At 47.6% G+C, this 288,358-nt stretch overlaps 1 protein-coding gene across 4 annotated transcripts; it reads right to left on the reverse strand.

Annotated features, from left to right (window-relative positions):
• Window positions 1-22,010: 22,010 nt before the first annotated feature.
• Window positions 22,011-202,389, reverse strand: ZMAT4 (zinc finger matrin-type 4). 4 transcript variants are annotated; one of them, XR_008310949.1, is made up of 8 exons: window positions 202,134-202,361; window positions 149,836-149,937; window positions 112,769-112,858; window positions 101,888-102,044; window positions 89,256-89,483; window positions 42,293-42,389; window positions 22,268-22,456; window positions 22,011-22,106 (listed from the first exon to the last, which is right to left on the reverse strand). XR_008310949.1 is itself a non-coding variant. In XM_053268932.1 (7 exons), exons 2-7 carry the CDS (start codon window positions 149,935-149,937, stop codon window positions 22,441-22,443), a joined length of 690 nt encoding a protein of 229 aa, XP_053124907.1. In that variant the 5' UTR covers window positions 202,134-202,361; the 3' UTR covers window positions 22,011-22,440. The 4 variants fall into 4 exon arrangements, 3 of the variants coding, with proteins under 3 accessions (XP_053124907.1, XP_053124910.1, XP_053124909.1); XM_053268932.1 differs by having other exon boundaries at window positions 22,011-22,456; XM_053268935.1 differs by lacking the exons at window positions 22,011-22,106; window positions 22,268-22,456; window positions 42,293-42,389 and adding an exon at window positions 67,787-67,993 and having other exon boundaries at window positions 89,399-89,483; window positions 202,134-202,389.
• Window positions 202,390-288,358: the final 85,969 nt, after the last annotated feature.

Genomic DNA, 288,358 nt, shown 5'->3' on the forward strand with positions numbered 1-288,358 from the left:
TGGAGGATCCACAGGTTGCAAACCTTCCATGACATATAGAAGCCTACACAGAGTGGAAGAAAAATCCTCAGAACTGAGAATTGGACAGCACTGTTGTAGAAGATGGTGAAATGCATTGGGGAAGACTCTGTGGGGAGCAACAACAGAGACTGGGGGAAGTGTCTTTGGCAGGGGGAGGAGAAATGGGTGCGCTTGACCAGAACCTGGGTTCTAGAGGAGCCTGGATGACTCCCTTGACTTTTTTTCATTCCTGACCGTCATTTTTTAATATCATCTAACAGAATAGAACTTTTGCATGACTTGAATTTTTGAACTGCACAAATGTTCTCTTAGAAGTGCACCATTAGGACTACTAAGTGCATCTTTAGGACTACACATGGTGTCTGGCTGCACATGAAGAATAGAGCACTACGGCTTCTGGTGGGCTGCAGAGGCGAAAGGGGCGCAGTGTGTGGCTTGTAAAGGACCTCCCCAAATTGTCACCTACAGCTTTCCACCGGAGAGCTGGTCCATCTCTCCTAGTGCTTTGTTGCTGAGTGATAGCAAGGAATCTCTTTGGGATGGAGAGCTGGTCTTGCAGTCGCAAGCACGAACTGCTCCCTTTGCTAAGCAGGTTTAACCTTGGTTTGCATTTGGATGGGTGACTATATGTGAGCACTATCTGCTGTAAGATATTGTCCTTAGGGGATGGGGGGCATTGCTCAGTGGTAGAGCATCAACTTGCATGCAAAAAGACCCAGGTTCGATCCCTGGCAGCATCTCCAGGTAGAGCTGGGAGAGACTCCTGCCTGGAACCTTGGAGAGCCGCTGCCAGCCAGTGTAGACAATACTGAGCTAGATGGACCAATGATTTGACTCGGTAGAAAGCAGCTTCATACAACCCTATATTTCTACGTAAGAAGAAGTCAATTTACATGTTATGTTCAACACTCGTACTATGATTGTACAGTATACACAGGTACAGACCAGTGCTTCTCTATTTTTTAAAAATCAATGAGCAGAATGCAGTTGGTTCTGGGCGGCAGTATCAAGGCAGTGTGTGCACATGTGCATTATGTGGCACTGTAGATACAACACACACACAATATGGAAGGGAAGAAGTGTATTTTACTATTCTATTTTTATAAAATTATAATATAAAACATAATTATTCTATTCATAAAACTGGATTTATAGTTTTATAATTAAATATTCGATTTATAGATTTGGGGTTGAAGCCAAGCTCTTAAAATTCCATAAAGACAAAATTTATTCTGTTGGAGCTTTTCTGAAAGTAGCGTCTTGATATGGTGATCGGTTTTGACCTCTCTTGGCAGAACCATACCTTCGGCTAGCTCTATTATCTTCTCTGCCACTTATCAAAATTTGATAATTCTCAGTGCTATTCCCCCTCAGTAGACAAGATCTGGAATAACTGGATCATATACACAACAAAACCCTTCAATTAATTAACTGCAAAATATAATCATAGCTGTTTTCATTACTTAAACATGAGTATTTAATAGTCTTTAATATTTTTTCTTTTTTTCAGAAAAATTCTGAATATATTTTGACTATTATAGTTCTCAGCAGATTTTAAACACTCAATAATGAGCTCAATAACCAAGAAAATATCATGTCCGAGAAAAGCAGAACCCCTCTCCTCCACTCCCACCAGCCCCTTAAAGTTATGCCGTCGAGTTGGTGTCGACTCCTGGCGCGCACAGAGCCCTGTGGCTTTGCTTTGGTAGAATACAGGAGAGGTTGACCATAGCCATCTCCCTCACAGTATGAGATGATGCCTTTCAGCATCTTCCTATATTGCTGCTGCTGGGTATAGGTGTTTCCCATTGTCTGGGAAACTGACCAGCGGGGATTCGAACCGGCAACCTTCTGCTTGTTAGTCAAGCATTCCCCGCTGCGCTACTTAAGGTGGCTACCCTCCTTTTATTCCATTCACTCCTGTGGGGAAGGCACCTCCAGCCACTTTCTTTGCCCCCAGACAACTGTCTCCCCTTGCCCAATTGTAGTTACGCCCCTGCTAGTCAGTATAGCGAGGCAAGAGTGTGTGGCTGGGGGCAGAAAACGTCTCCGGCATGGGGTGAGGATCCTCTTGGCAATCTAGGAGCAGCAGGCCACAGTAGGAGGCCGTGAATCAAGCCCCCCTCCTCCCCAGGAAGGTGGCAAGAGAAAGAGCGACCACAATGGGGCAGAAGAGAACGGAAAGCACATGCACCCTGCCCGAGGAAGCCGAGCCGAAGTTTGGAGAGGTAGGGGGTGGGGTGAGCCAGGTGCACTTCCCTCATGCAGGGGAGGTTGGCCCAGGAGCCCCCAGCATGGCCGCCTGTGGATAGATGGAGACAGGCGGAAAGGAGTGTGGGGCCCTTTCCTCACTTGCTGACAGCCTCCCAGGCTTGGGGGTGTGTGGTCTCAATCTGCTGTCTCCTGCTGCTGCCTGGGGTGGGAACTTCAGGATTGCCACAAAAGCACCCCCCTGAGCCACTGGCCACCCCCCCAGCTGCACCCTCTGGCCTCTCCGTGCTCTCGGGTTTGTGCTAAAAAGGCACCCAGAGCCCACCAGTGCCTTTCTCCAAAGGCTGTGTGTGTGGTGTGTGTCAAGCTGGGGTGTGTGTGTGTGTGTGTTCCTTCTCTCCATCGGCGTCCCAAGAAAGCCCTCCACCCCACTGTCAGAGCTACCCCAGACATGTCTACTCAGAAGGAAACTCCCTTGAGTTCAGTGGGACTTACTCGTCCTCCAGCAGGAGGGGAGAAAGGAAGGGGGAATGAAGGAGTGGCTCGGCTCCGCTCAGTGCAGCGTGGGGGAAAAGGAAGACGAGGCTCACCATGGTTGGAAGGTTCCATTCAGTGAGCAGTGGGGTGTGGGGAGGAAGGAGCAGCTCCCCCACACTGGGGGGGGGTGTCGAAGGCTTGAAGGTCGGGGGAAGGAGCTCCGTGGGTTGAAACTGGAAGTGGGGATGGGGGGCAGGCTGGAAGTGGGAACAGGAAAAGGCAGCACAAGCAGCAGCACAATGAGGCTGCGTGGCTGCTAAAAGGGGGTTTTGTGCGCGGGTGCGCAGCTGCGCACCTTAAGAGGGAATGCAGGTACAGACCTGTACACAGGTGCAGTCATTCACGTGTTATGATGAACGCGGGCACAGAAGCGCACTTCCTATCTGGACCATACATTTGAAGGGCCTGTATCCAGGTTCAATTTTAAAACACAAAGGGCCCAATCCCACGTCCGTGCAGGCAGGGAGTAAGGCTGCTCCAACTCATTTTCCTCTGAGATGGTCATGGAAATGCTGCTGGGAACGTGGACTGTGTTCCCAGACGATCTGTGCTGCGCCATGCAGTGTGGAGCTCCTGAGACCGGGATGATGCATCCTGGCCTCCGGATATCCCACAATGCACCACACCACGAGCACGGTGCATTGATGGCATCCCCCATCAGACGGGTGCTCTAGGCACCTGTCTCTGTGTCTTGCAGCCTGAGGAGTCACACAATCAGGCAGCCAGGTTAAGGGACTGCTTGTTCCCTCCAGCTCGTCTAAGAGCTGGGCTTGGGAGTGGGGTGAGGCTGGGCAGGAGCGCTGGGATCCATGGAGACCCCGGTGCTCCATATGAGCAGCCTACGGCAGGCGAGGCTGCCCTAGGCTGTCCATGAGAACAGCCTCAGTGTTTTATAGCTGCTTTCCCCATAAACACAAAGTAATATTATGTAGATGTAACTAAGAGTTTATTCAGAGACAACTCTATTTTCTCCTTCCCCTTTCCCTCGCATTTCCTTTCTCACTCCGCCTCCAATCTCTACAGCAGGCCTGCTCAACTTTGGCCCTTCTGCAGATGTTGGCCTACAACTCCCATAACCCCTGGCTATTGGCTACTGTAGCTGGGAATTATGGGAGCTGTAGTCCAGAAACAGCTGGGGGGGGCTATGTTGAGCAGGCCTGCTCTACAGGATCCCTACTGGGACAAACTTTCCACCAACAAAACATGAAAGATGACTAGATAGAATGCTGAGAAAAGTGGAAGGAAAGAGAGGAAGAGGATGCCCAGTAGCAAGGTGGATGGACTTGATTACGGCAGCAATGGATGCACCACTGAGAGACCTGAAAGGCCAAGTTGAAGACAGACCATCCTGGAGAGAATCTATCTATGTGGTCACCAAGAGTCGACACCGACTTGATGGCACTCAATCAATCAATCAGACAGAATGCAGCACACAGGTACAGTCATTCACCCCAACACAAGTAGGGGTGTAGTACAGACTTCTATATACTCGTACAGCATCATGGCTGAAGCAACCCTGGCTCCTGAGATTTAGACCCCGACTTAAAGATTTCAGAATTGTGACAATGTACACTCCATTCAAGAGCTCCCTAGAGGTAAGGATCGCCACAAACTCCAACGAAGACGTGGCTCTCTTTTGCCTTAGCATAATGTAGCAGAAATAATAACCCCTCTTATTAGCCACCCACATATCGCCTTTAGGAAGACAGAGAACTACATGGCCACAGTAGTTGAAAGTAACTTCACTCCGTGATACATTATGATGTTGCTCCCCTCTGATGATTAATTTCTCTTTAGTGACTATTTTAAGCAGTTCATCTTTGTCAGTTTCCTGCTGCATCCACTTAATTAGCAACTCCTGACCTTTAAAAAGCACATTCCATAAAATCCACATGATGAATGTGAAAATCTAGTTTGATCTCCCCTTCTGGCGACTGCTAGCAATTGTCTGGGTCTGGCCTGAACTGGCGGATCGCACTCCCGGGATCTGTCAGCCCACTCCTTGGAAATGTTCCAGCTTTGCAGTCTCCTTCCTCTAGGATCCTCCCCCATAAGGGAGATATCCTCCCCCATAACCACAAGGCAATATGCAGGTGGCAAATAAGGATTATTTCTGCCAAGTTATGCTAAGTTCCTCAGTGGAACTTTATTCCTCTATAATAAGTTCTTTCTTTATTTGATTTCTATACCACCCATCCAAAAATGGCTAGTATTGCAGGCTGCCTGTAACCTCCGTTGGGTTGAGGTGACGAAATGTAATTCAACCTGAGGGTTCTGATTGGAGTCACAATCCTGAACCCAAGGTTTCGTTGCCGGTCCCCTGCATTCGGATGTAACATCTGTGGAACCGCAGGTCTATTCAACTGCGGTTCCACGTTATGTGCGAATGCGGCCAGTATAAGGCAGCTTCCTGTAACAATGGGGTCACAGCTTAGTGGTAGAGCATCTGCTTTTCATGCAGAAGGTTCATGAAGAAGGTTCCCCTGGCAGGGGATTGAACCTGCGGAATTCAAGAACCCAGTCTTCAGGTAGGGCTGGGAAAGGCTCCTGCCTGAAAAGCTGAAGAGTTGCTTCGAAGACTGAACTAGATGGATTTGGTAGGAGACAGCTCCCTAGGTCACCATGTCCATATCTAGCATTTTGTTAAGTGCAGGATGCATCCTTACATTAAGCATTTCTGTAAATCTTATCAAGGGGGACATGGTGGACGGCTATTCCCAGACAATTCACTATTATGTTCTTATTTCTTACAAACCACTTTTTAAACCAACTGAGAGAGCTGAACCAGGAGAGCTGGTCTTGTGGTAGCAAGCATGACTTGTCCCCATAGCTAAGCAGGGTCTGCCCTGATTGCATCTGAATGGGAGACCTGTAATTCCTTCAGATTGCATCTGAATGGGAGAACTGTAAGATATTCCCCTCAGGGGATGAAGCCACTCTGGGAAGAGCAGAAGTTCCCTCCCTGGTTCCCTCCCTGGCTTCTCCAAGATAGGGCTGAGAGAGATTCCTGTCTGCAACTTTGGAGAAGTCGCGCCAGTCTGTGAAGACAATACTGAGCTAGATAGGCCAGTGGTCTGACTCAGTATATGGCAGTTTCCTATGTTCCTATGAACATCTTCCTCAACCCCAGCGCGGACATCTGGCTCTGAATTTTTCCGAGATGAGTGAACAACCCAGCCTAGCAATCTCTCCCTGAAGGAAGACTCCTGCTGTCCTTCATTACATGTATATGGCTATTCCAGATTTCTGCTAAAGCCACACTAGGGGGGAAGTGCTCAGAAAACAGTCCATTGGTATGCAGACTCTGCGTTTCCCCAAGATCATGTAAAACCACTTCTCCTTGCTGTTTGGGTTTTTTGTGTGGTTGTTTTTTTGGTAATCAAATTTTTAATGTATTTTCAGCCCCAAGTGATGAAAGAGAAACTGCTTCCAGAATCATGACAATCAATGATCACTTTCCACTCATTTGAAGATGCAAAAGATACTCATTTGTATCTTTGCTTTCCAAGTGCTGTGGAGTTTCTCTGTCATAATAAAAAGCATGCCTTGGGCAAAGATTTTAAATGCACTGGGAAATATTTAACATGCTGAAGCAGCCCTCCCAGGACTGCTGACACATCTGCTGCTGCCTGCAGAGCCATGACGTTAAAGGAAAACATGTTAACGGCACCCACGATGGTGCCACCGCTCCCAAGTAGTAAGCCCCCTGAAATTTGGGGGGCAGAATGACCCAAAAATGCTCCATTTTGTCCTCCTACAAAACCCTTTTATTCCTTTCTCTTTATTGAAGAATTTTGTTGCAATAATATTTTGCCAAATTAGAAATAGAGGAGGCTGCCTTCTACTGAGTCAGAGCCTTGGTCCATCTAGCTCAGTCTTGACTACTCTGACTGGCAGCAGCTTTCCAAGGTTCCAGGCAGGAGTCTTTCCCAGGCCTACCCAGAGATGCTGCCAAGGATTGAACCTGGGACCTTCTGCATGGAATGCTCTACCACTGAGCTGCAGCCATCACTACTTCCACCCATCCCCACTGTTCCGCCCATCACTACTTGACTGTGTATGGCTGGGACTGTTGACATCATGCTATTTATAGGAGAAAAGGCAGTACAGAAACGCTTAAATGAATGGAAAAAAGAAGAGAAAACAAGGCACATAGGAAGGTGTTTCATACTGAGTCAGACCATTTGCCAATCTCGTTCAGTATTGTTTTCACAGACTGGCAGCAAGGTTTTGGAAAGGAGTCTATCCCAGGCATGAGTCTCTCCTCCCAGCCCTATTTGCAGATGCCAGAGAGTGAATCCAGAACCTTCTGCATGCATATGCTGTACCACTGAGCAACGGTCCCATCCCCTTTGGAAGATCTTACAGGGTTCCCATGTAGTCACCCAGCCAAATGCAAACCAGGACAGACCCTGCTTAGCAAAGGGCAATTATGCTTGCTATGGTACAGCAGGGAAGTAACTTGCCTAGTGAACAAGAGGTTGCTGGTTCGAATCTCTGCTAGTATTGAAGCATCGATATCAGGCAGCGGTGAAATAGGAAGATGCTGAAAGGTATCATCTCAGACTGCGCGGGAGGAGGCAATGGCAAACCCCTCCTTTATTCTACCAAAGACAACCACAGGGCTCTCTGGTCACCAGGAGTTGACACTGACTCGAGGGCACAACTCAAGGGCACAAGACCAGCTCTTTTCCCCAAAGGAAGGAAGGAGGACGGATGGACAAATAAAAATGTCTCTATGCACCACCATCTTGATCTTGTGAATACGTCTTTGCCCGATTGGATGAGCTATTCAGTCATCTGTTTTCAAATCCCAAACAGTGAATCATTTACAAACTTTATTATGTTTTCCAGTAGCCAAGTTATGAGGGGAGAGAGCATAACCCTCAAACCCTCTTGCATCTGTGCTCCTGCATTATCTCTGGGAACAGATGAGTCATAAATGTAGTTAATACTGATTCCAGTATCAATTTATAATGCCAGCAATTCAGATCCTTAACTGATGGAACCTTGGCTCAATTCTTTTAATAAGGACCTGGGAGGCTGGAACAATGTAAATAGGAGGTACAATTAAATAGGTGTTCAAAGGCTCCATCCCACTCATCTCCTTGAGCCTCGGTACTTCAGATTTAATCCAGTTTAGTCCCATCAATGAAACTGAATGCTTTTCCATTCTCCAAATTCACTCGAGAGTGTGGATCAGGGTCAAAAATTTCTTTTATATCTTGCCCAATTAAATTTTGTTCATCTCCATAACTTCAATGAACCTTTTTATTTTGACACTTGCAGTCAAATCTGAGTTCTGCTGGACTGTCCTTTTCCCAAAGGAAGAGACCATTCCAAGGTGAAGTCAAAAGCGCAGAGAGTTCCTTCCTTCCTTAAAATATTCATATTCTGCCCCTCCAGTATGTTACTGCTCGGGGCACTCACAAAATCAGTACAAACAGATGCAATACAAAAACAATATAAAGCGAATAAAGACGAAGTTAAAATCAGATTTTAAAATTACAAGTTAAAAAGTTAAAATGCACCACCACCAAATATTTATATACCGCCTTTCAACAAAAGTTCCCAACGCAGTTTGCATAGAGAAAAGTAAAAAAATGGCTCCCTATCCCCAAAGGGCTTACAATCGAAAAAGAAACAATAAACACCAGCAACAGTCACTGGAGGTCCTGTGCTGAGGGTGGATAGGGCCAGTTACTCTCCCCCTGCTAAATAAAGAGAATCACCATGTTAAAAAGGTGCCTCGTTGCCTAGTTAGCTGGGGATAACTCAGGGTGCAATGGAGACAGACGTCACGCTTGGTTCAACTGACTGTCCATAATCTGGCTTCTGATATACACCGCAGATAAAAACTCCTCTCTAAAGAGATTGGTCCTTAACTTTTCCTTAAAGATGCCGAGGGAGGGAGCATTGCAGAGCTCTTCCAGGAGGGTGTTCCAAAGTCGAGGGGCCCCAGTTGAAAAGACCCTGTCTCCAGGTCCCGCCCACCAGATCTCCATTACATTAGCTATTATGGCATCAAAGGTGTCATAACCTTTGATGAACAGTTCATGCCCATTCTTTCCTTCCTCACAGTTTGTCTTCCTTCAGGGAGAGATCTCTGTGCTATATTACAACATTGGGGGAAGCACATGGGGCAACTCTTGTTGGACTATCCCTCTTCAGAATCCAAGTGGCAGAAACACTCTCTTTCTCTCTCTCCCTCTCTCAATTTCTGTACTTGGAAGAGGATGAAAGGGAGACAAGAGGAGCCATAACTCCGTGGCAGAGCATATTTTGTATGCAGAAGGGCCCAGGTTCAATCCCTGGCAGCATCTCTAGGTAGGGCTGAGAAAGACCCCTGCCTGAAACCTCGGAGAGCCACTGCCGGTCAGTGTAGACAGTGCTGAACTAGATGGACCAATGGTCTGACTCAGTCTAAGGCAGCTTCCTATATGCCTACATCCTAGCTTCCAACTCCAGGATTGGAATGGACCTCCTTCTCAGTCCATTTCGCCTCGAAGTCCTTCCAGGCAGAACTAGGACCCTGGCTCCATTTGAACTATGCTAAAGGCTGACAAAGAAAAAATGCATTTTAAAGCAAGGTCTGGGGGGTGTAGTAGGCCCAGATGCCAAGCTCATACCTACATTCCCAGCTGTCCATGGGCCGCAGCCCTGGCTGATAGTCTGGGAAGATGAGGAGAGGCTAAATCTACATGACCAAGTTGAGAATGCAAATCAGTGTTCCCTCTAACAGGGATTCCCAGATGTTGTTCACTACAACTCCCAGGATTCCCAGCTGCAGTGGCCTTCATCTGGGGATTCTGGGAGTTGTAGTCCACAGCATCTGGGAATCCCTGTTAGGGGGAATACTGATGCAAATACCAAAATACCTTACTCAAACTGAATTTTAATTTAAAAACAAACAAAAAAAACCCCAATATCCTCCAGCTGAAGTGATTTCTTCCCCCTCTCATGGATTGCAATATTCCCTGGGCTGCAATATTCCACTTCCCGCCAACCCCCAGCGGTGCAGTGTGTGGCTAGTAGGGGCACGCCATCATCGCTGGGCTGCCCATGAGAAATCAGGCCGCCTACACCCTCCCCACACCACTGGAACAGAATCACTCAGGCAGCCTAGAAGGGACTTTCTTCTGAGCTGCCCTCACCCCTCTGAATGGAAACAAGTCCAAATAAATTAAAGTCTTTTGTTATTCCCAGTCAAGGTTGGGTATATCTTCCCCAGGCTCCGAGTAGCCTCTTGAGCTGTTCACCCGACTGTAAGCCCAGAGAGAATGTCTGTGAAATCGCTCCCAGAGCTCTCTGGCTGCTCAGATCTCTGCCTGCTGGTCCAGAGAGCCCTTCTATGCTCCCCTGCTACCCCAGCTCCACAACCCCAAGCCTAGTCACCAGAGCTCCCCTCACCACCAAGCAGGTCACTTCCAGGCCAGGAACACTAGGCAGAAAGGACAGATTTATCCCCCTTCCTACTCACTTCAATTACAAGGCCTAACCCCTTTACACCTATCTCTGTCCCTATTTTCTCCCCAACTCACCTAAGAGCTGAAACTGCAGAAGAAACCTGGTCATCCAGTTATCAAGCAAGGATTTTCTGACTGCCCTGCAGATCAAAACCCCTCTCCACCCCTCTTCTGCAAAGTTCTCTGTCCCTACCATTTCCCTAATTTGTCATCAGTGCCAGTGAAGTCTAAGAGACGCCTGCTCATCAAAACAGTTCTTGAATCATTTACGTGATTCAAGGTGAAGGAGGCACAGCAAAACTTGGGTGGGAAATTGGATGGGAACTGCCATAAGACGTTGGTATGAGGCAGTATATAAATGCAAACAATTTGGTTGGGAAAACAACAGGAATGGGGAGTTGGTGCAAAGATCGAAGCACAGTCAAGGTTCATATGCATGAATAGGCACCTTCCTGCATGTGGAGTCCTTGGGAAAGCATCCTGGTCCTCTAACAATCTCTCTGCCTTCTCTACTCACTACCCTCCTGTCTCATAGCAACTAACTCCGAAGAGCCTCTCCTGAGCTTGCCCACCACTGCAGAATAAATTCACCTGGTATAATGAGACCCCAGATTCATCTCTGCATTTTGCCCATCCCAGCTAAGCATTCTCTCCTTGTCAGAGGCGTATCTAGGAAAAATAGCTCCTAGGGCAAGCACTGAAATTGTGCCCCCTGTCCAAACATCTGACACCCATCTTTCAGATAACTTTACCATAATATCAGCTGAAAAATACAAGTCAAGCTCGTTAATCTTTTAATATTTCAAAAACTATTTAGCAGCGGATGTAGCCAGACCAAAAAATGCTGGAAAATTACAAATTTCAGTATGCTGGGGCTCATGAAATACCCAAATAATATGTGGAGGTGTACTTGGAAAACTAAACAGAAGTGCCTGTCTAATTCTCTACTATGCATTGTAGCATCACTATTACATGAGTTTTAAAAATAAATGGAGAATTTGACTTTTCCCAGATACTCTGAAAATAATTAAAGGATATGCAGAGTAAACTGTGTCACTGCTTGGAATATATTGTAGTATTTTAGAAAGACAATTAAAATGAGAGAAAGAGAGCAAGAAACTCCCAGTGGCCTTAACACTAAGGATTTCACACTGATTCAAAGACAAATTCACCATTAATAGCCATATTATTAAGACATCACATTTAACTCGCTTATCACAAGAAGCAAAGTAGGAGCAAATGAATACAATCCTAGCTCATAAGCTTCAGCTCAGTATTCACAAGCCCTGATTCTCTGTACACAGTGCCAAACTGAATATGTGTACAGTGACTTATATTATATTAAATTTTTTTAAAAATGTTTTACCTGTAGCCCCTTCAGGGGGCTTCCTAAAGGCTGGGGGGGGTCTGCAAAGGCCCCCTCACCCCACTGACCTCTAGGGCCTCACAGGGACCATTTGAGCATGTGCGGTGGCCATTTTCTAAAATATTTTCCCCCCAAAATGGCCACTGAAAACAAAATGGCCTCTGCTCATGCTCAAATGGCCTCTGCAAGGCCTGGCATGGCCTAGGGCCTCACAGAGGCCATTTGAGCATGCGCGGTGGCCATTCTGTTTTCAGCGGCGATTTTCAAAAATTTTTAAAATGGTGCTCCCCCTTCAAGTGGCGCCCGGGGCACTTGCTCACCCTGCCCTATCCTAGACATGCCCCTGCTCCTCGTTGGTTTTCTAAGCATTCTCTCCTCTTCATTGTTTTCTCAGTGCTTCTCAACCCTCTTTCCCCCCTGTTCTCGCTTCAGAACCTCCTGCTCCAAGATCCATCTCTCTCAATAGGCCCATTCACAAGCTATGTTTAACACTCATACAGTGAGTGTATGGTGTACAGAAGTACAGATCTGTACAACGGTTCAGTCATTCACATGTTTTGCCGAAATGCAGGTAAAGAAGCACATTTCCTTCCTGTACTATGCATTTGAAAGGCCTGTATCCACTTTTAAAATGAACAGCCATTCACACAAATACATATACGAGTGTACAGACATCTGCACATTCAAACAGCACAATGTCTGAATCAGGCTAATGACTCTAATAACTTCAACTGCTAGACAGACTCTGTAGCCACTCCGCCTCACAGAGCTCAGTGGTGTTTCTGTATATTTCATTAATATTGCTTGACTGTGCCGTTTTCTTGAATTACTTTCCCCACTCAATCCAATCCAATCCAATGAATATTTATATATCACTTTTCAACCAAAATTTCCAAAGCGGTTTACACAGATATAAATAAATAAATAAATAAATAAATAAAATGGCTCTTTGCCCCCCAAAGGGCTCACAATCTGAAAAAGAAAACAGACACCAGCAACAGCCACTGGAGGGATGCTGTGCTGGGGATACACCCCCAAAGGTTGTGTATCACTAATTTCACCATGTAGATGATTTTTTTTTTGGGCTGATTTTCTAAACAGAGTTTCCATTTTAATTTTCTTTTAATAGTTGTAAATGTTGCTTTATTAGAAGCTTGACTTGTCCACTTTCATAACAATGCCACCTATTGTCACACAGCTCTGCACAATCTTTGCACTTGTGCATCTGTAAAAGGCATATCTCTGTTTCTGTTTGGGAAATCCTGGGGGATATTAGGTAGTCTCTGGATGGTATTCTACACATGGGGGCAGCAAGGCAACTATCCATAGCTTAATGCCGATGCAAATCTCTCACTCCATGGAAGGACTACGAATCTGCAAATGAAATTAGCTTGCTATTAGCAGAATGGCCTATTTCTAGATGGGTATCTCTGGATCGAATCCAGTGTCTATAAACCTCTCTTCCTGCCAACACAGACAGCTTTGGGAATGTCTTTGCATGAAAAACGATCACCACCTAATCTTAATCGACTACCAATTTGCTTCAAAGCTGTCTCAGAGCACGGTGGCAGAGCACCTGATTCTTTGCACGTGATGGGAAAGATCCTTCTCTGCCTGAGATGTCAGAGCTGTTGCCCATCACAGGAGACAATACTGAGTGAAATGAACTAATGTTATGAAGTAGCTTCACGTGCATGGGGTGCAGAATTATTCAGTTTATTGAGGATCCCTGTTTCTTTTCAGGATGGCGCTGTGGCTCACTAGTAGAGTATCCACCCTGCATACAGAAGGTTCCTGGTTCCGCTCCTGGCATTTCAAGACAGGATAACCACACAGAGTTTTACTGGATTCCAGGAGCCTGAGGTCTGCAGTTGAGGGGGATCAGTTCAGGGAAGGAAAGTGACCGAGGAACAGGACCAAGGCTAGCTCCCAGGACAGGCTCAGGACTTGGAGAGCTCTTTCTCACGATCCTGTGAGAAAGGGCTTCAGGCACGCGGGGAGGAAGGCTGTAAAACTTTACCTCCCCACAGACAATTGCCTTGTCTGTGCTGAGTGCGCAGATTGTGTGCCCACACAGACTCCAGCTCTCTCTGGCAGTGGCGGAGGGTTGGGGCTGGGACGTGTCACCCTGAAAATCCCATAATGCACTGTGCGAGTGTGCGGTGCATTACGGGGATCCCCTCCCTGACACCAGCTGGGAGCCCCACGCAAGCTCCCTTAACCTCATTTGTGAGGTGGGCTCCAAAGACAGGTTTGATGCTGTGCTGCCACCATGATGGTTCACACGTGCAGCAAAGATTGGGCTAAGGTAGCCACGCCTGATCTTTGCTGTGTGTGTGAACAGCCACAGAGAGTTCGGAGGCCTCTGTGCCGGCAGGTAAGGGTAAAGTAAAGTGTGCCGTCAAGTCGACTTTGACTCGTGGTGACCACAGAGCCATGTGGTTTTCTTTGGTAGAATACAGGAGGGGTTTACCATTGCCATCAGTATGAGATGATGCCTTTCAGCATCTTCCTATATTGCTGCTGCCCGATATAGGTGTTTCCCATAATCTGGGAAACAGACCTGCAGGGATTCGAACCAGCAACCTTCTGCTTGATAGTCAAGCATTTCCCCGCTGCACCACTTAAGGTAACCATTATGTGCCGGCACCCACCAGAAAATTGGAGCTGGAGATGATGGGAGTTCTAGTTCTGTAACATCTGGAGTACCACTGGTTGAGAACTCCCTCACCAAGGGATAGGAGGATGTTGCTTCAGCAGGGATCTAGTCCCAGCAGAGTCTTCAAACAGCTCTGCTCTCCAGCTCCTCTCTCTAGCAATGCCCCCTTCAAGGGTTGCCAGAGCTTAAAGAGACAAAGCTTCATTTCATAGTCCCTGGCTCGGATGGTGCTGGGGAGTCTCCCGTCAGGCAGGTTGGTCCTCAGATGGGTCTTCCAAGGCTGAAGAGGAAGGCTAGGATGCCTCCTCTGGTTGGCGTGGAGGGGTGGATCTGATACGGCTAGAACGTCTTACCCTAACCCGTCCCCTGAGCTTCCATATAATTAATGTATGGAATTCTTAGCCACGGAATGTGAAGATGGCCACCTGCTCGGATAGCTTTAAGCGGGGATTAGGCAAATTCATGGAGGACAAGTCTATTAATGCCTAGCAGTCCTGACATCTAACTCCAGGGTTCAGAGCGGGGATGTCTCTGAATACTAGCTGTAGGGGAGCCACAGCAAAAGAGGGGGTCATCCCATGAAAGTGATTGCTGGGAAATCTATGACCAACAAATGGAACTACTTTTTCACACAATGCATAATCCACTTGTGGAATCCTCTGCCACAAGATGTGGTGACAGCCAACAACCTGGATGGCTTTAAGAAGGGTTTGGATAACCTCATGGAGGAGAAGTCTATTGACAGCTACTAGTCGGAGGGCTGTGGGCCACCTCCAGCCTCAAAGGCAGGATACCTCTAAATACCAGTTGCAGGGAAGTAACAGCAGGAGAGAGGGCATGCCCTTAACTCCTGCCTGTGTCATGAATCTGTTAGCTCGGCTAACCCAACAGGATTTAATAACCCCCTCCAGCACTCCACCCGAGAGTAACCAGAAAGCAGCAGCAAAACCAAATGAAGGAAAATAAAAGCTGACAAAGCAATTAGTCAATGGATTAAGTCCCCTGAACTTAAACTAGGTACCCCCCTCTAACACTAACTGAGTAATAATTGGAAGGAAAAGACAAAACAAGGAATGAAACAAGCGAAGAACACAGAACAAGGAATTAAGGGAACAATGCAGGAAAGTATAGACAAGACAAACTGGGACACAGAAATGGTTGAAATTCAAGAGCACACTATCTGCAGCCAACAAAGTTGCAAACAGCATCAGAGCAAAGAGAGGCTGTTGAATATATATGGCCCAAGAGAACCAGCAGCCAATCAGGCTTCCCTGAGTCAGCACTTTGGCTTTCTTTCTTGGGATCTCCTACACCTGCGTGACTCCCACTGAGCCTGCCTCTTGAGATGTTGTCTCAAGACAGGTGAAATCCCAGGCTCTTCCCCATCAGAGATCATGTCTGACAGCTGTTGCGAATCCTCAGCTCCAGAGTCTGGTTTCTCTGCCAAATCCTGTGGCTGTGCCTCTAAGCCCTCACTAGCTGGTAAGTCGTCCTGCTCTGACTCTTCTGAGTCAGAAGTCTGAGCCATGACAGCCTGTGGCTTCCAGTGGCATCTGTTGGGCCACTGTGCGAAACAGGATGCTGGGCTTTGGGCCAGATCCAGCAGGGCTCTTCTTATGTTCTTAGGGAGCATGCCTTCATCTTCTGCTTCTGTAGTTTCCCAAAGCATCTGGTGGGCCACTGTGGGAAAGAGAGTGCTGGACTGGATAGGCCTTAGGCCTGATGCAGCAAGGCTCTTTTTACTATGTTCTCCCTAAGCACTCTTCCAAATCAGGGGCTTCCAAACCCAGGGCCATGACACGTGTCTGGGAAAGATCCCTGGCCAAAACCTACTGTTGGTTGATGTAGACCAGGGATTCTCAAACTTGGGTCCTCAGGTGTTATTGGACTTCAACTCCCATAATCCCCAGCCTCAGTGGCCTTTGGTTGGGGATTATGGGAGTTGAAGTCCAATAACACCTGAGGACCCAAGTTTGAGAATCACAGATGTAGACAATGCTGAGCATTGTAAGGTAGCCTCACGTGTGCTTCCAGGTCAATCTCGGCCACATGTCTGAACAATGTAGAGGCTCTGCTGCGTTTTGCGATGGGCTGTCTTGGCCTTGGTGCTGCCTCCTCTTCCCTGGAATGAGCCGTTTCTGAAATCAGCATTCAGCAAAGTGGAGGCAGTTGAAGAAGTGCATTTCTCCGGGACGGCGATGCTGGTAGCAGTAAGGATGTTGGCAGCCCTCACTGGTTTAAATTTTTATGTTATTTCTCCCTTGGTGCCGGAGGCTCTTAAATAGTTTTTAAAGCATGTGTTCAGAAATTCTTAACATCCTACTGTAGCAATTTAAACATACGATTTAAAAATTGGCACTTAACCCACGAGACAGGGAATCTACTTCTAAGTATTATCTGGTTGGAAAGAACAGCTGTTATTCGGCTGCTCTTCCAGATTAAGGACTTCCTCTCACTTTCTGGCAAACATATGGTGTCCCCAAGTGTGACTCAGGGGCTGGGATTTTAGGGTCCAGGATGTTCACCTGGCCACTAGTGTGTTTGGGGAACAGCCGCTGCCCTGATCAGGAAGCCACGTGGCCAAACTCATGGACCCTGCCTACCAACTGCTAGGAACACAGAAGGAGCTCCTGCCCTTAATCATGAAGGCTTCACCCCCTATCACCACTCCTTAGTCAATGATTAAAGCAAAGATTCATTATATGAAATTAGATTCTATGTTTGCATTTCTGATGCTGCTATGAGTATATACTGTTTTTCAATAAGAGTTCTCAAAGCAGTTTATATGGAAAATGGGATGGTTCCCTGTCCCCAAAGGGTTCACAATTAAACACAATGACAAAGGAAGACGGCTTCTACTGAGTCACAGCACTGGTCCATCTAGCTCAACGTTGTCTACTAGGGATGTGTACGGAACTGGCTGGCCGGTTGGGCTCGAGGTTGGACCGGTCTTGAACCCAACCGTACCAGTTCAGTCCAGCATCCCCACAAAACCACCCCCCAGTTCGGTTCAGTCCAGCGGGGTGGGGTGGGGTGGTGGTTTCACAGACCTTTAAATTCTAAAAAACACACAGAACTTTGGGGGGTGTTTGGTCCGGGGTTGGACCGAACCGGTTCGACCTCGAACAGGTTCGGGGTCGAACCTATTTGCACATCCCTATTGTCTACACCAGGGGTTCCCAACCAGTGATACATCAGATGTTGCTGAACTACAACTCCCATCATCTCCAGCCACAATAAGTTGTAGTTGTTGTGTATCAACATTTGGTGTACCACTGGTTGGGAATCCCGGTCTACTCTAACCAGCAGTAGCCCTTTCCAAAGTTTCAGGCAGGCGTCTTTCCATTCCCAGCCCTACCTGGAGATGCTTCCAGGGAGTGAACCTGGGACCTTCTGCATGCAAACATGCAGATGCTCTTCCAATGAGCTACAGCAGTACAGCCGCATGGCCAGCCTTAGTCGGGGCAACTAATAGTCCAGTTATATAGTCCAGTTATAGCAATGTAACTGACTATAAGTGTGGGGATGCCATGTTACCAGGTTGCTTGGGTGGCCCTGTGGAGTCTGGAGAAGGGCATGGCATCCCTCCTCTGAGGCTTTCGTTCCCTTTAGGGGGCAGCATGGATGATAAAGGCCCAGGCTGGTTGGATCCCAGTAGGGTTGAGAGGGCAAGGCAGGGAGAGCTTCAGGAAACAGCTCTGGGGAGACAGCTAGGCTGGGTGTGGCAGGAAACAGGAAGCAAAGTTAGGAAGGGGGCGGGGCTAGAAGTAGGCTTTAAGCCCTAGCAGCTCTGCACAGGGGTATTTAAAGACAAGGCAGCTGATGAGGAGGGGCTGCTTCTGAGTATGGGGGCCAGGAGTTCTCCAGGAGAGGGAACTGGCTGAATGCAGCAAGCCAGGAGGAGGACTCAGGTTACAAACTCACCTCCTCCCCTGGCTGTTCCTGAGGCTGACCTTTTTGGGGGTGCTCCAGTCATTCTGGAGTTCAAGAAGGGCTAGGAGCCCACCTCGTCCCCTGGGAGTCTGACTATGAGGCTGTTCACACGGGCAGGCCTACCTGGGTCGTGCTGCTCGTATGAAGTAGAACACAAAACAATGAAGTACCTAGTAGATGTAAAGGTCTAGTGTGATATTAATGGTAACAGAATGTATATATGGGTAAAGAATGAGCATACAATGTAAGGTGACCCAATGATAACATAGTTATCAGAATGCTGAAACGGACACATGGCTGAAGAATGTAAAAAAACCAGCGAGTAATGACACAGTTACTGGGATGTGGAAATATACAAGTAGCTGAGACTTGCAGCACTTATGCAAGGTTTTGAACGCTTCCTCGTAAGAAATGTGTCTCTTGGTCTTCAAGCAGTCTTGAAATAAAAGATGCAGAATAATAACGTAACAATTATAAACCCCAAAAATGCAAATATTGAATAATCACTTACAATTCCACTATAAGAGCCCCTGGTGGTGGTAAAACTGCCGCCCTGTAACCAGAAGGTTACAAGTTCGATCCTGACCAGGGGCTCAAGGTTGACTCAGCCTTCCATCCTTCCGAGGTCGGTAAAATGAGTACCCAGAATGTTGGGGGCAATATGCTAAATCATTGTAAACCGCTTAGAGAGCTCTGGCTATAGAGTGGTATATAAATGTAAGTGCTATTGCTAAGTGCTATAAGAAATGAATAAGTCTTCAAGGTAGGGATGTGCATGGAACTGGGTGTGGGGGCAGGGGAGTTCGAAGGCGGGGGGTTGACATTAAGGTGGGGGAGTGTGCACTTATCCCTCTCTCCACTTTCCCCCTGCCGGCGCTCCATTACAAACTGATCTAGCGGGGTGGCAGCGTACCTCCCTGCCTCCCCATCCGCTTCTTGTACCGGAAGTAAGCTGAAGTACCCGGCGCGTGTGCACACGTCAGGCGCGTGTACGCACGTCGGGCTCACTCATCCCCATGTGCATGCGCCTGCCAGGTACTTCCGCTTACTTCCGGTCTGAGGAGCGGATGGGGCGGCACTGGTAGGGGAAACGTGGAGGGAGGGGTAAGTGCAGCCTCCCCTGCTCTTAAAGTCAACCCCCGGCCTTCGAATCAGCAGAACCGCTGGTCATTAGAACTGGTTCGGAGTCCCATAAAGGGCTTCCAATCCAGTTCCGTGAACATCCCTACTTCAAAGTCCTTATTGTTCTTAAGAGTAAAGTTGCTCCCTGTGAGTGGAGTGAAAGAATCTGGTGAACCAACAGCTGTGCCTAGTACTCTTAAATAGCTATTAGGGCTCTGCTTCTTAAAGAGACATCAAAGAAATACAGAAAAGTCCAACCTGGAATCGTAAGTTTGCGTCTTTTAAGAAATAACGAATAATTTATACAATTGTAAGGGATAGATAATCAAAGAGCGTTTTTTGAACACATGCATTTTGTTTCTCAGTATCAGACCAATGAGAACCATTGGAGGCACAAAGCATTAACTGAGCTCTGCCCCTTGAATAGATTACAAAGTGAGTGTTGGTAAAAGGATTATTGATCATTCTGTATTTTCCTTTTTGGGGTTTAAATGGTTACATTACTATTCTGCAGCCTTTATTTCAAGATGCTATTTGAAAGTATTTGAAGGCTGAGAGACACATTTCTGACGGAGGAAGCATTCGATACCTTGCATAAGCACTGGAAGTCTCTGCTGTTTGTATATTGGTTGATATATTGGCGACACAATACACATAATGGATCAGCAAAAACATTTCTCTCCAGACCTTTCTACTGCATAAAATAAGCACGTAATTGAGTACAGAGAACACTGAAGCTGACATATGTACATCGAGTCATATGTTCCTTGAGGCAGTTTTTCTCTTTTATTTTATGCAGTAGAAAGGTCTGGAGAGAAGTATTTGTATATTGCCACATTCCGGTAACTGTGGAATGTAAAAAACTCATTCTTTTTTACATTCTTCAGCCATTTGTCTGTTTCAGCATTCTGATAACTGTGTTATCACCCATTGGGTTACCTTACATAGTATGCTCATTCTCTACTTATGTATATAATCTGTTACCATTGATATCACGAAATACCTTTACATCTACTAGGTAAAGTAAAGCATGCCCTCGAATCGGTGTCGACTCCTGGTCACCACAGAGCCCCGTGGTTTTCTTTGGTAGAATACAGGAGGGGTTTACCATTGCCTTCTCCTGTGCAGTCTGAGATGATGCCTTTCAGCATCTTCCTATATCGCTGCTGCCTCATAGAGGTGTTTCCCATAGTCTTGGAAATACACAAGCGGGGATTTGAACCAGCAACCTCTGGTTTGTCAAGTCATTTCCCCGCTGCACCATTAGGTGGCGACATCTACTAGGTACTTCATTGTTTTGTGTTCTATATCTGTATCTGGTACCTACCCTTCCCATTTTCTGCTTGTATGAAGTGCCAGGATCAGCCTCAATCCCGATGCTACCCTCCCGGCTAGCCCAGGTTTTTTACCCGGCCATTTACCTGCGTGCGGGCATGCCCTTCTACCCAGGTAAATGGCCGTGTGAATGCTCAGGCTGCACACAGCCTGAGAAGATACAGAGCCCAGCGCCTGGAGCGCCCAACTCATGGGAGAATCCCCCAATGCTCTGCGCTCCTTGTGTGTTGCATTGTGGGATTCCTGGAGGCAGCGCAGTGTCTAATAACTTGCTGGTTAGATCTGAAAACCTGGAGAACTGCTGCCAGGCAGCATAGCAAATACTGAGTTGGATGGACCAATTGTCTGGTTGGATTGTTCCCAGATTGTTAGTCTAGGGACATAGGAAGCTGCCATATACCGAGTCAGACCCTTGGTCCATCTAGATCAGTATTGTCTACACAGACTGGCAGCGGCTTCTCCAAGGTTGCAGGCAGGAATGTCTCTAGGCCATATCTTGGAGATGCTGCCAGGGAGGGAACTTGGAACCTGCTTCTCTTCCCAGAGTGGCTCCATCCGCTAAGGGGAATATCTTATGCTGCTCACGCATCGTCTCCCATTCATATGCAACCAGGGTGGACTCTGCTTAGCTAAGGGGACAAGTATGTTTGCTACCACAAGGCCAGCTCTCCTCTCCTCGTCTAGGACATCTTCCTATTTCTATGACAGGCAACATTTTTTCTCCAGAAAGTTTGAGGCAGTTTGGAAAAAACATTGGCTGCCTACCATACTGCTCCATTGCCTGATTCCACTATCTCCTCTGGTCAAACTGGCTGTGCATGTTTTTGTATTGCAGTAGTGATTCTGTGATATATGTATGTGGACCAAAGACAATGACACCTCTTTCAATCGACTGCCTGTCTCAATTTAACGACCCTGTTTCGAAAATCAGCATTCAGCAACACTCAGAATTCTTACTTGTTCAATGAACTTGCCTATTGGGAATCAAACAAATAGTTATGAGAACTAGTGAATTCTACTCTCCGCTTCTTTTTACATGGTGACTTACCTGGGAACTCTTCCCATCTGTTGTGAATTTGCTTTTTTAGAAATCCAACTCTTTTCAGGAATAAAATATCCCCATAAGGGTTTCCCAAGACCCCATTCCATGGGCTGTGAATTTGGTTTGTATCTGACTGTAAACACAAAAATTATTAGAGGGGACACACACAGACACACACACGGGGACATCATGAATCTCATAAACTTTCTTCCCTTTGGAAAGTACTCTAAACATGGGGAAAGTCCTCCATCATCCATCAACAAAAGGCCAAGAATCATTCTTTTTCTCCCTACATGGATTACAAAAATCATGCAGAACTTGGTGAAGATATCATGTTTATTTCTTGCTGAAGACTTGTTTACTTACATCACAATCATGGATAATTTAATAGGATCTTATACTCTCTGAAGAAATCTAAGAATAAATATGAAAAAAGAAAAAAATATTTTATTCCAACATTCTCTGATGAGTGATATTATATATCTTACATTTTAAAACATACTCTTGATTTTATGCCGAATATATAGAATCTATCTCCAAAGGGTAAAAAAATCCATCTGAATCTGGTTACTCACCACAAAATAAAAATAAAAGCAAATTCCATTCATTGTCCAAAGCAAAGATTAGCTATACATTAATGACGCCACAGAGGGAAGCCCCATTGTCCAAGAAAGCATCCAGTCCACAAACAAAGGGCTCTTCTCTGTTGAAGAAACCACAGGTACATTTTACTGGCTTTGATGATCTTCTATTGGTTCTTCAGGCTGCAAAAGGAAAAAGAAAGAGGAAGACACCTTATTCTCTAGCAAGGGAATTGCAGGGGTGGAGGAGGAATGGTCTATTAATGAAAGAACAGGGAATTTGACAGCACTGTTGTAGAGCAGTGTGGTACTCATTGGGGAAAGCTCTTGTGGGGAGTAGCAGTAGAGTCTGAGGCACAGTGGCTTTGGCAGTAGGGGTGTGCAAAAAACGGTTTTGCTCGGTTTGGTTCGAGTCCAAACCATACTCGAATCGAACCGGGCATGTTTGATTTTGTGACCCCAAATGAGGGGCCCAGCTTGACTAAAATTCAAGACAGTTTGGGGGATCTAGAGTTTAAAATTTCATTTCATGTTTTATTTTACTCACCGCTGGGTTTGGGGGTGGCCTTGGGGAGTGCTGCCGCGGCTGCGGGGAATCACCAGCGGCTGCGGGGAATCACCAATGGCCAGGGCACATGCGTGGCGACCTCCAAAATGGCCACCGCCACTTCAGAAAGGGCCGAAAATGGCCCTAAACAGGCCATCAGAGACCAGGGGGGAGGCCGGCAGGTGGAGGGGGAACCGCTGGAGATTCCCACAGCTGCGGCAGCACACCCCCTGAGGCCACCGTTGAACCTGGTGGTGAGTTAAATTTTTAAAAATATCACAAACTGTAGACGCACCAAGCTGGCCCCAAGCCAGCCTGGGGGTTTGGTGAGCCCTCGAGCCAGACCAGTTCGATGTTGAACCAGCTCAAGGTTGAGCTGGTCCGCACATCCTTGTTTGGCAGGGGTAGGAGTAGGAGAAATGGTATGCTTGATCAGGGTCTGGGTCAGGGTTGCAAAACTCAACTGCCCTGGTGGACCAGAACCATCTACAACTTGGCATGCAAGGGCCGAGGTAAAATTTTAGCACATTATTACATTAAAATTAAAAATATTATTAGTTACTTATGGATCTATTCCCCCTGTCATTGGACCCATAGTTTCAACCAAGGATAGTGGCCAGAGAAAAGGTCCTGTCCCTGCTCAATCAGTGGGGCCCCTGGAGTGCATGCCAGCCCCAAACAAATGCCAAGTCCTCTCCTCTCCCTAAATTGTTGTTGCTAGTTGCAGGCTGCAATGCTAGCTGTGCTTACATGGGAGTAAGACCCACTGGGCACACCAATGGAGCATATTTCTGAGAAAGCATGCACAGGACAGCACTATAAGGCAGTTTCCAGCTCCTGTGTTGCTGCAGGATACCTGGGGGCCAGTAAAATAGTCACTGTGGGCTGAATCCGGCCCCCGGGCCTTATGTTGTGCAGGCCTGGTCTGGGTTATAGAGCAGCCTAGATGACTCATTTTGCTTTTCTCATGGTTATCGGTCACTTTTTACATCATCTAACACAAGGCTTCCCAACCTTTGCTAGTCCAGATGTCGCTGAACTACTACATCCCAAACTACAATTTAAGATCTTCTTCTGAGTCCTTCCTCTGGGTGCCCCTGCCAAACGAGGTGAGGTGGGTGGCTGCTAGAGAGAGGGCCTTGTCAGTGGTTGCACGAGGTTTAAGAAATAGCCTCTCCAGTGAGGTTCGCCTGGCTTCATCACTTTGTTCTTTTAGACGCCAGGTAAAGACCTTTTTGTTCACCCAGACTTTTTAAATTCTAATTTTCAGATCTGATTTTATTAGATTTTTAACTAATTTTAAAATGAGTTTTTGAACTACTTTGAACTGTATTTTGTATTTCCTCTCTCCATTTTTGTCTGTTACGACTCAATGTGTTATGTGTTTTTATTGTATTTTTTTAATTCTGTGTTGTGAGCTGCCCAGAGAAAAATTTATGTTCTTCTTATCATTATTTATGTCATTTTGAACTACTTTGAACTGTATTTTGTATTTCCTCTCTCCATTTTTGTCTGTTACGACTTAATGTGTTATGTGTTTTTATTGTATTTTTTAAATTCTGTGTTGTGAGCTGCCCAGAGAACAATTTATGTTCTTCTTATCATTATTTATGTCTTGTTATTTCTTGTTTACACAGTCAGACAGGTGTTATTGACTGGTTTGTTTTATCCAGACATCGGTCCTTAACAAGGACCTGGGATAGCTGAATTTTATTATCAATGTTGTTGCTGTTATTATTATAGATATCATCGCAGAATATAGGCTGTTCCCAGTAAAGCTGCTTTTTGTAACTGGCTGATGGTGATTTCTGTGGCCTCTATGGTGTTGAGGTGCTCTTCAAGGTCTTTTGGAATTGCACCCAGGGTGCCAGTTACTACTGGGATGATTTTGGTCTTCTTCTGCCACAGCCTTTCAATATCAATTTGTAGATCTTTGTATTTTGTGATTTTTTTTCTATTTCTTTTTCTTCTATTCTGCTATCACCTGGTATTGCTATGTTGTTGGTGCCCTTGGTGCAATACCAAAAGAACTAGAACGTCATCTTGACACCTTGGGCATCGATAAAATTACAACACATCCACTACAGAAGGCCACACTACTTGGGACAGCATGAATACTATGACACTATCTTTAATTCTTCTTTAGTTATCCTAGACCCTTGGAAAGGGCCTGATAATTAAAGTACCAAATCCAGTCAATAACATCTGGTGGCCTGTGTGTAAATAGCATGTTGTTGTTGTTGTTGTTTACACAGTCAGACAGGTGTTATTGACTGGTTTGTTTTATCCAGACATCGAGTCCTTCCCAAGGACCTGGGATGGTTGCATTTTATTATCAATATTGTTGCTATTATTATAGATATCATCGTAGAATATTATTATTATTATTATTTCAGCAACATCTGGAGTACCACAGGTTGGAAATCCCTAATGAAACAGAGCTTTTGCATGAGTTAATTTTTGAACTGCACAAATGTTCTTTTCGAACAACACGTTTGTTTTTTGGAACTGCATATTTTGTGTCTGGTTGCACATTTTTTTAAAAAGCCCTGCTTCCAAGAGTCTATCCTGTAAATTACCCTGTTTCATCGTGAAACCCTTCAACCCCTTATGTTACATGGAAACTACCTTGTTCTGCCACTTCACCTCCTAAATGTCCCGCATCTTCAATTTGTACAGAAACTGCTTCTAGGAGAATGTTTAGATCAGCTAGCTAGTTAGTTATGTCTTTATGAGCTAAATTCCCTGCCACAATAAGCATTCGGAGTGGTGCACAGCCAACATTCATAACAGAACAATAAACAATGCAAAACAAAATTGCTAGTAAAAACAAGAGCGATGATGTTTAGAACCAGCTATAGCCATAATTAAAATGGCAGCGAATGTCAGGATTTAAACATGTATGCAGTGCCATCTGTCAGAAGAAAGTGCTTTTAAAAAGGCAATGGATCAAGAAGAGTAGAATTCAAGGCGGAGAGCAATCAAGGAGAAGAACAGGGGAGAGATGCTCATTCCAAGTGAAAACCAGCACTTCCCCACTGCAATTTTTTTGTTTTAAAAAATAACAATCTCACATGACAATGAACCCCTTCTCATGACCAGCCCTTTTAAAAACAAAATCAAAAAACCTGTGAGCGCAGGCGTGAGTGCACGCCTTAGAGGGAACACTGACCGGAGCTGTGCTCATCATTCTGTATCAGGGTAGGACATCTTCCACCCCACCAAGTGCCCCATATCGACTCGTAAACGGGCTTAAAACCGTTATGGGTTTGCAACAGAAGAGTTGGGAACCACTGTTTCCTCTACGGCGTGCGCACGTGCGCATGCTCACAAGCTTTCTGATGTCCGCTCAGTTAATTTTAGATCCCGCCCAGGTTGAATCAGGAAGGCCCCACTCTGAATGCAGGTGCGCACACAGTGCCTTGATACTGCCGCCCAGAACAAAACTCACTCCGCGCAGAGATGAAAAAAATTAGAGGGACCACGGTTGGGAACCCTTGTCCTAGATAATTTCCAAAGAAGAGGGGGTCGGGCACAGAGGAGGGTCCGTCTGTAGCAGTGGTTTTACTTTGTACAGGAAATACTCAGCCCATTTTAACCCTGCACTGTTGCCATTTTGGGTAATGTGTGGGAAACATTTCCTCTGCATCCCACTATAGGAACATAGGAAGCTGCCCTGCACTGAGGTCATTCAAACATAATTAAAAATTGTGTTCTACCTGGGTTTGGATGCTGTGTGTGCTCCCAATTCTCGGCTGTGTGGAAGCAAAGTAAGAGGAAAACCTGGGTAGAAGCGATTGTGTTGAAGTAAGGTAGGAAGAAAAGCTACCCCGGTTTTTCTCCTACCTTGCTTTCACACAACCAAAATTTAGGAGCACAAACAGCTTCCAAACCCAGGTAGAACACCGTTTTTGATTGTCTGAATGACCTCATTGAGTAAGACCATCGATCCAGCTAGCTCAGTATTGTCTACACAGACTGCCAGTGGCTTCTCCAAGGTTGCAAGCAAGAGCCTCTCCCAGACCTATCATCTTGGAGATGCCAGGGAGGGAATATGGGACCTTCTGCATGCAAGCATCCAGATGTTCTTCCTAGATCAGCCCTATCCCTTAAGGGGAATATTTTAAAATGATCACATATAGTTACCCATCCAAATGCAAAGCAGGACAGTCCCTGCTTAGCAAAGGGGACAATTCATGCTCGCTGTCAGAAGAAAAGCTCTCCTCCCACTATGCCGAGAGAGAGAGAGAGAGAGAGAGAGAGAGAGAGAGAGAGAGAGAGAGAGAGAGAGAGAGATTGCAGCTTGGTCCCAAATACAATGCATATTTAACTTGTAGAGTTAAATATGCATTGGTGAAGTTTGGTAGCAGCTTGACATTTGTACAATGCAAAGTGTTGCAAAAACTGTGACTAATAATAAAAGAGGCTCATGTTTTCATTTGGGATACAGGGACGACTGTTCAATCAGTCACTGCAAAGAAAAGGGCGGGGGGGAGATAAGAAAACCCAGATACTCAATGATTCAGTGATTTTCAAACTGTGTCAAAGCACTTAAGCATATCAAGATAACTATTTTCCCCTTACACCAAAAAGAAACGGCGAGAACTGATATCTCATAATGATGGAAATATTACACCCTCCCCCTTTTTAGAGGCAGGCTAATTATTCAGATCCTTTCTTGCAGCACAGAAGTAATGAGAAATTAAAATGCCTTTAAATCCCATCTAGTTTTTATAATTATTCATCTGCTAGAGCTGTTATTGCGCTCCAGACCTCTTTTTCATATTATTAGTCAGCTCCCTGCACGACACAGAAAGCACACAGAATAAACTCGTGGCTATTAATACACGTTGCAGCCATTCCAACTACCCCAAAAATCTTTTTTTTAATTTGAGACAGATGTGCTTTATTGCTCCGGTGCTTAACAAAATTCCCTGGAGTGTAATGGAAATCTAAACCAGGAGACCTACTTGATCATCTCTTCAGAACATGTTGTGATTATTCCGTGGTTTTCCCACTTTTAAAGGGAGAATAAAGATGTATGCAGTGGAGAGAAACATCACCTGCCTGTCACTCCAGCCGTCAAGCCCAATGAAGATATCCAGTTTAGTGACTCTTATAAAGGAATCTATGGGAGGCAGAGAGAATTATGTGCCCTGATGGCACATTTTAAAATAGTGAGGGTTAGGCTGGGTGGGGGGTAGCCACCTAATGGTGCAGCGAGAAGCAACCCGCCTAGAGAGCAGGAGGCTGTTAGTTCGAATCCCCACTGGTGTGTTTCCCAAAATATGGGAAACTCCTATATTGGGCAGCAGCGATATAGGAAGATGCTGAAAGGCATCATCTCATACTGCATGGGAGATGGCAATGGTAAACCCCTCCTACATTCTACCAAGAAAACCAAATGGCTCTGTGGTCGCCAGGAGTCGACACCGACTCGATGACACAACTTAACCTAATCTAAGCTGGGGGTGGTTTGGGAAGACTCCTGTGGGAAGGCGCTGGTTCAGTATAGATTAAAAAACCAGCTTCAGAGAGATCAAAACTTCATTCCAGCCCAATCTTAGCCCGAGATTGACACACTGGAATATGTCACACATGGTCAAAGAGATGTGCATAACTTTCCTCATCATTGTGGCATTAGGCTCATTCACACAACCACCTGCAGGGTAGGAGGAGCTCCCAGCCTGGGTAGGAAAGCTGGGCGCTCTCCTTACTGGTGGTCATGTGCTTGGACACATCAGGGTTGGAGGAGGGGAGAGGGCTCATGTGCGAGGCAGCTGCTGGGTAGGATGAGCATGCCCGACCTGGATTATTTATTTATTTAGATTTATATGTCGCTCTACTCCCATAGGACTCAGGGCGGCTTACAAGCAATAATATACACAACACAATTTCATAAAACTCATACAACTCCATACAATACTCATTCCACATGACATAATAACCATGGATTACAAGAGCACTCTACGACTAGCTATCTCAGCGACCAAACACCCGGCGGAACATTTCAGTCTTACATGCCTTACGAAAGGCCAACAGATCATGGAGAGCGCTGATATTATCCGGGAGACCATTCCATAGAGCCGGGGCCACCACTGAGAAGGCCCTGGCTCTCGTTGATTGTAATTTAATATCCCTAGGGCCTGGGATCACCAAGGCATTACTTGTGGCTGATCTCAGGACCGGGCGTGGGACATATTGAACCAGGCGTTCTTGGAGGTATGGAGGGCCCATACCGTGTAGGGATTTAAATGTTAAGGTTAATACCTTAAACTTAACCTGGGACTCAACTGGATTCCGTCCTCAGCTTCTTACCGAGGCAGAAGCAAATCTGCCCTCTCCAGCTGCCACCTCGCACACGATCATTCTACCTTGATGTTTGCAAGCACACAGACGAAAATTGGGAGTGCATCCAACTCTGCTATCCAGGCTGGGTGTTCTTTCTACCTGGCCGGCAGGCATATGAATGAGCCTAATCTCTGAATTGGGCATAGGAGGTTGGGAGCCATAGAGCAACAATTAAGGGGACATAATTGGGGCTGCCTTTGTATATAGTCTGGAAACTGCAGTTGGTACAAAATGAGGCAGCCAGGTTGGCCTCTGGGTCATCTCGGAGAGACCATATCACTCCTATATTAAAATAACAACACTGGCTGCTGATAAGTTTCTGGGCAAAATACAAAGTGCTGGTTTATAAAGCCCTAAATGGCTTAAAATGTGCTGTCGAGTCAGTGTCAACTCCTGGCAACCACAGAGCCCTGTGGTAGTCTTTGGTAGAATACAGGAGGGGTTTACCATTGCCATCTCCCGTGCAGTATGAGATGATGCTTTTCAGCATCTTCCTATATTGCTGCTGCCCAATATAGGTGTTTCCCATAGTCTGGGAAACATAACAGCGGGGATTCGAACCTGCAACCTGTGGCTTGCTAGTCAAGTCATTTGCCCACTGTGCCATTAGGTGGCTGCCCTAATGGCTTAGGCCCATGGTATTTAAGGGAGCGTCTTCTTTGCCATGAGACTCACCTCCCCGTTGAGATAATCTGGAGAGGTTCATCTGCAGTTGCCACTGGCACGTCCGGTGGCCACACAGAGACAGGCCTTCTCTGTTGCTCCCCCAGGACTCTGGAATATGCTCCCTGATTAAATAAGAGCCTCCCCATCTCTGACAACTTTAAAAAAGTACTTAAAGACTTATCTCTTCACCCAAGCTTTTTAATTTGACTGTGGTTTTTAATTGTTTTAAGGTTTTTGTTTTCTGTGTTTTAACTTGTTTATATTGTTGTAAACCGCCTAGTTTGGGGTAGTAGAAAATTTAGATAGATAGACAGATAGATAGGCATGCAGAGAAAGGAGATAAAATAGATATAGAGGAGTAAGAACATGGAGACATTTGAAATGAAGTACAAGAAGTTTAAAGCGAAGGGGAAGCCAATGAAAAGAGCACTCTTGGATTATCAGACCATGTGATCTATTACATGAGTCAAGTCAATCTATACATATATACACACTATATTAATTTACAAACCTCAAACAAATCCAAAAGGTACTTTTGTAAAGAAGGAAGTGGGATCATAGGGAAGGTTGACATTTTCTTTGGTGTGATAGATATAATATTTTGATTAGCTCAGATCTCGGGATGACAAAGCAGCTTATGTGAATAAATATCAGCTCCAATTAGGCATCTGTGCTCACTGTCTAAATAAAACTAACAGCAACTGGGTGACATGTCACACCAGCCCCCATTAAGTCATCTAGGCGTCAGCTGGAGAATTCACAGTTGCTGGGTGGTCTGCCAAGGAAAAGATCCCCCAATTTTCCAGTCACCTGGGGAGGGCTGCTCTTTCCCAGAATTCCATGGGGGGAAGGTTACTGCATCTTGGCATGCCATCCAGCACACAGCATATGTGAGGACATTTGAGTCAACCGCCCCTCACACACATTTTGTTCTATGCTCATACATAAACTGTGTGTTGGGGCCATTTGGGCATTACCCATGCAATTAGGTGAAGTGGAACAGCATGGTGGGAAGGGAAGGGAAGCAGCACCAGGGGCAGGATATGAGTGCTCAGGACCCTCGTGGCATGATGGGTGGGTCTAGCTGGGTGTATCATCTATAGAAATGGCTTAGTTAGCCCACACTCACTAGGCCAAACTGCCTAGCCTACCTCACTAGACTGAGTCCCAGCTTCAGGACAGGAGATTTCCTGCTGCGGACCTGGAGTCCATGACAACCTTGGAGAAGCTGCTGCCGGTCTGTGAAGACAATACTAAGCTAGATAGACCAATGGTCTGACTCAGTATATGGCAGCTTCCTATGTTGCTATGACAGGATTGCTTCTACCCAAGGCCTTCTGGTGGAAAGAGGGCTCCACTTGACTGCAGCAACATATGGAGACAGTAGCCCAATTCAGTAGCTGTATGCAGAGGGGCTCTAACTCCCAGACTTTGGGGACCCAACCCATGGCCTCCAAGGTCCGGGGGGGCCCCCTCCAATGGACTGGGAGGGGGCTCCTGACACAACCCTGCGCCCGCCCCATTGCTGCCCCGCCGCACTAAACCATGGTTATCTTACTTTAGTTACTTTACTTTAGCCGCTAATGTGTGGGGTGAGCTGAGCAGGCCTCCGCCCTGCCCCATGGTGGAGGTGGCTGGAACGGCCGCTGGGCCTGCCTGTCCTTGCAAACTGCAAGGCGCTCCAGAGTGCCTGCACAGAAAGGAGCGGCTCACAGTTTGCAAGGACAGGCAGGCCCAGCGGCCGCTCCGGCCACCGCCACCATGGGGCAGGGCGGAGGACTGCTCAGCTCACCCCCCACCCTCGCCCCACACATTGGTGGCTAAAGTGAAGTAACTAAAGTAAGATAACCGTGTTTCGGCCCAGTGGGGCCGTGGCGGAGCAGGCGCGGGGTGGCGGCAGGAGGCCTCAATGCAAGGGGGTTCTCACAGCAAGGGCGGTCCAGGCACCAGTGTTGCCTGGGTGCACCCCTGGCTGTATGAGTGTACAGATGCCTGTACACTCCTCCATGTGTTTGTACCTGTGTTCCTTCCAAAAGTGAACCTGGAGACAAGCCCTTCAAATGCATGGTGCAGATAGGAAGTGTACTTCCGTAACTGCATTCAACGTAACATGTGAATGACTGTACCTGTGTACAGCTCTGCACTTATGTACACCAAACATTCATTGTACGGGTGTTGAACACAACGTGTGAGTGGGACTAAATGCGTGGCACAGGTAGGGAGTGTACGTCTGTCCCTGCGTTCAACCTTACATGTGAATGACTGTACCTGTGTACGCTGTGCACTTGTACGAGTGTCGGACATAACGTGTGAATGGGCCTAGTCGCTACACCAGTATCAGTGGCCCCATGCCATGGCGCCAATCCACAGAGCCATTTTTATTCGCCATGCTGTGACGGATCCCTGCCACCACACAGAAGCCTCATGCACCAGCAGTTACGGTGCGGCAGTAATGTGTCAAGGCTAACTTCAGTGATTTGATGCCTGAGGGAAAAAGAACACTCAAAGCACACAGTGAAAGCAGACCAGCAATGGTCCGGTTGCTGCCCTCAAACGGTGCCCCGAATTAGCTGCCTGAGGTAGCCAACTCATTCCACTGAATGGGAGGCCTGGCCCTGCAACCCGAGTTGCCTCCGGTTTGAATTTCCTTGCCCGCTCGTCCTGCTCCGAGACAGGGCTGCAAAACAGAACCAGAGCAGAGCAGAGCAGAGCACGGGGTCTTGTCACTTGCTATCTCCCATCACAAATAAAGGATAAGGGGGACATGTGATTCCCTTCAACTGTTTTGAAGCGGGTGTGATCCCATTAGTGGCGGCTCACATCACTCTTGCCTTCCACTTACTGCTGGTCCCCATGGAAACCAGGCTGCTCGTGAGGCCTTAGATCACAACACACCGCTTATTCCATAAATTGCATGGTATCTCATGGCCTTGTGCCTCACTTAGCTTGCTCAGGTGTGTGTGTGTGTGTGTGTGTGTGTGTGTGTGTGTAATCCACCACATACACAAAACAAAAAGGACACATTTATGAAGTTGTCTTCTACGGAGTCAGACCATTGGTCTCTCGAGCACAGTATTGTCTACACAGGCCTGCAGTGGCTTCTCCAAGTCTGCAGGCAGGAATTTCTCTCGGCCCTGTCTCGGAGATGCCAGGGAGGGAACTTGGAACCGTCTGCCTGCAAGCAGGCAAGTGCTCTTCCCAGAGCGGCCCCATCTCCTCAGGGGAATATCTTAGAGTGCTCACATATAGTCTCCCATTCCAATGCAACCAGGGCAGATCCTGCTTAGCAGAGGGGACAATTCGTGCTTCCTACCATGTTTGTTTCAGGGAAAACCAGTTTGACAATGAATCATTTCTGTCTACAGCCCTAGAGTCCCCAATTCAAGCTTTTCTCCTTGTTTTTCTCCCAAAAACATGTATCCAAACCACCAAACAGCCTTACTTACTTATGCATGCATTCAACAGGGACCCAACAGGGACTAAACTGGAGAAGAAATAGCTCTGAAAAGCAAATGTGCTCTCAAATGAGATCAGACTCGATTCTGCAGGGAATATAGGAGAAACAGCCCTGAAAAACAAGGTCCGTTCTCTCTCCAAAGAAATGGGGCCCAGAACACTGAAGAAACCAAGCGACAGCAATGCCCCCCTCACAGTCTTCTCATGCTCAAGGCACGCATTCGGCATGCCTTGTGGGCAGGGGTTTTTTAGGGCCAGATCTGGCCACCCCCCCCTTGGGAGGAGGCTCTGGGCTGCCCTTTGCCAGAGCCTCCTCCATCCTCCTCCTCCTCCTCCTCCCGCTCCATCTGAGGCAGAGATCCCAGATCTCATCCGAGGTCTTGCAAGAGGGGACCCGGGACTCTTGCAAGACTTCAGCAGACAGAGCCAGAGGGGGAAGGAGGAGGCGGCGGCAGTGGTGGGGAAATGGGATTTTTATGGGCCTCCCCATGAGGACAGGAACCAAAACAAAAAACATGGCTGTCGCAGGAGAAATGGGGCAGTTGGCAGCTATGAGACCAACTGATCTTGGATCAGGCCCAAGATCTATCTAGTCCAGCATCCTGTTTCCCACAATGGCCCACCAGATGCCTCTGAGAACTCCGCAGCTGCTCTCGCGTGATGCTGGCATGCATGTGGCCGCTGCACATGCAAGAACATCTGGGGAGAGCGTGGCAGGCACACGGCGAGAGCTGGGGGCGGGGGAGAGCTCTGCCAATACCGGAAGTGGCAGCGAGCAGTGGAGCAGCAGGTGTGTGCCTGCTCTCCTCCGTTTTAAAGGTGCCAGGCATGTGTTTTGAATCGCGATTCGGGCACATCCCTACTCCAGGCCAATCCTGGATGGCTGTCAAGCCAAGCTCTTATGTCTCACCTCACAGTTTTGTTTCAGAACAGGTGTGTTCTGCGCATAGGCATGGCTTTATTGACACTTTATTGACAGGTGTGCGTATAGGCATGGCTTTATTGACACTAATAGACTCCTGGGAGTGATTCGCACATGGCTTCATCCTGCGGGGTAAGTGCTGTGCAAAGCCACTTCGAATCACACTCGTGGCATGGAGGGAACAAGCCCCTCCCCTCTTCTCTCAGGTTTTGTTTTGATGCAAGTTCACATGGAATGCCTCCGGAGGGAGAGGGAGAGCTTCCTAAAGAGCGATAACTGCATTTCTAAAGACAGTATTCCTCTTATCATGCTAATGACTCTACATCAGTGCCTCTCCCTATTTGCTCCGGAAAGCAGCATTTTAAAAACTCGGAAATACCTCAAGATCAGCTAGAATTCGCAAGACAAAGCCCGATTTGTGTATGGAGTGGGTCCAAGGATCTTCGGGGTAAGATCCTTCGGGGTAAGTTTGGCTGGTGTGTGAACTCACACACACTCTTCTGAAGGAGATTCAGGGTAGAAGTCTTGTCTGTAAAGCTTCCTGGTGCTGTGGTAGTGAGCACGAATTGTCCCTTTTGCTAAGCAGGGCCTGCCCTGGTTTGCATTTATTTTTTATTTTATTTTATTTATTCGATTTATATACAGCCCTTCCTAAAGTGGCTCAGTGCGGTGGTAGACTCCATGTGAGCACTGTAAGATATTCCGCTTAGGGGGAGGGGCTGTAGCTCAGTGGAAGAGCATCTGCTTTGCATGCAGAAGGTCTCAAGTTCTATCCCTGGCAGCATCTCCAGGTAGGGGTAGGAAAGACTCCTGTATGAAACCCAAGAGAGCCACTGCCAGTCAGTGCAGACAATACTGAGCTAGATGGTCCGAAGGTCTGACTCAGTAGGAGGCAGTTTCCTATGTTGGGATGTGTGAGCACTGTAAGATATTCCCCTCAGGGGGTGGGGCCGCTCTGGGAAGAGCACCTGTGTGCTTGCATGCAGAAGGTTCCAAGTTCCCTCCCTGGCAGCATCTCCCAGGTAGGGCTGAGAGCGATTTCTGCCTGCAAGCTTGGAGAAGCTGCTGCCAGTCTGTGTAGACAATACTGAACTAGATGGACCAAGAGTCTGACTCAGTATATGGCAGCTTCTTATATATTCCTAGTATGTTTATTTCATTTCTGGCTTCCAGGGTGAGCCCACAGCCAGTCGTGATGGAGATAGGATGTAGCTGAGCAAAATGGGCAGATCTGAGCAATCCCCATTGCTTGCTGTCTGGGAAAGCGTCCAGACTAACGCTTACCATTATGATTTGCTTGTGTCAATGAGAGCGAAGGTCTCCTAAACGGCGTGTCTCCGTGTTACAGCTGCAAGGGTGATCTGCATTTTGCTGCAGAGCCAAACCGCTCCTCACCCCTCGCGTTCTTGAGACCTTGTCTAGCTGGTGCGCTGCCAATTCAATTCAAGATTCCAAACTGATTTTGATAATATTAATTAGAAAATAAATTGGACACATATTAGACGCTCCCTGAGAGATACCGCAGTCCAAGGTATTCCTCTCTTTGTTGGAAAAGGAACACGAAGCAAAAGCTTAGAAATCTGAGAAAGCAAAGCCTGGCTTGAAGGGTCCAAGACCAAAGCTTATGATGGCGGAATTTCCCAACAGCAATGAGCTGGATCGTGCAATGGACCTATTCCAAGCCCCCAGGTCCATAGACAAAAATGGGGGGCTGAAAGTTAAATGGATAGATGCGGGTTCAAACCCTGGCAGCATCTCTAGGTAGGGCTGGGGAAGACTCCTAGCTTGGAGAGATAATAATAACAATCACCACCATAGAGTTATTATTACACCACTGGGGCCACAGAAATCACCATCAGCCAATTACAAAAAGCAGCTTTACTGGGAACAGCCTATATTCTGCGATGATATCTATAACAATTGAAAATAAAATTCAGCCATCCCAGGTCCTTGGGAAGGACTTGATGTCTGGATAAAACAAACCAGTCAATAACACCTGTCTGACTGTGTAAACAATAATAATAATAATATAATAATATGCGACCATTCTTCATAAATGGATTCATTTAAAAACATAGTACAACACAACCTGTAAAATCATAGAAATGCATAGAGTACTGAGCTAGATGGACCAGAGTTCTGATTCGGTGGAAGGTAGTTTCCTATATTGATATGACCATCTGAGCCCAATGCATCGGAAATTATTTGTGTTTCTTTTTAGATTACGAACCCTTTGGGGACAGGGAACCACCTTATTTATTATTAATAATTTTTCTAAGTTAGCCACTTTGAGAACACATTGAAAAGCGGTAGAAACAGATTTGTTGTCGTCTCATTTTTGGTGATGTTTAATATTTTTACTTTCATGCTAATTGTTTATTTTTTTAAAAAATGTTATGGTTAGCAGCTTTGGAAGCTTTTGCTGAAAGAAATATTTTAAACAAAACAAAAATAATAAACAAGAAGATTGCGGAGTCCATCTAAATGGGTCCTTGTCTCACACTTGAGAATCTTTCCTTCTAAATGCATTTCAGACATCCATCTTAATCCACTGAATTTCTAATTTGCCAGCTCCAAAGGAAAGCACATAAGAATGAACACAGAGCAACAGGAGAATGATCAAAGCAATTGCTTACTGCAAACTGGCTGGGTGAGCATCTCTAATTGTCACTTCTAATTAAATTTGTGGTCGCAGTTGCCGATGAATTTGATAATACCACGTTTCCTTGACTTTATTAAGTGTCTCCGGAGACACTAACCAAATTCAAATCACTATGAATAAGTGATGAGATTAGATTTAGGAGGATTGACAAGCATGTTAATTCAAAACAAGAAAGCAAGCTGGAGAAGGTCCCTGCCCCAAGAGGCTTACAATATAGGTATCCAGACAAAGGAGATGGCTCACCCTGGCCCCGCTGGAATTCTTTGTCTCCAACTTGCAGACTCGGAGGTTGAAGGCTGCCACCAAAACCAACAGCTATGCATTTCCTCATCCCCTTTCCCCCAATGAGATTGAATAATATAAAATATCGACATGACATTATTATTCATTAATATAGTGCCACCTTTGTACATGGCAATTTACAAAGCATGAGAGGAAGCTCTATGCCCCCAAGAGGCTTACAATCTAGATGTTAGCACAAGGGCGTGAATAGCTCTGTGTGGGGCTGCCCTTGGAGAATATTCAGAAACTGTAGCTCTTGCAAAATGAAGCAGCCAGGACTTTGTTGGGAGCTACCCATTGGGAACATATAAGGCCCATTTTGAAAGAGCTGCACTGGCAGCCGATTTGTTTCCGGATCCCATTCAAGGTGCTGGTCTTCACCTTTAAGGACTGTAATGGTTTGGGCCATGGAGACCAGAAGGGCTGCTGGCTCTTGAATATTTCTGCCTGCTTGACAAGATAATCAGAGGGGACTCTATTCCATGTGAACAAAGCAACCTAAGAAGCTGCCTTCGACCGAGTCAGACCCTTGGTCCATCTAGCTGAGTATTGCCTACTCTGACTAGCAGCAGCTCTATTCTAATGGCGCAGGTGCACCGGAGCTCCTCACGGTTCTCAGAGGCCGCTGAGCTCAGCGGCTGCTGAGTCAAGCTCAGTCAAGCTCAGCGGCTGCTCCTGCTCTGCCCGCTGCTGTCACCAAGGGGGGGAGGCCTGCTCACCTCACCTCAGCCCCTACCCCCGGCTGCACACATGGAGGCTAGAATGTCGGCAGTTCGGCCTTGTAGCGGTGGTGGGAAGGAGGGCTTGTGACGGCGGGGGGGGGGCTCGTGGTGGCGGCAGGTGCCCCGCTGGGCCTTTGGAGGCCACGGGCTGGGGCCCCAAGGTCTGGCGGCAGGAGGCCCCCCCCCTGGGCCCTTGGAGGCCATGGGCTGGGGCCCCAAAGTCCGGGGGTAAGAGCGCCTCTACTGATGGGGTCTGAGCTGTCGGCGACTAACACTCTCAAATAACTCCAAAATGTATTTGTATTTAACACATTTATTTGTGTTAGTGAGGCAAGCTTTCCCTTTGCAGAAGCAAAGAAACAAAACATTCCCAAAGCAGTTTACGCAGCAAAAGGAATGAGAAAGAGTTTTATGCCCCCAAAGGGCTAACAGTCTACAAAGAAACCCCAGGGAAACCCCCAGCAACAGCCACCAGAGGGACATTGTGCTGGGGTCGAACAGGGACCGTCGCTCGCTCCCTGATAAACGTAAAACAGCGACTACTTCAAAAGGCTGTAGCTCAGAGTTAGAGCATCCATTTGGTATGCAGAAGGTCCCAGGTTCAATTCCTAGCATCTCCAGGCAGTGCTAAAAAGGATATCACTCTTCCTGAGAGGTTATAGAGCCGCTACCAGTCAGTGTAGACAATACTGATTTAGGTGGAACAATGATCTGACTCAGCAGATAGTGCTGCCATGTCCCCCGGAAATCCGGGTATCACCCAGACATTAAGCATCTCACCCCGATCGCTTAGCCCACCTGGATTCACCCGGAGTTCACCTTTCATTTAAGGTAAGGTAAGCTCTAGCCCTTGTAGAAGCGGAGTTATGGAGCAAAACGTGCAGTCACTATTCTGCTCAACCACTGGACTTGGATTAAGAGAGGAGGAGCACAAGAGGCTAGCTGGGAGGGTTTCACTTACACAAGTACAGGAATCCCCTGAGGAATGTTGCCTTGTTTGTTCTCAGCAGGGGATCTCTATCAGGCAGTTGAGAGGATAGCTTGCTTTTGATGTGAATCAGTACATGCCTACCAGGCTGTGTATTGTAATGTTTAAGGACTTTCTGGGCTTTACATCCAATGCATGCCTACTTAGAAGTAAGCAACATTGGTTTCAATCAGATCTTCTCTCAAATAAGTGTGTACAGAATTGCAGCCTTAATTAATGCATTTTTTTCTTTCTTGCTGCTGTTAATATGTCAAGGAAAATGGTCAGTCAAATATATCTTCCCCAACTATTGTTAGGAACATAGGAAGCTGCCATATAATTAGTCAAACAATTGGTCCATCTAGCTCAATATTGTCTACATAGACTGGCAGTGGCTTCTCTAAGGTTGCAGGCAGGAATCTCTCTAAGCCCTATCTTGGACATGCTGCCAGGGAGGGAACTTGGAACCTTCTGCAGTTCCCAGAGCAGCTCCATCCCCTGAGGGGAACATCTTACAGTGCTCACATTTCTAGTCTCCCATTTATATGCAACCAGGGCAGATCCTGCTTAGCTAAGGGGACAAGTCATGCTTGCTACCACAAGACCAGCTCTCCTCTCTTTTTGGTATCTTGTTGGTGGATATCCAGAGCAAATACAAGTCAACTGGAAAGCACAGCTGCTAATTTGCTCATGCAAATTATTTGCACACCAATTTACATAATATCCAAATTAGGCATCTGGATTTGGAGAACCAGAATATGGCAACCCTATCAGTAGAAGAACACTTCCTATGTTCCTAGGAGATGCCCCTTGGCAGTTAGCAGTGGCTTGCTTCCACTGTGGATATTTGCTCATGTTTTTATTGTTTTATTTCTATGGTTGTTACCTGCTCTGGGCATCCATAACTGGGATGGAAATGCAAGATTTTTTTAAATAAAGGAATGAATGGATGAATAGACAAACAAATAAAATATGTATTCTCAGATGTGAATTTGGTTGGGTGGTGTGTGAATTTGTATCCAGATATGGATTTGCATCAACTGGCTATGCAAACATAGTCTGTGAAGCTAGAATCTAATCAGGCCGTTTTCCCATCATAATATCTGCCATTTCATATAATTCAGCCTGTCCACATGCACTGCCAGGTTCTCATTTTGCAAATCCCTTTGGAGCAAAGGTCTCCTTCCCCTTAATAAAACAGGGCCTGTGTCTTCAGCCCAGGAGACATAAAAAGGCCTTGAGAAAAATCATTTGCATTATTTGAAGACCAAAGCAGTGTTTTTTTTAAAAAAAGCAAACGAAAGGTCCCAGTCCCGAGTCAAGAGTTTTCGTATTCAAAGATGCCAAGAATAATGCAGTGCGCAGAAGAAATTGCAAAGCAAAGAGAGAGAACATGGCGAAGAAAAGAAAGATTATTTCTTTGTGAGCAAGCAAAAGGGGAAGATTGTAAGTACATTTCATGCTTTCCTTCGCAGGAGACAAAGAAATTTCAAGGCAAGATGGCTTGACTTGAACAGAGGTGGACCTGAGGATCAATTAAGAAAAACCTCACCCAACCCCCCAAATCATGGCCACATCTCCACCTATAGAAGACCCTCGTTATACCTTCTGAGTATTTCTCCTCCCACTTTTTGTGGTGATGTTTAGCACATTTTTAGCACACGTGTGCTTAGGATCCAAACTCCCCCAATCCCACAGGGTTAAAGTATATTTATTTGCAGTTTCGCAAATAATAATAGCAACGGCACCCCTGCAAATAAAGAGGGCTTTCTGTTTTCTGAAACCAGCCCTTCTTGGATTTTAGGACTTCCTTTTCAGACCATCCATTTTGAGCATTTTTGAACAGCTCTTGGGAAAAATCTTACTTTGTTCCTGAGAGTTCTAAATTGACTTGCAGTATTAATTGCACTATGAATGTGTTCTCATATTGAGGAAAATCTGGGAAGACATGATTGTGTGGAAGCAAGGTAGGAGGAAAAGATACCCAGGTTTTCCTCCTACCTTGTTTCCACACAATCAGTTCTACCCAGGTTTTCCTTTAACCTTGCTTCCACACAACCGAAAATTGGGAGCACACACAGCTCCCAAACCCAGGTTGAACACAGTTTTTGATTGTGTGAATGACCTCAGTGAATCAGATCTTTGGTCCTAACTTAGTATTGTCTACTTTGATTGACAAGGCACTCCAAGATTTCAGGTCGGTGTCTTTCCCAGCCCTACCTGGAGATGCTACAAGCATATGAAACTGGGACCTTCTGCATGCAGACAGATGCCCTACCACTGAGCCACAGCCCCATCCCGTGTGTCCATTCAACAGACAGTGAGCCGGGTCTCACGATCAGTGAGACCTGGTTTGGAAGGGTGAGTGGGGAGAGCGGGCTAAGCCCGCTCTTCCTGCACACGAGCAAAGCGGGAGCCCTGGGCAGCCAGATCGGCCGCCCACACGATTGCTGGCTCCGTGACAGAGCCGGCAGGGTCTGGGGAGCTTAGGGGCTGTGCGGCCCCCGGACGCTCCATTATGCCCTGCAAGAGCGCGCAGCGCATACTGGGGAGACCCCTGGAACCGGGAGGCAGATTTTTGCCTCCCCTCCGAGGGGTCTACTTACGATCTTTAAAACCAGGTTTGCGAAGCGCTCACTCTGCAAACCTGGTTTTAGGGCAGGGATAGTTAGGCAGGTTACCCGCCCAGGAACCACTGGGCTCGCAGCCGAGCCTGGTGGTTCACACGATGGGGTGAAATTGGGCTAGCGGATTTCTCCCCATCGTGTGAATAGCCTCTGTATCTGGATCTTTCTCCTGCCACGTGACTCCAGCGTTAAGGATGGACAGAAACTCCTTGAGAAATTTCACCTGCCTTATTCTATAGACTCATTTGTTTTCTCTTCAAAATTCTCAGACGTTTTGCATTGACAGTAACTCGCTTCAAGCTTCATTTTCTGATATTTTGTGCCAACTCTATAATTTAGAATGGAAATCCCAAAACACTGTGGCAAGTTTCTCTCTTCATTTTGTCTTACGCAAAGCCAAATGCATAGCACAAATCACCAGGAGAAATGTGACAGAAGGAAGAGAAAGCCTTGGTCTCCTCAAGAGGTTCAAATAGGCCCAAACCGGGTCACATGTTATGTTCAACACCTGTACGAATGCACAGTGTACACAGGTATAGTCATTCATATGTTTAGTTGAATGCAGATGCAGCACAACAGTACACTTCCTATCACAACCATGCATTTGAAGGGCCTATATCCAGGCTCATTTTTCAAATGAACACAGGTACAGTCATTCATACAAACACATGTACGAGTATACAGACATATGTACACTCGTACACCACTCGTACACCATTTTGCTGTATGTGTAGACTAGGCCAAACTTTTGATCTTATACCCCACTCTTACTCCCTCACCCATGATAACTAACTCATCAACAAAGAGAAGGACTCACTTGGTTTGATGTTTGGAGCCTTTCAGGTGTGCGTGATACTGTTCTATTGAGTTTAGAGTGACGTTACAGATGTTACACGTATAGCTGCGTTTCAGACCTGTGAAGAAAACCCAAGAAAATTATCTAGCCATACTGTTTCATCACAATGGTACAAACGCAGTTTGCAATCATCTTACCCTGAGAAAATGCTTCATACGAGAGTGAAAAAATTCCCAGGCGAATTCTCCTTTTTATTTATTTATTTGTCTTTTTTTAAAAAAAATTCTTTTTGTCATTTATTTGTCTTTTTAAAATAAATAAATAAATAAATAAATAAATAAAATTCTCTTAGAGTTTTTGCCCACCATTATTCCCACCTAGGAGTACTATGGGTGGAGGTATTTGGATTTTTAGACTACAGTGGAAAAGGCAGAGAAAGCAGGTTTTGATTCTATGAAGCTGTCTTTTTCTGGGTCAGTGGTCTATTGAGCCCAGTACTACTACTCTGCCTGGCAGTGCCTCTCTGAGGTTTCAGTGGAGAGAGGTCCTTCTCATCACCTTCTACCTAATCCTTCTTTTAGCGGAAGATGCTACCAACACCCAGAATTGGGCTAACAAAAACAATGTATGTTTTAGATTGTAAGCTCATTGGGGCAGAAACCTGCATGGTTTTTCCTATGTAACTTAAGGTATCATGAACACTGATGATGATGATGGAATAAGAAGAAATACAGGTGTATTAAATTTGTCTAATTGTGACTTAATATTGTTTCACATTACTCAAAAGATAAAATTCTTTGAAAATATGCCTCAAAATTGAATACCAGAGGCAAAAGCAGAAAATGTAAGAACATAAGAATAGCCCCGTTGGATCAGGCCCAGGCCTCTCTAGTCCAGCATCGTGTTTCCCACAGTGGCCTTCTAGATGCCTCTGAGAAGCCCCACAGGCAAGAGGTGAGGGCAGGCCCTCTCTTCTGCTGTTGCTCCCCCGCAACTGGTATTGAGAGGCATCGTGCCTCTGAGGCTGGGGGTGGCCTATAGCCACCAGACTAGTAGCCATTGATAGACCTGTCCTCCATGAATTTGTCTATGTCCCTTAGACAAATGTCTAATCATTTAGAAGATGAGATGTGCACCATCCTGCAACTTAATTTTGTTTGGTGGAATTTCTGAATCTTTGAATTTCTGAATTTTTGTTTGGTGGAATTTCATATTGACTCAGTTTTATATGTATCTAGGGCAGGGCTGCACAACTTTGATGCTCCAGCTTTTGGACTACAACTCCTATCATCCCTAGCCACAGTGGCCAATAGTCAGGGATGATGGGAGTTGTAGTCCAGCTGGAGGACGGAAGCTGTGGAGCCCTGATACAGGAGAACATCAGGACAGAATGCTATTGCCACCTAATACGTGTGTGGCACATTTCTAGTGCAGAAAGCATTCCGATAATTTATGTTAGGTTTACTGTCACAACAGCCCTATAAGGTAGGTTGCTAGTACTTCTATTGTACAGTCTGAGGTTCAGATACCTGCTCAAGGTTATGAGGTCTGTGTCTGACAAGGGGTTTGAAACTTGATCTTGCTTGTCTATACCAACACCGGTTTGTAGAAAAAGGTTACATAATGGATACAATCTGTCCAATATTAAGCACTTTTAAGTTTCATTGATGTTAATGAGAGAGTTAAGCCCATCCTTAAATCTCCCCTTTGGAATTAACGGGACTTTTGTTGAACTGTGGCTGGATCAGGCCCAGTACATACCACATTAGGTTTTGTTTCCCTATCACTAGGACAGATGGTTGTTCAGTCATTATCAGCTTAACATATGTTACAGTCATTGTCTGAAATGCAGTGAAATAGTCCCAGACTAATTCTGTAAATGTTGAAATCCTCAGGAGATACACACAAGTGAATGCTGATAGTCAACTCAATGCAAGTGTCGCTATTCCTTGGCAGATGACTGGAAAGTGTGGAAATGCCAATCTATTTCCAGACACACACCAATGCCCTTCTTGGATAGCTGTATTCCCAGGCAAATGTCAACACAGTTCTGTTTTAGGACATTCCCCACAACAGGGGTAGGCAATCTGCTATTCTCCAAAAGTTGCCGAACTACAACTCCCATCATCCCCAGCTGTAATAAACTGTGGCTGAGGCTGATGGGAGTTGTAGTTCGGCAACATCTAGAGAGCCATACTTTGCCTACCCTAGCGGTGTGCACGGAACCAGTTCCGGTGTTTTGGTTCAAATCCGAACCAAATCCGAACCAAACTGCTGGTCTGCGAGCCGCTTTGATTGAACCGGTCGGACGTCTGGTCCATTCGGTCGAACCGGGTCGACCCAGTTTGATGGCTATGCTTGTAAAGGGGAATCTGGTGGGGGAATTCTTTAAAAATGTTCTGTGTGTGGCTGGGGGAGGGGGGTGGCAGTGGCAGTGAGAGGGCACCTCACCAGCTTGTGTAGTGGTGGTGGCACGGTGGCAGCTCCTCTAAGCCCCGCCGGAGCTCCCCCACAGCAGCATGGGCCAGCAGCAGGACGTTGCCCCTGTCCTGTTCCCCATCCGGATTCGCCCAGATTACTCTAGGAGGGAAGTCTCCATAGCAGCAATGGGAGATTCCATCTCAGGTCAAGTAGCAGCTGACTGCAAAAGCAGAAAGCTACTTCCTCACACACCATATCCCAATCCAAGGGAGTACGACCTTGCTGTTATTTATTTAGAGAAAATAAAGCCTCTCAGTCCTAACGGCAGGCTTAATGATATCCCTTGCTAACTGAGCAAAGATGCCGCCTTTTAAAAGTGGCGATTCTCTTATCTTTAGCAGGGGGAGAGCAACTGGCCCTCTCCATCCCCAGCACAGCATCGATCTGCCTAGTGGCTGTTGCTGCTGGTATCTATCTTATGTTTCTTTTTTAGATTGTGAACCCTTTCGGGGCAGGGAGCCATCTTTCTTATTTTATTTTATTTATTTATTTCTATGTAAACCGCTTTGGGAACTTTTGCCGAAAAGCGGTATATAAATATCAGTCGTAGTCGTCCTATTCACCGAATGTGTGATTTGGCCAAAAGAAAATCAGACAGGGAGAGTAGAGAGTTTTTCACTTGGGTAAAGCTGGGCACAGTTACTGCCTGGGAAAGTGAGGATGGGATTGGATTTTCTGCTTGCCATATGAGCCAATTTAACCACGGCTATCTTATTTTAAGGAAATGCCCCAAGGTTTCTCTCTGCTGGGGTCAATGGGGTGACATACATCAATATTTCTGGAAGGAATGATGTGATAAAGGTATAAGCAAATTAAGTCAGGCAACTTGACAGAGCTAAGAATAAATGAGGCAAATTTGCAAAAAGCCACTTCATATGCATATTCCTGATTGCAATACTTGCTTTTAAAACAGATTTTGTTTAAATAGATGTCTTAAAGTAAGGATTAGACGTAAGCAGGAGCATTGCTAACTGGGCAAGAGAAGTCACAGGGACATGGAGAATCTTGTCAGTTTGTGTAGGCAGCAAAGAACATCCCTTCAAAATGTGTTGAGAAAACTTAATAGTTTCTGCAGGGCTTTTCTGTGCCCAGCACAACATTCCCATTGCTTTTCTGTAAAGATTACAGAAGTTGCAAATGAGACCAACCCATCAATACCCAATAGTTCAATGTGGCTGTAGCTGAGCAGCAGCTAAACGGGACTAATTACTCATCTTCTCGAGAAAACAGACTGAGGTGTGAAAATCATCTATCTATCTATATAATACTCTTAAACGTACCTGTCGCCAATCCCATGTGTGGCAACTCTCACGAGAGTTTGCGAGCAGCTGCCTGGGGGATACCAACAGGGACAATGAGAAAATGGCGGTGGCAGCTGGTCGGCTGGAGGCGGGGGTGGCGGCGGGTGGCCCAGCCGTCGGGAGGAGGTGGGACGACTCGGCCTGGCCGGCGGGAGGAGGAGGAGGCTGCTACCGGGAGTGGGCAGGAGGAGGTGGTGGGCCGGCTTTTCAGAAAGCGTGTGTGAGCGGTGGGGAGGAGCAGCCGGTCATCTAGGAAGTCAGACATGCCGACGGGATGGGGGGAGTGCCTGGCCCAGCTAGTATGCCTTAATACTACAGTGACCCATGCTGAGGTGTGTAGTGCTGCTATTTCTGACTACCACCCCCACGCAGCACCACACACCCTGGCATGGGCCACTGGCACATTGTGGCATATTTTCACACAGCAGTGTGTTTCCTTGATAGACAATATTGCACCACAAATCTTCTTTAATACCTTTGGCAGAGGATCGGGCCTGGAGTGAACATGGTGTTATTGCTAAAAGTTTCTTCAGATGTGCTGATTAATTCTGACACTGCAGATCTCATTTTTTTAAAACTCTGATAACTCCTTCTCTGTAGCTGTCCTTTTCTTCCCCTGGTAACAGAATGATCTGGGCCAGAAAATAGGGCATTTGCTCAGTACACAAAACCTTTCTGTTGGAAAACTAGACATTCCTTGCAGAACAATAACAACACTTTGGGCTTATGTAAGGCCTTTCACAAGAGGCCCTCCAAAGTGCTTTCTTCACGGACTGCTGAGTTCCTTGGTGGCCTATTGAAGCTCCAGATGCTGTGGGCGAGGACGGAAGGCTGTCTAGGCACTGAGGGTCAGAACCAGCTGCTTTGCTACATTTTATTTATTTATTTATTCATTCATTTATTTATTTGATTTCATGTGAGGAGAGGGGTGTTTGTCCCACCCCGGTGCTGCAATATCACTGTCACAGCAGTGGAAGAGGTGGAGCTCCAATAAGGCAGACGGGTTCAAAGTATCCATCACATCCATTTTGGTCTATGACCGTAAATAAACATGACTGACTGACTGATATCCATCACATCCAGGAGCCGCTGAGCATCCGGGAGGAGCCACCAAGCTCCTCACTCCCAATGTCCAGGGCTCCTGCCAATGCTGCCTCCGGCAACCTGCCGCCACCCAGGGGCGCACCTAGGTAATTTCAAGGCCTGGACCGCCCCCGCCGTGCGGCCCCCTGAAACCCACTTTGGGGGGCCTCTTGCTGCGCCAAACCTACAGGTTCTTAAAAAAAAAATTTTTCAGCCGCTGTGTGGCTAAGGGGGGTGAGCGGAGCAGTCCTTCTCCCCACCCCTCACCAGTGGCAGTAGCCGGAGCGACGCTAGGCCTGTCTGTTCGGCCCAGTGTCTCTTGCTAACTGTGAGGCGCACCTGCGCAGTTGAGAGAGGTCATTGCAAGCCCAGGCACAGTCCAACACAGGCCCACACCAGCCACCACCGCTGGGGGGGGAGGACTGCTTGGCCCAGCAGCCACCCCCCTCGACCACACGGCAACTGAAATTTTAAAAAGACCCGTAGGGTTGGCGTGGTGGGTGCCGAAGGGCTAGGTGCGGGGTGGCTGCGGGAGCCCCCCCCCGACCTTTGAGGCCACGGATTGGGGCTGCAAGGTGCAGGGATTAGAGTGCCTCTGCTGCCGCCGCCACCACCGCTGCTGCCAGCCACCTCCTTCAGCTCCTCTCCCGGCTCCCAGGACCAACCCCCTTCCACCCTCCTGATAGGCTGATGGGAGGAGAGAGGGCTTGGGAGCCAGCTGGCAGGTGGTGGAGGGAGCACCAGCCGTGGTGGGCGGCAGGGATGTGCAAACAGGTTTGACGTCGAACGGCTTGTCCGTTTGGGGTCGAACCGAACCATTCCCTGTTCGGTCCAACCCCAGACCAAACACCCCCCAACTGTTTGGGGGGGTTCGTGGATTTTTAAAAATTATTTTAAAATAAAATTTATTTATTTTTTACTTACCCCCTTTGTTGGAGGCGGTGGGGGTGTCTGCGGAGGTTCCCCCTCCCCCTGTTGGCCTCCCTTTATGCCACCACCAGCCGTTTGGGCCTTCCCCCTCCAGTGCAGTGGCCATTTTGGAGGCCACGACTGCGCAATTGGCCTCTGCGTGGCCTGGTGGCGGCGGTGAATGGCCGGTGACAGCATAAAGGGAGGCCAGTGGAGGGAGGGGGAACGTCCGCGGACCCCCCGGCAGCCTCCAACAACTGTCCAAAAGGGGGTAAGTAAAAAGAAAATATTTTAAAAATAATGTTCACAGAACCACCACCCCCGGCCAAACCAAATTAGAGGGGTTCATGGGGACCGGTTCGCCGGACCGAACTAGTCTGGTCTGGTTTAGGTCAACCAAACCAGACCAGCCACTTCTGTGCACACCCCTAGTGGGCGGGCACCCAGCCAGCTGGAAGGGAGAGGCGGGGAGTGAGTAGGGACTCTTTGCACATGCAAGTGCACACAACACATGGGGGCAACACTGCAAGTGGGAAGGCCGCCCATGTTTACTATGTGAACATGGGCCCTCTCTCCCCTCACTACAGGGAAGAGAGCTGGTCTTGTGGTAGCAAGCATGACTTGTCCCCTTAGCTAAGCAGGGTCTGCCCTGGTTGCATATGAATGGGAGATTAGAAGTGTGAGCCCTGGAAGATATTCCCCTTAGGGGATGGAGCCGCTCTGGGAAGAGCAGAAGGTTTCAAGTTCCCTCCCTGGCAGCATCTCCAAGCTAGGGCTGAGAGAGACTCCTGCCTGCAATCTTGGAGAAGCCGCTGCCAGTCTGTGAAGACAATACTGAGCGAGATGGACCTATGGTCTGACACAGTACATGGCAGCTTCCTATGTTCTATGTACCCCTGAGCAGTGGTAGGCCTGGTGGTGCCACCTTTTGCACCAGAACATAGGAAACTGCCTTATACGGATTCAAACCACTCATGCGTCTAGCCCAGTATTATCTGGGCTAATCTGACTATCAGGAGCTCTCCAGTAGAGTCTTTCCTAATCCTCAGAGAGTGTTTAAAAAAAAAAAAAATCTGGGGAAGTTGGGAACTAAACTCGGGACTCTCTGTATGCAGCATGTGCTGTATTCCATGGGATGCTTCTAGTAAACGTATGGACTTGCCTTATCTCAGGTCAGAGCACTGAGTCTATATGGCTGTCATCACAGCCGTTACTAGGGTGGGAGAAGCTCCACTTGGTTGAAACCAAAATGTTAGATCAAAGCAAGGTGGGAGGCAGGGAGCTTGCCGGTCAGTCAAGCAGTGTTCCCTCTAACAGGGATCCCCAGATGTTGTTGACTACAACTCCAAGAATCCCCAGCTGCAATGGCTTTTACTTGGGGGTTCTGGGAGCTGTAGTCAGCAACATCGGGGAATCCCTGTTAGAGGGAACACTGCAGTCAAGCCCTGGCTGCATTGGACTCCCGGCCCAGATTCTGTCCCCAGCTTTGGAATGAGGTGGGAGGAAAAGCCCTTCTATGAAGCAGAGGCTAGACAGATGAGCAAGCTCCCCACCTCTGATCTTGCTTTGATCTAACACACAATCAAATATGGGGAGCACACAGCTCCCAAACAAGAGTAGAAGGCTTGCTTCATTCATTCATTCATTCATTCATTCATTCATTCATTACATTTATATCCTGTTCTTCCTCCAAGGAACTCAAGAGTGGTGTACATGGTTATTTTTTTTCCTCACAAGAACCCTGTGAGGTAAGTTCGGTTGAGAGATACATGACTGGTCCAGAGTCACTCAGTGAGTTTCATGATTGAATGGAGATTCGAACTCAGATCCTCCTGGTCCTAGTCCAACACTCTAAGCACTACGCTATGCTTTTGCCCTAGTAATAATTTTGACTAGCAGTAGGTCTGTCCAGGGAACTCTCCTGTCCTCCCCCTGAGATCCTTTTACCTGGAGATGCCAGGGAATGAACCTGGGACCATCTGCATGCAACCCACTGAGCTACAGTCCCTGACCCCCACCCCACAAAAAACAAACAAACAACCAAAAACCTCATAGGAAGCTGCCTTATTTAAAATCAGACCACCACCTAATGGCGCAGCGGGGAAGTAACTTGACTAGCGAGCCAGAGGTTGCCAGTTCGAATCCCTGCTGTTTCCCATACTATGGGAAATGCCTCTATCAGGCAGCAGCGATATAGGAAGATGCTGAAAGGCATAATCTCAGACTCTGCGGGAGGAGGCAATGGTCAACCCCTCCTGTATTCTACCAAAGACAACCACAGGGCTCTGTGGGCGCCAGGAGTCGACACCGACGCAACTGCACAACTTTACTGTTGTGGGGTTCCCAACCTTGGGATCTCAGAAGTGGTTAGACAACGTCTAACACCCTCAGCTACAATGATGGGAGTTGTAGTCCAAAAACAGCTGGGGAAGCCTTCGTCTACATGGATTCCCTGATCTTGGCTCTCTAGCTGTTGCTGAACTATATCTCCCATCATCCCCGGGCACAATAAACCGTGGCTGGGGGTGATGGGAGATGTAGTTTAACAACAAAAGCCTACCCCTGCTGCTCCGGGGTTACAGGCAGAGGTCTTTCCCAGCTAGGGACTGAACTTGACCTTCTGCAGGTAAAACAGATGCTCCACCCGCACTCATTTCAAGGTCACTGCCAGGACCTGGTGACGATCTTGAAAAGAAGAGAATAGCTCATTCCTCAAAATCAAGGCTTATTCCTCAAAATCACAGCTCTGTGCATGCATACACGCACACACACGTACTTGATTGTTCAAAATCCATTAGCCTCATTTTGCAACCATCAGGGCTGCTGTATCACCTCAGCCCCCACCTCCTTCTTTTCCCTATCCCTCCTAATGCCAACACGAACACCTTCCTTTACAGAAAACACTGGTGTTAAAGTAATTTCTCACCTCTGCTGGTGGGAAAATGAAATCACAGGTTTTCTGTCCTGCTTGCTTTTCCGTGATTCACAAGTTAAGGTCCAAATAAAATCTCTGCGGCTTAGTGGAAGGTATTATTCATAAGTCATGCCCTGCTGCATTTTGAGAGCGTTTCGAAAGGAACAAAACATCATGTATCGACTGGGCAGCTGACGAGCCTTCCAGGATTATTTGGTCCCATGACAAGGAAGTTGCACCAGCTGACCTTGCGGGAGTGAGCGTGAATTGTCCCTTTTGCTAAGCAGGGTCTGCTCTGGTTTGCATTTGGACGGGAGACTACATGTCAGTGCTGTCTGCTCAGTGGTAGGGCTTCTGCTTTGTGTGCAGAAAGTCCCAGATTAACTCCCTAGGGCTGGGATAAACTCCTGCCGGAAACCTTGGAGAGCTGCTGCCAGTCAGTGCAGTAGACAATATTGAGCTTGATGGACCTACAGTCTGACTCAACAGAAGGCAGCTTCCTATGTTCCTCTGCCGCATTCTTGTTAATAAAATCTATTTCTGAACTGACCCCTGGGATGGGGAGGTGACTGCTCTCTACAATGTTATTAGTGACAAACACACACGTTTTGGGGGCAGAAGAGGGCAACCACGATTGTCAGGGGCCTGGAGCACCTTACTTATGAGGCAAAGCTACAGCAGCTGCCCTCTTTTCGTTTGGAAAAGAGGCGACTACAGGGAGACATGATAGAGGCTTATAAAATTATGCATGAAGTAGAGAGAGTGCAAGCCCCCTAATGGCGCAGCGGGGAAGTGACTTGATTGTCAAGCAAGGAGCTGCCGGTTAGAATCCCCACTGGTATGTTTCCCAGACTATGGGAGACACCTATATTGGGCAGAAGCAATATAGGAAGATGCTGAAAGGCATCATCTCAGACTGCGCGGGAGATGGCCATGGTCAACCCCTCCTGTATTCTGCCAAGGACAACCACAGGGCTCTGTGGTCGCCACGAGTCGCCACCGACTCAACAGCACACTTTACTTTACTTTAGAGAGAGTGCAGAGAGAAAGATTTTTCTCCCCCTCTCACACCTCTAGAACCAGGGGTCATCCCATGAAACCGAGGGCACGGAAAATTTAGGACTAACAAAAAGAAGTACTTTTTCATGCAGCATATAATTCGTCTATGGAATTCTCTGCCATGGGATGTGGTGATGGCCACTTGCTCGGATGGCTTTAAAAGGGGCTTAGACAAATTCATGCAGGACAGGTCTATCCATGGCTACTAGTCTGGTGACTATGGGCCACTTCTAGCCTCAGAGGCACAATACCTCTCATTATCAGTTGCAGGGGAGCAACAGCAGGAGAGAGGGCATGCCCTCAGCTCTTGCCTTTGGGCTTCTCAGAGGCATCTGGTGTAGGGTTGCCATATTCTGGCTTTCAAAATCCGGGTGCCTAATTTGTAGATTATGTAAATTGGCTTGAAAATAATTTTTGAGCAGAATAGTGACTGCACATTTTGCTCCATAACTCTGCTTCTACAAGGGCTAGAGCTTAGGGTTGTTTTTGTTTGTTTGTTTGTTTGTTTTAAATGAAAGCAGGAATCTGGGACACTCTGGGTGGCCTAAGCAATATGGGTGAGATGCTTAAAATTTGGGTGAAACTCAAAATTCCGGGGGTCATGGCAACTCTAATCTGGTGGGACACTGTGGGAAACAGGATGCTGGACTAGATGGGCCTTGGGCCTGATCCAACCGGGCTTTTTGAATGTTCTTATGTTCCATCAAGGTATTCACTCACTTACAGAAGAAAAACATTGTATTGTGACGTGGGGGCGGGGGACACAAGTAGAAGCCCAGCCTCAACCGAGAAATTGCTTAATGTTTTTGTCTCTGAAACAATTTTTCATTGCTTTCCTCTTATTCAGTCAGAGTACACAGATGTCCAAATTGGATGCCATGTTGTTTTTTAAACATGACTGAGAATACCTGTGACAATGAGATACTAGTAATATAAGACACAGAATGGTATTTCCTTTCATGTGTTTTATGCCTGCCAACATTTCAGAATGAGAAAGAGAGACATTTTTCCTCCCCCTCCACAGCTGGGCAGGAATTAATGCACCCCCCTCCCCATTGAGCAGGCATGTATACACACACATACACATGTGTGCGTGCACACATGTGCACGCATGCAAGTCTGGCAAATTTATTTTTTGAAGACCCACTGAGATATGCACAGCACAATTAGGTATTGTGAAAGCACCTGCAGATTAAACAAAGTGTAGCAAGCAGGGTCTCAGAGGACATTTGTTTCCTGGCTTTGCACCAGCTATTTAGTCTTTAGAGCACCTGACAATAGAGATAATTAAATAAGCAGATAACAATAAAAATCAAATCAGTAATGGAATGCAGTCATGCCGGTTGGGAATAAGCAAGACCTTTTTATTCCCTTCTGTCTTTAGTCCCTGGTTGTGCTGTTATCTGAACTTCATTGTGGCCTTGAAACGTATATCACATTATATCATTGTATGACACCATTATATCATGCCAGAGGAACCATGAATATTGCAAAGTTTTCGTGAAAAGAGAGGCATTAACCACAATTGCTGCTGCAAATATTTAAACAGAAGTGACACGCAGAGATTCAGTTCTGCCTCTTAAATTAGCTGAATGCACTACTTTTCACACCAGACATGCTCAGGGGAAGGTTTATTTATTTACTTATCTGATTTATATAACGCCCTTCCAAAAATGTTTTTATTGTTTATTTTTTTTATTTTTTTATTTTTAGAAGAAACTCTAAATAAGATACTTCCCACTGACCTGCAGATTCTACATTTTGCCTGGGCAGTCCCGCCACTTAAAATTAGCTGAACACATTGCTTTTTACACCAGAATGCTTTAAAACTTTAAAAAGAGCATCCCCACCCCCTGAAGGAATCCTTCTCACTGACCTGCAGAAACCAAACTGTGAAGGGAGTAGATGGCGGCTGCTTCTGCTGCTGCTGCTGCTGGACTCCTCATTTGTGGTGGCCTTGCCACAGTGCCAAAGACTGCCTTCTCCTCCTCCTCCTCCATCTTCCTCTGACTCCATTTGTGGATCTTGTTGGAAGTCTCGCAAGAGAGGACTTGGGATGCTCATGAGACTTCCGACGAGATCCGCACATGTAGCTGCTGGAGGAAGAAGGAGGAGCCCAGCCAGAGGGACCGGGGAGGAGGAGTGGCGGCGAAAACGGGATTTTGGTGGGCCTATCCAGGAGGCTGGGAATCCCTTTAAAAATGTGGCTGTCCCAGGTAAAATGGGGCAGTTGGCAGCTATGGTATCTGTTAATTATATGTATACCCTGCTTTTCTGCCAAGAGTAGTGTTGACCAGGAGAGCTGGTCTTGTGGTAGCAAGCATGACTTGTCCCCTTAGCTAAGCAGGGTCCACCCTGGTTGCATATGAATGGGAGACTAGAAGTGTGAGCACTGGAAGAGATTCCCCTTAGGGGATGGAGCCGCTCTGGGAAGAGCCTCTGAGGTTCCAAGTTCCCTAACTGGCTTCTCCAAGATAGGGCTGAGAGAGATTCGCACCTGCAACCTTGGAGAAGCTGTTGCCAGTCTGTGTAGACAATACTGAGCTAGATGGATCTATGGTCTGACTCGGTACATGGCAGCTTCCTATGTTCCTAATCTGGAATCCTTAAAGCTTTTCTGGGTAACTGGAAAGAAGTGATGCCAGGGAGGGAACTTGGAACCTTCAGCACGCAAACAAGCAGATGCTCTTCCCAGAGTGGCCCCATCCCTTATCTTAAAAGTGCTCACACAGAGTCTTCCATTCAAATGCAAACCAGGGGCAGACCCTGCTTAGCAATGGGGACAATTCATGCTTGCTACCACAAGAGCAAGCATTTACCTTTTTGTTTTAATGTAAAGCGCCCGGAGACATTTTTGGAAGGAAATGAATGAATGAATAAGCAAGAACAACTCTCCTCCCACTTGGCATCAGTATGTAGCAAATGCACGTAATCAAATGACCACATCGGCACCAGTTAACATGTTTGTGGCCGGAGTCCATGCTCCTTAATCTAGCATGCCCATTTAAATGTCCTCTAAAATAGAAGTTCCCAACCTGTGGCACTCCAAATATTGCTGAACTACAACTCCCATTTCCCTCAGCTATAATTTATTGTGGTTGGGGATGATGGGAGTTGTAGTTCAGCTGCATCTGGGGTAACACTGGTTGGGAACCCCTGATCTAAAATAAGTCCCCTTGATCCAATCTGACTGAAATTTGCCATACACGATCCTTCAAATGGTGCTGCCGGCAGCACTCATGGTACTCCTATTTTAAAGACCTTGAGCTTCAACACACAGTCATTGGGGGTTTGTGAGGAGCCTAACCCAAGTAAGGACAGCGATGGGACAGATGACCAGAGCTACTGCTGGCTCCGCAAACCAAACCCCACTCAATCATGCTCATGGCAGCAGTGAACAAGGAGCACGGAAATCAACCCAAGGATCAGGTGGGGCTTCCCACAATGCACTGCACTGCCAGGAGAAGGGAAAAACCTCAGCATGTTACAGCCACATGCTTGCCTGTGCAATGGTAGAGGCCGGGCAAGACCCATTCATGCCAGTATGAACCAACAATCATAGAGAGGGCTGCACAGAGTGGCGCATTCCCTGATCATGGCCCTGGCAGCCACAGGTCTCTCTGGAAAACATGGTGGGCAGCTGCTAAAACCTTAAAACAGTGCGGGAAGTGGATATATGATAACCACACCCAGGTACCTGGTTTGTGGTAACCTGGGTTAAGACCTGGGTTTATTATCAGGGTTAACAGCTTTTGGCTAGCCTGAGATTGGGAGCTTGCCCCCCATCTACATGAGCAGCTAACCCAAGTTAGTCTACCATGAACCTGGGTTAGTGCTGCTGTGTGTCAAGGCTCACTGCCTTGAGTGCCAATCCATTTCCAGGTACAATTAAGGTGCTGATTATTGACTTCAGGGCCCTAAATTACTTGGAATCCAAGCATTTTAAGGGTTACCTGCTCTCAGCTGGGCAGCTGAAGCTCATTGGTCAAGCACAAGGGACAGAGCTGGTCTAAGGGAGGAGAACTGGTCTTGTAAAAAGCAGGGTCTTTATTTATTATTTATTTAGTACATTTATATACCGCCCCATACAAAAATTTCCCTGGGCACTTCACAATATAAAGGCAATTAAAACACTGACATAATTAAAACAAACTAAAATGCAATTTAAACTCTAAAACCGAAGCTTTAAAACTATAAACTAAAAGCTGGACTAAACAGGTATGTTTTTAGGTCCTTCTTAAAAACAGCCAGAGAAGGGGAAACTCTAATTTCATTAGGAAGCACTTTCCAGAGTCCCGGGGCAACTTTAAAAAAAGCCCTGCTTGTAAAGCAGGATCTGCTCTGGTTTGCATTTGAATGGGACACTCCATGTGAGCCCTGGATATCCCCCTTAGGGGATGAGGCCACTCTGGGGAAAGGGCCTGTGTGTTTGGACACAGAAGGTTCCAAGTTCCCTCCCTGGCAGCATCTCCAAGATAGGGCTGAGAGAGACTCCTGCCTGCAACCTTGGAGAAGCCGCTGCCAGTCTGTGTAGACAGTACTGAGCTAGATGGACCAAGGGTCTGACTCGGTATAAAGCAGCTTCCTAGGTTCCAGAGAATTCCATAGATTAATTATGCATTGTTTGAAAAAGTACTTCCTTCTGTCAGTCCTAAATGCTCTTTGTTCAGCAAAAGATTCACAAAGCAGGGCCAAATTTCTTAATTTACAACACACACACACACACACACACACACACACACACGCTATTTACATGACTGGGTGGGGAAGGTGGCACAATTCTTACCTTCCCCCCAGTCGAGCACAGATATGTTGCTGGGAGCATGGACCATGCTCCCAGATGAGCAGCACTTTGCTAAACAGTGTGCAGCTCCGGAGGCCGGGATGACGCATCCCAGCCTCTGGGCATCCCACAATGCACCGCGTGCTGAGCACAGTGCACTGGGGAATTCCCCCAGGAGATGGGCACTCTAGGCACCCGTCTCTGTGTCGGCCAGGCCAGAAGCAGCCCGAGCTCTTACACAATCAGGGAGCTGGGTTAGAGGCGTGCTGGCACCTTTAAACCAGGCTAAAAGCCAGGCTACAAAGCTGGGCTAGGTGGCACTGCCCCACCAGGATCAGGCCCAATCCCGGTGGTTCCCACACGCCGCCTAACCCAGGCTAGGCTTCCCTAGCTTGGGTTAGGCTGTGTGTGAGAGCCCTCAATGTATGTATCATATTCCAGCTAAACCCAAGCTCTTCTGATTCCCATTGGGCTTAAGAGTGCTAAACTTTGGCAGGATTGTGCTTGTTGTGTTCAAGAGACAGGGAAGGTATTCATTTATTTAACACACACACAGACACACACACATCTTTAATTAAAGGTTTGTCTGGTCTGTCCCAGGGATCTTTGGGGCTTATGTTTATTCTACCAATCCGTGAATTGCAAGGCAAAGTGCCTCTGGGCATCTCGGAGGGAAGTGGATGCAAAAACCAGGTTGCAGAATTGCTCCTAAACTGAACGTTTCTACAGGTAACATGACATCCTCGGTCAAATCTCTGCAGATTTTAGAAGTAAGAATTTCTTCCCTGCTGCAATGAATAATTAAACAGGAGCTTTAACATGCAGACAGTTCTGTTTCTCTCTACTGTTTTCCTGCTCAGTAAGAGTCATAAAAGAGATCAAGACATGGTGGCTTCACACAACTGTCTGTCAATACTTTAAAAGTAGGGAAGAGGGTAACCAGAGGACAGTGGGGACCATGGGCTCCCGACAGGTGAGGCATTTGAACCTGCCCATCTCTGGTTCCATGGCTACTTATCAAGTTCCTTCTCCTTTTATGGAACCTATTTCCTCTGGAGGAAGTGGGGAGAATCTAGGGGGGCCTGTTCGGCACACACACTCCCTCCATCCTCCAGTGACCTTCTTCTGTATTGTGTGAGTACCTACAGGTGGATGCCGCCACAGCTCAGTGACAGACTATCTGCTTTGCATGCAGAAGGTCCCAGGTTCAATTCCTGGCAGCATCTCCAGGTAGAGATGGGAACGACTCTTGCCTGAAACCCCCGAGAGCGGCTGCCAGTCAAAGCAGACAACACTGAGCCAGAGGCGCTCTAATTCCCGGACCTTCCCGGGCCCGTGGCCTCCAAGGTCCAGGGGTGCTCCGTGGGGCCTCTTGCCACCACACCGTGGCCGCCCCACCGCACTAAACCGTGGTTGTCTTACTTTAATTAGTTTACCTTTGCCACCAATATGTGGGTTGTGGTGGGGTGGGGGGGGTGAGCCGAGCAGGCATCCCCCTGCCCCATGGCGGTGGTGGCCGGAGTGGACGCTGGGCCTGCTGGGCCTTGCAAGCTGTGAGGCACTCCAGTGCACCTGAGCAGGAAGGAGAGCCTCAGTTTGCAAGGACAGGCAGGCCCATGCCACGGAGCAGGGGGAGGCCTGCTCGGTTCACCCCCCCCATTTATTTATTTATTTATTTATTTATACCGCCCCATCCAGAGGCTAAGGGCAGCGTACAACAACTTGTAAAAGACCTAAAAATACAACATTCAAAACACAATGCTAAAAGAAATATAAAAACAATTCAAAAACAATTAAAACCATTTAAAAGCAATTAAAATACTCAAAAAAACCCCGACAACACTTTACAAGCCTTGGAAGGCCAGGCCAAACAAATAAGTTTTTAGGGCTCTCTTAAAGGCCGACAGCGAGCCTAAACTGCGGATATCTGCCGGGAGCGCAGTCCACAGACCAGGAGCAGCTGTAGAAAAGGAGTCGCCATCAGACGTACCGGTGGTAACTGGAGATAGACCTCTCCAGATGACCTCAACAAGTGATGGGATCATACTGAAGAAGGCTCTCTCTAAGGGAAGCTAAAGTAAAGTAACTAAAGTGAAATTATTTTGATTGTTTTAATGTTGTTTTTAGAATATTGTTTTAAAATTTTTAAATTGTGTTTTAAATGTCTTGTTTTTAGATTTACGGTTTTTGTTTTTAATTAATGTTTTTTGTTTTTATCTTGTTGTAAACCGCCCAGAGACATAAATTTGGGGCGGTATTAAAATATGTTAAATAAATAAATAAATAAACCACGGTTTGGCACGATGGGGCAGCGGCAGGTTGGGTGTGGGGTGGTGACAGGAGCCCCCACAAATGCAGGGGGCTCTCATGGCTGGGGGGGGGCTCACGGGGGGGGGGGGGTTGTGGCAAGGGAAGTCCAGGCACCAGCTTTGCCTAGGAGCGCCCTTGCACTGATCTAGCTGGACCAATGGTCTAACTTGGCATAAAGCAGCTTCCAATGTTCCTAGGTGTTCATATGAAGCTCCCCACTGAGAGAATTAACGGCATTATGGGTGAACTGAATACTCTCCAGTGAATGTTCCAAAATAAGTTTTCGGAAGAACAAATATTTTTCCAAAAAGACTCCCCAAAGATTACTTCCCCCCCCTGCATATGCCCAAGTTTTATGATTGATTGGCAGCAGCCTTGACATTCTTCTTTTGTTTTAAAAATCACCCCTTCTCCTAGTAACACACTGACATGATGTAGCCAACCAGTTTTGGCAATGAGACATCACTGATAACAAGCAAGCATATTCAGAGTGTGGGCACTGCTTCCAAAAGCACCCATTGCCCTCACTTGGAATCAGCTGTGTTTGCCATCTTTGATGTCATCGTATAGCCAAATCTGATTGGCTGCATGACAACATCACCATTACTAGGCAAGAGAGTTATTTTAAAACACAAAGTGGTGCTGAAAGATGCATTCAATTATGGCTGCAAAGAGGCTTTTAAGAATGAGGGAATGCCAGATAGAAATGGGGCACGGACTGCACGAATGTGGACCTTCTCTCTGTAATTTTTCTGAAACACTCATTAAAATAATGCCCCCAAATAACCAAAAGGGAAACGGTTTTCATTGGGCAAGAAAACATTCATTTGTTGCAGTGTAAAAGTATTGTCTCAATTTAAAATCATGTCTGTTATGGTTTCCCCCTCTCCTTCTTAGTTTACAAGAAAGTGAAATAGGTCTATGTAAACCGCTTTGGAAACTTTTGTTGAAAAGCGGTATATAAATATTTGTTGTTGTTGTTGTCATTCACACAATCAAAAACTGTGTTCTATCCAGGTTTGGGAGCCGTGTATGCTTCCAAATTTCGGTTGAGTGGAAGCGAGGTAGGAGGGATACCTGGGTAGAAGTGACTGTGTAGAAGCAATGTAAGAAGAAAAGCTATCCAGGTTTTCCTCCTACCTTGCTTCCACACAACTGAAAATTGGGAGCACACACAGCTCCCAAACCTGGGTAGAACAGTTTTTGACATCATAGAATGACATCATAGAATCATGCATTTAGAAGGTCCCAGGTTCAATTCCTGGTATCTCCAGGTAGGGATGGAAAAGAGTCCTGCCTGAAACCTTGGAGAGTTGCTGCCAGTCAGTGTGGAATACTGAGCTAGACAGACTAATGGTCGGACTCAGTATAAGGCAGCTTCCTACATTCCTAAGCAACCAAATGGCAAGCTCAGTGGTAGAGCATCTGCTTTGTATGCATAAGGTCCCGGGTTCACTCCCTGGCAGCATCTCCAGGTAGGGCTCGGAAAGACTCCTCTCTGGAACCTTAGAGACATGCTGCCAGTCAGTGTACACCAGGACCGCTCAACTTCAGCCCTCCTGCAGATGTTGGCCTACAACTCCCATAATCCCTGGCTATTGGCCACTGTGGCTGGGGTTTATGGGAGTTGTGGTTCAAAAACAGCTGGGGGGCCTAAGTTGAGCAGGCCTGGTGTACACACTATTGAGCCACATGGACCAATGGTCTGACTCGGTGTATAAGCCAGCTTCCTATGTAGAGATGCATTCATTCCCAATCGACATTTCTGATCTCTTGTTAATTCCTCCTCCTCTTTGATCTTGGGGACCTACTGATGGGACATTCGAAGAGCTGATGGTCTGGTTGTTTAATTCCAAACATCCACAGTTCTCCCCGCTCATCTCGCACCTCCCCCCCAGCAGTTTCCAGCCATCTCCTGGCAAATCCTCCCTACATCAAGGACTCAGCCTCCTGCAAACGGCAGGCGATAATGAGTTTGAGATGCTTCTGTTTATTTTTCAGGCACTCTCCTGAATATGCCTTGTCCCTACCCTCAGTTGCTTGATAGTCTCTGTTGTACACTTTATTTCTTTGTAGAGACATATTTGATTATCCACCCCCTGCCGGCTTAGTCATTTGAAATGCATCCCAGACCATGTGGGGATTTGCAGTGTCTCAACCGGATTTATTTTGTAATATGCAGTAATGTCCCCCCCCCCGCCCCCTTTCCAGAAGCTTTAGAAAAACCTGTGTCTTGTAACAAGGGGAGTTAGATGTACCATTTCTTCGGCTCCTCTGTTTATAGATGAGATACCCTAAAGCCAGAGATGAGCAGCTAGAGGAAAGCTGGGTAAAATATTCAACAATGGAAAGGGATACTTGATAGATGCTAAACGTTCTAGTAAGGTCTAATATCAAAGGGTATGCTCCATGTATAAAACATAGCCTTGATACAATGCTAGAATCCTAAACATATTTGATAGGCAGTAAACCCAACTGGAGACAATGGACCACTTACTTCCAAGGAAACTGGCTTAGAAGGACACTTCGTTTCCCACTGAAAGCAGCAAGACTGAAGTTAATTATGCCTAACTTGTTGCATTGATTTCAATTTCAATTGAACTTAATCCCTATTCAGGCTGATTCTCAGGATCGTTCCAATGCAAGTTAAATGAAGACCCCTGTGGAGCTTGTCCTGTGACGTCAGGATTTCTCTGCGATCTCAGATAGGCTTACCGAAATTTAGCAGACATTCAATAATGAGCCATTAAGGCTCTACACATGATCAGTGTGCAGAGCCGAAAGGGGTTCAGTGGGGAGAGCGGGCTTGACCCGCTCTCCCCGGTGACGATCACACATCCCTCCTCGGGTGGACGGATCACCCACTCAGACGAGCAGTAGCGGTGACTTCGGCGTTCCCGTGTCCAGCCACAGCTCACCTGGCAGCTCTGGGGGTTGGGTGAAGCTCTGCCCCCCGGAGTATGCGTTGCATTTTTGGGATCCCCCCTCCCCTCTCCTCGAGTGTGCCTGCTGCAGCCGCAAACAGCCGCAGCCGACACACAATTGCAGAAATGAGGTTAACATTGCACTCACAGCTGTCTCTGTGCTGCCGCCACCCCTTCTTTATCCACACCGCCAAACCATCAGGGTAAAATTGCAGTGATTTTTGCAGAAAGCAAAGGGCTGGGTTGAGGTTTAGGATAGGGGTGTGCACAAAACCGGCTGGCCTGGTTCAGTTTGAGTCTGAAGCGGACCCAAACAAGACTGGGCCAGTTCAGTTTTGTCCCCTTACCAAACCCCCCTGGGTTCGGTGGGGGGGGGGATTATGAGGCAATTACATTTTAAAAAAATAAATAAATTCATAATTACCTCCTCCGGGGGGCTTCTCTGAAGCTGCGGGGGTGGGTCTGCAGAGGTTCCTCCCTCCCCCAGTTGCCCTTTCTTGTGGCAAAAATTGCCTGGTTTGGGCGTTCTTTCGCCATTTCCGGGCCTTGCCCCTGATGGCGGCCATTTTGGAGGCTGCCGTGCATGCACAATGGGCCTCTGCATGGCATCGTGACTTAGGCCATGCAGAGGCCTGTTTGCACATCCCTAGTTTAGGATAACAATGAATAAATCGTAGTACTCTCTCCATGGAGTAATCTTTGTAGGACATTCCTGCCAGTCGTCATGTCCATTCCTCTGACAACATCGATCAAGTTTTATAGTAGTTTTTGTGTTTTGAAAACCTTTTAAAGCTTTGAAAACACCACTGCACATTTGGCCACCGCAGAGCCTATGGTCAGGACAAGAAAAGCATGAGAACACGCTGAAAGTCTTGCCAAGTCCAGCCACGTATTTTCCATCTCTGGGGGTGCAGACCTTGTCAATAATCACAATGAGCATTTCTCCCCCCGAGGTAGTACTGAGCACCCTGGCTGGCTCATGCACCAAAACGCTACAAGATGAAACCCAGCCAGATCATTAGCCAGGCTATTTCGGATCTGTTTATACTCTCCGCCTTCCCTCCACTCAATTATGGCAGCAATGAAAATCAGCTATGGGGAGCTGCACTGGGCATTAAGCAGCTAATGTGCATCATCTGAAGCAACTTCGAACCTGAAAATGCAACAAGCTAGCTGATACTCCATAACTTGCCTTCTAGTAAATCCTTCTCACTTGTCAATGATAGAGGTAATCATACCGGAAAGGAACCTGCTTGATTTATTGTTCAATCTCGATTTGCAAAGCTCTGTCTCCTGCTCAGAATAGCCACCTTTCCTTCCCACCCCGCCTGGAGAGCAGCATCTAAATTCCTCCATTTCAAAGTAGCTCGGAAGGTCATTTTGGATTTGAATGTGTTACATCACGAGCACTTGGAGTAATGAAGAGGGTTTCATGAGAAGCTGATGAATTGCTGGTGGAGGCTTCTTGTTGCCCGTAAATCCATCTGTTTCCTGTGGCATCAGGTGTTCCTGAACAGTTCTCTGTTACTTTTCAAATTAGAGCAAGGATGACAGAAGTGTGATGTTTATGTAAAAGGGAGGTGGTGGGATGTTGTTCCTTGCAAATGGAGGGGAAGAGATGGAGTCGGCTGGCTACTTCTAGAATGCAAAGGTGACTCGGTGATGAAATGCTCTGGTGTGAGGTTAGGGAGGGGCCCTAGCTTAGTGGCAGAGCACTTGCTTTGCCTGTAAAAGATCCCAGGTTTAATTCCTGGCATCTCCACCTTGGGCTGGGAAAGACCCACATCTGAAACCCCAGAGCAGGGGCAGAGGCATGAGTGAGCGAACGGGTTCGAAGAGCCTGGGCCGCCGCCTCTCGGGGGCCGCGTCTCACACCCCAGCCACACCCCCTTCATCTGACATCAGACACAGGGGGCGTAGCTTGGCTTGCAAACGGGGCCAGGCAGCTCCATTTGTGAGCAAAATCTCTGGCCAGTGGGCAGGGAGAGCTGATCTGGCCGCACTGTGAACGTGGTGCTGGTCGGGGATTTTGCTCACAAACAGAACTGTGCAGCGCCATTTGTGAGCTAAACCAGGGATTCTCAATGTGTGGATCCCCAGATGTAATTGGACTTAAACTCCCATAATCCCCAACCAAAGGCTATTGGGGCTGGGGATTATGGGAGTTGAAGTCCAATAACATTTGGGGACCCAATGTTGAGAAACCCTGAGCTAAACCAGCGCCGCGTTTGCAGCGTGGCCAGGAGTGACTACTTTTAGGCAGGGAGAGCCGCTCTAGCTGTGCTGCGAACGCAGTGCTGGCCAGGGATTTTGCTTGCAAACAGGGCAGCGCAGTATAAAATGATGCCTTTCAGCACCTTCCTTTATCGCTGCTGCCCGATATAGGTGTTTCCCATAGTTTGGCAACCCAATCTGGGAAACATACCAGCACGGATTGGAACTGTAAAGGTAAAGTTGTGCCGTCGAGTCGGTGTCGACTCCTGGTGAACACAGAGCCCTGTGGTTTTCTTTGGTAGAATACAGGAGGGGTTGGCCATTGCCTCCTCCCGCGCAGTATGAAATGATGCCTTTCAGCATCTTCCTATATCGCTGCTGCCCTATATAGGCATTTCCCATTAGTCGGGGAAACACACCAGCGGGGATACAAACCGGCAACTTATTGCTCCCTAGGCAAGTTAATTCTCCACTGCACCATTAGGTAGGGAAGCTCTTTCTGAGGCGATTAAGCTGTGATAGCTGTTTGTACACATTGCAAACCATCGCTCAGTGCTGAAAGTCCAGTGCAGAAGGAGAAACCAAATGTTACCATCAGAAAGTACCACCTATAGCCTGGAATGATGTTTAAAGTTTAAAGACGAATTTGCTCAGCTATTAAGCATACATTTTGTGCCTATCAGGACTGTTGTCTCAAAGTCACCATGATTTGTTTATCTGCTGGGGAAGAAATTGATATTCTGACACAGAAAAGTTTAATCTAAGCACCCCAGACTGAGTATACCAGCTCTAACTGGGTCATCAGGAAAAATGATCTTCCCTGAGTTACAGCGAACCACATTTGTGCTCATATAGCGAGAGATTAACTTTACTATTAATAATCATCTTCGTAAAAGGAGGATAAAACCTAGGTAGAGGGCAATTTGAATATTTAAAGGGTTTTATATCATTTCTGAGGCGATAAAATGAAAATCTTGCTATAACCCTTCTTTTCTTGCCAACAGCTAGAGAATCTTAACGATAAGCCTCCTGTGGACGAAAGCAGGAGGCAATGGTTGCTGGAAAGGGGCTTTAAAAATGGGCATTTGACCTAGTTCTGTTTTTTTTTTTTAATGGAGGAAAATGTGTGTGGGTTCTAAAAAAATGTTACAAACTTTCAAGTTCATCACAGTTAAAAGTGACAGCTTTCAAGCAATCATTTTTGTAATGCAGACCTAATGAAACACACAAAATTAACTTGGATACTTGAGGGACCACTTGACCACCGCCAAACCAGAGCAGGGCCCCCTCAGATGACCTTGTCAAGCAGGCAGCATCCCCTCGCCCCACTTCCCGCAGCCGCTGTGACCACCGCCACGGCCCATGCCGCCACGCAGTGGAGGTTTTTTTAAGAAGATGAAAGGGCAGCAAAAGCCTTTTTGCCTATGGGCGGCAAAAAGCTTAATCCGCCCCTGCGTGGGACTGCCCTTGAATGTGGTCTGGAAACTGCAATTATTATTATTATTATTTTACACAGTCAGACAGGTGTTATTGACTGGTTTGTTTTATCCAGACATCGAGTTCTTCCCAAGGACCTGGGATGGCTGAATTTTACTATCAATGTTGTTGCTGCTGTTATAGATATCGTCGCAGAATATAGGCTGTTCCTAGTAAAGTTGCTTTTTGTAATTGGCTGATGGTGATTTCTGTGGCCCCTATGGTGTTGAGGTGCTCTTCAAGGTCTTTTGGGACTGCACCCAGGGCGCCAATTACCACCAGGATTATTTGGGTCTTTTTCTGCCACAGCCTTTCAATTTTAATTTGTAGCTCTTTGTATTTTGTGATTTTTTTCTATTTCTTTTTATTCTATTCTGCTATCCCCTGGTATTGCTATGTTGATTATTTTGACTTGTTTTTCTTTCTTCTCAACTACAGTTATATCTGGTGTATTGTGTGGCAGATGTTTGTCTGTTTGTAGTCGGAAGTCCCATAATATTTTTACATCTTCATTTTCTTCAACTTTTTCAATTTTATGATCCCACCAATTGTTGGCTACAGGTAGCTTTTTTTTTTTGGCATATTATTATTATTATTATTATTATTATTATTATTATTATTATTATTATTATTATTTCAATTTCTATACTGCCCTTCCAAAAATGGCTTAGGGCGGTTTACACAGAGAAATAATAAATAATAAATAAATAATAAATAATAAATAAATAAGATGGATCCCTGTCCCCAAAGGGCTCACATTCTAAAAAGAAACATAAGATAGACACCAGCTACAGTCACTGGAGGTACTGTGCTGGGGGCTGGATAGGGCCAGTTACTCTCCCCCTGCTAAATAAAGAGAGTCACCACATTAAAAGGTGCCTCTTTGCCCAGTTAGCAGGGGATTGCTAATTGATGCAATTGATGCAAAATGGGACTGCAAGATTGAGACAATATTGAGACAGATTGGCCAATGGTCGGACTCGATATAAGGCAGCTTCCTCTGTCAGTATGGATGGGAAGCACAAAGTGGGGGAGGCTTTAATCCTATCCTGCCATGGTCCAACCCAGATTGCATCTACGTTACTGCTGCTACTACCATGAAGATTTATATACTGCTCTTCAACCAAAGCTTCCAAAGCGGTTTACATAGAAAAAGAAAGAATAAATAAATGATGGTCCCGTGTCCCCATAGGGCTCACAATTTAAAAAGAAACATAAGGCAGACACCAGCAACAGCCACTGGAGGGATGCTGTGCTGGGGATAGACAAGGACATTTGCTCTCCCCCTGCTAAATACAGCCATCCCTCGCCAACCAAGAGGGTTCTGTTCCAGGAGAACCTTGTGGTTGGAGAATTCGTGGTTGGCGAGCCATTGATATCATATAGATAGATAAACTTTATTATAGTCTTTGACCAGCAAGAAGGCGGTGTGGAACACAAAATCAGGTCCATACAATAATATATCGACAATAACTTTACGAATATACAGTAGTATAGTAGATTAAGCCAGTAGATTACTCATTAGGTGCCATCGTATATTCATTGCTATTGCACAAAACCTAGCCATGTTATGAGTAACGTGGGCTTGACGTCAGACGCGGCAGGCGTGTTGGGGCCACGAGGCGTGGCCCCTGAGGGGCGGTGGCCCAGGTTCTTTGAACCCAGTCGCCCAACGGTGGCTACGCCCCTGTCTACAAGAATCTCCATGTGTTTTCTCTAAATAGCTGCAACTACTAAATTCTGCAACTACTCTGTAACTGGAGTGGTAGCTTCTTTAGTGTTCTGCTAATTAACCTGGGGGTAAAAATTACAATCCCCAACAAGCCCTGATCAGCCTGGCATATTCCTGGCGGCCAGTGCTGGCCTAGAGGCACCCTGGGCAATGCGGAAAGCCCACAGATGAAAGCGTCCCTCTCTGCCAAAGCAAGGGGATGCCGAGGCCATTCCTTAGTGACACTCTCAGCAACAGCATTAGCCTCCCCCCAAATGCAGGAGGCACGTCCTCATGCCGAAGCTCGAACGGCAGTCATGTAAAATTGAAGACAACTCCTTTACGCCAGCAATACATTTTTAATAACAGGTTCATTAATGTCATTCTGAATCATGTCCCTTCAAAGGCGTTTGGTGGGAACACGGCTGAAGTTGTTCATTTGCTGAGTCAAAGTGACAGTCCTGAGCTCCAGACCTCCCTTTGCTGAGCGCTGTGCGGCCGCGGCTCTGCAGCAGGACTTTGGGGAGACACGACCTCTGGCTGCTGCACCGGTGACCCTACCACAATATAAGATGAGGGATCTGCTTGAGGCTGGATTTGGGGCCCAACACTGCAGGGGATGCTCCTTTAAGGGAAAGGGAACCCTCTTGAGCCCCTGCACTATCTTGGAAGGTGGAATGTAGGAAGCTGCCATATACTGAGTCAGACCATTGGTCCATCTACCTCAGGATTGTCTACCAAGACTGGCAGCAGCTTCTCCAAGGTTGCAGGCAGGAGTCTCTCTCAGCCCTATCTTGGAGATGTTGCCAGAGAGGGAACTTGGAACCTAGATGCTCTTCCCAAAGTGGCTCCATCCCCTAAAGGAGAATATCTTCCAGTGCTCACACATCAAGTGTCCCATTCATATGCAACCAGGGTGGACCCTACTTAGCTAAGGGGAGAAGCCATGCTTGCTACCACAAGACCTGTACACAACACAACATGCAATGTAATGTTGTAAAGGTATCACATGTATCACCCACATTAGACACACATGGGGCTCAATCCTATCCATGTTTACACAGCTAGTTGAACTTACTCTTTGATGTACAGGATTGCAGCCTTAGCTAATTTAACTGTATTTTAACCAGCTGACTAGATGTATAGACATCTGCTTAACTGCACGACTTCAACATTCTGAGAGCCAGCATAGTGTACTGGTTAGTGTTGGACTAAGACCGGGAAGACACAAGTTCAAATCCTCATTCAATAGTGAAACTCACTGGGTGACTCTAGTCATGTGTCTCTCAGCCTAACCTACCTCACTAGGTTGTTGGGAGGATAAAAAAATAACCATGTACACCACTCTGAGCTCCTTGAAGGAAGAGCGGGATATAAATGTGAATAAATAATAAATAAATAAAATAAAATACTTTGGGAGGAGAGCTGGTCTTGTGGTAGCAAGCACGAATTGACTCCTTTGCTAAGCAGAGTCCACCCTGGTTTGCATTTGAATGGGAGACTACATGTGTGAGCACCACAAGATATTCCTCTTAAGGGATGGTGCCACACTGTTTGCATGCAGAAGGTTCCAAGTTCCCTCCTTGGCAGCATCTCCAAGACAGGGTGAGAGAGACTCCTGCCTGCAACCTGGGAGAAGCCGCTGCCAGTCTGTGTAGACAGCAGAGGTACACCTAGGTAATTTTGGAGCCTGGACCTAAAGGCCCTGCAAATTAAGCATCACCATGCTCTGCTGAGCAACCACACCATCCAGGACAGTCTAAAGAGGATTTGGGGGCACCCAGGGGCTGTGGAGGCCCTGGACGTCGACTCCCAAGTCCAGGGGTAAGGGTGCCTTTGGTAGACAGTACTGAGCTAGATGGACCAACCGTCTGACTTGGCGTAAGACAGCTTCCCATGTTCCTACACGGAGCACTGGGAAGATGTCATTGGACTACAATTGTCATCCCCACCACAATGGCCGTGGTCCAACAATATCTGGAGAGCGAAAACTGGACTTTGAAGAAGCAAGACAGAAAAAACATTGATGGTTTTGAACGCTGGTGCTGGAGAAGACTTTTGAGGATACCATGGACAGCCAGCAAAACAAACCAATGGATTATAGAACAAATCAGTCCAGAATTCTCACTTGAGGTACAAATGACCAGGCTCAAACTATCATACTATGGACACATTATGCGAAGACCCAGCTCCCTTGAGAAGTCCATAATGCTGGGGAAAGTGGAAGGAAAGAAAAGAAGAGGACAACCAGCAGCAAGGTGGATGGACTCGATCACAACAGCAATGAATGCAGCACTGAGAGACCTCAAAGGCCAAGTTGAAGACAGATCATCCTGGAGAGAATCTATCTATGTGGTAGATAAGAGTCAACTCCGATTTGACAGCACTTAATCAATCAATCAATCAATCAAGACTGAAACCCCCTGTTGTAGGCAATACTGAGCAAATTGGACCAGTGGTCTGATTTGGAATAATCCTATGAACTTTGTGGTTGAGTGGGGATTTCAAGCTCGGTTGCCACATCATAGTATACAGACCCTTGACTGATCCATATGATAGCCAGCCATTACCTTTAACATCAGGATGATGTCTAGAAATCAGCAGACACTTACTCCCTGCTATGAATAGTTTCAGAGAACATTGAAAATGTCATTCTTTGTTTAACTGGAAGAATTACAGACAGCTCTCATTTCTGAAAGTCTTGTCCTTGAGGATATTAGCTGGGTGGAGGAGAAGGAAATGAAAGGAAAGGTTGTGCTGTCGCGTCAGTGTCAGCACCTTCCTATATCGCTGCTGCCCGACATAGGTGTTTCTCATAGTCTGGGAAACATACCAGCAGGGATTCGAACCAGCAACCTCTTGCTCTCTAGGCAGGTTGCTTCCCCACTGCACCATTAGGTGAGAAGACACTGATTTTTTTAAACAGCAGCATGAACAAATACGGACTGCTATGCCTTTAAAAATACTTTTAAAGTGTTTTAAGCCTCATTAAAGTAGTTAAGTAAAAAGAGACACTTAAATAGGACTTTGCGAATCATGGAGTTGATCTCAAATGCATAAAAGAGGATTAGTTAATATTTCTTTCCATATTCAAAATTTTTTAAGAAGGTGAAGCTTTTTAAAAATGCAATTCTATAATGCCTGTCACCAAGAAATCAAATGACTTTGCAGATATTTATTAATAATTGTCATTCCTGTCATTTATTTTGCTTTATTCACAGCTTCATCAGAGTTGAAGTCAGCAATTGCTGAACAGACACCAGTGGAAAGAGGGACAGGGATACATTCTGATAATCCTGATGAATTTTCATTTATGTCTCAATCAAGCTAGTTTAAAAAAACATTAACAAAGAACAATTGCCATTTACCAAACCTAGCCACAAATCTCTACGAATATTCCTTCAGAATTCAGTTCAGAGGGAAATCCATAGTTTCAATGAGCTTCTTATACAAAGAATTTGGAATTCACTGGAAAATACTGCTTTGAGCTTTATACATTCTAGAAAACAGGGGAAACATTGTGCATTAAAGTTGTGCCCATTTCTCCCCACCTCTCCACCTACAATTTTAACAGTAGCTTGACATACAGAAATAAAGAAAACAAAGATGTGTGTTTTTTTTAAATCCCTTGGTCTTCAGGATAGCAAAAAGCTCTTCCTGCTAAATTTCTGCATGTTCAAGGCACAGGAGAAAGGCTAGTCATTCAAGTGAGGAATTCTAGTTTTCTGCCTCCTTAAATGGCCCCATTAGGTTTCACAGAAATAGAGGAAGCTGCCTTATATCAAGTCAGACCGTTGGTTTATCTACAGGTGAAACTCAGAAAATTAGAATATCGTGCAAAAGTCCATTAATTTCAGTAATGCAAATTAAAAGGTGAAACTGATATATGAGACAGACGCATTGCATGCAAAGCGAGATAAGTCAAGCCTTAATTTGTTATAATTGTGATGATCATGGCGTACAGCTCATGAAAATCCCAAATCCACAATCCCAGAAAATTAGAATATTACATGGAACCAAGAAGACAAGGATTGTAGAATAGAACAATATCGGACCTCCGAAAAGTATACAGTGTACTGTGCTTGATTGGCCAGCAAACTCGCCTGACCTGACCCCATAGAGAATCTATGGGGCATTGCCAAGAGAAGGATGAGAGACATGAGACCAAACAATGCAGAAGAGCTGAAGGCCGCTAATGAAGCATCCTGGTCTTCCATAACACCTCATCAGTGCCACAGGCTGATAGCATCCATGCCACGCCGCATTGAGGCAGTAATTGCTGCAAAAGGGGCCCAAACCAAGTACTGAATACATATGCATGCTTATACTTTTCAGAGGTCTGATATTGTTCTATTCTACAATCCTTGTCTTCTTGGTTCCATGTAATATTCTAATTTTCTGGGATTGTGGATTTGGGGTTTTCATGAGCTGTACGCCATGATCATCACAATTATATCAAATTAAGGCTTGACTTATCTCGCTTTGCATGTAATGCGTCTGTCTCATATATCAGTTTCACCTTTTAATTTGCATTACTGAAATTAATGGACTTTTGCACGATATTCTAATTTTCCGAGTTTCACCTGTAGCACAGTATGTCTACACTGACTGGCAGCAGCTCTTCAAGGTTTCAGGCAGGAGTCTTTCTCAGCCCTACTTGGAGATGCTGCCAGGGAGTGAACCTGGAACCTTCAGCATATGCAAAGCAGATGCTCCTCCACTGAGTTATGGTAAAGGTTTCGAATACACCGACTCATCTAAAGGTGTAACCTAACCCCCTTTATCTCTGACCGGGGAAAGAACGGAACACAGAAGGCTGCAAAAACAAAGCAAAAACTTTCCATCACAAGACCAGCCTTCCAAGGGAGAGGCTGCGTACTTTCAGACATTCATCCAAAGTGGCAGTAGAGGAACTCTGACGACGAGTGAGTCGTGCTTCCTACAGGGATGCTTCTGGGCTAGACAAGTGATGGAGGCTCGGGCTGTGTGACACCCTGAGGCAAGGTGTACAGAGCATGCTTACAGAGGAGGTGCTACTTTGCATAAAGAGGGTCCCAGGTTCAGTACTTGGCATCTCCAGCTAAAAAGGAACTCGAGTAACAGGGCTGGAGGAAGACCCGCTGTGTAGTGCAGCAGTTAAAGAGAAGGAGCTGTGCGCAAGGAGACCCACCCCCCACCAAATATCCTCTCAGTTATGAACTCAGTGCATGGAAAGGCAATAATATTGGGATATCGGAGCATAAAATGGCGGTGGAAATACAAAACGTCCATTTTTGTCCCTTGTGATTCTCAGATGTGACATCACTGTTTGCTGTGATTCTCAGATGTGAATACAATGTCCGGGTTATTTTCAAAAATCAATTAAAAATCAATGGTTGGGATGAGGCATTCAAAATTATATACACCGAGTTCTGCCATCCTCTGCTCTGTGTGTGCCAAATTTCAGAGCTCTCTCTGCCCAGCCACTTTTCAGAGTGATTTTTATGGGGATTTTTATTGACAATTATCAGATTTCCGATTGGAAATCTTTTACCAATATCGATATTCTGAAGTGTCAAAAGACCTGATATTGACTGGATTGGATCGAATCGAATCGAACCTAACAAACAGGTTGACTGCTGGGAATTTACAGAAAATAAGGGGGGATATAACACAAACACACTGATATTGCTAGGGCTGAGGAGGAGGTTGGTGGGGTGCCAGAGATCAGGGGCACCAAGCAAAATATTGGGGGCATATGCCCCATTGGCCAATAGCTAAAAATGCCCCTGCCTATTATGTTGTATCTGAGTTCAGGTGTCTGTCCACATGTACATGTTTTTGTGTGAATGAGTGCACCTTTATTCATTCTAAAAGTGAACTGGAGTCCCGGCCCCCTAAAATGCAGGATATGGATAGGATGCATTTAGCATTATGTACATTCAACATAATGTGAGAATAACTGTACGTGTGTACAGCTCTATGTGCTCGTACATGGTGAACAGATTGTACATGCATTGAACATAATGTGTTTGTTACTGGATGCCACTATGGTATCCAAGATCACGGCTGTTGCAAAATGCTGCCTTAAGCGTTAGCTGTTTCTTTAATCATTTAATTGGATGTTGTAAGCTACTTTGTAAAGATTTTATTGAAAAGGAAGATATGCACGCTTTAAATAAAATATGACGCATTGTTTTAACTTGCCATTCAGATCTGGGACAATGCTGGAATATGCTCCTGGGCTAATTAACTGCATTCCTGCTGAACGGGGGTCATAGCAACATAGGAAGCTGCCATATACTGAGTCAGACCATTGGTCTAGCTAGCTCAGTATTGTCTTCACAGACTGGCAGTGGCTTCTCCAAGGTTGCAGGCAGGAGTCTCTCCCAGCCCTATCTTGGAGATGCTGCCAGGGAGGGAACTTGGAACCTTCTGCTCTTCCCAGAGCGGCTCCATCCCCTGAGGGGAATATCTTCCAGTGCTCACACTTCTAGTCTTCCATTCATATGCAACCTGGGCAGACCCTGCTTAGCTAAGGGGACAAGCCATGCTTTCTACCACAAGACCAGCTCTCCTCCCTAGGGTCTAAAAACCCTAAAGAGCTGTTGGACGTTGATGGCTGAGCTTCTGTCCCTGCAGCTGCCACCTGCTTTATCAAGATCGAGCAGCAAAAGGTGTGAAATGCCTTCGGACAGAAGTTATTCCCACCACACCTGCTGTGGCTGGACCTTTCCTACCTGCTTTCTGAGTGCAGGAGGCATTTACTTTTGAGACCAGACCACAACTGCTTGCAAAGCACGGGGTTCGGATACCAAGCAGCCCAAAGCTTTCCAGCTGTGGCTCTCAGATCTGGAGCTCTTGCAACATCTTGTTTTGAGCGGATTCGGGTCTTATCTGAAGCAGTGCATGCATGCTGCTTTGGAAGCGAGATGGGTCGGGTGGGCTAGGGAGGAGCAGATCACTGCTCCGTTTTCTTGTTCATCCACAGCCTGCCTTCAGTTTGCACTCAGAGAATTTCTAAAGTGAATTTTGAAATTGGTGCTCCTGCAATTTGCTACCAGGGCTGACCTTAGGATCTCTGGAGCCCTGAGCGAAGTTTGATTTTGGTAGGCCCCCAGCTGAGAAGTGCAGAGCCCTGGCTTTAACCTGAGTCATGCAGGCTGCTCATTCACCAGGTCGAGAGCAACCTGCCTGGATAACCAGCGAATGATTAGCTTGCGCTGGTTTGAGCATACAGTGGGAGAGAGTTCCCAGTCTCTTATGGGGCAAAGTTTGAACAGAGATGAAAAGATGCTGCTGTGAACTTGGAAATCCAGTCTCAGACCCAAAGGTGTCTGCAGGATTTCCCCCGGTGGGGTGCAAAGCCAGCAAACCAATACTCCCCTCCCTGGGAGTATGCTCCATTGAATTCAATGGGAACTGGCTCAATCCAGGACTGGGGGAAACTGCCCCCTCTTGCCCCCCCCCCCGACACTCATGCTCAAACCATTCCTTTGGAAATGAATGCTGAGGCGGGCAATTCCTCTTCAAGAGAGGAAATGCAGCTTGTGAGCCTAGATGTTAATAGGGGGCTAAGGGACAATGAGCACAGAGGACTGTGTGTTCTGGGGTGCAGGGTGTGCAGGCCCTTTGGGGACAACGGCATATTATATTCTTACTGTGCAGTTCTTCAGGGGATATAAAAGGAATAACGGGGAGTGCTATATTTGGGCACTTTTTGCACCGCCCCGGCAAGAACTGGTGCCTCAGGCAACCACCTAGGCCTGCCTGGTAGGGGTATTGCACAAAACCAGAGAACTCGGTTCGGCTCGGGTTAAACCGGACTCGAGCCAAACCGGTTCTTGTCCGGTTCTGTGCACGTCGAGCCAGGCCCCAGTGTGGCTCGAGTTTGAACCAGTTTGGGCCTGGCTCGAGGCAGGTGGAAGGTGGTCACTTTTTTTTTTTTTTAACTAACTTAGCACTGCTGGCGGCCGAAATTACTATTTTTGTGCAGAGCCCACAGCACGGGGCGGGGGGAGGGAAATGCTCCTGAACCGCTCATCAGAGCAGTAACAGCAGAGTGCGGAGCGACCTGATCTGCCATCCCTCCCCGCGACCAGCCAGCCACTCAGTGCTCACACCGGGACCGGGCTATCCTTTAAATGGCCGCCGTGCACGCACGTGGAGGATTTTTTAAAAGGGATCTCCTGGTGTTTCTTTGCTTGGACAGCAGTGCTTTTGCACAGAAACGTGTGAGCACTAAGAGGTGTGAGCACTGAGCTGGTCATGGTGAGGGATGGTGGGCCGGGTCACCGCTGCCTCCCCACCACTGCTGCATGCTCTGCAAGTCCCGCTCCAGTGCATGGTTCAAGGGCATCTCCGCGCCTCTTCTTTTTGGAAAGAGTGGCCAAGAGCGGTCATGACCCAGCCACGCAAATGGCCAGCTGTGCAAACGGATGCCCTTTAAGGATGCAATCCTGAACTCACTTCTTAAGTTCCACTGAACTCAAGGGGACCCGCTTTGGGGTGATCATGTTTAGAACTGTGCAGCACATCTTACTGAGAAGACACCATCAACCAGCCACTAGCTGTTAATAGCACATGTTGCGATTACTATCCAGAAAAATACACACACACACACACACACACACACACACACACACAGAGCTTTTCAGCAAACATTCTCAAAGTGGTTTACACACAAAAAAAACAAGCTATAAATCATATGGCTCCCTGACCCCAAAGGGCTCACAATCTAAAAAGAAACACAAAGTAGACACCAACAATAGCCACTGGAGGAATGCTGTGCTGGGGCTGGATAGGGCCAGTTGCTCTCCCCATGCTAAAGATAAGAGAACCGCCACTTTATACGGTGCTTAGTCTATCAAGACTAGATTTGCAGGTGCTATAGCAGTGGTGGAGCAAGGACGCCAGCGGCCCCCCCTCCATCCCACCGCTAGTGGCCTCCACCGCTCAAGCCATGTCCCCATGTCTGATCTGCAAGGCTGCCGCTTCATTTTTGAAAGGCTTCAGCCAGTGCAGTGTTCCCAGCCTAGTCAGGAATGCATCTCTCTGCTTTTGCAATCAGGGAAGGGTGCTTCCGGCCATGCTGCAAATGCAGTGCCAGCCAAAGTTTACTTGCAAATAGGATGCATGGCCCCGTTGGCTAATGGGGTCATGCCCCCTGTGTCTGACGTCAGATGTGTCAGATGTGTGGCCCTTGAGCACGACGGCCCGGGTTCTTTGAACCCCACCCCTGCTTAATGGTGGCTCCGCCCCTGTGCACTAGTATAAGGAGAGAGAATGCAGAGATGGCAGAGAGCCTCTGGTTGGTTCAGGGATTCCCAACCCTGGGTGCCCAGATGCCGCTGAATACAATTCCCATCATACCCAGTCAAAGGCTGTTGTGGCTGGAGATGATGGAAGCCGTAGTCCAACAACACCTGGGAGTTATTCGCAGATGGCTTCAAACAACTTTGAATCCACATTTGTGAAGAGAGTATCCTTCTTATCATGCTAATGATTCTACATCAGTGCCTCTCCCTATTTTCCTGGTGTTTTCAGAAAACGTAGCTTAAAACCAGCATTTTAAAAATCTGGAAATACACCGAGATATGCTAGAATTCGCAAGACAAAGCCCGACTTGTTTGTTGGGTAGGTCCGAGGATCTCGAAGGGACTTTAGGGTAAGTTTGGCTGGTGTGTAAATGCACATACTTTCTCCTGGAGGAGATTTGGGGTAGAAGCCCTGTCTGTAAAGCCTCCTGGGAAGTTAAAGCCAGGAACCCCTAGATTAGCTGAACCTTTGCTCACATCCAGCAGGTCTCTCCTTACATTCTTAACAAAGAGACATGGGGGCTATTCTGACAATTGGGAAAAATTGGGGCTAGCCCGATTTTTCTAGATCGTCAGAATCACTGGGCTTGGCTGCGAGCCCGGTGGTTCTAGAGCGGGTAACCCGCTCAAGAACCCTTGCCCCCAAACCAGGTTTGTGGAGTGAGCGCTCCGCAAACCTGGTTTTCTGGATCATGAGTAGCCATGGTATGGCTTCGTGCCGTGCCTACTCATGAGTAGACCCCCAGAGGGGAGGTGAAAAGCCACCTCCCAGGTCTGGGGGGGGTCTCCCCAGTATGCCCTATGCGCTTGCGCAGGGCATACTGGGGTTTCTGGGGGCTGCATGGGCCCCGAGCTCCCCAGCCCCCACTGGCTCCGTTACGGAGCTGGCAATTGTGTGGGCGGCCGATCTGGCCACCCAGGGCTCCCTCCCCGCTCACCCAAAGACCTGGCTCATGAGACCCGGCTCATGGGGTGCTCTTTGTTTCTCTCATGCCGGGCACAAACTGACTGCAACCAGCTGGCCTTGATTTCTCTCTCCTCATTCCTTTCTTGAACAGGCACTTTCCCCCCTGGCCCTCATATTGTGTTTTTAACAGCAATTTGCATGTAAAAATGAAGGTATTCACACCACTTTATATCTCTGCCTAGAAAAGCTTCCCCTGCTAAATTTCTGCTTGCCCATCTGTAGAAGAATCCGATCAGGGCCAAGGGAAGGTGGGAGAAGTACTAATTTGGGGGAGGAAAGAGGTAACAAAGAACATTATCAGAGGGCAAGGATTTTGCTATACGTTGAGGTCATTCACACAATCAAAAACTGTGTTCAACCCGGGTTTGGGAGCTGTGTGAGCTCCCAATTTTCAGTTGTGTGGAAGCAAGGTAGGAGGAAAACCTGGCTAACTTTTCCTCCTACTTTGCTTCCACACAATCACTTCTTCTCAAAGTTTCTCTTACTTGCTTCCACACAACCAAAAATTGGGAGCACACACAGCTCCCAAACCCGGGTAGAACACAGTTTTTGATTGTGTGAATGACCTCATTAAATAAGTATAGAGGTGAGGTACTTAATGTTGTTATATTATCTTGTTGATGAAGCTTGCTTTACATTTCTTATTCAGAAATGGGCCCGATTCCTCTTGGAAAATACTGTCATTTTGAATTAGGCCAACCTTTCCAGTCTGTTTTTCAGGCAAGTTTTCTCTTCCTGTCCAAGATCATGTGGCGGGAAGGACTGGTAAGGGGAGAGTGGCCAGTACCAGGCCAGGTGAAATCTGGAGGGAGATGACCCTGCACCCCACTCCCTGCACACAAGATCTCACCCAGCCCAGTTCCTGGCCGGGGAGGACGTGAAGGGCTTGGCCTGGCTCCTGGGAGGCTGGAGGAGTCTCCTCTCTACCTGGCTGCACTGGCTTCTGCAGCTTTTTGGGGGTAGATGAGTGAGTGAATGAGACACTTTAATGCCTTGTTGAATTAAAATAATTAATTTTAGTATAAAGTAAGGTAAAGCTGTGCCGTCGAATTGGTGTCAACTCCTGGCAACCATAGAGCCCTGTGGTTGTCTTTGGTAGACTACAGGAGGGGTTGACCATTGCCATCTCCCGCGCAGTGTGAGATGATGCCTTTCAGCCTCTTCCTAGATCGCTGCTGCCCGATAGAGGTGTTTCCCATAGTCTGGGGAGCATACCAGTGGGGATTCGAACTGGCAACCTCTTGCTCACTAGGAAGTTACTTCCCCACTGTGCCATGACATTATTATCTGACATTTTGCTGTCAAGTTACAGCTTGGTGGATGGAGGAGCAAAAGGCAGAGTGGGAAATAATGGGGGTGGGAATCACCCACTATCCTTTGCTATCCCTTAGAATCATCCCTGCCCACACACTGCATGACACTTGCGGATCAAACCAATGTAAGTCTGAGTCAAATGCAGAAAAGCACAGTCTAAGGGTTCAGTCTGGTGGATGGGGAAGTGAGGGGGCAAAAGACAATGAAGGTGGCCAACTCACACACGCAAACAGTTTGAGTAGGGGCTGAAGGAAACAATGAGCCCATTCTCATGACCAGCAATCAGAGGCTAGGAGGCAGAAAAGCCAGATATTGCTGATCATGAGAACCCATGAGAAGCCCATCAACCTAGCCCGTTCCAGCTTAGGTATCCTGACTCGCTTACCCTGATTTTTACCAAGGTAGGACAAAAATAGCAGCTACCCTGCTTTGGAGTTTCATTATGTGTTGAAACTGTGGTTTAAAACTCTTCTCAGCTGCTGGAGGCCATTTTGGTCATAGAGTTCTGTGGCTAGAGGGGCCAGTCAGGGGAGAGCTGTTGCTATACTGAGGGATGCCTCTCTCCTTTGAGCATAATGCATGCTGGGAGACTTGGAGGACCCAGCCCTGATTTTTTAAATGAATGGATCCCACAGGTGCATGGAACATCTGGGCGGTGTATTCACAGAGTCAAATGGAGGATCTTCTCATCTGTGCAATTTAGGGTGTGTGTTCTTCCCTCCTACAAACCACTCCCAGATGATAGCGTGTAGGACATTATTGCATCAATGAAAAATAGCCAGGGAGAAGGACACCTGCATTTTGAACTGTCTTGTGCAGAAACATGTATGGATGTGTGCTGTTTTATTTTAGGGAACAGATACTTTGGGGAAACTTTAATCTTTAAAGCCTGGCACTGTCTCTGAAAGGGAGGCTGTTCTCACTCGCAGCCTAGCCTAGATCAGGGACGCCCAGCCTGGGTTAGGCTGCACATGAGAACTGCCAGGATTTGGCCCAATCCCAGTGGGGTAGGACCGCCTAGCACCGCTATTTATCCTGGTTGTTAGCTGAAGTTAAGGGAGTGAGCATTTAGGAACACAGGGAGCTGCCATATAATGTGTCAGACCATTGGTCTATCTAGCTCAGTATTGTCTTCACAGACTGGCAGCGGCTTCTCCAAAGTTGCAGGCAGGAATCTTTCTCAGCCTTATTGTGGAGGTGCCAGGAAGGGAACTTGGGACCTAGATGCTCTTCCCAGAGCGGCTCCATCCTGAGGGGAATATCTTACACTTCTAGTCTCTGATTCATATGCAACCAGGGCAGAGCCTGCTTAACTAAGGGGAAAGTCATGCTTGCTACCCCAAGACCAGCTCTCCTCTCAAGACCCCCCGGCTACTTGCTTGTGTGCGAGCACAGGCTGCTTCCAGCCTGGCCACACACAGAGTTGGAGGCCTAGAGTGTCTGTTCTTGGGGGAATCTACCAATGCATGGTGCGTGTTGCATGGTGCATTATGGGATTCACAGAGGCCGGTACAAGTCCCGACCTCAGATCAATCCGCCCTGCTCCAAGCTGCACAGAATAGGGCACAGAAGAGCACGCTGCACACTCCCACCAACAAAAATAACAACGGTCTGGGGGTGGGGCGGCACCGTTTGGGGGAACCAAGGTTGGGGAAACCTTTCCCCTGCCCATGTGATGGCCCCAGTGTCTGTTTTCCTGTGGCTCAATCTGTATATTTGTCAATGCACAGAACTTTCAAAAATACCATAAGTCTGCAGAAGCTGTCTCCTCCCAAGGAAGCTGACCCTGGCACATCTTACTGCCCAGGGAGATACTTGTGTGTAAAATAGTACCATTAGGTAATTAAACTGACAAAATCAAAATGGCTAGATTTGTGAAGAGATGACAATCCCAGAAGCAGGATCGTCTTATCAATAGCGGAGAGGATGTTTCATATAAAATTAAACATAACCAGGCCTGTAAACATCACTCCAGTGCAGCAACTCATTAGGGGGGGAAACAACAACAACAACCCCCTCGTATCGCTCAGGGACAGAACACTGCGAAGCTCTGAAGCTTGTCAGCCGGTAGAAAAGGCTGCCAGTTTGCTAGAATCAGGGTGTTTTCCGTGTGCAGTTGTTCTTTAGATCTTCTGGCTATTGGAGCAAGAGGTTATGAAGAAATTGACTTGGCAGATTTGAAAACCTCTGGGAAAGACTCAAAAGAGATATTTGGGCTGGATTGTAATCGGAAAGACGTGGCTACGCATCACTGAACCACCTGGAAACCTTCTCGTTGATCAAGCAATGCATTTGATTTTCTGGCCGTGTGCTGCATGTAGCTCTGATTAAAGCGGAGCATGGGAAGTGGTGTTCTCCAGCTGGATTTTCACTTGTTCATTTCCTGTTTTCTTGCTTTATTAAAAAACGAAGAACGGAACCAGAACTATTTACCATGTCTTGTGTTCACTGTTGTCCAGCCATATGTATCATGAACATATTGATTTTGCTTTAGCACTCTTTTTCATGGTGCTATCTTCCTTCTCCTCCTTTGCCCTCACTGGTCTCTAGTCAAGCCAAATTTTAAAAAGCTGGAAGGACTAGAGCTGAACCAGAACTATTAACCATGCTTTGTGTTCAGTTTTACTGGACTGATATTCATCATGAACGTATTGATTTTGCTTTAGTGCTGGGTTTTCTTCTTTCCTCCTTTTTTGCCCTCACTGGCCTCGGCCCTCACTTGCCCGAGCTGATGTTTAACCTGTTGTGGTGACCCATGTGATTTTGGTCAATGACACTGCAACTTTACATCTCATATGATGCCACCGATGCTTGTACACAGCACACTATGGGTAGCCAGAGCCGATTTGGACTAAATAGTAGGGCTGTGCATAGAATCAGAACAATAAGTGGCTCCAATGCGATGCAAGTTATATCAGGGCATTTTTCACCCCCAACCCCCCAATTCGGACAAAAAATGTTCACACTATCAAAAATAGATTCACTGCAATACTGCATCGTATCGGCATTGCTTCAAAGCAATCGGTGGATCGGGGGGACTCCCAGATTTCCAGTTTTTGCCACCATAAGTGAAATTTCTTTTTGGTGGCCCCCCAGCTGAGAAGTGTGGAGCCTCAGCTTCAACTTGAGCTGTGCAGGCTGCTCATTTGCAACATCGGATGCTCAGTCCACGTAGATGACCAGTGAATGACTAGCCTGAGCTGGTATGGGGAGACAGTGGGAGAGAGTCCCCCAGTCTATTACAGAGCAAAACTCTTAACACTTCAGAGATGAAAAGATGCTGCCATGAGTTGGGAAATCCATCCTGAGCCCATTTCTTTTTGGAAATGAATGCTGAGGCAGTCAATTCATTTTCAAGAGAGGCAGTGCAGCTTATGAGACTAGCTGTTTATTAGGAGCTGAGGTGCAGTGAGCAAAGGAGATTGTGTCTTTTGGGGTGCAGTATGTAGGGGTGTGTATAAAATTTCCCCGGTTTGCTTCGAATCCAAACCGGATTCGGACCGGACCGACTTGGCACTGTGCCCTCCGGACCAGGCCCTGGCCTGGTTTGAATTAGAACCAGTTTGGGCCTGGTTTGAAGCCCATACTGCATGCTAAATTTGTTCAAAAATTAGTACTCACAGTAGCAGTGGCTGTGGGACAGTGGTGGCTCCCCTGACCCCCACTGGTCATGAGTTCTGAGGGCCGGTCTGGGTCTTCTTCTGCCCATTTCGGCCCTCTGTGTGTATGTGGAGGCACTTTGACCTCTGCGCATGCCATTTGCGTGATCCAGTCTAGGCACCCATCTCTGTGTGTGGCTGGGCTGGAAATATCCTGTGCTCACACACGAGAACAGGTAGCCCAGATTAAGGGAGTGCTCGCTCCTTTAACCTCAGCTACCAGCTGGGCTAAAAAGCCGGGCTCGGCGGCATTGCCCCTCCGGGATCGAGTGTGATCCTGGCGATTCTCACATGCAGCCTATCCCAGCCCCGGGACCTCTCAGAGTCTTAAAAATGGGAATGGTTAACGACGGAGTTGAAATATCTGGGGAGCTTCTGGCTTTCCTCTGAGAAGCTTCTGGCCTTTCTCCTGGCTTCTGCCCTCTTAAGTCCACAATGAGCGCATCCACCAGTGAGTCAACGTTGCCTGTTCAGAACTGAAACGACAACTCTCATGATGGGACCCTGAAGGGACCCTGGCTCGCCTGTCACCCTGCACAGGCGGCACGTCAAATCTCTGGCATCGTCGTCGAAAGACGAGGGATCATCTGAAATCTCATGAGACACCCAGGCGCCAGAGAGGATAACAAATCACTGGTGAAGTCCAGGCCTCTTGTGCACCCAGCCAGGGATGTTAAAACAGCTGTCGCCTTTTGTCCCTTCAGAAGACGTCCCAATTATAAGTTGAAGACAAACTAAGTTGTAAATAATAGGGATGCCATGACCCCGTAGAGAACAAGCAAGACAGTTATGCCAGGAATACATTTCTGCAGAGGCTTAGGTTAGACTCCTACTGTTCCACGCTTCCCGCTTCACGGCATGTAAGAAATTTCAGGGGTTGCCATTTACAAGGTCAAGGTCCTGCTCATTTTACCATATGTGGTGGAACTGTGGTAAAGCTCAACAGTTTTGGAAACAAATTCATATGAAAATTGAACAAATCTTAGAAGTTAAGATTCCCTTCCTTCCAGAAATTTTTCTTTTAAGTATGATAAAACCTTATATTCCTGCCAAACCAAACAAATTGTGTTTATATATGATTACAGTGGCTAGGATTATATATGCATCTAATTGGCATATTTTGGAAATCCCTTCCTTAAACGACTGGTTTTTGAAAGTGTGGGACTATGCTTCAGTTTCAAAAGTCTTGGCTTATGTATATGGTATCTCTACTGAATTATTCATGTCTCTTTGGAAACCCTTTATAAATTATAATATCCGTTATGGTCAAACTTTGTTCCCATTTTCTGGATTTGACTTATAGTGTTTTCGATATGGAACTTATAAGAAGCTGATCAGATCAGATTTTACAAGTTTAAGAGTCTGAATTTCTTTTGCTTTATCTTGTTCTAGATATTTTTTCTTTACTGATGTAATTAATTAGAAAAATGAGGTTTTTCATTATGAAAAATGATTGGTTTTATATTGTCTTTATGGTGATTTGTTTCTGTCTTCTTTAGTTTACTTCTTAAAAAGTCTTATTAAAAAATAATATACAAGGTCAAGGTCCTTGCGAGGAAATTGCGGTGAATGTGTTAGGCTGGTTCTCACAGCAGGGTAGGAAGAGTGACCAGTCAGATTCCAGGCCTTGTGCACACTCCCGAGACAAAGCTGTGCGTTGGCAAAAATCCAGGTAGGAGGAGGAGAACGTGAGCATGTCCTAGCTGCGATCTGGGTACCTACCCACATGGTCCTACCCTGGCACACAATCACTTCGCTCTCCTTGCCCCTCAGTTCTTTGCATGCAATAATCAGTTGATGATTGATTAAACTTTCATTTGGGTGGCACACAGGTGGAATTTAGAATCAATTTCCTGATGCACCTAGCTTTGCATGGTTGGCTATGGCCCTCTGGAATTTAGGAACACAGGAAGCTGCCTTCTATTGAGTCAGACCCTTGGTCCATCTAGCTCCGGATTGTCTACACTGACTGGCGGCAGCTCTCCAAGCTTTCAGGCAGGAGTGCTATAAAGGTAAAGTTGTGCCTTCGAGTTGGTGTCGACTCCTGGTGACCACAGAGCCATGCGGGTTTTCTTTGGTAGAATACAGGAGGGGTTTACCATTGCTACCTCCCTCGCAGTATCAGATGATGCCTTTCAGCATCTTCCTATATCACTGCTGCCCAATATAGGGGTTTCCCATAGTCTGGGAAACATACCAGTCCAGCGGGGATTCAAACCGGCAACCTCTGGCTTGCTAGTCAAGTCATTTCCCCGCTGCACCATGAGGTGGCAAGGTCTTGTGGTAAAGGTAAAGTGTGCCATTGAGTTGGTTTCAACTCCTGGTGACCACAGAGCCCTGGTGGTTGCCTTTGGTAGAATACAGGAGGGGTTGACTATGGCCTCCTCCCGCGCAGAATGAGATGATGATGCCTTTCAGCATCTTCCTATATCACTGCTGCCCTATATAGGGGTTTCCCATAGTCTGGGAAACATACCAGTGGGGATTTGAACCAGCAACCTCTTGCTCCCTTAGGCAAGTTATTTCCCCCGCTGTGCCATTAGGTAGCTTCAGTAATGCTACAGGTTGATAAAATATTTATTTATGTATTTATTTTATTATTTATTGAATTACATATTTATGACATATATGCTACCATTTTTCATGAACGAAAACATGGTGGCTTACAACAGAATTCATTTTGAAAACAGAGTAAAACCAGTCTTCTACTTCTACTGAGTCAGACCCTTGGTCCATCTAGCTCAGTATTGCCTGGGCTGAAAGGCAGCAACTTCTCCAAGGTTTCAGGCAGGAGTCTTACCCAGCCCTACCTGGAGATGCTGCCAGGGATCAAATCTTGGACCTTCTGCATGCAAAGGTCCCTTCACCACTGAGCTATGGCTACACCCCACTACGCAGAATATCTGACAGCACTCACCAAGCAGAACCCTGTTTAGCAAAGGGGACCATTCATGCTCTCCAACCCCAGGATGCAGAAGGGTATGGGAACAGGATGTAGGTGTCTACATGCACCTCAGTTTGTTGCACAACCTTGTTGTGCAAGCACAAACCCATTGCATTCCTTGAGAGGGCCAGGACTCTGTTCCGCAATCATTTTTTTTACACCACCAGAGAGTCCCCCAACACAAACCCCATTGGGATCATTTTGTGCTGCAGTTAGGGAAATTGGAAGCTGCCATATAATGAGTCAGGCCATTGGTCCATCTAGCTCAGTACTATCTTCACAGACTGGCAGCAGCTTCTCCAAGGTTGCAGGCAGGAATCTTTTTCTGGGGATGCCAGGGAGGAAACTTGGAACTTTCTGCATGCAAGTGTGCAGATGCTCTTCCCAAAGTGGCCTCATCCCCGAAGGGGTATCTCTTACAGTGCTCACACATGTGGTCTCCCATTCAAATGCAAACTAGGATAGACCATGCTTAGCAAAGGGGACAATTCATTCTTGCCACCACAAGGCCAGCTGTGGTGTACTAGCGGGCATCAGAGAATACAAGCCGCTCAGCCAGCACTGAAGGGGTTTTGTTATTCAGGACTAAGAGATAAAATGAAATTCAACAGAAGGCCAGGCAAATCCAGAGATCGACCCATTTCCATCATGCATATAACATTAATGTGAGGGATTCTGTAGCAAAATCTGTTGCCTCGGGGCAAACAACAGGAGAATCCATCTCTATGTGTGTGTCTGTGTTTTAATATATTCCATGGAACACTTGTGGTGTACACTCAGTCCCAAAGGGAGAACCTTGCCCATTTAAAGAGGATTTAATAAGACGTGATTTATCTACAAACTCAACCTGCATTTTGTGGCATTCAGAAAAACAGCACATTAGACAACTATATATAACGTAGCTCCAGGAAAGCCTTCCGTTTTCAACTCCCTTTGGTAAAACATAAATGGATAAAGCACTCCACATTTGATGGGTTTCCAGCTAATAGCACTTGACAGCAGGAAGTTCAAGGCATTATATATATATATTTAAAAAGCTACCACTGTGGTCTTTCTGATCTCTCGTCAAGGCATTCCCCCCACCCCACCCCACCCCGCACACATACACACACACACAACCTTGGAGATGTGTGTTCTGTTGAGATTCTGCATAATGATCAGAGATCGTGTGAGAGGAAGAAAGGAATTGTGGTGAGCGCTTATAGGCATGAGACCTGAGCCTGGGGGAAAGGGTCAGAATTTGCCCATTGTGACCTTACAGGCTGCCAGCTGGGATTCTGTAAAAACGTCCCACTAGAAAAGAACTCCTTTTAATATTGAGTCGGTGAGATGACAGTCATTTTTGACACATGAGCTTCTGATGCTACCTTATACTCAGTTAAACCACGGGATTCATTGAGTTCGGCACCGTCTCCACTCACTGGCAACAATCTCTAGACTTTCAGGCAGAGGGTTTTAGTTTTCACAATCCTCCCTGGAGATGCCAAGGATTAATCTGCAAGCTACTTGCCTGCACATCAGGTCTTCTGCCACTGATTTGGGAAGGCTCCTGATCAACATGTGGACCCGCCTCTTCACACAATCATTTGAATCAAAGTTTAAGGGGGGTTACCAGCACTGAAGTGATTGCGTCAAGCCATGCCAAAGTAGGAATCACTGGAACATAGGAAGCTGCCACATACTGATTCAGACCATTGGTCCATCTAGCTCAGTATTGTCTTCACAGACTGGCAGCAGCTTCTCCAAGGTTGCAGGCAGGAATCTCTCTCAGCCCGATCTTGGAGATGCTGCCAGGGAGGGAACTGGGAACCTTCTGTTCTTCCCAGAGTGGCTCCATCCCCTGTGGGAAATATCTTACAGTGCTCACACTTCTAGTCTCCCATTCATATGCAACCAGGGCAGACCCTGCTTAGCAAAGGGGACAAGTCATGCTTGCTGCCACAAGACCAGCTCTCCTCTCTCATAAACCACCTTGGTGTGTGTTTACACAATCACTTCAATATTGGTTACCTACATTAAACCTAGATTCAAACAGTTCTATGGACAAGCCTATCGAGTCAGTCTACAGATGCACCTAGCTTAGGCGTGGTCTCCACAGGCTCTCTAGAATTTAGGAACACAGGAAGCTGCCTTCTACCGAGTCCTTGGTCCATCGAGCTCAGGATTGTCTATACTGACTGGCAGCAGCTCTCCAAGCTTTCAGGCAGGAGTCTTTCCCGGCCCTGCCTGGAGATGCTGCCAAGGAGTGAACCTGGGACCTTCTGCATGCAAAGCAGATGCTCTCCTACTGAGCTACAGCCCCACTCCCCAAAGTGAAGGCCCTTTCAGAGAAGGGTCTTTCCCAGTCCTTCTAGGTGACAGAAGAGGGGGAACCTCATTCCATGGGCTAATACAAAGCTCCCACATATCTGCTGATGCACTTCTTCAGTATCAGCCACTTGTTGCTGAGAGAGGCCATTGGGTTATTTGCCTGGGTGGCCAATGAGACTACTGGCCAATGAGGCTACTGCCATTCCAATTACTGCCTGCTGCTCGACTGATGTCTGCTTGCCTGCCTGGCCTCTGGGCTGAACACCTGACCAGGTGTGATGAAAACCAATGGGACTCCAGGAGGGAGCTATGTGCAGTCAGTAGCTCAATACACAAAGCAGCCAACACATGGCTATATTTCCAGGCAATCCCATGAAGAACTGCGCCAAAGGATCTTTTCCAGCTTCTTTCAGCTCAGGCTCCAATAGGGGTGTGCACAAAACCGGCTTGCGCAGTTCGGGTTGAGTCTGGATCGGACTCGAACAGGACTAGGCACGTTCGGTTTTGTGCACACTCGGACCCGCCCAGTTAGGCTCGAATTTGAGCCAGTCTGGGGTTTGAATTTTTAAATTTTATTTTAACTCACTACCATGGCCCATGGTAATTTTTCCGCTGCTTGGGAGTGCTGCCGTGGACATGGAGGGGTATCTCTGAAGCTCCCCCCTCCCCCTGTCGGACACCCCAGTTTGACCTGTTTGGGGGCCTTCCCGGTCTTCTCTCTTTTGAAGGCTGCCGCACATGCACACAGGCTATTTGCATGCCCAAAAAAGATGGCGGGGGAAGTCTCTCCTGCTCCCACCCCACTGCTGCCGGGGGAGGGGGAAAGGGAAAAGGATGCTACGCTCTCCCCCCCCCCCGCCCAGCCACCCTTCGGCCGTGGTAAAACTTTTTTGTTTTTTAAGCGGAGCTTTGGCAAGGCGGGCACGGGGTGGCTCAGCTGCTGGAGGCTCCCAGCCCTGGCCATTTGGAGGCCACCCTGGAGGACCGGACCAGGCCCTGGAGGACCGGACCAGGCCCCGGAGGACCGGACCGGGCCAGGCCCCTAAGGCCCGGGGGTTAGTGCGCCTCTTGTCATGACTAACTAGCTTGGATATTGACCAGTACATACATACGTACGTACATACACACATACATAAAATGGCACTCACCTGAATTGCCACGGCTGGTAAGTTCACCTCTCATTTTGCCCTGGTTTTCTTCTCACCTCAACACTGCTTAGAGAGACACAAAAAACCACCCCTCCCCATCTTGCAGCCTCTGAACAGCGCAGAACAATTGGGCTCAAAACTTGTTGCATGTGGACGGTTTTAGAAGACCAAAGTCCCTTACCTCTTAGCTCTCCTAGATCCAGCGTCTTTCCTAGTTGCTCTAGTAAATCAGCCCTGGCTGCGTTCTTTTTGTGCTTTTTTCCATCATAGTGTTGCTGCGCCATAATGGGGTTATTAAACCAAGCCGCGCAGAGCTGGCAGTACCTGTCAGAGTCTCTTCTCTGGTGGGGTGGAGATGCCACTGGAGAGCTGTCCACGTGGGGCTGCTTGAGGGAACTCAAGTTGGTCTCTGGGAAACGAAGCAAGCAGAAAGGAAGTGTGTGAATGCACAGAAGAAGGCCCTGCTGGGTGAGGCCAAAGTACCATTTACCTGCAGACCCTTCTACTATTATTAAAGGGACTAGCCGACCCCCACACAGAGCATCTGTGCGCTCTTTGGGGCTGGCTACCTCTCCCCCACCACCTGCCTCAGTCTCCGGCCGGGCCCAGGCTGTCAGGCCAAGTGCCGCCGTGGCTGCCGAGGTGCCGCCGCAGTGCCTGGGCCCACCGCTGCCTCACTTCCACGGTCGCCCGGCTGGCCAATTCTCCTGGGTGCACCTCAGCCAATCAGGCGCCTCCGCCGCCCAGCCAATCAGCTGGGTGCCGGGACGCACATTCCAAGGCACACCCAGGAGAATTAATATAATAGACTAGTATTTTCAGGCCCATTGAAATAACGGGCGATAGCACCTTCTCCCCCCCCCCCCCGACTTGCCTCCGTGTCCGGCCCCGCAAGCACCAACTGTCACCGCTGCCGACAGCCTCCATGCCGCGGCCGGTCTCCCCGGCCGGGCAAGGGCCCCAAATTCTCCCTCCCACCTGGCTCCAGCGGCACTGCCAGGCCTCGGCGGCGGCTCTGCCACCACCTCGGCCAGCTTCCCCCGCCACCTCTTCCCCCTGCCCGGCTTCGGCGGCGTGGCTGGGCCTCGGCCAGTTTTCCCTGCCGCCGCATACCCAGCTTCTTCGGGACGGCCGCTTCTGGCCACCCAAGATGGCCGCTGGGTGCTGGCGGTCGTGTCTCCCTTGCTCTGTTCTGGGCATGCGTTTCGCGCATGCCCAGAACAGCCCAGGGAGGCACGAACACACGCCTTGGTGTCCGTCCACGGACGGACACCAAGGCTTTTATTAGAGAGGATACTGAGGCGAGTCTCACAATCAGTGAGACTCGCTGAGAAGGGGTTTGCAGGGGGAGTGGGCTTAGCCCGCTCTCCCCACAGATGAGCAGGAAAGCAGCCCTGGGTGGCTGGATCAGCCACCCACACGACTGCCAGCTCCATCGAACGGGGGCCATTTGGCCCCCAGAAGTTCCAAGATGCCCTGTGTGAGTGTGTGGGGCATTCTGGAGAGACCCCCACGGCCGGAAGGCTTGTTTCAGCCTCCTGGCGGGGGGGGTCACCTCATGTGTTGCCGCGGCACGGAGTCGCGCCGCAGCAACACACAATTGAAAAGATGAGGTTACCCAAGTGCTCGTTCCACTAACCTCGTCTAAAGGGAGGGGGAATTGGGAGGGTTTGCTGCCAGGAGCCGCGCAGAGAATCCCCTCGTGAGAATCCCCTCACTGTCTCGGAATATCTACTGCCTCTGAATATCTATTCACCTAATGGCACAATGAGGAAATGACTTGCCTAGAAAGCAAGAGGTTGCTGGCTCAAATCCCCGCTGGTATGTTTCCCAGAATATGGGAAAATCCTATATCGGGCAGGAGCGATATAGGAAGATGCTGAAAAGCATCATCTCAGACTGCGTGGGAGATGGCAATGGTCAACCCCTCCTGTATTCTACCAAAGACAACCACAGGGCTCTGTGGGCGCCAGGAGTCGACACCGACTCGAGGGCACAACATTACTTTATGAAAGAGACAATGTCCCCTGGCCGCCTGTCCCTGCAGGCCACCCTGCAGCTCCCCCCACCCCCTAGATTGGAGGTTCTTTCACCCCTGCTCCAGCGGCTGAAAACTCCTCTTCTTTGCCATTCTGTCAAAAGTGAACCAATTTGAATGTCCACGGAGAACACATATCAATTATCCAAAGTTGGAAATCAGGAGACCTATCCTCCCAGTCTTGTATACAGGTCGAGTATCCCTTATCTGGACTGCTTGGGACCAGAAGTGTTCCGGATTTTGGATTTTTCCAGATTTTGTAGAGTTGTAGTTTCAAGGACCGGAAGCCCAGTAAAAGAAAAGGGGGACTTTCTGCCATCACCAGGACTACAAGCCCCAGCATGCTTTGGGTAACCCAGGGCAGTAATGGCGGCGGCAGCAGCATTGTGGTATCTGTGCAGACCGTGCAGAGTGAATAATAAAGCTCTCCTCCTCGGTGGTAGCGAGTGGAGGAGGAGGGAGCGGAAGGCAGAAACATGTCGAAGGGCCCGGTAGCGACCAGGCCTCCCGCGACCGGGTCGGTGGTGCCCACCAGCACACTCCAAGCGCAGCCCGAGAAAATGCAGCACTACATGTACGTAGCGAGAACACCCACAGCCACCACTTACTGCTGCTCCTACCGCCGCCACCAGTGTGGTGTCTGGATTTTGGAGCATTCTGGATTTTGGATGTGCAGATAAGGGATACTCAACCTGTAATAATCCTTTTAGGAACTCCCCATGCTTGAAGAGCCCATCATGCTTGACGTGAGGATAGGTTCCATCCACTAGGAAGATACCCCATGAACATCAAGCATAGATTGCTGCAATGTCATATTAACAATCTTATGGTTTTCAGCCCAGAAGGAAGCAATAACATAACAAGACGAAACCATATGGGCACATGTCCCAGTTTCTGAATTATACTCCCAAAAGACAGGAGATCAAAACCAGTCCTCATTATTCTCCGAGGGCTCCTGTAGATGCAAAATAAAAGTGCTGGTCGTATCCATGTTAATGATTTTAATGTTTAAATGATTTTAATGGTTTTAGTTTTGATTTTAAGTGTTAATTGATTTTAATTGTTTTTGTTTTGATGTAAACTGCCCTGAGCCATTTTTGGAAGGGTGGTATATAAATCAAATAAATAATAAATAATAACTAGTTGGCCCGAGCGCAGAGCATCTGTGCCTAAGGCCGGCACCACGGCTGCCTCCCCCTGACCCCCGCTAGCCTGGCTGGCTTTCTGGCCGGCCAGCCGGCCCGCTTTACTCCCCCCCCCGCTTTCTCTGCCCCCCCGCGCTTTCTGGATGGTGGGCCGGCCAGAAAGCCAGCCCGCCACCTCCTCTTGCCCGCAAACTTCTTGCCCGCCAACCTCCTCTTGCCCACCCACCAACTCCCAGCAGCGGCCGCCTCCCCCCACCGCCTCCTTCTGCTCCCGGTGTCTGGCCCGGCCCGGCCCGGCCCACCTCCTCCTTCCCCCCACACCCCAGCGGCCGCCATCCATATTTTCTCTCCCATCCCCTTCCAGCTGCTGCCTGCGAACTCTCGCGAAAGCTGCCATGCATGGGATTAGCGACGGATACGTTTAAGATAATTAAATATATAGATAATAGATTTTAATGTTTAAGTGGTTTTAATTGTAAACTGTAGACGCAATGTAATAGTAAATTGCAAACGCAAGTTTTGTGTGGTATAGAAATATGTTAAATAATAATAATAAATACTTCATAAATCAAAAGCAGCATATTTCACTGGCGCCAGGGACAGACTTGGGTGCACAGCATGTGCTCTACTACTGGCTCCAAACCCACTCCATTGCAACGGCAGCCCTTCATCAATGTTGGGGACCCACAATGTTGGGGCTGCGGTTCAATGTTAAAGTGCAGCACCATGGATCTGCTGAGGAATGCTTCGAAATCTCTCTAGTCCATAAGCCAGGCCCACAAATGTTGGCCATCGGTACCAGCTCAGGGGACGAAGGCTCATAGTGATCTTTGGCCACCTAGAGATGGGAAATGGGAGATAGCACTGTTGCACTTATAGGTTTCTCTGTGTTATCACCCTTTCTTTATCCCTACCCCCAAATGACTAGGGTACAATTATAGTCATTTTCAGAGTGGAAAACCAATTGCTGTACTCCCTCCATGGAGTAATCTTTGGAGGACATCCCTGCCAAATTTTCATTTCCATTCCTCTGACAACTCTTGATGGAGTCTTTAGAATAGCTTTTTGGTGTTTTTAAATTTTTTTAAAGCTTTTAAGAATATAAGAACAGCCCTGCTGGATCAGGCCCAACAAGGTCCATCTAGTCCAGCATCCTGTTTCACACAGTGGCCCACCAGATGCCGCTGGAAGCCACAGGCAGGAGTTGAGGGCATGCCCTCTCTCCTGCTACGACTCCCCTGCAACTGGTACTCAGAGGCATCCTGCCTTTGAGGCTGGAGGTGGCCTGTAGCCCTCCGACTAGTAGCCGTTGATGGACCTCTCTTCCATGAAGTTATCCAAACCCCTCTTCAAGCCATCCAAGTTGCTGGCTGTCACCACATCCTGTGGCAGAGAATTCCACAAGTGGATTATGATTATTTTAAAACACCATTGCAAATATGGCCACTGAAGGCCCGATGGTCCGGACAAGAAAAGGCCCACAACACACTGCGAGCTGAAAGTCTTGCAATGGTATCAGCTATTTTCCATCCTGAAGGATGCAGAGCTTGTCAAAAATCAAAACAAACCTGAATCCGCCCAGATGGCACCAACCACCCCAGCTAGCTCAGTGAAGAACTCCTCCTCCTGGAAACAATGGGAGGAATATTTGCACTGCTGCTCAGAAGAGGTTTTCAGGCATCCCACAGGAGCTCTGTTGTGCAACTCTGTTGAGTCTGTCTTTCAAAGGGCCCTGGTGGGTTCCAAACGTCAATGGAGCGCCGCCTGTCACATTGGCCTGTGACCACCGGAGAATGAAATCCAAAATCGACAAATCTGGCCAATGAGCTACCATCTAATTTGATTTAAAATTAAATGTCTGGCACCCACAGTTTGATTCTCATCTTGTGTTCTCAACGTATTTGGGGGTGGGAGAATATTCAAAGGGGTACATTTTGAGCATGAATCCGATACCTTCCTGGCATCAAAAAACCTTTTCCGTCTGAACTTTAATGAGATCGCATGCAGAAGGGACTTCAAGATTGCAGAACCTTGATGGTTTGACTCTACTGAGTCTTAGAGTAAGGGGGGGAAACATAGTCAACATTCATAATTATCTCAACCTTTCCACAAAATTTTTTCCCCTTTAAAATTATTTGTGACCATACAAGTTCCTTCTCTTCAAAAGGGAAAAAAAAGTACCTAGGGCATAGGATGGCAGTTTTCCCATTTTTTGAAGAATTATCATTTCTGAAGCCCTAATCTATGAAGCAATATGGAAGTGGAAAATGATCGAGGCTGATCTTTCCTCCCGGTGAGACCAAAGCTCATTAGGAAAATGAGATCCTCCGAGTATTCAGCAGAGAAATGATGGAACATTTTCTTCTCTGTAGTATCGCTGCCTCTTCCCTTTCAATTACCTGGTTTTACCCTTTAGCGCTCAGTTTCTCTATACAGCCATGACCTTGCCTACTCATCACTGAGTTGTTGTTGCTATGGTAGGTTTACCCCCCAAAGGGTAGGGAGGGATGCTAATTATCCAAACCATACTGCTGTTTGTGTTGGATCCAAACACTGGCTCTTCTAGTCATCCAGGAGCAGTGCTGAAATAGCAGAGTGGAAGGTGTGGGCACTTCCTCTCTACCACACAGAGATAGGAAGACCAATCCATCATGCTCAGTATTGTCTTCACAGACTGGCAGCAGCTTCTCCAAGTTTGCAGGCAGGAATCTCTCTCAGCCCGATCTTGGAGATGCTGCCAGGGAGGGAACTTGGAACCTTCTGCATGCAAGCATGCAAGTACTCTTCCCAGAGTGGCCCTGTTCCCTAAGGGCAGGCCTGCTCAATTTAGGTCCTCCCACAGCTGTTTTTGGACTTCAACTCCCATAATCCCCAGCCACTGTGGCCAATAGCCAGGGGTTGTGGGAGTTGTAGGTCAACAAATGTAGAAGGGCCAAAGTTGAGTAGCTCTGCTTAAGGGGAGTATCTCACAGTCCTCATACATGTCATCTCCCATCCAAATGCAAACCAGGGAGGACCCCACTTAACAAAGGGGACAATTCATGCTTGCTACCACAAGACCAGCTCTCCTCCCTTTAGGGCAGTGTATCACATTGGGGTATATATACTTATACACTGGTCTTGTGGTAGCAAGCATGACTTGTCCCCTTAGCTAAGCAGGGTCCGCCCTGGTTGCATATGAATGGGAGACTTGATGTGTGAGCACTGTAAGATGTTCCCCTCAGGGGATGGAGCCGCTCTGGGAAGAGCAGAAGGTTCCAAGTTCCCACCCTGGCAGCATCTCCAAGACAGGGCTGAGAGAGACTCCTGCCTGTAACCTTGGAGAAGCCACTGCCAGTCTGTGAAGAGAATACTGAGCTAGATAGACCAATGGTCTGACTCAGTATATGGCAGCTTCCTAAGTTCCTAAGGCTTGGGGGGCCAGTGGTGGTCCCCAACAACCCTAAGTGTGGCTCCCCACCTGTTTATTGTATGTGCATCAAGCTTTATCCAGAGCTGAATATTCTGCACCATGTGGAGATAATTCTCACTGTGCTGATGGTGGTAGTGGTGGGTCCGTTAAGGGAAACACGAGCCCTTTTGAGCCCCTGCACCCTCTTGGAAGGCATGCACAGAGTGCTGGGAAGTGTACCCTTTCCTAATGCTTGCCCCACAGAGCTCTTCAGAGTGAGCTCTGCTTGTCTTAAAGGGCCATCCCAGCACTGAAGAACGTGCAGTACTGCGTGGAGGTCAAAAGTGCCATTGAGTCGGTGTCGACTCCTGGCGGCCACAGAGCCTTGTGTTTGTCTTTGGTAGAATACAGGAGGGGTTTGTGGAGGTCAGCACAGTGGGAAATGGCTCTCGCCTTGAAGACTTTTTGGCCAAACGGTACTGGCAGGGGCAGAGCCACCATAGCACAACTGGGTTCAAAGAACCCAGGCCGCCGTGCTCAGGGGCCACGCCTTGAGCCTCAACCACATGGCACTGGCCGGATAGTGGTCACAAACGGGGCCATGGCCCCATTTGCAAGCAAAAGCATGCCCCCTGCATCTGACACTGACATCTGTTATCTGACACAGGGGGCATGGCTAGGGGGGCCACTGGTGGCGGGCTGAACTGGGGCCACTCCTGGCCTCCCTATGCTGCTGGGTACCAGCTTTAAAAATAGTGAAGATCACTGGTCTACGCTGACTGTCAGCAGCAATGCAGGGTCTCCGCCAAAAGTCTTTCTCAGCCCTATCTGGAGATGTTGCCAGGGACAGAATCGGAGACCTTCAGGCAAAGTAGGTGCTCAACCAGGAGCTTCTCAGCACTGCCCCTGCCCTGGTATGCCCTCCCAGAAGGGCTTCGTCCGTCTCCCTCTTTGATTAGTTGACAAAAAGAACTTGAAAACCTTCCTTTTTAAAAAGAAGCCTTTAGAGGCTGGCTGTAATTTCGTTTTAATCCTGGCTGCTGGTATGTCACATTATTTATTTTATTTATTTTATTTATTTTACATTTATATCCTGCTCTTCCTCCGAGGAGCTAGGAGTGGTATACATGCTTATTTTTATCCTCACAACAATCCTGTAGGTTAGGCTGAGAGGTACATGACTGGCCCAGAGTCACCCAGTGAGTTGCATGGTTGAATGGGGATTCGAACTCGGGTCTTCCTGGTCCTAGTCCAACACTCTAACCACTATGATATGCTGGCTCTCCTCATTATCTGCTCTGTCTTGTGGTAGCTGCTGTCTGCCCTCCTGCCACAGCCCCAATTATGCTTGCTTGGGGCTGTGAGCAGCGCTTGAAGACGGTGAGGAGCACGCTTGAGGAAGGAGCACGCTTGAGGAAGCACGGGAGGAGCATGCTTGAGGAAGGAGCTTGCTTGAGGAAGCACGGAAGGAGCACGGGAGGAGCATGCTTGAGGAAGGAGCACGCTTGAGGAAGGTGAACAGCGGCATTGGCAGCCACACCAGCCAAGTAAGGAGCTTATTACTTCTCTTGCCAGCCCCGCCCAGCTGCCCTTTACATTTGAAAGAGTCCCCCACCCCTGTATTTGTAAAGGGGATTCCTCACTGGATTTCCCTTTACAAATATATTGGCTGCCTGAACCACTGAACCAGTTCGGTCAAACAGACCAGACTGGCCGGTCGATTCGACCAAACCGGTTCGGAGCAATGCGGTTCGTTTTGAATTGATTCAAATTCAAACTGAAGCACATGCCTTGGTTCTGTGCACACCCCTAGTCTCATCCAGCCTGATATATCTGCTTGATTCTTGCACTGTTCCTGCACCACAGAGAGATGTTTCATGTCTCATCAGCTCTCCCTTCACCCCTGGCCCCAGGCATTTTCCTTCATACATATACCGCAGTGTGAATCTAATCATGGGGATAACAAAGGAAATGCAGGAATCCAGCGACAAGTTATATTTTCTATAGTTTAAAGAAAATGAATGGCTCTGTTTTCCTTTTGCCTCCCAGCCTCTAGGATTATCTGTAGTAGCTGTGCGGGAGCCTTTGGGTGTTTGGTACCTCGTAAATAAAAAATAACTTTACACATCTGCAGAACTGCAGGACTTTATCGTCAGAAAGCGACTTGGACATGTTGTTTCATGATGCCTCCGGCTATAAAGCTAGAGATTCTGCTCTTCCGGCCAGACCTCTCTTTGTTTATCAGTATGTTGATGCCCTGGAGGGAACAGAGATGACATAACTTGCTGGAGATGGCAGCATCCTCTGAATTTATCTCTGCTGCGTGCTTAGGAATTATAATGGAAGCTAGCTTGCTTCACCCTGGCTCTTTCACCTAAAGGTAAAGGTAAAGTGCGCCGTCAGATCGATTTTGACTCCTGGAGCCCACAGAGCCCTGTGGTTGTCTTTGGTAGAATACAGGAGGGGTTGACCATGGCCTCCTCCCATGCAGTTGAGATGATGCCTTTCAGCATCTTCCTATATTGCTGCTGCCCGATATAGTACCAGCGGGGATTGGAACCAGCAACCTTCTGCTTGTGAGTCAAGCATTTCCCCGATGCACCACTTAGCCTAGGTTAAATATATTAGCAAAGCTGCTGACATCTTGAGCATCACCCATTTTGGGCCAAAAGCAGAACGCAAAGGAAGCGATGAGGGTGGAACAGCTAAGGAACTTTGAGAATGACCAAAAAATATCTTCAATAAAATGAGTGAAATTTGTTCATCGATTCAGTTTGGCTAGTTCAGCCACCTTGCCAGGGAATGCCAGTGAGGGATGGATAGCTTTGCTTGCAAAGTGGAAAGACAGTCTCTCCTCTGTCTCTCCCAGCCACCCCTCTATCCCCCTTTCCTTGTGCATCCAGAGGCTAGGGCGGATATCTCATTTTTCACTTATGAGAACATCTGCCGTCACTGTTAGGTATTACATTTTAATGGCTGTGAGACACTTTCAGAGATCATTTTTGCCTGTAGAGATAGTAAAAGCCACCTAATGGCACACTGGGGAAATGACCTGACTAGCAAGCCAGAGGTTGCCGGTTTGAATCCCCGCTGATATGGGAAACACCTATATCAGGCAGCAGCGATATAGGAAGATGCTGAAAGGCATCATCATCTCATACTGCACGGGAGGAGGCAATGGTCAACCCCTCCTGTATTCTACCGAAGACGACCACAGGGCTCTGTGGGCGCCAGGAGTTGAAACTTGACTCGATGGCACACTTTAGCGATAATAAGGCTTAAGGTGAGAACTGGGCCTCAACTAAAGCAACTGATGGGAGGGTGGGCCTTTCCTAATAAGGTAAAAAGCCTGGGAAAGTCCAAGCAGGACCAATCCTGGGTGGGAACTATACATACAGCCACCTACTGGAGGGGAAAATGCTTTTGTTTGGTTGATTTGTCTGTCCCAGGAGGGCCCTGAGGTAGGGATGTGTCAACAGGCTCAAGCTGGTTCGACATCGAACCTGGCCAGTTCGAGGGCTTGCCCAAACTCGAGCCGAACCCTCCCTGACCCGTCCGGGGGTTTTAACAATAACAAAAAAGAATTATAAAAACTCACCACCTCCGGGGGTGCTACTGGAGTCTCTGGTGGTTCCCCTTCCACCCCCTCTGGTGAACCCATCAGCCTGGTTTGAGCCCTTGAGTCATGACCAAACCCATGCAGATGCCCAGTGCGCATGCACGGTGGCCTCCAAAATTCCATAATCATGAAGAGACTCAGAACAGGCCGAAAAAAGACTAAAATGGCCCAAACCAGGCCAATGGAGACTGAGGGGTGGCCGGCGGGAGGAGAGGGCCCCGCTGCGGCCCCAGGAGTGCTACCCAGAGGCGGTTAGTTTTGAGGGGAAACATTATTATTATTGTTTTGTTAGAACCCCCAACTGGCTCAAATTTGAGCCGAACCGGGGAGAATCCATAAATGGATTCGCTCAGTTTGGGGGTGCAAAACAGAACATGCCCAGTTCCGTTCGAGCATGATTTGGACTCACACCAAACCAGGCATACTGGTTGCATGCACACCCCTACCCTGAGGAAGCAGCAGACTGGAGAAGAGGACGACCAGCAGCAAGGTGGATGGCCTTGATTACAACAGCCATGAATGCACCACTGAGACACCTTAAAAGCCAAGTTGAAGACAGACTATCCTGGAGAGAATCTATCTGTGTGTTCTCTAAGAGACGACACTGACTTCATGGCACTTAATCAATCAATCAGTTTCCAAGCCAATCTAAGTTTGGCTTCTTCTACCTCATGCCCATGAGCTCCCAAGTCACCCTGGGGGTCTCACACACCCAGACATTCATTCCCCTTCCTTGCAGCCCGACTGACTCCGCTGGTGTCCCAGTGGCAGCAATAGGGAGGATTATTAGAAGGCTGAATTGTGCCCTGCTTCTGCATTTCCTGCAGCTGTTGTTCAAACTCCTGTTGGAAACGTAAAAAACTCTTCTAGGTCATTGTTAAACAGGCTGATGTGTTTCGGTATTGATGTGATGTTTTACATAATTTGTGCAACCTAAATCATGCTCCCTCCGGCTAAACAAGTTTGAGTATTCTGGCAGAGTTTGCTGCACTTTTATTAATTGCTCCACTTCTAATCTCCACAGGAACGCACTCCCTGTGGATATGAAGGGATTATCTTCCTTGAAGGCCTTCAGGAGAGCCTTAAAGACCCATCTTTTTAGCCTGGCTTTTAATGTTGTCTCGTTTTTAATTTTAATTTTTAACCTGGTTTAAAACATTTTCTGATTTTAATTGTTTTATTATGGCTTTTTGATTTTAATGAAAACCGCCCTGAGCCACTTTAGGAAGGGCGGAATATAAATGGAACAAGATGAATGAATGAATGAATGAATGAATAAAATAACTGATTGGGCTGCAACATAAACTCTTTCTTAATCTGAGCCTCATTCTACTCCAATCTCTGCCATCCATTCGAGGGGCCTATACCCAGGCTCCCTTTTACAATGAAAGCAGGTGCAGTCTTTCACACAAAAACACATATGATTGTACAGACATCTGTTCACTCATACAACATAACACCCTGGTTCACACATTCATCAAAATCAGGAAAGGAGGCAGGCTACAGTGGTTTGCATGGTCATGTGAACTCACAAAAATCCCTCCAGTCTAGGTTGCCACCCATGGATGTGTCACTCTGCCAAAGACTCTCTATGATCCTGAAGTGGAAGCAGCTTCAGCAGGACTGGGTTCACCTCCTGCTCCTTTGGGGCAAATCAAGAGGGCAGCTGCTGGCATGATGCTTTCCCATCTGCTGATGGCGCAAAGCATGCTGGGAAAGCATCAAGGCCTTGAAGGACTTTCAACTCCCGATTTCAACAATGGATGGTGCACCCGGCGTAATTGTGTGTTTCCTGGGTTTGTTGACCCAAACAGAGGTTCTGGTCATCTGCTGCTTATGAGATAGGAGCTCTCCAACCCATCCCCAAATGGTTGTCTGAACAGACCTACGCCTGAAGAGTGCTAAAGGTAGCTTTCTCTTCTTTGCCATCTACGAAATTCTTCTCTTCCGTTTTGGATTCAGGCACAATGGCAAAAGCTCGGCTCTTTTGCCCGTTAAGAGGTTAACGAGCATTTTGCGGTTAAGTAAACAATAAGATGACTAGATTATCTGCCGCCGACTTTTCAAATGTGAAGGTGAATGGGGTCTGCATTACTGGAGCCACATGGCAGTCAGACAACATTCAAGAAGGCAACCAACCAAAAAACCCCACACATTTTCAAAGACTCAATTCCACCCCTCGAGTGAGGAACAAAACGATACTCGACTCTGTGCGAGCGCTAGGAGGAGAAATAAATGGATTCGCTCAGTTGTCAATTAAAGCCTTGCTTATGCACTGCTGGAGGGGGCTGACAGCAGTTCCCTACATACGCACACAATTCAGAAAGCACAAACATGAAGACATTTTGTGAGTGGCAAAGCCCAGTGGGCTTGGCTGATCGTCCACAGGAATAAAGGAGGCCCTAATGAGCATCCGTATTCCTTTTTCTCTTTTTTTTAAAGGTTGCCATGGCAAAAGAGCTCAGTGAATAGCTGCTTTTGTTCAACTTTCTTGCTCCGCGGTCCATGTGCCATCTCGTTGTCCTTGCTTCTGGTCAGCGGGAATCTGAAGGGTGCACCGGAGAGGACAGAGGATACCATTCTGTCAACCCGCCCCGCCCCTCAACGCCTTTGGACCTACCTGTGGCCTTTAATGTCGGCTGCTCCCCGAGCAACAGCTTTAATCTTTTGGCATGGATTTTCCCTTGATAGTGTGACTCAGCCACGACCGCTGAAGTAAAGGACATGTTACAGAGCGTGCAGCACTTGTTCTTATCTACGGAGTCTTCATCACTGCCCTGAAGGACAAGAAGGGGGTGGAGGGAACAGGGTGGTTGTTAGCTACAGATGTGGAAGAGGTTGCAGGCAAACTCCAGCTGGGTGCAAAACCAGCAGGGAACTTGAAGTTAGGAACATAGGAAGCTGTCATCTACTGAGTCAGAGAACAACAAGGGTAACACATGGAACCAAGGATATCACAAATGAAAAAGCCGTGTGAGAAGAAGAAAAATACAGTGGGAAACTAATAAAACATATTAAACTTGCTCAAAATGGATGTTATAAGTTTAAAGTCATAAAGAACAATTTAGAATATCAATATGCTTAATATTAATATAAGAAACATCAGTTACAAGATTAAATACACACACACACACACAAACACACACACACACACACACACACACTATAATCCAAAAACTATATAGAAGCTGTACATAAGTATTGATGAGTATTCCAGTGTCCAAAGAATAAACGTCCATAATTAGGTGGAAAAATCCATCCGATGTTGGAGGAGAGTTGAAAGCAGTGAAGGCCATCACAAATATGCCATGAATAGATAAAGATGAACTCTAGGAAATATGATGATGTAGAAGGAGAAGCTGGACTTTTTGCATGGACCCATTAAAACAAATTCCTTCAGTAAATCACTCCAAACAGAGTGTAGGTCTTGTAGAAATCTCCGTGGGTCTCTCATATATAGATGAATAATAAGCTTTACTCCTTATTCCAAGGTTTTAAAAAGTAAAACTTAAATAGGCATATTCAGATATTCCAGGGTGGAATCAAAATAGTCCTTGAAAAGCTGTCTAGAAATCAGCTATTTTCGCATTTGCTTCATCGTGAAGGACTATAAATAAATATAGGACTTTCTTCAAAGATTTGAACTTTATCTCTGTGTCAGACCATCGGTCCATCCAGCTCAGTACTATCTTCACAGACTGGCAACAGCTTCTCCGAGGTTGCAGGCAGACCTCTTTCTCAGCCTAATCTTGGAGGTGCCAGGCAAGGAACTTGAAGCCTTCGGCATGCAAGCAGGCAGGTGCTCTTCCCAGAGCGGCCCCATCCCGTAAGCACAGTCCACTTACTATGCTCACACATGTGGTCCTCCATTCAAATGCAAAACAGGGCAGACCCTGCTTAGCAAAGGGGGCCATTTATGCACCCTTTCATACCACAAGTCATACCACACGACCAGCTCTCCTCCCCCAGCTCGAGATAGGGGGGAACCCAAAGTTAGGAGAGGAGAGCTGGTCTGGTGGTAGCAAGCATGACTGGTCTCCTTAGCTAAGCAGGGTCTGCCCTGGTTGCATATGAATGGGAGACTAGAAGTGTGAGCACTGGAAGATATTCCCCTCAGGGGATGGAGCTGCTCTGGGAAGAGCATCTAAGTTCCAAGTTCCCTCCTTGAGAGCATCTCCAAGATAGGGCTGAGAGAGACTCCTGCCTGCAACCTTGGAGAAGCTGCTGCCAGTCTGTGAAGACAATACTGAGCTAGATGGACCTATGGTCTGACTCAGTATATGGCAGCTTCCTATGGTCCTAGGCTTCCCTTCATTGGGAAAGAAGAGAAACACTACATGAGAAGGTGAGGTGAACAGCACCATCTACAACAACAACAGCAACAACAACAAATATTTAGAGATATAGAGAGAGATGGAGGAGTACAACCCTGTTAATTCTCTTGGATCTCTCAGTGGCTTTCGATACCATTGACCATGGTATCCTTTTGGGTAGGCCGGCTGAGTTGGGTGTGGGAGGCACAGCTTGGAGGTGGTTCTACTCCTACCCTGAGGCCCATTCCCAAAAGCTGGTGCTGGGGGACTACTGCTCAACCCCTTGACAGTTATGCTATGGGGTTCCACAAGGTTCCATTCTTTCCCCTATGCTGTTCAACATCGACATGAAGCTGCTGGGAGAAGTCATCCAGAGATCTGGCTTGAAGTGTCATCAGTATACAGATGACACTCAGTTGTATCTCTCTTTTTCATCCGATGCAGGTGAAGTGGTGACTGTCCTGAATTGGTGCTTGGAGGCAGTAATGGACTGGATGAGGGTGAATAAGCTGAGACTTAATCCAGAAGTACTACTGGTCGGTGGTTTCTCTGCCCGGGTGAACGATGTTCAGCCTGTTCTAGATGGGGTTGCGCTCCCCCTGAAGGACCAGGTTCAGAGTCTGGGGGTGCTCATCGATCCAGCAGTGTCACTAGAGGCTCAAGTGGCCTCTGTGGCTCGGGGTGCCTTTCATCAGCTTCGGCTGATATGCCAACTGCGACCGTACCTGGACAGAGAGAGCTTAGCCACAGTTGCTTTGGTCACCTCTCGCTTAGATTACTGCAATGCGTTGTATGTGGGGCTACCTTTGAAAATGGTGCAGAAACTGCAGCTGGTACAAAATAGAGCTGCAAAATTATTAACTGGGACTGGACGTTTTGATCATATTATGCCAGTGCTTCGTCAGCTGTGCTGGCTCCCAGTATGTTTCCGGGCCCAATTCAAAGGGATGGTTTTAACCTTTAAAGCCCTAAATGGCTTGGGACCAGGTCATTTGAGAGAGCACCTTGCCCCATATGTCTCGACAAAGTACTTTAAGATCTTCTTCAGAGGTCCTCCTCCGGGTGCCCCTGCCAAACAAGGTGAGGCAGGGGGCTAACAGGGAGAGGGCCTTTTCAGTGGTTGCACCCCACTTATGGAATGGCCTCCCCAGTGAGGTTCACCAGGCTTCATCACTTTGTTCTTCTAGATGCCAGGTGAAGACCTTTTTGTTCACAGGGTTTTAAATTTTAAATTATTTTAAGTTCGGGTTTTCAGATTTCTTCTGATTTTTAACCAATTTTAAAATGAGTTTTTAAGCTGTTTTGTATCATATTTCAGCGCGGATGGCAGGACCTGTCACAATTTCCTATTCACATATACTCAAAACCGTGGTTGGTCAAACCGCGGTTGGCAGGGGATGACTGTACAACAGTTTGTTCATTGTTACCCTAATCTAGACCCTAACCCTTTGCTCTATGCAAAAATGATTATTTTCCCATAATCATTCGGGGGGTAGGGATAAAGAAGGGGTAATCTCACAGAGAAAGATATACATGCAACGACGCTGTCACCTATTTTCCATTTCTAGGGCACATACATTACCCAAAATCACTATGAGCATTCCTCTCCTGAGATTTTGGTACCAATGGCCAAAATTTGTGGGTCTGGATCATGAGTTATAATATACGTCACCACCTAGCCACACTCTCGGTGGAAGAATTAAAGCAAATAATATCATTTCCATAAATCTACGCTGCTCATTGGGAAAATGGCTGTGATTCTTTGGTCCCACGTCTGCTTGAGGAAGTCAAGAAACCTCCCCCACCCCCCACTGCCACAGCTTCCACCGAAATTAATTAACATTCCATTTATAATCATTAGCTCTCGTACACTCAGTCTTCTTTAACCTAAATTACTCTTCCACCCCTACTGCGTTACTTCTGATGTATTGATTGTAAAATAAATCATATCCCGCTCCGCCTTTTTTCCTGCTCCCCAGAGCTAAATAGGTCATACTCTTTTAATCTCCAGTGCTCATCAGGTAAAATCTCAGCTCTTATGTTTTTTAGAAGTGTTTCCAGATCAGCTGTGAAATTTTGGCATTAAACAGCCTACTTCTTATGCAGGGCTGAGTTATCTGAAGTCATCGCTGAAGCTGCGTTCTGAAGGGACCGTGAATTCCAAGTGCATATCTGGGACAGATTATAGACTCAATCGCTATGGATCACGGCAATCAATCACACAGCACAGCTGATGAACAGCCAAAGGTTTCGAAGCAAGCAGTCTCTGGATATTGATTGACAACCCGAGAGCGGCCATCTTTGTTATGGAAAGTGGCAGGAAGGCCGGTCCTGCTCTTAGATCGGGTGACTATGTCTCACCTCGAGTGGCATAACTTGTCAATGTTTGTATTGTTGTTTTTAAGACCATGTCAAGGAGCAGGGAGGGCCCATTTGGTTAATCAGCCCTTGGCATCAAAATAGCCCAGTAAGGCTGTTCTCATGACCATAGTCTGGGAAACATCCCAGCGGGGATTCGAACTGGCAACCTCATGCTTGCTAGGCAAGTCATTTCCTGCTGTGCCATTAGGTGGCTTACATAGATATAAATAGATAAATAAAATGGCTCCCCTGTCCCCAAAGGGCTCACAATCTAAAGAAGAAACGTAAGACAGACCCCAGCCACAGCCGCTGGAAGGATGCTGTGCTGGGGACGGATAGGGCCAGTTGCTCTCCCCCTGCTCAAGAAAGAGAATTGACAAAGGCGCCTCTTTGCTCAGTTAGCAGGGGACTTTAGCTATCCTTTTAACCTCAGGCTAAAAGTGAGGAAGGAGGAACACAGAGCCTGTCCTACCTCATCTTCTGCTTGTCTGAGCCACCGCTACTTTTAAACTGCACCTGGGCGGCGGGCGGCCATGCTTACCATAAAGTTCAGAGGTGAATGGGAAAATAGGGACATGTGGGCAGGTATGTGATCACAGCCTGAAAAAGCAACAGGCAGGGCTGCACAACTGTAGCCCTGCTGCGGATGTGGACTACAGCTCCCATAATCCCTTACTTTTGGCCACTGCAAGTCAAAAAAGACAGCTTGAGGGCCAAAGTTATACAGCCCTGTATCTCCCTCCTTCCCTCCCTCTTCTCTCATACGCTGTTTTAATAATTGTGCAGAAGCAGTTTCCACTTTCTCACCTAAATGTGTTCTTCCCATTGATTTTGCTTCGTAAAACTATTTGGGGCTTCCGTCTGTGGTTTCAACAAGCATATCATTTGCACATTTTTTATTTTTTTTTACTGTGCAGAAAATAAAGGAGAGATGACTTAAAATGCAAAGGGCAGATGAGTTCCTCAAATGAAGCACGGCAGCTCTAGCCAGAGGTAAAGTAAAGCAAAGTGTGCCATCAAGTCGATTTCGACTCCTGGCGCCCACAGAGCCCTGCGGTTGTCTTTGGTAGAATACAGGAGGGGTTGACCATTGCCTCCTCCCATGCAGTATGAGATTATGCCTTTCAGCATCTTCCTAGATTGCTGCTGCCTGATATAGTACCAGCGGGGATTCGAACCGGCAGCCTTCTGCTTGTTAGTAAAGTATTTCCCCACTGTGCCATTAGGCGGCTTATAGCCAGAGGTGAACCTAGATAATTTTGGAGCCTGGACCTAAAGGCCTTTGGAGGCTGCCCCGCTCCCCCACCAATTAAGCATCATCATGCTTGGCCAGGCGACCACACCACCTGGGAGAGACTGTATATTAGGCGGTATATACATTCAATAAAATAAAATAATAAAGAAAGAAAGAGGATTTTGGGTCGCCCAGCGGCTATGGAGGCCCTGGACTTCGGACCCGAATTCCAGGGGTAAGAACATGTTTGGCTGTAACGGGATCTAATGAGTAGTTAGTTAGTGGAACTTCCAGGTTCAGAGGCACTTTATCTCCAAATACCACTTGATGGGGCTGGGAGGAGGAAACAACAGGGAAAGGTTCTTCTTTGTGTGTTTGTGGGCTTCCAGGAAGCAGATGCCTGCAAACTGAACCAGATGCACTTCAAAACATAAAAACCACCTTGCTGGGTCAGTGCCATCTTGTACCCTGCTTCCCACAGTGGCCCACCGGATGCCTCTGGCAAGAGATGAAGGCATGCTCCCTCTCTTGTTTATTTCTGCTTTATTAAATGTTAGCTGAAAGACAGACACAATTTAATATAATCAAAAAAATAGGGGCATTTTGTTGGCAGGTATGTAATCACAACAGGGCACAGTTTTTAGGGCAAGTTTGGTTCCTACAGGAAGCAATCTCTGGGGGATGTGTGTAATTCTGCACCCAGAATAAGTCACTGACTTTCCCCTTGACTTTATTATAAGGAGTGTATCTATGGCCACTAGCTTGGATAGCTTTAAAAGTGACTTAGACTTGTCCTCCATGAATTTCTCTATCAGCGGCTACTAGTCTGGTGGCTATAGTCCACCTCCAGCCTCAGAAGCATGATAAGAACAGCCCTGCTGGATCAGGCCCACGGCCCATCTAGTCCAGCATCCTGTTTCGCACAGTGGCCCACCAGATGCCGCTGGAAGCCACAGGCCGGAGTTGAGGGCATGCCCTCTCTCCTGCTGCTGCTCCCTTGCAACTGGTACTCAGAGGCACCCTGCCTTTGAGGCTGGAGGTGGCCTATAGCCCTCCGACTAGAAGCCGTTGATAGACCTCTCCTCCAAGAAGTTCTCCAAACCCCTCTTCAAGCCATCCAGGTTGTTGGCTGTCATCACATCTTGTGGCAGAGAATTCCACAAGTGGATTATGTGTTGTGTGAAAAAGCACTTCCGTTTGTTGGTCCTAGATTTCCCGGCAATCAATTTCATGGGATGACCCCTGGTTCTAGTGTGATGTGAGAGGCAGAAGAATGTCTCTCTATCCACTTTCTCCACTCCATGCATGATTTTACAGACCTCTATCATGTCACCCCACAGTCATCTTTTTTCTAAACTAAATAGCCCCAGGTGTCGTAGTCTTGCCTCATAAGAAAGGTGTTCTAGGCGGCCCCTGATCATCTTGGTTGCCCTCTTCTGCACCTTTTCTAGTTCTACAATGTCCTTCTTTAGGTGTGGTGACCAGAATTATACGCAGTACTCCAGGTGTGGCCGCACCATAGTTTTCTATAAGGGCATGATAATATTAGCAGTTTTATTTTCAATCCCCTTCCTAATGATCCCTAAATTCCTAATGATGCCTCTAAATACCAGTTGCAGGGGAGCAACGGCAGGAGAGGGGGCATGCCTTCATCTCTTGCCTGTGGGTTTCTCAGAAGCATCTGGTGGGCCACTGTGTGAAACAGGATGCTGGACTAGATAGTCCTTGGGCCTGATCCACCAGGGCTGTTCTTATGCTCTTCTGTTCTGTTCTTATTCAGTGTGTGTCACAGTCTATCAGACAGGCAGCTCAGCTCTTTGCAAGGTGACTGAAGAGAGAGGCCAACACACCTCTGTCGACCTGTTGCTCCCAAGAACATGTGCACAAGATTGCAGCCCTACATGCAATATCCCCACATCAGCCCGTTTGCTTGCCGTGTCCAGCACTCATGAAGTGGATGTTCTACAGAAGTGGCAGCTGGTACTTCATTAACGGCATAAAATGCCTGTGCCAAGGAGTCCAGTTGCCTCAGTACTATTTTTAGCAGGAAAGTTGCCACTAGCTGTGCCATTTTCCGCTAGAAGCGTGCCGGGAGGATCCATGAATACAGGCCGTGAAAGGGGCTCTGATGCATGAAACCCTTCTCTTTATCTTCTTGTTTTCAATACCGCAATCCTATCACAATCATATCCCACATCCGCTGCCTGAGAAGCATATGCGGCACCTATAGCTTTATGAAACTGTGCAACCTTTTCGCAGAAGAAGAGAGCTGGTCTTGTGGTAGCAAGCATGACTTGTCCCCATAGCTAAGCAGGGTCTGCCCTGGTTGCATATGAATGGGAGACTTGATGTGTGAGCACTGGAAGATATTCCCCTCAGGGGATGGAGCCGCTCTGGGAAGAGCAGAAGGTTCCAAGTTCCCTCCCTGGTTTCTCCAAGATAGGGTTGAGAGAGATTCCTGCCTGCAACCTTGGGGAAGCCGCTGCCAGTCTGTGAATACAATATTGAGCTAGATAGACCAATGGTCTGACTCAGTATATGGCAGTTTCCTATGTTCCTATGACTTGATTAGCAAGCCAGAGGTTGCTGGTTCAAATCCCCACTGATATGTTTCCTGGACTATGGGAAACACCTATATCGGGCAGTAGCAATATAGTAAAGATGCTGAAAGGCATCATTTCATACTGCACGGGAGATGGCAATGGTCAACCCCTCCTGTATTCTACCAAAGACAACCACAGGGCTCTGTGGACACCAGAGGTCGACACTGACTCAATGGCACACTTTACCTTTATCGGACCATAATATTCAGTGGCTGCATTGTCTGACACTTTGCGGTAAAGTTCTGGTCTGGTGGAGCAAATGTGGGGATGGGAAATATTTTGGCGGGAGGCGCATTTGCTTGCTCCCCCTTGGACGTCGGAGTAAAATCCCCCTTGCTTGCTCCAAGCCTATGGACGTCGGAGTAAAATGAAGAGGGCAGTCCCAGTCGAGTGGTCGTGCCATTGCATTCCCTCCGCAAAGATTTGCCCTGCCACAAAAGTATATGAAGTGAGTGGAAGGGGTTGCAATAGGGGAAACCGTGGGAGTGGGATCTAACTGGGATTCCAAGATATGCGGGTGGGCACAATTGTGCTCTTCCCATTGGATATAGGGCTGTAGATCGGTGGTTGCCCATGTGCTATGCATGAAGAAGGTCCCAAGTGTTCAGTCCATGGCAGCATCTCCAGGTAGGCTGGGAAAGACTCCTGCCTGATACCTTGGAGAGCTGCTGCCAGTCTGTGCAGGCAATACTGCGATAGGTGGACCAAGGGTCTGAGTTGGTAGAAAGCAGCTTCCTATATTCTTATGACAATGCAAGCTTTTTCAGGAGCAGAGCTGGTCATGTGATAGGAACCTAGGAAGCTGTCTTTAACCGAGTGAGACCATCGGTCCATCTAGCTCAGCATTGTCTTCACAGACTGGCAGCGGCTTCTCCAAGATTGCAGGCAGGAGTCTCTCTCAGCCCTATCTTGGAGATGCCAGGGAAGGAACTCAAAACCTTCTGCATGCAAGCAGGCAGGTGCTCTTCTTAGAGTGGCCCCATCCCTTAATGGGAACATCTAGCAGTGCTCACACCCATGTAGTCTCCCATTCAAATGCCAGCCATGGGACCCTCCTTAGCAAAGTGGAGAATGCCACGCTCGCCATCACAAGGCCACCTCTCCTCTTCTCTCAGCATAAAACACATTTATGGCTAATCAAAATCTGGTTGATTAAGAAGGGAAATGTTCTCAGCTACAGGGGCCATAAATGCACCGGAAAGAGTTACGTCAAACTGTTCTGTACGCTTCAAGCCGTAGGGAATTCTTTCAAAGTTGTTTCAAAGTTTAAGTGCGGCGGGAAAGGCTCTCAGTTCGTGGATCGACAGCCTCCGTAACTCTCAAAGAGCCACCCACGAAGGTTTTGTTTGAAAACCTGACATTTCAGAACATCTATTTGTCCTAAGCTTCCGTGACATTGTTTCTCTTCAACCTACTTGCAGAGAGATGTGAGATTTTGGTTGTTGCTGTTGTGCTTTCCACCCCCTCCCTCCTGACAAATCAGATATATCTTATTGTAAATTCCGGCTGTTTCTCTTTTTCCCACTGTCAACTAACTCCTCATCTTTGTTCAGATGTGATGCTGCAGATTGCTGCAAAGACCTCCAAGGACTGCTTTAAAAGAATCCGATCCCTAGTTAATTGTGCTTTTTGCATATTCCCTTTTTGTCGGGCAGAGCTGGTCATGTGGTAGCCAGCGTGAATTGCCCCCTTGCTAAGCAGGGTCCACCCTGGTTTACATTTGAATGGGAGACTACCGTGAGCACTTCAAGATATTCCCCTTAGGGGATGGAGCCGCTCTGAGAAGAGCAGAAGGTTCCAAGTTCCCTTTCTGGCAGCATCTCCAAGATCGAGCTGGGAGAGACTCCTGCCTGAAACCTTGAAGAAGCCGCTGCCAGTCTGTGAAGACAATAGTGAGCTAGATGGACCATTGGTTTGACTCAGTATAGAGCAGCTTCCTATGTTTTGATGAATACGAAGATATTCCCCTTAGGGTATGCAGCATCTGCATGCTTGCATGAAAAAGGTTCCAGGTTCACTCCCTGGAATCTCCAAGTAGAACTGGAGAGCCATACCGCTCTGGATGGGGCCTATCCCAGTTTATCAAACAGCCAAAGCATAAGGATTATTTCCAGCCCCCACAACTTCATTAAAGTTTCATTGTGCTACATTTCACCCTCCAATGCTGCGATCATCTGTCTCCCCACGATTCCATATTCATGCCTTGACATACTGCTAATTCACAGAGCTTCTCTTTAAATAACATCCTAGCACTTCAAAGCAAATCTTGTAGAGCCGGAGGAAGGAACTGGAGCAGTTTGATGGTCTCTGAATGAGTTGCTGAGAAGAGCTTATGAAAGGCTCAGGAGCTGCCAACAGCCTGCTGGAATGTGTCCCTCAAGCAATCAGAGGGTGGGCGGGGGAATAAAATATTTCCATGGCTCTACAGCCGAACGTCTTTATTTTCAAAGATTTACTAGGACTAAGACATCTGAGATGCTGGAAAAGGAGACATGACAGGCAAACGGATGAACACAAGCGTCAAAATGTCTCTTGTATCCTTAGATTATCCACTGGATTGCATAAGAATGAAGCCGCTAGCCTAGATTGCTTTTGCCTGATCAGGTCTTTGGGGTCCAACTCTTGGGAACCAAGAAAGCTTATACCGTGTCAGACTATTAGTCTGTCTAACTCAGTACTGTCGACTTTGACGGTCAGCAGCTCTCCAAGGTTTTAGGCAGGAGTCTCTTCCTGCCCCACCTGGAGATGCCATGGGGTAAATGGGGGACATTCTGCATGCAAGTTGGTCCTCTACCACTGACCTGCATTCCCATCTCCTTAAAAAAAAATAAAAAATCTTAGGCAGACAGTGCTCACATGTAGTCGCCCATCCAAATACAAGCTAAGGGGATCAATCCATGCTTTCCTTTGTCTGTTCTGCAGCGCATTTTAGGTGTTACAGTCCTGCAGTTCCGATTGGGTGGCTCCTCACGGCTAAGCATGATACTCACATTTTCAGATCGCAACTTCTTCGCAGGGCAGCCCCCGTCGATCGGGTGGAGCATGTAGTAAAGCCGGACTTTGCTGGCATGTTTCCGACTCTGTGAAGGAAGACCAAGAAGTTTTGTTTTAGCTGTCAAGACTTTCTGCCAGGACTACAAAAGAGCCATTGAGATGGAAGATCCCCTTCAAAATGTCCTGTCTCTCTTACATTGTATTCAAGAGCATATTCAGATGTGTGTCAGAGAGGGGAGAAGTTCTGGATCACAACTTTTTATTAATGTAGTAAAATTTGGTTGCGTCCAGTGTTCGCTCTAACAGAGATTCCCAGATGTCGTTGACTACAACTCCCATAATCCCCAAGCAAAAGCTATTGCAACTGGGGATTCTGGGAGTTGTAGTCAACAACATCTGGGAATCCCTGTGAGAGGGAAAACTGGTTGTGCCACTCTCACTTTGAATAAATATTGTGGGTTTTATGCACATTACAGAGCCACATAGTCAGCAGAGTTACACCTAGGTAATTTTGGAGTCGGGACCTAAAGGCCTTTGGAGGCCCCCCACTTGCTGGAGCACCCCCCCCCCTGCTGCATTAAGCATTATCCTCCTGCCCCAACACACACACCATAACACACACAGTATTTTTAACGTGCAGGTTCTTGAGGGCAAAAAACAGCAACTGAACTCACAACAATGTAAGAATATAAAACAGGTATATTTATTGGAGCAGTGGGGAAATGACTTGACTAGCAAGCCAGAGTTCAAATCCCCGCTGATATGTTTCCCAGACTATGGGAAACGTCTATATTGGGCAGCAGCGATATAGGAAGATGCTGAAAGGCACCATCTCAGACTGCGTGGGAGGAGGCAATGGCAAACCCCTCCTGGATTCTACCAAAGACAACCACAGGGCTCTGCGATCGCCACGAGTCGATACCGACTCGACAGCACAACTTTACTTTTACTTTATATTTATGCAAGTACATATTAGCAGAAACATTTCAACACACAACTTAGCATATTCCCATCCCACATATTTCTTTCCCCACTCGGTCTCTAAAGCACCCAGCTCAGGTCACAATCACATTCAGCTGCCCAGAGCAGAGCGGGCCAGCAGTGACCACACCCGGCCAGGACAGACTAAAGAGGATTTGGGGGGCCCCAGGGGACGTGGAGGCCCTGGACTTCGGCCCCAAAGTTCAGGGGTAAGAGCACCACGGATAGTCAGTGGGGCCGCTGTGGGAAGAGCATCTGCCTGCTTGCATGCAGAAGGTTCCAAGTTTCCTCCCTGGCAGCATCTCCAAGATCGGGCTGAGAGAGAGTCCTGCCCTCAACCTTGGAGAAGCCGCTGCCAGCCTGTGAAGACGGTACTGCACCAATGCTCTGACTCAGTATATGGCAGCTTCCTATGTTCCTAAGCTGTGCCCCACATATTATGTTTGTGAAATAGAAATGGGGACAGGTGGGGGAAAACTATTTGTCTGAAGGGGAACCTGACCCCTTCGCCCCTTCTCTGAAGCCACCCATGCTTCTGAGATTTCAGCAGATTTTTCTCATACACTTTGAAGCCCCGTTTCACAATCTTAAGGTCTAGAAACTTGTTTTCCACCCTTTTAAACAACAAGAAAAAGCCGAGAGAGTCCAGAAGCTGAAATCTGCTCCCCATGTGTGATTTTTCAGTGACTCTTCAAACCCGTCACCCCTATTGCTTCTTTGCTTGCTCAGAGAGAATTCCTCCCAATGAAAGGAGGCAAGAGAAAAGTGTGGATGCAACAGACACCCCGAGAAGCAAGCATGTCAAGCCCCTAGAAACCTGGCCATGGCTGTCTGTTCTCCCCGGAGATGAGGGCCAGTTGTCTGGAGAATTCTGAAACGCTGTGCAGGCCACCTGCCATTTGGGCTTGCGCACTGCAGCAGCCTAGGAAAAAGAATGATGGATAGAAATGTAATAACTGAAAAACCAGCGGGAGTGTTGGAGGGTGAAAGGGCTGCAAACACCTGAATTCAATCAAATCCCTGCTTGCAGCCTGGGAATGACAAATGGAATTGACAACACGCACACTGGCGCTGAGGGCACCATCGGCATCAAGAATTCCAGGTGCAAAAGGAAACGGCAGAGGAGGACGCCTTCCAAAATCACAGTGAAAATAAATTTACTTTGTTTTCAAAGTTTGAAAATAAATTAATTTTTTAAAAGTGGGTTTCAGTGCTTAATTAATGGATTGATCACCAGAAATGCTACAAAGTATGCACCCATACCCCAGCTACGGCTAATTACATTTTAATTTGCATTAATCTCAGGCAGAGAGTTAAGCGCATGCTTAAATGGAATGTTCCCTGCCCCTGAAACCAGTTAGACTTAAGAACAGCCCTGCTGGATCAGGCCCAAGGCCTATCTAGTCCAGCATCCCGTTTCCCACAGGGGCCCACCAGATGCCTCTGAGGAGCCCACAGGCAAGAGATAAAGGTGCACCCTCTCTTCTGCTGTTGCTCCCCTGCAACTGGGATTTAGCAGCATCTTGCCTCTGGGGTTGAGCCAAGGTGCCTCAGTGACTTAAAAGTGACTGGACTGTGTGTTACATGATCATTAGCCTAAGCCAGGGCTACACAACTTTGGCCTTTTGGACTACAACTCCCATAATCCTCAGCCACAGCGGCCAACAGTCAGAGATGGTGGGAGTTCTCGTCCAACATTTGCAGGATGTTGTGCAACTTTTTGTGCAGCCCTCAAGACATGTTGGTGGCCAAGGCATACCCTCCAATATTCTTCAAGATGAAAACGGAGCACGTAGGAACACAGGGAGCTGTTTCTGCTGAGTCAGACTATTTGTCCATCTAGCTCAGGGTTGCCTGCTCTGACTGGCAGCAGCTCTCCAAGGTTCTAGGCAGGAGTCTTGCCCAGCCCTACCTGGAGATGCTGCCAGAAAATTGAACCTGGGACTTTCTGCATGCAAGCAGATGCTCTACCACTGAGCTACGGCCCCATCCCCTAAGGGGAATGGCTTACAGGAGACAGTGCGGAGGGGGCCATGTCTGATTCTGGCTCTAGACGAGGAGTCCTGAAGGAGGAAGCTGAAACTTGAAGAGCAGCAACCATCACAACTCAGAACGCTCTGTTTAAAAATGCATCCTCAGAATCTGCCCTAATGGTGAAACAGAGACATGTATCTAGAATCAGAAAATCGGGACTATTCCTGGGAAACGGAGATCATGGAGAGGTCCAGATAATTAAGACTAGTGTGTGCCATTATGCAGTCTGAGATTGCAAAGCATTTACAGATATTCCAGCCAGGCTCATGAATGGGGGCCATTGGTACCATCTAAGTGGTGCAGCGGGGAAAGGCTTGATTAAGAAGCAGAAGGTTGCCGGTTCGAATCTCTGCTGGTACCTCTATCAGGCAGCAGCGATCTGGGAAGATGCTGGAAGTCATCATCTCATACTGTTAGGGAGGAGGCAATGGTCAACCCTCCCGGTATTCTACCAAAAAGAAAACCACAGGGCTCTGTGGGCACCAGGAGTCGAAATCGACTTTGACGGCACACTTACCATCTCAGGGGATGAATTCTCATAGAGACTTCTGGCAACATCTGCCACAGAAATGGAAAGTAACTGATAGCATTGTTGCCCTTACAGCATTCTCTGTGCTATCAGCCCTCCTTTATCCCTACCCCTATTTAAGGTAAAATTGCTGTCATTCTTGCACAGGGGAAAGGGCTCGGGTAACAATGAACAAATGGCTGTACTCCCACCATGGAGTCCTCTTTGGAGGATGTTTCCTGCTAATTTTCATTTCCAATCCTCTGGCAACATCAATGGAACTTTAGAGTAGCTTTTGTGTTTTTAAAACTGATCAAAGCTTTTTAAACACCCCGGCACTGGCCACTGCAAGCAGAATGGTCAGGACAACATGACCCCTGGACTTGGGGGCCAAGGTCCAGGGCCTCCACGTCCCCCTGGGGTCCCCCAAATCCTCTTTAGTCTGTCCTGGGTGGTGTAGTTTGTGCCCTCAAGAATCTATGTGTTCAAAAAGGATGCTTAACTTGCAGTGGGGGGCCCTTTAGGTCCAGGCTCTAAAACTACTTAGGTGCACCTCTGGTGTTATCACCTGTTTTCATTTCTAGGGGTGCAGACCCTGTCAAAAACCCCAATGAGCATGGCCCCCCAACCCAGATGGTACCAATCACTTCAACCGGGTTGTGGGCTAAGAGGGCAGGTAAGGATTCATCTGCCTCTTTCCTGTCTTTAATTGCCAAGCATACATTAATCCTGATAAGTACAGCTGAACTCTAGACAGGGTGCCTTTCTCTCTTTCTTTCTTTTTTCTTTGCTTCTTCCCAGAGATTCAGTTCCACGAAAAGTGCTAATTAGGCAAAAGGGGTGGAGGGGGAAGACGGCAAGAAATAAGAATCCCTTTCGAGTGCGTGGAGGGTCTATTTCGTGTGATTTCTTGCATTAACAATTTTGCATTTTAAGCAAAGTCATTTGTTTCGATTCCAGCGGCATTAGGTTTTATGCTTCTGGGACTAACGATGCTGCTTGTTAATTAATACTTTGGCCTCCAGTGTTCCCTGCTTTCCTGGAGGCAAGACGCAGCCTCTCCCACAAACACAGATTTATTTGGGGTTTTGGAAAAAGTCTGAGGCTGTCAAAGCGGGGGAGGGGGGAGAAAATGCCAGGGCTGAAACCTAGCGTCTAATTTGCGCTACCGAGCAAGCTTACACATCCTTTCAGCTTTCTGAGTTGAAAGGAGGCCAATGGCACTTATATGGGAACAACAGGAGAGCTGGTCTTGTGGTAGCAAGCATGACTGGTCCCCTTAGCTAAGCAGGGTCTGCTCTGGTTGCCAGGAGCGTAGCAAGGTTGGAGTGGGCCCAGAGACAAGATTTTAAAATGGGCCCACCCCTCACTGAAGCTCAGCTCATGAAGTAAAGAAATCTTAAAGGAGGCTGAATAGTGGTGATAAAAAACATAGTAAAATTTTGTCTCTGTCTCTGACTCTGCCGTCTCTGCCTTCTCTGTCTCTGCCTCTGTCTCTGTAGTCTCTGTCTCTGCCGTCTCTGTCTCTATATAAAACCTCTGTGCCACAATAGAACATCATCCTAAAATATTTTTTTAAGCTTTTGTAAATTGTGGACAATGCAAGTCATTTAATGGTACTAGAGAAAGACATGTTGTTCTGGTAGCTCCAGGTCTTAACACTCACATCAGTTTCGGAGGATGAATCCAACTGAAGGAAGCCTGGGTGGGTGCACAGCTGGGGGAGTCAGTGACGTGACTTGCCTCGGGGGGGGGGGCAAGGCAGGGGGGCCCCAGACAACTGTCTCCCCTTGCCCTATTATAGTTATGCCCCTGCTGGTTGCATATGAATGGGAGACTAGAAGTGTGAGCACTGCAAGATCTTCCCCTTAAGGGATGGAGCCGCTCTGGGAAGAGCATCTAGGTTCCAAGTTCCCTCCCTGGCAGCATCTCCAAGATAGGGCTGAGAGAGATTCCTGCCTGCAACCTTGGAGAAGCTGCTGCCAGTCTATGTAGACAATATTGAGCGAAATGGACCAAGGGTCTGACTCAGTATATGGCAGCTTCCTATGTACCTCCTCTTTGTTCCCATGGGGTTTGTGCAAAAGAACTTCCCGTTGGGTTGCACGTCACGGATCAAGCCCTGCTCAGCCTCTGGAATCCCACCTTCTGCAGGAGGAGACCTTGCGTCTCTCACACCTCACTTGTCCATTCCTGCGGTTTTCAGGACGGATTCTTTCCACACACACACACCCTTACTTTTTAAATTGTGTCCCTCATCACCTAAGGGGAATATCTTATAGCACTCTCATATAGTCACCCATCCAAATGCAAACCAAAGAAGATCCCACTTAGCGGGGGGGCAATTCATGTTCCCTACTGTGACTGGCTCTCCACCTCTCAACAAATCATGGAAAACAGGCGATTGGACATGACAGATAAATGGCACGTCCAGGTACAGATAACGCAATGTCCCAGGGGCCTTGGACCTTCGGAACACAGGAAGCTAGTGGTCTTATACTGAGTCAGACCATTGATCCATCTATCTGTCCACACAGACTTGGGTTGGCTCTTCAAGGTTCCAGGCAGGAGTCTTTCCCAGCCCGACCTGGAGATGCTGCCAGGGACTGAACTGGTGGTCTTCTACTCGCAAGCCTGCAGATGCTCTTCCACTGAGCTGTGTCCACATCCCCCAAGGGGAATTCATTACAGAGCACACATCTCCCATCCAAATGTAAACCAAGGCAGGCCCTGCTTAGCAAAGGGGACCGTTCATGCTCGCTACCACAAGACCCGCTCTCCTCTCCTTCAGCAGGGGAAGGCCCATTCCTTTCATGTCCCACTTGAAAGCTTCCTGAGAGCTTCTGTTTGACTACTACAACTAGAAACAGAGCACTGAACTGGATTGACTGATCTGATCCAGCCTGGTAATCCTTATCATCCCAAATCAATATATCCATCACTTACCATCAATACATTTGCATACCTCCCCATCTCTAACAACTTCTACTGTAATGCGCTCTACGTGGGGCTGCCTTTGTATGTAGTCCGGAAACTACAGTTGGTTCAGAATGCGGCAGCCAGGCTCATCTCTGGGTCATCTAGGAGAGACCATATTATTCCTGTATTGAAGGAGTTACACTGGCTGCCGATATGTTTCTGGGCAAAATACAAGGTGTTAGTTACAACCGATAAAGCCCTAAACAGCTTGGGCCCTGGGTATTTAAGAGAACGTCTTCATCGTTACGAACCCCACCGCCCATTGCTATCTTCAGGAGAGGTCCGTCTGCATTTGCCACCAGCTCGTCTGGTGGCTACTCAGGGACGGGCCTTCTCCGTTGCTGCCCTGAGGCTTTGGAATGCGCTCCCTAGTGAAATAAGAGCCTCCCCATCTCTGACAATTTTTAAAAAGTCTTTAAAGAGGCATCTGTTCACCCAGGCTTTTAACTGATCCGGTTTGGATTGTTTTTAATGTTGTTTTAGAATATTATTTTTAAAAAATGTAAATTGTTGTGTGTTGAATTTTTTTTTGGTTTTGTTTTTATCTAAAGTTTTAATGTTTTATCTTGTAAACCGCCCAGAGACGTAAGTTTGGGGCGGTATAAAAATATGTAAAATAAATAAATAAATAAACTTTGGGAAAGTCTTTAGAGGTCAGTAGAAGTTCATCGGTTCACCCAGGCTTGATAGTTGTAACACTTTTTTAAGATGTTGAGGCGTTTCACACGATCGGTGTGAAGTGCCAGAGAGGGTTCTGCGGGGAGAGCAGCCGCTCGTAGTCACAGAGCCGTGCCACGGCGGCACACGATCAGGAAACTCGGGTTAGCAGAGCACTCGCGAGCCTGCTGGTTCTCACAATGGGGAAAAACAGGGCTGGGCTTTTCTAGCCCGATTCCCCCCCATCGTGAGAATAGCCTCATTGTAGCCTCACTTTTAAATTGTTGTAATGTCATTTTCTGTTGTCGTTTGTTTTGTTTTAACTGATGTTTTAACCTTTTTCTGTGATCTTTTTTGCATTGTTGTAAACTGCCCAGAGACGTACGTTTGGGGCAGTATAAAAATATGTTTGATAGATAGATAGATAGATAGATAGATAGATAGATAGATAGATAGATAGATAGATAGAGATCAATATTAATTTCTGTGTGAGATACTGAAAGTAATGTCAGATGACTCACAGTTCAACAAGCCAAACAGATCATTCCTTGTTCGCAGAGAAGTCTGTCTGTAATGTTTTACTGTTCTTCCTCCATGCCATAGCTGAACCAAATAGCCTCAATAAATTACAAGCAAGCATATCTTTAACTCTCAGCCACACCACTTATTACTGATTTCCACCAAATTGACCTCCGAAAGCTTTAATCATTCAATTAAACTCTGCAAGCCTGTGCAGAGGAAAGAACATTGTTCCTTTTGCTAAGCAGAGTTCACCTTGGTTTACATTTGGATGGGAGACTACCTGCAAGCACTGTAGGACATTCCCCTGAGGGGATGGGGCCAGTGGTCCCTCTAATTTTTCCCATCTCTGTGCAGAATGAATTTTGTTCTGGGCAGCAGTATCAAGGCAGTGTGTGCGCACCTGCATTCAGAATGGGCCTTCCTGGTTCAACCTGAGCGGGATCTAAAATTAACTGAGCGGACTTTAAAAAAACTTGTGAGCATGCACACATGCGCAGTCCTTGGAACATTGGATGGGGCTGTAGTTCAGTGGAAGAGCATCTGCTTGCATGCAGAAGGTCCCCGGTTCGATCCCTGGCAGCATCTCCAGGTAGGGATGGAAGAGACTCCCGCCTGCAACCTTGGAAAGCTGCTGTATCTAAGGAGAAGAGCTGGTCTTGTGGAAGCATGAATTATCCCCTTTGCTAAGCAGGGTCCACCTTGGTTGCATTTGAATGGGCGACTCCATGTGTGTGCACTGTAAGATATTCCCCTTAGGGGATGGGGCTGCTCTGGGAAGAGCAGAAGGTTTCAAGTTCCCATCCTGGCAGCATCTCCAAGACAGGGCTGAGAGAGACTCCTGCCTGCAACCTTGGAGAAGCCGCTGCCAGTCTGTGTAGGCAATACTGAGCTAGACAGACCAATAGTCAGACTCGGTATATGGCAGTTTCCTATGTGGGCCACTCAAAACAGGGTGCTGGACTAAACAGGCCATGGGGCCTTTTCCAGCAAGGCTCTTCTTATGGTCCTCTGACCTCCATTTCCCCTCCTCCCTCTTTCCATAGATACCTTTAACATTCTGTCACCCCATTCACACAAGCATGCATACCCAGGTCAGAGGCTGTACCCAGGTATGGATGGTCATGTGAATGGGGTGTGTATCTTATCTGCTCTCTCAATCCTAAACTTAATTGATAGACTAGCACAATCCGCTTGCCCCACTTCTATGGTCTTTTAAGGCCTTTCCCCACACACCTTTAGCAGAAATCTAGATTTTTAGTGCTGCTTTGAGGGGACAACAGGTTCCCCCTCTCCAGACAATGACAACTCTAGTCTCGCTTTTGCTCTTACTTTGCTACTGTAAATTAAATGAATCTGCTATCAGAGGGGATTATTATAAGGCGATTGCTCCAGAGCAGGGAATCATCCCATAAATTCCATACATGCACAGAGGCATCTGCAATGTAACTACAGTACATCCCGTCTGAATCTTTGTCTCCAAGTGTCTTACACAGCAACCCCACCACTCCATTAGAATTTCAGATCACAGATGAGCAATTTGGAGGGGCGGGGCGGAATTAAATTACCATTAAAGTATGTTAGAACCTTTTTTTCTCCTATAGCAGAAACACAGCTAAATTTATATGCATTGCTGTGATTGTGCATTTTAAACAGAAATAAATCGTGGAGAGAGAGAGAGAGAAACAACTGGGAAGGATAAAAGGATAAAGGGTCACATAGTCACATGTTCTGGAAAAGGTTGTTGGGTGGGGAGGAAATGTCATTTGCTCTGACAGACCCTCAATTGACCTAAAACGGGCTTGCTTTAGAGCACGAGAGAGACAAATCACCATGTTAGCAATTTTACAGAAGATATGTGGCAATTAGGAAGACAAAGCCTGGTGATCTTTTTTTCTCCTTCCCCAAAATTGTGCAAGGTGAGTCACCCTGGGTTTCTGAATGGAAAGTGTGCTCCTTGATCCATGTTTCATTTGGGCCAAGCGTATCTTAGACTACTGTAATGTGCTCTATGTGGGGCTGCCCTTGAAGACTGTCCAGAAATTACAGATGGTGCAGAATGCCACAGCGAGGGCTCCTGGGCAGCCTCACAAACATGATGTGACTAAGGCACAGGTCACAGAGGCCAGATCAGGCCTCTTGAGAAAGGGCATAGTCCAAACCTTGAGAATCGACATCTCAGCTTGGGTTTTAATTTGCTGCCTAAAGCCAGACAAGGATGAGGGGAAATAGAAGGCTATCCCAATTATCTTGGTGCCACCACTGGAGAGGTCCTGCCCTTTCCCTAGCCATCTCCCACACCTCAGCCAGTGGGGTGATCCAGAGCAAGGCATCCTGAGCACATGAGTAGCTTCATATGGGACTGGGGGTACCCTCCGGATACCCTGGTCCAGTTTTCTTTGTAACAGGGATTCTCAGGCGTTTTTGACTACAACTCACAGCAACCCCAGCTGCAATGGCCTTTGGCTGGGGATTGTGGGAGTTGTAGTCAACAACACGTGGGGATCCCTGTCACAGGGTAGGGATGTGCATGGAACCGGCAACTGCCAGTTCAAAGGTGGGGGGAGGGATAACTTTAAGGACTGGGGAGGGTGCTCTTAACCCCCCTCTCCCGCTGTGTTTCCAATTAAAATCAGTCCCGCGGGGTGACAGCGTACCTCCTTGCTACCCCGGTACATTGCAGACTGCAAGTGGACGGAAGTGTCTACGATGTACCAGGGTGGCAAGGAAGTACGCTGACGCCCCACGGGACCTATTTTTAATGACATCGCCGGCGGGGGAAACGCGGGGTGTGTGTGTGTGTGTGTGTGTAAGAGCACCCTCCTCAGTCCTTAAAATTATCCCTCCCACCTTCAAACCGGGTGAACTGCCGGACTTTTGAACCAGTTCAAAGGCACATCCGGTTCGGAGGCGCATTAAGGGCCTCCGAAGTTCGGTGCACATCCCTATTACAGGGGACTCTGGCTCCAGGCTCTTTAAAGCTCGAAAGGTCAAACTCAGCTGTTTGAATCAAGTGTGGAAACCAAGCGAAAGCCCACGAAGTTGACAGAAAGTGGGAATGCGGTGACAGCCACATTTGAAACTTCAACGCATCCCCCTCAAAGGAAGGGTGAGTGTTCAGAAGCCGGAAGCCGCTTCTTTTGAGGCTGATCACCCTGGAATCTCTCTGTTCCTCATCTTCAAGCTCCCCTTCTCTGCCTCCCTCCCCTTTTATGGCTTTGTTCATTTGCATCTTATGTTTTGTATGCATCTCCGACGAGGCACTCAAGACATTTTACCTGACTAGAATCTCAAAATAGAACTTTCTCTCTCTCCTTAAATAGCATCCAATCGTCAGGCCTTTCAGAAAGGGGTTACTGAGCCCCCAGGGTCCCTCCACCCCACCCCACCCTGCATGATGGGATCACCAATAATTCATATGAAATGGATTCAGTTAAATGACACTATCAAATGGAATTGCACACTCTGGAAATCTCTCCGGAATAAACGCAAAGTCTTTTCTCTGTCTCAAATAATAGCTGAAGCCATTCACTTTGTAATGGGTGATTATGGTATTATGGCAATGTTTCCTAAACTCCTGATCGCTGAGGCACACTGTCTCTTCCGAGTTAAAACTGGAGGCACACTGCTTTTTTTTAAAGAGATGAACAGATTACCCTTCAATTTTGTTCTTTCCTTTGTCTGTGGATTGTGTTGCACTCCAGAATCCTGGTTTAACTAGAGACCTAACCAGACATTTATGCTGCATCTGCAGTATAGGAAGCTGCCGTCTACTGAGTCAGACCCTTGGTCCATCCAGCGCAGTACAGTCTACACTGACTGGCAGCGGCTTCTCCAAGGTTGCCAGCAGGAGTCAGAGAGGGTTTCAGAGAAACCCTTGGAGAGGGTTTCTGATTGGTTAAGGTTGTAGCCTCGAGAAGTGAACAGTTTCCCAAGATGGCAGGTGAAAGATACAGGTGCCAGTTTTCTCAGACTTAGGGATGGCAACCAGCGATGCAGAATAGCAACACGAGGGCTTCTCATTCACCTAGGCCTGCAGCCTAATACAGCAGAGCACACTCAAACACTGAATGGCGCTGGGGGAGGGAGAAAAAAATCAGAGACAGCTGCAGCCAGAATTTTTTTTTGGGGGGGGGGCACCACACCTCTTGAGCAGGAACAGTCTATCTGAGCACAACCCGTGTGCGGCAGTACCAATTTCAGCAGCAGCAGCATTTTAAGTGGCGCAGCAAACTGAAGTGTTTGCTAAGCAGGGCCCTCCCTGGTTTGCATGTAAGCACTGTAAGATATCCCACCAGCGGCGCTCTTACCCCTGGACTTTTGGGACAAAGTCCAGGGCCACCATACCCCCTGGGGGCCCCCCAAATCCTCTTTAGTCTGTTCTGGGTGGTGTGGTTGCTGCTGCCCCGCACTGTGCCAGCTGGCCGAGTGTGATTATGACTTGTGCAGAGTGCTTTAGAAAGAGAGCGGGGAAAGGAATATATGGGATGGAAATATGTCAAGTTGTGTGTTAAAATGTTTCTGCTAATGCATATTTGCATATATAGAGATACTTGTTTTATATTCTTACATTATTGTGAGTTCAGTTGCTGTTTGTGCTTAACTTGCAGCAGGGGGTTGGCCTCCAGCAAGGGGGGGGGGGCGGGCAAAGGCCTTTAGGTCCAGGCTCCCAAATTACCTAGGTGCACCTCTCTATTCCCCATCTGGGAAGAGCATCTCCATGCTTGCAGGCAGATGGTTCCGAGTTCCCCCCCGGCAGCATCTCCAGGATAGGGCTTAGAGAGAGATTCCTGCCTGCAACCTTGGAGAAGCCGCTGCCAGTCTGGGTAGACAATACTGAGCTAGATGGACCAAGAGTCTGACTCATTCAGTAGAAGGCAGCTTCCTATGTCGCAACTCTTGCTGAGTTGCTTGGTACACCGGAAAAGTGCTCTAGGTGTGATGGATGATAATAACAACTTTCCAAAAGTCAGCAGAAGAATTTTCTGGAAGAGACGTTTATCTCCTTTGGAAATGACAGTCATTTCTGCCATCCACTCTGAGTGAGAAAATGAACTATTCCCAGAGCACCCCCCTCTGAACTCCTTGATGCCTCCAGCGAGAGAGGAGGCTCTTTTAGTACATTTAGATTTTTTCCCTGATGAAGGTTACTGAATGGGAAGAACTGTGTTGATTTTAATTACACTTGTCAGGCCTTGGCTGGCTACCTTGACCTTCTGGCTTCTGCCGGCTGAGGAGGAGAGACAGATAAAGCCAGTTTTGTGCAGCCCACTGCGGTCTCAGGGATGGAGGTCATTTCTCGTCTTCTACTCTTTGTTTAAGCTTAAAAAAAAAAAAAGTTTCTCATGCGTGAGTTTTTTCCTTTTCGTTTCTTACACTACAGTGTAGGAGGAGGAGAAAAGGTCATTCGGATTTACAGTATGTCCAGACAAGAAACGCCAGGGTTGAGCCAGAATGCCCCTCCTCAATTCATTACTGCATCCCCATGCAGTGACATTTGGGAGAGCATTTTGGTGGTTGGGAGAGACAAAATGGATAGTGGCGATTAGGATGTTCACCCCGTTGGTACAACCATCCGACTATGCTGGTTTGATAAGATTTGGGAGTTCCTGGTGCAGGACACGCTTTCCTCTCAGCTTCTGATAACTATACGTCAAAAAGGACATCATAGAACTGGAAAAGTGCCGAAGAGGACAACCAACATGATCACGGGCCTGGAGCACCTTCCTTACAGAGCAAGGCTACAGCACCCAGGGGTTTCTAGCTTAGGAAAAAGATGGCTAAGAGGCGGCATGATAGAGGTCTATAAAAGAACACATGGTGTTGAGAGAGTGGACAGAGAAATCTCTCTCTCTCTCTCTCTCTCTCTCTCTCTCTCTCTCTCTCTCTCATATAATACTGGAACCAGGGGTCATCCCATGAAACTGTCAGGAAGTTTAGGACAGACAAAAAAGAAGCACTTTTTCACACAACAAATTCTCTGCCACAAGGTGTGGTGACAGCCACCAGCCTGGATGGCTTTAAGAGTGGCTTAGACAAATTCATGGAGGTCTATCCATGGCTACTAATCTGATGCCTTTAGGCCACCTCCAGCCTCAGAGGCAAGATGCCTCCAAATCCCAGTTGCAGGGGAGCAACAGCAGGAGAGAGGGCACACCTTCATCTCCTGCTTGTGGGCTTCCCAGAGGCAACCCCTGCTAACTTGGCAAAGAGGCACCTTTTAACGTGGTGATTCTCTTTATTTAGCATGGGGAGAGTAACTGGCCCTATCCACCTGCAGTACAGTACCTCCAGTGACTGTTGCTGGTGTCTATTTTATGTGGGTTTTTTTAGATTGTCAGCCCTTTGGGGACAGGGATCCATCTTATTTGTTATTTCTCTGTGTAAACCACCCTGAGCCATTTTTGGAAGGGCGGTATAGAAATGGAATTATTAATAATAAGACACTTGGACAGGTTAGCATTAGAAGAGGTATTTTACAAGGGGACTCACTATCCCCTCTGTTGTTTGTAATCACCATGACTCCACTTTCACAAATAATAAACAAAACAGGCCTCGGATACCAAACATCTAAAACATCAAGTAAAATCAACCATCTGCTGTACATAGATGATCTGAAGTAGTATGGAAAGTCCCAGTCAGAAATCGAATCACTGCTAAACACTGTCCGTCTATTCAGTAGCGATATAGCAATGGAGTTTGGACTAGACAGGTGTGCTGCATTAATAATGAACAGAGGAAAAATAACAAAAACATAAGGAATAGAACTGCCTAATGGAAGCAACATCAAGAACCTGGAAGAGAAAAAATATTACAAATACTTGAGCATTCTCCAGGCTGATAACATCGCACACACTGAAGTTAAAAGAAAAATTGGAAGCGAATATATCAGGAGAGTTAGAAAAACCCTAAAGTCCAAACTCAATGGTGGGAACACCACACACGCCATAAACACCTGGGCTATACCTGTTATCAGATACACTGCAGAAATAATAGACTGGACCCAGGCAGAGCTAGAGATGCTGGATCATAAGACCAGGAAAATCATGACCATCAATCATGCTCTGCACTCCCACAGTGATGTAGATAGGCTATACCTCCCTCGCAGCTGAGGTGGAAGAGGAATGCTGCAAGTCCATCAAACAGTACAGGAGCAGAAAAGAAGCCTTGAAGAATATATCAAGGACAGTGAAGAAGATGCACTTAAAATGGTCAAGAATCAGAAACTATTCAACACCAATGAAACAAAGCAGGCCTACAAGAAAGAACAAGTCAAGAACCGAGCAGAAAAATGGAAAAATAAGCCACTGCATGGTCAATATTTGCACAATGTAAGTGGAAAATCAGACATCACCAAGACCTGGCAATGGCTTAAGAATAGCAACCTGAAGAAAGAAACAGAGGGTTTAATACTGGCTGTGCAAGAACAGGCACTAAGAACAAATGCAATAAGAGCAAAAGCAGAAAAATCAACAACAAACAGCAAGTGCTGCCTTTGTAAAGAAGCAGATGAAACCGTGGACCACGCACTGACTACAAACAAAGGCATGACAAGGTAGCAGGGATGGTACACTGGAACATCTGCAAAAAATACAAGCTACCTGTAGCCAAATATTGGTGGGACTATAAAATTGAAAAAGTTCTAGAAAATGAAGATGCAAACATATTATGGGACTTCCAACTACAAACAGACAAACATTTGCCATACAATACACCAGATATAACTGTAGTTGAGAAGAAAGAAAAACAAGTTAAAATAGTCGACACAGCAATACCAGGGGATAGCAGAATAGAAGAAAAGAAAAAAGAAAAAATCACAAAATACAAAGATCTACAAATTGAAATTGAAAGGCTGTGGCAGAAAAAGACCAAAATAATCCCAGTGGTCATATTGGCGCCCTGGGTGCAGTCCCAAAAGAGCACCTCAACACCATAGGGGCCACAGAAATCACCATCAGCCAATTACAAAAAGCAACTTTACTGGGAACAGCCTATATTTTGTGACGATATCTATAATAATAACAGCAACAACATTGACCATAAAATTCCACCATCCCAGGTCCTTGGGAAGGACTCGATGTCTGGATAAAACAAACCAGTCAATAACACCTATCTGACTGTGTAAACAACAACAATAATAACAACAACAACTGGTGGGCCACTGTGGGAAACAAAGTGCTGGATTAGATGGGTCTTCGGTCTGATCCAGCAGGGCTGTTCTTATGCTGTTATGTTCAGCTAAAAACCTTATCTCTGTTCATCCCAATCATAAGTGTTACTTTTTGGAATCCTGGTTACCCTTCTTAAATTGTATTGATACCAAAAAACCTGCACATGCAGGACCCGATAGGTTGAAAATGATACTTATTTAATAGTTCTATTTGCAAATTTTCTAAATTGATTAAGTGAAGCCATGATCTTGAGGGGTTATATGTGTTTGTCCCTGAGCAGAGTTTTATCTGTTGCCTTTTGTAATTAGCTCTCTTCTGTAAATTTCTACAAAAATAAATAAATAAAAAGTATAGGAAAGAAGTGTCGACTGGACACTTATTTAATTTTAAGAGTGCAAATCCAACCTCCTTCCACTTGCACACTATAAGCATGGATGGTGAACGGGACGGAATAGCTCATCCAAACTACCAGCATAATGTTGGAAATGGGACCCTATACACACACAGAAGCTATTCACACGGCCAGGAGAAATTGGACTAAGGGAGCCTAGCCCGATTTTTCCTGGTCGCCCCGGCAGCAAACCACCTAAAGTACCTACCCCTCCCCTTAAATGAGGGTAGCTGCCGCGGCGTGGCTCCACGCCATGGCAACACATGAGAAGACCCCCGAACCCCATCAGGCGCTTCACACGTGTTGTGTGAAGCACCTCACAGTTCTACATGCATTTAGGAAACTCAATCCTTAGAGAGACAGCGTGGTGTAGTGGTTAGAGGTTAGACTAGGACTGGGGAGACCCAAGTTTAAATCCCCATTCAGCCATGAAACTTAGGAACGTAGGAACATAGGAAACTGCCATATAATGAGTCAGACCATTGGTCTATCTAGATCAGTATTATCTACACACAGACTGGCAGCGGCTTCTCCAAGGTTGCAGGCAGGAATCTCTCTGAGCCCTAACTTGAGGATGCCAGAGAGGGAACTTGGAACCTAGATACTCTTCCCAGAGCGGCTCCACCCCTTAAGGGGAATATCTTACAGTGCTCACACTTCTAGTCTCCCATCCATATGCAATCAAAGCAGACCCAGCTTAGCTAAGGGGACCAGTCATGCTTGCTACCACCAGACCAGTTCTCCTCTTACTGGCCAGTCACTTCTCTCAAAGCCTAACATCCCTCACATGTTGTGAGGATAAATATAACCATGTTGACCACTCTGGGCTCCTTGGAGGAAGAGCAAGATACAAAGGATTGTAGTCGCAAATAATGTTGCCTGTGTGACATCAGAAGCCATTAGACAAATTTACATGTGAGTGCTTTAAGATATTCCCCTTAGGGGATGGGATCTGCTCTGGGAAGAGCATCTGCATGCAGAAGTTTCCAAGCTCCCTCTCTGGCATCTCCAGAGAGACTCCTGCCTGCAACCTTGGAGAAGCTGCTGCCAGTCTGCGTAGACAATACTGAGCTAGATGGACCCATGGTGTGACTCGGTATATGGCAGCTTCCTATGTTCCTAAATCTTCACCCGCCCCTTAGACCTATTTAATTTATTTATTTAATGCATTTGTATGCTGCCCACTACCAAGATCTCCCGGAGGTTTACAGCATCAAACAAACCAATAAAAGCACAAAGCAAGAATTGAACAGTTAAAACCTGTAAAACCAGATTAAAGTATCCATAAACACACCAACTAACTAAAAAGCTCGGCTAAAGAGTTGTGGCTTCAGTTGTCGCCTAAATGCATGTACACTTGCATGCAGAGCAACCAACAAGCATCCCTGGGAAATGATCCACAATGAATGCAGGTATACAGACGAGAGCAACGCCCAGCCTTCTTGAACTCCCTGGGTGACTGCCCAGTCTTATGGCTGCATCTCATGGAGGAGCAGCTCTTCTTTCCCTCCGGAACTTCCCCATTTGCTGCCTGCCGGCGACACAACTTTGCAACGTCCTCTGGCCCTTTATCAGTGTCTCGGTGGCATTTCAGAACCCGGCAGACCATCTTTCTTTCCTTTTTCGTCATTGGGCTTGGACGGTTTTAGCTGCAGCTGCCTGAGAAGAGAGTGATGCCCGGGCTCCACAACCAGCTCCTTTTGTCCCTTTTCAACTTGTCAAAGGAGCAATCTGGTGCACAATTGCAGAAGATAAGGGATCCTTCTCGCTCCTCGCAACGCCATCCATCTCTGTCAGGAGGGCAACAGGCAGGAAGGTCACCCCTCGCTGAACACATGCTCAACGAAACCAAAAAGCCCAGCTAGCCCAGCATCATGCTTTCAACAGGGGATAGCCAGGTTCTGGGGACAGAGGAAGCTGTCTCCTCCTAGGCTTGTTTTCACCATCACTAACTGAGTAAGAGAAGAGTCCTAACCAGCTGCAGGAGCTGTGAGCGCTCCTGATTTTTGATTGTGTGCTTGTAAAAAGCAAGGCCAGATTGTAAGGTCAGATTGCAAGGTCAGCTGGGTAGAATTGTGGGTTTTTTTTGAAATTTAATGGGTTGGGTGGTTTGTTTGTTTTTAATTGTATTTTACATACATCTTTCCCGGTTTCCCATCTCCGAGCCCAACCTCCCCTCCCCTAGCCAGACTTTGCATGCTGCGTTGGCTGTGGGGAGGTGGGGAAAGAAAGGAGAGAAAGAGGGGAAAAGAAAGAAGGAGAGGGGAAGCAGAAGGGGAGGGAGAGAAGAAGAGAGGGAGAGACACTCCGTGGCACCAATATTTCTTCCTTCCTCGCTCAGAAGCTGGGGTAGTAATCTGGAGAGGATCGAGAACATGTACAGCTCCTGCCACTGGGTAGGGTGCTTGGACTACCCAGTTAATGATTGCGCAGAACAAGCCTACTGAGTCAGACCAGCGGTCCATCTAGTTCAATATTGTCTACACAGACTGGCAGCTAGGGGTGTGTACAAAACCGGCTGGCCTGGTTTCGGTTTGAGTCCGAACCGGACCCAAACCGGACTGGGCCAGTTCGCTTTTACACCCCCTTGGATGGTTCGGTTTGGGGGTGTTTGCAACCCCCCCCCAATAATGCACCCCCCAAACAGCTGGGGGAGGGGTGTTGGTCCAATAACAAACCGAACTGGGTGGGGGGTTGGTTTGATATCAGACCATCGAACCAAACAGATTCGATGTTAAACCTGTTTGACATCAAACCAGTTTGCACATCCCTACTGGCAGCAGCTCGCCAAGGTTTCAGGCAGGGAGTCATTTCCAGCCCTACCTAGAGAAGCCGGGGATTGGAACTCAGGCCTTCTGCATGCAAGGCGCACTCTCTACTACTGACCTGTGCCCCTAAAGCACAGAAGAGAAGCGTCTGAAGAGGAGTGCTGAACGTGAGGCACCGCCAGCGAGCACATTGGAGTGGGGTGTGTGGCCAGCCAGCAAGCTCCCAGTCCTCATTCAGTGAACAGCGAGGGAACATCTGGAGAGGGCATGGCGCTTCCTCAGAAGTGCAGGCAAACCTTGTTATTCGCAGAACCGCTATTCACTGCTCCGCATATCTGCGGGTGTCTAATTGACACCCAATTTCATTATCCGCCGATACAAAAGGGTTAGAAGTCACATATCCGCGGTTCCTAGAGGGCTGGAAGTGAACACGGAGGTCACTTCCAGCTGCCATTTTGGAAGAAGGAGCCATTTTGTGGCTCATTTCTTTTTCCATGGTTTCTTGCTGTGTGTGTGTGTTTGGAGGGGGGGGCATTCCAGGGCACATGTATACCATGAGGAGCACCGTACAGAAAACATTTTCAATTAGGTTTGACTTTTTTCACTGGTGGCAGTTGTTTCACCTTTTTCATCCATTCTGGAACATGACATGGTTTGTTTCGGGGTCCAGTTCAAGGTGCTGGTTTTGACCTTTAGAGCCCTTAACGGTTTGGGCCTGGGATACCTGAGGGACCACCTGCTCCCAAGGGTTGCTGCCCACTTGATGAGGTCATCTGAGGGGGCTCTGCTCCGGGTGCCGACAATGAGGGAGGCTCAGTTTTCATGCATGCGGGACAGGGCCTTCTCTGTTGCTGCCCCCAGACTCTGGAATGCCTCGGTCTCCATCACAGTTTCCCGAAAGCATGTGAAATCTTGGCTTTTTACCCAGGCTTTTATATTATTGTCTCTGCTTGTAATCTGTATTGCTTTTATGCTTGTGTTTCAAATTTTTAATCAGATTTGTTTTATATTTTTAGCTTTTGACTGTGTCTTTTTTTGACTGTGTCTTTTTTACAATCTTGTTTTTAAACTTCGTTGTAAACTGCCTTGGGATTGTTTTAATGAAAGGCGGTATATAAATTTATCAATCAATCAATCAACCAACCAACAAAACAAAACAAAACAAACCCCCACACCCGCATTTCCCATGCCTCGTTATTCATGATCTCATTACTTGTGGTAGTAGGCGAGGAACAGAACCCCCACAAGTAACGGGGTTTGTCTGTACACTTCAGGGATCTTACTAAGCCAGTCCTCATGATCACAGATTCCTGGGTAGGAGAGGGTTAACCCAGGAATCTGTGATCATCTGGTGCACTGGGAGTCCTCCTGACCGAGCAGTTCCAAACCTGGATAGCCCAGATCTGCTACCCAGGTTAAAAGTGAGGTATGATGAAGGCGGAGCCCTTCCTACCTTTTGTTTTGGTCTATAGCACCAGCAGCGTGTTTCAAACTAATCCTGGGCTGCCGGTGGCCATGTTAACCATAGAGTTGGGTGGAAAGTGGGGCCAGGGAGAGGAGAGCTGTTGCTGTCTCTCCGCTGCCTGCACAATGCATTATGGGAAACGGGTGGACCCAGCCCAGCTTTTTCTTCCCTCCTGGAGCACTGGGCAGCCTCGTCATGTGGGAATAGGGTAAGGGGGCTAGCGTCATCTGGGAGGCACAGGGTAGGAACAAACCTGGGTGGCATGACCTTTTAACCTTGCTTTTTAGCAAGCTAGAACAAAAATAGCTGTTATCCTACCTCAGAGTTTGATCATGTGCCGAAATGACTGTTTAACGCCGTCCCGGCAGCTGGCAGCCATGTTTGTCATTGATTGATGATGCTAGAGGGCCCAAGCAGATGAGAGCTGTTGCTGTACTGATGACTGCTTCTCTACTGTGAGTGCAATGCATTCTGGGATACCTCCCTTGATCCTGGAGGACCCAGCTATCTTTTCCAGGAATGGAGCCCACAGCTGTTGCAATAATCTAGGCGGTGAGTTTGCAGAACCAGAGGCTCTGTTTTTCTGTGGGGATCTGGGTAGGGGTTCTTCTCTCCTGAAACCATCTCCAGATGATGGGAAAGATGGGGAAAGAGGGCAACTGACCCCTCCCGTTGGTGCTCCCTAGCATCTGGTGTTCAGGGTATGCCCTGGAAAGCTGTATATATACAGCTATCCAGTGTATTTTATTTTTATTTTTATTTATTTTACATTTATATTCCGCTCTTCCTCCAAGGAGCCCAGAGTGGTGTACTACATACTTAAGTTTCTCCTTAGTACCTGTTAGTACCTGTTAATAGTCCTATCCTCCATGACTCTGTCCAATCCCCATTTAAAACTATCTAGACTGGTCGGCCTCATCACGTTGGCGGGCATCAGATTCTATAATTTAACACAACCTTGAGTGAAGAAGCACTGCCTTGCTGGTCGTGAATCCCCCAGCATTTAGCTCCAACTGATGACCCGGGAGAAAAAGCTTTGTGTGCATAGATCTCTGTGGAGCCTCTAAATTTCCCTCACCTCTGTCTGCTTTTCTGATCACATGAAGAAACTAAGAGAAAACTCATGTGGGGATAAAGTGAACGTTGGTGCTATTAGATGAAAATCCTTCCATGAGTCATAAATCTGTTACTGAAGAAGGTTAACAGGCAATTGTGATGAAGCATCAACATCCTCTGGTGACTGTCTGGCTTTCTCTGTATTAACGGATTTCTCTGCTTAATCACGGTCTCCGTTGGATCAGGAACAAGATGCAATCGCTACATATGTCTCTGGAGTTATTCAGTTCCTGTTAACAGCTCTGGAGCAGGGACGTTGTGGGGTGGGTTGTCCCTTGGTAGGTTTCTTCAATTAACTTAGAGTAGCCTTTCAATAGAGAGAACCATTTTCTCCCTCCAAGTGTGATGCAGGGCAGAGAAAGCCTTGAAAAGGAAGTAAATCAGATTGGCCGTTGCCAGTTTCCCTTCTGGTGCGATGCTACTGCAATAGATTTGTGGCACTTGGAAGACATTAAAAATAATGTCCAGCCATTAATTTTGATGACCATGTGGTTATCAGTGGGCTTGTAGAACATAGGTTTGAAATAAATTAGGGCCCCTGCTGCCCCGAAGAGGCTTGAAGTTGACGCCAAAATGAATTCGCCATCACCAAATTCTCCTCCCATTTTTCCTCTGCAAACTTTTTTGGGTGGGAGTTCTCCGAAGGGTTTCTGGATGGGCAGATATTCAAGACGATTAGATTAATTTCCCAGTAGAGTTGCCATGCCCCCGGAAATTCCAGGTTTCACCCTGATTTTAAGCATGTCACTTAGATTGTTTAGACCACCCAGATTTCAGATTTCATTTTTTTAAAAACACAAAAACTAAGCTCTAAAAGCAGAGATATAGAGCAAAATGTGCAGTCACTATTCTGCTAAAAAAATGATTTTCAAGCTAATTTACATAATATGCAAATTAATATAAAAAGAAATAATAATAATAATAATAATAATAAATTTTGAAAGCCATGATATGGCAACACTATTCCCAGACATCTGTGAGATGAATCCAGTTCTTCCAAATATTTGTACACCCAGGTAGTATCCAAAGACTTTCCTGTTCCCAAAGGACTGCAGAAAAATTAATCCAGGTTAAAATAAATCCCAGCGGGACTCCTGAGCCATCCTACCTTCTCCTGCCTAGACCCAAAGGCCCTGACAATCACCAGAATCCAGGAGTTTCAGGCTTCTGTGGCAGTCTAGCCTGAAGCTGGAATGACTGCACACCCTCCAACATGTCGTGGTTTTCTCAGAGACAGAATGGCACAGTAGGCCCATTCACACACTGTGTTCAACACTCATACAATGAGCGTGCACAGGTACAGTCATTCAAATGTGATGTTGAACACAGGTCCAGAAGTGCACTTCCTATCTGTCCCATGCATTTGAAGGGCCTGCCGCCAGGTTCGCTTTTAAAAATGAACCCAGGTACAGTCATTCACACACACATATGCACGAGTGTACAGACATCTGTACACTCATACAGAATAATGTCTGAATCAGGTTAAGGGAGCAGGAGTATTATGGGGAAAGATGGTGGCTGCCAGATGGCAGCTGCTTCAAGGGGCCACTGCAGTGAAAGAGGCAGTAGCAGCAGCAGTAGTGGAGGCAGCCCCAGGGCAACATCTGCTGCAATGCCCACTTTCCTTGCCCCCTTTCCTTGCCGCTTGCCTCCTTTCCTTTCCCTTTCCCCTTGCCCCCTTTCCTTTGCCGCTTACCTTCTGGCCCTTTTCCTTGCCCCCTTTCATTGCTGCTTGCCCCCCTTCCCTGCCCCTGCCCTCTTCCCTTGCCCCCTTCCCTTCCCTGCCCTTACCCTACCCCCCTTTCCCTACCCCCTTTCCTGGCCACTTGCCCCCTGGCCCCCTTCCTTGACCCCTTCCTTGTGTCTTGTCCCCTTTCTCTACCCCCTTTCATTGCTGCTTGCCCCCTTCCCCTTCCCCCTGCCCCCTTTCCTTTGCCACTTGCCCTATGGCCCTTTTCCTTGCCCCCTTTCCTTGTTGCTTGCCCCTTTCCCTTGCTTGCCCCCCTTCCCTGCCTCTGCCCTCTTCCCTTGCCCCCTTTCCTTCCCTGCCCTTACCCTACCCCCCTTTCCCTACCCCCTTTCCTGGCCACTTGCCCCCTGGCCCCCTTCCTTGTGTCTTGCCCCCTTTCCTTGCCCCCTTCCCTTCCCTGCCCTTACCCTACCCCCCTTTCCCTACCCCCTTTCCTGGCCACTTGCCCCCTGGCCCCCTTCCTTGACCCCTTCCTTGTGTCTTGTCCCCTTTCTCTACCCCCTTTCATTGCTGCTTGCCCCCTTCCCCTTCCCCCTGCCCCCTTTCCTTTGCCACTTGCCCTATGGCCCTTTTCCTTGCCCCCTTTCCTTGTTGCTTGCCCCTTTCCCTTGCTTGCCCCCCTTCCCTGCCTCTGCCCTCTTCCCTTGCCCCCTTTCCTTCCCTGCCCTTACCCTACCCCCCTTTCCCTACCCCCTTTCCTGGCCACTTGCCCCCTGGCCCCCTTCCTTGTGTCTTGCCCCCTTTCCTTGCCCCCTCTCCTTGCGGCTTGCCCCCTTTTCCTGCCCCCTGCCCTTTCCCCCTGCCCCCACCTTCGCTCACCCCAGACTTCCTTGCTCACCCCCTGCCCACTCACTGGGCCGGACTCCTCCCAACTACCAGTGAGGAAAAGCCTGCTTAACGGGACCACCTCTTCTCACTGGGATCAGGGCTGCATTATAGCACCGGGTTGGAGTGAGCCCAGCCCAGCAGTGGCGCTGGTGGCAATGGTGAGCACCCTAGTGGGGGGGGGGGCAGCAAGCACAGCCCCTGGGCACCATGGGCGCCTCTAGCACAGCCTCACTCAATGGTGGCTATGCCAACCGGCAGCAGCAAAATAAGGTACAGCACAGGGCTGCTTTCAGGCTCCCTTCTGTCCCCGACCTCTCCACATTCAAGGTGAAAACGAGGGACTACAGAGGGGCCGGAATTCACCAGCCCCAAGGACTGGGAAACAGCTCTGGAAGGATCTTCTCGGTTCCTCTCCTCGCAACAGAGGCTTCCTCTGAAAAAGCGGCCTCTTCTCTCCCCGGCATCAATATTTCAGTTCCCGGATAGCTTGCTTGGATTCCCACATCTCCATCCGTAATGCAATAATGGGCCGGCAGAAAACAGCACCGTTCGTTCGTTTCGACAGAAGACGTTTTGCAGACGGTTCTGTCTATAAATGGACAGGCCACGAGGTTGCAGATTAACTCTCGGATCACCTAAGCTCTCCAGACATTGATCAAGCTGTCAATAGCATTGGCCCGACGTGCCTGTCTGTGATGGGATGCAGGCTTCCAGTGGCAGCGAAGACCTGCACCTTCGGGCAAAGGGCCTCGCTGGTTCCAATTCATCCTGGCAGCCTTCACTTTTTAATTGACTCGCCTCCCGTGTCCCCTCGAATTTTGGTCAGCCAAGTGACGGCTTGAGATTCCAAGACACGCCAGCCCAAAAATAGCACACCAAAAGTGCCCCTCGTGGCGTCTTCCTGAAGATAAACACGGAGCCATTTCCCAGGTTTGGGGATTCCTGTTTGCAAGAGTTTGCAAGCACTTGAAGCCATGAGCACAATAAGAAAAGGCCGGAGTCGCTTAACCAGCACACGGGCACGGGAAGAATTTGGCTCACGGCGGAGACTGAAGGCGGTGACAGCCAGCTTAATTTGACTGCAGAATTTTCAAGGAGAAACTCAAGATTGCTCGCTAAGGTCTAAGACTGCCAACTGCTTCGGCAGGGAATGCAGGGAGGGTGTTGTGCTCTTTGGTATCCTGTCAGATAACAAGGCAAGGCATGAACCTCGGGTAAGGAGGCAGGCCAGCCGGCCGAAAATCAAAAGCCTTGCAAGCACAAAAGAAGAATCTGGTGGACTCCAGCAGTGACAAGGCGTCCAGGAACGAATCCACACGTTACGTTCAACACTCGTACAATGAGTGTACAGTGTGCACAGGTACAGATCATTCACACATTACGCTGAACACAGATACAGGAGTACACTTCCTATCAGTATCATGCATTTGAAAGGCCTGCATCCAGGTTCACTTTTCAAAGGAACCCAGGTACCGTCATTCACACAATCACAGGCACGAGTGTACAGAACTCTGTACACTCATATAGCATAATGTCTGAATCAGGCTAGTGAGTCTGGGAGCTTTAGAATCAACTGCATGGCTAGGTATTACTCTAAAGGGTAGCAGGCACCCTCCCCCCAAATATCCCCCACTCTCTCTTTCCATTTTATTTAAAATATTTATATCCATCTAGCTCTGTATTGTCTACACAGACTGGCAGCAGCTTCTCCAAGGATGCAGGCAGGAGTCTCTCTCAGCCCTCTCTTGGAGATGCTGCCCGGGAGGGAACTTGGGAACTTCTGCTCTTCCCAGAGTGGCTCCATCCCCTGAGGGGAATATCTCATAGTGTGAAGCAGTGTGAAGTGCCATAAGGGGTTTTGCAGGGAGAGCAGGTTTGACCACTTTCAAGAGGAGAGCTGGTCTTGTGGTAGCAAGCATGACTTGTCTCCTTAGCTAACCAGGGTCCGCCCTGGTTGCATACGAAAGGGAGACTAGATGTGTTTGCACTGTAAGATATTCCCCTTAGGTGATGGAGCTGCTCTGGGAAGAGCATCAAGGTTCCAAGTTCCCTCCCTGGCTGCATCTCCAAGATAGGACTGAGAGAGATTCCTGCCTGCAACCACGGAGAAGCTGCTGCCAGTCTGTGAAGACAATACTGAGCTAGACAGACCAATGGTCTGATTCAGTAAATGGCAGCTTCCGATGTTCCTACGACCCGCTCCCCCTGCACACGAGCAGGCAGCTCACCCTGGGTGGCCAGATCGACACGATTACTGGCTCCGTCACGGAGCAGGTTGGGGCGGGGGGGATTGGGGGCCTCCTGGCCCTTATAAGTCCCAGAATGCCCTGTGCGAGTGTGTTGGGCATTCTGGGGAACTCACCCCTGACACCAGGATGCTTGTTGTAGCATCCTGGTCAGGGGGGCTACTCATGAGTCACTGTTGCACGGAGCTATGCCAAAACACAAGCAAATAAATGGGGTTAGTGGAGTGTGTGGTCCACTAACCTTGTTTAAGGGCGAGGGGGGGGGATTTAAGTGGGCTTGCCGCCGGGGGCCACACAGCTCCTGCTCATTCACACAGGCGGTGGGAACTGGGCTGGGCTCCCTTGAAGTCTCCCATTCAAATGGGACTTCATTCCAAAGGGAGGACCCTGCTTAGCAAAGGAGGCAATTCCTGCTTGCTTCTTCGAGACCGGCATGAGCACCCGAGCACACGGTGGCACTGGCAGGAATCTTGAAGGGCATGCAAAGATTTCTTGGCTTCCTTTCGGACCTGACAAGGCCCGGCAATTTTGCCCTGGGGTGTGCATTTGCAGTTGCAAAAACGGCACAGAGGAAAGGGTCGTGAGGCTGTGAAGGGAAGAGGCAAGAAAGGCTTTTTGAAGCAAGGACGGTGCCAAAGAGAGTTTCAGATTCACCTGCATTCTGGAGCGCCAGCGTTACAGGCTGCTCGGTAGTGGTGTTTTATAGGCTTTTAGGTGGATGAGAGATGAGGTACAACCATCATTTGTCAGAGACAAGTTGGGGGAGGAGGGGGAGGAGGCTTGTCACAAAGAGATGTTCTATAAGGGCAGAGCTTTGTTGCATGTCAGGTTGGAAGCGGAGATATCCTGGAAGCGCTCTGATCCGTCTGTCAGGGCCCCCCTCCGCATTTGCCCTTGGAAACAAAGGCGACTTTAATCGCAGCAGGAATGCTGAGAAATCTGCAGGGATGCCAGCCCTGTACGACCACAATCCCCCCCACCAAAGAGGTCCTCCCTCCCATTAGGTAAAATGCCAAGGAGTCGCCCTTGATGCCACATTTTGGACGCGGCTGGGGCCACATAGATTTGACCCGGGAGATCTGTGCTTGCAATTCCTAAGGCTTGTTCTCACGATCACCAGCACTGGAAGAGAACCGTCCAGCCGGCGTGGATGGGTTGAGCGCGTTCCCAATTCTAAGCCATGCGCTTGCAAACAATACGGTAAGAGGCGGGGAGAGTGATCCTGTGTGAGGCAGAGGCTGGAGAGGATGGTTTTTCCTCCTACCTCAGTAAAAAGCTGGGGAGGGAATCTGTGTAGAGGTCCTATCCACCTGCTGCCTGGCACACAATCATTCTACCAGCTGCCTGACTTACCATATTTACCCGAATCCAAAACAAGGTCCCCACCCCAGTTTTTTCCTGCTAAATAATGAAGGATGAGCATCTTAAATTCAGAGTCCTCTTTATTTTGGGTAAAGAAGGGTATAACTTGTATTTAACCTCAATCTTTTAAGGCATCATCTTGAATTCAGAGTCACCTTCTATTTGGGCAAATACAGCAAATACAACCATTAATCGAGAGTGTGCCCAGCTCTCCCACCCAGGATGGTACTTCTCCAACCCTGCGGGCAGTCACGGGAACAAGCCTCCAGAATATTTTTCTCAAATACCATTTCCAAAACCTGGACGTTTGGCAACAAGGATGATGCATATGTATATACGGCTTTTCAACAAAAGTTCCCAAAGCGGTTTACATAGATATAAATATAATAATTAATGAGAATTAGATATAAATGATAACAAATATAATTTATTTATTTATATAGATATAAATAAATAAATGTGCATGTACGTACTGTATATATAAATGTTTCTGCATAGCAGAAACCAGGATGGGCTTCCTTAGCCCGGTTTCTGCTGCGTGTGTGAATGGCCTCAGTGAGTTTCATGGCTGAACTGGGATTTGAACTTGGGTCTTCCCAGTCCTAGTCCAACATTCTGATCACTACACTGCACTGGGTTTCGTCACAGGGCGAGTCACTTAGCCTGTAAGTTTCCCCCCCTGCAATGCAAATATCCTCTTTTGAGGAAGTGTATTAAGTTGGGGAATCAGCTTGATGGTAAAAGGCTAGCCAAGGGTGTCTCAACCTTGGGTCCCCAGATGTTGTCAGACTACAACTCCCATCACCCCCTGCTACAGTGGCCTTTGGACATTGTGGCAGGGGATGATGGGAGCAGTCTGAAAACATCTGAGGATCCAAGTTTGAGAAACCCTGGGCTAACCTGCCCACCCTGTGCCTTGGCCCCTGGCCAAATCGCACCTCCTCCCCCAGAGGCTGCTTTTGGAGAAAGAAGAGCGGGGAAATCAGGCATGCCACACATGCGCTCTTACATCACAGTATAGTTTGACCTTAAGACAATCAGAAGGGAAGTGCAGGACAGTTGCATGGCAGGATGCGAATCTGAATCGATTCAAATTTGATTTGGATTTGAAACCATTGAATAGCCTGGAGATTTGTTCGAAACTATTCAAATCTGACCAAACCCAAATTGAATTTGATCAATTTGACTTTGGAAGAATTCGAATGGCTTCTAACGAATCTCGACACTATTCAATGGTTTTGAATCTGAATTGATTCGAATTCAATTTGGCTTGGGAATGATTTGTGCAAGTTTGGTGCACATCCCTAACAATCAGAATGGGGGACTGAGAGATTTGATCCACTGGGCATGATCCAGCAGGCCATCACCCTGAAGCAGCCCCCGAGAGATGTCTATCCGGGACGACATGTCATCGACTCTTGGCACCTTTCATCCTGGTGACCACTATGGACATTAAGAGAAGTGACCCTGAAGAAGTGTCTTCCTCTTTATTTTCCACTCTTGTTCCCCCCCGCCCCCCAATCTGGATTTCTCCGATTGGTGGAGTGATATTCTCAGGGCCTGTCACTCTGCCTTTCTTGATCCCAGAGTGGTTTTGAGTCTCTCTGCTGCAGATTCCATTAGCCATGGGGTCTCTCTCTCTGCCCGCTCTATACTATGAAGACAGAAAGCACAAGCCCCACAGACTTTCTATGCAATAATGTAACTTCCCCACTAAAGCTTACTTTCATCTGGCTCTTAAACCGTCTCAAGCTACTCTTTAATGGGCTCAACATTTACTGCTCACACTGGCTTTGTTATCCTTGGGGTTAGTCAAACTCCTCCCCTCCAACAATGGCTGGGAGCTGTGCAAGAATATTTGTCTTCATTTTAGTGCAAGCTGGGGGGCCACGTTTCCTGGTGGATTGTGCCCTATTTTAATAAGAACAGAGGAAAATCGGATTTTGCTTTGAGTTGGGGTTTTTTTTGTGGTTTTTAAAAACTAAATTAAAATACATGTATTAGAAGCAAGTCCAAGCACTGCCAGGATATCTTTTTAGAAATGTTTTTGCTTTAGTGGTATTTCATTGCGGTTTTGTTTTTGTTTGTTTTAATGTATTTTTTTAATTATATGGTTTTTTTTATCGTGCGGCTTTATTTTGTGAGCCTCTCCGAGAAGAATTCTTATGGGGTAGATATGTACAAAAAGAACAAAAAAAAGGAATAAATAACAAGGGTAGCAGCTTTTAGACTAACTGATGTTTTAATACATAAATGTTTGTGGGTTGTAACTAGGGGTATGAACAAAATCGGCTGGCCCGGTTCGGTTCGTTTGAACCCGGCCCGAACTGGTCTGGGACAGTTCAGTTCTGCACCCCCATGAACCCCCCCTTTGGTTGGGGGGGTGCAGAACCTGGTCTCCAGAGGTTCCTCCTCCCACTGCTGGCCTCCATTATGCGGCAAATCGCCCTGTTCGGCCTGATCGCCCTGACCTTCGGTCTGTTCCAGGCCTCACCCCCGTTGTGGTGGCCATTTTGGAGGCCGCTGTGCATGCCCAATGGGACTCCAAAATAGCCATAGCAACGGAGGTGAGGTCCTGAATGGGCTGAAGACCGACTGAACATAATGGAGGCCAGTGAGGGGAGGGGAGCTCTGGAGACACCCCCTTCCCACAGCCTCGGAAAAACCCTCTAGAGGAGGTGACTACAATTTTTTTTTTTAAGATTGCACCCCCCGCCCCCGAACAGCCAGTAGGGTTCGGTAGGATATCAGATCACTGAACCGAACAGGTTTGATGTTGACAGGTTGATGTTGACCCCAGCTAACTGGGCAAAGAGGCACCTTTTACCGTGGTGATTCTCTTTATTTAGCAGGGGGAGAGTAACTGGCCCTATCCACCCCCAGCACAGTACTTCCAGTGACTGTTGCTGGTGTGTGTCCTATGTTTCTTTTTAGAATGTGAGCCCTTTGGGGACAGGGAGCCATCTTATTTATTTGTTTGTTGTTTCTCTTTGTAAACCGCCCTGAGCCATTTTTGGAAGGAATTTTTGGAATAGAAATCGAATTATTATTATTATCTAACTTGTTTGCACAACCCTAGTTATAACCAGGCAGCTACAATTCCACTTGCCAGCTCGCAGCTAAAACCAGAGGCCCACAAACATCCTTGCTAACCCTAGAGATAGGGATATGGGCAGCCGCCTTCTACCGAGTCCAACCTTTGGTCCACCTTGCTATTTTCTAATCTGATTGGCAGCAGCTCTCCAGGGGTCCTTCTCAGCCCTACGTGGAGTCCCCGCCAGGGACTGAACCCGGGACCCTCTGCAAGCAAAGCAGATGTTCTGCCACTAAGCTACGTAGGGATGTGCAGAACCAGTCTGAATAGAACTGGGTTTGATTCGAACCGGCCCGGTTCATTCGGTTCGAGCTCAAACCGGCCCAGCCCACTGAAAATCAGCGGGCCCACCACTGATTTCCCACAAGGTTTTGCAGCTGTTTGACTGCAGCTGGGGTTCCTAGACCTTACCTACTGCCCAGAGATAGCACTCACTCCCAACAAATGGCTCAGGCAAAAAAAGAAAAAAGCGGCGGGTGGGGGGAGAGAGCTCTCTGTAAAGCCTTAGCTTTGCAGGGAGTAATTTCATCAGTGATAATGAAAGTACATTTCAAAGACTTGCTGGTGCCTTTGGAAAGGCGGGGGGGCAGGGGGGAACCCTTCGCTGTCAACTGATCCGCACATCTCCTAATTCGACAAGAGTACCACTTATTCCTCGCCGCTTCTGTGAAACAATTTTATAGGTCATGTTTTTATTTAAATATATTTGAATTCCAACACAGGCCAAGAGCAAATTCAGAGAGCATTCTTGCTCACTCAGAGATGGGAGAGGAGAGGCCGGGCGGACGCACGGAGGAGACAGAGAGGCCTGGGTTGCTGGGTAGACAGCAGCATGTTCTTTTGAAACTCTCAAACATGTTCCGCTTATGTGCCCGTGTTTTCCTAATGCCCGCCAACTATTCCTAATGCTCGCCACCTGTTATGCAGTCTGTGATGGTAGTGCCTTATCTTAGTGAGGATATTAATATGCATGGCTTTTTTGCAAAAGGTCCTTTGGAGAAAAAAAATCAGATTGAGTTTTGCATTTGTTCGGCAGAGCCAGACGAAGAGAGGACGAGCCCAGCACACAGAGGCTTAGCTCAGGGGCAAAGCTTCTGCTCTGTATGCAGAGGGTCCCAGGTTCAATCCCTGGCAGCATCTCCAGGTAGGGGTGGGAAAGATGCCTGCCTGAAATCTCGGGCAGCTGCTGCCAGTCAGTGTAGACAATACAGAGCTTGATGCAGCAATGGGCTGACTCAGTATAAGGCAGCTACTTATGGGGATGGGACTGTAGCTCAGAGGTGCAGCATCTGCTTTGCAAGCAGAAGGTCCAAAGTTCACCCTCTGGCAACATCAACGGGTAGGACTGGGGAAAATCTCCAGCCTGGTACCTTGGAGAGCTGCTACCAGTCAGTACTGAGTTAGATGGACCAAGGGCCTGACTTGGTATGGCAGCGTTTCAGGCTCGAGATGTATAGGGCCTGATGAACAGAGCCTGGCTCGGTGGGTTAGTTGACTAGATGTCACACAGGCTGAACAGTGGCCTGAAGGGCCCCCTCAAAGCCCAGAACCGAGTGTTCCAGGGTTGTAGCAAAGATAGAGCTTTGGCGGTGCAAGAGCTACAGCACTAGTGCTTGAATGCTGGGAACCCGAGCTCAAGATAGCCCCCCAGCACCTCATGGATGAAGAGATAAGGCCCACTGGGCACAAATCTATCACGGAGTTCTCCTGGGCTTCAGCGGGTGCCGAACACGGTTCCCCCTCTAACGGGGATTCCCAGATGTTGTTGATGACAACTCCCAGCATCCCCAGTTGCAGTGGCCTTTGGCTGGGGGGGATTCTGGGAGTTGTAGTCAACAACATCTGGGAATCCCTGTTAGCAGGAACACTGGCACCAAAGGTTACTCACCCTGGAGCGGCTGGGGAAGGGGGCGGAGTGGGGGGCAGGCAGACTCAGCACCAGAAGCAGCATCGATCCCTCTCTCGTTCTTCCCGCCCCGCTGTGGGGTGGGGAGAAAGAGAGAGTGTGTGCACGGCACAGCTGCCAGCCAGTGTCTACCTCCCCCACCCTCTGCCGGCAGCCCCACCTCTCCGCCCCTGCACACTCCCCACTGACTGAAGCCCTGGGCCCCTACCTTACGGATGGCTTGGAAACTCACCTGCACAGGGCAGATCCAGCTCCAGTCTGACACAGTCATTAGGAGGTGGTCCATGGGGCCTGGCCCCCCAAGGAATGGCTCAGAACCCCAAATCTCATCAGCCCCCTCCTTCCTCTGCGACCCCTTCCAGAGAGGACGAGCACCACTGGAGGCGCCTGCACGGAGACGGGGAGAGAACTCGCAGCTGCACCCAGAAATCTGCAGCTTCCACTTTCGTTGGGGCTGGATCTATTCTTAGAGACTTTAAAATATATAGTATGTCATTATTCTTGGGGGGCAGGTTATGACTGAGTTTTATTATGAACAGGGGGGACCTCTGGGCCCAGGGCCCTGATATTTTAAGCAGCTAACCACGCCCTTGCCGGGTGCCCTTCTGGGTGTCAAAGGGGCGTCCGATCACGACGCCTTGCCATTGCTGATCGTGAGTCTCATGGCTCATCAACAGGCCATTGGAGACAGCTGCTCTGCTTCGGCCCCCTCGCTCGACTTTCCGCTGGGAGGGGAGGGCTAGCAGCTGTTCCCTGCATGACACTCCGATACGGAGGCATTTCTTGGTCCCCACACCTCCCGTGTGCCATAACCCTGATTACCAACAACGACACGGGCCCCGACACGGGGGAAGAGAGGCTAATTGTATCAGGAGGGCTGGTTGTGCAGACGGGAAGAAGTGCTGGACTGGGGCCTTAAGAACATAGGAGGCTGCCTTATACCGAGTCGGAGCACTGGTCCATCTAGCTCACAGTCTGTCTATACCAGGCCTGCTCAATTTAGGCCCCCCAGCTGTTTTTGAACTACAACTACCATCATCCCCAGCCACAGTGGCCCATAGCCAGGGATGATGGGAGTTGAAGTCCAATAACATCTGGGGACCCACACATTGAGAAACCCTGGTCTACACAGACTGGCAGCGGCTTCTCCAAGTTTTCAGGCAGGAGTCTCTCCTCCTATCCTGGAGATGCCAGGGAGGGAACCTGGGACCTTCTGCATGCAAGCATGTAGGTGCTCCACCCAGAGCGGCCCCATCCCCTAAGAGGATATCTTACAGCAGACAGCACTCACATGTAGTCACCCTTCCAAATGCAAACCAAGGTGAATCCTGCTTAGCAAAGGGGACAAATCATAATCTGACCTGAAATGTGACCACCATCACTGACCCTGCCCTCCCAGGGGATTCTATCACATATCCAGTTTGGTTCCACTTTCAAGAGCATGAAAAGATCACAAAGTCCTTAACTGAACTGTTTGCCCAAATGTATTTTTTTCAGGAAGAGAGAGGCAGAGAAATAGCTGTTCATCTCTCTCTCTCTCTCTCTCTCTCTCCCCAAATGAGAGAACGGTCTCTGAAAGGTCTACAATAGTAACCACCAGAGCAGGATGCTGTAGCAATTTTCGACTGAAATTTGCTATGCAATTAAGAGAACAGCCTAGCCAGCAATAAAATTATTACAAATGGAAATTGCTTTTTTCATTTGTTTGCTGCTACTTTCATTTCAATTAACGAGGTTCCGCGGCTATGAAGTCAAACTGTTAGGTCAGTTTCTTTCCATGCGGCCCTTTGTTCAAACAGGCTGGGTGAAAACTTATTACTGTATGAAGCTACAGTAGTAAATTTTCTTTGTTGTGAGTACAAAAAGGGACCAGACAGATAGATAGATTTATTACTGATTTATAAAACAGGATTAATTTATGTTTTGTTAATCGACAATAAATTTATACTATTATTTTTTAATGAACAGTATTTTTCCGGGATCCAGATAAAATTTGTATGGAGTTCTCTTTAACCCTTTAAAAATCCTCCCTCCTGCTCCATAAACTGTATTTACTTGAATCTAAGATGAGGTTTCCCCCCAGTTCTTTCCTGTTAAATATGGGGAGGTTGTCCTCTTTCCTTAGGTTAAATACAGGTATAACCTGTACTTAACGTCTATCTTTGAGGGCATCGTCTTACATTCAGAGTCACCTTCTATAGATGAAGTAGATATAAATATAGATTCCACACTCCCTCCTCCTCAATTCAGGTTCGCCTTTCTGGAGTAAATATATTTTAAAGGAATGACACTGGAAGGATTCTATTCTGTTTGGAATAATCTGTTCATGGCCAAATGTTAAATGTGAGCAGATGTTAGCGGGCACAGCAGCAAACAACAGCCTGGAAGTTGTGCCCACCCCAAGACCAACAGCCTCTCTGCCAATTAAATACACAGTTGTCATTTTCGGCTGTCCTCAGACACATCTAGCCGAGCAAAACTGGCTTCAGCTCTCCGACTCCCCTCAACGGATGGGCGTGGCTTGGAACTGCCAACTGGTCCCAATGACCAGGCCAGTCATCAGTGACCAGCCCACTGTTCTGCACAAGATTATACACAAGATTATACACTGTTCTGCATTATACACAAGAGATGGAGGGAAATGCGAAGAGGAGTCATCCGAAATGCAAACCTGCCCATGATTTCCAAGTCTGTGCATGTTCAATGGGAACATTTTGGATCAACTTTTATTACGCATTATCTTCACCCTTCAAAACACAGGCAGCTATCTAAGCAGCAAACACGGAGCTGCATCACTAGAACGCACTGCCTGCATAGTAGCTATCATGGCACATCATGTGTGTGTGTGTGTGTGTGTGTGTGTGTGTGTGTGTGTGTGTGTGTTTATGCATAACTCAAGTCAATCTTTATTACAGTCCATGACCAAAACTCAACAATCAGAAACACCACAACAGATTCTCCCTCTGACACAGCAACGTGTGTGTGTGTGTGCGCGAGTGCGCGTGTATATGCATGCGCACACACACACACACACACACACACACACACACACACACACACAACCAATAATAATATTCAAAGACCTGGTGCATGCTCAACAGCAGAGATGTTCGGTGAGCCAGGCCCACAAATTTTGGCCAATGGTACCATGTCAAAGTATGAATGCTCATAGTTATTTCTGGCAACATCTGTCCCTCTGGAGCAGTCTTCCCTCTAACAGGCATTCCCAGATGTCGTTGACTACAATTCCCAAAATCCCCAGCTGCAATGGCTTTTGCTTGGGGATCATGGGAGTTGTAGTCAACACCATCTGGGAATGCCTGTTATACGGAACACTGCTCTGGAGTAGTTCCCTGTAACATGGATTTCCAGATGTTGTTAACTACAGCTCCCAGCATTCCCAGCCGCAGTGGCCTTTGGCTGGGGTTTATTGGCGTTGTAGTCAACATCATCTGGGAATCCCTCTTACAGGGAACACTGCAGTCTGGAGATGGAAAATAGGCGATAGCATTGTTGTACTTACAGCTGTGTGTTATGACCCCTTCTTTAGCCCCACACACCCCCTCCCAAATTAGAGTAAAATTGCAGTCATTTTTGCACAGAGCAAAGCGTTAGGGTCAGGGGTAGGGAAACAATGGACAAAGTGTTGTACTCACTCCATGGAGTGATCTGCCAATTTTCATTCCTCTGACAATATCGATAAAATTGTGTAGTCATTTTGGGGTTTTTGACACTTATAAAAGCTTTTAAAACACCACTGATATCCAGTGGTCAGGACAATAAGAACATAACCCATTGAAAGCTGAAAGTCCTGCAATGCTATCACTTCTTTTCCATCTCTAGGGGTGCAAAGATATAGTGTGTTGTCGAGTCAGTGTCAAGCTGGTGTCGGCTCCTGGCACCCACAGAGCCCTGTGGTTGTGCTTGGTAGAATACAGGCGGGGTGGACCACTGCCTCCTCCCACATGGTATGACATGATGCCTTTCAGCATCTTCTTATATCGCTGCTGCCCAATATCGGTGTTTCCCATGCCAGTGGGGATTCGAACCGGCAACCTCTGGCTTGCTAGTCAAGTCATTTCCCCACCGCGCCGTTATCACATTTGTCTCCCAAGATGGTACTGACCACCCCAGCTGGCTCAGGTACGAATATGCTGTTTTTGCATAAGAAGTAGGAAAACAAAGAGATTCACAGCACCCTGCCCTTCTAGGCATCTCTCCGTAACACAGTCCAGAGACCCTGCAGGCTTCCAGTTTTCATCCCAACATGAAACGTCACAGTTCTTACCTCGTAATGGGCCACGCGCTGAGATTCAGATATGAGCTGCGCGCTGCACACTTTGCAGTAGCTTTCTGTGAATAATTCCTGGTCAATGTCTGAGGACTTCATCTGCTTGCAAGGAGAGAAATAAAACAAACAAGAAAAGAGAGAGCTGTGAGTGGTAGTCCTCACAGCCCAGGCACATCTGTACAGCAGATCCCAAATCACATCTCACAACGCTGCACGAAAAAAGCTGAGCCAAGAACCTTTTTTTGCGGGGGGGAGTTGGTGATAAAGTCAACATTGTCATTACAATTGAATTCGACTGTATCGGAAGTAAGGGAATGCAATTATGCAGAATGCGGATTCATAGTTTCCCTCAAGCGTCAGCCTTCTTATGCAAGCTCCGTCAATCGAAAGAGAACCTGCAAGGAAGCGCAGAAATGCCAACTGGAATGTCCAATAAAAGTGAAATTAAAAATCGCCCTCAATTGGAAAATTTGACATCAACCCACCCTCAATTTCGAGACTGAAATGCATGTTGCTACCCATCTTAAGAAAGTGTGGGTACTAGTGGGGAAGTCCGCATGCTGCTTTCACTTTTCTAATGCACTGCAGGCACTCATATAGGAAGCTGCTGTATACAGAGTCAAGACATTAGTCCATCTAGCTCAGTATTGTCTACCCAGACTGGCAGCAGCTTCTCCAAGGTTGCAGGCAGGAGTCTCTCTCAGCCCTCTCTTGGAGATTCCGCCAGGGAAGGAACTTGGGACCTTCTGCATTCAAGCATGCAGGTGCTCTTCCCAGAGCAGCCTAAGGAGAATATCTTACAGTGCTGAGACAGGAGGTCTCCCATTCAAATGCAAACCAGGACATACCCTGCTTAGCAAGGGTCTTCATGCTTGCTACTACAAAACCAGCTCTCTCTCAGACATGGAGGAGCAATTCTCGCCAACTTCCCCTTCTCTCAGAAGCATTCTGTGCCACCCAAAACTATGTTCCTGAGGGCTGCACAATCCTTCTCTCCTGCCCTCCAGCACATGGCTGCTCAGGATAGCTTTAACACAGTAAAACAACAATAAATAAGAACACAAGCATACAAAGAAAGAAACCAACGGCAGGCGAAAATAGCAGACAGGACTAAAACCAATTAAAACAGGAAACCTTGTTAAAACCAATTATCATTTTAAAAGGAGGGTTTTCAGACTCTTTTTAAAACTAACCAAGGAGGGAGACCAACGTCTCCTCTAATCAATGTCCTTCTGGGAGGGCATTTCAAAGACAGGGGCCATTGCTGAGAAGGCCGTGTCCCTGGTCCCTACCACCCACATCTGTGTCAGTGGCAGGCCTGTGATGAGGATTGGAGGACCCTGTCAGATTCATATGGGCGAATGAAATACTCCAGGTACTCTGTGGTCACAATCTGTATAAGGCTTTGAAGGACAAAACCAGCACTTTGAATAATACTGGAGAGAGGGAGAGGGGAGAAGATATAAATAGGCAAATGTTTTTGCAGAGGGTGGGTTCAGAAGACACAGAAAACCAGCGGCTTGGCTGAACCTCCAATTCTCAGTTTTTGTCCCCAGGCTTTGGGATGCTCTGCAGGGAAACAACTTGATTAGCAAGCCAGAGGTTGCTGGTTCAAATCCCCGCTGGTATGTTTCCCAGACTATGGGAAACCCCTATATTGGGCAGCAGCAATCTAGGAAGATGCTGAAAGGCATAATTTCAAAGACAACCACAGGGCTCTGTAGTTGCCAGGTGTGAACACTGGCTCGACGGCACACTTTACCTTTTACACAGTGGACATCTGCTCCTCAGTCTCCATCACAGCTTTTGGAAAGCAAGTCAAATCATGACTTTTTGCCCAGGCTTTTATGAGAGTGTGGCGTTCTTGTTGCTGCTGCTTCTGTGCCATGTTTCATGGTTTTATGTGTATATGTTTTTTTTAAAAAACAAACCTTGTAAAATAGATTTTTATTTTGTATTATACTCCAATGTAATGTTTGTTTTGACTGTCTAATAGCTTTTGGGTTGTTTTTGAATCGACTGTAAACCATCTTGAGATTATTTTAATGAAAGGCAGTATATAAATCCAACAATAAATAAATTCCTGGAGTGCGCTGTGAGCCCGACTTACAGTGTTGGGATGGGACAGCTATGCCAACATTGGGTGTGTCGTCTGTACCCTCCAACTCTAGCATATTCCACCCCACTTACATCCATAGCAATAGCAATAGCACTTACATTTATATACCGCTCTATAGCCGAAGCTCTCTAAGCGGTTTACAATGATTTAGCATATTGCCCCCAACATTCTGGGTACTCATTTTACCGACCTCGGAAGGATGGAAGGCTGAGACAGCCTTGAGCCCCTGGTCAGGATCGAACTTGTAACCTTCTGGTTACAGGGCGGCAGTTTTACTACTACGCCACCAGTGGCTCTATAAAAGCCTACATCCATAACCAACATCTTGGTTATAGATTTCAGCTCCTGGACCACAAGAAGAGCAGAAGGTGTGAATGTTGGAGGGCTCAGATGACACGTCCAATGTCATCAGAGCCCTCCCAATGCGGGGGAGTGGGGCTCCCATCCAGGATCCAGGAGCATTGCTCTTTCTGTGCCATTTGAACCAGTCCAGGGATTGCCAAATAAAATCATAACTGAAATGCAGAAGACAATATTCCCGAGAGTGCAGGGAGCCATTTCAGCTGGGCTCGGTGCGCTCCAGATCGGAATGACTTGCAAGTTTACTTACAGCAAGCAATCTGTGAGGCGTGTGCCCGATACAAAATGAAAACTGAAACCCTGGAAGCAAGCAAGCAAGCAAGCAACCTACCGGGTTGCTTTTTTAAAAGATCCTCTCCCATTGCCTTCCCTTACCCCTTTCTCTCTGTAACAGAGACCCCACTTGGTAGCTTGCCTGACCCCTGAGCTCCGTCCTGCAAACCTGGCTGTCTCTTCCATGGAAGCAGCTGGGCGAGCGATGTCTTACTCCCCTGTGCGTTTCGCTTCAGGTGGTGCTGCATGAAGCAGATGCCAGGCTGCCCTTTTCAATTGCCATTTCATCTCACACACAGGTAAGCAGCCTTGCCAGGGAGACGATCCAGCAAAAAAAAAAAAGAGGTTTATTACTCAGCAAGGGAGTCCTAATCCTCGCACACAGATGGGACAGACCTGTGATCTTTCCTCTCACCTTCTGACTGCAACCAGTTAGAAGAAGACTTAGCTTTATTGTAAGGGCTGTGTGTATTCTTTAAAAATCCAAATTATACACCCAGAATATTGCAAATTAATGCATATGCATAGTGAGACAATATCGCGCAGGGATACAATATTGTGTCATACAGTGATACGATACAACGCATGGTCATTCAAATCTAAGTTTAATGCAGGTTACCAACATTGGTGTGATGGTGTGAACCCACACCAAAGCGAAAATCTCAGATTAATCTCAGACCATAAATCGTTTTGGAATGGGTCTACACTATCACGCTAATGTCGGGAACCCACATTGTGTGACCAAAGCCTATGCATAAATAATTTTGTTTCTTTTGGCAGGGGGGTCAGGGTGGAGAGTGGCATTTGCAACATACAAATAATCAACTTTTTGTAAGGTCGTATACAAATACGAATATGACAAATATTTATATACCACTTTTCAACAAAAGTTCCCAAAGTGGTTTACATAGATATAATTTTTAAAAATACATAAAAATGGTTCCCTGTCCCCAAAGGGCTCACAATTTAAAAAAGAAACATGACACCAGCAACAGCCACTGGAGAGATGCTATGCTGGGGGTGGATAGGGCCAGTTGCTCTCCTCCTGCTAAATAGAAGAGAATCGCCACTTTAAAAGGGTGTCTCTTTGGTCAGTTAGCAGGGCGACCTCTTGATCTGCAGAAATTCGCTGCTGACACTTTTAGCCATGTGCTGATGAAAATATTATTAATTTATCACTGCTGCAAATCCACCGGCACACAGTTCAAAAGCTGGCAACTCACTAGGTGGCCACAAGTGAGAGCAGAGAATTCCAGGTTCGAATTTCATCTCTTCCATACACTCATTAGTGGCCTTCGGCAGAATATTTATCAATCTTCTCCCCACATCTACAGAACAAGGGTGCTGATCATGGATTGTTTTGAGCATATTATTGAATTGAAAAGTTTTGTAAATAAAGGACATACACAAATTTTACCTAGCATTATGTTAAACACGCACACAAACAAACAAGCAGCAAATCAAAGCACTTTTCAAATAGAAGCAAATGGGCAGTCCTTGCTTGAGTTGGGTGCAGGGAGAGAAAAGGGGAAAGAAGGGCAGAATCCCCCAGTGGGGTGAGCAAGGGCAGTGGCAGAAGGCAGCAGAGAGGTCCATGGGGTGGCACCTATGGTGGCAGGGGGAGGGCCACTGCTAGACCTCCATGGATTGTCTATGCCCCACTTATAAACAGGGGCATTGCCAGGTATTCAAATGTTTTGGGTCCGGGATCCAGTGTTTTGTTTTTGACAATCGTACCCCTCTAAGAATAATTATGTGTGTTTTTAAAAGTCTCTGCTATTATGATTTGGAGTACTGGGTGCAGTTCTGGCCATCGTATCTTAAGAAGGACACTGTAGAACTGGGAAAGGTGCAGAAGAGGGCAACCAAGATGATCAGAGGCCAGGAGGAGCTTACTTAGGAGGCAAGGCTACAGCATCTGGGGCTCTTTACTTTGGAAAAGAGGAGAGTGGGGAGACATGATAAAAAGGTATATAAAATTATGTATGGGGTAAAAAGGAGGAGACCTGGTCTTGTGGTAGCAAGCATGACTTGTCCCCTTAGCTAAGCAGGGTCTGCCCTGGTTGCATATGAATGGAAGACTAGAAGTGTGAGCACTTTAAGATATTCCCCTTAGGGGATGGAGCCACACTGGGAAGAACAGAAGGTTCCACGTTCCCTCCCTGGCTTCTCCAAGATATTGCTGAGAGAGATTCCTGCCTGCAGCCTTGGAGAAGCCACTGCCAGTCTGTCAAGACAATACTGAGCTAAATGGACCAATGGTCTGATTCAGTATATGCCAGCTTCCTGTGTTCCTGTGAGAGGACCGACAAATGTTTCTCCTTCTCTCACAATGTTAGAACCAGGGGTCATCCCTGACCTGAATCTCAAAGCTGGGGATTTCAGGACTGACAGAAGGAAGTACTTTTTCACACAGTGCATAGATAATCTATGGAATTCTCTGCCACGGGATGTGCTGATGGCCACTAGCTTGAGTGGCTTTAAAGGGGGCTTGGACAAATTCATGGAGGACAAGTCCATCAGTGGATACTAGTCTTGATAGCTATAGATTACCTCTAGCCTCAGAGGCAAGAGATCTCTAAATATCAGTTGCAGGGGAGCAACAGCAAGAGAGAGGGCATGCTTTCGCCACTTGCCTATGGTCTACCCAGAGGCATCTGGTGGACCACTGTGCAAAAGAGGATGTTGGACAAGATGGACCTTATCCAGTGGGGCTTAAAATACAAACACCTGTTACAATAATGGAAACAGCAGAGAGCCTGGTGCGGCTACTCTCTGCTTGGGCACATGCCTGAAGCGACCGCCTCACCCTGCCTTATGGAAGGTCTGCCTTACATGGGCCATGATGGATTTAGATCTTGCCCATTACTCCCACAAATAAGATGAGATTTTCCTCAAACCTCTGGGGGATATAATCTGCACAGGGCTCCTACCCAGGCAGATGATCGCACTCCCTGCTGCCTATCTTGCTTTTTACAAGCATAGGACTTTAAACGGAGAGCGCACACAGCTCCCGAAATGCGGTCAGACACAAGCCAGAGGTTGCCAGTTCAAATCTCTGCTGGTATGTTTCCCAGACTATGGGAAACACCTAATTGGGAAGCAGCGATCTAGGAAGATGCTGGAAGGCGTCATCTCATACTGCGAGGGAGGTGGCAATGGTCAACCCCTCCTGTATTCTACCAAAGAAAACCACAGGGCTCTGTGGTTGCCAGGAATCGACATCGACTCAACGACACACTTTACTTTTACTTGTCATGATAACTTGCTATTTGTCATCAGGCATGGGAGAGACAGAAGGGAAGCAGGGAGTGGATATTTTCTGCCATGCATGCGTCCATCGACACACATGCACGCTACAGCCAGGTTGCATCTTTTCCCAAAAGAGACTCTGGGAAGCTCCCCAAGGCCTGAATCGCTCTCGTGTTCAGCCATCAACATTTTAAGAAGGAACCTCCAAACTGCAAAATGGGGGCATTGATTTTTGAGGGGCAGGTCCCAAGACACAGGGGCTGTTTTGGCGGAAATGGAGACCACTCAGAAGGAACATGTGCCTTTCTCTTCCGGAGCTCCGACACAGGCTTCCCCCAGGAGCCCTGCAGCAGCCAAAGAGATACCAGCTGCCACCCAAGCCAGAAATCTGTCGCTGAACACCTGGCCGTCCCCTCCCAGCCTCCACCACACCTCTATCAAGCCACTGATCCTCCGATGCTCTTAAAAGGCTCTGCTCCAAAGCGCCCTTGCACCTACAGCAGCTGATAAGGCATGCAAGAACGCGAGGCACGGCATGATTTGCTCCGTTCACCTTTTGTCCAGGGCTGCCTTCCGGGGAGCTGGGAAATTAATGCACCACCACTCTTCATGCCAGCTGGACTTCAACCATCCGGCTGAGCACAAAGCACTTTAGGACGCAGCAAGTTCTGAATATTTCAAGCCCTTCTCCCGGCCCCTCCACCACAGACAATGGCTGTTTTGTCTTCTGCTGTTGCACAGAAGTGGGTTTATTATTTATTGAGAGCATTTCTCTCTGCCGCTCAACGCCTTTGCCAGAGTCAACCTGACGCACCTCGCCTCCCTCCCATCTGCGACCTCTCGGCATGCCAGCTCAGCACCCCCTGGTGGGAAACCGGGAAGAAAACTGGCCCTTCAAATACCGACTCTCACACCTTTCCCCACCCCTGTTTTCATCTCTTTCTTGTGTACTTTTCACACGGCTGTATGCCTCCCCTCGGAAGATGACTCGGTCAGCCCTTTCATGATATGGAACTGTCGGACACTCCGTTCCTGCCGGCTGCACTTCCATTAGGATTGCCACATTTCTAGCCTGCTCTTGCTGCCATGCCTTTCGACTGGGGCTTGATCACAACACGGCAAGAAGGGAAGAAAGGTCTTCCACGGATTGCAGCCGGTCACGCTGCTGCTCATGGCACAGCAGCAGAGGCCAGTTGAAAAGTTGGCAACCGGACTCATAGGCATTCATTTACTCTGCCACGGCTTGCTGTGCAAGGAACGTAGGTACACAGGAGGTGCCTATACCGAGTCAGAGCATTGGTCCATCTGGCTCAGTATTGTCAACAAGTATTGAACTACAGAATTGAACTACTCAGTATTGTCAGCCCCTGCTAACTGGGCAAAGAGGCACCTTTTAACGTGGTGAATGATTCTCTTTATTGAGCAGGGGGAGAGTAACTGGCCCTGTCCACCCCCAGCACAGGACCTCCAGTGACTGTTGCTGGTGTCTCTCTTATGTTTCTTTTTAGATTGTGAGCCCTTTGGAGACAGGGAGCCATCTTATTTATTTATTATTTATCTGTGTAAACTGCCCTGAGCCATTTTTGGAAGGGCGGTATAGAAATCGAATTAATAATAATAATAATAATAATAATAATAATAATAATAATAATGACAATACTGACTGGCAGTGGCTCTCCAAAGTTTCAGGCAGGAGTCTTCCCAAGCCCTACCTGGAGATGCTGCCTGGGATTGAACCTGGGACCTTCTGCATGCAAGCGTGCAGATGCTCTTCCACCGAGCTGGCTCCATCCCTTAAGGGGAATATCTTACAGCACTGACATGTAGTCACCCATCCAAATGCAGACCAGAGTGGACCCTGCTTAGAAAAGGGGACAATTTGTGTCTGCTGCTGCAAGACCAGCTCTCCTCCCCAGCTTGCCCAGATCCATTAAGGTCATCTTAATGGATCTATGAAATCCATCAACCCTATGCAATGGTAGGCTATTTGAGAGTGTGTGTGTGTGTGTGTGTGTGTGTGTGTGTGTGTGTGTGTGTGTGAAAACAGGGGTGGAAGAGGGACAGCAATTTCCTAGGGTCAGGCAGGGCCAGGCAACAGAGGTGGAAAAGCTGCCCGCTTTTCTTCCCTGCTTTGGCTAGACTCTGTTTCGGCACGAGCCAGGGAGGGAGAATGGATCAGTCAAGTCATGCAGAGGAGCCATGACCTGTCACTGCTGGAGTGGGAGCCTGCCTTGTGAATACATAAGTGCAGGGAGTGAGTCTGTTCTGGGGTTCTGCACACGTCCGGATCAAGTGGCACCATTTGCTGTCTGAGCTGCAGAATTCAGCATCCCATTCCCATCATATTCCCATCAATGAGCCCCTGGTGGCGCAGTGGTAAAACTGCCGCCCTGTAACCAGAAGGTTACAAGTTCGATCCTGACCAGGGGCTCAAGGTTGACTCAGCCTTCCATCCTTCCGAGGTCGGTAAAATGAGTACCCAGAATGTTGGGGGCAATATGCTAAATCATTGTAAACCGCTTAGAAAGCTCCGGCTATAAAGCGGTATATAAATGTAAGTGCTATTGCTATTGCTATTGCTATAAGCAGCAGGGCTGGGACCTGCAAACCCAGGGCTGCACCACACTGCGGCCTCCCAGCTGCTTTTGTACTACAACTCCCAGGATCCCCAGCCAGGGGCGGAGCTATAAGCGGGCGGATAGGTTCAAAGAACCTGAGCCGCCCAGCTCCTGGGGTCCACCTGGCTTGTCCCTCCCGCCAAGTTCTGGGGGCATTTCCCAGCCAGCTTGGTTGTCCACTTAGTATCTTCTTTGTTTCCCCACTCTCTCTGGTTCTTGTAAGAAGCAGAAACGTATCTTATTGTTTTTTCACTAATGAGCATATAGAATCTCTGCGAACATGGTGGAGATGCAGCAGCATTCAGGCAGGTATGACTCAGTGGACCTCATGACACAGCCAGAAGAGATGAGGCAGAGATCAGAGAATGCACCCCAGCTGCGAGTGACATTAAAGGAGGCAACAGCCACCCACACGGCTCCGTCTTCTGCTTTCTGGAATCTGGGCAGCCAGATAGATCCAAGAACTTCTCCGGCTGCGACATATTCAAATCTAGCAAAATCAGGCCAGGTTTCTCCACTACCTTCACGGGATCTTGTCTAACCAACAAAAAGGGGGGTTCTTAAGAAGTGCATAAAGACACATGTCATGATTCCGATCAGAAACTGATTCGGTCGAGGGGCCAGTCTGGGAAATGGATGATGGGAGTTGTAGTCCTAGAGCAGCTGGGAACCCAGACTGGAGAAGCCCTGGCCTATGGTGTGGTGCGAGTTCAGGACCATGAGGCTACAACTCCTTGTGGTCCTGAGGACAGCGCAAGCGTTCTGCACCTACACAGTCATGGTCCACCGAGTGGCGTGAGTGTTCCTGATGATGGATTTTCGATCTTTGGCGGGGGAAAACATGGCAGCTTACTTTAGCACACTCAGCGACCAACACAGCTTGCAGCGTGTCTGTGTGCTGTTCCCTTCCCCGCAAAGAGATGTCGAAACCTGGGCTATATTTAAACAAGATGCCAAAAACAGAAACGGCACATGCAAACATGAATAGCACCGCCACCCACCTGGAGGCCAACCCACTTGTAACAGTGCTGTCCTGAAAGGCGGGACGGAGGGATCTCTGCATAAACTTTCTGTGATCATCCTGATTTGGGCTTGCAGATGGCCTCTCAGAACTCAAGGGCCCTCTCAGACAAGCCAGCCCAAACACAAAACCCCCAGGACCAGGGGTGTGGCAAGGCTGGAGACAACCTTGGGACAAAATTTGAGGAGCCCCACCCTCATCTGCCCAGGCCTGGCCCATCCACCTGACAGAGCTAAGTAGTCACATAGGGCACCAGTTTTTTGGGGGGTGCATAAACAGTACCAGAATACAGCACTGCCAATATTCTCCCTCCCTCCCCAAGTCCTGCACAGTGGTGTAAGGATACGTCACCCTGCACCCCGCTCCCCACAGGGCCTGCAAATTCTGCCCCTCAAAAGACCGGGTCCTCTTTGCATCTCAAAAGGCAAAAGCTATGGGAAACAAAGGCGATATCGGCAGCCGAAAACCCATCGGCATTAAGCAATGGTGCCACTACCATGATTTAAAGCGAACATTAACGTACAAAACACGATCGGAACAGCAGCAGAAAGTCGGCTGAAATAAAAACAGTGCCATTCGCTGTCTCCAAATGTTGTGCAGAACTGTCGTCCTAGAAATAGTTCTGCACAACCCTCTCAACATCCCAGATATGCCATGATCCAGACTGGGAATTTGGTTCGGTTTAGGCCCTCGCGGCTGGCACAAGCCAATAACTATATGCCAGGGCAAGGAAGGCGCTGCACTGGCAAGCATGGAGTGTCCCCTAGCGAAGCAGGGTCTGTCCTGGTTTGCATTTGGATGGGGGACATATGAGCATTACCTGCTGTGACAGAGTCCTTAGAGCATCGGCTTTGCATACAAAAGCTCCCAGATTCAAATCTTGGCAGCCTCTCCTGGGAGGGCTGGAAAAGAATCCTTTCTGAAACCTTGAGGAATTGCTGCCAGTTTGAGTAGACAATACTGAGCTAGGTGGACCAATGGTCTGACTCCATATATGGCAGCTCTCTGTGTTCCTACAAAACTATCTTGTCATTTCTTTTGCGACGCTAACTACTTTGAGGTTTTTGTTGATGAAAAGTGGTATATACGTATTCTTAATAACAATAATAAAACTTTTAAGCAGCCTAAGAAAGCTTAAAGGGCTTTAGTTGACAACCTTAATAATCAGGAGAAGCTTCTTTTTTAGAGCACCGTCACCTAAAGTGGAGCAGCGGGAAAATGCTTGACTAAGAAGCAGAAGGTTGCCGGTTCGAATCCCCGCTGGTACTATATTGGGTAGCAGTGATATAGGAAGATGCTGAAAAGCATCATCTCATACTGCACGGGAGGAGGAAATGGGAAACCCATCCTGTATTCTACCAAAGAAAACCGCAGGGCTCTGTGGATGCCAGGAATTGAAATCGACTTGACGGCACTGTTTATCTTACACCCTACTAGGACTTCACAAGTCACTATTTACACAGGAAGTCCAATGCACATCTGATCGGTGCACAACATTACTGATATGTGCTGCACACAGTTATTTGCACACCATAAGCAGCTTCAGATGTTCTAAAAATGGCTCACTCTTAGGGTTTCCATGCCCTGGCTTTCCAAATCTGGGTGCCTAATTTGCATATTATGTAAATTGGCTTGAAAATAATTTTGCATATGCAAATTAGCAGCTGCACTTTCCAGTTGATTTGGATATGTGCCAACAGTAGTTGGGGAAGATATCTTTGACTGACCATTTTCCTTGACATATTAACAGCAGCAGTAGAACAACAAAAAAATTGCACAGCTTTTTAATTAAGGCTGGAATTCACTCTTATTTGAGAGAAGATCTGATTGAAACCAATGGTGCTGACTTCTAATTAGGCATGCACTGAACGTAAAGCCAAGAAAGTCCTTAAACAATTCAATACACCTGGTAGCCAGCCTGGTAGGCAGGTAGTGATTCACATCAAAAGCAAGCTATCCTCTCAACTGCCTGATAAAGATCCCCTGCTGAGAACAAACAAGGCAACATTCCTCAGGGGATTCCTGTACTTGTGAAAGTGAAACCCTCCCAGCTAGCTTCCTGTGCTCTGTCCAGCGGTTGAACAGAACATGACTGCACCTTTTGCTCCATAACTGCTTCTACAAGATGGAAGATGAAATCCGGGCAAATCCAGGTGGGCTAAGCAATCCAGGTGAGATGCGTGAAACCTGGAATTCCAGTGGATGGGGGGCATGGCAATTATATGCCACTCTAGCCATGTACAGTGGGGAAAGGGGAGAATCCTACCCCCGAAATGTCACCCACCCGAGCACCCTGCTACCTGCATTTATGACGGGGCTTGTCTGAAGAGGGAAGAACTCGCTCTGTGATGGCAGGCACCTCCATGATTGCAAGGGTGGATCGATCCAGTCTCACAATCAGGGAAGGGCCCACCATCATGTGGAGGACTCTTCCTGTTCAGACAAGCCCTGTCGAAATCATGAGTGGTGGGGCGCATGGGTGAGTGATGTGGCGGGGGCGGGACTTCCTCCCCCTTTGCCCCACACCACACAGCTACAGCAGGGCCTTTTTAATAACATCCGAAGAGGGCTATTGTTCACTTTGAGCAGTGCAAGTGAACTGTACTCGACCTGTTTGAGGGGTCTAGTCCCCCAAACTGACTTTGAAAAGGAATGCATGCAAAAGGAATGTAAAAGACCCTCACAAAAATGTGTACAAGCATACAGACAGCTAGACAGTTGTACATGTGAATAGCTGTCATTTTTAAAATGTATTTAACTCTGGATTTTTGTGCTTCCATGAACTACACACTTCCTCTTGGGCTTTTCTCCAAGACCCACCCAGAGTTCTACTCTCTATTCTTTGCAGTAGCAGCAGCAGCAGCAGCCTTCAAGAGCAGCAGCCGACCACACGGACAAGCAGAATATAGAACACTCCACATGGTGCTGATGCCCCAGATATGCTTTTGACCTTAATTAGGGCCTACATATTGGTTCGAGCGAGAGCAGTCGTGTTGGTGTCTGGGACCACAACTCCAAATGACGTGCGCGCACACAAATTCCCATGGCAAGCTCTCCCGTGTAAACATGTTGAAAGCTAATAGGGCCATCTCCACAGTGCGGAACAGGGACAGAGGAGCGCCCAGACAGGGTACGAGAGCCAGGCACACTCCTGATCAGTGGTCATGTGCAAAGGTCAAGGTAGCAGGAGGGAGAGGAGTAGTTGCGTGGGAGCCGGGTAGGATGGCCTTTTGGTTCATCTTTGAGAAGATGCTGGGGACGGAATGTGGGTTCGGTGCATCGGTCCTACGCAGCTCCTGGCTCCCACATAATCACTCTCCCACAAAGGGATACCTAGGTAATTTTGGAGCCTGGACCTAAAGGCCTTTGGAGGCCCCCCCTCCCCTGGAAAATAAGCATCATCATGCTCCACCAGGCGACCACTCCACCAGGGTCTAAAGAGGATTGGCCGGGGGGCATGGGCCGTGGAGGCCCTGGACTTCAGCCCCAAAGTCCAGGAGTAAGAGCGCCTCTGCTCTCCCCCACTTCCTACCTTGAGGAGAGCTGGACTTGTGGTAGCGAGCATGAATTGTCCTCTTTACTAAGCAGGGCCCATCCTGGTTTGCATTTGAATGAGAGACTAAATGTGTGAGCGCTGTAAGCTATTCCTCTCAGGGGATGGAGCCGCTCTGGGAAGAGCATCTAGGTTCCAAGTTCCCTCCCTGGCAGCATCTCCAAGAGAGGTCTGAGAGAGATTCCTGCCTGCAACCTTGGAGAAGCCGCTGCCAGTCTGTGTAGACAATACTGAGCTAGATGGACCAATGGTCTGATTCAGTATATGGCAGCTTCCTAAGTTCCTAAAAAGGGTGAAACAGAAAGTTCCCTGCTGTAATGGTCTACAATTTTACATGTTACCAAAAATGAAGAGAAGAGCAAAAGAAGCAATTCAGAAAGCAAAAAGTACATCATCAAGTTACATAATGCCCAGGTGTAACATCCACTGCAGGTGGCATTTCAGAGAAGACAGGCATCCGATGACTGTGGGGCCCAACTAGGCCAATGGAGAGAATGCCATGTATATGAGGTTTTAATAATTTGGGAGCAAACACCCACCAATTGGTGTTTTGTAGTCCGTAACAGGCATTTTACCAGGCAGTCAGTTGGCAACTGACGGGAGACAAAATCTTGATTTTTGTCCCCTGCTCACTTGGCAAAGAGGCACCTTTTAACGTGGTGATTCTCTTTATTGAGCAGGGGGAGAGTAACTGGCCCTCTCCACCCCCAGCACAGGACCTCCAGTGACTGTTGCTGGTGTCTCTCTTATGTTTCATTTTAGATTGTGAGCCCTTTGAATGGAATTGAATCTTATTTGTTTGTTGTTTCTCTGTGTAAGAATCTTATTTGTTTGTTGTTTCCCTGAGCCATTTTTGGAAGGGCGGTACAGAAATTGAATTATTATTATTATTATTATTATTATTAGACAGGGAGCCATCTTATTTGTTTGTTTGTTTGTTTGTTTGTTTGTTTTCTCCATGCTTTGGAAACTTTTTCTGGAAAGCGGCATATAAATATTTGTGGTTGGTTTCAGTCCTTGGCATTACCAATTACAAGAATCTCAGGTAAACAGCACTCGGAAGGCTCCTTTGACCGAGTCCACCTGTCAAAATAGACCATATGGAGCTTGATTAGCCACTGTGGCTGGGGACAATGGGAGTTGTAGTCCATTGTAGCTGGGGACGATGGGAGTTGTAGTCCAACAACATGTTGGGGACCCAAGTTTACAAAGCCCCAATCTAGATGAATCAAGAGCCTGTCTAGAAGCAAAGCGGTTTCTCGTCCTCTGTTTGCATTCAGACCGTTGCATTCCAGGCTTCTCCAACCAAGCTTTGGAGGGCCCAGCTATAGGAAATGCTAGCTCCTTGATTAATCCAATCAGATCAGGATGTTTGAAAATGAGGCTACAGCTGCACAGGCCCTCCGTGGGCTGCTCCTTCTCCAAACAGAAGGGCGGGCAACTTTAATAACCATACAGACACGGACTTGCCAGTTTCACTGCATGAAAACTAGGAGAAGAGGCTGAATTCATCTGGTATTGTCACAAACTGTTTCCTTCCACCCCCCCAACCAGAGAGAGAGAGAGAGTCATCCCATAATGTGGCTGTTGCCATGGGAACAGGGGTTCTGAACAAACAGCAGCATCCATAATTTGGTAAGAGTTTAGCCTAAATTTGTGCATGCTTGCTGATGGGCATGTACCTGGATGAATCAAAACGGCTTCTCTCTCTGTGGGCAAATGCTGCTAAGCCCTTTGCTGGGAGATGCTTGTTTATTCCTCAAAAGTCACGAGACAGGTGGATCAGGCTGCAGGAAAGACAGGCTGAAACGCAACCCACAAGTCCGGCCAAGGACAGATCTGGGAAATTTCCGTGCTCTTTGCAATCAAAAAGGAAGCTCTTTGGGGGGGGGGGACAGAACCTCCTCATCTCCCAAATGCTCCAAAACAAGTGAAGCTGAATCTGTTGCTTCCCGCTTCAACAGGACTTATCGCCCCGGGGGGCTCTGCATAATCAGTCCCTGCCAGTCCCGATCAGCATCAATGCGGAAACCCGGGAGGCAGAACCAGGCAAGGTGGCGATGAGCTAAGATGGAGAACCCTCCTGGGAACAGACGTGACTCCCAGTATTTAAGCAATTATTGTAATCCAGGCTCCCTGGATACAAAGCCTCCTGTGTCAGCCTCCCTGCTGAAGAGAACCCAGAGAGTGTAGAACCGGGGCGGGCGGGCAGCCAGCCGGGGCTAGAGGTGGTCACAGGGAAACCTAGGGAGCTGCCGTCTACTGAGTCAGACCCTTGGTCCATCGAGCTCAGGACTGCCTGCACTGACCGGCAGCAGCTCTCCAAGGTTTTAAGCAGGGAATCTGTCCCAGCCCTACCTGGAGATGCTGCCAAGGATTGAACCTGGGACCTTCTGCATGCTGATTGACTGGTGAAGTGCCATTAAAAGGGGTCTAAAGACTTATCTTTTTACCCAAGCTTTTTAGCTTTTTAACTTTTGATTTTTTAAAAAACTTTTGATTGTTTATTATTTGTTTTAAATTGTTTTTAGTATTTGTTTGTTGTGAACCGCCCTGAGACCTTGGGTTAGGGCGGTATAAAAAATGTGCTACATAAATAAATAAATAAATAAATAAATAAATAAATCAAGTTGGTGTCGACTCTTAGCGACCACACAGATTCTCTCCAGGATGATCTGTCTTCAACTTGGCCTTTTCAGGTCTCTCAGTGGTGTAGATGCTCAACCGCTGAGTGACGACCCCAGCCCTCAAGGCAAGGATAGGCAACCTTGGCTCTCCAGCTTTTGTTAAACTCCCATCATCCTCAGCCACAATCAATTGCAGCAGGGGATGGTGGGAGTTGTAGTTTAGCCACAGCTAGCAAGCCAATGCCGCTTACCCTTGCCCTAAGGGGGATCTCTTGTGGAAGACTGAGCAGGCATGATGTCACCCATCCAAATTCAAACCAAGGCAAACCCTGCTTAGCAAAGGGGAAGGTTCATGCACACTACCACAAGTCCTGCTCTCCACCCCAAAGGCCTCCCGCGTGGCCACCAGCACAGCTCCCAATCCCAAGGACACCCCCACCACCAGAGGAAAGCTGGTCTTGTGGGTAGCAAGCATGACTTGTCCCCTTAGCTAAGCAGGGTCTGCCCTGTTTGCATTTGAATGGGAGACCACATGTGAGCAATGAATGATATTCCCCTCAGTTGGATGGAGCCGCTCTGGGAAGAGCATTGAGGTTCCAAGTTCCCTCCCTGGCAGCATCTCCAAGATAGGGCTGAGAGAGATTCCTGCCTCAACCTTGGAGAAGCTGCTGCCAGTCTGTGAAGACAACACTGAGCTAGATGGACCAATGGCCTGACACAGTATATGGCAGCTTCCTATGTTCCTATGCTTTCCTTTAGAAATGCGAATGCCACAAGCGAATGGCTTGGAAGGTCTGGCTGCCCTTGAACCGTAAAATCCTCACTAGACATTGTGGCCACGGGGCCTGCTTGCAGGGTCTCCCGTCATTAAAAAAAAGCAAACCTCTGCAGCTGCACTTCACCGATTTTCTGAGGACTGGCCATGGTGAATTGCTTTTGAGCGCTGGGCCTCTTCTCCTGCAGCTCATCCCCCGGCCTTTCAGGCCTGACCCAGAACACCCACCGGGATCGATAAGCACTCACCATGGCTTTCAAATGGCCGCCTTTAACTCTTGCCTCAGAGGAAAGAGAAAGGTTGGCAGTGCAAAGCCTGCTACGCTTCTGCCCCTGCGGCCTGCCTACCCTTCCCCCTGCATTGCAGGGCCTGTGCTGTCGCATAGGGAGGCCAGTGGCAGCCCCGGTTCAGCCTGCTGCCACACCCCCTGCGTAAGATGTCAGAGCCTGACCTCAGAAGTGGGGGCGTGACTTGGGCGTGGGGGCGTGTCTTGGGCATGAGGTGTGGCCCCTGAGTGTGGCGGCCCAGGTACTTTGAACCCCTTTGTGCTACGGTGGCTCCACCCCTGGGCCTGTGCAAGTTGGAACGGTGGGGATTCCGACGTATGAATTCCCTACCACCACCACCTAATGGCACAGCGGGGAAATGACTTGACTAGCAAGCCAGAGGTTGCCAGTTTGAATCCCCGCTGGGATGTTTCCCAGGCTATGGTGAACTCCTATATCGGGCAGCAGCAAGATAGGAAGATGCTGAAAGGCATCCTCCCAGACTGCGCGGGAAGAGGCAATGGTAAACTCCTCCTGTAATCGACTAAAGATTACCACAGGGCTCTGCGGTCGCCAGGAGTCAACACCAACTGGATGGCACACTTTATCTTTACCTTTACCACCAGGAGGCATTCGAGCATGGCTCAAGTTCCCCGGCTAGCCTGCTGGTGGGGGGGGGGACCTTTAACTGGCTGCCCAGCACTGGCATGAGGGCAGCTGGGCAGCATAGCAAAGTTTGGGAATTTAAGAGTGGTGGGCAGGAAGTGACACACTTCCCACTCAGAAGCCCACACAGCTGCTTGGAGGACACGTGGACTTCTGGAGAGTGTAGAGCAGGCCTGCTCAACTTCGGCCCTCCTGCAGATGTGAGCCTACAACTCCCATAATCCCTGGTTATAGGCCACTGTGGCTGGGGATTATGGGAGTTGTAGTCCAAGAACAGCTGGAGGGCCTAAGTTGAGCAGGCCTTGTGTAGAGTGACATAGAAGTTGGGGGGGGGGCGAGAATTCCGATGGCAGAATTCCCATGGTTCTGGCTTGCACAAGCCTAGTAGCAGCTATTTGCAGATTAAACCATGGGTCCCCAATCTTGTGTCCCCAGATGTGTTTGGACTACAGCTCCCAACATACCCTGCCACCAGTGTTCCCTCAAGCAGGGATTCCCAGATGTTGTTGACTACAATGCCCAGAATCCCCCAGCAAAGGCTATTGCAGCGGAGGGTGCTGGGAGTTATAGTCAACAACATCTGGTAATCCCTGCTTGAGGGAACGCTGCCTGCCACAATGGCCTTTAGGCCAAAAGGGATGATGGGAGTTGTCACAATGGATGATGGGAGATGTAGTCCAACCACATTTAGAGACCAAGGGTTGTGAACCCTGCAAGCCAAATGAACTAGAAAAGCCTCACTGGAATCTCAACAGAAGAGAACATTGGGCTGACTTCTCAGATGCACCCCTTCACTCTGGTTCCTCCCTTGCTGTCTCAGAATCTTCTGATCATAATAGGGACAAGGGACATCATCCATAGGGATGAAGAGGCTACCACATGAGCACAGCTGGGCTGGTCCTGTTTTTGAAATTCAGGATGTTATTTGGGCTGTTGCTCCAATGGCACTATACATATGCAAGTCTCCATGACTGTGCCAAACATGTCTTGTCCCACTTAGCGACAGAAGATTCTAACTAAAAGGTCGGGGTTTTTTTGTGTTTTTTTACTAATGGTACATAGGAAGCTGCCATCTACTGAGTCAGACCATTGGTCCATCTAGCTCAGTATTGTCTACCCAGACTGGCAGCGGCTTCTCCAAGGTTCCAGACAGGAGTGTCTCTGAGCCCCATCGTAGAGATGTCAGGGGAACCTTCTACATCCAAGCATTCAGGAGCTCTTCCCAGAGCAGCCCCATCCCTTAAGGGGAACATCTCACAGTACTCACGCATGGAGTCTCCCATTCAAATGCAAACCCAGGCAGACCCTGCTTAGTAAAGGAGACCATTCACACTCGCTACCACAAGACCAGCTCTCCTCCCTGGTGCAATCTCCTGGTGCTGATAGTGGTTGTTGCCTGCTGAGGTTGTAACTCAGTTTTATGTAATTTATTCTTTTGATGCTGTATATTTTTATTGTATTATATTGTTTTTATTCCTTGTGCTTTTTTTGGTCATGGACCGTACATAAATTTGATTGATTGATTGCCTGCTAAGGTAATAGCTCTCCTCATATGCTCAGACGCCCATGTTGCCGAATTCTTCTTAAACACTGCTGCAAGACTAATCCACAGCTTATACTATGGCAACTAACGATGCAGGTAGTGGACTGGAGCATGGAGGATCTAGCCAAATTGCATTTCCATGGTCATAATTTTGAAGGGCACTGCAGTCTTGCAGATTGCACATCAGCACCCGCATGGCATGAACATCCTGGGTCACTGAATTGCCTCACTTTCTGGAGGCAATTTGGGGGGCTTTAATTGAGTTGATTCTTACTCGGCTTGAACTGGCTGCCAGAAACATTCCAAGCCCACAGTAGCCTCAGCCTAGACATGACACACTCTACCTGTATAGACAGAGAGCAGAGAGGGGGGGGGGCGGGAGGAGTTAAGCAGCCTCTCTCAGCTGCTTTGCATTTTTAACCTATTAATTTTACATTCAAAACAATAATCTATACAATGCATCACATAAAACTAGCAAACAAAATTCACACAAATACAAATATGCAGCACCTCTAATACCAAAACAGACACAGGAGACATCCCTATCATTTCAAACGCAAATATTTCACAGAATAAATCTCATCTTTAGCCACTCTGGCCTCGTACAAGCAGCCTTAGAATTGTCAATAAAATTAAGAAAAAGGAACCCACCTTTTAAAAAAATGATTTTGGTAACTCACACTCAAAGAAGCTTTATTTGTGAGGATAATTTGTCAAGTATTTAGATTCCCCATATTTTAAATTGCTGGTGGTCTCTCCCCTGCCCCCCACCCCACCCATTAGAGGCAATTTTAAAATTTTGTACCGGGGAGACCCGAGTTCAAATCCCCATGCAGCCATGATACTTCCTGGGCGACTCTGGGCCAGTCAATTCTCTCTCAGCCTAACCTACTTCACAGGGTTGTTGTGAAGAGAAACTTAAGTATGTAGTACTTGGAGGAAGAGCGGGATATAAATGTAGTAGTAGTAGTAGTAGTAGTAGTAAGGTAAAGTGTGCCATCAAGTCAGTGTCGACTCCTGGCAACCACAGAGCCTTCTGGTTGTCTCTGGTAGAATACAGGAGGAGTTGACCATTGCCTCCTCCCACGCAGCATGAGATGACGCCTTTCAGCATCTTCCTGTATCGCTGCTGCCTGATATAAGTGTTTCCCATAGTCTGGGAAACTTACCAGTGGGGATTCGAACCAGCAACCTCTTGTTCCCTGGGCAAGTTACTTCCTCGCTGTGCCATTAGGTGGCTTCTACCTCTGGTTCATATGGCACAGCACTTCCAATTATGTATTTTATATATTGCAAGACCTTTTGACAAAACAGATGCATGCACAATCAAAGAAAAATCTCCGACCCATGAGGAAGACCAAACCATACAACTAACTGAATACAGTGGTCCCTCGACTTACAAACTACTCGACATAAGTATTTTTCGAGTTACAAACGGCAGTTTTAGATCCTGTTTTAGATGGGGTTTCCTCGACTTACAAATTTTTAGATGGGGTTTCCTCGACTTACAAATTTTTAGATGGGGTTTCCTCGACTTGCCTGCCTGTTTACTGCCTGTTTATTCTTGAAAAGAAATGTTCCTGTGCAGTTTGCAAGCCTTACTGGGGGTCTGGGTCTTTTTTCTAGGCTCCGGAACGCATTAATCCGTTCCCAATGCATTCCTATGGGAAACCGCTTTTCGACTTACGAATTTTTCGACTTACAAATGTGCATTCGGAACGGATTAATTTCGTAAGTAGAGGGACCACTGTATATAAATTTGTGCCTTGGGGGCTGCTTATGACCTTTCCATGACCAATCCATGAGTCTCACTCATTTCAATGAGACTCCTTCCCAAGCAGTGTTCTCTGTAAGAGGGACTCCCAGATGTTGACTACAACTCCCATCATACCCAGCCAAAGGCCATTGCAGATGGGGATGGTGGGAGTTGACAGCATCCTACATGGCTCCTAAGTAAGTGTGGATAGGTTTACAGCCCTCAGTGACTAGGCCCAGAGATCTGTGAGCTAGCATGTCGCAAGGCAGGGCTTTCTCTGTGGTGGCACCACGGCTGTGGAGTACCCTCCCCCGAGAGCCGGTGAAACTATTGCAGTTTTTTAGGCACACTTTTAAAAACCTTCTTCAACACCCAGAGGTGTGTTTAATTTCAAATCTGGAGCCAAAGCAACTTTGTGATGAAGTCCTCAGAGGCCTCTAAATACCAGTTGTAGGGGAGCATGCCCTCACCTCTTCCCTGTGGGCTTCTCAGGGGCATCTAATGGGTCACTGTGTAAAGCAGGATGCGGGACTCGATGGGCCTTGGTGCTGATCCAGCAGGGCTGTTCTTATGAGCTAAACAAAAAATTGGCTTTTCTTAAGCTTCCATGCCAGCTTGTCCATCATTGCGTTGATTAAGTGCCATCAAGACGGTGTCGACTCTTAGCGACCACCTAGATAGATTCTCTCCAAGATGATCTGTCTTCAGCTTGGCCTTTAAGGACTCTCAGTGGTGCATTCATTGCTGCCATAATCCAGTCCATCCACCTTGCTGCTGGCCGTCCTCTTCTTCTCTTTCCTTCCACTTTCCCCAGCATGATGGATTTCTCAAGGGAGCTGGGTCTTCGCATAATGTGTCCAAAGTATGGTAGTTTGAGTCTGGCCATTTGTACCTCAAGTGAGAATTCTGGACTGATTTGTTCTATGATCCATTGGTTTGTTTTCCTGGCTGTCCGTGGTCTCCTCAAAGGTCTTCTGCAGCACCAAAGTTCAAAATGGTCAATACTTTTTCTGTCCTGCTTCTTCAAAGTCCAGCTTCCACATCCATAGAGTGTCACGGGGAAAACCATTGTCCGGATGATTCTAATCTTTGTAGGTATAGACAAGGCATCTAAATATCCTTTCCAAGGCCTTCATTGCAGCCTACCCAAGTGCTAGTCTGCAGCGTATTTCTTGACTGCTGGATCCTTGACTGTTGACGGTCGATCCTAAAAGGCTGAAGCTATCCACCATTTCAACATCTTCATTACCAAGTCTGAGGCTTTTTGCTCTGCCTGTTTTCATTCGTTTAGTTTTCTCTTCTTTAGAAGTCGTAGTCCCATTTTTTCATTGTGCTCCTTGACTTTCACTACTAGGGGAAAATTTTCCATCATTGCGTACCCTCCAGAATTTCACTGATGAAAAAGATACTCTCACGGACTCCTAACACCCTTCTTTTGACGCCAAAGATAACTCCAAGTATCGGTCACCAGACACATTAGGCACATCCATTTGCTGTTATCTGAACAAATGGAACCAGATACCCATGGGCTCCATTCATATCAGATTTATTAGTTCTGACATGAAAGGTTTGCAAAACAAATGGAGATGTTAACAAATGCCCCCCACACACACATTTTACAATGCACATGGCCGGCAATCATGCTATATCACAGGCTACATGGATAAAACAAGCAAACAAGGAGAACACCCCAGGATGTAACTACGGCTTGGAAGTTGATATGGAACACCACACCCGAAGTAGCCACTTAACTGTGCAGCAGGGAAATGACTTGACTAGCAAGCCAGAGGTTGCCGGTTCGAATCCCCACTAGTATGTTTCCCAGACTATGGGAAACACCAAATTGGGCAGCAGCGATATAGGAAGATGCTGAAAGGCATCATTTCATATTGTGCGGGAGGTGGCAATGGTAAACCCCTCCTGTATTCTACCAAAGATAACCACAGCGCTCTGTGGTCACCAGGAGTCGACACTGACCCAACGGCACACTTTACCTTTACACCTGAAATAGAAGTCTGCCTTTCTATATTAAAAAGAAATGAACAGTGAAATGGAAAAGCTGAACGAACGGGCAATTTAGCCATGAGAGAGAGAGAGAGAAAGATTCTCACACGCTTCTAGCTCAGTCACATGCTTCTGAACGCTCTTCTCTACATATTGTACACGGTGTTCATTCTCTCTGCAATTGCCTATCATACACAGATTTAAAAAGCAAAGAGAATGTTTTCACCACTTTGTTCCTTTGGTTAAACAGATTAGAAAGAACATAATTGTCCTACAATATGTTAGCAACTGCTCCAAAAAAAAAAAAAAAAAAAGACTTCACCAGCTACAATATTTGAAAAGAGATGCTGTGCTCTGATAATATCTTAGAGTATGGGCACACACATGGCTGTGTTGAAGGCTCGGAGAGTTAATAGTGCAAGAGATGGGCAAATACTGTATGTCAGTAGGGAGCCAGGAAGGAAGAAAACCCAGAGAAAGGGCTGGAGAGCTTTGCATGAATGGTCCACTTTGCTAAGCAGGGTTCATCTTGGTTTGCATTTGGATGGGTGACAACATGCAAGCTGTACAATATTCCCCTTAGGGGATGGGGTTATAACTCAGTGGCAAAGCATCTGTTTAGTGTGCAGAAGGTCCCAGGTTTACTCCCCAACATCTCCAAGTAGAGCAGTGAGAGATTCCTTCCTGAAACCTCAGAGAGCCGCTGCCAGTCGGTGTAGACCAGGCCTGCTCAACTTTGCCCCCCCCAGCTGTTTTTGGACTACAACTCCCATAATCCCTGGCAACAATGGCCATTAGCCAGGGATTATGGGAGTCGTAGGCCAACATCCAGCCACCTAATGGCGCAGTGGGGAAATGTCTTGACTAGTGAGCCAGAGATTGCTGGTAACTCGAAGTTGCCAGATTGGCTTTTTAAAAGCCAAATTTGGGGCTACAGCCCATTTGACTCACGAGTATACCCCTTAGGTTCTGGCACTCGAATCCCCACTGGAATGTTTCCCAGACTATGGGAAACACCAAATTGGGCAGCAGCGATATAGGAAGGTGCTGAAAGGCATCATCTCAGACTGTGTAGGAGATGGCAATGGTCAACCCCTCCTGTATTCTACCAAAGACAACCACAGGGCTCTGTGGGTGCCAGGAGTCGACACCGACTTGAATTAGGCGAACATCTGCAGGAGGGTGGAGGTTGAGGAGGCTTTGTGTAGAATAGACAATACTGAGCTAAACAGAGCAACATTCTGACTGTTGCAGCTTCCTGTGTTCCTCCCTATGGCCAGAGGCAACTCAGGGGTTCAGAACAGGACCATGGACAGATCACTGGGTAAGAGCAGGCTGGATATAAGGCATCCTCAGGCAACAAGTTAGAATGCTGTTAGTTCTGCAGTGGACTGGAGAGTTGGATTCTATTTTGACTTTTGAGGACAACAATGCCATGGGCAATGCAAAGCAAAATTAAAGAGGAGTTGCTGCCTCTCTATGGCTAGGCAGAGGCTGACTCAGGGCATCATCTCACAGCCAGCTGGTCCTTAGCAAACGTTCGCAGTTCGCCATCAGCCTGGCACGCTCCGGAATCTCAGCTGCAATCCACTTCATCTCCCTTCCAGATCACAGAACCATGACCTGAGAGGGCCGGCATGGCTGGAGAGAGTGGATCATAGAGGCGAAGTGGCTCCCAAAGCTGTCCGTTGTGCTGGCTGTGAGGTCTGCTTGTGTGTGATCTGTGCATTTTCAGTTGGTAGAGGAGGGTGGGTTCTGGAAGATGACACATCACGATTTGGGAAGATGACACATTCTTCTTTCCCAGCCCAACTTGGAGATGCCAGGGAGTGAACCTGGGATCTTCTGCATGCAGAACAGATGCTCTGCCACTGAGCAATGGCCCCATCCCCAAAGGTGGCATACATGGAACATAGGAAACTGCCATATACTGAGTCAGACCCTTGGTCTATCTAGCTCAGTATAGTTTTCACAGACTGGCAACGGCTTCTCCAAGGTTGCAAGCAGGAATCTCTCTCAGCCCTACCTTGGAGATGCTGCCAGGGAAGGAACTTGGAACCTAGATGCTCTTCCCAGAGCGGCTCCGTCTCCTAAAGGGAATATCTAACAGCGCTCACATGTTGTGTGTGAGCACCTTAAGATATTCCCTTAGGGGATGAAGCTGCTCTGGGAAGAGCATCTAGGTTCCAAGTTCCCTCCCTGGCAGCATCTCCAAGATAGGGCTGAGAGAGATTCCTGCCTGCAACCTTGGAGAAGCTGCTGCCAGTCTGTGTAGACGATGCTGAGCTAGATGGACCAAGAGTCTGACTCAATATATGGCAGCTTCCTATGTTCTTAAGGGGACAAGTCCTGCTCGCTACCACAAGACCAGCTCTCCTCTCCTCTCCGGGCACTGACCACACTAAAATCTGCATAGCTTCAGCATGGTGGTTGCACCATGTGCCTTCAGACCACACTCTGGGACCCACAGAGCTGCTAGTGGCAAATTTGGCCCCCAACTCCTGAAATTTCCCCACACACACTCCTACACAAAATAGCCCAAAATGCTTTCCCTTCGCCGTTCACATTTGCAAAAGGTGCAAGAAAATAGGGGTCTCATCGTTTCAGCTCAGCTGTAGCCCAGAGGATTCAGGAAGCAGCGAACTGTATTCAGGAGCCGGAGAGGACTGAATTGTGCCCTGTCTGCTCTTCTGCATCACAAAAAGGATTGCATTTGCTTGAAACTGCTTATCAGACTCCTCGATACCTGGTGCAGATCCCTGAAAATCTCCACATTTCATGGTGGGAATGAAATGTTTCCTTTATCATTACTGAAACCGGCTTCAGAGCAAATGCAGGAACAGGAATACAATCGCTGTGTGTGCCTGGAGGCTGAACCTCTGACTGTGCTGATCGCTCTGTCTCTCCTTCACACACACCCAGTCATGCTTCCACAATCATTGCACGCCGAAGCTCCTCACTTTTTCATAGTTTTACTCCTCCAGCAATACCAATCCTTGCCAGATTCTGGGCTTTGGAGAAATCATGCACATTCCACAAAAATAAGCATATATGAAAAGACTGTGCATTGTGGAATGTAGTCCTGATGGTCTGTTTTGGTAAAGAAGTTGATTGCAATTAAATGATTTTGCAGTCAATGATGTGAATCATGCGTGAGGTCCACAAATTTTGGCCATCGGGGCAAAATCCCAGGGGAGGAATGCTCATGGTGGATTTTGGCAATGTTTACCTCCATAGAGATGGAAAAGAGGTGCATTAAAATATTAAATATTATTTAGTAATAAAGTTGATTATAATTAAGACCTTTTTGTTCACTCAAGCCTTTTACATTTTGATTTTTAAATTTGATTTTCTCTCTCTCTCTCTCTCTCGATGTGTTGTGATTTCATGTGTTATGACTTGATGTTTTAATACTAACCACCCAGAGAATAATTTGTTATGATGCAACTAATGTATACACTTATTATTGTTGTTGTTTACACAGTCAGACAGGTGTTATTGACTGGTGTGTTTTATCCACACATCAAGTCCTTCCCAAGTACCTGGAATGGCTGAATTTTATTATCAATGTTCTTGATGTTGTTATTATAGATATCATCACAGAATATAGACTGTTCCCAGTAAAGCTGCTTTTTGTAATTGGCTGATGGTGATTTCTGTGGCCCCTATGGTGTTGAGGTGCTCTTCGAGGTCTTTTGGAACTGCACCCAGGGCGCCAATGACCACTGGGATTATTTTGGTCTTTTTCTGCCATAGCCTTTCAATTTCCATTTGTAGATCTTTGTATTTGGTGATTTTTTTCTATTTCTTTTTCTTCTATTCTGCTATCCCCTGGTATTGCTATGTCGATTATTTTGACTTGTTTTTCTTTCTTCTCGACTACAGTTATATCTGGTGTATTGTGTGGCAGATGTTTGTCTGTTTGTAGTCGGAAGTCCCATAATATTTTTACATCTTCATTTTCTTCAACTTTTTCAATGTTATGGTCCCACCAATTTTTGGCTACAGGTAGCTTGTATTTTTTTGCAGATGTTCCAGTGTATCATCCCTGCTACTTTGTCATGCCTTTGTTTGTAGTCAGTCTGTGCGATCTTCTTACAACAGCTGATTAGGTGGTCCACTGTTTCATCTGCTTCTTTACAAAGGCGGCACTTGCTGTTTGTTGTTGATTTTTCGACTTTTGCTCTTATTGCATTTGTTCTTAGTGCCTGTTCTTGTGCAGCCAGTATTAAACCCTCTGTTTCTTTCTTCAAGTAACCATTCTTACGCCATTGCCAGGTCTTGGTGATGTCTGATTTTCCACTTATATTGTGCAAATATTGACCATGCAGGGGCTTATTTTTCCATTTTTCTGCTCGGTTCTTGACTTGTTCTTTCTTGTAGGCCTGCTTTGTTTCATTGGTGTTGAATAGTTTCACGTTATTGACCATTTGAAGTGCATCTTCTTCACTGTCCCTTATGTATTCCTCAAGGCCTCTTTTCTCCTCCTCTACTGTTTGATGGACTTGCAGCATTCCTCTTCCACCTGAGCTGCGAGGGAAGTATAGCCTATCGACATCACTGCGGGGGTGCAGAGCATGATTGATGGTCATTATTTTCATGGTCTTACGATCTAGCGTCTCTAGCTCTGCCTGGATCCAGTCTATTATTCCTGCAGTGTATCTGATAACAGGCATAGCCCAGGTGTTTATGGCTTGTATGGTGTTCCCGCCATTGAGTTTGGACTTGAGGATTTTTCTAACTCTCCTGATGTATTCACTTCCAATTTTTCTTTTAACTTCAGTGTGTGTGAGATGTTATCAGCCTGGAGAATGCCCAAGTATTTGTAATGTTCTTTCTCTTCCAGGTTCTTGATCTTGCTTCCATTGGGCAGTTCTATTCCTTCTGTTTTTCTTAGTTTCCCTCTGTTCATTATTAATGCAGCACACCTGTCTAGTCCAAACTCCATTGCTATATCGCTACTGAATATACGGACAGTGTTTAGCAGTGATTCAATTTCTGACTGGGACTTTCCATACAACTTCAGATCATCCATGTACAGCAGATGGTTGATTTTACTTGATGTTTTAGATGTTTGGTATCCGAGGTCTGTTTTGTTGAGTATTTGTGAAAGTGGGGTCATGGCGATTACAAACAGAGGGGATTATTATTAAATGGCAGTCATTTTTGCACAGAGGAAAGGGTTAGGGTAAATATTTGCAATTGTTTGAATATTGTTACCTCAAAATACATGGGGTAACAATGAACAAATTGCTGTGCTCTCTCCATGGAGTAATCTTTGGAGAATGTTGTTACCAATTTTCATTTTCATTTCTCTGACAAAATCAATAACATTTCATAGTAGTTTTTGTGTTTTTGAAAACTTTTTAAAGCTTTTAAAACACCATTGCAAAATTGACCACTGCAGGCCTAATGGTCAGGACAAAAAAATCCCCACAGCACACTGAGAGCTGAAAGACTTGCAGTGCTATCACCTTGAGATTTCCATCTCTAGGGCTGTAGAATAAAGTAAAGGTAAAATTGCACCATACAGCCAGTGTCGACTCCTGGCACCCACAGAGCCCTGTGGTTGTCTTTGGTAGAATACAGGAGGGGTTGACCATTCCCTCCTCCCACACAGTATTGGATGATGCTTTTCAGCACCTTCCTATATCGCTGCTGCCCAATATAGGTGTTTCCCATAGTTTGGGAAATATACCAGCAGGGATTTGAACCAGCAACCTCTTGCTCGCTAGGCAAGTTACTTCCCCACTGCACCATTAGGTGGCTAGGGCTGTAGTGTGCCGTTGAGTTGGTGTCGACTCCTGGAGACCGCAGAGCCCTGTGGTTTTTCTTTGGTAGAATACAGGAGGGGTTGAGCCTTCCTTTCAGCATCTTCCTAGATCGCTGCTGCCCAATATAGGAGTTTCTCACAGTCTGAGAAACATAGCAGTGGCAGCCTCTGGCTTGCTAATCAAATCATTTCCCCACTGCACCATATGGTAGCAGTCTGTAGTAGACCTTGTAAAAAAAGAATAAATCACAAGGTTCATTCATCCCCACAGATGATATCGACCACCCCAGCTGGCTCATGTAAAAAAGGACTATCTTCTTGTAAAAGTCCCTAGGAACTTCCTATCACTTGAGGTCATATATACACTTGAATGGTCTGAATTTACCAAAATCATCTCTATTGTCTTACATCTGCCCCTGTGAAATCAGTGGCCAAATTTTACCTTTGAGAAACCTTCTGGGGATATCTTTTAAAGATACCCTAGTGTGTGCATATATGGACTATCCTGTGTCTCTAGAAATTAATTTTTTAAAAAAACAAAACAAAACTACATGATACATTTTCTCCCTATCAGATGTGCAATATTTCCAGTTACACTTGAACTTAATAGTGTGTTCCCTGTTGCATATCCACAGATGCATCCAGAGTCTACTGCACATACATGGGGCATAAGCAGAGAATAGGAAGCTGTCTTATACCGGGTCCATCTAGCTCAGTACTGTATATAAGCTCAGTTCAGTTTATTGCAATCTTTGATCAGATACACAATCCAGATCAAATAAATCTACCCTGAGGGTAGATATCAGTATAAACACTTACATGCATATACACATGTAGAATCAGTTACATAGAAGATTGAGATAAAAATATATAGGGTAAACCAAAGTTTAAAAGAAAAAGGAGGATTAAAATTGACACACCATGAGCACACTTTAATCGCAGCCGTACAGAATTTGGCTACTGAGTGCAAGACATGAGTGTGTTTATCAGAAAGAAACAAGTTTATATAAAATTCATCCGAACTGTCAGGGTATCTAAGAATTAGAGGAGCAATATATTCGGAATGCAGCTCATGATAGAAGGAACAGTACAGAAGCACATGGCCAACCTTCGCAATAGTCCCACTTCCACTGGAATATAGGAAGCTGCCATATACTGAGTCAGACCATTGGTCTATCTAGCTCAGTATTGTCTTCACAGACTGGCAGCGGCTTCTCCAAGGTTGCAGGCAGGAATCTCTCTCAGCCCTCTCTTGGAGAAGCCAGGGAGGGAACTTGAAACCTTCTGCTCTTCCCAGAGCGGCTCCATCCCCTGAGGGGAATAGCTTACAGTGCTCACACATCCAGTCTCCCATTCAGATGCAACCACAGCAGACCCTGCTTAGCTAAGGGGACAAGTCATGCTTGCTACCACAAGACCAGCTCTCCTCACCCACAAGGGTGCAGTCTCTCCAAATAGGGAATTCTCCTATACCTACCCTCTAGTACTGCAGAGGGCAGCACATCCAGCAAAGCCAATGTCAGGGCTCTTCTGTCTGCTGGAGAGATCAGGACATACAGGTATTTAGCTGGCTTTTGTGAGGGGTTGGTGGCTCCAAATCTTGCAAAGCTTGGTGCCTGGCTTAAATCTGTCTGGCGTTCCATATCAATAATATGCCTCTTAAGGATCACCATGGCGTTATCATAGCCCAGAGGGAGAAGATATTCCATCGACAGCCCATATGATTTTAGCTTTTCAGTAACTAGATGCATCCAATCAGAGGGATCTTCATGCTTAAAAATTAGGGGAGCTAGGCCAGAAGGGGGGGGGGAGAGAGAGAGAGAGAGAGAGAGAGCAAGAGCGCGAGCCAGCGCAGTGTAGTGGTTAGAGTGCTGGACTAGGACCGGGGAGACCCGAGTTCAAATCCCCATTCAGCCATGAGACTTGCTGGGTGACTCTGAGCCAGTCACTTCTCTCTCAGCCTAACCTACTTCACGGGGTTGTTGTGAGGAGAAACTTAAGTATGTAGTACACTGCTCTGGGCTTCTTGGAGGAAGAACGGGATAATAAATAATAATACTATATGCAGCAGCTTCTCCAAGATTGCAGGCAGGATTCTCTCCCAGTCCTATCTTGCAGATGCCAGGGAGGGAACTTGGGACCTTCTGCATGCATGCAAGCATGCAGGTGCTCTTCCCAGAGCAGCCCCATCCCCCAAGGGGGATATCTTAGAGTTCACATGTAGTCTCCCATCCAAACGCACACCAGGGCAGACCCTGCTTAGCACAGGGGACAATTCACGCTTGCTACCACAAGACCAGCTCTCCTCCCTCAGGCCAGATTGCTGTTTCCCTCCCCTCTCTCCTAACTAATTCTATGTTGAATGTTTGAAGCACAAACATTCTGCAGCGAGTACGATCAGCCCCTCGGTGCTGCCATTAAGCAGATTTCAAATTGTTGTGCTCTTTTTTAAAAAAAGAAACCACTACAGCCAAACTGCAGAGAGGTTGCCGGCATTAGTCTGCTGCTGCTGCTGCAGCAGCAGCAACCAGAAGCCTGCAGACACGTTAAAGACCAAGAGTTACTGTGGCCGTAGCTTTTGTGCCACAATAAATCCGTTGAGGCTCTGCCTTTATGGCCAGCGCGCTCAGGCAACCTGCTTCAGAAAACAGTGCAGGACAGGCGGCTGAAGAGTCATTGAATACTGTAGGCAGAAAGGTGCCATCGACAACAGCGGGACATTCAGACAGTGAGCTGGGATGTAAAAACTGGGGTAGTAATAGGGCTAGCTACTTGCCAGAGCTAGTCGCTAGGTCTGGCAAGTGGCGGACACTTGGCCGGAAGGTGAGAACTTCGAGCTCAAATCTGGGGATGCTGGGCGGGGGATAAATGAGGGGAGTCAATATTATTATTATTATTATTATTATTATTATTATTATTATTATTATTAATTACATTTTATATCCCGCATTTCCGCCAGAGAGCCCAGAGCGGTGTACTACATACTTTGGTTTCTCCTCACAACAACCCTGTGAAGTAGGTTAGGCTGAGAGAGAAGGGACTGGCCCAGAGTCACCCAGCAAGTCTCATGGCTGAATGGGGATTTGAACTCGGGTCTCCCCGGTCCTAGTCCAGCACTCTAGCCACTACACCACGCTGGCTCTATTAGCTCTAACTCAGCACAGTGGGGAAGCAGCCTGTCTAAAGAGCAGGAGGCCGTTGGTTCGAATCCCCGCTGGTGTGTTTCCCAGAACATGGGAAACTCCTATATCAGGCAGCAGCAAAAGACGAAGGTACTGAAAGGCATCATCTCATACTGTGCAGGAGGCAGCAATGGTCAGCCCCTCCTGTATTCTACCAAGTCAACCACATGACTCTGTGGTCGCGTTGACACCGGCTCGACGGCAGAACTTTCCCCCCTTCAGCCCTACTGACAGCTGCCATTTTAACTCCAAGGATGTCCAGGGTGAGACTCCATCATGACATAGTGTTGCCGCAAGGGGGTGTCGGGGGAGGAATTGTGGCTGTGAGGAACACAGCTAGTGTGCCAAGTGAATGTCACCATTTTAACACACCCTGAAAATGTGCTAAAAGGGCCTCCTCCCCATCTCACTCCCCACAAACACGGTGTGTCACGGAGAGAGGCCATTTCGCCTCAGCCCTAGAGGATACAGAAGTAGGCCTTACGAAGCATTAAGTATCAGCCTTGCCTCCAGGGGCGTAGCTAGGGAAGAGGGGGCACATGTTTGCCCCTCTCCCTGGCAGCCCCTCGGAGGGAGGGAGATAGTAGGGATGGAGTTGGGGGCCCCGGGTTCTTCGAACCCATCCGCACAATTATAGCGACACCCCTGCCTGCATCCTAAACCTAAGAGATGTGACAATCGACAGGAAATGAAGCTGGTTGGGGTTGTCAATTCCGGTAATAAGGGAGTTAGGGTTTACCAAGGCCAGAGATATTATAAATCAGCGTATAAGTGGCATAGCCAGACAGAACGATATTAGTAAAGTGGGGTATGGAGTACAGATGGGAACCCAAATAAATAGACAATGTTCGGCACTTATGTGGAGCATCGTAGGGCCTTAACAGCGGCTAGGCTGAATGTGTTGCAGTCGGCAGTGATGGGAGGGCGATTTCATAAGGTTCCCTATAACCAGAGATTATGCCCATGTTTGGCAGGAGAAGTGGAATCTACCAAGCATACATGGTTGAAATGTCGTTTCTATAGGGATCTCAGAGAAGAGTTAATTACCCCTGTATTAAGTCAGTGTGGGTCAGCTTCAGAGCAAGTGAAAGTAGATTTTTTTATTGGTGGATTTGAACGATTCTATTTCCTTGAGAGTTGCAAAGTTCTGCTTTATAGCAGGCAAACTACGGCAGAGGAGGGTCAGAAGGAGTGATGCAGGGTTTGAGTAGCAGAAATTTGGTGAAGGTTTACTGTATTAGTATTTGCTTTGTTTTTGTTTTATTGTATTATTATCGGCTTTTACTCTGTAACCTGATTGTATTGTTTTGTGGTTTTATTTTATTTGACCGTTGGCCGTAATAAAGTGGAGGAGGATGATGAAGATGACGACGATGACTATATTAAGCCTAGAGCCTTGGGAGTCAGGCGGTATATAAATTTAATAACAAAACAACAACACCACATTGACTGGCAAAACATGGTGCCCTATTTCCCCCCGTCCTGGAGGATTCTGCCTTTGCGAAGGGTTGCGCAACCACGCCTGACAAAGACACAACATGAGTTTCTTCGGGCCTCATGGGGTTTGCCAGCCTGGATCTCCTTCATGCGCCACTTGAGCGGATTTAGAGCCCTTTGAAGTGCTGGCATTGGAGAGCGGCTTACCGCCCTCCTCCTCTTCCTCCCTCTCCGACATATGACAGCCTTTGAAGAACGCGTGCTGAGGTCCACCAGCTCATATTGTCTGCAGCAACAGAGGGCTTCAGACAGGCGCCTCTTGCCAGCCTCTTTATTTAACGCTTTTCCGCCAAAACATCTCAAAGTGGTTCACACAGCAGAGAAATGGAAAAAAATGGTTCCCCTTCCAAAAGAGGCTCGGATTTATTTTTATGACATAGGAAGCTGCCGAGTACCAAGTCATCTAGCTCAGTACTGTCTGCATTGACTGGAGCAGCTTCTCCAACAGAAGAGCTGGTCTGGTGGTAGCAAGCATGACAGGTCCCCTTAGCAAAGCAGGGTCCGCCCTGGTTGCATATGAAAGGGAGACTAGAAGTGTGAGCCCTGGAAGAGATTCCCCTCCGGGGATGGAGCCCTCACTCTGGGAAGAGCAGAAGGTCCCAAGTTCCCTCCCTGGCTGCATCTCCAAGATAGGGCTGAGAGAGACTCCTGCCTGCAAGCTTGGAGAAGCCGCTGCCAGTCTGTGAAGACAATACTGAGCTAGATGGACCAATGGTCTGACTCAGTATATGGCAGCTTCCGATGAAAATTGTGGCATTATACAAAAAGTTAGGCCAAAAGACACTGTATACACAAATATCCTCAAGTACACATTATCTGCAGCCACCATTAGTTAAGTGGGACAAGCCCCACTATCCAGGGGAAATGTGCACATTATAGTTAAAAACACCAAATTAAACCAGCAATAAAATTAGCAAGGAATTTGGGATGGCCCTCCTGGGAGCTTTTCCCCTGCTTGAGGCCCTGCTGTGAGTCGCATCTCTCCCCACAACTTTATCTCCCTTTAATTAATAAACACATAAGTGACCAGGCAGATTTGGAGGGAGAGTCAGAACCACCCACCCACCCCCACACACAGCCCCACATCTGAGCAGTGACAGAACAGGTGATGTTGCACTGCAGAAGACACTAGCAGGGTTCCCTTCAGCCGAGAGGAAAGCTGAACCATCAGCATAGCAAGCAGCAGCCACAGACGTGTGTGTGCTTTCATTTCAAGGTGACCACAAGGAGAAGGTGCTTCGGTGTGCCAGGTCAGCTTGGCTTAGCTTAGCTGTGCTGTCACGCTCATGCAGACTCCTGGCACCCACAGAGCCCTGTGGTTGTCTTGGGTAGAATGCAGGAGGGATTTACCATTGCCTCCTCCTGCACAGTATGAGAGGATAACTTTCAGCATCCACCTATATGGCTGCTGCCTGATATAGGAGTTTCCCATAGTCTGGGAAACACACCAGCAGAGATTCAAACCAACAGCCTCCTGCTCTCTAGGCAGGTTGCTTCCCCTCCGTGCAGCGTAAAGGGCTGGCAGTCTCCTTAACAGACAATGGCATAATCTGGAGACGTAGTGCTGGTTTTTTCAAGAGGATTCTTCTTGTGGCAGAAGACACAAGGGCCGAGACAAAACCTCTTGCCATTTTCCATGGACATTTTAACAAAGAAGGAGAAAAAAGTGCTCTTACTTACCATTGTTCAAGAAAACAGGAAGCTGCCTCATACCGAGTCAGACCCTCGATGCAACTAGCTCAGGATGGTCTACACACTGACTGCCAGCAGCTTCTCTAAAGCTTTCAGGCAGGAATCTTTCTCAGCCCTATGTGGAGATGCTGCCAGGGATGGAACCTGGGACATTCTGCATGCTAAGCAGGTGCTCTGACACTGAGCTATGGTCCCATCCCCTAAGCAGAATATCTTTCAGTAGGCAGTGCTCAGATGGAATCACACTTCCAAATACAAACCAAGGCAAACCCTGCTTAAGAAAGGGGACAATCCATGCTTGCTACCAGAAATCCAGCTCTACAGCCTATTAGGAACACAGCAAGCTGCCTTAGACAGAGTCAGACCCTTGGACCATCTAGCTCAATATTGTCTACGCCAGGCCTGCTCAACTTAGGCCCCTCAGCTGTTTTTGGACAACAGCTCCCATAATGCTCAGTCACAGTGGCCAATAGCCAGGGATTATAGAAACATGGGGAGCTGCCATATACTGAATCAGACCATTGGTCCATCTAGCTCAGGATTGTCGTGATTAAGAACACAACATTGCTCATTGTGCAAATGTAGCATCAGGCAAGTTGTTGGTATAGGAAGCTGCCTTATTTATTTATTGACATATGTATCCCGCTCTTCCTCCGAGGAGCACAGAGCGGTGTACATGCTTACTTTTATTCTCGCAACAACCCTGTGAGGTAGGTTAGGCTGAGAGATACACGACTGGCCCGGAGTCACCCAGTGAGTTTCATGGTTGAATGGGGATTCGAACTTGGGTCTTCCCGGTCCTAGTCCAATGCTCGAACTACTACACTATGCTGGCTCTCATCCAATATGATATGCTGACTTATACTGAGTCAGACCATTGAACCATCTAGTTCAGGGTGTGGTGGGAAAACGGATGGATGGATAAACTTTATTGCAGTCTTTGACCACTACAGACACATGAAGAAAAGAACATAATGTCACGCCTGTATTATTATTATTATTATTATTATTATTAATAATAATAATAATGGTCAATATTTGCACAATATAACCGGAAAAGCAGACATCACCAAGACCTGGCAATGGCTTAAGAATGGCAACTTGAAGAAAGAAACAGAGGGTTTAATACTGGCTGCACAAGAACAGGCACTGAGAACAAATGCAATAAGAGCAAAAGTCGAAAAATCCACCACAAACAGCAAGTGCCACCTTTGTAAAGAAGCAAATGAAACAGTGGACCACCTAATCAGCTGTTGTAAGAAGATCGCACAGACTGACTATAAACAAAGGCATGACAAGGTAGCAGGGATGATACACTGGAACATCTGCAAAAAATACAAGCTACCTGTAGCCAAAAATTGGTGGGACCATAACATTGAAAAAGTTGAAGAAAATGAAGATGTAAAAATATTATGGGACTTCCGACTACAAACAGACAAACATCTGCCACATAATACACCAGATATAACTGTAGTCAAAAAGAAAGAAAAACAAGTTAAAATAATCAACATAGCAATACCAGGGGATAGCAGAATAGAAGAAAAAGAAATAGAAAAAAAAATCACAAAATACAAAGACCTACAAATTGAAAGTGAAAGGCTGTGGCAGAAAAAGACTAAAATAATCCCAGTAGTAATTGGCACCCTAGGTGCAATTCCAAAACAACTTGAAGAGCACCTCAACACCATAGGGGCCACAGAAATCACCATCAGCCAATTACAAAAAGCAACTTTACTGGGAACAGCCTATATTTTGCGACGATATATATAATAACCAACAGTACCGATGATAAAATTCAGCCATCCCAGGTCCTTGGGAAGGACTTGATGTCTGGATAAAACAAACCAGTCAATAACACCTGTCTGACTGTGTAAACAAGAAATAATAAATAATTCAATTTCTATACCACCCTTCAAAAATGGTTCAGGGTGGTTTACACAGAGAAATAATAAATAAATAAGATGGATCCCTGTCCCCAAAGGGCTCACAATCTAAATAATAGCAGCAACAACACAGTTTTTATGGATACACATGGCATAGTAAATTATTCCACGACACTAGTCATTAGGTGTTGTATGTTCATTGCTATTAGACAAAACTTCGCCACATTGTAAGTAACGTTGGCATGATGGTCTGACAAAAGAAAAGAGCGATAGACTTCATTTTCTCTGCCTGGTATATCCTAAGAAGTTGTGGCCTGGGATTGTAGTTCAACAACAGCTGGAGGGCCAAGTTTGCCCACCCCAGTCTAGCTCAGTATTGCCCACACTGATTGGCAGTGGCTCTCCAAGGTTTTGGGCAGGGCTCTCTCCCAGTCCTACCTGGAGATGCTTCCAGGGATTGGACCTGGGACCTTCTGCGTGCAAAGCAGAGGCTCTGGCCCTAGTCCCAAAGGTGGCATCCATGGGTCTCCCATCCAGGCACTGACCACACCAAGACCTGCTTAGATCCTTGACTGAAATGTACACGAGGAGATCAAGTTTGTTCTCCCTGCTCTGCCACCACTCTTAGGAGCATAGGAAGCTGCCATATACTGAGTCAGACCCTTGGTCCATCTAGCTCAGTATTGTCTTCACAGACTGGCAGCGGCTTCTCCAAGGCTGCAGGCAGGAGTCTCTCTCAGCCCTATCTTGGAGAAGCCAGGGAGGGAACTTGGAACCTTCCGCTCTTCCCCGAGCGGCTTCATCCCCTGTTATCGATGCACATGTTGGCATCATCAATGGAGACTGTGGCAGAAAGACATACATCATCCAAAGGAACTGAAATCGGTGACAAATGAAGCATGCATGGCGGTTGTTTGTTTTTTTTAATGGGGGGGCACGGGGGGGGAACAAGGACTATGGGGAATTCCCAATGCATTTGGTTCAGCGTCAGAAACAAGTCCGAATATTTTGAGACTGTGAGATCTGGGGACAAATTCCGACGAAGAGAATTTCAGAAGCATCCCTGGGCTCACCAAAGGCCTTGTTGCCTAGCCTAGGTTGGTCTAGAGTTCAGGGCTGGCCTGGGGCATATCATTAGGCTGGTAGCCGGAATAAAATGCCGCTCCACTTCTTGCTACTAAGCATTGATTTGGTTCCAGCAGCCTCTGTGCCCGGCGTAGAAGCAACCTCACACAGTCAATGGTGTGCATTGTTGGCGGTGGGCGGGGGGGGGACCCTAGTCTCTTGCTGGTCTTGTGCTCCCGCCCTGTGCCCTACTCAACTGTGCCCCTCCCTCAAAGACACAGGCTTGCATGAGTAAGATCGCACCTTCTGATATCTCTGGCTGCCTTTGGACGCTCCAGCGAGTGCAGAAGGTGTTGAGCAGCTCACCTTTAAACGAGCATGGGCCGATATTTACACACTGCCGCTTTGTGGAAACAGACGGCACGGAGTTCATTTCCAGGCCCAGTTGAATGTTTGGATCCTTGCCTTTCCAGAATGAAAAGGGGATTGAACCGGGCACCTTCTGCATGCCCGTAGATGCCCCTTCACTGAGCTACCCAGCGGAGAGCAGATCTCCCCACTCACAAGTCTCTCCAAACCATGGAACTCTCCTGGGCTCAGACACCACATTTGTGCTCTCAAGCCTTGTCTGCTCAGGGGCTGATGCGGGTGGAGATGACCAGGTACCTTCAAGGGCCATGCACAGCCTTCCCCTTTGCTAAGCAGGGCCCACCCTGATTTGCACTTCAAAGGGAGACTACACATGTGAGCACGGTAAGATATCCCCCTTAGGGGATGGGGCCGCCCTGGGAAGAGCACCTGCATGCTTGTACGCAGAAGGTCCTAAGTTCCCTCCCTGGCTGCATCTCCAAGATAGGGCTGAGAGAAACTCCTGCCTGTAACCTTGGAGAAGCTGCTGCCAGTCTGGGTAGACAATGCTGAGCGAGATGGACCAAGGGTCTGACTCGGTAGAAAGCAGCCCCCTCTGTTCCTATGATGACTTCCCCCCGCGTCTTGAAAATGAGCTCTGCCGGGGCCATTCAAAACACAGGGCAACTTTTTCTTTCTTTTCTTTTTAAAAGCACTCTTCAATGAGCAATTACTTAAATGTTTGTTTCACAGCCCAGTCTTAAGAAAAGAGCAAGCTCGTCACTTCAGGCAGAAGATTCATTTCAACCTAGAACAATGCTAGCCTTTCAGCCCTGGGAGGATTTGATGGACATGTGTGGGGGCCACAAGAAATATCCATTTATCCATAAAATCCCCATGAGATATATCTGTAATGGGTTTAAGCTTCGAGACTCAAGGCCATGTCAGACAGAATGGAGTGTCTCTCAGCTGGCTGGGTCTAATGTCACCCTTTTGTCTTCATATAATTACGGGAGAAAAGGCATTTTCAGTGGCTGGGTGTATTTTAATATCCTTTCTTTCTGAGCAATTATTGCATTGTTTTTGGCACCCGAGATCACATTCATAGGAAGCATCTTTGGCAGGGTCAAAAATGCCCTCACTTGCCCTTATTTGCATTGCCCTCACTTACCCTCACTCTCAGTTGCATACACCAGTCTTGTGGCTGTGACCTTTGGGGGCAAGTTGACCCTTCATTTATTGGTTGTGCATGGGGACGGAGCCACTCTGGGAAGAGCAGAAGGTTCCAAGTTCCCTCCCTGGTGGCATCTCCAAGATAGGGCTGAGAGAGATTCCCGCCTGCAACCTTGGAGAAGTCGCTGCCAGTCTGGGTAGACAATACTGAGGTAGATGGACCAAGGGTCTGACTCAGGATATGGCAGCTTCCTATGTTTCAGCAAAAGGAATGTGTTCCAATTGCAAAACTCATTTTATAAATCCTCCTCGGTAAGCTAGGAGAGCAACACAGGGGAGAGCTAATGAAAGAAACAATATAAGAACTATGCCCATGTTACTGGACATGCAGACAGGCATCTGCACAGACATGCAGACTTATTTGTGTGTGAATGATTTGCTCATGAGTCCTTTTTCGACGTGAACCAGGACAGCGATATCGTATTATGCTGAAAAAGGAAAAATGTTTACCACCTTTGTTTCTTTGTCTTATTGTTTTGTTCTTCCTGCCTTTATCCTGCAGAGCACCAAACCGATCCCTTACCAGTGCTACCGGTAAGAAGAGATTCTCCTCTGCATTTGGGGGAGAATCCTCTTCTTAATGTTTTGCACCACTAACTTTTGCATCTTCAGCCTGAAAATTTAGTAATAAATTTAATAATAAAAATGGGTAATAAATAAAAGTAATGCCATAGCAATTTTTTTAAAAAGAAAATAATGAACACCTTGGAAACACAGTGTATAGACAGTGTGTACTGCTGTGTTGAATATAGTGAGTGAACAACTGTATGCATGGACAGATAGGAACATAGGAAGCTGCCATACTGAGTCAGACCTCCATCAAACTCAGTACTGTCTATACAGACTGGCAGCGGCTTCTCCAAGGTTTCAGGCAGGAGTCTCTCCCAGCCCTATCTGGAGATGCTGCCAGGGAGGGAACTTCTGCATGTAAGCATGCGGTGAGCTATGGCCCCATCCCCTAAACAGTAGTGACACATGCAGTCTCCCATTCAAATGCAAACCTGGACAGACCCTGCTTAGCCAAGGGGACAATTCATGCTTGCTATCACAAGACCAGCTCTCCTCAACAACCTAAGCCCTATCCAGACATGACATTGTACCTGCATTCAGAGGGCTCAAAACACAGGCACAGGTTTTTATGTGAATGACTGTACCATGTTCATTTTAAAAGGGAAACTGGGTACGGGCCTCTAAAATGCCAGATACAGATAGGACATAGACTATCGTACCTGCGTTCAACAGAACATGTGAACAACTGTACCTGTGTACAGATCTGTATCTGTGAAGCAAGCATGAATTGTCCCCTTTGCTAAGCAGGGTATACCGTGGTTTGCATTCAAATGGGAGACTACATGTGTCAGCACCGTAAGATATTCCCCTTAGGGGATGGGGCTGCTCTGGGAAGAGCACCTGCATAAGTATGCATGCAGAATTTCCAAGTCCCCTCCCCGGCAGCATCTCCAAGATAAGGCTGAGAGAGACTCCTGCCTGCAACCTTGCGGAAGCCGCTGCCAGTCTGGGTAGACGATATTGAGCTAGATGGTGCAATCAGTGGTCTGACTTGGTCTAAGGCAACTTTCCTGTGTTCCTATGTACACAGAATGTGGCACATAACATGTGAGCAGGTCTATGAACAGATCAAAAATCTGTGCACACTTTCCACAGATGGTGCATGCACACAAACATAATATGGGAATAGTCCAAATGGAGCAGAACAGGGGAAAGAAACACCATCTCGGCTACAGAAAACTTAAAATGTGAAGCACACCATGCATACAGCCATCTCTGGTTTTTGCCACGGACAGAATACAACATTAATCTTTCCAGGTGATGCTCTGGGGATGAAGAGGGACGGATGGAAATTACTTAGCATAATGCAACAGCGACGTCAAGAGAGAAGCCCGGGCCAGCGCCTTGCTGAGGGGAAGACACAAGCGCTGCAGTCTGGTGGGCCAACTTGGTTCTACGGTTACCCACACACAGCAACTTAGGCCACAGAGAGCTGTGAAGAGAGCCAGAGGTGATATGAAGGCGATACCATCTTGGCCTGGGGCTGCTTGTTAGTTATTTATACATTGCCAGGGTGCATGGCGATGGAGAAAGGAGGCCCCTTGCCCCAAGGAGCTTACAATCTGAGGGCCACACTACATGTGATATGTATTTCCAGGATTCTGTCCCCACTGACATCCTTCTCTCTTGCCACCAGCCACAAAAAAGCACTTACAAGCAGCTTAAGCAGGGGACAAGTAAGGGAAGGGAAGGGAAGGGAAGGGACACCTGCACCGCCTCCATTTTTCTCTGCCCCCACTACATTTTTCCCCCGAACAAAAAATGATTAAATAACTGAATATTGCTTGCACTTAGGACTGATGGTGGACAGATAAGCTGCCCCCCTCCCTACTTTTTTGGTCCCCCCTGTAAACCTTTTGATTGGCTATGGGCCTGTGGCTTATTTATGGAATTTAGATCCCAATGGTGCAGCGGGGAAATGACTTGCCTAGCAAGCCAGAGGTTGCCGGTTCAAATCCCTGCTGGTATGTTTCCCAGACTATGGGAAACACCTATATTGGGCAGCAGCGATCTAGGAAGATGCTGAAAGATGCATCTCTCACACTGCGCAGGAGATGGCAATGGTCAACCCCTCCTGTATTCTACCAAAGACAACCACAGGGCTCTGTGGTCATCAGGAGTTGACACCAACTAAACAGCACACTTTACTTTTACAGGTGAAGACATTCAAGGCAGGTGAGGAGAGGCATCCCCTGCAAAGTCTGCAAGGGTCAGATGGGTCTCAATGATGGTGCCCGACTGCTGGAACACAGGAAGCTGCCATATACTGAGTCAGACCTTAGGTCCATCTAGCTCAGTATTGTCTATACAGACTGGCAGCGGCTTCTCCAAGGTTGCAGGCAGGAGTCTCTCTCAACCTTTTTATCCAAACCTTATAGATGCTGCCAGGGAGGGAACTTGGAACCTAGATGCTCTTCCCAGAGCGGCTCCATCCCCTGAGGGGAATCTCTTCTAGTGCTCACCCTTCTAGTCTCCCTTTCATATGCAACCAGGGCAGACTCTGCTTAGCTAAGAGGAGAAGTCATGCTTGCTATCACAAGACCAGCTCTGCTCTCATAGTAACATAGGAGGCTGCCTTATACAGTCAGACCCTTGATCCAGCTAGCTCAGGATTGTCTTCAGAGACTGGCAGAGGCTTCTCCAAGCTTGCAGGCAGGAGTCTCTCTCAGCCCTATCATGGTGATGCTGCCAGGGAGAGAACTTGAAACCTTCTACTCTTCCCAGAGCGGCTCCATCCCCTGAGGGGAATATCTTACAGGGCTCACACTTCTAGTCTCCCCTTCATATGCAACCAGGGTGGACCCTGCTTAGCTAAGGGGACAAGTCATGCTTGCTACCACCAGACCAGCTCTCCTCTCAATAGTCCCAACAGCCTGGTAGCCCCAATAGTCTGCCACCAGAAAGGGCCTCATGAGAGAGTTGCCCCATGAAGGTCACCAGATGCCAGATCAAAAAGAGAGCTAAAGAAAGGAAGGAAGGAAGGAAGATCGGAGAGTAGAGAAACGGGGGGCATGTTGACCCCTAGTGCTGGTGGCCCCACTGTGCACGCACCAGTGACACCGAATGCACATGACATCACATGCAAGGGTCATGGCCCGAGCTCCAGAGGGTCTGGGTGCAAGCCCTTCGGAGCTCCTTCCCCGCCAGCGTTTGCTGGCTAGTTGCATTTATTCCCCTTTCTTTCCCTCACTGGAGGGAGGGAGACGGCAATCCCCGCACCCTTTCTGGCCACAGAGAGGGCTGAGTCAGGCGGCTCGCAGGAACTGGGCGGCCCAGGTTCTTTGAACCCGTCCGCCCTATTCCAGCTCTGCCCCTGGAGCGTAGGCAAGCATGTGGTGGACACCCTTATTCCATTTGCCCATTTGCCGTCTCTGGTTGAAAAGGTCTCCCAGGTTTTTGGAGGCACTGCAAAAACCTGCAAAGTGTCTCTGACCAGAGATGACAGTGGAGTGAGTGCTGGAGACAGATTACAGGGTGTTTGTTTTGTTGTTGCTTTGCAGAGAGCTGGAGGTGGCGCGAATGAGGCATTGTTGGTCACACTCAGCACTGCAGTGCCGAGTGTGACCAAAAATGCCTCATTCGCACCACCTCCAGCTCTCTGCAAAAAAACAACAAAAAACAAACACCAAACACCTTGTAATCTGTCTCCAGCCTTAAACAAAGCTGCTGAGTCTTAATAAATCCCCTTCTGTGCGAACACTGGACAAGCTTCTTTCAGGAAGATCGGCCCACAAAGCTTGCAGATGGTGCTGGGATTGCCAAGAAAAATAAATCTTCAAACTTTTTCTCAACCCTTGCAGGTGAGCATCAGAGCCAGCTCACGCAGAGGACCAGCAGAACATTTGGACAGGGTACCAAACAGGCGTGAGCCACCTAATGGCACAGCGGGGAAGCAAGTTGCCTAGCGAGCAAGAGGTTGCCGGTTCGAATCCCCGCTGGTATGTTTCCCAGACTATGGGAAACACCTCTATCGGGCAGCAGCGATATAAGAAGATGCTGAAAGGCATCATCTCATACTGCGCAGGAGATGACAATGGCGAACCCCTCCTAAAAAAGAAAACCACAGGGCTCTGTGGGCTCCAGGAGTCAACACAGACTCAAGGGCACAACTTTACCAAACAGGCAGAGATGGAGGATGAGAAGAGAAAGGTGGGAGTAGCAAAGCAGATGCCAGTTTCTGGGGAGGGGAGGAATAGTAGTGAGCAGTGTTCCCTCTAACAGGGATCCCCACATGTTGTTGACTACAACTCCCAGAATCCCCAGCAGCAATGGCTTTTGCTTGGGGATTCTGGGTGTTGTAGTCACCAACCTCTGGAAATCCCTGTTATTTACACAACAGATAAAGAAAATAGGATAGGATAAAGAAAATAAGGATAAAATAGGATAGGATAAAGAAAATAGGATAAAGAAAATAAAAGTTTTGCAGTTGGCTGGGAAGAAGGAACCAGGAGAGCTCCAACAGTGTTCTCTCTAATTTTTTTCATGTGTGCGCAGAGTGAGTTTTGTTCTGGGCGGAAGAATGAAGGCACTGTGTGTGCACATGCATTCAGAGTGGGGCCTTCCTGATTCAGCCTGAGCAAGATCTAAAATTAACTGAGTGGACATCAGAAAACTTGTGAACGTGCGCATTTGTGCATGACTTCGAGGGAACACTTGGCACCAGCTGCATGCAACTTGCTTTTGTCAGGAGCTGGTCTTGCTTTAAAGACTAGCACTGTCTGGGAATTTGCCTACTCTGCTTTGCTCAACGTATAGATTTGTAAATGAACTGATATTACAAAAGTTCCCCAGTGACCTGGGGAAAGGCTTCTTAGCACACAGAGAAGTGTGTAGACAAACAAACAAAAACCAGCCACTTTATGGAACATAGGAAGCTACCTTATAATGAGTCAGACCGTCAGCTCATCTAGTTTAGTATTGTCAACCCTGACTGGCAGCAGCTCACCAAGGTTTCAGGCAGGAGACTTTCCCAGCCCTATCTGGAGATGCTGCCAGGACTTGAACCCAGGACCTTTTGCATGCAAAGCAGATGATCTACCACTGAGGTATGGCTCCATTCCCATATACTTCCCCGACAGAAATCAGTGGCCAGTAAGCTCTGCTTGCACTAGATTGCTTGGAAATATTTATTCATATAGAAGTATAAGATCAGTACAATCTTGAGCTCACGTCCCCCAACACCAAATCCACAAATACGCCCCTAACCACACTCTTGCAGCAAACGCAGCAAAGTTCATTTCTAGTTCTCTGTCAAATGACTATACTTACTCCCTGTGCCCCCAGATATCCCCAACCTTGTTATTAAAGGGTGTTACCAAGTGAATGCTGTCTTAGGTTTTAGAGAATTCAATTGCTATTCCCCCCCATTCAACCCACACAGCTCCTGCACTTCATAAAATCCACGCTCCAACAAGCATCCTACAAGGCACTCTGGCTTGTGCTAACAGATCCCATTCCGGTATTTTGGATCACTGCCCCCAAGATTCTGTAAAGGGTGCTTTCATTTCATTAAATCATCCCCTGAAGAAATTAGGAAGAAAAACACCCAAAGGAGCAGTAGAAGATGGGTTTATTTTTAGATGTTTATCCTGTGTTTTTGAGGTTGCTTTGAATGGGTCCACTGTACAAAGTTGCATGAATACACATAATGGCGATGACATGAGTAGCAATCTTTCTATCTGCATTTTTGGATTATAGGGCCCTTGAAAAGGGGCAGCATGTTTGAAATGCATTGGGGAAACCTAAAAAAAAAAAAATCATATCTGCCTTCTACGGCACCTTTAGGTGGTTTCCTCCCGTTTGCTCAGCAAATTGGTGCAGAGCTCATTTTGGGCTCATAAAAAACATCCACTACCAGAGGCGGCAACTTGGCAGAGACCTGTAGAGAGACTATTGGGAGGAGAAAGCGGTGTAGAGCAATCTGGAAAAACTGCTGGAGAAATTGGACGGTCGGTCTGTAAAGGGACAGATTTAGGAACATGGAGAATTCTGCTGAGAAAGAGCTGGTCTTGTGGCAGCGAGATGAATTGTCTCCTTTGCTGAGCAGGGTATGCTCTGGAACACAGGAAGCTGCCGTAAACTGAGTCAGACCATTGGTCTATCTAGCTCAGATATTTGCACCAACATTTTGTATTAGGTAGCACATGACAGAAAAATGGGGTTTAAATATAATCAATAAAGCAAAGGAGCATTCAGTGGCAATTCTAAGAGAATCTGCTTTCTGTTAATTCCTTCCATTCAATTTCATTACGGCTGCTGCTAGTTGTTAGCCATTTTGAAACAATCTGGATTGTTCAGACTTCTTGTTTCTTAAAGAGTTCAGATTGTTTTGATCTTGTTATAATGTTTAGTGTTTTTATTTAGGAATTCCTTCCTACAAAGAGCTCACACTGGTGTACAGGAGAGCCAGCGTGGTGTAGTGGTTAGAGTGCTGGACTAGGACCGGGGAGACCCGAGTTCAAATCCCCATTCAGCCATGAAACTAGCTGGGTGACTCTGGGCCAGTCACTTCTCTCTCAGCTTAACCTACTTCACAGGGTTGTTGTGAGGAGGAACTTGAGTATGCAGTACACTGCTCTGGGCTCCTTGGAGGTAAAGCGGGATGTAAAATGTAATAAATAAATAAATAAATAAATAAATAAATCAGAGGTTCCCAACCCCTGGTTGGTGAAGAGAGCTGGTGTTGTGGTAGCAAGCATAACTTGTCCCCTTAGCTAAGCTGAGTCCACCCTGGTTGCATATGAATGGGAGACTTGATGTGTGAGCACTGTGAGATATTCCTCTTACAGGATGGGACTGCTCTGGGAAGAGCATCTAGGTTCCAAGTTCCCTCATCATCTCCAAGATAGGGCTGAGAGAGACTCCTGCCTTCTAGGGATGTGCAAACCAGCTTGAGATTGAGCCGGTTCACCATTGAACCAGGCCGGCTCGAGGGCTCAAGCCAAAAAGCACACACACACCCGGGCTGGCTCAGAGCTGGTTCAGGGGTTCTAGGGTTTTTTTTTAAAAAAAAAATTGTTTAGAACTCACTGTCCGGTCCAAGGGCACCACCATGGCATTTTTTAAAAAATTGAGTCTTTATTTATTTTCGGTCTTTGACCAAATGAGGGCACTGCCATGGCCAGTGTGGGGTGTCACTGCCATCCCCACCACCACCAGCCTTCCCCCGCTCTTCAAAGGGCCACTTTGGCCCATTTGGGGTCCATTCTAGCCGTTCCTCTGGTGATGGTGGCCATTTTTGAGGCCGCCGCGCATGCACCCCGGCCCCCAGGCCACGCAAATGGCCGGGGGAGATGGCAGAGGACCCCCCGTGGCCACAGCAGGACCCCCAGACCCAGTGGCAAGTTCATATCTATATATATGGAACCCTCTCCGAGCCGGGGAGGGTGGGTTCAGTTCGAGGACGAGTCGAACTGGGCCTGGTCCAGTTCAACGGTGAACCAACTTGACCTTGAATTCGAGCCAAGCTGGGGATCGGTTCGGTGGGGGGACAAAACCAAACATGCCCGGTTCAGTTCGAGCCCAATTTGGATTCAAACTAAACCGGGCAGACTGGTTTTGTGTACACCCCCTACTGCCTGCAGCCTTGGAGAAGCCGCTGGCAGTATGTGTGAGCGAGATGGACCAATGACCGTAGATGCACCGTAGATGGACCGTAGATGCACCGTAGATGCACCGTAGATGCACCGTAGATGCACCGTAGATGCACCGTAGATGCACCGTAGATGCACCTTCCTCTGTTCCAAGGAGTCCTGCCCCACAAAACTAGTTTAGGCCCCCAATCTGGGGCAATTAGAAGTGATCTGGATGCAGCCGCTGTGCATACACTGCAGCAACTCTCTCTCTCTCTCTCTCTCTCGGCATACGAACAGGTGTGCAGCCTCCTCTTGCTGCAGTTTACTCTTTGCACACAAACGGCGCTTCTCTTCCCGCCCCTTCATCCAACCAAGAGAGCAGGGGGGAGAAGAGACCCAGCTCCCCCCTGCCAAGCTCCCCTCTCCCCTTCCTCCCTGCTCTCTTCCTACGGCAGATGAGTCATTGTCGGCAACCCTCGTTCAAACCATCTCTCCGAATATTCTGTATCAAATCAAAAGCCTTCCCCGGTTCAGGGCCGGCCCTACATAGAGCAGCTTCAGCGTGGCTCCCGCAAGCAGGCGAAACAAAGACTCTTAAGGAGGAATCCTCCCGGCTGCTCTCGGCAAGCCTGGACTCCCGATATGCCTGGCCGGATGCTCAGCTCCTGGCCATCTGATGGGGGCCCTGACATCTCGGGGAAGTGGGGATCTCCGCAAGGCACTCCAAGGGCACATTCCAACAGGGGGGCATCTCCTGCTATCTGACCCTGTGTGCATTTGCAATTGGCTCGCACTCCGAACACGTGTGGATGACTCACCCCACCCCCCAAAAGCAGGCTGCCCCTGCTGTGTTTTGTTTGATGGAGTCTGCTTGCAGCTTTGCCCGGTTCAAGGGAAAAGCATCAGAAGGCAATGGCGGAGCTTTCGCTTTGCTTGCAGAAGGTCCGAAAGTCAACCCCGGGCACCGCCACTCAAACTGGGGAAGACCCTTGTCTGAAACCCTTGGATTAACTACTGCCAATCAGCGGCACAACCTCGGCCCGCTGGGTGTCGTCGGACAGCATCAGAATATCGAGCAAAGATTTCAGATGCATCCTTTTTTTAATCTCCCAACGAGGGAATGAAAAGCAGGGATAAGTATATTGGGATAAACATTCCATACTATGCACTAAAATTACAAAATTGAGAGACGCCTGCTGGGGCACTAAGCGAGTACTGAAAAGTGCAGAGGATCCCCAGGGCTACAACTCTGAATATTGAGCACTGCGGCTGGGGTGATGGGAGTTGTAGTCCCACAACAGCTGGAGGGCCAAAGCTGTGCAGCCCTGGCAGAGATCATATGGACAGGGATAGACCAATGGTTGGATTCCGTATAAGGGCTGTCTCGTGGGTTCTACCTGTATGTTTGTTTTCGCACCTGAAAAGACAACACAGCAGGCAGCAGAAGCCGAGGTGGCAGGCTGTCCATTTCGTTTGTGATCGGACAAGGTTTGGCAGGTTTCTGTAGCACTTAAAACCTGCCAACCTGTTTGATCAGAAATGACAGCAAGACCAAATAAAGGAGAGCGTACCCCTCAAGCAAGGAAGCCTCCACCGGAGTACCCACAACTCTCCAGAATGTGACGACGGTCATTCTCTAACCTACATTTTACATTCGAGATGAGATTCAGAGAGCAGAATTCAGACAGAATTCCTTGCCATTCTGAGCAGGGTCAGAATGAAATTCAGTTCTGATACAGGTATCATGGCACCAAAATGTTTTTTGACTACAAATCCCATCACCACCTGCCACATGGGATGATGGGAGCTGTAGTCCAGTATAATCCGGGGACCCAAGGTCAAGGACCTCGAGCTGAGGCTTCTGAGCAGAGGACTGCCACTTGCTCAAGATACATGTTGGCGGATTCTTTTATTTAAGAAAATAATCTGCGTTCCAATTCAATAATATCAGCCTATGAAACTACAGCAGCTAGAAGGTTGCCAGGTCAGAGTCACCACTATTCCCTGGTTGGCATCCAGAGGATGCTGAAAGCAGTGATTGTTCAACAATTCTTTTCCACTTTCTACCGCATCTCAACAATATTCACACACATCATTCATTGCACTCATCCAACAGTGCAGATAGAAGCCCAAAGCACTTTAAAACTCACGTCTGAAAGCTCACCAAGCGTTTAGCAAGCCCAAATGCCTTAAGCTGTGGTTTCATTTGACTAAGAGTTCACATGATCCTACGGCCGGGATATCAGCTTTCTAAAACCATCTCTGACCCTTGCCTACAACAGCAATTTGGTGCCCAGACCTTTAGCCAAGGAAGCTTTGCCTAGCGTGGAGATCAGCAGCGAGCAACTATTCACCTGCTAAATTGCTTTGCCATGGGTTGGAGCAAAAGGCTCAGGAGCAAGGCCAAAACAAAGTTGGCATTTCTATCCTGGAGTGTGTGGTGGTACCCTGGTTAATAACTGATCCAGTCTAGTGGCAGAGACTCAGGATCCCATCACAAGCATAACTTAAAACCAGATGTTTTCAACCCACTTTTTGACTGCATGTAAGGCACAGGCACACAGGACCTCACCTTGTGCAAATGGCCAGGACTCATGCAAAATCTTTGCACAAGCATCTCGGATAGCTCAGAATAAAGAGAGGCAGCCTGTCACAAGCCCAAAAAATCATAAGCAGCAACCTCGGGGTAACCATTGCAAAATACCACATTTACCCTAATCAAAGACAACTCTGAATTTTAGATGACCCTCTTTAAAAAAAAAAAAAAAGTCATGCTTGTATTTACCTGAAAGGAAGAGCATTCTGGATTTAAGACAACTTCCTGATTTCTAAGAAGCTGGGGGGGAACCTAGTCTTGGATTTGGGTAAATACAGTAGGATTGGGCATCTATCACCTTTGTGTCGATATAAAGTAAAGTTGTGCTGTCGAGTTGGTGTCGACTCCTGGTGCCTACAGAGCCCTGTGGTTTTCTTTGGTAGAATACAGAAGGGGTTTACCATTACCTCCTCCCGCACAGTATGAGATGATGCCTTTCAGCTGCCTGATATAGGTGTTTCCCATACCAGCGGGGATTTGAACCAGCAAGCTCTTGCTCGCTAGGCAAGTTACTTGTCCGTTGCGCCATTAGGTGGCTTGTGTAGATATAGATAGATTTAAGTAGGGATAGTTTTTCTTACTCCTGCAGAACTGTGATATGAGAAGCTACACTTGCCAAAATCCCCCACTTTTCTGAACAAGAGCTGAAAGTACAATAAGCCCTGTCCCTCTATGGCACATGGTCTCCTTACAAGGCCCTGAACTGAAAGGTTTGGTGACCTTGACCTCTCATCACAGCACATTGTTGCTTTCCTGCCGGTCTGCAGACATCTGCAGTGTCCTAAAGAAAGTTCAGGTGGACAACCTGGGTTTCGGGGGTCAGCGATCCAAACTTGTGGATGCAGACGGGGCCTTCTGAAATCCCTACACTCCTCAGACCGACCACGACCAAAATGCCAGTCAGAGAGCTAAATAAATAGATCCACCTTTCGCAGTTTACACAGAAACATCAGAAGCTGCCGTCTACCGAGTCAGACCACTGGGCCATCTAGCTCAGTTTTGTCTACACAGACTGGCAGCGACTTCTCCAAGGGGTTGCAGGCAAGAGACTCTCTCAGCCGCATCTTGGAGTTGCAAGCGAAGGAATTTGGAACCTAGATGCTCTTCCCAGAGCGGCCCCATTCCCCTAAGGGAAATATCTTACAGTACTCACATGTAGTCTCCCATTCAAATGCAAACCAGGGCAGACCCTGCTTAGCAAAGGGGCAATTTATGCTTGCTACCACAAAGACAAGAGAGAGGTGCACCATTTCAGGAGCTTGCTCCCCACTGCTGTGACCACACGACACTCACACACCCCAAAGGAGTGTTTTCTTTAAAAGTCCTAAGAACCATTGCCTCTCTGAGGCTCCCAGTAAATCCCAGCAGTGCCTCTAGCCCAGAGGTAGGCAAACGTGGCCCTCCTGCTGCGGCCAGACAACAACTCCCGAAATGACAGAAGAAGCAACCTCAGGGTAAGCAGAGGTGCACCTACACAATTGTGGAGCCTGGACCTAAAAGCCTTTTGGAGCCCCCCCCCCCCGCACAAGTCAAGCATCCTTTTTTTAACACAAAGGTTCTTAAGGGCACAAACCACACCACCGGGGGCAGACCAAAGAGGATTGGGGGGCCCCCAGGGAGTGTGGAGACCCTGGACCTCAGCCCCAGAGCCCCGGGGTAAGCGTGCCTCTGCGGGGAACCATTGCAAAATGCCACATTTACCCAAATGGAAGTCAACTCCGATTTGAAGACGACCCTCTTTTTTTTTTCTTTTTTTTTTTAGAGGGATAGGGCAAAACTTGGAGGCGGGGGAAATAACAAATTGTGCCTGCGGGGGTGATGGGAGTTGTAGTCCCTCCCCAGCAGGAGGGCCACGCTTGCCCACCCCTGTGTCTAACCTGAGAGCGCAGGGAGACGCAACACCTTGCTAGCCATGTGGGGCAGAGACACAGAGCCTACTCGCCGCCCCTGCCCTGGCACCTCCACATACACACACCGGGAGCCTGGAAATGGCTTCCCTCCGGAAACTTTTCTGCCCAAAAGCAACCCCGATCCAGCCAGAAGCCTTACCTTGGGGGGGGGGGGGTCGCCGGGCAGGGAGGAGGGGAGCGAGGGCGCTGAGGTTTCGGCGGAAGAGCCCGTCCAGGGATGCTGCCAGCCAGACGCCAGCAGCAGCAGCAACAGTGCTCCTCCGGGGCTTGCCGCGTCTTCCTGCCTTTCCGCAGCCAGACCTTCCAGCAGCCCAGAGACCCACTGGGCTGGCGAGGCGCTCGGGAGTGCTTTGCCGGCGCTCAGGCTCCGCCTCCGGCAGCCCCCGATTGGCTGGCCCGCCTGGCCTTCCGCCCGCCTCCCTCACTATTTAGCTGCGGCGCTGATGGAGAGCGTCAGGCGAGGTGGCTGGTGCGCTCCGGAGGCGAGCGAGCGCCAGTCCGGGGAGGTGCCGGCGGGTGTCAGGGGGAGCCCCAGCGGGCAGCCACGTGCCCGGCAAAGACCGCGGGCGGATGGCTAGATAGTAAGGCAGGGGTGGCTTCTCTTCCCAGCTTCCAGCAGTCCCTGTGCCCCCACCCACCCACCGCATCCTGCAAGGAGTTTCCTTTAAGCCAGGCGTCCCCAACCTGGGGGGCAGTGTTCCCTCTCACAGGGATTCCCACATGTTGTTGACTACAACTCCCATCACCCCCAGCCAAATGCCATTGCAGATCCCCACATCGAGGGATCCCTGTGAGAGGGAACACTGCCCCCCAGGTTGGGGAACTCTGGCTTAAAGGATACCTCTTGCAGGATGGGGGGCTCCAGATGTCAATGAACTGCGGCTCCCAGACTTCGCTCAGCCACAGTCCATTGGGGGGGTGTTGGGAGTGTGTGTTGTAGTTACATAGGCGGGCCTTCTCTGTAGCTGCTCCTGGACTGTGGAATGCGCTCCCTGCAGACATCCGGAATTTGAATTCTTTATTATTGGAATTTAGGAGAGCCCTAAAGACCTACCTGTTCAGCCTGGCCTTCCAGTGCTCTTAAATTGTTTTAAAGGGTCTTTGATGTTTGTAAACCGCCCTGAGCTATTTTGTAAGGGTGGTCTAAAAATCGAACAAATAAATAAATAATAGGAACATAGGAAGCTGCCATATATTGAGTCAGACCATTGGTCTATCTAGCTCAGGATTGTCTTCACAGACTAGCAGTGGCTTCTCCAAGGTTGCAGGCAGGAATCTCTCTCAGCCCTATCTTGGAGATGCTGCCAGGGAGGGAACTTGGAACCTTCTGCTCTTCCCAGAGTAGCTCCATCCCCTAAGGGGAATCACACTTCTAGTCTTCCATTCATATGCAACCAGAGCAGACCCTGCTTAGCTAAGGGGACAAGTCACACTTGCTACCACCAGACCAGCTCTCCTCTCCTGCAACATCTGTAGCCCCACAGCAGGGGTGTAGCTATAACTTAGTTCAAATAACTCGGGGGGGGGCAGTTCCGCCCCTCCCTATTTTCCTCATTATCTCCCTCAGTCCGAGGGGCTGCCGGGGAGAGGGGTGAACACAGGGCCCCCTCCCCTAGCCATGATTCCCCCCCCCCCCCGGTTGGGGACCCATGCTTGATGTGAATCTGCAGGTTTTGCACACTCTTTCTTCTGGAATGTTGACTCTTTGCCTTTGCTAAGCTGAGAGGACAAAGCAAATGCAGACACAACCGAAGCATCGAGGCATGTTCACGAGAAGTGCCTAGGAATATAGGAGAGGCTGCCTTATACTGAGTCAGACCCTTGGTCCAGCTAGCTCAGGATTCTCCACACTGGCTGGTGACGGCTCTCCAAGGTTTCAGGCAGGAGTTTGTACCTGGAGATGCTGCCAGGGATTGAACCTGGGACCTTCTGCATGCAAAGCAGCTTGCCCCATCCCCTTAGGACAGGCATCTGACATCACGCTCATTGCGTTGTCACCAGCGTGCCGTCCATATTTCCGATGCCTTGTTTTGTCTTTTATTGATGTGTTATGGCCCTATAACGTGGTAATAGTGTTGCAGGAAAGTAGCTGTATTTTTCCGCTGTAGGGAGGCTTGCCCCACTGTTTATGCGTTGCGGCATGTTGCAGTGTGGACAGTTATTTTCATAATATTTTTTGTTGACTTTCTGGTGGGGGGGCAGGCACTGCTTACAGTGGGGGGGGAAGAGGCTTCATTCCCCCCTTTCCCCGCCCAAAGCGTATCACCTGCCAAAAGGGCTCTGCTGGCCGGCCAGTTTGCTTCCGATCAGATCGCATTTATCTCTGGGGTTCCTGTGGTGTCCCCTTTTGATTTCCTATTAATTTGTGCCCAAGGAGCTGTGGGACCTGGGCAGCCCCTTGCTGGAGCAGCCGCTAAATGAATTTTTTTTAAAACTCCCAAGTTCTTGCACAAAGGTGGAAGGGTGCAATCCGCAAGGGTGCAACTTGTTTCTCATCCACTTTCGGCTTTTGATTTTGATCACATTTGCTTATGTTTTTTTTACAATACTTTGTGTGTGTGTGTGTGTACACATTCATGCTGAGGATTTGCTGGCTCATTCGGCAGATCGAGGATCTGTTGACATGTAAAGCCGATTTTTCTTTTCTTTGAAATCTATTTCTGCTCCATTTCATTTCGGTTCTTCTGCTTGCGCAAAGGAACGTAGGAAGTTGCCATATACCGAGACAGACCCTTCGTCTCCATAGACTGGCAGCAGCTTCTCCAAGGTTGCAGGCAGGAGGAGAAAGTTGTTGCACCTTTGCACAAAGGCACCGAGAATTTTTTGTTTTTAAAAAAGGTCATCACATCAGTGGTTCCCTGCCTTCTCCACGCCCCTCTTGGCTGGAAATGGAGGAGGGGCGAGGGCAATGAACGCAATCTCAGGGGGAATATGGACACCCCCTGCCTGGAAAATCCGCTGCAGTGATTGGCAATACGGCTGGGCAATACCCTGTCACGTTGCATAGTACACCGCCTGAGAACCGCTGCGCTCGTGATTTCAAAGCTCTGCCTCATTCTGTTACACTTTGCAACACTTTAAGCGTTGCAAATCTCGTAATCCGGAAAATGCTTAGGAGAGATTTCCTAACTGCAAAGACAGTGGAACAGCCCGCTTCACACAGTTGTAGATTCTCCTTCACTGAAGGTTTCAGACAGCAGCTGGGCTGGCATCTATCAGGGCAGTTTCCTATACCGGGCTGGGGTTGAACTAGAAGATCTCCAAGATCCCTTCTAACGCTAGCATTCCATTATTCTAGAAGAGACCAGGAATTACACAGGGTACTGACACCTCAGCCTTTCACCCCCAGGAACATTATTTGCCTCACACACACACCCGATCCCAGCTTCTGAGATTTCAGTAAGTATCTCAGCAAATACATACTATCATGAATATCTTCCAAACCAAAAGGGCTAGAAGCTTGCCTTGATTTCATTTTGGAAAAAGCAAAAACTGAGATGTTCAGGACACTGAATGTTGTGCAAAATGTCACATTCTGTGCTTTTTCTTTGCTCCTGCAGGATTTTAGAGTACGAACAACCTTGTTTGTATGAAATCTGTACCTACATTTGTGCCAAAAGTTCTCTTTGGGATTTTTGCATATCACATTTGCTTTTTTTTTTTTTTTTAACACAAGACTCTTTTTGGGGTGTGTGTGTGCACATTTACACTGAGGATTTGCTGGCTCAGAACTAATATAACCCCAGAGCTGGATCGTGAAAATGTGAGAGAGGAAAGGCAGTTTCTCCCGGTCTCCCACTCTGCCATCCCATTTGGCCAAAAGTTCTCCTTTCGGTGAGGAGAACTGCATCTCACCAAGATGCAGACAGACCACAGATCTGTGCTGTTAGGCACCTCTTGTGCCTACCAATGACCCAGCCCTTTCCATCTTGCTGTCCTGCCTCCAGGATTACCTGCATGATGCTCCTCCCTCCCTCCCTCCTTTCCAGGCCCTCCTAAAAGACCACCTTTTCTGTGTAGTGTTTGACATAACTTTCTAGGCCCATTTTTAACAAGTGCACCTCTTCTTGAACTGAAGGTTTGAGAATGAAAGAACCCCACAGAGAGTGTGTGTGTGTGTACACACACACACACACACACACACACACACACACACACTGTATTTACCTGGATTAAAAAATTCCAAATTTAAGATGACCCCCTTAAAAATATAGGTTAAGTGCAGGATGCATCTGTTTTTACCTAAAAGAAAGAGGACTCTGAATTTAAGGTGACCCCTCAATTTCTAACATCAAAGAACTGGGAAAAAACTTAGTCTTGGATTCAAATAAATACAACACACACACACGTGTTAACTATGGGACAGGAGGCTATGCCAGTCACTGGCTTACATCCAGACTGAGGTACTTAGGTAAAGTGTACCGTGGAGTCGGGGAGTACACAGTGCTAATGATCTGAAGCCTGTCAGTCAGGCTAAGGAGAAGGGTTTCAGCACATAGCCAGTAGGGTGCTGCATGAATCATTTTTTTGGGTTCGATTTGTACCCGGATCGAATCACCCCCCACCATTTGTTTTGGGTTCAAATCTGGCCAGCTGGCACCGGGGCGATTTGTTTTGTCCACAAATCGCCCAGAACAGGTAGATTTGGGTACAAATTGTTTTGTACCCAAATCGATTTGCACATCCCTAATAGTTAGCCAATTGGGAGCAGAGGGGGGGGTGGTTTTCACCTTCTGCAGCAGACACATTGCTGAGGACATGTCGGCTTCCAGGCCCAGTCAGAAATCCTTTGATGGGGAATATATCATGCGGACGGGGTGTGGGGAGGCAGAAAGGTGCTGAGTCACCCTTGGGAGGCCTTCAAATGCCCCTAAGGGTACCGGTGCCCCCTGTGAAGAACCCTGCCCTACTGGAATGAATCCAAGCATGTGCAACTGTAATGACATCAGGCACCTCCATTGTTTCCCTTTCCTTTGCTCCTCTCCCCTTCCTCTTTATCCTGTTGTCTCCCATGTGTCAATATCTACTGTAAACCCCTCGGGGCAGGGACTCAACTTCTCCCCTTTTGTAAAGTGTCATGTCCATGGATGGTCCCATATAAACATCAAATCATGTTGAAGACCATCATTTTAATGAGGCTTGGAGAACATCACAGTGGATTATACTCCATGTTAATTAGCAGCAGGGAGGGGAAACGGTCATGTTTTCTCTCTTGGCACAAAAATGACATGAGCTGTCCCTGAAAGTAGCCAGTTTATGAATGACCTCTGCCTTATTTTATTCGCCTGAGCTTGGGAATGTGGAGTTTGGGAGCGGGGAGGAGGTGGGTTTTTTTGTTGTTCTTTAAAGTACTTTCATTCAGAGATGCAAGAGAGAACTACTTGAAATAATCATGATTACGATCTACATCTATTGTCATTTTCAGCATAAAGAAGCTCTTATGTTTTGATTCCTTTAAAGAAAGAAAGGGAAAAAAACATGTTTCAGCCCTCTAGAGTAACTTGCCTTTTAGGCCAATCAAAGGAAATCTATTGTGCCATCAAAGGAATATATTTATCAACAGCAAAATCATTACTGGCATAAATAACTGACTGTGAGGACCAGTCCTTGGATCTGGATTGCTACGGTCTGACTAACAGTAGCTGAAGATCCTATTTGACTAGGAAGGCGGATAAATGACCATATTTTTGTGCATATTCCCCACAGGTTATAGATTTTTCCTCACCATGGATGTGGGGATGCAAAGCTCTAAAAGGGTGCAGGTCATACCGAATTGTTTTTATATATGACACTATGATGATCCTGACAATTGTTGTTGTTGTAAACTGCCCAGAGATGTAGGTTTGGGGCAGTATAAAAATATGTTAAATAAATAAATCTATATATTTAATTCTCTTCGCTGGCATGCATGCCCAGGATTTGGCGGTGGAACTCTCGCGAGAGTTCCTGGCATTGGGGCAAGAGTTCGGGGCCAAAAACAAAATGGTGGAGGATGGTGGTGGTGGGCCGCAAAATGAGAGGTGGCGGCAGGACGACCTGGCCTGGCCTGACCATCCCGTCCCGTCCCGTCCCGGGTAAGGGGGAGGAGGCAGTGGTGGCGGCAAAGCCTGGTCTCGCCGCCGGGGGGGCGGGAGAGACAAGAAAGTGGCGGGGAAGCAGCGAAGAGACTGGAAAGGGGGTGAGTGGGAAAGAGAGAGTGGGGCAGGGGGGAGGGTGGGGGAGGGAGAGTGGGGCAGGAGGGAGGGGGGAACAGCTGTCCCCAAAGAGCGCACAGATGCTCTGTGCAGGTTGGCTAGTAATAAGTCAAATAAATGAGACAGCAGAGCGGGCCACCCTTCAGAGCACCACCTCAGCCACATCCCAAAGATAAACCATTGCCCTTATCCTCCAGGGACACTCTTGAGCCTCAACACACCCACCACCACCACCGCCGTAGAAGCCTATACCTGCAGAAGAGGTCCCAACCAGTATTCCCTCTAACAGGGATACCCAGATGTTGTTGACTACAACTCCCAGAATCCCCGAGCAAACGCCATTGCAGCTGGGGATTCTGGGAGTTGTACTCCGCAACATTACCTTAGGGAGCAGAGCTGGTCTTGTGGTAGCAAGCATGACTTGTCCCCTTAGCTAAGGAGGGTCTACCCTGGTTGCATATGAATGGGAGACTTGATGTGTGAGCACCGTAAGATATTTCCCTTAAGGGATGGAGCCGCTATGGGAAGAGTATCTGCATGCAGAAAGTTCCCAGTTCCCTCCCAGGCAGCATCTCCAAGATAGGGCTGAGAGAGACTCCTGCCTGCAACCTTGGAGAAGCCACTGCCAGTCTGTGTAGATAATACTGAGCTAGATAGACCAATGGTCTGTATATGGCAGTTGACCAATGGTCAGTATATGGCAGTTTCCAATGTTCTCCTCTGGAACCTGGAAGTTCCCAGTCCACCTGCCCAAAAAGTGCTTGAACTGTGATTGCCATTTTAAGGATTCTGTCCAGACATTGTGCTTTACACAGTAAGCTCTGCCTTACTGGCCGTGTGGTTGATGGCCTCTGCATGTCCTCCAGGCCAGAGTTCTGGAGATTGCAAAGCACCTCCTCTGAGACTGTGTGTTATATTGCCTGGAAGATGTCATACATTTTGACAGCCATAGAGCACTGGGCAGCCTGATTCCATCTACACACAGAGTGCCTTTGGAAGGAAAAACAGTTTGGGATTTCTGCTAGCCACTGGGCTCTGTGTGCGACTCTAACTGTGTCCATTTCGCCAGTTGCTCGTAAGTGGTGATTATGGGGCCCCCCCTGGGCCTCTACCCACCCACCCTTTCCCTAACCAGAAGAAGAGTTGTTGCTGAAGCCATAACCCATTCTCCTGAGTGGGCATCCAGCCCTGAAGTACCCTATCCTTTGATCTCAGCAGACCTGACCTCAACCTTGAACCTGACCTGACCATGGGAACCAGGCCAGACCTGATCTGTCTTGCAGTATGCTAACACTGGACTCCTTGTGCTGGTCCACGTCTTGAGCAGGACAGACAGAAACCCTGGAGGTGCAGACCCCTCCCTGTCTCTGTTCTGCTCGTGGCATCTTTTGGTGAGGTTTCCCAGCAGCCCAAGGTGCAAGGCAGTGAGCTGAGATGTTGCTTGGGTGCTGCATGCAGTTGCTGGGCCTTGGGAGGTGGCAAAGGGGCTTCTTGTGTTGGCGTTCCAGTGCATCGACCTTCTGCGCCAACTATCCTAATGACCACTAGGGGCACTGGAAGTAGAGATACTGAGTAAGGGTCTCCCTAACTGTTGTACCTAAGCGGTCTCTACTCTATGATCTCTGCTATGACTCTACAGGTATTTCTTGCGCTGAGTCAGAATCCCTTCCTTTCCTCTTAGAGAGCAGATGGAAAAATCTCTCTCTCTACCTATTCATTATGTAGTTCTTTAGATTAGGGATAGATCTTTCCTATTCAAAGGTGTTAGGTGTGCTATCAAGTCAGTTTCGACACCTGGCACCCACAGAGCCCTGTGGTTGTCTTTGGTAGAATACAGGAGGGGTTGACCATTGCTATCTCCCATGCAGTATGAGATGATGCCTTTCAGCACCTTCCTAGATCGCTGCTGCCCAGTATAGGTGTTCCCATAGTCTGGGAAACAGACCAGCGGGGATTCAAACTGGCAACCTTCTGCTTGTTAGTCAAACATTTCCCTGCTGCGCCTCTTAAGGTGGTATCCAAAGGTGTACTTCACCAATAAATCTACTCAATATTTTATTCTACAAGCATCTCCATGTGTCTTCTCTAAATAGCCGCAACAATTAAACTCTGCATTCTACTCTGCAACTGGAATGGGTGGCTTCTTTAGTGCTCTGCTAATTAATCTGGGGGTAGAAAATTACAAGCCCCAACATCTTGGTGGGTGGGTGGGCAGTCTGGACCCTTTAGCACTTACACACTGAGGGCCTCTCACTGCTCTGCAGTGCTGGCCCAAAGAAGCCCCACTGCACCAGGTGTGAGAGGAGCAGTCCAGAGAGCTGACAAATGACCAAAAATCAGGAGTGCACACAGCCCCAGAACCTGGATCGGAGGCTTGTCCTGCTCCCTTAACCGGAGTGTGACCAAGCCTATTATAACCTAACGTCTCCAATCCATATGTCAGGTTCCAAAAAAGTAATGTAAGGTTTCCACATTTGAGAATGTAATCTAAATCCTGTTATTCCATTTCTCAAATGCATGTCCTGTTAATTTTTCCCATTTTCACAATTTCCAGGATTTTTCACATCCAGCCACTAAGGATGAGCGTCAACGAAGATTTCCAAGCTCAGGCCCAAATGATTTTGACGGAGACCAAAAGATTTAAAATTAGCAACCAGATTGTCCTTCTACTTACAGGCTGGGGACTGTTTAGTAATATGAGTAAGAGATCAGCCTTGTGCATGTTGTTTTCTGAATAATCTCATCCAACTGCATGATACAAATGTCTAAAATAAACGAAACACAGAAAATGACTAGGAGTGAGGCTCTTGCTATACGTGACAGCTGTTTTCACAACCCAGCCAGGATACGAGAGTCGTGCATGCTCCTGATGTATTGGCAAAGATCAAGGTCAGAGGAGGGGAGAGTGATTGTGAGGGAGGCGGGAACTGGTGAGGACAGATGTGCCCTCCCCAGATTCTGTCCCCAGCACTTTATCAAGGGAGAACAAAAAGCCGTCTGACCCAAGTCCTGTTACCTACATGATCTCTCTCTCTCTGCCCCTTGTGGTGTTTTGGGTTAACCCATTCCTTGATCCAGGCCAGCTTTTGAATGGGGCTTTAATTACTTGTATTCCAGTCCTGGAGTAGAGGCGGGGCTAACAAACAGCCAGCAGCAAGAGCCCAGAAAAGCAGCCTGCGCTTGCCTCTCTGGGCATAATCTCTATTGCATTAAATTATGAATATTTCTGATTCCACTCCATTGCCTTATCCTTGCAGATCACCCCTCTTTCCCTTGGATTCTACACCCCTCCTACCTTGATCTTTGCAAACATGCAACCACTGGTCAGGTGTGCACCTGGCTCTCCTACTCTGGCTGGGCACTCCTTTGATCCTGTTTAGGGTTGTGCGAACAGCCTTATTGTCTACTCTGACCGGCAGCAGCACTGCAAGCTTCTTCCCAGCCTTGCTACCTGTAGGAGCATAGAAGCTGCCTTATCCTGACCATTGGGGCATCCAGCTCAGTCCAGCTGGCAACAGCTCTCCAGGGGAGGATTGAGGAGAGGTTGCTCTGCTCACCTTATGATGCTAAAGCAAAAAGGTAGCAAGATTCTTTACCCAATTAAAAGGTATGCTTGCCAATTCCACAACTGCCATTTGTCAAGAAACCTGACAGTGAAGCCATTAAAAACGGAGCAGCTATAGAGAAAGCCCCCATGATCACTCTCGCCTCTTATCTTGACGTTTTCACACACACAATTGGGAACATGCACAGATCTGCTGACCTTGCCGGACGCTCCTCCGGCCCTATTAGTGTCGCAAGAACAGCCCTGTGGGCTCCCTTTTTCTCGTCCGCTCTTAACACCACAGGAACTGGGTCTGGCAATCTGCAGTTTCCTCCTCTTGTGTAAACCCATCACTTCCAGGAGATGGCCAGAGCTTTGCTCCAGAGCTCGGCTGCTCCACTCCAATGAAACATGATTCGGATGCCCGAAGGTAATCAGTGCCTAACATATTAGCATAAATAAGTACCTAAAGCTGGGAGGAAAGACTCTTGCTGATGGCTTCGTCATTGAGTCTTAAATGCTGAGAACATTCAAGGGAAAGTCCAGGTGTAACAGAAATCCAATACGAGCAAAAGTTAGCAAACTTGTCCCCATGGAGTACCACCAAAAATAAGGAAAGAGGTTGGGGGTGGGGTAGAATCAGGATGCACACAATCCAAAACTTTTAATGCATGTATTTGTCCTTCATTCTTTCATCAGGGCCTGGCCTGGTCAGAGCTAAAACAACAACACGGTCAAACAGGCCACAGGTCAGGTTCTAGAGCAGGCAGGTAATAATAGCTCAGAGCTCTGAATCTCATCAGTCACCTCCACTGTTCCCTCTAACAGGGATCCCCAGCTGTTGTTGACTACAACTCCCAGAATCCCCCAGATGTGATGGCTTTTGCTTGGGGATTCTTGGAGTTGTAGCCAACAACATCTGGGAATCCCTGTTAGAGGGAACACTGGTCACCTCCCTCCTCCAAGAGCTCTTCCAGAAAGGCCATGTAGCAGTGGAAGCACCTGCACAGAGCCAGAGAGAGAGCTCCAAGCTTCACCTGGCTCTCTGCTGCTTCCACCTTCATAGGTGCTGGATTATAATATTAGAGACTTAAAAACACACACATCATCATTGCTGCCGGGTGGGTATGACTGAGTTGAATTCTCAAAAGAGGCCAGGGCCCCAGATCTTTGAAGCACCTAGCAATGCCTCTGGTCATGTGGATTCAAAAAGCAAGATCGAAGGAGAAGGGGAGAATGTTTGGGTGGGAGGCGGGAGCTGGGTAGGACAGGGTAGATTCTGACTAGGTAGGGTACTAGCATTTTATCGAGGGTGAACAAAAAGCCATCCAAACCAGCTCCCAGCTCCCACACGGTCACAGGACCGCTGACTGGGAGGGCACACAGGCTCCATTGAGTCTGTTGAGGGTAATGTGAACAGCCTTGCTGCTTTTGCAAATCTGAAGAGGGCACATTTGTAGAAATTCACCTCTGGGTCTACTTTGCTGTTCATCCCTAACTTAATCCTGGCAGTGTAAAAAAAGAGAAATGGAAGGTTATGTGTGCTCCAGCAAACAGAAAGATCTCCACAGATGGAGGGGCCAGTCTATATACCCTATGATGTCTGAATAAGATTCATGTGCGCAGCAGGATGTGAGCGAGCATATGCCAAATTCCCTGGCTGAGACTGGGGAGCCCCTGCTCACATGAGGCTCCAGTGGGGAGTCCCTGCTCACATGAAGCTCCAGTCTGTCGCCCTGGAAGGGACAGTGTATCTAGTAAAAAGGAAAGTTGGAAGTTTTCTCCCCTCCTCTCTTCCAAATTTAGGCTTAATCTGCTTGACAGTAGTTCTTGCAAACTGTTAGAGCTCCATAATCCAGCTTGCTTCTTGAGCTGTTGAATAACTATTACGGAGTTGTTAAACCCACCACCTAAGCCTCTGAAATTGACACTGGAGGCTTAAGGCAGCTGTCTGGAGCTTGTGATACATAAATGCCAAGAAAAAGGGAGAAAACACAAGGCAAAAATATAGTGATGGGCCCCATTTGGACATAATGCCAAACCAGAGGTAGCAAAATAGGAACATAGGAAGCTGCCATATACTGAGTCAGACCATAGGTCTATCTAGCTCAGTATTGTCAACACAGGCTGGCAGCAGCTTCTCCAAGGTTGCAGGCAGGAATCTCTTTCAACCCTATTTTAGAGAAGCCAGGGAGGGATCTTGAAACCTTCTGTTCTTCCCAGCGCAGCCCCATCCCCAAGGGGATATCTTCCATTGCTCACACATCTAATCTCCCATTCATATGCAACCAGGACAGACCCTGCTTAGCTAAGGGGACAAACCATGCTTTCTACCACAAAACCAGCTCTCATCTTTGGGATGGTCCAGTCCATATCTTGACATATCTACTGGAGAATGGGCTGGTGTGGGTTTGTCACAAAAGGCCGTTGCTGGTGGCCAATTCATTCTGTGCACATATGAACACAAGGAGAGGGAACGCTTGTGCAGTCTATCTTTAACAAGTAAATGTGGCAAGAGAGGGGCCCAGTCCTCTCTTCCCAGGGCAGAGAAGAAGGGGGCTGCCAGAATCTTCCTCCCCAATTGTGGAAGTCAGTGGTGCATAGGAACATAGGAACATAAGAAACTGCCATATACTGAGTCAGACCATTGGTCTATCTAGCGCAGTATTGTCTTCACAGACTGGCAGCAGCTTCTCCAAGGTTGCCGGCAGGAATCTCTCTCAGCCCTATCTTGGAGATGCTGCCAGGGAAGGAACTTGGAACCTTCTGCTCTTCCCAGAGCGGCTCCATCCCCTGAGGGGAATCTCTTGCAGGGCTCACACATCAAGTCTCCCATCCATATGCAACCAGGGCAGACTCTGCTTAGCTATGGGGACAAGTCATGCTTGCTACCACAAGACCAGCTCTCCTCCCAAGCGGTGTAAGGAAAGGGTTACAATGCCTTTGCCCTGCCGAGGGCGGGCAAACAAGGCCGAACAGGCACGATTGCACTGAGCACGCCCCCTCTCACAACATGGTCCCTAGCGTGCTGACGCCATGCCCACGGTCTGGTGATGCAAGAAGCTGGTGATGCAAGAAACCGCAGTCATTCCACCATCTGCAGCGTGATTCCTGGCTTCACAGATTAACCACAGCTTTGTCTACCCGAGATTTGACGGCGCTATCTCCAAATGAGGCCAAAGAGTTGCAAGGGAATTTGGTCCCAAGTTTTAACTCCTTCCTAGTATAATAATGGTCTACTGGTTATATAAGAGGCAGCCTTGACAGATGTTCCAGCCGTGGAGCCATCATCTCCACAAGACGTATTAGAAATACTGTAACTTGCAAATTAGGAAATCCTTTAATCCTTTAATCAATGCTTCCTGAAGAGTTTGGCTTAAGATGGCCCCAAATAATACCATTTACCCCCCCCCAAAAATTGTACATGTTTTATTGCAAAGAGCAATAATAATTTTTAAGAAAGCCTCACTAGCTGGTGATGGACATGAAAGTGCCAGTTTCCCCAGCATAATGCCATGCAGATGTTCCAGGTCATCCACAGGCAGCCTCAGTAATAAAGTATTTATAATTCCCTTTGCCGTCTGCCAAAGGAAGCAGGGCTGTGTTTGTAAATGGTACAAGTGAACAATCAAGATCTGCCTTCAGGGAAGAGATGCCTTACCTGGCTGGCAAATTATTATTTTGGGGGGGTGGGCTGTATTTTGAACTGAGCTGGAGATCCAGCTGCATTACCTCCACCCACTGACTGGCTCCTGTATGAGCTGAGACTCAGGCAGACGACTCTTTCACCCCCTCTCACCCTGAGCAGAGAGGCAACGGTTAAAGTAATGGTTCTCTTATATTTAGCAGGGGGGAAGCAACTGGCCCTATCCAACCCCAGCACAATAGAACTGGAGAGAGGAGAACTAGTCTTGTGGTAGCAAGCATGACTTGTCCCCTTAGCTAAGCAGGGTCCACCCCGGTTGCATATGAATGGGAGACTTGATGTGTGAGCACTGGAAGATATTCCCCTCAGGGGATGGAGCCGCTATGGGAAGAGCATCCAGGTTCCAAGTTCCCTCCCTGGCAGCATCTCCAAGATAGGGCTGAGAGAGATTCCTGTCTGCAACCTTGGAGAAGCCGCCGCCAGTCTGTGAAGACAATACTGAGCTAGATGGAGCAATGGTCTGACTCACTATATGGCAGCTTCCTATGTTCCTATTAGAAGAGAGCTGGTCTTGTGGTAGCAAGCATGACTTGTCCGCCTAGCTAAGCAGGGTCTGCCCTGGTTGCATAGGAATGGGAGACTTGATGTGTGAGCACTGTAAAGTATTCCCCTTAGGGGATGGAGCCGCTCTGGGAAGAGCAGGAGGTTCCAAGTTCCCTCCCTGGCAGCATCTCCAAGAGAGGTCTGAGAGAGATTCCTGCCTGCAACCTTGGAGATGCCGCTGCCAGGCTGTGTAGACAATACTAAGCAAGATGGTCAGTATATGGTCTGACTCATGGTCTGACTCAGTATATTGCAGCTCCCTACGCTCCTGTGTTCCACTTCAGCCTTACCATTTTTAGGAAGAGAGCTAGTCTTGTAGTAGCGAGCATGACTTGTCCCTTTAGTGAAGCAGGGTCCACCCTGGTTGCATATGAATGGGAGACTTGAAGTGTGAGCACTGTAAAATATTCCTCTCAGGGGATGGAGCTGCTCTGGGAAGAGCATCTAGGTTCCGAGTTCCCTCCCTGGCAGCATCTCCCTGATAGGGCTGAGAGAGACTCCTGCCTGCAACCTTGGAGAAGCCACTGCCAGTCTGGGTAGACAATACTGGTGTAGTGGTTAGAGTGCTGGACTAGGACCAGGGAGACCTGAGTGCAAATCCCCATTCAGCCACGATACTTGCTGAGAGACTCTGGACTAGTCACTTCTATCTCAGCCTAACCTACTACACAGGGTTGTGGTGAGGATAAATTCATGAAGGGAGAATTTGTTTGTTGGAGAATAATTCTCTTAAGCATCCTCGTTCCCTCCAGGTGAGGAATATTTGAAGTAACAGTGGTTGGAGAGTATTCTCACTCATGTCTAAGTGTTTCAGTTTTAAGTGATTCCCATTGCAGTCTTGGGTAACTTTGGGCTACAACTCTTAGCATCCCCAGCCACAATGGTGAAAAACCAGGGATGATGGGAGTTGTAGTCCAAGCACAATGCTATCTATTGACTTACGATGCCCTAATCCAAGTATCCTCAGAACTCCACAACATTTCTGGCCTGTTTCCCCCTACATGGTTTTTTGAACAAGAGGGTGTAGCCTGTACATCAAGTTGTCTTTCTATAACAATAACAACAACAATAAGTATTATCTTCCCATTCTTAAGGATTGCTTTGCTACTGAGAAAATGCCATGCATCAGAACTAGAGGGCAGAGGCAACACCATCAATTTCCCCCGGCATCTTACACCTGGTGGCTACATATGTCTCTTCACTGAGGGGTTTTGCTAACTGCTAAATTCTAAAAGCTCAAATATCCCTTAGGATTCTTAAGAGACCTTCTGTGTTTCTCTATAGCTGCCATCTGATGGTTTTTTAATGGCTTCACTGTAGGGTTTCTTGACAAATGGCGGTTGTGGAATTGGCAAGCATACCTTTTAATTGGGTACAGAATCTTGCTACCTTTTTGCTTTAGCATCATAAGGTGAGCAGAGCAACCTCTCCTCAATCCTCCCCTGGAGAGCTGTTGCCAGCTGGACAGAGCTGGATGCCCCAATGGTCAGGATAAGGCAGCTTCCTATGCTCCTACAGGAAGCAAGGCTGGGAAGAAGCTTGCAGTGCTGCTGCCGGTCAGAGTAGACAATAAAGCTGTTCTCACAACCCTAAAGAGGATCGGAGGAGTGCCCAGCCAAGGTAAGAGAGCCAGGTGCACACCTGATCAGTGGTTGCATGTTTGCAAAGATCAAGGTAGGAGGGGTGTAGAATCCAAGGGAAAGAGGGGTGATCTGCAAGGATAAGGCAATGGAGTGGAATCAGAAATATTCATAATGTAATGCAATAGAGATTATGCCCAGAGAGGCAAGCGCAGGCTGCTTTTCCGGGCTCTTGCTGCTGGCTGTTTGTTAGCCCCACCTCTACTCCAGGACTGGAATACAAGTAATTAAAGCCCCATTCAAAAGCTGGCCTGGATCAAGGAATGGGTTAACCCAAAACACCACAAGGGGCAGAGAGAGAGATCATGTAGGTAACAGGACTTGGGTCGGACAGCTTTTTGTTCTCCCTTGATAAAGTGCTGGGGACAGAATCTGGGGAGGGCACATCTGTCCTCACCAGTTTCCGCCTCCCTCACAATCACTCTCCCCTCCTCTGACCTTGATCTTTGTCAGTACATCAGGAGCATGCACGACTCTCGTATCCTGGCCGGGTGTTCCACCAGCCCCATTTAAGGTTGTGAAAACAGCCGTCACGTATAGCAAGAGCCTCACTCCTAGTTATTTTCTGTGTTTCACTTATTTTAGACATTTGTATCATGCAGTTGGATGAGATCATTCAGAAAACAACATGCACAAGTCTGTACTTTGATGTCTTACTCATGTTACTAAACAGTCCTGAGCCTGTAAGTAGAAGGACAATCTGGCTGTTGATTTCAGGAGCCAGGCGGACTCCTAATTAGTGGCCGTGTGTTTGCAAAGATCAAGGTAGGAGAAGCAGAGAGTGATTGTGTGGGAGACAGGCGCGGGGTAGGACAGCTTTTTGTTCACCCTTGATAAAATGCTGGGGACAGAACCGGAGGAGGTCATACATGTGTCCCTCCCTGACAATCACACTCCCCTCCTTCTGCCTTGATCTTTGCAAACATATTACTGACAATCAGGAGAACGCACAGCTCTCTTACCCTGGCCGGGGGGACTCCCCCTGCCATGTTTAGGAGCACATGAACTGCCTACTTTGCTAGATGGACCAACGATCGGACTCTGTAGAAAGTAGCTAGAATAATATGAAAGATCAGGCATAACTAAAACATAATCCTAGGTTAATAATATATACATACATAGAAGAAAGGTATAAATGAATATTTTAATAATAAAAGTTGATGCTACTTAATCCATAGAAATTCCTGAGAATCACTGAGAAAGACTTAAAAAAAAATTAGAGATACTTCCACCTGTTTCAGTTTTTTCTAAATCCTTGGCTACCATGATCTGAAATGTCCTTACATAATGATTGGTGGTAGGTGGATTAAATTTGGGATGAGGTTTTTAATTGCTCGATTGATCTATAATGGGGTGGTACGCCTTGTTTAAAAAACCCTGCCAATTTGGTTTTTCTACAACGTTGCCAGGGACAGATCCACCATAGCGCAAACAGGTTCAAAGGACCCTGGCCGCCGTGCTCAGGGGCCACGCCTCGCACCCCAGCCACACCCCCTGCACTGATGTCAGACCCAGGGGGCACTGTTTTGCTAGCAAATGGGGCGGTGCTTTTGTGAGCAAAACCACACTCCCTCCATCTGATGCCAGACACTGACATCCATTGTCAGATGCAGGGGGTGTGGCTTGGGAGGGGCTGCTGGTGGCGGGCTGAACCAGGGCCACCACTGGCCTCCCTACACTACTGAACGTTGCTGTGCTTACAGCATGATTCGAAAAGGATCATGTCTACGAGTAGGTACAAATGCTAATCCCTTCTGCTGAACTTGCATCTCTAAGTCTAATTTTTTGTCTGCAACAATGAATAGATCTTTTTTAGAACACCCTAGAGGCAGAGGATATGGGGAAAGGAACAGACCAATGGATCACAGAGAGATGAACAGAAACAAAATACAGAAAACCCATCGGTAGTTAATTTATCTACTATGGCCTTCTCTGAATTAGAAAGCAAGTCCTACAGAAGGGATTATAATTTGTACCAACTCCCGTGGTGATGCAAATGGCTTCCACACATCCTCGGAAGTCACACAAATGGCCTCTGCACATTTGTGGAGGCCAGAACTGGGTTGCTGCTGGCCTGCATTACTGGGGTGGGGAGCACTGACAGGGCTTAGAGGAGCCACTGCTGCTGCCCCCACACCCCCACACAAGCCAGTAAGGTGCCCTCTTGCCCCCCCCCCGCCACTGCACTTAGACATTTTTAGAAGATTCCCCCCTCTTTTGCTTGTAAAGGGCTATCCTTTACAAGATTCATAGCCCTCAAACCATGTTGAACCCGTTGAACCCAGTTCTACCAAATGGACCCGACCACTGGCTGGTTCCATTGAACTGGCTCACGGACTGGCAGTTCGTTTCGGTTCAAATTTGGTTCGAATTCGAACCAAACCACCCGAACCGGTTCCATGCACAACCCTAATGACAAGAGCCAGTATGTTCAGAGAAACCGCTAGTTCTCTTCAGAGCCAAAATGAACTGCCTTCCCATCCTGCAAAATCTCCCTTGGCAAATTCTGATGGTGAATATTCTCCAGATCTAATCTAGGTGTGCAAATATTTGATATTCAGCCTCAGCAATTTTGATATCTGATGATTCTGAAGAGAGAAAGTCGAGGCTTGGCAGGATTTGACAGCAGACACATTGTAGCACTTAGCATCTGACAGTGTCCGATATGCAGCAGTCGGTATTTGATAGCATCTTACAGCTTATGTGGAATAGCAGTCAGTATGTACGGGTCAGTATGCTGGATATAACATGGGAGCTCTGAGGCTGGAACTCCTGAAATATTTTTTCCTTGCCCAAAAGCAGCCAAGGAAGGGGGCTAAGCTGGATCAGGGCCAGAGCAAAGGGATCTCAGCATTTGTCCTTGTACTGAAGTATCAGTTTACATCGCTCCCTTGAGCTGATGTGAGCTGTAGTGGGGAAATTCACAGAAATTCAATTCTATTATTATTATTATTATTATTATTATTATTATTATTAATAATTCAATTTCTATACCGCCCTTCCAAAAATGGCTCAGGGCGGTTTACAAAGAGAAATAAAACAAATAAGATGGCTCCCTGTCCCCAAAGGGCTCACATTCTAAAGAGAAACGTAAGATAGACACCAGCAACAGTCACTGGAAGTACTGTGCTGGGGGTGGATAGGGCCAGTTACTCTCCCCCTGCTAAATAAAGAGAATCACCATGGTAAAAGGTGCCTCTTTGCCCAGTTAGCAGGGGTCTTTGACCCTAGGATCTTGTCCACCTCCATAAAGCAGCTGCAAGATGATAGGACCCCTGCTAACTGAGCACAGAGACCCCTTTTAAAGTGGTGATTCTCGTGTTTAGCAGTGGGAGAGCAACTGGCCCTATCCAACCCCAGCACAGCATCCCTCCAGTGGCTGTTGCTGGTATCTGCAGTTGTAGTAGTAGGTCTGTTCTCCCCATGCTAATCAGGGTTGGACAGTAGTTCTCAACCTTTTGTATCTTACTTCCCACCAATCAAAGAAGCTGAGTCCTACCATGATAGAAACAAAAAACCCTCTTTTCCCGAGATGGACATTTATATGTCTACAGGCACTCTGTTATTATATTTGTCATTTACGGTAAGTTTTAAGGGCACAAAAAGTTGCAGCACTATAGTTGGGAGTATATTTTATTGCTATGGCTTTAAAACACAAACAAACAAGTCACTACTAGCATGCCAAAAGGTCACAGATCGATAACCCGTAGGAGGTAGGTAGATAATCCGTAGGAGGTTCTGCCATTTTGCAAGTGGACATGGGGACTGAGGGAAAGCAAGTTCTTAAGCCTCCTTCAGACCTTATGAAATGGAGACTGTACTCGAGCCTCCAAAATAAAAGGCAGAAGTCCCGCCCAACTGTCAATCACTCTTCCCTGCCGGATGGGTTGGTTATCATGCCTACAGCCTCCGTCAGAAGCAATGAAGGCTGTAATCGTGTCGGGGGCTGATTCAGTGAGTGTGAGGCTCGGGTGCAGAAATTCTCCACTCACAGAATCAGCCTCCGATACACTTACAGCTTTTGCCGCTTCCAGGAAAGGCTATAAGCGTGAGGCACCCACCTGGCAGGGGAGAATGATTGACAGCCAGGTGGAATGTCCACCTCTTTTGTGGAAGTCCGTGTTATGACATCTGAAGGAGGCTTTCATAATTATGAAAACCCTGCGTCCCACCTAGGCTGCTTCTGCATCCCACAGGTGGTACCTGTGTTTGAGAACCACTGGCGTAGGAGACATATCTTGCCCTAGTTCAGAAATGGCACACTCCCATTTTATGTCCATCCCTGCATTGAAAACAAGGTCAAAGGCGCCATCTATGATTGTGTGCTAAGAAGGAGCTGGGTCAGAGGGCTTTCTGTCCTGCCTCATCAAAGACCTGGGTACAGCTGCTCAGTATGGATCCAGCTGCTTTGTAGAACCCGGCCACTGCTGATGCCTGCGACCTTGTTTTTAACTCTCTGATAAGCAGGAAATGGTAGCACTCGCATCGAGGGATGGGCCTGGACCGGTCCGGAACTGGGCGGTCCTGTTCAGGTGGGGGGGTGCCTTTAAGAGCAGGGGGAGGGTTTACTTACCCCTCCCGCCGCTTTCCCGCTCTGGCACCGTAATTTCAGTAGTAATTGGGGTGGCAGGATACCTCCCTGCCGCCCCTTCCCCGCTGTCCCTATGAAAAACTCCCAGGAGTCCTTTGCACGAGCGTACATCGTGAGCACACTTCATGTCTCTGTGATGTGCGCACGTGCAAAGGACTCCTGGGAGTTTTTTTACAGCAACAGCGGGGAAGGGGCGGCAGGGAGGTATCCTGCTGCCCCAATTACTCCTACAATTACGGCGCCAGAGTGGGAAAGCGGCGGGAGGGGTAAGTAAACCCTCCTGCTGCTCTTAAAGCTACCCCCCACCCCAGTGCCGGACCACAGTTTGGCGGTTCCGTGCACACCCCTACTCGCATCTAATTAGGATTGTGAGAACCAGCCTGATATCCTAATTGTAGTAGTAGTGGATAATCAAGTACCAACTGCTGCCTGTCTGATATTGTCCAAGAGTAAGCACAATTGCATGTCAGTGGGTTAAATACTGCTAAGCACTCACTGGACCCATTTGCACATAACGGGAATCCAGAGTTGAAGAGTCCAGAGGTTGCCAAACCTGAACCAGGGGTCACCCCACAAAACTGAAGTTTAGGGCCAACAAGAGAAAATACTTTTTCACACAACACATAATTAATCTATGGAACGCTTTGCCAGAGGATGTGGTGATGGCCACCAGCTTGGATGGCTTTAAAAGGGGCTTAGACAGATTCATGGAGGGCAGGTCTATCATTAGCTACTAGGCTGGTGGCTGTGGGCCACTTCCAGCCTCAGAGAAATGATGCCTCTCAATACCAGTTGCAGGGGAGCAACAGCAGGAGGAGAGAGGGCATGCACATATCTCTTGCCTGTGGGCTTCTTGGAGGCATCTGGTGGGCCACTGTGTGAAACAGGATGCCGGACTAGATGGGTCTTGGGCCTGATCCAGCAGGGCAGTTCTTCTGTTAACGTCCGAATGCGTGCAACTTTAAGGAATGCGTCCTGTAAGGAAAGTGACACGAAGTTTTGCCAAACGCCAATTCGAAACCTCGGGTTGCAGTGGCTCCTCCCTCTCTCCGGCTGTGATTGGCTGTCTGGGCTGTCTTTCATGCAAGAAGGAAGCCTGCACAGCCAGTTTCCCCTCCGCTCTGCAGTCTCCCAGACAGGATACTGGGGGGTGGCAGGGGGTGGGGAGTGGAGCCGCAGGTCCTTTGGACCCGCAGTTCTACGATACATAAAATACAGCCACTGAATCTGCCAAACCAGACTAAATGAGTACTTCCTTCATTATTGCACTCAGGTTTTCTAGGGCTGCTCTCCCTGATGGATTACATTAATCCATTTAAAAAAAAAAAAACAACCCTTGTGATCAGCTAAAAAAGACATTTATTTTTTTTAAAGAGGTGTAGAGTATCTGCTTTGCATTCAGCAGGTCCCCAGTTCAATCCCTGGCATCTCTAGGTGAGACCAAGAAAGACTTGGAGAAGCCGCTGCCAGTCAGTGTAGACAATACTGAGCTAGATGGACCAGTGTCCTGACTCGGTAGAAGGCCGCTTCCTATGTTCCAATAACCCACCTCTAAGGCCATCACTGTATCCAGTTCCCTGGCCACTACACCACAGTGGCTCTCAATGGGTTAGCTGCAAAGAAGTCTTTACCTGTCCATCAGAAGTCCATGAAAAACCAGAGGCCAGGTGGACAGATGCATTATTGCACTTCCCATTATTGCACTATTATTCCCATTATTGCATTATTGAGTGGACAGATGCATTATTGCACTTCCCAATTCAGTGTCCACACAGTGCAGTAGAACCCACCTGCCTCCTGCACATTAAGACTGTTAAATATTTCAGGTACTTGGTATCTTAGTGGGAAGGTTCTGGTTTGCTCTTCCAAGGGGTGGGGAGGGGGGATATCTAGTGCTTTATTGCTCGACTTCTAAGCAGTTACCAGTCACATTGATTAATCTGAGTTGTATTCCCTGCCCCGGACAATTTCCCAAGGCATGAGGTGCAAGTCGAGAGAAGCAAACTCATTTGGACGTTCATCCATCACGCCCCAGGGTCCTTTTAGTCAAATATTTTTCAACTTCCAATTATAGAAAGGCACCATCTTCTGGTTAGCAATTAATCTGCTTAAAGACGTGAGAGCTTGTGTTGTATGCGAAGAAAGGAGGCCACAGCTGTGGCTTAGGGATGCTGGAAGAGGCAGCTCGCTGAACGGAGGAGTGGGTGACTTGAAGGATAAGATCATAAGACCCCAACTGGATCAGTCCAGAGACTTATCTACTTTGACATCCTGGTTCCACAGTGGCCAACCAGACATCTTTAAGAAGCCCAGAAGCAGGGCATGAAGGCAATAGTCCTCCCTCATTGTCGCTCCCTGACTCCTGGTAGTCACAGGTATACTGCCTCTGAAGATGGAGGTTCTACCTGTCCACCGTCATATACTGTATTTACACAGCTGAAACTTGAGTGCCTTAGAAGTGAATGTGTTGAGATTTTAACACTAGGGTTAGAGAAGTAGCCAGCCAGGGAAGGGGATCTGGCTTCTGACTGGCAGTTGTTTGTTTCCAAAGATAAAGGTAGAAGGAGGGGAGAGTAATTGCATGGGACCTGGGAGCTGCATAGGACAGCTTTTCTTCCACGCTTGATAAAATGCTGGAGACAGATCATGGGCTGGCCGTGCCCATCCTACCAAGCTTTCACACAATCATTCTCCCCTCATCCTACCTTGATCTTTGTATTCACACAACTGCTGATCGGGAGCATGCACAGTTCTCCTATCCTGGCTGGGAACTCCTCCTACTGTGGTTTGGGTTGTGAGAACAGCCCTAGTACAAGGCAGCTTCCAGACTCCCAATTCTGACAGAGCCAAGGATTAGAGGAGGAGGCTGTTCACACAACCGAAAACTGGTTAGGACAACCTTCTCCTCCTACCTTGGTCAAATGCTGGGTATGGAAGCTGGGTAGGACAGCAGCGCTGTCCTACTCAGCTCCTCCCACACACACAATTACTCCCCCCTCCTACCTAGTTGTTTGCTCACACACAAATGAAAACAGAGAGTGTGTGCACAGCTCCCAAACCTGGCTAGGACACTTGTCCTACCCAGTTTCCGGTTGTGTGAACAGCCTCAAGGTGTTGCTAAGTGAGCATGGTGAAATGCAGGACTTGAGTTTGAGAGACCAACAGCAAGGTCGTTTACATGACCAAAGGGGCTTGGGCTGGGGAGGTCTGGGGGGAAGGCGGGAGCCTCCCTGCCTTCCCCCCACACAGTCAGAGACTGAACACGGGCTGCCACCCAAGTGCTCAGACAAGCAGTGTGATGGTGAGCAGCATGGCGAGTGGGAGCAGGAAGGAAGAAAACCAGACCTCCAGGAATCCCACAGTGCACTGCACAGTACATTAGAGAAGTCCCTGCTGCTGGGCCTCTCCTTCCCACCAGCTCTATGGAAAAGATGGCTGCCAGCAGCCCAAGCACCCACATGACCTGGACGTGAGGTAGGAGGTGCGTGTGCATCCTCCTACCTCAATTTTAGCCCGGGTAGAAAAGCAGGGCTTCTCAGGGGGTGGAGTGCTGGGGTGGGGAGTGATTCTGGCACTGCATATGACCAGCCCTACCTGAGGTAGCCTTGACCTACCCAAGTCGGGCTGGTTGTGCGAATGACCACAGTGCTGACAAGTAGAACCGCTGGCTTCGACGGAATCTATTCCTGGGGATTTCCCCAGCACAATATGGTTCGTCGTATCAGGCCATTAAGACCGTCAGAGCTGCTTTTCCATCTTCCCTGGAAACTGGTGCTGGTTCCTGGATTCTCCCAGTCAAACGCTGCTGGTTTAGCAACCCTCTCTGTGAGAAGAATTTCTTTTTCTTACTTTCACCCCAGAGAGCAAGAACAGAGTGCAGTTAGCAGAGTTGCCTTCACAACCGCTGCTGAACTCTGGCAGAGGACGGGTTCAGTGCTCTCTCTCTCTCTCTCTGCAAAACAATAGGCCACAGCGGAGCGCTCAAACCAAGCGCTCGAGGCCACTGGAAGAGAGCCATTGCTTACAGAGAACAGAGAGGGAAAGGCTCCTTTCTCACACCAAGTGGGCTCCTGCCTGCAGCAGAAGCCACCCAGATCTATGAACATCTAATAGGAGCATAGGAAGCAACCTTCTGCTGAGTAAAACTATTGATGGCCCATCTAGCTCAGTATCATCTATACCAGGCCTCCTCAACATAGGTCCCCACCAGCTGTTTTTGAACTACAACTCCCATAATCCCCAGCCACAGTAGCCAATAGACAGGGATTACGGGAATTGTAGGCCAACATCTGCAGGACGGCCAAAGTTGAGCAGGCCTGACCTACACAGTGCCTGGCAGCATCTCTCCAGGATTTTGGGCAGGGGTCTTTGGCCATTGTGGCTGAGGATTATGGGAGTTGAAGTCCAAAAACATCTGGGGAGCCAAGCTGGGGCTAAGATGTGGGGAGGATTTTTAAAAAGAAAGATGTAGAAAATGGTCCTTGTGATCCTCACCTGCATGTTCATCATTCAGAATGAAAAAGCAGAATCCCGTTGAGTCAACATGACTTTATCCCAGGGCGGCACAACTTTAGCCCTTCTGCAGATGTTGGACTACAACTCCCATCATCCCCTCCATTTTCGGAAGGGTGGCATATAAAGAAAGAAAGAAAGAAAGAAAGAAAGAAAGAAAGAAAGAAAGAAAGAAAGACTATTGGCCGCTGTGGCAGATGGGAGTTGTAGTCCAATGACAGCTGGAGGGCTGGCGTGGTGCGGCCCCTGCTTCCTCCCAAGCAAATGTGCATAAGACTGCAAAATCCACCCATATAAACCAACAAGACAAGTTTGGCGTGTGAAGGGGGCAGCTGCCCCTTGGAAGGATGTGTGCGTCAAGCAACCGCACTGCTGCATTTCCTTCTTAACACAGAGAAAACTTGGTTAATCTGATGAAAAGGGCACTGCTTCTCCACAGCGGGCAAAATGTGGAATTTTCTACTGAAGAAATGCTGACAGCAAATCTCGGACATCAATAAACACCCTGCAGGGCTGAGCTGGGAGTCGGGGCGGCCTGCCTGCCGTTTGGACGGCCATTTAATCTTGTTAGCTTATCAGCTTTTTCAGCGAGCAGCAGTCAATCAGCTGATAATCAGAGCAGCAGCAAGACACCCTCCCAGCTTCTAGGGTTCGGTTCGGGGTGGGTGGGGGTGGAGGGCATAGCGTGCTTAGGAAGGGCACAACTAAAGAGGCTGCGTTCAACAGAAATTCTATTTCATCTTTGCTCTCTCCAAGGGCATTGCTAGTAGAGTTGTCACGCCCCCCCACCGAAATTCCCGGTTTCACCCAGATTTTAAGCATCTCACCCAGATTGCTTAGTCCACCCAGATTTGCCCGGATTTCAGCTTTCTTTCTTTCTTTCTTTCTTTCTTTCTTTCTTTCTTTCTTTCTTTCTTTCTTTCAAAAGCTAAGCGCTAGCCCTTGTAGGAGCAGAGTTATGGAGCAAAACATACAGTCCCTATTCTGCTCAAAAATCATGTTCAAGCCTATTTACATAATATGCAAACTAGGCACCCAGATTTGGAAAGCCAGACTTAACCCTAATGGAAAAGCAGTTAAAAGATGTGGGCCCCAGGCCCACACAGCCCCCTTTTGGATAATTAGTCGTACTCCCCCCATCCCAAGGATAATTATGTGTGTTTTTAAAAGTCTCTAATATTATAATGCAGCGCCTATGAAGGCGGGAGCAGCAGATAGCTAGGTGAAGCCGGGAGTTTTCTTCCATGCCAACACTTCCACTCCACTTGCAGTCTCTCCACTGCCGCACTTCCTTTCTGGAAGAGGTCATGGGGAGGAGAGCTGGTTTTGCAGTAGGAAGCATGACTTGTCCCCTCTGCTAAGCAGGGTTTGCCCTGGTTTGTATTTGAATGGGAGACTCCATGTGAGCACACTGCAAGATATTCCACTTAGGGGATGGGACTGCTCTGGGAAGAGCACCTGCAGAAGGTTCCAGATTCCCTCCCTGGCAGCATCGCCAGATAAGGCTGGGAGAGACTCTTGCCTGCAACCTTGGAGTAGCTGCTGCCAGTCTGGGTAGGCAATACTGAGGAAGATGGACCAATGGTCTGACTCGGTATAAGGCAGCTTCCTTTGTTCCTGATGAGATTTGGGGCACTGGGAAATTCATTTCAGAACTATGCCCCATGAATGACCCCCTAATGACATCCCAGGCTCTTTCTCTTAAGGGTGCTGTTTGCAGTGCGGAGGGCAGAGGGAGAAGAGGTTGGCCTTCCCCCCTAGATTGTTCTCTGTCCCCATAATTTTTCAAAAGGGACAGAGAAATTGCTTGCACTTAGGACTGATAACTTTTTGGGATGCCCCCTTAAACCTTTAGATTGGCTACAGGTTTGCATGAGGCCATTGCACCATTCACCCACACAGGAACATAGGAAGCTGCTTTACACTGAGTCTGATCATTGGTCTAACTAGCTCAGTATTGTCAACACTGGCTGGCAGCAGCTCTTCAAGGTTCCAGGCAGGAGTCTGTCCCATCCCTACCTGGACATGCCAGGGATTGCACCTGGGACCTTCTCTATGCAAAGCAGGTGCTCTACCACTAAGCTAAGGCCCCATCAAATGACACCCTTCCCCACCTTCCCTGCCTACAATCAGATCGCTTCAGACAAAATGACTCAGTGCAGCAAAGAAATGGGACAATACCTGTGAAACTATGGAACTGTAACATGCATCACATGGACTGAACATACAACAATAACAAATATTTAAATACCACTTCTCAACAAATGTTTCCAAAGCAGTTTACATAGATAAAGAACAAACAAACAAACAAACAAACAAACAAGATGGCTCCCTGTCCCTAAAGGGCTCACAATCTAAAAGGAAACATAAGATAGACACCAGCAGCAATAGTGACTGGAGGTACTGTGCTGGGGATTAATAGGGCCAGTTACTCTCCCAGCTAAATAAAGAAAAGCACCACATTAAAAAGGTGCCTCTTTGCCCCTTTGCAATGAGGTTGCTTTAAATGGAGTCAGTCCATCAAGCTTGACAGTTTACTTGGATAGGCACCCAAAGGTTCTTGGGTGGAGAAGGGCCCCTCTCTTTTCAGAGGAGACTGAATCTGGTTCCTTCTCTGTAACATCTACAAACCCGCTGGGAGTCATCAACAAAAGATATGGTGCAGGATATTATCAATATGCTGATGACACCCAAATCTATTTCTCCCTACCAAATCCATCAAGAAATTGCGTAATTTCCCTAAAGGCCTGCCTGGAAGTGGTAATGGGCTGGATGAGGGATAACAAAGTTGAATCAGTTTGGAATAAGATGGAGGTACTTATGTGGGGGGGGGGCAGGGGGTGTGTGTGTTCAAGACCTGAGAGATGTTTTAGATCTGCCTATTCCAAATGGGCTTCAATCTCCCTGAAAGATCTAGTATGTAGCTTGGGTGTGCTCCTGGATCCCAAACTCTCTCTGCTTTCTCGGGTTGAGGCAGTGGCCAGGAGCGCTTTTTATTAGCTCCGGCTGATATGTCAGCTACGTCCATTTCTGGAGGTAAATAATCTTAAACCAGGGACCTTCTGCATGCAAAGCAGATGCTCTGTCATTGAGCTCCAGTCCTATTCCTGGGTTGAAAGCTGCACACGGTTGCTTTTGGTTAGCACAATACTACTACTACTACTACTACAACAAATATTTATATATGGCTCTTCGACAAAATTCTCAAAGCAGTTTGCATAGAAAAATAAATAATACATAAATAAGATGGTCCCCTGTCCCCAAAAGGCTCACAATCTAAAAAGAAACATAAGGTAGACACCAGCAACAATCACTGGAGGGATGCTGTGCTGGGGCTGGAGAAGGCCAGTTGCTCTCCCCCTGCTAAGTATAAGAGAATCACCACTTTAAAATGTCTCTCTTTGCTCTGTTAGCAGGGGATAATAAGCTGCCAGGCTTAGCAAAGCGGTGCGTTTAGCAACATCCAACCGGAGCGTGCCAGTTCTGTGCATCTTGCAGGGCAAAAGGCACAGAAGGGGCCAAGGTTTGCTTTCTGCTGAGACATATTTCATAAGTATGTGAAGACTCACGCTGGGCTGATGGTAGTCAAGGAGACTCCGAGCGATTGAATCCATTAGAAGCTTCAGGATCTAACTTTCTAATTAGTGGCACAGCCTCACAGGGACCCATCGGGATGATGTACGCCCAGCCGGGCCAGCTTCGCTCTCCCAAGGCAGCGGGAAGAAGAAGCAGACCTGTCTCTGCTGCCAGAAGGGAAAGCCTTCCCAGTGTGATGCACCACCCTTCCCTCACCCCCACCCCCACCCTGAGGATGTTTCTTCTGTGGGTTTTCAAGGCTAGATCATCAGCAGTTGTTGTACTACGAGTCCCATCATCCCCAGACACAGTCGCCAATAGTCAGAGATGATGGGGTTTGTAGTCCAACACCGGCAGGAGGGCCAAAGTTGTGCAGCCCTGAGCTACTGGCTGCCAACCAAGACTGCAGTCAGGGGGGAGATTGACCATGGTTGACATCTGGGAGACATTTCCTGTTAGCCTTATGTGCACTGGTCCCTGGATATGTCACCGCAGCTTCTAGGTTTAGTTATTTATTGTTTACTTATTACATTTATATCCTGCTGGTCTTGTAGTAGCAAGTATGGATTGTCTTTTTGCTAAGCAGGATCTTCCCTGGTTTGCGTTTTAATGGGAGACTACGGGGCTATTCCCACGAGCAGCAAAAATTGGGCTAGGAGAGCCTAGCCCGATTTTTGCTGCTCGTGTAACCATCAGGCTCGCAGGCAAGCCTGGCCACAGGCAAGCCTGGTGGCTTACAAGCGGCTAGCCCACTTAGTTAGCCCACCCATTAAACCGGGTTTGCGGAGCGAGCACAGTTATTCATGAGTAGACCCCTGGCCGGGAGGCTGAAAAGCAGCCTCCCGGCTCGGGGGTCTCTCCAGTATGCCCTGTACACTCACACAGGGCATACTGGAGCTTCCAGGGGGGCGCACGGCCCCCAAACTCCCCAGCCCTGGCCGGCTCCCTAAGCCCACTCTCCCCGCAAACCCCCTATAGCTTCTTCTCCGTAATTGTGAGAAAGGCGTCTACATGTGAGCACTGTAAGATATTCCCCTCAGGGGATGGAGCCGCTCTGGGAAGAGCAGAAGGTTCCAAGTTCCTTCCCTGGCAGCATCTCCAAGAGAGGGCCGAGAGAGATTCCTGCCTGCAACCTTGGAGAAGCCGCTGCCAGTCTGGGAAGACGGTACTGAGCTAGATAGACCAATGGTCTGACTCAGTATATGGCAGCTTCAAGGAGCCCAGAGCCAGTGTACATGGTCATGTTTATTCTCACAGCACCCATGTGAGGTAGGCACGTAGGAAGCTGCATATCTCACAGAGAGATGTGACTGGCCCAGAGTCACCCAGTGAGGTTCACGGCTGAACAGGGATTTGAAATCGGGTCCCCCTGGTCCTAGTCCAGCACTCGAACCACCATACCACACTGGCTCATGTATTTATTTATCATGTCTATATACTGACAAACATCACGTTTATATATTGCAAACATCAAATCTCAAGATGGGTCACAAAAAATCAAATAAAACACTAAAAACAATTAAAGCAGGGTTTTTAAATAATAATAATAATAATAATTTGAAATTTAAAAACTATTGCAGTGTGCACATAACTTTACCACCAGGAGATCTCGAGGGGCATGTTTAAGGGCAGGTCCTGGCAGCCTGAAGGTTCATCTACCACTCAGGTGACTTGATCTCTTGAAATTCAGAAGTTGAGATGCAAGAGGAGGAGTTTGAGAGCGAAGGGGTGGTGCTTGGAGGAGCAGAGGCGGAGCCTGGTGAGGCAGGAGACGGGAGCGGAGTCTAGAACTGCCTGCTAGGGGCAGAGAAGAGTACCTGGCCAATCAAGGTATATGTGCACAGGTTTCTGTATAGACATACCTTTTTGTGCGCAGAGATGCTCTAACCCCCGGGCCTTGGGGTCCCGGCCCATGACCTCGAAGGTCCATTTCGGGGGACCTCCAAAGGACCACCACTCCATGCCCTCCCAGAGGCGGGGAGTGGCAGGAGCCCCCCCTAAATTTAGGGGGGCCTCCTGGTGGGGGGGGGGGCTCATGGTGGGTGTGGTCCGGGCACCAATTTTACCTAGGTGCGCCACTGTTTATGTGCAGGAATGACTATGCAGTACATGCATTCATTTTTAAATGTACTGGGCTACAGACCTCCTCAACTGATAGGAAGTGTATGGCTGAAAGTGTGTCAGTCGGAATGGATCATGTTCTCATAACCAAAATCAGAATAGGAGGAGCGTCCAGCCAGACTCCAAGCCCTGTCCACACGCTCCCAAGAAACTTGCATGTGTTGGCAAATAATGAGGTAGGAGGAGGGGGAAGTGATGGTGGGCTAGTCCTGATCTGGGTAGGATGGGGCAGAATGTGCATTTCCTCCTCCCTCAATGCAGCGTTGGGTATATCAGCGGCTTGGCTGCTGCCGTCTTACCCAGATTGTGACTGGCACACCATCACTTTCCCTTCCTCTTTATTCAGTTTTAGCCGAAAAAAACAACTATGTCTCAGAGAGTAAAGCCTGGCTGGCTATAAATAAGAACATAGGAAGCTGCCATATACTGAGTCAGACCATTGGTCTATCTAGCTCAGTATTGTCTTCCCAGACAGGCAGCGGCTTCTCCAAGGTTGCAGGCAGGAATCTCTCTCGGCCCTCTCTTGGAGATGCTGCCAGGGAGGGAACTTTAACTGAGATGCTCTTCCCAGAGCGGCTCCATCCCCTAAGGGGAATATCTCACAGTGCTCACATCTCCCATTCATATGCAACCAGGGTTGACCCTGCTTAGCTAAGTCATGCTTCCTACCACAAGACCAGCTTTCTTCCTAAAAATTGTAAGGCTGAAGTGGAACATAGGAAGCTGCCATATATTGAATCAGACCCTTGGTCCATCTTGCTCAGTATTGTCTTCACAAACTGGCAGTGGCTTCTCCGAGGGGGCAGGCGAAAATCTCTCAGGCCTATCTTGGAGATGCTGCTAGGGAGGGAACTTAGAACCCTCTGCTCTTCCCAGAGCGGCTCCATCCCGTACGGATATTCATTCATTTTACAATGCTCACATGTAGTCTCCAATTCAAATGCAACCAGAGCAGACCCTGCTTAGCTAAGGGCACAAGTCATGCTTGCTACCACCAGACCAGTTCTCCTCTGATGGTGGTGGTGGGGTGGGAGGTCCTTGGGATTGGAGGCTGTGCTGGTGGCCAAGCGGGAGGCCTTTGGGGTGGAGAGCAGGACTTGTGGTAATGAGCATGAACCTTTCCCACAAGACCAGCTCTCCTCTCCAGTCATTCACACAAACAATGAGCAAGATAGACCCATGGTCTGACTCAGTGGTATATGGCAGCTTCCTATGTTCCTATGTCTGTACCTGTGTTCATTTTCAAACTAAGCCAGGGTCCAGGCCCTTCAAATAGGAAGCACAGATAGGAAGTGTACTTCTGGACTTGTAACATCATTGCACCTGTATACAGATCTCCACCTGTGTACACTGTACGCTCGTTGTACAAGTGTTGGACATACCATGTGAACAGGGCTGGAGTCCAATGCAATGCTTTTGGTTCACCTTGGTGGCAGACAAAACATTCCCACCCCTGCCTGGCCTGTAATGGTTGGAATAAAGCAGTACCTGTTGTTGGAATGTGGTGTTTGCATTTTCCTTACAAGGAGCCAAAAGTAATTGTCCTGCACATGACCTAGGAGGCAGCATTTCCATGCCTCCTGACTGCCCTCAAATCCTGGGAAGAATCTCATTACAAACTAGTGCTTTCATTGTAACAAGGACCAGGGGAGCAATTCCTGCTCATTATATTGCTATCACTTGGCCACAAGCTCCCCTTTGGCTGAAATACCCTTTATTTTCTTCTGGTTATTATTCATCTATATTAAGACCCATGCAATTAAAACCAAGGCAGAGCTGGAAGTTCTCTGTGGAAAACTTACAGCAGAGAATTGGGGGTCAGAGAGAGAAAGGGAGAAGCCACCGCAGACAAAATCCCCCCATCTGTGTAACTCAGGCCTTGTACAACTTTGACCCTCCTGCAGTTGTGGGACTACAACTCCCAGCATTCCTGTCTATTGGCCACAGTGTTTGGGGATGATGGGAGTTGTATTCCGAAACCAGTAGGAGGGCCAAAATCATGCAGCCGTGGTGTGACTCATAGGTGCATGTTTCATTCAACGGGGATGCAGATCCGCCCTACACATTTCCGCCTCCTCAAGTTGCTCCTCAAGCTTCCCTACTGTCTCCTCACTGCTGTTCAATGCACGCACAATTTGTGTACAGTGCATATACAGATGTGTACAGTTATTCACCCTTCTGGCTGGTTCTCATGGGCAAAATCGGGGTAGGGAGGGTGTCTAGGAGAGCTGGTCTTGTGGTAGCAAGCATGACTTGTCCCCTTAGCTAAGCAGGGTCTGCCTTGGTTGCATATGAAAGGGAGACTTGATGTGTGAGCACTGCAAGATATTCCCTTAGGGGATGGAGCCACTCTGGGAAGAGCAGAAGGTTCCAAGTTCCTTCCCTAGTAGCATCTCCAAGATAGGGCTGAGAGAGATTCCTGCCTGCAACCTTGGAGAAGCCGCTGCCAGTCTGGGTAGACAATACTGAGTAAGATGGACCAAGGGTCTGACTTGGTAAATGGTAGCTTTCTATGTTCCTATGGATGTGTTCACAGAGCCAAATGGTGATCATCTGTGAGAATCAGGGAAGGTGTTCTTCCCTCCCACAAAACACTCCTGGATGATCATGTGAAAGATCTTTCTGAGTCTCAGTGAAAGGATCTTTTATTGTGGAAACAAAGAAAAACTAAAAGTTGGTAAACACAGAACCATAAAACGTTTTGGTTTGACACACCATCATCAGTTAAGTAAAAACAAATGAGCACAGAAAAAAACCTTGGTTCCCCAGCTGTTAAATTCCTTAGACCTGATAACACACAGTTCCTTCCCTGTTAACACTTAACTGGGGATGGTGTGTCACACCGAAACATCTTATGGTTTTATGTTTACCAACTTTTAGTTTTTCTTTGTGCAATAAAAGGCCTTTTTGTTGAGAGTTTGGAGTTAATATGCTCATTGCATCGCCAACGTGTCGACGTATTCGAAGATCTTGAAAAGAACTAATTCAAGCTATAGGACCACAATATGCTACGACTATATAATCTGACAATTGGCTGTAAAGTTGCCGTCTTGAGGGTGGGGCCGCAAAAGGAGGAGTGTGCTCTGGACCTCCCCAGTACTGACAGCAAGGCTGTTGCCCAGCTGAGCAGGATCAAGCAGGCCAAAGTCTCACCAGTAGTCAAGGTATGCAAAGGGCAAGGCAGAAACACGGCCCAGCAGGCAGATCAAGCCAGTGATCAATGGATACAGAGGGCTAGGCAGCAGCACGGTTGAGCCAGTTAAAGCTGGGACTCCAATGGGCTATAATCATCACAGGAGCCCCATGTGAGCTATTACCCCGGCTAAATGAGCAAAGAGACACCTTTTAAAGGGGTGATTCTCTTATATTTAGCAGGGGGAGAGCAACTGGCCCTATCCAACCCCAGCACAGCATCCCTCCTGTGGCTGTTGCAGGTGTCTCTTATGCTTCCTCTTCTTCTTTTAGATTGTTAGCCCTTTGGGGACAGGCAACCATCTTATTTATGTATTTTCCCTATGTAAACCACTTTGAGAACTTTGGTTGAAGAGCGGTATAAAAATATTTGTTGTTGTAGTAGTAGTAGTAACTATTGCTCCGGGGCTGACTGAAGGCTTTATACCATAGCCCCTGGTCTCGATGGAGGTTACTTCTCCCCCAGGAACAGGATTGGTAAGGCTTAAAGTAATCTCAGTTGGTTGTCCGTGATCCTGCCAAGTCTTAAAAGTCTCCAGTGTCACTGGCGGATTCCTCAAAGTCAGAGTCTGAGGGCAGCACAGTCAGGGGTGTGCAGAAATGGTTCATGCCGAACCGGTTTGCCTCGATCCAGGGCCAGTTCGTTGGTTCGATCGCAGTCCGAACCGGGAGCATGAACCAAACCAGTTTGGGCAAGCCTGTTCGGCATGATAAGGGGGGCAGGCAGGGGTCTTGTGGCAGCAAGCATGACTTGTCCCCTTAGCTAAGCAGGGTCTGCCCTGGTTGCATATGAAAGGGAGACTTGATGTGTGAGCACTGCAAGATATTCCCCTCAGGGGATGGAGCCGCTGCTCTGGGAAGAGCAGAAGGTTCCAAGTTCCCTCCCTGGCTTCTCCAAGATAGGGCTGAGAGAGATTCCTGCCTGCAACCTTGGAGAAGCCACTGCCAGTCTGTGAAGGCAATACTGAGCTAGCTAGACCAAGGGTCTGACTCAGTATATGGCAGCTTCCTATGTTCCTATGTACCTGACCAGCACAGCAGCCAGTGCCGCTCGCCCTCCCTCCCAGCAACCCCTCTCTTTTACAATGACCAGACCAGACCAGACCAGACCTGGGCCACAGGGTGTGCACAAAACCCGAGCCAAATGGCTTCCGTGAACTGTTTGTGTTTTGCTTCCACTTTACCTGCTTCTCACTATCAAGTCCTGGAGGGGTCCTGTGCAAGGGCCGGGTCTCTGGAGGCCAGCAGGGGGACCCGGAGGATCTTCTCCACAGGACCAGGAATTTTCCAGTGTCGTGATCTGATTGAAAAGCCTGATCATGCCATAAGACAAAACTGAAGGCCAGAGAGGTATCCTAAGAGCGGTTCTACTAGGAAGGCAGTGTAGGAGAGACTGGCCAAGTCACAGAACCAACGTTCCGGATCTTGCCCAACAAGCATTCGCGTCAGAGAAAGCTTGCTGCACAGCTGTGTTGGAAGCAGGGCTGACCCAGCTTCCCGCTAGACCAGGGAGTAAGAAACTGGGTTTAGGGTTGCTAAATCTTAGGGGGAAGTGATCTAGCCGCAGTCTGGGTGGGACTGCACGAGACATGCTTTCCCTCCATCCTCACCTTAGTGCTAGGGTTGTGAGGTGGGTTGGCCAGATCAAGCATGAGTCTTTCCCAGCCCTACCTGGAGATACTGCCAGGGATTGAACCCGGGACCTTCTGCATGCAAACAGATGCTCTTCCACTGAGCTACGGCCCCATCCCCTAAGGGGAATATCTTACACCGCTCACACATGGAGTCTCCCATTCAAATGCAACCAAGGTGGACCCTGCTTAGCAAAGGGGATAATTCATGCTTGCTTCCACAAGACCAGCTTTTCTGCTTAGATATAGCAGCTTTCCAAGGTTGCAGGCAGGAGTCTCTCCCAGCCCTACCTGGAGATGCTGCCAGGGATTGAACCCGGAACCTTCTATATGCAAAGCAGATGCTCTTCCACTGAGCTATGGCCCCATCCCCTAAGGGGACTATCTTGCACCACTCACATGTAGCCTCCCATCCAAATGCAAAGCAAGATAGATCCTGCTTCACCAAGGAGACAATTTATGCTTGCTACCATGAGAAGGTGCCAGGTTGAATCCCAGGTGGGGCCAGGAAAGCAGGGGTGTAGCAAGGTTGGAGTGGGCCCAGAGACAAGATTTTGAACATCATCCTAAAATTTTTTTTTAAGGTTTTGTCAATTGTGGACCATGCAAGTCATTGAATGGTACTAGAGAAAGACATGCTGTTCTGGTAGCTCCTCCAGGTCTTCACACTCACATCCATTTCGGAAGATGAATACAACTGAAGGAAGCCCGGGTGGGTGCGTGGCTGGGGGAGTCAGTCATGTGACTTGCCTCTGGGTGCCCCCCCAAGGCAGTGGGCCCACAGACAACTGTCTCCCCTTTTCCTATGATAGTTACGCCCCTGCGGGGAAGACTCCTGCCTGAAACTCTGGAGAGCTACTGCCAGTCAGTGTCGACAGTGCTGAGATAGAGGGACCAATGGGCTGACTCAGTAAGGCAGCTTCCTGTATTCCTAGAGCATGTACTGCATGGGAAGCTCCGTGCGACCAAGTGATAGGAGCTCCAGTTTTTGCATATCTATTGGGAAGGCTGGAAGAAGCCTCTGAGAGATGGACATGGAAGAGCCTTTCTGTTCCCAAGAAACGTTAGCTGTGGTTTCTATTCGTTCAGGCCCAATTTATTTCCCCCTAGTCAAAGCCATAAAGGGCTTCTTCCCTATCAGCCGTCAACTGCTGTTCTCTGCGGAATGGGTTGGACTAGTTTGCAAAGTATTTATTCCCCGCGATCTACAAGCCATTTGTTTCAATTTGCCGGCATATTGAAAAGAGAAAGAGCGATGCATTTTTTTGCTCCAGCAGTTCATGGATTACTGCTCCCCCCCCCTCCCACTCACCTGCACTTTATGACCAACAAACCTGCAGCCAGCCTGGCCTTTGCACCTATGAACCGACTTAATTGTTCTTAAGACACGCAGCTACGCTTGTTTTCCTTATGACTTGCTAATAGCGCACTGAAGGATATCTCCTGTGCCATCTAATTTCCAGAAGAAAGGGGCCGTTAGCAGAGATGTAGCACTCGCCTTGTATTGACACTCCACTGCTTGTGCATTTTAAGATTTCCATTTTAGTGACAGGCAGAGGAGAGATGCACATTTGGGGGAGAGAGAGTAGATGAATCAGGTGCACAACATTGTTATGAGATCGCTTATGGTTGCATCGAGGAGAGCGAAGATATATGTTATGATCACAACATATACACCGACGGATGGTCCATTGATGTTTCTAGAGTTACTTTTTGCCTAATGGCCTTTGGATTGCTGGTGCCTATTAACTAGAGCACACCCCACACAAGCGAGTCGAGACTGGAAAGAAACAGCTGGGTAGTTGGGACGCAGCCAGGGAAGGAGACAGAAAGCTGCAGTTTTGCACCTGGTGAGAATCTGCCTTTTGAAAGAGGGTGTGCTAATGCAGCCTGTGTGGCTTTCGGGGAACGGATGCTGTCTAAACAACAAGTACAATCAGTGTGGTTCCCTTGTGCTGCTCTGCTTGTAGATTTGTAAAGAAATGATATTGTTAAGACCAGAGGTGTTCTTACCTTGGAGAAGCCACTGCCAGTCTGGGAAGACAATACTGAGCTAGATAGACCAATGGTCTGACTCAGTATGTGGCAGCTTCCTGTGTTCCTATGTACCCCTGGACTTCCGGGTGGAGGTCCAGGGCCTCCACACAACCTGGTTGGCCCCAAATCCTCTTTATTCTGTGCCGGGTGGTGTGGTCACCGTGCCACTAGCCTGCACTGTGCTGGGCAGCTGGGGTTGTGGTAGCAAGCATGACTTGTCCCCATAGCTAAGCAGGATCTGCCCTAGTTGCATATGAATGGGAGACTTGATGTGTGAGCACTGCAAGATATTCCCCTCAGGGGATGAAGCCACTCTGGGAAGAGCAGAAGGTTTCAAGTTCCCTCCCTGGCTTCTCCAAGATAGGGCCGAGAGAGATTCCTGCCTGCAACCCTGTAGAAGCTGCTGCCAGTCTGTGAAGACTATACTGAGCTAGACGGACCAAAGGTCTGACTCAGTATATGGCAGTTTCCTATGTTCCTATGACTGTGACTGAGCTGGGTGGCTGAGCATGACCCCTGCTTTCGAGACAGAGTGGGGAGTGGGGAAAGAACTATGTGGGATGGGTGTATGTTAAGTTGTGTGTTGAAATGTTTCTGCGAATGTATTGATTTATTTTATTTATTAATTAATGCGTATTTGCAAATATATACCTGTTTTATATTCTTAAATTCTTGTGAGTTCAGTCGCTGTTTGTGCCCTCAAGAACCCACGTGCTGAAAATACTTGAAAATACTGAAAATACGTGTCACGATATGTGTGTGTGTGAGTAGTGGGATGATGTTCAACTTGCAGCGGGCAGGGTGGAGGGGAGCAGCCTCCAAAAACCTTTCGATCCAAGCTCCAAAATTACCCAGGTGCACCTCAGGTTAAGAACGCAGCTCTCTGTACTCCCGTGGAAACTAATCCTGTCAAGAAGACACACACACCCCTCTGGAATTTGCAACAGCTCAGAAGTGGGAAAGCACAATCTCCCTGGATGGAAGAAGGCCCTCTGGTTCGGAAAACAAATATTTTGCCGAGAGAAGATGGCAGCAGTTGAATAATTGGCTGGGATCCCTTGCTGCAATGCTGAAGGAGTATCCTGCCCGTCTGCCTCCCAGCTGCAATGAGGCTATCATTGTCCTATTTGCAAATACAGCACAGAGTCTGTCTCCTCATCCGATGCTCATCCTGTCTCCTGGGAAGGAATCGCTCTTGGTTGCTGAGCTCCCAAGAACACAGCTTCCATGGCCTGTTACACTCAGGAAGAAGCATTCTAGCTGAGCCATCGCTCTGGCATGCAAGGCTGAAGGCATCTCTCTACCCTTCCATCTGCAGCCTGAACTGGGATGACTGCAAGGCGTAGCAAAGGCGTAGCAAAGCTCGCCCCCGCAAAATCTCCCACTCCCCCTTTTGCTGCCCGGACTGGAACCTAATGTCAGAGATAACCAAGACAACAAATCCTTCTGTCAATGATGGTTTTTGATAGTATTTATTTATTTTTATTTAATAAAACATTTTTATACCGCCCAAAACTTACGTCTCCGGGAGGTTTACAACAAAATAAAAACAAAATAAAACATTTTGGGGGGAGGGGGGGAACACACACATTACAACAATTTAAAACTTTTAGAATAATATTTTAAAACAGCATTATATTATTAGCAATAGCAATAGCACTTACATTTATATACCGCTCTATAGCCGGAGCTCTCTAAGCGGTTTACAATGATTTTAGCATATTGCCCCCAACATTCTGGGTACTCACTTTACCGACCTCGGAAGGATGGAAGGCTGAGTCAACCTTGAGCCCCTGGTCAGGATCGAACTTGTAACCTTCTGGTTACAGGGCGGCAGTTTTACCACTACGCCACCAGGGGCTCACTAATTATTATTATTATTATTATTATTATTATTATTATTATTTCGATTTCTACAACGCCCTTCCAAAAATAGCTCAGAGCGGTTTACAAAGAGAAACAATAAATAAATAAGATGGCTCCCTGTCCCCAAAGGGCTCACAATCTAAAAATAAACATAAGATAGACACCAGCAACAGTCACTGGAAGTACTGTGCTGGGGGTGGATAGGACCAGTTACTCTCCCCCTGCTAAATAAAGAGAATCACCACGGTAAAAGGTGCCTCTTTGCCCAGTTAGCAGGGGTTGATGCTAACCAACCAATTTAATTTAAACCAATTAAAACATACATTTCATAGTATGTCATGATCCTATAGTTTGAATTCATTGTTTTAAAAGGCCTCGGTTGTTTGAAGAAGCCTCGTTGACTCACTCCTCTGCCCCAGAAGAAAAACCATCTTTGCCCCCGTCCTTTTGGAGATGGGGTCGCCAGAACTGCATACAGTATTATTCCCACTGTGGCTGCACCGTACACTAATATAAAGGCACAATGACTGTCAGCTCCGTTTTCTGTCTCTGCCCTAATGATCCCGAACACGGATTCTGTCTCTTCTCACCGCTCCTGCACACTGGGTTGACATTTTCATTGAGTTCTCTGCCACAGTCCCCAGACGCTAGAGAGTCACAGCCAGTTCCGATCCTATCAGTGGACATGAGGAGTTGGGATGTTTTGCCCCAGTGTGTATCACTTCGCATTGCCTTCCATTGGATCTGATTTGCATGCTTGGGTCTGATGTTGCTGAATTCGTTATGCATTTCTCCCAAAGGAAAGGAAGGCGGAAGGTCAAATTCTGAAAGGGGCAATGAAAAATCAGTGATTGGAGGGTGGGGAGGGAATGAAAGCACTTGCCTTTTTCCAACAGATGTGCTTGAGGTTCCCCCAAGTTTACTCATCTCAGTGACTTGTTTACTTGGGAGTAAGACCATTCAGAGCCAGCATGGTGCAGTGTCTAGACTAGGTCTGGGGGGACCCAAGTTCAAATTCCACTCAGCCATGAAGTGCACTGATGACCTTGGGCCAGTCACTAGACTTATTCACAGGATCGTCATTGGGGTAAGAGTTGCTGCCAGCCAGGGTAGGAAAGCCAGGTGTGCTCCTGGCTGGTGGTTGCAATTTATAGGGTTGCCATATTCTGGCTTTCCAAATCCGGGTGCCTAATTTGCATATTATGTAAATTGGCTGGAAAATAATTTTTGAGCAGAATAGTGACTGCATGTTTTGCTCCATAACTCTGCTTCTACAAGGGCTGCAGTTTAGTTTCCTTCCTTCCTTCCTTCCTTCCTTCCTTCCTTCCTTCCTTCCTTTCTTTCTTTCTTTCCTTACTTATTTTAAATGAAAGCTGAAATCTGGGCAAATCTGGATGGGCTAAGCAATCTGGGTGAGATGCTTAAAATCCAGGTGAACCCCGAAATTCCGGGGGGCATGGCAAGTTGCAAACCACTCGAAGTTCTTGCAAACATCAAGGTAGGAGGTGAAGAGAATGGACCAGACTGTTTTTCATCCACCCTCAGTAAAATGCTGGGGACAGAATGTGAGCCGGACGTGTCTGTCCTACCCAGTTCCCACCACCCATACTCTCCCCGCCTCCTACCTTGTTTCCTGGGTTCACACAACCACGGATCTGGAGCACACCCAACTCTTCTATCTAGCCTGGCAGTTCCTCCAGCCCCGACAGCGAGAAGCAGCCTACTATCTTTCAGCCTAGCCTACTTCACAGGGTCATTGTGATTATTAAAATGGGGGGAAAGAACCATGTATGCTGCTACCTGAGCTGCCCAGAGGAAGAATGGAAGATAAAATGTCATGAATAACAACATATTTTGTTCAATAGGACTTTATAATCAATACATGTGCTGCTTCAGTGGAAACTAGATATGAGCGCTGTTACAGGCCAGAATTTGATCTGAGAGTTCCGACTCACCTCTTTTCCTGATATGGTGCTCCGATGTGCAACCTGGTTCATTACAGACTTATTGCCATGATGTGCCACAGAATCACCACAGGATCCCTGGTTGTTTCACCACAGGATCCCTGATTGTTTGGGCTCACTCACTGAAGAAGGCTGTTCAAGTAAAGAGCCTGGTGTGCAGCAGCAGTTCAGGGGAACAGTGGCTATGAACAGACACATGTTAAAGATGCTTCGGCCCTCGGTATTTAAGAGAACATCTTCTTCACCATGAGCCCCACTTCCTGTTAAGATCATCTGGAGAGGTTCATCCGCGGTTGCCGCCAACTCCTTTGGTGGCTACTCAGGAACAGGCCTCCTCTGTTGCAGCCCCTGGACTTTGGAATGCACTCCCTTTGGAATGCACTCCCTGCCTCTCCATCTCTGCAACTTTTAAAAAGGCACTGAAGACACATTTATTCACCCAGGCTTTTAATAGATTCATGGTTTTAATTTTTAATGTTGGTTTTAAATGATGGTAATGTTAATGATTTTAATATTTTTATTATTTTAATTGTTTAACTGATTCCATGTCTTAAATGATTGTAACTGTAAACTACCCAGAGGTGCAAATTTTGGGTGGTATACAAATATGTTAAATGAATGAATGAATGACTTAGAAGCGAAGTCCATTCCTTGGGTGGAAGGAAAACTAGCGAACGGTCATTGCCTCCTGCTAATTTGCTGTGATTCAGTCTGAGGCGCTGGCGGCATTGGTTTTTCAATCTGATGGATGTCAGTCACCTCAAGCATTGGGAGAAGCAGTGTATCAATAGAAGTCACGAGCTGAGATCCATTCCCTCCCTGAGAATCCTGTTTGAGTGAATAAACATGGGCGGGGGGAATGATGCGCCTGTTACTGTATGGTTGCCAAGGTTTCTCATCTTTATGCATCGTTCCAAGTATTTATAGTACCCCTTGTGAGACACTGGGCAAAAGAAAGTGTGCATGAGACAGGCCCCCCAGAATGCTTGCCAAACAGAAGTGCTCTCCTGGTTCCAGGAAGTGTTTTTGAGGCTTTCAACTGAGACCCACGCTAGCGTTCAGACCCAGATTCCAAAGACGCTTGGACGCCAAACGCAGGCCTCGTACATTGTCACCTGGAGCTGCTCTGCCATGACCCAGCATGACTTCACGTTGTGCCGTGAAGGAAGGGACTCTGCAAGGATCCTGCTTCTGCACGTGTTTCAAAAGCCACGTGCTTAAAAAGCCATTAAAACACAGGTATCGAGGCGGATTTACAACCTGCCTCGTTGTGGCCATCCTCCTGTCAGTCCTGAAGCAGATTGCTAATTTTCCATGGCCATTAACAGCTTCGCTGGAGGCCGCGCATCTTAATGAAGAGGATGTACGAGAGTGGGCTCTCCAGGAAAAGGCAAAGATGAAATTAAGGACTCGTTTCTAGCAAAGACTTTAGACAAACAGAAAACGGTTTCTTGCCCTTTTGGAGAAGTTGCTCAGGAGGACTTCCCTTTAGTGCTTTTCGAGTCTCCGACTGCGCTCCCAGCTGCCCAGTTCAGTCAGAACACTCAGCCATCACATTATGAACGCACCGCAGTAAACTCACATGTTCCCTACCAGCAAGGCGAGGAGATTGGAAGCTCCCTTTGGCGGTTACTGGATATGTCACGTAATCAGTAATGAAGTGGTGCAATGGCACAATTTTTGCTCACTTCCAACTTGCTTTCCAGGCACCCACACTTTTTCCTTGGACTTTGAGGCCCACATCAATATATGGAAGACAGACCGCCTAGCACCAGCAGAGATGCCCCACATTGTCCATGTGGGTACATAGGAACATAGGAAGCTGCCATATACTGAGTCAGACCATTGGTCTCTATAGCTCAGTTTTGTCTTCACAGACTGGCAGCAGCTTCTCCAAGGTTGCAGGCAGGAATCTCTCCCAGCCCTATCTTGGAGATGCTGCTAGGGAGGGAACTTGGAACCTTCTGCTCTTCCCAGAGTGGCTCCATCCCCTGAGGGGAATATCTTCCTGTGCTCACACTTCCAGTCTCCCATTCATATGCAACCAGGGTGGATCCTGCTTAGCTATGGGGACAAGTCATGCTTGCTACCACCAGACCAGCTCTCCGCTCTACATATTGGAGGACAAGTTGGAAGCAAGCACATCAGAACGGAGGAAGCTGCCTTCTACCGAGTCAGACCCTTGGTCCATCTAGCTCAGTATTGTCTACACAGACTGGCAGCAGCTTCACCAGAGGACCCACGGTACCATGCCACCCCCAGCTCTCCTGTCCGAATTCTGACACTGGAGAGCTGTCTCACTGCCATCAGCGAGACTATGGAGAGGAGGGGACTGAAGGACAGCCCACACATCCAATCAAGCCAGACTTGAGGGAGGAGCTCCCTCCCTCAACTCTGGTCCCAGGGGAAGCAGCCTGCAGTTCCAAATTTGGACATACCACAAGCTGCCTGGAATCTCAGGTTGTGGCAACGAAACTCACTACAACCTCAGGGTTCAGATTGGAGTTTCAAAACTGAGCCCCCAGTTTTATCACCACATGTAACCTAGGTTGCTTGCAGTCGGACATAACATCTGCAGAACCGCAGTCTCATTCAACTGTGGTTCCTTGTTATGTGCGAATGTGGCCTATGTATCTTTATAATATATCCTGGAGGTCTGAATCCTCAGGGCTGTTTGCATAGCCAAAGAAAATAGACCAGCATTCCCTATCCCCAAAGGGCTGACCAAATAAAAACCTAACAAAGGGGACCCCAGCAACAGCCACTGGAGAGATGCTTTCCTGTGCTCAACAGGAACAGTTTGTTTATTTATTTATTTTGTGGTATTATTAAATTTATATACCGCCTTTCATTACAATAATCCCAAGGTGTTTCACATAGAAAAATTAAAACCAGACTATAAAAATATTAAAGCTAAAGTATAAAAACAGACAACTACAAAGATTTAAAAATACAAACATAAAATAACCATACAAAATACAAAGACGCAGCAGTAGAGACAATCATGTAAAAGCCTGGGTAAAAAGCCAAGTTTTCACATGCTTTCTAAAAGCTGTGATGGAGACCAAGGAGCGAATAGCCACCGGGAGAGTATTCCAGAGTCTGGGGGCAGCAACAGAAAAGGCCCTGTCCTATGTGCACGACAGCCGAGCCTCCCTCATTGCCGGCACCCAGAGCAAAGTCCCCTCAGATGATCTTGTCCATCAGGCAGTAACCCTCGGGAGCAGGTGGTCTCTCAGCCTCAGGTATCCAGGGCCCAAACCATTAATTGTTTTAAAGGTCAAAACCAGCATCCTGAATTGGACCCGGGAAAAAACTGGTAGCCAGTGCAGCTCTTTCAAAATGGGTGTGATGTGATCCCAGCAGGCAGCTCCAGATAAAAGCCTAGTTGCCGCATTTTGTACTAGCTGCAGTTTCCGGATATTCTTCAAGGGCAGCCCCACATAGAGCACATTACAGTAATCCAGCCGTGACGTGACGAAGGCGTGGGTAACTGTGGCCAGATCTGTGGCCAGTTGTTCTCCCCCTGCTAAATTTAAGGGATGCACCACTTGAAACTTAGCAAGGGTTAGCAGGTTCGGAGCTGTGCAAGCCTGTTCTAAATCACACGGCAGAAACTCCTGCTTAAACTGAGTGCAGCAGAGTCGCCAGGAGAGTTGACCATAAAGAAATCTCCTTGCCGAAGCAGTCTCCGGGTCTCCGGGGCTTCCGTCAGCCTCCAAAAAGTCACTTAACTGCAAGACTCCATGCCTGCTGGCGGAGCGAACAGCTGCTGCGCTCAAGGCGAGTCAAGGGCAGGCCATCAAAAGTGAAGAATGCTAGAAAGCTCAGGCTGAATCCAGCCGACGTTGCAAAGTCCCCAGCATTGCCAGCGTCAACACCCAGTGGAGCAAGTGGCAGCCGGGCCCTGGAAGGACTGAAATGTAGCCACCCGACACCCCTAAGCCATTGCATGGTTCTGTACTGCACTGTTTCTGTACTGCACTCTTGCTTTGCTTTTGCTTCCTGCATTTGGCTTCCTGCAGGGACAGGGACATCGGAAGCTGACTTAGACTAAGTCGTCGTTCCATCTAGTTCAGGATTGCCTGCACTGATTGGCAGCAGCTTCTCCAAGGTTTCAGGCAGGCGTCTCTCTCAGCCCTACCTGGAGATGCTGCCAGGGATTGAACCCGGGACCTTCTGCATGGAAAGCAGATGCTCTATGTTAGCAAAAGCCTTTAATGGGGCAGTAAAACCTTGATTTTGGAACCGCTGCTCAAAATGTCACCCAACCACTACAAGGCACCTTTCCTAGACAAGCCCAGAGTACATCAGCCATTTTTGCTGAATTTGAAAGCAAGTGTCATTTTTCAGCACTTTTTAGCTTGCTGTGCCTGTGGCCATTTTTCTCAGATCACTTTGAAATTAGGTACATTTGTAAACCTGCCCAGCAGGTCACACAGGTCACATTTCAAGTTATTAGCTCAGCAGATGTCATATTTGTAAGCCACATAAATGTGAGGTTTATAATGACAGGTTTTTATTTTATTTTATTTTATTTTATTTTATTTTATTTTATTTTATTTTATTTTATTTTATTTTATTTTATTTTATTTTTTGCTACTCACCTTTTTTTTTTTAAGGCGAGCTGGCCTTGTGGTAGCAAGCATGGATTGTCCCCTTTGCTAAGCAGGATCCACTCTGGTTTGCAATTGAATGAGAGACTCCATGTGTGAGCACTGTAGATATTCCCCTTAGGGGATGGGGCTGCTCTGGGAAGAACACCTGCATGCTTGCATGCAGAAGGTTCAAAGTTCCCTCCCTGGCAGCATCTCCAAGATAGGGCTGGGAGAGACTCCTGCCTGCAACCTTGGAGAAGATGTTGCCAGTCTGTGTGGACAATACTGAGCTAGATGGACCAAGGGTCTGATTCAGTAGGAGGCAGCTTCCTATGTTCCTTACCAATTGTTCTGTATTGGCAAAGAACGGAAAAAAGCAACACCTCCCACAAGACTAGACTCGTTAAAATATATTTGGAACATGATATTTTTCTTAAAACTCACTTATTCTAAACATTCCAGCAAGGAGGATAGAATGGATAAAGTTCTGTCTAGATGGACATGGTTTGTCCAATAGGGGAATGGGAAAGTACAAGATTTTGGTAACCTATATGAACTGCTTTTGATGCGATGATTTGTGAATTGGGTGTTTTTATATTTCAAGTGCAAACAGATCTGTTTTTGCACACAAGAGGAGTTTCCCCAGGTACAATCATCCCTTGCTAACCATGGTTTTACCAACCATGGTTTTGAGTATATGTGAATAAGAAATTGTGGCAGGTCTTTCCAACCGTGACACGAGTATCCACAGTTGGCAAGGTTTTTTAGTAATTGGGGGGGGGGTTCCCAGTGATTGGAGGGGTTTCAGAGGGTCATAAGAACATAACAGCCCTGCTAGATCAGGTCCAAGCCCCATCTAGTCCAGTATCCTGTTTCGCACAGTGGCCCACCAGATGCTTCTGGAGAGCCCACAGGCAAGTGGTGTCTGCATGCCCACTCTCCTCCTCCTGTTACTCCCCTGCAACTGGTACTCAGAGGCATGTGGCCTCTGAGGCTGGAGGTGGCCTGTAGCCTTCAGACTAGTAGCCCTTGGTAGACCTCTCCTCCATGAAGTCATCCAAACCCCTCTTCAAGCCATACAAACTAGTAGCCAACACCACATCTTGTGGCAGAGAATTCCACAAGTTGATTACGTGTTGTATAAAACAGTACTTCTGTTTGTTGGACCTAAATTTCCCGGCAATCAATTCCATGGGATGACCCCTGGTTCTAGTGTTATGTGTGTGAGAGAGAAATTTCTCTCTACCCACTTCCTCCACACCATGCATGATCTTATAGACCTCTATCATGTTTCTCCGCAGTCGTCTTTTTTCTAAACTTTTCCCCAGGTGTTGTAGCCTTGCCTCATAAGGAAGGTGGTCCAGGCCCCTGATCATCTTGGTTGCCCTCTTCTGCACCTCTTCTGTTCGATCTGCTCATACCTCTTGGTGACCCTTGCTGACCTTGCTGTCCCTTGCCAATTAAAAATGCCTTCGAGTGATTTTGGGGGGGTTCAAAAAATTTCCAGAGGTTCGATCTGCTCATTCTTCTTGGTGACTCTTGGTGATATTACAGGATTTTTTTTGTGTGTGATTTTTTTATTTTTTTTATTTTTTAGCATTTAGGGTGGTATTTTTTCCTTTATTTTTAGGTCTTTTTGCGGCCGTGATTCCCCTAACCCCCTGTTTCCCAAAGACTTTAATGCCTCGCCAATCACAAATTTGCCACTGGCAAAGTTTTTCCAGAACAGAACCCTAGTGGTTGGTGAAGGATGACTGTATACAGAAACCCCTCTCTGGTCTGAGGGTGCCAGAGTGATCCTCTGAGACCATATTACACCCATTTTTAAAGAATCACACCAGCTGCTGATTTGTTTCTGGATCCAGTTCAAGGTGCAGATTTTGTCCTTTAAAGCCCTTAGTGGTTTGGGCCCTGGATATCTGAAGGACAGCCTGCTCCCAGGGGCTTTGAGCACCTGACAAGATCATTGGAGAGGGCTCTGCTCTATATGCCACTGATGCGGGAAGCTCGGTTGTCATGCACACAAGACAGGGCCTTCTCAGTCATGGCTCCCATTCAACAACGAAATGGGGAGGAGAGCTGGTCTTGTGGTAGTGAGTCTCAATTGTCCTCTTTGCTAAGCAGGCTCCACCCTGGTTTGCATTTGGATGAGTGACTACATGTAAGGGCTGTAAGCTCAGTGATGGAAGGGGATGGAAGCTCAGTTGAAGAGCACCTGCATGCTTGCATGCAGAAGGTCCCAGGTTCAATCCCTGGCAGCATCTCCAGGCAGGACTGGCAAGGACTCCTGCCTGAAACCTTGGAGAGCTGCTGCCAGTCAGTGTCAACATTTCTGAGCTAGATGGCACAAGGGTCTGACTCAGTATAAGGCAGCTTCCTTTGTGTGTGTGGGTGGGGGGGGGAGAGAGAGTGAAATACTGGGAGATACCAGACTCCTATTTGTTACTTGGTTATCTCTGCTCATTTATTTATTTATTTATTTAAAATATTTCTATACCACCCAAAACTTGTGTCTCTGGGCAGTTTACAATTAGAATTAATTGCTTAGAATTAGAAGGAATGAATCCAGTATTAGAGCAGTTTATAGAGCTGCTTTCCTTAATAAATCCAAGATGATTTCCATTTAATGCAAAGCCTCGCCACCATCCACAGATGAAACAGCCACCATCCATTAAAAATTAATAAGTGGCTAAAATAACCCCCCGACATAATTCCACCTATTAAGATTAATTAAGATCAAGCTCCATTTCAGGTGAGCCTGTGTGGGGGAGGTGCTATGAAAGGCCATCCGAGATGAAAATACTTCCCTCTTTGCACGAAGATGCCATGCTGAATTCTAAACTCAGCACCAGAAGCTTCAATTTATGCTTGGGTGTTCCTTCCTAATGAGGTGATTAATTGGCAAATTATGAATCAGAGAGAGGCGTCTCGTTTCTATTTCCTTACAGCACTGGAGACTGTCAATGCCGGAATGTTCTGGGGACCGAGTTTTACCTTTTCATCTTGGAAAACAAACAAGGCTCTGAAAAGCGGGGCGCAATTAGCGAAACAAATACGGAAGGCACCATGCTCCAGAAAGAGGCAAACGGCTGCTAATTGCGACAAAATGGCTAGACAGACGTGCCGTCGCGATTCCCCGTAAGGTCCCTCAGCCCTTCTCCAGATGACCAGCTCCCAAATGGGTCCTCGTTGCACTTCAAGACACTTCCAGCCTTCTCGTTTTGGCATTGATTGGCCCTCTGAGGATAACTCAGAGAGGAGAAGCTGCAAATAACTAGGGAATGAGCCTGTACATAGGGACCTAGGAAGCTGTCTTCTACTGAGTCAGATCATTGGTCCATCTAGCTCAGAAGCGCTCTGACCCCTGAACTTTGGGACCAAGGTCCAGGGCCTCCTCAGTCCCTGGCGCCCCCCAAATCCTTCCGTCCTTCCTTCCTTCCTTAAAAATTTTCTTATATACTGTCTCCTCCTAGGAGGGAACTTGGAACCTTCTGCATGAAAGCATGCAGGTGCTTTCCCCGGAGTGGACCCATCCCCTGAGGGATATAGCTTCCAGGGTTCACACCCCTAGTATCCCATTCAAATGCAAACCAGAGTGGGCCCTGCTTAGCACAGGGGGCAATCCATGCTTGCTACCACGAGACCAGCTCTCCTCTTCTAGAGTCAGGCCAAAGTTTGGGGTGTGACCAAAAAAGTAGCGGGGCAGCTTATCTGTCCCCCTTTAGTCCTAAGTGCAAGCAACATTCAATTATTTAAAAATTATTTGTTTGTTAAAAAAAAAAAAGTTAGGGAGGCAGAAAAAATGTAGGGGAGGCAAGTCCACTCTAGCCCCATCCCCCTGCCTATAAGTTGTTGTTGTTGTTGTTGTTATTTTCACATTTATATCCTGCTCTTCCTCCAAGGAGCCCAGAGCGGTGTACTACAGACTTGAGTTTCTCTTTCACAACAACCCTGTGAAGTAGGTTAGGCTGAGAGAGAAGTGACTGGCCCAGAGTCACCCAGCTAGTTTCATGGCTGAATGCAGATTTGAACTCAGGTCTCCCCAGTCCTAGTCCAGCACTCTAACCACTATACCACACTGGCTCTCTTTGTTTTCCAAGTTGACTAGGAAACGTTGCCTGTGTTCCCAACTCCACATTTTAAGGCAAATGTTGGGGGTGAGAGGCATTCCCAAGAGAGAGTCATTCCCAGAGGCATTCCCAAGAGAGAGGCATTCCCAAGAGAGAGGCATTCCCAGAGGCATTCCCAAGAGAGTGGCCGGCCCTCACGCTGGTACTTGACCCTTCCCCCACCCACAAATTATCCCTTGCCAATACCTCCCCAGGCTGTTTTGAGGACTGTACAACCCTCAGGGACATATTTCTGCAAGCAGAAAGGACTTTTGGAGGGAGGGTAGAGAAGCAAAGATCACTTCCGCCTTTGTGGAAACAAAGTGATTTTTTTGTGCTTCAGGAACATAGGAAGTTGCCTTCCAGGGGTGCTCAGCTTTGGCCCTCCTGCAGATGTTGGCCTACACCTCCCATAATCCCTGGCTATTGGCCACTGTGGCTGAGGATTATGGAAGTTGTAGTCCAAAAACAGCTGGGGGGCCTAGGTTGAGCAGGCCTGTTGCTATCAAACCATTGGTCCATCTCACTCAGTATTGTCTACACTGACTGGCAGCGTCTCTCTAAGGTTTCTGCATGAAAGCACGCGCAGATGCTCTACCAGCCCCCATCCCTTAAGGATAATATCTTGCAGCACACACACGTAGTCAACCATAATGCAAACCGAGGCAGACCCTGCTTTTCAAAGGGGGCAACTCATGCTTGCTGCCACAAGACCAGCTTTCTTCCCCTGCAAGGCAAAAAATGCTGTCTCCCTCCTGCAAGGGCAAAGCCCTTCTTCCACTCTCCTATGGCTGCAGAGCAAGTCGGCCAGTATTACTGATCATCATTTGGGAATAGGGTGTCACTTATATGTGGATGACGCCCACTCAGCTCTGCCTCTCCATTTTACAGCAGGAACATGGCTGAAACGATAAATCAGTGGCTTAGAGTCTGTAGCGGACTGGATGAGAGTGACGAGAAATGAAGCTGAATCCAGACAAGAGTAGGGTGATCCTGGGAAGGGGGTTCAAAGCCTGTGCTAGACAGAGAACTCACCTTTCAAGTGAGTACTTCTTACAAGGTCTCGCTCACAATTTGGGGGTGCTCCTGGACCTGGCTTTGACCCTGGATGCTCAGGTATCGTCCAGTGTCCCCTGCAGCAGGGATTCCCAGATGTGGTTGACTACAACTCCCATCATCCACTTCTGCATGGGGATGATGGGAGCTGCAGTCAAAAAATCTGGGAATCCCTGATACAGAGGACGCTAGTCACGTCTGAATGACTGCAATGCAGTCTATGTGGCCTGTTGCTGAAAAAATATTTAACTACAGCTGCTGCAAAAGGCTGTAGTCAAACTGTTGATGGTGCCAGGTTTTGGGAGTGTGTCACCCCATTATTACAACGGCTTCACTGGATACTAGAATGTTTCCAAGCCCAGTTCAAAGGGCTGGTTTTTAGTTTTTAGAGTTCTACAAGCTTTGGGGCGGAGCCACCCGAAGTTCTGGCCAGAGATACACGTGCCCATACATTAAGATTTGCTGGGGAGAGCCTTCTCCATGCCTCATGGACTTCTGAGGTTCATTTGATGGGGATACGGGAGAAGAGCCTTCTTTGTGGTTGCACCCAACCTCTGCAGCGCCTTTGCCAAAGAGGCCCACTTTGCTCCCACCTTGATGCATTTTACTACTGTGTTAAGACGTGTATTTACCCCTGCTAACTGGGCAAAGAGGCACCTTTTAAATGTAGTGATTCCCTTTATTGAGCAGGGGGAAAGTAACTGGCCCTCTCCACCCCCAGCACAATACTTCCAGTGACTGTTGCTGGTGTCTATCTTATGTTTCTTTTTAGATTGTGAGACCTTCTTGGACAGGAATCCATCTTATTTATTTATTATATCTCTGTGTAAACCGCCCTGAGCCATTTTTGGAAGGGCGGTATAGAAATCGAATAAATAACAACAACAGAAATCACCATCAGCCAATTACAAAAAGCAACTTTACTGGGAACAGCCTATATTCTGCGACGATATCTATAATAATAACAGCAAGAACATTGATAGTAAAACTCAGCCATCCCAGGTCCTTGGGAAGGACCCGATGTCTGGATAAAACAAACCAGTCAATAACACCTGTCTGACGGTGTAAATAAATAAATAAATAAATAAATTAAGCAGACTTCTAACCTGCTGGTCAGATAAGCAGGGGCTGCCCTGTCCACTAGGCAGACTTTGGCGGTTGTCTCCTAGAGCACCAGTTCTTGGGAGGCGCACAATCAGTGCCAGAATACAACCCTGCCAGTTATTCTCTCCTTCCCTCTTGCATTGCACTCCTGCACAGTGATGTAAGGACATAAGATGCCACCCTGCATCCTGCTCCCTAAAGGGCCTGCACTTCCTTTCTGCACCCCAAAAGACACAGACCTTGTTCCCTCATTGCACTTCAGCTCCTAATAAACAGCGAGGCTCATAAGCGGCTCTCCCTCTTGAAGAGGAATTACCTGCCTCAATGTTCATTTCCAAAAAGAAAGGGTCTCGGGCTGGATCTCCAAATTCACAGCAACATCTTTTCATCCCTGGAGTGTTAGAGTTCTCCCCTGGCCCCAAATAATAGACTGGGAACTCTCTCCCACTTAGGGTTGCCATGTCCCCCAGAAATTAGGATCACCCCTGGATTTTGGCTCCTCCACCCGGCTGCTAGATTCCACCCGGATTTTCATAGATTTCAAATGTGCTGCCCAGATTGCCTGGATTTTACTCTGGATCCGATCACATGCGAGAGCAGAGGAGGGGAAACTATACAAATCAGTCAAATAAACAAATAAAATGCAAATTAGTTGCCACATAATTTGTATAATATAATATGCAAATTAGGCTGCCTGGATTTGGGAAACTTGAATATGGCAACCCTACTCCCACTGTGTCACCTTACATGGCGCAGTGGGGAAATGCTTAACTAACAAGCAGAAGGTTGCCAGTTCAAATCCCCATTGGTACTATATTGGGCAGCAGCGATATAGGAAGATGCTGAAAGGCATCATCTCATACTGCATGGGAGGAGGCAATGGTCAACCCCTCCCGTATTCTACCAAAGACAACCACAGGGCTCTGTGGGCACCAGGAGTCAAAGTCAAGTTCAACTTGATGACACTCTTTACTTTACTCCCACTGTATCCTCAAACTAGTGTGGGCCATTCATTCACTGATTATCCACATGGGCTGGTCACAAATGAGCAGCCTGTGCAGCTCAGTGAAAGCCAAGGCTAAGCACTTCTTGGCTGCAGCAGGGGGCGGGGGGAGAGCTGGTCTGGTGGTAGCAAGCATGACTTGTCCCCATAGCTAAGCAGGGTCTGCCCTGGTTACATCTGAATGGGAGACCTGATGTATGAGCACTGCAAGATATTCCCCTCAGGGGATGAGGCCGCTCTGGGAAGAGCAGAAGGTTTCAAGTTCCCTCCCTGGCAGCATCTCCAAGATAGGGCTGAGAGAGATTCCTGCCTGCAACCTTGGAGAAGCCACTGCCGGTCTGTGAAGACAATACTGAGCTAGATAGACCAATAGTCTGACTCATTAGATGGCAGTTTCCTATGATCAGGGGAGGGGGAAGCAGCAAAATCAAACTTTGCCCAGGGCACCAAAACCTGAGGCTGGCCCTGCAGATGAAATCTCTTCTTTCCCCCGACTGCTGAATTTTTGATTGCTCTCTTCTCTCTTAACGTCTTTTTGGCTGACATCCTGTGCAAGCGTATGTCAGCCTAGTAATGTTGCATTTGCCCAAATTGCATTACACGAGAGCAAGCCAATATTTCCAAGGGGCTTACTCTCACCTGGTGCAACTTGTGTCAATTCTGTGTCTGTGCAATTGCAAGTGCAACATTACTAGGCTGATGTACCTTTACACAGGAGGACGTCAGCCAGTACTGTTTTGTTTTCATGGGGATTTCATTGTTCTTTAATTGCCGTAAGCCACCTCTGGCATTATTTCAATAACGGCCAGGTGGGGCGTCAATGTTTTTACAATAAAATGTTCCGGTTTCAGTGCAGAAGCACAAACATGTCCTTGAGGGAAGAATTCTGGATTCGGTTGTGGAAAAGCTGCTGCCACCCCGTGCATTTGCTGAGTGGAGGAAAGTTTCGCCATTTGCACTTCATTACCTCGGTGGGTTGAAAATACAAAAGGCACTTCTTGCCTGCTGATTTATTTAACACAATGCAATATTTAAAGCAATCAAATCAAACAAGCATCGCCCAGAGAAATGATTTTTTGCAAATATAACACACACAGACATCACAGCATCCTTTCAGAGGAAGACTGGTCTCAGGTACCCCTCAAAAGTACTGCCCTCCAGAAAGTAGGGCATCTGTTCACACAGGAACACAGGAAGCTGCCATATACTGAGTCAGACCATTGGTCTATTTAGCTCAGGATTGTCTTCACAGACTGGCAGTGGCTTCTCCAAGGTTGCAGGCAGGAATCTCTCTCAGCCCTCTCTTGGAGATGCTGTCAGGGAGGGAACTTGGAACCTAGATGCTCTTCCCACAGCAGCCCCATCCCCGAAGGGGGATACCTTGTGGTCCTCACACATGGAGTCTCCCATTCAAATGCAAACCAAGGTGGTCCCTGTTTAGAAAAGGGGACAATTCATGTTTGATTCCAGCGGACGAGCTTTCCTCATGCTGCACAGAAAAGGAATCAGAGAAGGAAAACCCCAGAGAGGATGCTTTTTACAAGCACTTTCCTGCAAATGTAACAAAACTATTAATATAAATAATGGTGCATTTGTCAAGGGACATTATTCCATAAACAATTTTAAACACCCCCAAACCCTTGCTGCTGACCTTGATGAACAACCTCCCTTGCACTATTGGCAGTTCCTGTGCAGATTGTGCCACCCAGTGGCCTCTTTGAGTTCTACAGGTTGCTTTAAAAATCTTCACGAATTCCTGGAGGTGCCTGAAGGAGCGTTTCCAAGTGGAGACTGAATGCAGCTTTGTAAGACTTAGGCTGGGGGGAGGAGTTCATACTGGGGAGCCATTTACACAGACATCAGGGTGGTGACCGAAGACGCCACACAAAAAGCCACTGGCATAGAGCCAGCGTGGTGTAGTGGTTAGAGTGCTGGACTAGGACTGGGGAGACCCGAGTTCGAATCCCCATTCAGCCATGAAACTAGCTGGGTGACTCTGGGCCAGTCACTTCTCTCTCAGCCTAACCTACTTCACAGGGTTGTTGTGAAAGAGAAACTCAAGTATGTAGTACACCGCTCTGGGCTCCTTGGAGGAAGAGTGGGATATAAATGTAATAATAATAATAATAATTCAGATTTGCTCCTGACGATTCACAGTTTCTGTGCATTATAGGTAAAGGCCAAGTTGTGCTGTCGAGTTGGTGTCGACTCCTGGCGACCACAGAGCCCTGTGGTCTTTTTCCTTTGGTAGAATACAGGAGGGGTTTCCCATTGCCTCCTCCCACACAGTCTGAGATGATGCCTTTCAGCATCTTCCTATATCGCTGCTGCCCAATATAGGTGTTCCCATAGTCTGGGAAACATACCAGCGGGGATTCGAACTGGCAACCTCATGCTCCCTAGGCAACTTACTTCCCTGCTGCACCATTAACAAATCACCTCCTAGTCCACTATTATTGACCTAGATGGCCATCTAGCAAGCTACACAATGTGGTTCAATTTGCAGTAATTAACGGCTAATGGAAGCAGTAACTCATCTAAAAGTAAAGTTGTGCTGTCGAGTCAGTGTTGGCTCCTAGCAACCACAGAGCCCTGTGGCTGTCTTTGGTGGAATGCAGGAGGGGTTTACCATTGCCTGCTTCCGTGCAGTATGAGATGATGCCTTTCAGCATCTTCCTAATCGCTGCTGCCTGATATAGGTGTTTCCCATAGTCTAGGAAACATACCAGTGCAGATTCGAACAGACAACCTCTGGCTTGCTAGGCAAGTTACTTCCCCGCTGCACCATTAGGTAGCTTCTATGACTCTTTCTAATCTCCATTTAAAACTGTCTTGATCGTAGCCATCACCGCTTCCAATAGCAGCCAATTCCTTTGTCTAACTCCACAGTGTGTAAAGAATTCCTTCCTTTGGTCCATCCTGAATCTCCCAGCACTTTGCGTCAATAGACGAAGGTGCTGAATACTTTACAGCAGCAAACTGGGCCTTATTGGGAGCCCCTCCTTCATACCGTAAGTGGACTGCTGCTTACCGAAAAGACAGGTCTCTTGTGTCCACCCAAGGTCAAGACTGTCTTTCTATACCTTTGGAAGCTCATTTGTAAACACTCTCTCAGGATGTCTGGCAGAAGAGCTACCAAAGGGGGTGGGGCATGAAGCTGTAGGAGTATGCCTCAATCCTGAGAAATGACAACCCTTATAGAACATCTACAGATGTCTTTTGTTTCTGTAGATACAAGCAGAGCTGACTCCATGCTTGAGAAGACCCTGTGCAAACTGACCTAATGGGTAACCATCCACATGGGTTGCCAGTGATCCCTAGGAACATAGGAACATAGGAAGCTGCCATGTGCTGAGTCAGACCATTGGTCTATCTAGCTCAGTATTGTCTACCCAGACTGGCAGCGGCTTCTCCAAGGTTGCAGGCAGGAGTCTCTCTCAGTCCTCTCTTGGAGAAGACAGGGAGGAAACTTGGGACCTAGATGCTCTTCCCAGAGCGGCTCCATCCCCTAAGGGAAATATCTTACAGTGCTCGCACATCAAGTTGCCTTATACTGAATCAGACCATTGGTCCATTTAGCTCAGTATTGTCTACACAGACTGGCAGCAGCTTCTCCAAGGTTGCCGGCAAGAGCCTCTCCCAGACCTATCTTGGAGATGCTGCCAGGGAGGGAACTTGGAACCCTCTGCATGCAAGCAGGCAAGTGCTTTTCCCAGAGCGGCCCCATCCCCTGAGGGGAATATCTTGCAGTGCTCACATGTAGTCTCCCATTCAAATGCAAACCGGGGCAGACCCTGCTTAGCAAAGGGGCTATTCGTGCTTGCCACCACAAGGCCAAGCCCTGATTTGATGTCGACTAGAGATGCAGTGGGAAATGATTTGACTAGCAAGCCAGAGGTTGCTGGTTCCGATCCCCGCTGGTATGTTTTCCAGACTATGGGAAACACCTCTATCGGGCAGCAGCACTATAGGAAGGTGCTGAAAGGCATCATCTCATACTGCACGGGAGGAGGCCATGGTAAACCCCTCCTGTATTCTACCAAAGATAGCCACAGGGCTCTGTGGGCGCCAGGAGTCGACACCGACTCAACGGCACACTTTCCCTTTACAAGGAGACCTTAAGGCTGTTCATGTGTCCCCAAATAGAGTCAGAGGAGGTGGATACATCCCCGATCTTCAGTTGTGTGAAATAAAAAAGCAAAGAAATAGGGGAGGGAAAGAGGAGTGATTGTGTGGGAGCCGGGAGCTGAGTAGGATGGCTTTTTGTCTGCCCTTGGCAAAATGCTGAGAGCAGAATCTGGGCAGGGCTTTCCCGTCTGACCCATCTACCGTCTCCCACACAATCACTCTTCCCTCCTCCTACCTGGTTTTTTGAATTCACACTACCGTGGACCAGGAGAACACTCAGCTCTCCTACCCTGGATGGACATTCCTCTGACCTTGTTTAAGGTTGTGTGGAATGGCCTTCTTGATGGCTGAGGCCCTACTCACTCACATTGGATTGGAGACTGAAATCGCTTGGCTCATTCGTCCAAGCCAACCTGAATGCGAAGTCCTTTTACTACCCTAGGACAGAACTTGTGGGATCTATTTTTTCCTGGATTGACAGCCCAGGGATAAGGGTGTGCAGACAGGTTTGAATCCGAACCAGTTTGATATTGAACTGGTTTGGTTTGAATGTTCAGGGTCAAGCCGAACCACCCCCGGTTCGGCTCAACCCCGGACCAACACCCCCCCTCCCAGTTCGGGGGTTTGTAAAGCCTTTCCCCCCCAAAGAAAAAAGTTCAAAGCCCCCCCCCGCCAACCAACCCAAACCAAACAGGGGGGGTTCAATGGTGGGGACCAAACTGGCCTGGCCTGGTTCGGGTCCGGTTCGAACTCAAACCGAACCAGGCCAGGTGGTTTTGTGCACACCTCTACTCAGGGATTCTAACCCCAAACTCTAAGAGCAGCTGGCAGAGCTACACAAAGCAATGACTTCATACTACAGTTTTATAGGTGGGTGATACTGAGAGAGCACAGTTAGCATCAACGCTGCCATGGCTGAGACCTTGGATTTCCTCTCCATTGCACTTACTACTGCTAACCTGTTGTCATTTATTTGCTTTAACTAATGTTTTAACTTTTCTGCTGTTATTTTTTTGTTGTAAACCACCCAGAGACCTAAGTTTTGAGTGTTATTAAAATATGTAAATAAATAAAGTAAAGTAAAGTAAAGTAAAATAACCTAATGAGCACGATAACCCTTGTGGATCTCCTCCAAACCACCTAGAGATCTACCAGTTGATTCTTGTCTAATGGGACCAAGTGGTGATTAAAAATGGTGATTCTCTAGTACTTAGCAGGAGGAGAGCAACTGACCCTCTCCAGGCCCAGCACAGCATCAGTAGTTGTTGTTGGGGTCTATTTTGTGTTTCTTTTCAGATGGAGAGCCCCTTGGGGACAGGGAAGCGACTTTATTTCCTGTTTTCCCATGTAAATCACTCTGAGAGCATTGCTGAGAAGCACTATATAAATATCCATTGGTGTAGCCATTACCCACTAGCCACCCCCATAGGGGACCCTAGCTGCAGAGCTGTTTCCACTTCTAGCCAGTTCCTGTAATGAGTCAGCTCTTGAGATGAATGTTGTGATGTGAAGAACAGGTGTGCTGCTGTTGCTGATGCAGGACGATGCAGCTCTGGAATCAGGGAGTTCCACAGCGAAGGGGAGCTGAGATCAAGAAGGAAGGTCATTCTTCGACCCCAGCAATGGTAGGGAGAGACACACCCCCCCCAGTCCTTCCAGGGTGAGCTCCAGAGGCAAGAGTGCTGTTGGAATAGCTGCCTCTATTCATAGGGGGAAATGATATGCAGTGAAACCCTAACCCCCAAGCAAAAGAAGGAGCAGATTAAATGTTCCGACAGCTCTGGAAAACAGAGCTGCACTATCTCTTCCTGAAAGGTAATGCCGGCCACTTTAATATCTTGCAATCAGACAATGGCTCTCGTTCAAAAAAGGCCCAGCTTTTTGGCTGTTCCCTCTTCTCCTTCTTAGCTCCGGTTCGTAGCGGCAGAGAAATTGGCGCTACGACTCAGTCCTGGTCTCCCACTGATACGAGCCTCCTGCCATTCAGCCAACTCTGTGGGAAGCAAAAGGGCGTCCAGGCATATTAGATGCTTATCAACCCAACTGCTGGATTTTCACGTCACCCAAATGAGTGATCCTCTGGAGGGTACAGAAGAGGCACAAGCTCCTGGTCAGTGTTACATAGAAAGCTGCTTCCTACTGAATTGGATGTTTGGTCCATCTAAAGGTAAAGGTAAAGTGTGCCGTCAAGTCGATTTTGACTCCTGGCACCCACAGAGCCCTGTGGTTTTCTTTGGTAGAATACAGGAGGGGTTGACCATTGCCTCCTCCTGTGCAGTATGAAATGATGCCTTTCAGCATCTTCCTAGATCGCTGCTGCCTGATATAGGTGTACCAGCGTGGATTCGAACCGGCAACCTTCTGCTTGTTAGTCAAGCATTTCCCCACTGCGCCACTTAAGGTGTCTAACTCAGATCAGATCAAATCTTTATTATGGCCAGCTTCATATAGTGAATAATCTCTAAATAACAACAGCAACCTTGGTATACAAATAAAACAAAACAAAACAAAATAAAATAAAATAAAAACTAACAATCAAATTAGCCAGAGTGTAACTGTTATTATTAAAAATAACAAAATAACCGTTGTTATTAACACACAATTTGTGGATCTTGCAAGCTGCTTCACAGGATTTAGCAATCTTACTCAAAATATCAGAATGCTGATCAGAAAGGAGGAGTGTGACATAAAAATCATTAGTTCTTCCTGTATACTTATTTAAAGATGGTAGTATTAGTTTATATTGTAAATCCTAAAGAAGGAGCAGTATAAGAGAACATAACCCACTGTTGACAAAGACATAGTTACCTGCCATCTGCTGGACCAGACTGTTCCATCTAGCTCTAGGGATGTGTGAACAGGTTTGGAAATTAACCTGTCCGAGATCAAACTGGTTCGGTTCAATGGCTCAATATCAGACGGAAACCCCCCCACCCTGGTTCGGTTAGATATCGAGCTGAACCCCCCGGCCTGTTCAGGGGGCTCGTGAGTTTTAATTTAAAAAAAAAAACAGAAATAGAACTCACTGCTGCCACTTTGGGGGCTTCTCTGAGGCCGTGTGTGTGTGTGTGTGTGTGTGTGTGTGTGTGTGTGTCTCCACAGGTTCCCCTGCTCCTTGCCGGCCTCCATTATTTTCCAAATTGCCCAGTTCAGGTGGTCTTCGGCCCGTTTCGGCCCTCACCCCTGTTGCAGTGGCTATTTTGAAGGCCGCTATGCATGCCCACTTTTAAAGTGCAATAACAGCGGCGACCTGTCTCCAGCCCCGCTGGCAGTCTCTCCAGAAACATCCTGCACACGGCTGGGGCGTCACCTGGCTCACTGCTTAGCTCCGAAGCCCAGCGAGCTCCTCCCCCTCGGTCTTTTCAGGCAGCTGTTTGCTGCCTGAACACTGTTTATTTCCCTGTCTCTCCCTTGCTGGCAACGGCTGCCTGAAATGAGAGGTGGAGGCGAGAGCTCGCTCAGGCTCTCCGGAGCCTGAGCCACGCCCCTTTGCGTGTGACGTCACATGCGGAAGGGGCGTGGCCCGGGCTCCAAAGCTCTCCGCCTCTCATTTCAGGCAGCCGTTGGCTGCCTGAGCAGCGTTTATTTCACGTTCTCTCTCTCCAGCGAGGGAGAGAAAAGGGAAATAAACGCTGTTCAGGCAGCAAACGGCTACCTGGAAAGACAGTGGGAGAGGGCTTCGGACCTGAAGCAGTGAGCCAGATGATGCCCTGGCTGTGCATGGGATGTTTCTGGAGAGGCCGCTGGCGGGGGTGGAGACAGGCCACCGCTGCTTTTGCACGTTAAAAGGTTAAAAAGGGGGGGGTGCACTTCCCTCCTCACCCACCCTTCCTGCAGCTACTGCTGCCCCCAGAGAGGCACAGCAAAATTTGAGGAGCGGCTTGCCACTCAAATTTTGCCGCCGTAGGCAGATGCCTCCTTTGCCTCTGCCTTAATCCGCCATCAGTAGGAGTTTGAGATTCTGAGGATTGTTTCTCAATACGATCCAGACAAGCAGAAGCATTTTGCTGCTGTTCTAGAGTGCCGTCTGGAAATTGCCCTGGAGATGCCAGAGAGTGAGCTCACAACCTTCTGCACGCAACCAGGTCCTCCCACTGAGCGACAGCCCCATTCATCTTACAGCAGACAGTGCTCACGTGCAGTCTCCCATCCAAATGCAAACCATGCCAGACTCTGCTTAGCAAATGGGACCATTAATGCCCTCTACTGCGAGACCAGCGATCCTCCCGAAATATTGCTGCTTGTCTTGTTTTGCAGTGTACACCGTACCTGTACAAAACATGTTATTGCTTATTCTCACCAGTGCACATTTTAATTAAGAGCTGCAATCTTGGCCACTGAGATTGATGCAGAGGAGGGCTTCTCCCACGCAATCTAGCCAAGTCATTCTCTGTTGCATTTTTGTTGGGAATTTCTGGCACTCCACGTTGATTCATTGTCTATTGTTCAATGCCCATCAAGCGTGATGCAGAGATGCAGGGATGATTATTCCGATCCAAGCGTGTTATTTATCAAGGTGAACATCTGCAAGCTTCTTAGACATTGCCGACTGATTCTCACAGCTCTGGCCAGCCACACATTTTCCTAGAAGGCCACATGGAGAAGGAAGCGAGGCCGGCCACCCCCTCACTTAGGGCTCACTCTGGGCTTCGAGGAAAATGTGCCCTAGGAACTGGAAGGAGTTCTGCCAGGGTGATGAAATTGGCAGTGAGAAAAGGTAAATTTGGGAGGTAGCCCCTTCCCAGGAAAAACAAAACAAAAAACTAGCTGAGTCTGCTCGCCCGCTGCCACCAATTTCTTTCCCAGCCCGCCCACCACCGCTTTCTTCCCCCACCCACCACCACTGTTTTCTTGCCTGCCCGCCGCAGTTTTCTTCCCCTGCCTGCCACCGTCGTTGCCATTTTCTCCCCCTCCCCACCCCCTTTTTCTCCCCCTGCCCGCCCCCACTGCTGTTTTCTCCCGCCCACCACTGTTTTGTCCCCCGCCCCCGTTTAGTTTCCCGCCTTGCCTCCGGTGCCACTGTTTCCTGTTCCCATGCCAGCAGCTTGCTCACAAACTCTCTCTGGAGTTCATCTTATTTGTTATTTCTCTGTGTAAACCTCCCTGAGCCATTTTTGGAAGGGTGGTATAGAAATCGTATTAACAACAACAACAACAACAATAGAGCTGCCACACATGGGATTAGTGACGAGTATGCCTAAGAGAAATCTATCTCTATCTCTATCTAGGGCCATAACTATAAGAGGGCAAGGGGAGAGAGTTGTCTGGGGGCCCACTGCCTTGGGGATCCCCCAGAGGCAAGTCACATGACTGACTCCCCCAGCCACGCACCTGCCTGGGCTTCCTTCAGTTGTGTTCATCCTCCGAAATGGATGTGAGTGTTAAGATCTGGAGCTACTAGAACAGCAGGTCTTTCTCTAGTACCATCCACAATTTACAAAACCTTTAAAAAGATAATTTAGGATGATGTTCTATTGTGGCACATAGGTGTTTATACACACACACACACTTCAGTGAGGGAGGCATTTTGAAATCTTGTCTCTGGGTCTACTCCAACCTTGCTACGCCCCTGTCTCTCTCTCTCTCTCTCATGATTATTATCTGCTTCATTTGATACATCAGCTATGCCCATTTCTGGAGATAAATTACCTTAAAACAGTGGTATGCATGCTGGTAACCTCCAGGCTTGACTACTGTAATGCACTCTATGTGGGGATGCCTTTATACAGGTATGTAGTCCAGAAACTACAATTGGTACAGAATGCGGCAGCTAGGCTGATCTTTGCAACAAATAAACAGGACCATATAACACTGATTTTAAAAGAACAACACTGGCTACTGATATGTTTCTGAGTTTTGGATGATACTGATTATCTAGTTCCATTTCAAACAGGCTGTAGAGCAGGCTATGGGGTGGAGACAGCCTTGGACAGCCTGATGGATGATCTCTACCAAGGAATGGACAGAGGGAGTGTGATTCTGTTGGTTCTTTTGGACCTTTCTGCGGCTTTTGATACAATCAACCATGGTATCTTTCTAAATCGCTTGAGGGATTTGGGAATAGGCAGCCCTCTCTGGTAGACTCCAGATGGTGTCGCTCGGAGATAGTTGCTCTCTGAAACGAGGGCTATTGTATGGTGTGCTGCAGGGCTCCATTCAGTCTCCGATGCTTTTAAACATCTACATGAAATCTCTGTACGATATCATCAGGAGATTTGGAGCATGGTGTTATCAGTATGCCAATGACACCCAAATCTATTTCTCCATGACCTCATCATCAGGAAATGGCATAACCCCACTAAATGCCTGCCTACAGGCAGTAATGGACTGGATGAGTGATAAGAAATTGAAGCTGAATCCAAGCAAAACAGAGGTACTCATGGTAAAGAGTATACATCTCCCTTTTATAGATGGGGTTACACTCCCCATGAAGGAACAGGTACGTAGCTTGGGAGTGCTTCTGGACCCAGGCCTCACGCTGGTTTCTCATGCCTGGAGCCTCTAGAGTCAGGCATTATATGAATAAAATAAAATAAAATAAAAAGTGCTGGTTATTACCTAGAAAGCCCTTAACATCCAGGGTTTTTAAGAGAGTGCCTCCTTTGTCATGAACCCTGCAGCCTATTAAGATCATCTGGGGATGTCTGGTTACAGTTACCAACAGCCATGACTACTCTGTGACTGCCCCAGGGCTCTGGAACGTGCTCCCTATAAAAATAAGAGCTTCACTATCTCTGGCTGCTTTTAAAAAGATCCTCAAAATGCACCTGTGTTCTCAGGCTTGTAGTCAAAATCAATTTTAAACTGTTTAATTGTTTTTATTCTGGTTTTACACCTGTTGTATGTTAAATTATGTACACTGCCAAGGGACACACATATCAAGTGGTGTAGATAGATAGATAGATAGATAGATAGATAGATAGATAGATAGATAGATAGATAGATAGATAGATAGATGGATGGATGGATGGATGGATGGATGGATGGATGGATGGATGGATAGACAGACGGGTAGGTAGACGGGTAGGTAGGTAGGTAGGTAGGTAGGTAGGTAGGTAGGTAGGTAGGTAGAACTGAGCTGAAATTTCAGCTCAGTCTTAGATTAAGGCATTCCATCACTCTCAAAGTGACCAGAGACATCCCATTTCATGGATCCCTGCTCTGGATCCTCCTCCTTCCACACCTACCAATTTGGGTGTAAGAGTAAGTAAGGTGTGCATCCCATTTTATCTCAAAAGAAAAAGTGTGCCAGGCATTTGTGGGTCGACTATTGTGCAGTGTTGTGCAAAGAATACAGGCCGCCGGGGGGGGGACCCACTGGGGCGGGAGGCTGCTGGGGGACTTCCAATAACCCCACTCTTTGCTGCCTCTGTCGCGGGACCCCCTGCCCACCTTCCCTGGTGGTGTAGCGACTGGCCAGTGACGTCGCTATACCATGCATCAGCCGGCTTGCTTCCCTTTGACAGCTGCGGCCGCTACGGTGCTTAGTGGAGCTGCAGAGTCTGGCAGCAGTGAGTGAGTGAGGTGCCTGCAGAGGGCGGAGGGGGTGAGCTGTGGCAGTGAGTGGCCCAACAAAAGGTTTGGACTTGGGCCACTGCATTTGGCAAAGACTGGCCTAGAATAAGCCGGAATCCATGGCAGGAGAGGATTGCCTTTAAGGCCAGCTCTTTCCTCTCCACTCCCCAAGCACAATGATTAATTTCATTAAGTGTAAAATTGGAGCGTTCGACCCTGTGGGAAACTTCCCCTTTCGGATATGTTTTCCACATGCTCGTGAAACATAGCCAGCGTGCAGCAAAGGGCAACAGCTTTGGAGAGAAGTGCACAAGGGCCACCCTCTCGGAAAGGCGAGTCTGTAATCATAATTGCAGCGCTAAATTACGGTAATGAACTCCCCTGGGTAGTGCGATGAAAAGGAGCTAGATTGATCCTGAAACCATGGAAGGGATGTGTTCTTTAATCGAAGATCTGTCCAGGGGCACTTCGGAAGGTGGAGGTGGAGCAAAAAGCGAAATGCTGCGTGCAAAATGCTTTCCTGGAGAGATCAGGTTCCTGTCCCAGAAGTGCACCTCTCGAGGTCAGCTTTCGAGACACGTCTGTAGGCTTTGTTCAGGACAACAGTGCAAGCAGATACTCTACCACTGAGCGATAGGCTTGGCCCCTAAGGGGGATATCCTACAGCCAGTGGGCCCTCTAATTTTTTTCATCTCTGCTCTGGGCGGCAGTATCAAGGCACTGCGTGGGCAGAGGCATTCAGAGTGGGGCCTTCCCAATTCAATCTGAGCGGGATCTAAAATTAACTGCGCGGGCATCAGAAAACTTGTGAGCGCACGCACATGCGCATGCCTTAGAGGGAACAGTGCTTACAACGTGTGCATGCAGTCACCCATACAAATGCAAACCAAAGTGAACCCTGCTCAGCATAAGGGGCAATTCATGCTTATTACCACAAGACCAGCTCTCCAGCAAACTCTTACACTCGGTGGATTCCACTCGCCGCCACCCCGCCCGCTGCACACGTGAATTAGTTGCTGGTGCCATGAACTGTACGTCACTGTACACTCTGGTTAACTAAGACTGTTCTGTGTCATGTCAAGATAACAGAACTGTTTCCCACATGTTTCAATCTGCTTGGGTTGAGATCATTAATCACTTTAATTGGAAACATCTTTCCCCAAGTGTGTCCTGAAAAGGGACTCTTCACTCTTCTTGGTGGCCCTGGGTTTCGTTCCTCTAGATGAGCAGGGTTCAACTGCTTTAGCTAGTGTTGGGGAAATGTAGCTTGCCACTGGAAGTGTTTGTTCCATGTCGCGTCCCCACTTTGTGAAGGCACAGTTCAGTTTTCCTCATCTCCTGACATCATACATTGCTGCCTTCACCAGTGGTAGCCAGTGCAGCAGAACAGGGAAACCCATGAAAATGGGACAAAAAGGTCAAACGATGGTAAGGGAGAAAGCACAAGTCAACACCAGGAGGTTTTACAGACAGGGCTCCCACCACCACCACCACCAATCCACTCCTGATTAGAGTGTTCCAGTCCACATATTCGCTGGATTTAACCCAACCTCCCTGCGGGCTATCAGGGACCAGGACAGACAGGGCTTTGTTTTTCTCCGAAGGGAGGCTGCAAATTCTGGCTTAGCCCGAGTTATGTCTGGGGTATAAAAATCCTCTCCTTCCCCCAGCTTTTGGAGAAAAAAATCCTCCAGGGCTTCTGCTTTCTCCAAGGTGTTGATGGAGGTTCTGATGGCTATGTGAATAGTCCATCTAATCCCTTGAATTAAAATACCTCGAATCTGCTCTGAAGCAGATTCGCTCTTCAGATATCCCGAGGCACAGTGTCATGTGTGAAAAACTTCCTGGTGAAAGACTCAACTAAAGGTGTCTATCTACCAGTGCCAGAAGCCTCCTAGCGAAGATGGGTGAGCTGGAGTGCTTGGTTACTAATGAAAACATAGATACTATATAGTGGATGTAATGGAAACCTGGTAGAATGGTGAGAAACAGTGGGATACGGTTATTCCTGGATATAAACTCTACAGAAGGGACAGGGAGGGGAGGATTGGGGGAGGTGTAGCACTGTATATTAAAGAAGGGATAGATTCCAACAAGCTAGAAAACCTAAGTAGACCAGAGTCCTCCACAGAATCATTATGGGCGACAATAAAGGTAATGTGTGCCGGTGTTGACTCCTGGCGACCACAGAGCCATGTGGTTGTCTTTGGTAGAATACAGGAGAGGTTTACCATTGCCTCTTCCCACGCAGTATGAGATGATGCCTTTCAGCATCTTCCTGTATCACTGCTGCCCTAATAGGTATCAGCGGGGATTCGAACCAGCAACCTCATGGGTGACATTATGAGGGCTGAAAGGGAATATGTTAATAGGGATGTGTTATTGCCTTCTGGATCAAAATGCTGAGAGTGACCAGGAGTTGGAGAAGCAAATAAGAGAGGCATCAAAGAGTGACAGGGTGACTTCAACTACCTACACATAAACTGGGTCAATTCACATTCAGGTAATGAAAGAGAGATCAGATTTCTAGACATGCTAAATGACTGTGCCTTACAACAGTTAGTCGTGGAACCAACTAGAGAGATGGTGACCTTGGACTTAATCTTAATCCTAAAAGTATACAGTGTACTGTGCTTGATTGGCCAGCAAACTCGCCTGACCTGACCCCATAGAGAATCTATGGGGCATTGCCAAGAGAAGGATGAGAGACATGAGACCAAACAATGCAGAATTGCTGAAGGCCGCTAATGAAGCATCCTGGTCTTCCATAACACCTCATCAGTGCCACAGGCTGATAGCATCCATGCCACGCCGCATTGAGGCAGTAATTGCTGCAAAAGGGGCCCAAACCAAGTACTGAATACATATGCATGCTTATACTTTTCAGAGGTCCGAAATTGTTCTATTCTTCAATCCTTGTCTTCTTGGTTCCATGTAATATTCTAATTTTCTGGGATTGTGGATTTGGGGTTCTCATGAGCTGTACGCCATGATCATCACAGTTATAACAAATTAAGGCTTGACTTATCTCTCTTTGCATGTAATGTGTCTGTCTCATATATCAGTTTCACCTTTTAATTTCCATTACTGAAATTAATGGACTTTTGCACGATATTCTAATTTTCCGAGTTTCACCTGTAGAGTCAGGGAAGCTATAAAAGGGAAGAAGACTTCCTTCAGAAAATGGAAGACCTGCCCAAATGAAGAGAACAGAAAGGAATATAAACTCTGGCAAAAGAAATGCAAGGAGGCAATAAGGGATGCAAAGAGAGAGTTTGAGGAGCAGCATATAGCTAGAAGTGTCAAGGGGAATAACAGAAACTTCTTTAACAATATCAGAAGCAGAAAACCTGCGAAGGAGGTGGTTCGCCCCTTAGATGATGAGGACATGAAAGGGATTATTAATGAGGAAGAGGAGATTGCAGAAAAGCTGAATGAATTCTGTGCAATGAGTTCTGTGTATCAGTGGAGGATAATGACCATATACCCTCTCCTGAATTTTGCTTCTCAGGTTTAGGGGCAAAGAACTGGGCCAATTTTAGGTGACAAGGAAAGATGTTCTAAACTGTCTTAAAAAAATAACAAATAACAAATTGCCAGGGCCAGATGGCATCCACCCAAGAATTCTGAAGGAACTCAAATGTGAAATTGCTGATCTCTTAGAAAAATATGTAACTTGTCCCTACAATCAGACTCTGTCCCAGAGGACTGGAAAGTAGCCAATGTAACTCTTATTTTTAAAAACGGATCTGGGGGGGATCCAGGAAATTACAGGCCGGTCAGCTTAATTCCGCACCAGGTAAATTGATGGAAAGCATACATAAGGAAAATATGGTTAAACATATAGAAGAAAAGGCCTTGCTGAGGGAGAACCAGCATGGCTTCTGCAAGGGAAAGTCTTGCCTCTCTAACCTTTTGGAGTTCTTTGAGAGTGTCAACAGGCATGTGATCTGGTTGACATAGTATATTTGGACTTCCAAAAAGCTTTTGAGAAAGTTCCCCTCTTCAAAGTGGGGGAGTGGGCGGCAAAAACGCAATTGCGGTTCCATGTAAGCAAGTATAAAGTGATACATATTGGGGCAAAAACCCAACTTCACATATACGCAGATGGGATCTGAGCTGTCAGTGACTGACCAGGAGATCTTGGGGTCATGGTGGACAGCTCATTGAAAGTATCAGCTCAGTGCGTGAAAGCTGTGAAAACGGCCAATTCCATGCTAGGGATCATTAGGAAAGGGATTCAAAATAAAAATGCTAATATTATAATGCCCTTACACAAATCTATACTGCAGCCACATTGGGAATACTGCTTACAGCTTTGGTCATAGTACCTAAAGAAGGATATTGTAGAACTGGAAAAGGTGCAGAAGAGGTGCACCAAGATGATCAGGGGCCTGGAGCACCTTCCTTATGATGCTAGGCTACAGCATCTGGGGTTCTTTACCTTGGAAAAGAGGTGACTATGGGGAGACATGATCCAGGTGTATAAAATTATGCATGGAGTGGAGAGGGTGGACAGAGATAAAATTTTCTCCCTCTCTCACAACACTAGGACCAGGGGTCACCCCATGAAACTGAAGGTAGGGAAATTTAGGACCAACAAGAGGAAGTACTTTTTCACACAGCGCGTAATTAATCTATGGAATTCTTTGCCATGGGATGTGGTGAGGGCCACCAGCTTGGATGGCTTTAAAAGGGGCTTAGACAAATTCATGGAGGACAGGTCTATCAATGGCTACTATTCTGGTGGCTGTGGGCCACCTCCAGCCTCAAGAGGTACAATGCCTCTCAATACCAGTTGCAGGGGAGCAACAGCAGGAGAGAGAACATTGCCATATCTCTTGCCTGTGGGCTCCCCAGAAGCATATGGTGGGCCACTGTGTGAAACAGGATGCTGGACTAGATAGGCCTTGGGCCAGATCCAACAATAATCTTATGTTCTTATGGTGTAGTGGTCAGGATATGCAAAGCACTGGGCAGGTGGAATTTTGTCCCAGATTACTCCTAGTACCACCGGGATAGTTCTTAGACACTACTGGCCTTATCTTGCTGCTCTGCAGCACCACCCACCCCAATGGCCAGAAAGGGTATTACAGCCTACTTAGACCAGGTGGTCTGTAGAACCAATAAGATGTATGGTCTGTCTAGAACCACACAACTGTTGGTTCAGGTTTGGTGTGAGCAAACGGTTGCTGTGAGGAACCACACAGATGGTGTGCCATGCCTCCCTTACCCAGATTATCAGTGACTTCATTTGACTTGAAGGCGGGAGACTGGTGTTGCCTGGAGATTAGCGCTATCTGCCTGTGCCTTGCTTCTGCACCCCCATAACACCTTCAAACAAAACAAAACTCTTACAGGAGACCTATCAATTTCATGGATTCATCTCCTGCAGTTTTCACCCATTCATGGGCAACCTCCTTGTATTCCAAGTTCGTTATCATGGGGGTAGTTTCAGTTACTCACATGATTTTCCACTTAGGAGATCTCCTTATCTCCCCACCCCCCTCACTAAACTGGTGGATCTGGAGCAGCCCACGGGCCAGCTGAGATGTGGTGCTGGTGTACAAGCTGTTCCAGGGGGTTTAAAGTTTAAATATCCTATCCCCTACCACTTTTCAGCTGGCTCAGGGTTGGATCTTTAAACTTTAAATTCCCTGGAGCAACCCACACACCATCTGAAAAGCACGCAGGCTGCTCCAATGGGGTTTAAAGTTTAAACATTCACTCTCACCCTCTTCTCAACTGGTGCTTGGGGTTGGACTTCATCATCATCATCATCATCATCATCATCATCATCATCATCATCATATTTGTACACCAACCCAAACTTACATCTCTAGGCAGTTTACAACATAAAATAAATTAAAACAAAAATTAAAACATTTAAACATTTAAAACCACAATTGCAGTTAAAAAGCTTGGTTGAATAAATGTATCTTTTAAAACTTCTGAAAAGCTGTCAGAGATGGGGATGCTCTTATTTCAGCAGAGAGTGCATTCCAAAGTCTCAAAATGGAGAACAGAGAGAAAGTCCATTCCTGGTGGAACTGCAGAGGGACCTCTTTGGATAATCTTAGTGATGGGGCTCATGGTGAAGAAGATGTTCTCTTAAGTCGTCTGGGCCTAAGCTGTAGTATTTAAAGCATTTAAAATTTAAACCCCCCCGAGCAGACTGCTGCACACTTCTCAGTTGGTGAGCGGGCTGCTCCAGGGAGTTTAAAGTTTAAATATCCAATCCTGAGCACCAGTTAAGAAACAGGCGAGTATTTGAAGGGCCTGTATCCAGGTTCACTTTAAAAGTAAACACAGGTACAGTCCTTCACAAACATGTGTATCAGTATACAGACATCTGGACACTCATACAGCATAATGTCTGAATCAGGCTGTTTTTTTGTTTTTTAAAAGATTCCTTTTGCTCCACCATTGCTGCAGACTCAGAAAATACTACAAATCCCAGGAGCACCGCACCATTCTTTCCTATTATATTTTTGTTTCGTTATGCCATGATAAATATATGCTATTCTTTTTTATTAACAACATCTCCCTCCCACCCTCCCTCCCTCTCTCTTTGCCCCCGCCCGTGTGTGTGTGTGTGTGTAGCTAGAAATACACTTGAAAAGTGGCTGGAGCTCAGAAATCGGTTCTGCCTGTGTCTAATCTATCTATCTATCTATCTATCTATCTATCTATCTATCTATCTATCTATCTATCTATCTTAAGCAGCTTAGCTGGCAGGCAATTGTGTACAAAACAAAACATGACTATTCAGAGTATTTGTGACAGGCGTTTTCGAGAGCCAAACGCTTCCAAAAAACCAAGCCCCATCTGTTTCTCAGCCCCCACGGAGAAAGGGAACACACTGCATTTTGGATGTGCAATTGAATTGTAACAGAGTTTTTAATCACTCGTGATTTATGACTTCAGAGGACTGGGAGTTTAGGGGGATCGTCTGTTTTGCTTTAGCCAACCCAGTGGATGTTTTCACTTCTTTATTTATGCTTTTTTAAAAAAATTCCACATCTTGGTTCCTTCCCTTTTGGGAAGAGCATCAGTGAGAGATGCTGACAGGAATTGACACAAAATACTTTTTGTTGCAGAGGCACCTGGGAATTGAGGGGTAATAGTGTCTTGTCTTGTACCATCTTATTTATTTATTTGTCATTTCTCTATGTAAATCACGTTGAAATCTTTTGTTGAAAATCGGTATATAAATTTTTTTGTTGTACAGTTTGCAAGCATTTGGGGGACAATCAGATGCTAGGCATGGGGAGGAGAGCTGATCTTGTGGAAGAAAGCATGAAGAATTGTCCCCTTTGCGAAGCAGGGTCCACCCTGGTTTGCATTTGAATGGGAGACTAGTGTGTAAGAGCACTGGAAGAGATTCCCCTCAGGGGATGGGACTGCTCTGGGAAGAGCATCTAGGTTCCAAGTTCCCTCCCTGGCAGCATCTCCAAGAGAGGGCTGAGAGAGATTCCTGCCTGCAACCTTGGAGAAGCCGCTGCCAGTCTGTGAAGATAATACTGAGTTAGATGGACCAAGGGTCTATAGAAGGCACTTTCCTATGTCCCTGTGTATAAGCAGGATGCTGAACTAGATGGGCCTTTAGATCTGACCCAGCAGGACTGTCCTTAATCCCCCTCATGGAAGTCAGTTTTCTTTTTGAGTTTTTTCAATGCATTTCCCCACACCCATCCTAACGAAACCCACAACTGCAGATACACGCAAAGGCAAGTACTTCAAACCACCATTATCAGAGCCAACCTCTGACAAAGCACTAAGAAGCATGCAGAGAGAAAGCTATAGAAATACACATCCCCACACCCAGCCTTATTGAGCAGGCGGAAGTGTTTTGCTTCTTCCACATTTGGTTGTCCTACAGACAGTGGCGCAGCGGAGAATGCTTGACTAACAAGCAGTAGGTTGCTGGTTCGAGGTACTATATCAGGCAGCAGCGATATAGGAAGATGCTGAAAGGCATCATCTCATACTGCGCGGGAGGAGGCAATGGGAAACCCCTTCAGCATTCTACCAAAGACAAACACAGGGCTCTGTGGGCGCCAGGAGTCAAAACTGACTTGATGGCACACTTTACAGACAGGGGAAAAACGGGCTGCAAATGGCAGGTTTGATGCCAAATCTAGTATGACTGATGGTTATCTGCCATTTTTGTCAGCCAACAGGGCTGGGTATTTAAGGGAACGCCTTCTTCGGCATGAACCCCACCGCCCACTGAGATCTGCTGGAGAGGTCCGTCTGCAGCTGCCACTGGCTCGTCTGGTGGCCACTCAGGGATGGGCCTTCTCCGCTGCTGCCCCGAGGCTTTGGAATGCGCTCCCTAGTGAAATAAGAGCCTCCCCATCTCTGACAATTTTTAAAAAGTCTTTAAAGACTCATCTGTTCACCCAGGCTTTTAATTAATGTTGTTTTAATGGTTTTAATGCTGTTTTAAAATATTGTTTTTTAAAAAATTTTAATTGTTATAATGTGTGTGTCCCCCCACCACCACCAATTTTTGTCTTAACGAATGTTTTACTTTGTTTTTATTCTGTTTTAAACCTCCCAGAGTGGGTGGTATAAAAATGTTTTAATAAATAAATAAACAAACAGATTTCAAGGACATAAGAACAGCCCTGCTGGATCAGGCCAAAGGCTTATCTAGTCCAGCAGTCGCCCACCTGATGCTTCTTTCTGGGAAGCCGACCAGCAAGAGATGAAGGCATACCCTCTCTCCAGAAGTACCCTGGTAACTGGTATACCATACCCTGGTAACTGGTATTCAGACTCCTCCTTCCTCTGAGCCTGTAGCCATTGATGGACCTTTTCACCATGAATTTGTTTAAGCCTCTCTTAGAGTCATCTAAGTTGGTAGCCATCAGCACATTCCATGGCAGAGATTTCCATAGGTTAATTTTGTGTGTTGTTCAAAAGTACTTCCTTTTGTCTGGCCTAAATTTCCTGGCAATCAGTTTCATGGGATGATCCCCGGTTCTAGTGCTGTCAAAGAGGGAAAAGAATTTCCCCCTCTCTCTCCACACCATGCAATGCATAATTTTACACACCTCGATCATGTCTCTTTTCCAAGCTCCAGATGCTGTAGCCTAACCTCATAAGGAAGCTGCTCCAGCCCCCAATCATCTTGGTTGCCCTCTTCTGCACCTTTCCCAGTTCTACAATATCCTTTTTTTGAGATACAGCAACCTGAACTGTAGAGAGTATTCCAAATGTGGTCACACCATGGAATTGTAGAAAGGCACTATAATATTAGCAGTTTTATTATCCCAAAGGATCACTCTGGGCAGACAAACAGTCTGCATCTATCGACTGGGCACTACAAGGAGAACAACTCCAGCCACGCCCCTTTGCTAAGTAGGATCCACCCTGGTTTGTGCTTGAATGGAAGACTACATGTGTGAGCACTGGAAAAGATCCCCTTGAGGGGATGGAGCCACTCGGGGAAGAGCACCTGCATGCTTGCATGAAAAAGGTTCCAAGTTCCCTCCCTAGCATCTCCATATAGGGTTGGGAGAGACTCCTGCCTGCAACCCTGGAGAAGCTGCTGCCTGTAGGAGCGGAGAGCTGGTCTCGTGGTAGCAAGCATGACTCGTCCCCTTAGCTAAGCAGGGTCTGCCCTGGTTGCATATGAATGGGAGACTAGAAGTGTGAGCACTGTAAGATATTCCCCTCAGGGGATGGAGCCAAGCAGAAGGTTCCTAATTCCCTCCCTGGCATCATCTCCAAGACAGGGCTGAGAGAGATTCCTGCCTGCAACCTTGGAGAAGCCGCTGCCAGTCTGTGAAGACAAAACTGAGCTAGATAGACCAATGGCCTGACTCTGTATTTGGCAGCTTCCTATGTTCCTGTCTGTGTAGACAATAGTGAGCTAGATGAACCAAGGGCCTGTCTCGGTATAAGACAGCTTCCTATGTTCCACCTATTCTTTTCTAACCAGAATCACACGCTGACAAAGCACCAAGCTTGCCTTCCTGCTGTCATGAAACACAAATCAGAAATTAAAGTGTAATTACAGGCTGTGCCTTCAGTGAAAAGAAAAGGACTGCAGTCTAACTGGTGTCAGCTTTTATCAATATTCTGGCTGTTTGGGAAAGTGGAGAAAATATTTTGAACAGAAATACTTTAGCATCGTGATCATCAGGGATTTAATGGGAGTAATCTGTGGAGCCGGATCCAGATAAATCCATCTCATGAAAACCAAGATCAATTTCTGGGTCAAACTAATGTTTTGCCCTGTGGGAAGGGCCCCTTTAACCCTGGCTGTCAGCTTCCATTCGGGATGGATGAGAGTTTTAGAGGAGAAAGTCCAGATTTGCAGATTCTCTCCCCCAGCCCTGCTGACTTTGGGCTATTCTAAGGCAAAGGAGACCATAAAACAAGACATTTGGGACACAGCCCTGCAAAGGGACAGGAGTTTGGCCTCCACCTCTTTCTTCTCCTCCTCCTCTTCCTCACAGCCCCCTCCCTCATTCGCCACTGGCCTGATAGTGAGCAGGGGGAAGAAGAGCAAGAGGAAATGCCGAAAAGGTATTCAGGTACTGGAGACAATCTATAGAAGGAAGAGGGCACATGTGATGCAAATCATGTGATAGCAGAAGAGGTGGTAGAGGTGAGTGTGTTCATGCACACAGCCGCAGACATGAAATCTAGCAAGAAAAGGAAACGGTGGCATACGGCACCTTTGCCTCAGGAGGTACTGATCAAATAAAACTGAAGCAACAGCACAGCAGTAAGGAAAAGGCTCTCCCGGCGCTGTGCTAAGGGCCACTGCGACATCATCAGCTAGCTGACCAATCCTTGTGCTAAAACACCATCTCCCCTCTTTTCCTGACGGAAGATTCCCAGCTCCTACTGAAAACCCGGGCCTTGCTTCAGATGCTGACTGTTCCCACCACTTGGGGTTCCTTTTTGCTAGTCATCATAAACATCATCCCTTTAAGGAATTCCTATCAGAAACAACCCAGAACAAACTGGTTCAGACCAATGGTTAAATTACCGCTCGTACACCTCTATCGGGCAGCAGCGATCTAGGAAGATGCTGAAAGGCATCATCTCATACTGCGTGGGAGATGGCAATGGTCAACCCCTCCTGTAGTCTATACCGAAGTCAACCACAGGGCTCTGGGGGCACCAGGCGTCGACACCGACTCGACGGCACAACTTTAGCCACCTAGTGGCACAGCGGGGAAATAACTTGACTAGCGAGCCAGAGGTTGCTGGTTTGAATCCCTGCTGGGATGTTTCCCAGACTATGTTTCCCAGACTATGGGAAACACCTATATTGGGCAGCCGCGATAGAGGAAGTTGCTGAAAGGCATCATCATCTCACACTGTGTGGGAGGAGGCAATGGTCAACCCCTCCTGCATTCTACCAAAGACGATCACAGGGTTCTGTGGGCGTCAGGGGTTGACACTGACTCAATGGCACTTTACCTTTACAGTTTTAACAAGGCCTTCACAAAAAAACCTTAAGGGTTAGAAACTGAAGTCAGTTAAATATTGCCATGCACCCACCCACCCCCAGGTTTTGGTTGTTGTTGTTTTTTAAGCATCCTGCCTGCAACCTTGGAGAACCTGCAGCCTGTAGGAGAGGAGAGCTCTTCAAGGGTTGGAGGGTTAGAGCCTAGAGCTCCTACCCCAGTAGCAGCAGACAATCAGAACCTCCGCTCCGGTCAGCAAACTCAAGAAACACACAACCAAGCCAGGCAAGGCATCTTTTGCTGAAATCGGGCAGTATAAGCCATTAGAGGACTCACCATGCTGCCAGTAGAATGGGAAGCCGCATTACATCAGCAGCTGCCCTGTGATTGGCCACAAAGGATCAGGAGGTGGGCCCAGCACTGCTGAAGCTGCAACAGAAAAGCAAGGCAGAAGAGTTGTCTTCTCCTGCCTTGGTTAAGAACAGGGTAAAAACACTGAGCTACGCTACTTTTGAACAACCTGGGTTGGAGGTATTTTTGTGCATTCACACAATCCTGCCAGCCAGGGTAGAACACCTCCTACTCTAATTTTGATCTGAGATGTGCATGGAATGAATTTTTTTAAATTCATTTTGAATTTGAATAGAATTCTGAAAAATTTGTTTCAAATTCAAATCAAATTCAAATCTGGTCCAGAAATTTGATTTGAATTTGAATCAGATCGATGCATCCCAGTTTGGGCGCCTTTTAAAGCCAATCAGGGCGGCTGACTGGTTTTTTAAAAGGTGCCAAACAGCTCTGAAATCAAATTCAAATCGAATTTCAAAAATTCAATTTGAATTCAGATCATATTGCCCTTTTAAGGGGTGATTCGATTTGAATTCAAATCACTCAGATCACCCAGATTTGAGTTGAATTGATTCAAATTCTAACCGATATGCACATCCTTAATTTTGATGATCGTGTGAATAGGCCTAGATTAGATAGATAGATAGATAGATAGATAGATAGATAGATAGATAGATAGATAGATAGATAGATAGATAGATAATCATAAGAATATTTGTGGAAATTGAAGTGCAAGGCAGTCAGACCATCCATGTAGCAGAGGGGGAAAGCCAAGCCACTTCTTCCTGGTTGAAAGACGAAACACCTCTCAGGCGGGGCTGCCAGGACCTTCAGGAAGACTGCTCCCTCTTTGTAATATTTATTTTAACCTGTCAGGGAGTTTCTCTCCTCCCCGTATAAATGGGGTCTGGATTTAATCAACACTGTGGTCCAAGCGTATTTGGGTTGAGAGGGTTGTTTTGGCAGGGATGGAGGAATGGAAAGAGTTCCACCAAATGTATCCGCTGGAGCCTGCACCAGCCGCTCACAGATGGCTTGATTCCATCCCAGACATCTTGTTTGGGGGCACCTTCATATAAATATACATGATAAAAAGAGCTTCCACAGAGAAGCAGCTCTGTGTTCTCAGCACTTAGAAGGCCCCCCGACTCAAGCGACGAGTGATTAAGACAGATTGCAAGCTGCAGATCTTTCAGTCAAGGCTAAAAGAAAGTTTCCACAGTGGAATGACCCAGTTTCCCTTTCACGCAATGCAAAGTTCGAAACTCAGTATTAACAGCTCCTTTGCAGCATCTGACCAAAGTTCCATAGGGACATAGGCGGAAGCTGCCTTCTACTTAGTCAAAGCATTGGTCCATCCAACTCAGTATGGTCTACATCAGGGATTCTCAACGCTGGGTACCCAGACATTCGTGGACTTCAACTCCCATAATCCCCAGCCCCAGCGGTCTTTGGTTGGGGCTTATGGGAGTTGAAGTCCAATAACATCTGGGGACCCAACATTGAGAATCTCTGGTCTACACTGACTGGCAGTGGTCCTCCAAAGTTTCAGGCAGGAGTCTCTTCCAGGTCTCCATGGAGATGCTGCCAGTTCTTGAACCTGGGACCTTCTGCATGCAAAGCAAATACTCTACCATTGAGCTATTGCCTCTCTGCAAAGGTGCACAGTTCATGAACACAATCAAATCAGAATATTGGTCCAGCTTATAGGGATGTGCACAGAACCAGTTTGTAGGCCCTTTATGGGCCTCCAAATTGGTTCAAACAGCGAGGGGTTCCACCAGTTCGAAGGCAGGGGTGCCCTCTAAACCAATCAGAGAGGGACTAGGCTGATTGTCTCCTCAGGCAACCAATCAGAGTGCTCAGAGGGTGGGGAAGTCTTTTTCCTTTAGCGACTCAGAAGAATCCAACTGCCATTTTGGTTAGAGAGCAGGCAGGCTAGCTGGCTGGCTGTTGATAAGTCTGATCGTTTGCTGCCGTGTTAGATACAGATCTACACACTACTGCAGTCCTGTTAAGTACTATAAAGCAACTGCTGTTTCCCATATTTCTCTGTATCTCTGCTGATGAGCAGCTGAGATGTGTGTGTGTGCGTGTGTGTTTTGAATCCACTCGTTAGCTACTAGTCTACACTTTGCCAGTTATTGTCAAGGCACTCGCCTAGCCCGGACTCCACCCCCACAGCTGCCCACAATTGGCTCCACCTCTCACTACCTGAGGCTCTACCCATCATAAGAACGTAAGAACATAAGAACAACCCTGCTGGATCAGGCCCAAGAAGGCCCATCTAGTCCAGCATCCTGTTTCACACCAGATGCCCCTGGAAAGCCACAGGCAGGAGTTGAAGGCATGCCCTCTCTCCTGCTGTTACTCTCCTGCAGCTGGTACTCAGAGGCATCCTGCCTTTGAGGCTGGAGGTGGCCTATAGCCCTCTGACTAGTAGCAATAGTAGCCATTGATAGACCTCTCTCCTCCATGAAGTTATCCAAACCCCTCTTAAAAGCCATCCAGGTTGTTGGCTGTCACCACATCTTGTGACAGAAAATTCCACAAGTGGATTATGCATTGTATGAAAAAGTACTTCTGTTTGTTGGTCCTGGATTTCCCGGCAATCAATTTCATGGGATGACCCCTGGTTCTAGTGTGATGTGAGGGAGAAGAATTTCTCTCTCTCCACTTTCTCCACACCATGCATGATTTTATAGACCTCTATCACAATTGGCTCCACCTCTCACTACCTGAGGCTCCACCCATCAACTGCCCTGCCTAGGGCCCACCCACCCCAGTCCCAGGGACCACCAACCGTCACTGCTCCTCTGCCCAAATAACATTCTTTGCTCCCCCAAACTAGTTGCTCTAGAGTTCAACTTGCCAAAAAAAGAGAAAAGGTCTAAGTACCCTACAGAGGGCGTGTCGGTCTGATTGGTCAGTTGGCTGGGCAGTATTGTGCAGCCTTATCAGGTCTGTCTCAATGAGTCGGTGCCATAATAATGGGACCGTGTGTGAGGCTTGATCAAGACACGGGGAGCTTTCTTCTGTCTTTGCCTTAAAGCCACGTGGGATGGGTGGGCACCCAGTCTCCCCGAGCAAATGCAGCCCTGTGGCCCACATCGACTTCGCCAAGGGCTCTGTCAATGCACCAGTGACCCTGACACCATCTCTTATTCCCAGGTGATATTCCAGGTTGGTTAGGTTTTTGGTTTTTTCCAACTTTTTAGTGGAGGGAGCAGCAGTTAATAATATACAATGAAGCTATTCTGACGATCACCAGAGAGTGGGCCAAGGGAGCCTAGCCCGCTTCCTTGTGTTGTAAACTGCCCAGAGACATAAGTTTGGGGCGGTATAAAAATGTTTAAATAAATAAATAAATAAATGACCACCGAGCTTGTGGGCGAGCCCAGTGGTTCCAAGGCGGCTGGCCCACCTAATCCCCCCCCCCCCCTCAAATGAGGCTAACAGAGTGAGCGCTCTGTTAACCTTGCATTTTTACTCGTGTGCCTCTATGGTGCATGCCAACACACGAGTAGACCACTGACTGGGAGTCTAGTGGGCTAAGCCCACTCTCCCCACAAACCACCTTGAGGCGCTTCACACTAATCGTGTGAAGCGCCTCGTTATGATCTTATTTGTTGGCTTTCTAATTGGGAAAAAGCACAGCGATGGAAGAGCTGGCCTTGTGGTAGTGAGCATGAATTTCCCCCTTGGATAAGCAGGGCCTGCCTTGGTTTGCATTTGGATGGGGGGCTACATATACGCACTCTAAGATTTTCCCCCTTAGGTGATGAGGCCATAGCTCAGTGGAAGAGCATCTGCTTACTTACATGCAGAAGGTCCTTGGTTCAATCCCTGGATGCATCTCCAGATAGGGTTGAGAGAAACTCCTGTCTGGAACCTTGAAGATCTGCTGCCAGTCGGTGTAGACATGACTGAGCTCGGTGGACCAATGGTCCAACTTGGTATAAGGCCGTTTCCTATGTAACCCAAACGGCATGTGTTGGATTGATCTGTTTGCTGGATTGATCTCTTTGGTTTCACGTGAATGCAGCTCAACCTGGACAGATTGCTGGAACTCAAGCCCACAATGAACTGGTAGCCTGACGCACTTCAGGTGGTATTCACCACCGACCTCTGGCCAGAGGAGAGAACTTCTGAGAGAGCAGACACAGACCAGACAAACAAACCTCTTTACACCAATAAGCCCAAGAAGGCCATCTCACTCTCCCAAGTCCTCATAGAAACTGCTGAGTTGGGCTGGCTGACTGGTATAAATAACTAGAAGATATCGAGGCTTTACAATCCCTGAGTTGGAGCACTGATCCATCTAGCTCAGTACCCCACAGTCCCTGAGTTGGGGCACTGATCCATCTAGCTCAGTACCCCATAATCCCTGAGTTGGGGCACTGATCCATCTAGCTCAGTACCCCATAATCACTGAGTTGGGGCACTGATCCATCTAGCTCAGTACCCCATAATCCCTGAGTTGGGGCACTGATCCATCTAGCTCAGTATTATCTATGCTGACTAGCAGGGCTGAGCGAAGGGGTTATCTATGCTAACCCCTGCTAACTGAGCAAAGAGACACCTTTGCAAATGGTGATTATCTTATATTTAGCAGGGGGAGAGCAACTGGCACTATCCAACCTCAACATAGCATCCCTCCAGTGGCTGTTGCTGGTATTTGCCTTATGTTTCTTTTTAAATTGTGAGCCCTTTGGGGACAGGGGGCCATCTTCTTGATATATTCTTTATTTTTCTATGTAAACTGCTGTAAGAACTTTGGTTGAAGAGCGGTATATAAACATCCGTAATAGTTGTAGTAGTAGAGCTCTCCGGGGTTTCAGGCAGAGCTCTTAGAGAGGAGAGCTAGTCTGGTGGTAGCAAGCATGACTTGTCCCCTTAGCTAAGCAGGGTCCACCGTGGCTGCATGTGAATGGGAGACTAGAAGTGTGAGCACTGTAAGATAGTCCCCTTAAGAGATGGAGCCACTCTGGGAAGAGGATCTAGGTTCCAAGTTCCCTCCCTGGCAGTATCTCCAAAATAGGGCTGAGAGAGATTCCCGCCTGCAACCTTGGAGAAGCCGCTGCCAGTCTGTGAAGACAATACTGAGCTAGATGGACCAATGGCCTGACTCAGTATATGGCAGCTCCCTATGTCCCTATGTTTTGTATTCCTCTTGGGAGCACTGAAACAGGAAACATTCTTGTGCGGGTCATATTAAGCTGGTAATTTTAGGGGCCTTCTGGCAAGGCATCACTTTCTTGGCGCTTGCCGCAGGAAGCATTCTGGCATCACCATGCAAAGCAAGAGCTCTGTCACTGAGAACGATGGCCCTGTTTCCTGTACTGCACCTGACCTGCTGTCCTGGTGGCAGCTCCCTGGGGCTGTGTCTCAGAGCCTTTTCCATGCCCTGGGTCCATTGGCCACCCCAACACATGGTCTTCCTTCTCCCTTTTGCTCTGCCCCTTTTCAGCCAGGTGCAGCCCACCTCACCCCACTCTCTGCCCCTGTCCAAAGGCTTCTCACTCACTCCCAGATCCCCAGTGCCTCACAGGAACCACTGGGGATGTGAGATCTCGGTGTTGGGAGCCATGGCTGACTGGGGCAGCTCCAGCCTGCTACAGGGTTGTGGGGTGGGCGAAAGGCCTACTCGGCTCAGCTCTCAGCTACTCATAACACTACACTAAGTGGTAAGGCTCAGGAGACCACACATGCTCTGATTACAGTTTCACTCCTCCAGCTTTCACAGGCAGGCTTCACCATCAATCTCCCTTTGAGGGGCCTCCTCATCTTCATAAATAAATGCCACTTATGGGCTGCGGAGTTTCCCCTTTGTCAGCATAGTTTACATCTTGTACTCGCTCCGGCTATAACTTTCCCCTAAGAAGAGAATCCGGTACTTCTGCCATGTCCCAGCTCCACCTGCCCCCGCCACCACCTCCACCAGTCTCTCAAGTTCTCTCTCTGCTTTAGTCTCGTCGCATGTGCCAAGCATAATTTGCCTGCAGATCCTATACATTCATCTGCTTGGAAGAACCTGTCGCTGTACGAATTGTTCCATTTTGCTCCAGCTAAATTCGCTCAAGGTCACCACCACCGTGAAATCAGAACCCTGGAAATTGTATAGTAGCCGAGGTGGGCGGAAGTTACATGAACGGAGCTCATACTGGAGAGGAGAGCTGGTCATGTGGTAGAGGTAAAGTGTGCCGTCAGGTTGGTGACCAGAGAGCCCCGTGGATGTCTTTGGTAGAATACAGGAGGGGTTTACCATTGCCTAATCCCGCACAGTATGAGATGATGCCTTTCAGCATCTTCCTATATCGCTGCTGCCCAAAAATATCCTAAAGTAAAGGGTAAAGTTGTTCCATTGAGTCGGCGTTGACTCCTGGCGCCCACAGAGCCCTGTGGTTGTCGTTGGTAGAATACAGGAGGGGTTTACCATCTCCCATGTAGTGTGAGATGATGCCTTTCAGCATCTTCCTATATCACTGCTGGCCCGATAGAGGTGTTTCCCATAGTCTGGGAAACATACCAGTGGGGATTTAAACCAGCAACCTTATGCTTGCTAGGCAAGTCATTTCCCCGCTGTACCATTAGGTGGCTCCTGGTCATGCGGTACCAAGCATGAATTATTCTTGTTGCTAAGCACGGTGTGTGCCTTGGTTTGCAGTCAGATGGGAGACTATGAGGCTGTACCCACCATCTGTATGTAGCGCCTGGGAGGGTTCTGCGGGGAGACTGGGCTTAGCCTGCTTGCTTTGCAGATGAGCAGGGAGCCGTCCTTGGGTGGCCGGATTGGCTGCCCACACGACTACTGGCTCCGTCACGGAGCCAGTGGGGGCTGTGGGGATCAGGGGGGCTACTCGGACCCCGGAAGTCCAAGAATGCCCTGCGCAATTGCATGGGACCCACAATAGCAGGCGGCTGGTTGTATTATTATTATTATTATTATTTATTTCTTGTTTACACAGTCAGACAGGTGTTATTGACTGGTTTGTTTTATCCAGACATCGAGTCCTTCCCAAGGACCTGGGATGGCTGGATTTTATTGTCAGTTGTTATAGATATCGTCGCAGAATATAGGCTGTTCCCAGTAAAGCTGCTTTTTGTAATTGGCTGGTGGTGATTTCTGTGGCCCCGATGGTGCTGAGGTGAGGTGCTCTTCAAGGTCTTTTGGAACTGCACCCAGGGCGCCAATTACCACTGGGATTATTTGGGTCTTTTTCTGCCACGGCCTTTCAATTTCAATTTGTAGATCTTTGTATTTGGTGATTTTTTCCTAATTCTTTTTCTTCTATTCTGCTATCCCCTGGTATTGCTATGTCGATTATTTTGACTTGTTTTTCTTTCTTTTTGACTACAGTGATATGTGGTGTATTGTGTGGCAGATGTTTGTCTGTTTGTAGTCGGAAGTCCCATAATATTTTTACATCTTCATTTTCTACCACTTTTTCAATTTGATGGTCCCACCAATTTTTGGCTACAGGTAGCTTGTATTTTTTGCAGATGTTCCAGTGTATCATCCCTGCTACCTTGTCATGCCTTTGTTTGCAGTCTGTTCTTGTGCAGCCAGTATTAAACCCTCTGTTTCTTTCTTCAAGTAGCCATTGCCAGGACTTGGTGATGTCTGATTTTCCACTTATATTGTGCAAATATTGACCATGCAGGGGCTTATTTCTCCATTTTCCTGCTCGGTTCTTGACTTGTTCTTTCTTGTAGGCCTGCTTTCTTTCATTGGTGTTGAATAGTTTCTCGATTTCTATACCGCCCTTCCAAAAATGGCTCAGGGCAGTTTACACAGAGAAATAATAAATAAATAAGATGGATCCCTGTCCCCAAAGGGCTCACAATCTTAAAAGAAACACAAGATAGACACCAGCAACAGTCACTGGAGGGGTATTGTGCTGGGGGTGGAGAGGGCCAGTTACTCTCCCCCTGCTAAATAAAGAGAATCACCACGGTAAAAGGTGCCTCTTTGCCCAGTTAGCAGGGGTCTCCAAGTCAGGGGTCTACTCATGTATTGCTGCTCACTGCGACGGCACAAGAGCAGGAAGACGAGGTTAACAGATCGCCTGTTCCATTAACCTTGTTTAAGGGGAGGGTGTTTTAGGTGGGCTAGCCACCTTAGGTGAGCTAGCCCGGTTTTAGGCAGGCTTAGCCCGCTTTCCAGTGATCGTGGGAATAGCCCCTTTGTGTGAGCACTGTAAGATATTCCCCTTAGGGGATGGGGCCATAGCTCAGTGGAAGAGCATCTTCTTGCTTGCAGAAGGTCCCAGGTTCAATCCCTGGCAGCATCTCCTGGTAGGGGTGGGAGAGATTCCCGCCTGCAAACTTGGACAGCCACTGCCAGTCAGTACAACTATCGACTAATCCCCAGTCTGTAGTCAATAGGGATGATGGGAGTTGTAGTCCAACTCCCATCATCTGGGGTTGTAGGCAAGGGGGGGCTGAAGCTGTGCAGCCCTCAAACTGCAGTACTCCAGATGTTGCTGAACTACAACTCCCATCACCCCCAGCTCTAGTTTATTGTGGCTGGGCGTTGATGGGAGTTGTAGTTGAGCAACATCTGGAGTAGCACAGTTTGGGGACCCCTGGTTTGGGACCAGTTTGGGACCCCTAGGTAGACCAGTGGTCTGGCTTGGTATAAGTCAGATTCCTTTGTCAATTCTCATATCGTTTCTCCCTAGTAGAAACCCTGAAATTTACCTCAGAATCCACATTTTTGAAGTTTCAATGCCAAACCTAGATGTGTGTGGAGGGGGCGGGCGGGGGTGATGGGCAAATGGTTCCCATTGCCGTCTCCCTCCCCCCAATAACCTGGAAAAGGTGAAGCATGCAAATGACCTTCTAGAATGTTCCACGGGAAGTGAGGATGGAGACACCGTGGAAGCAGCCATGAGGCCCCAGAAACGCCTGACCCCGCCACCCTCCCGAGCCAGCCGTGGTTGTTGTGCTAGGGCCTCCAGAGCTTTGAGTGATTGTGTTAAACGTCTGCCAGACAGTAATGAGAATGCAGTTCTCTGCGAACACTTGGCCAGCGCTCAGCAGCATAGCGGCAACATTAATCCCAGAAATAAATTTTGGTCGGAGTCTGTTGCTGAAGCACACATTGAAGCCTGGGATTTTTGTGTCTAGCCGGAGTTTTTGCAATCGGAAACACATTCACAGCCCCATCGTATACGTGTGCCCTCTGACACTGAACGAATGAAAACAGGGTCATACTTTTTGTGTACTGGCAATAATCCCGTCCTCAGCCAAGGAGTTCTGCCTGAGCATCCCTCACCCAAACCATCTGACTTCACAATTATAGGTTTAATGTGGGCTACCAACACCAGCACGATTCTCTGAATTCACACCAAGGTGGTCTATAGCCCTAGACGAATCTGAGTTTCCCACCTTGGTGTGGGTTCACACAATTAGACTAATGTTCATAACCCACATTAAACCTAGATTCAAGCACAATTGTGTGAACCAGGCTACTGGTTAGCTACTAGTCCCAATGGCTATAGGCTACCTCCAGGCTCAGAGGCAGGATGCCTCTGAATACTAGCTGCAGAGGAGCAACAGCAGGAGAGGGGGAAAGCCCTCACCCACTGCCTGTGAGGTCCTCGGAGGCATCTAGTGGGCCACTGTGTGAAACAGGATGCTGGACTAGATAGTCCTTGGGCAGGCCTGATCCAATAGAGCTGCTCCTCTTCTTCTTCTTCTTCTTCTTCTTCTTCTTCTTCTTCTTCTTCTTCTTCTTCTTCTTCTTCTTCTTCTTCTTCTTCTTCTTCCTAGTTGTTGTTGTTGTCATTATTATTTATTCCATTTCTATACCGCCCTTCCAAAAATGGCTCAGGGCGGTTTACACAGAGAAATAATAAATAAATAAGATGGATTCCTATCCCCAAAGGGCTCACAATCTAAAAGAAACACAAGACAGACACCAGCCACAGTCACTGGAGGGGTCCT

Source organism: Hemicordylus capensis, chromosome 8 (assembly GCF_027244095.1).
Source record: "Hemicordylus capensis ecotype Gifberg chromosome 8, rHemCap1.1.pri, whole genome shotgun sequence".
In the NCBI taxonomy this organism is placed as follows: domain Eukaryota; kingdom Metazoa; phylum Chordata; class Lepidosauria; order Squamata; family Cordylidae; genus Hemicordylus; species Hemicordylus capensis.

Excerpts from the sequence above, each read along its gene's own strand:
- ZMAT4 (XM_053268932.1), bottom strand. The coding sequence starts at position 149,937 with ATGAAGTCCTCAGACATTGACCAGGAATTATTCACAGAAAGCTACTGC. Across the intron at positions 112,859-149,835 it reads AGCGCGTGGCCCATTACGAG|AGTCGGAAACATGCCAGCAA; the intron begins GTAAGAACTGTG and ends CTTCCTTCACAG. Across the intron at positions 102,045-112,768 it reads AGAAGTTGCGATCTGAAAAT|GGCAGTGATGAAGACTCCGT; the intron begins GTGAGTATCATG and ends CTTGTCCTTCAG.